The sequence below is a fragment of the Actinia tenebrosa genome, unplaced genomic scaffold (assembly GCF_029948245.1).
Source record: "Actinia tenebrosa isolate PJP-AT-01 unplaced genomic scaffold, QUT_ActTen_1.0 PGA_scaffold6__47_contigs__length_16458017, whole genome shotgun sequence".
In the NCBI taxonomy this organism is placed as follows: domain Eukaryota; kingdom Metazoa; phylum Cnidaria; class Anthozoa; order Actiniaria; family Actiniidae; genus Actinia; species Actinia tenebrosa.
The window spans coordinates 10500238-10756138 of record NW_028292583.1 but is presented as its reverse complement, the minus strand read 5'-3'; the positions used below and the strand labels follow the sequence as shown (position 1 = coordinate 10756138).

Below are 255901 nucleotides of genomic sequence, written 5' to 3'. Positions count from 1 at the left end.
TACAAGTATTAAAAACTGAGTAATGACGAAGAAATATATTCCGGGGGTATCTCCAAGAGACTTGCTTAGCTTCATGGTTCGTAGTTTTCTTCTCTTATGTACTTCGTGCCCCTTAAATGACATTATGAGTTTCTGGTTCTAGCCTTCTTCTTTAATGTAAAAAACGCAGAGAATCCAACAACAGTAAGTTGCAATTGAAATGTGGGACGAATATTTGTTTTTATGCCAGGATATTTGATTGCCAAAACATAAAGTATTTAAAAACATTGATATCCGGTTGGAAACTGCAAGATATTCCTGTTACTTAGTCATTTTTGAAATAAAATAGGTATTTTGAGTTGTTTTGGTCTTTTGAATTAATGAATGACTTGGTAGTTAAAGGAAAGGCTCGAGCTCCAACGTCGCAATCATTGGTTTATCAACCACGATAACACCTATGATCATATACCTCATAAACATCACAAGAAAAAATTATTAAAAAAGAAAAAATGCAGTGTTTCAAGAAATTTTAATAATCTACAATCTCCAGCTGAGTTTTCTTTCATTATATGGATTTTTTGGGAACTGCTAAACTGAAAAAAAATCAACCTGAACAATTTTACTGTCGCTTGTTTATGTATTGTTTTTTCCCTCCATACACTTAACTTAAAAAACTAACTGTTGTAGTCATTATATATTAAGAAAGATAGAATATTTAAGAAATTGTAAAATTTTAAGCCTTTAATGTTATCAAATAAATTCTCTAGTATAATAAAAAATGTATGCTTTTTCTTTATTTTTCGAGTGAGAATCCGATCGCAGATCTTAAAACTACGGCCTTGATAGCAAATTTAAATTCTCTTTTGCCGGAGAACGTAAATTAAGGGTCCAGAACTATAGTTTAAAACTTATATAGGTACGTAGCAGCCCAGAATGCTCCAAAGGTCTAAATGGCATTGCATTATGAGCTTTTAGTGATGAAAATGAAGGATTGACACGAGAGTGTTATGAAGCCCGCCACGGATAAATGTACAACATCATAGCGACATCTTTGTGGGCTTGCGTTCCTTTTGTGAGTCTAGCACTAATCGTTTCCACGATTTGGACCACTTTATGTGTCAATCATTTATTAACAAAGGCTCTAGGCTATTCGCCTTATTTGCTTCTTTTGTCTAAGAACTATACTTTATAGATTTCCAGTAGCAGTTACTCATAGGTTATCGATGGCACGGAACTGCGAGACGGCCGGATGATGTTAGAACTGTAGGCCTTTTTCCCTCGTAAACTTGAATCATAAAACTTGCGCTGAAGCCACCGACGCCACCCAAATGGTAGTTATATGCTCACACATTTTTTGTTCTGGCATTATAACAGTATACAGGCAATGGGGACTTTACCTGCGATGTCGCATCGAACTACTGGGCGCAGAGGTTCAGAGTTGATCCTATGAAAGTTTTTTGCCTGCTGAGAAAATCCAACAACATCCCAAAAACTGGGAATCGAAACATGGTAAGGCCCTTCATGCCCCAAAGAAAAACAAGGACAGTATAAATAACCAGTGACAAGTCAGTCAAAACGCGAGGGAAGTCAGGAAAACAATGTGTCTTGGTTCTCAACATCTGTGTTTTAAAAAATGCAGCTAAAACCAGGGCCATTTGCAAGCGTTTACACAACTCCCAGATCAAAGAAAGCAAGCTAGCTGTCACAACAAGCGTTGGGGTTTAAATAGTGATAGTTGTCCCTTCTTCGCCACGGATCTTAAGCATTATAGGCAAGGCACGTTTTACCAAGGCTTGTATTATTCATGATGTGTACTTGTTGAGTTGGTTGAGAATATTCTCGTGTGATAAAAACTGCCAGTTTCCCACATACTTTGTCCCCAGTGAAAATCCTCACGATGAACGTGATGTCCGCTTGGCTCGTGGGTTTTTTATAAGTTCTTTAGACTAAGTGGTTCTAGTGATGTTCATTACCTTCCGGCAGGTGAAACCAATGTATATACAGATGTTATCAGTTCTCATTTGCCATGATCCTCGCTCTACAATAGGCGATATTTCTTCGTATCCCGCAATCTTATACGTCAACCACTGACAACAATTAAAAAAACTTTTTCACTACCCTAGAGTTATTCACGAGATCTGAAGTTTGAATCTTTACAATCTCAATACCTAGGGACCGCACTTTTGAGCCCCTTCAGTTAAAAACTAATTGAGGAATCTATGGGGCTTTTCTCTTTCATCGCTGTTCTACCCTTTAGGATCATCACAAGTCGCACACAACTTTTCAAAATGCTTTAGATGAAGGGATTATTTGCTGTCAATGAATTTAATTTGACCGGCTTAGTTTTATTTTATACTAAATTAGTAATTTGTTCAAATGAGCCATTTTTTTGCGAAGATAGCCTACGAGAATTTTGAAAATAATATCAACTTTACATCCCATTTTCGAGTCTGTTTGGGTAACATTAAGAACTCCTACAATACCGTCTAACCTCGACACTATTGATTGCAAAAGTTACTTGAGAACATTATTCACTGCGGTACGACATAAGCCTTCAGTTATTTATCTGTGTTCCGGAACCCTGAAGTTAAAAATTGAAGGCGGCTTTATTTGATAGAGTCAGTGTTGCCATGGAGATGTCCTTTACAAAGTTTTTCAACTTTTTCCTACGAATTTGGTTGTTTCTTTTCACTTGATTATTTTCGCGCTGTAGTTTTGATTGTAGTGTTCTTTGTAAAAAAAAAAATCGGTTCTGATTACTGTACGTGTTTACAGGAGGGGCCGAGTTACACGTTCTACGCTATTGTATTGGTCGGGCGGTTTTTTCTCTTTCCTTCGCTTTTTCCTTAGCATTCTACAACGCTAATATAATGGATTAAATTTTAACGCATCCTCTCTCGATATTGTTTCATTCGTATTTGTTCATACTTAGTTAGTCCCTGCTTCCTACCTACACAACGATGTCAACCTGGCGACCCTTGTCCCTCTAACTAAATACGTCGAATATTTTGACATCCACGCATGCGCTCTTATACTTCATAGGAATTCGTCGCTGTCTTTCCTTAACATACATAAGGATTTCCAGTGATCTTACAAAGCCTTAAAAATACTTTTAAAGGCCTTGGTTACTCCCTAGGAGACCACTGTTGGGTGTCTTTCTTAAAGTCTCATTGATATTGGAGTAACTTGTACTAATCGCTATCTCGTTAAAAATCAGTCTTGCACGCGTAAAGTTACTCACGCGTTTTGTCGTGACTCTTACCACTAAAGAATTAAGCCTCTTTTCATGTTCGGTGTTCAACTCTTAAACTTGTTTAACACAGGAAATGGACTTATAAAAGTTTTAAAGGAGCTCCATTAAGAGCAAAAATCAATGCTTTATTTATTTGGCTTTAAATTCAAAGGATTTGAAAAGTCGGACGAAGCAAAGGGCGTCCGCTTTGTCTTCCACGCTAGATAGAAATCAACTTTTCATTAATGCTTCGGAGCGCCATTCAGTAAATTTTTGTTCTTAACAATTGATTTGCGTCAACTACATTCAAATAAGATTTATTACAAAGGTATTATAATTGAGTACAATTGACAGTGTAGTTAAAGAAACAAAAGCCGAATACTAGCTGCTCTATTCGTATTCACCACACTTAAAACTATACATAAATCTTGTCATGTTATGCCCGATGGCGCCCAAGAATTGTTTTGAAAACCCTTACTTATGTTACATTAATGAGAGAAGAAAAAAAATGAGCAATAATATAGCCTTTGCTTTTATTCGCATAGCTTTGTTTCAATTGTATCGTTTAAAATAAGCTGTTAGTTACAGATAATATTTGTAACATTTGAACTTTTGGTTATCGGCTGCCTTTTTTTAATTAAAAAAAATTAAGTTTGAATAATTGTAACAGTCTTGTGAAGCAATGACTACATATAATGGTTTTCTATAAGCAGCAAAATCTGAAATCACCCGTCATTTTTCATCTTTTATTTTTGAACTGAATTTCGTGGTTTAGTCCTAGAAATTTCGCCTTTTTTATTTTTTATTATTTATCTTAATGATTATTCTTCGATGAAGAAACTGGTTATGTTTACATTGATAAAACAAATAGTTCTTTATTGAATTGAGCCAAAAGAAGTTCTTTATTTGAAATGAAAGGAGTGTTTTTGTATACCGAATGATCGAGAGCCTGTCATTTCAAATTTTGAAAACGACTTCACTTTGTGGACTCATTGCCATCAAAAGTACCTCTGTGTGTGGTAAAATGCGCTAATGATTCAAAAACCTAAACGAAAACGGAGGAAATTGGCGTCTTCAAAAGTATCAACTTTTCTAGTAATTATAGAATGTTAAAAATATGAGAAAAGCGGTTATTTATGAATGCCTGGGTTTGGGGGGCTCTTAAAATTATTGTTTTGATTACACCCCTTCCCCCTTTGCTGATTTTTATAGCCGCCATCTTGAACTAATTGGGGAAAGATTTTTTCAATAGTCTGTTTTGCTTTATCAACTAACATGGCCTCCATATTTTTTCTTGTGTCATTCTCGTGAAAATTATGATTGCAAGGCACCTTTTACCACCTTTTAACGAGCTTTAAAAAACCTTCCCTTTGAAAAATTATCGACCCTATTCTCTCCAAGATGGCAAAAATATTTGAAAGTCCATCAGTTCGTCCGTTCGTTTGTTCGTTCGTCCGTTCCTCCTATCGTTCGATAGTCGTTTTGATACTTAACAATTTAGGCCTGATGCAAACGTCGAACTTTCCATGCACCGAACTTAATTACATCAAAGAATGCAGCCTCATTATCACCTGATATCCATTGTTTTTAATGAGTTCGGTGCATGGAAAATTCGACGTTTGCCCTAGGCCTTAGAAATTTTGTGTATTGATCCTAAATAGTAGTATATTTTATTTTAAACTCTTGATTGAGCGTTATATAACACATGCAGGTGAAAAGGAAAATTGTATAAAAATACATTATCTCTACAACGACCCCCTTACTCGGAAGTTTGGAACCCCCCTTTTTTTAAAGAAATATAACAAAATAAAGTGTAACTAATTATGAGAACATCTAATTAAGAAACAATCTCATACAAGTCATTACTCGTCACTTCATATTTTATTCTCATTCGTTCATTGTCAATGACCACCTTAGTATGTCATAATCTCCTTAAGTAAGTGCAGATTACTTGCAGGGTTGCCATGGTTTCTATATTTAGAATGTTGGGTTCAATCACGCGAAATGAAGCAGCATGTAATAGAGTGCGCATGTTCAAATAAGACGCGTATCTACGCTCTGCGTATCTACTTAAGTAGACGATTTTTAAACGTGTGAATGTTAGGGCGGTTAAAATTACGAGTTCATCTTTGCTCAGCCTTAGCCTCGATTGCGTACAAATATGTTTATTTAGAATGTACATACTAAGGAACAATACGCGTTTAACGCACAACCGAGACTAAAAAGCTGAGCAAAGAGAACTCTCAACAAGAGTATTGCAAATTTGATACTAATCTTTTAACCACTCGACGAAATAATGGATTTGGTCATCATATGTCCGCTTGGCAAATGTTGGGCAAATATGGTGCTCTATATTTGCCCATACATTTGCCTATGCAGGCAAAGGTCGGGGTAAATTTCTAATAAATTTGCCATTGCTTTGCCATACATCTGAACACATGGGTAAATATGTTATATATTTGCCCTTAGTTTAGACGCATTTACCCAGTGGGGATATGTGATAACCGTTTTTGCCCTATATTTGCCCTATTGTCAAATGAAGGGCACATATGAAATCAACTTTGCACTAGGCTTTGCCCCATATTTACCTGGGGAGCAAATACAATACCCCAAACTGAGTATATCCGATGTGAGGTTTCCGTTTCAATTTATTGCAATCAAAACTTTTCAAACAACTCAATAATTTTTCAACTGAATTATGATGGATGTTGGCTTGTTTTTACGACTTACGAGGGGGGAGTGCATGCAGGTCCATCTCAGTCATATGTGTCAATTTTTTCTCCTAACGCATGACATCAATGTTGCGACCACATTAATTCAATCATTGTTTTGCTTTGATGTCATGAAAGTGAGGTTATATGCGTTGATACACACAGGAAAAAACGCGGACGATGTATTTTTAATATGCGTAAGTCGTACATGCGTTTTTTCCAGTGACAATAAGAAAACTCATTAACCCATTAACCTCAGCTGCATTTCAAACCGCTAACATCTGTAATATTATTTGAAGCATCAATTTTGTTTAGTCTAAACATATGAATTCATCTTTTTTATTGGCAATATATGCAATTTCATTCATAATTATTTTAATTCATCTAATTTTAAACTCATCAAAGAATTCATTCAATTTTCATTTTGACTATCTAGTTACTGATGCACAGTTCAAACAGTTTATTTTTGATAGCTTTGAATATTTTTCCTGGATGATACTTTACTGTCATCTCCATCATCCGTACAATTTACGTTGTAAAGGACAAACAATTAATACTCTTTCTTTGTCAATAACATCGTAAGCAGCAACAAACTGGCTGTGTATCCTTTGTATGGGAATGAATGTAGAGGGCCCTTCCATTTCAAACAAGTTTCTGCACCAAATTTCATGTGGTCTGCCAATCCTGTGTCTTTCTGGATGTCGCTGATACCATCGAACCTTTGCCATACACAATGATTCCTGCTTGCCATCAATTATAATGGTTTGTTTAAGAAAGAAATCGACAACACCGGGGCGCAAGTCAAATGAATCGGTCTCAATACTGCCACTATATTGGCCACACCAACTTGCAAGAATGAAGGAAGAACGTTCCAGTCTAGAGTCAGAGGACCCTAGCTTTGTCCCCGAATATCCAATGGTACTAATTCTCTCAAACGTATCGGTAACACATTCAATGACCGAGTGTTGAGGTAAAATTGTTTCATAAGCTTTAAAGAGATATTCTGTATAGTCATCATCAAGAACATCAATGGATCGAGGTGAAAAACATGAGTATGCATTCATATTGCTCCACTCTAAGCAACGTAGTACTTGACCAACTGAAAGATTAAGTGTTGATGGTATTGATGGGATGCTTTCGCCAAGTGTTCCTACTTGTTGTACCTCCTGAAGAAGTTGAAATACTGGTTGGAAAGTTTTTCGAAATCTCTCTGGTAAAGGGATATCTCTTAGTTCATGCTTTTGGAGAAATTTTCTCATGATTTGTATTTCAACAGATCTATTGTTAGTTCGAAACGCTCCTAAAATCCCATTGAAACGTTCGAAGCTGAAAAGCCAAAATGAATATACAGGCCCGTAATCTAAAATACATTGTTTGAGGTGCAGGTGTAGATGCATGTTTGGCGTAACACGTTCCTTCCCATATCTTTTTTCAAACGATTTACAAAATTCCACTAGGTAATCATGTCCTTCTTGTAGCTCTTCAGTTGTAATAAGTGGAGAGCAAAGGTGAAAGCAGGACAATACGAATAACCTCCACAGCTCCAAATCATCTGTTGGAACGATATTCCAAATGCAGAATACAGAATACAAGAGAGTCCATGTTTTCCACTGATCAGCAGTAAATCCTCCAAACGATGTTGATATCTTTTTCGGGAGACGCCCAATAAATGATGGTGCTTTGACGTCATCTACCTTTTCCTGGATTTTATTCAAATTTTCTTTAGAAATAATTGGCGTTTCAGCATTTAGCCATACATTTTTCATTAAATGTTTTGCTGTCCCTAAAAACAAATTGTGCATAGGATCAACAACATGGTAACGAGTACAATCGAAGTAAGGCAACTGTAAGAGTTCAGAATATCTTGTTCCAGTGGAAGTTTCAATTTGGTTTCGTTCATCAGCGGTTGTTGCATTGAGTATTTTCTGAGCCTCTCTTCGGTGCTCTTCATTTGTCCTTGGTGTATCGTCATCTTCGAAACCTGAAAAATCCATGCTACTAAAATCTCCGGGAAAAAATCTTGTGCACTTTGAGCACCCTCGGTGAGCAGTACATCCTAAGAAACCGCAAACTTTTCTTAGTGCAGGAATGTCACAAGCAATACAAAGGAGGGCAGCTCGAAAACATCTTGCTGTTCTACTCCCATGAGGCCGAACTTGGATGCCTTCGTGCCACAATAAGTTCAATTCGGCTACAAGTGGTTGTAAGTACGTATTGATATTCAATTTGGGCTCGTGTGGACCAGGTATTACCCCAACTATTATTACGTTTTCCTCTTTGTACCTTTCTTTTCTCGGAAGATTTAGGAGGACCATATATATGACTCCAACGCTATAGACACTGTGCTTAAAAGGCTGAAACCAGTCAACATTCAGCATAAAAGCATAATTATTAGGCTGGGCAAGGAAAGGAGTGCCGTTAAAATATTGCCAATCTTTCCACACTTGGCCATCGTAAATATCAACTAAAATATCGTCCGGTACATTCCGATTTCTCCAAATCTCACATTTTTGTACAAAGTCTGGTCGCTTAATAAAGTGAGTTAGAGTGTCTCTGATGCTTTTATAACAATAGACTTTATGTGGGTACAATTTCGTCTGTCCATTTTTCAAACGAATTTCCTTAAGCAATTCCGCTCCACAAGGTGTGCGGCGAAACAATTGACGGTGATTCGGAAAAGCAATGTGAGAACATGGTTTAGCAATGACACGCCCGAATCTTGTTGTTATGCAGTCTTGAAAACGGTATAGGGTGTTGCATTTCGGACAAACAACATACTTTGAATGCTTATCTTTAAAAGAAAGATAATTTTTCAAGAGTTTGAAGGAGCTCGGGAAAACCAATACTGCGGTTGGGAAAATGATTGGCAAAAGCTCACACAAAACCTCAAAAATCGCTTTAAAAAAGGCGAGGAGAATATCAATGCCTCGGTCTGGTACAGAAAAGTATGCAGACCAAAAGCACACAAACAAGGCAATCCAGTTAATAAGGGTCACTCGGGAACTTGCTTCGACGGCAACGCTTATTTCTGCACTAGATTGTTCAAAATCTCTTTCTACGTCTTCGATATCAATATCCCAAGTTTCAACCAATCTCCTTCTTTCATTTCCTCTTATCTCTTCATGGTCAGATTCACTGTCCAACTTGTCATCCAAAACACTTGATCTTCTTCCTCAAAGTTATTTATTCCGTCTCCTTTAAACATAAGCAAATACGATGTATTTTATTCATTCGGCATTGTATAACTGCAACATAGTATAAGATAAAGTCTGAAACCATTATAATACTAGAAAAAAAAAAAATGTCAGTAAAAAAAACCTCATGGGCTAAGGGACCGGTCATTATTTAAGTTGGGGGGGGGGGGGGGGGGAGGAGAAAAAATTGGGGGGGGGGGGGGGCTGAAATTTTTGCTAGTGAAAGTCTTGAAATTTAAAAATGACTTTTAGGGAAAATTTTTAAATTTTTTACTACAATCCATGGGGGGTTTTCGATAAACTTGGATGCCTTCAAAGGGGGGCCTTGAAATTTTTTTGCGTCACTGACAATTTCTCCTCCACCCCCCCTCCCTACCTCCAACTTAAATAATGACCGGTCCCTAAATGTATAATTTTGACCCAAATTTTGCTCTGAAAATAAATGATTTCCATTGAAAATAAAATATAAATTTCTAAGTCAGCAAAACAACAATTTATAATTCGTGAAAGAAAAATGATAAATCGAAAATAAAAAACCCAAGAGACATATTAAATAAATTACTTATAATTGTATTTCTCTAACTTGACAAACATGTTTTGCCGGATACCATGCTATCTCAGGATGACCACAGTCATGAATTGATTTGGAGACAAAAATGTACAGCAATATCCATTTGAACATAGTAAATTCTTTTTGGCGTTTTAAATGAGTTATCTCTAGCTATGATTTTATAAACTCTTTGAATGAACCTTTCTGAATGAACACTGAGGTTTTAATGGCAACCATAAGCCGATTACTTAATAATGCACCCTTCTTAAAAGTAACGGTGAAAACGAGGCTAAGATAGAAATAGAAAAGAATCATTTGTACCTCTAACTTAATCTCGCTTCAATAACACTAATGCTTGGTAGTAAATCCAATAGGGGAGCTAGATCATGTGCAAATCAGCCGCTTGTTAAAGATTCAGTCTTTTATCTATGCAGTTTGACTTTAACATTTAAAGATTATATAATCTAATCATCAAATAAACGTATAACATCAATACCTTTTTGTGAAGTAGCTGGTAAGAATTCGTCACTTGATGGTTGGTTTGTATTTGGCACATCAGAGGAGTCTTGATCAGTTTGGTCCAAAACGTTTATCTCGCTGTAGTCATTAGAAGAAGTGTCGTTCTGGCCGTCAATCTCGTGAGTGAAAATACTATCATTTGAGTCTTCGTCGTAATTCCGCTGTAATTGCCATTGATTTGTTAAAGGATCATAAAATTCTTCTTTGTGACGGCAAAATACTCTGTAATGTAAATCTTCGTTACAATGAAAGCAATGATAACGCTTTGACATCACAGAAGACATTTTGTTTTCCAGAACTATATAATTAAAAAGACGGTGTGTATCATTGGGATAATTACTCAAAATCCAAGCATTTTGAATGGCTAACAGCCATATTCCAGCGTAATAAAGTTCCACGTCCATCAACCACATGCCACTGGACAAAAGCACGCCGGATCTTTATTACCGCGCCCTTTTCCTTAGAGCTGTCACTGTTGGCGGCAGATAATGGTACGATGGTTTTAGAGCTAGAAGCTAATCAAGTTTATTGCAATGATATTTCGTGAATCTAGGCTTTAGAAAAAATTTCATAACTTTATAAAATGGAGCAAATAGCTTTAAGATAATAGATATATTACTTAACATGAATCCTGGATACAACTTCAGCATTTTTATAAGACAGTTATTCCTTTTTTTATTATTAGACTTCATTATATGAACGTATATGTCATCACAAGTCACGTGATACGCCGTGATAGATAGGGGGTAGATTTGTTCGGTGGATGTGCTTATTCGTTCATTCGCCTTTTGGTCACAAACAGGTAACAAACTCTGTCGGTCATCTAGTTTCCCGCACATTCTATATCTTTGCTTATAAATTGCGTTCATTCGTCGCGATCAAAAAATGGGAAGAACATCTACACCTTTACCAGGACGCCCAATGCCAATCCATTCTGTTACTGCAACTACCAGTACAAGCAGTACCAGTAGACATACTGAAAATGGCGCCAATTCTCAAAGGCTTAATATACTTATTCCCTCTGTCCCTGGTGGTAACGAGGATGTGCTAAGAGAACACAGAAATCGCCTATTGCAAGCAACAAGCGAGAATGAGAACGTTGACCCCGACAGCGAAAAAGAAGAAATTTCTTCAAATTTCGAAACGATTGTGAAACAGTTTAAAGAACTGCAAGCACAAAACCGCCAAATACTAGCCGCCTTAAAAGAAAGCCAGCAGAACAAGGACAACAGCAAGACCAAGATTACTGTCTCAAAGGCTGTTGCAGTAAGTAAAGTGGCAATATTTAAAAAAGCAAGCTATTTTTATTGATAATTTTACTGGGAATTCTTGGCGCGAAGAGTAGTTGGTATAATTATGCAGCGGTATAATTTATGCAATGCTAAAATTGGCGGGAAACCCGCCATGGTAGTGGTTAATGCTACCAAACTTTACTATTGATTTCCAATAACAAGACACTGAATGATAATGATAATTTCCTTTTTTGTAAAGGAATTGATTTGATTTCGATTTTTTTCCCAATATTATACAATCACAGCCATACAAATAATGAAAACATTATTACTATGTCTAAGAATAACTTAAGGTACATCTTATGATTTTAATGAATTATATTATGTTATTACAGTCTGAAGTACGCTTGGTAGCAAAGAAATTACGGGACAGGGAAGAAAACCCTCTTATATGGGATTTTACTAAAGCGTAAGTATGAAAATTTAATAAAAATGATCTTGTCTGAATCATCCATAGTTTCTTTCCATATTAAGTTTCCACTTACCACTCAAATATGGCATTTCCTAATTAGTTTCAGAGATGACGTCAACGAACAGATTAATAACGCAATAAGGGATAGAGTTCTGAATGTTCATAAGGATGTCTCTGCCGTCGAGTCAGAAGGTATTTATGTATTTTATATTACGAAGTGCGAAAGGCCTTATGCACCTATCAAAGTTAACCCGGGGGGGAGGGGTGAGGACAAAGGGTGGTGGTGGTCGGGGGGGGGGGGGGGGGGAGGGGGTAACGAAATCCTTTTAGAAATATTCAAATGCCGAAGGGAGGGGAAGCAGTTTGAAATAAAATAACATGGAAAAAAAAAAAAAAGAAAAAAAGAAAAAGAAAAAAAACGAAACAAAACAAAACAAAGCAAAAACAAATGGATGCTAAAGGAGTAATTGTCGGCCAAATGCCAAAATTTCTAACAAATTTTGTCTCAAGTTTTAATATATGGGTACTTGATATAATTTCAGCTGCCCTTAAAAGTCACTTTCTGACGAGAAGAAAGAGAAACAAAAGAGAGCGTTCAGGGGCCCTTGGAAGGCATCAAAAGATGCAGCGGAAAACACAAAGAAAACAAAATGTGAGTAAACTGAATTTGCAACGATTATGACTTTGTTTAATAAGAAACTTTGACTGACGGTGTTTTTTTTTTCTTTTTTCTTTTAGCTCCTAAAATCCAGATCCAAGGCAACGGACTTGTCAACCTCGCTATCACCAGGGGACAAAGAGAAAGTCAAGGCAATTATGAAACTGGAGTATATGTCATCAGAGGAGTCGATGTCAGAGGCGGATGACCAGGCTGATGACGATACAGCGGACAGTGGCTCTGATAACGAAGGGGGCCCTACTAAGCAGAGTAAAGTTTTAATAAAACACCCTCTGCCATGGAGAAGCCCCCTAGCTAATCAGTTCATGGAAAGCATGGACCGAAAGGCAAAAAGGAGGCTGTCAGAGCGCAGTCTCACCATGCTTTTGAAGCGGAAAATCGGGGAGCCGTCAAGACGCCCAAGGCCATCTGGAGGTCCCGAATGGGCATTGAGAGCCTAAAGGTTTTTATCAAATCAAGGGCACTGGGACACCGAACGTGGTTGGGGTTTCTACGAGTTTTATGAATTAAATCTTGTGTCACTGTTCCTCCGTTCCTTTGGCCTGATTTCTAGGGTTTTCGTTCTTCTTTCGATTACTTGAACGTTATACTCGTTTACTTGAAGAAATCCAAAGGTCAAACGGTATAGCAGCGGCTATTTAAGCCTATTGACCTTTGGATTTCTTAAAGTAAACAAGTATAATGTTCAAATAATCGAAAGAAGAAGGAAAACCCTAGAAATCAGGCCAAAGGAACGGAGGAACAGTGACACAAGATTTAATTCATAAAACTCGTAGAAACCCAACCACGTTCGGTGTCCTTAATTAAGTTTTTGCAGTTATAAATGAAGTGTACTACTACAGAATATCTAAAAAGAATCGTACATAAGCCACAGATCGATTGACAACTAAATATATTATGATCTCCTTTCACAAATTCTGTCACAAGATGAAACAAACACCTATAATTAATTTACAGAACTAGCATTTTCAATTAGTTGTAGTTAACAAATTGTTCATAGTTAATCAGTCGTCAAGAAAAGGAAATTCACAATAAAAATGTTTCAGTATGATTTATGTCTTTTTTCCTGCTTCTTAGTATAGGTTAGCTACGTTTAAAGTATGAGGTGGTTGTCACGACATATATCGTTTCTATTTTTTTTGGCCTGCCATAAGTGACAATAGCTGAAGACTGATAATATAGTTAAATTTAGCAAATATGATGAGCATAATTCAACTGAGCAAATATGGCTAAGACGCGCTGGTACATCTGAGGCATTAAGGGGGCATTAATCACCTATATACGGTCAGAGCATATCGCATGGTATACGTAAGGCAGAAATCACATATACGGCCTGGAAAAATACAGGGTATATGTAAGGCATTAATCACATATACCGCCTGGGCAAAGACAGGGTATATGTAAGGCATAAATCACATATACGGCCTGGGCAAAGACAGGTTATATGTAAGGCATAAATCACATATACGGCCTGGGCAAAGACAGGGTATATGTAAGGCATAAATCACATATACGGCCTGGGAAAATACAGGGTATATGTAAGGCATTAATCACATATACGGCCTGGGCAAAGACAGGGTAAATGTAAGGCATTAATCACATATACGGCCTGGGAAAATACAGGGTATATGTAAGGCATGAATCACATATACGGCCTGGGGAAACACAGGGTATACGTAAGACATAAAACACATATACGGGCTGGGCAAATACGTGCACATATCAAATGAGCATTCACATTTACTACCGGGTAAATGTATGGATGATATGATATCTGCTATATATTTGCCGTTTGGGATTTTACTGGGCCATACGGACTTTGCCATCTGTGCCCATGGGATAAATGTGTAGGTACATATCATATACAGTCATTGGGCAAATATTGTTTACTATTAGTCAAATATGATATTTGCCCATATATTTGTCTATATGTTTGCCTACATGACAAATCCATTTTTTCGTCGAGTGCATACATACGTCCGTATTAAATTTTTTTGACTGACAAAATGAAAAAACAAGATGAATAATGAGCCGGTTAAAGCTAAGGCTCAGATATACTCTTTATCGTCTCTTTTATTCATGATCATGATATATAAATACTTCAGAGAATCGCTAAAGGTGTTTCCCAGCATCTGGCTCAGACTAGGACACCCACGAAATATGGCGGCTCTTCCAGCAACAACTTCGTTATGACGCCTTGCTAACTGTTGAAAGCTTGACGGAGAACTCCTGGCGTCGAACTGCGCAGTTTGAGGTTTGCGGGGCTAGCAAGAACGTCGTGCTAAAGGCAGATTAAATTTTCATAGTTTTTGAAGTAACTCTTCAAGGTGTCTATTTACACTAACCTCTCGTATATCTCAGTACATTAAAGTTCTTTTTTTATTCTTATAAAGCCATTATATATTGTCTTTGTGACTTTATTTATATGTAATTTGAGTAATGTTTATATCCGACGCTTTGCACCTGCTTTGGTGTTGGTTCAGGTGATGGTGAATCTTATGTACTTATTGACTGAGTGGGAGGGCCGTACGGGAAAATATTTGAAATAGTAAATAAAAGCTAAAAAAGAGAAAGCGCGCGGACCCGAGCAGGGCCGTACAGATACGTACGGCCCTGCTCGCTCAAAGCCGTACGGCGCTGCTCACGCCATTTTCCCGAAGGTTTTTCTAATAGCGCGCGCCCGGGCAGATACGAGTCATATTATAAAATGACATATGACATATTTGAACACAACTCTCTATAAGCAAAATGCTATATTTCTTAACAATACTTTATTATTTATTATAGAGCGCTAGTAGATTTGTACAAGTGGGTTTACAGAATATTCTGGGGTCTATCATCAATGCGGCGTTCTGATTGGACATAGTTAATATTAACTATGGATTGGATGAGCTACACTACTAGGGCTACGATAAGTTATATCCTCAGTACTAGTAGCCAAAAAGGGCCGGCTTTAAAAACCAAAACATTGAATTTAACTTGAATGCAAAACTTGTTTGCATCTATATATTTGACCGACTAGTTGCATTTCACTAAAGCAATTAGTCCTCTCGCCCTCACATGGCCTATGAGTCAATAGCCCATTCGGGCTGGAGGACTAATTGCTAAAACGCTAACCATAGCATGTAGCACTGGTAATATCACTATATAAATAGTAATCTTTAGATATCTTTAGCAGTATTAAGTTTGTTACTGCGCAAGCTCAAATCAGAGGAGAGTTTATATAGCACTGGGAGTATCGCTATAAATAATATTTTAAAAATATTTTTAGCAATACTACAAGTTTGTTATGCAGCTGAATTGTGTTTTTCAATTCCAACTCCCACATACACGTTTTAAGAATCTGACAGATTATGTCCGAGGGGTAATTCCACCTCCCACACGTCCCAAGAATCTGACGCTGATTAAGTTCGAGGCGTAGATATAGCGGAATACAACGTACTTAGGATGTTAATCGTGGAAATCGCTAATTAACATATCATCACATGAAACGGCACAAAGTAGTCATTCAAAAAAAATTGTTTCCTATGTAAAAGAGGTTTATTTTGGTTGAATCCTTCCCCTGTCAGCTTTATCAAGATCGATAACATTGGTATTATAGCTTAATTCGCAAAAAGGTTATTCACCATTCCAAGGTTGAGGAAAAACTGGGTCGAGTTAGAATTACAGTGCATCGTGGGATTGTTTTAGGAGACGAAATAGACGCCTATCTTGGAAATATTCAACTTTAAACAGCCCCAAAATGCATTGCAATGCCAAATCGACTCACTTTTTTTTCTCAGCCTTGGCATGGCTAATACCGTGAGAGAACGGAGCCCATGGGAATGCCAAGAACAAAGTGCAGTATGGGTAATTCAGTCTCAAACGTCAACAAATTCTATTGAAACCATATAATTTATTACTCTCTATATTTATAATTTTCGCTTAATTAGCCTGAAAGAAAATCAAATTGCCGAGAATATTTTGATTTATGTTCATAATATAATACGTTGTTGGCAAATCCTTCACTCTCCTTATCGATGCGGAAAACTGACGAGATAGAAAGTTCTTCACGTCGCCACAGATAGAACAAAAAGAATACGTGTGTCGGTTATGTTTGAAAGAGATTAATCAACCCTTCACATCTAGAGGATCCCTTTTGACGTGGATTAACATGGCTTCCGTCCTTTTTTTAGTAAAATTGGTGTTGTGAGATTTTATCGACAAAATACGCAGATTACATGTAAGAGTTTTGTAGATGATTTGTATCGCATTTTATTGCGATACTGTTTGTTTCCCTCTCGAGTTTTTGTCTTATTTCTAAGATATTTTTTCAAAATCTTAAATCATTTAGCTACCAAGACTCTTAAATAGCTTCCCGAGGCTTGAACCAATCAAAAAGCGTGGGCGAAAAAAAAAAACACCGTCCAATCAAGATGCACACTGTACGGTTAGGTTTGTTGAGTCAATGTTCGAGAATAATTCCTATTAGAGCAGATTTAATTTGTATCAGCTAGAAAAGGATACCGCGGCACTTTATCTTACCGTAGCCGTAACTACGCGTTGTGGTTGGATGAGTTACTGAATTACGATATGTCGTACCGTGTACGTGCTGTAAGTCAATACCGTTTGTTTCCCACTCATACAAAAACCTCATTTTAATTTATTGATTTTGTTGCTAATAATTCTTAATTAAAGAGATACTTTTTTATAATTATTTATAGTCGATATTTGAAAGTATTGCTTACTATCAATCACGTGACTTTTTTGGAGTTGACTGGGGGGCAAACAAGCGGTTGACTGGGAGGCAAACAAGCGGTTGACTGGGGGGGCAAACAAGCGGTTGACTGGGGGGCAACTAACGGATGCTAAGTCAAAACATATCAAAATAAGTCCTCAAACTATTGTATTTGACTATTTTCACGACATCAAACCAGAAAACAAGAGATCAAAAAACCTCAAAGATTCTACAAGCCATCAAAAAAGAGCTATTACCGGAAGTGACGTCTATTGATAGCAACCTATTGAATGTCTTGACATGCGCATTAGATTTTTGTGGAATGTTTTCCGTTCATCTCAAAGCAGTTAATTTCTCTCTCCGACCGATGAATTGAATTGAATCGAATTTTTTTCCCTTGGATTCGGCATTTAAAGAGAATACTCTTGATTGCCGATCTGTAGTCTGTAAGGATAGCGATGTACAAAACAGGTAAAATGGCACAATGAAGTCGTGCTACGACAAAGCTTGACCGCGCGAGCCAGGCTTTTGCTTGACAGGTACAACTGCTACACAGTTCTGCTATTATGACCATAATCAGAGCAGGAATATAGCACCCGAGAGAGAACACTAGTAACCAGGAATGGTTTTGACTTATGTAGGCCTCTTGGCTGACTATGTTTAAGTGACCTCTTTCTCGTAGAGCTTCAAGCTTCGATAAAATCCATACAAAGGTATAAACAAGTGCAAGTGTGATGAAGAAAACCCCAGCTGTTGAATGGACTATACAATATCTACTTAAACCGGTATTAAAGTAGAGAAAAGGATAGCTTACTGAAATCATCCATCCTAAACCAGTGGCGAGTAATGTTCGATTGAATGTGACGCACACCATGCACCAACCCGGAACCGACACGAAGAGATATCGATTGACCGTGATTCCGACCAGGGTCAAAAGCGTTAACATTGATGACATGAAGGATACAAGGATAGCAAACTGTAAGAACGGAGCGTCATGAGGTACATGATCATCAACAGTGTTTATCGTTGTTACGCTGAAATAAATAAAAAGTGGCTCAGCGGTAATCCCTACCAAAAGAGCACTCGTTGCCATGGTGACGAGAAGAGCTGAGACAGATGTATGAAATCTTTTTTGTGGGTTTTTAACGACAATAAGAAACACCAACAATCCTCCAATGACTGAGGAGATGCAAGAGAGAATGGACGACACAAGTTCAAAGTACAATAGCTCCATCCAGTCGGTTTCGTAGGCTGATTCGTTGCACGAAATTTGCTCCATCGTCAGTTGAAGTTCATGAAGTCGGTCTTTGTCGACTGGATCCGAACGACGAGCTTACGTCTCACTCCCAGACTATGGATAAAGAAAAAATTTGGACATACTCATGTTTAACAAATTTATGTTTCTGAATTAACGACGAACTAATACTCAATTCCTAAATGGAATCCAAAATAAGATCCGTTTTTAGAGACTTCGTTCTTGAAACGAGAGAGCAAAAGGTGGGAAGCGCTTTCGCGAGTATATCGTGTTATTACGTCAAGATCTTCCCAACAATGACGTTTCTAACACCAATACCTCGGGTTTAATAGGATTTTCGGAATTAAAGGCTTTTAGTCGTACTGTCGATCTCTTAATGTGCCAAAGGGTTCGCTTCATAATTAGAATGCTTTTAATACAAGACCAATTTGAACAGGAGAAAGCATTTTTGGACTTAATGGCAATTACATAATCCTCTTAAGGAAGCGAATTGCCAGGCGATGGTTGGTCAGAAGGATATCGAAAATGAGTGACAAGTTTCTCCTCTTTATTCGCAAACCATCGAGAAAAACTCCTGAAATACAGTACATATGTATGTCTGTGCTTTTTTTTTACTCCTGGCTTAATAAATAAAAATGAAATATTTACAGGATTCTGTTGATATTCTCCCCCATATCTATTTTAGTGTTAGGCGGAGTTTCAAAGCCATTTTTTTTAAAGCAGTGAAAGCCAAAATATAAAAGCAATATATATCGATGCCCGACCAGATCAATTAGGAACGGACTGTAAATTAAATATTAAAAAACATTTTTCCTTGCGATAATTCTTCATAAATAGAGAACAAAAATAAAAATAAGAGTTAAATGAAAGCACTTTGAATTTTTGCCGAGTCCATGAACAAATCGCCTCAGGATACCTTATGGTGATGAAGAACGTAGTGGGAGATTGTTGTTCACAATATAGTGCCTTTGATTAAAACACTCGGTGCCAAGATAGAAGAACAATCTCGATGGATGAACAATATAAACTTTTTGTTTTTAATCATAAAACAAATCACTTTTGAAGTGATATTTCAAATGCTTTTTTCCTGGTTTATGATGAATAAAAGCTTTCAAACGGCGTTGACTTCAAAATGTTGATCATTTGGTCAATATACTAGCGAGTCACTCTGACACCATTTCTCGCCATATGTGCACTTTGAGTTAGATTTCTCACGGAATCGTATCTTATTGGAAAATTTTTTTTTGCCTTTTAAAAATGCACCAAAACTCAAAAGCTCATTTATAATGAATAACAGAGAGCGAGGCAGTTTTCTATTTCAACATAACAATCAATTTACCTTATATGACGAAAAGGAGTTCCCTTGTTCGGCGACTGTCGCTTTGTAAATTTAAGAATTATTCAAATGCTCTCTTCTGTCAAGTTCGAATCCTTCCACTTTAAACCAGCTTTATATAAAAACGACATGCAATAAACAGATACAATAATCGGAAAAAAGGTCTTCATTTGTTTTTCTCTGTCAGCAACACGTACAGTGACTGATCTTCATATCTAGCTGAAGCTAGACGTTCTGATTAAAATGCGATAATTTGACATCCGACAACCTCTTTGTTATAATTATTCATCTATTAATTTAGGACAGAATTTCATATTGAACAACGTTAATTTCTCTTGTATCATTAACGTAAGTTTTCCAAGTCCATATTTATTTGCGGCTGATGTTTTGGATCGATCCGGCATATTTTCCCAGTTTTTCGCTTCTCTTTTATTATAATAGCTAAACTAAACTGTCTAAAAATGCACTTGAAGTTATATATTGTCTCTGGTGAAAACCACAATATGGTTTAGCAATATAGATATCGACTCTCGTGTTTCCAGGTGAGAACCACTTCAAGACACACTGCCCCTAAATTCGTATCTAATAGCAGATCAAAACGCCAGACTATAGTGTCTCTCGTCCAAGCTTCAAACTTCTGCAATGTTGTTAGACCGAGTAACTGGCATTTTCAAGAGAATTTGCGTCAAACATCGAGCGATAAGAACTTAATTATAACAGCAAGATAGATTGAGGTGATTTTTTTGATATCAAGTTTTCATTTCGTTGTATTTTATCTTGCATTAGCGTTAATTTGAATGCTTCTGTTTTTTTATTTCTATATTTACATATCGAGAAAGAGAAAGGATGGAGAGTCGACATGGGAGAATAAGAGGGAGGGAAAAAGAAAGAGAGAGGGAGAGTTGAATAGAAGGTAGGATCAAGAGAACGAGTGCAAGAAGAGGGAAAAGATAAAGGAAGAAGATTGGAGAGAGGAAGTGAGAGAGAAATAGCGGAAGGGAAAAATAGAGAGATGAAAGGAAAGGAAAAGGAAGGAGAGAAGTGAATATAGGAGGGCGAAGGAAAAAGGGTAATAATAAATCAACAACTGTTCCACTATCGAATCCGATTACCGCTTTATCCGCAATAAATATGCCAAAAAGTAACATAACCTTTAAAACGTGCTCGTAATCATGTATGCATCAAACCAGCTGCAAAAGTAAAACCATTTATAAAAATCCATTTAGCGGCAGACATGCGGCCGGGAGCAGTCATCTAAAGACTGCCGGTTTGTTAAATTTACCATGTGAAATATTCGCTAATCTTTTTGCTTTAAGTAAACATACCCTGTGTTATGGATGGGCCAATTTACTTTTTGAATCTAAAGCCATACACATGCAATGCAGAATGACAAATGGGGGACTTAGCCGACTATGTAGTGCAGTTTTCGTATGACTGTGAAAAGCTCAGTGCCGTAAGCGTGACGTGCCGTGACCGTGATGCTATCTAGAATTTTAATTGGCTGATTTTTTTCACGCGCAATATGAGTGGTCTAAAAGTGTCGTGATCTTGGCGTGACCGTGTCTGCGCCGTGTTTGTGCCGTGTTCCGGGTATTTGATTGGATGGAGAGTAAATTCTCGTGCAATGTGATTTGTCTGGCGTATCCCTTGCTGTGTCACGACCGTGTTCGTGCCATGAACTTTTCACAGTCATATGAAAACTGCACTTTATTGTGTCAAGTACTTATTGCGTAATTATAAATAATTTTTTTTAGTAAAAATTGAGCGCCGTTCCTTTTATAAGTTAAACATGTACAATGTTAATGGATTCCTTATTTCTTGATATTTAATTGATTGACACGGGAAGCCAGTTTAGTGCCTTCATGAAATTGCTTTTATTCCAGCCACTCTGTCGACAGAATGAGTGGTATTCTTTTGTTGCATTGTTCATTTTTTCCGATAGAAAGTGTTAATCGGACTGACTTACAAGCTTGTTTGGTTTGCAATTTCAAAGTTACTGCAGTTTCACAAAAGAACATAGTTATCTTTCAACTTTCACCGCATCAGAAAACGGAAATGATGATGAAAAAACTGAAAGGATAGTTCATGTCATGTTACCATATTCCATTAACCTGCTGTGTGAAGCCTATTCATTTAGCTTTTTCTCTTTCTATTTCTCTCTTTTTCTTTTACTCCGACGAAGGACTATCTTCCGAAACGTCAGTAAGTGTTTTCATCTTTTCACGGTGTATAATTTACCTTTTCATCATTACTGTTTCATTAGAAACACCGACGCAGCTCACACTAGTTCTTAGCTAGTTATATCTTCCTATTCATTTAGCTTCATTTGTACTTTTATGAAGTGTCTTAATAACATTTTGCCAGCTCATTTGCTCAATTAGATACCCAACGCTCGACTCAAAGGTATGCCGATAGATACTCAGTTCTAATAGCTCAATCCAAATGACGTTACTAAGTGGTAGCTGAGTTATTACTTAAAGAAAACCTTCAATTTTCATGTCAACATCTCAGAAACAGTAATCAACTCTTACTTAAGCTTGCATCATAATTTAAAGTTTTAGTGTGATTAACTTGTTTCCTAGCAACGGTATGGTGTTTCTTAGCAACCGCTAGTTGGTAGCAATTAGGAGAGACAATATATACAAAAACAAAACACGAAATACGACCTCAAATCAAGCTAAATTTAGTTGAGAGATCCAGTAAGGAAAAAGTTGATAAATTCGTACAAGGTTTTGGTAAATGTTCTAATAAACAACACAATGAAGTAACCGAAAAGAAATTTCACTCCCAAAATCATGTTCAGTTTTCCATCTATCCTACAAGTTTGAAATAATTTTCCATTGAACTATAGTTTCTGCAACAAACACTATTTGAATTGAAATTATCATCAGTAGATAAAAAGGTGCATGATTATTAGCCTCATTTTTTAAAAGTCCAGTGCTTTGTTAGGCAAATAACGATCTGTAATTCTGGCTCTTAAATTTCTTCACAAAGAAATTAAGTAAATAAATAAATATGATAATTCAAGCAGTTTTATCTCGCCGCTGAGTACCACAGGCAGCCCAGTACAGAAAAGAAAGGCGAAGACAAGTTAAGATGTAAACCAAATGATCACAAGAGAATATTTTCGTATGAGTGAGAAACGAGTACTGTAGCTGACGTATCTTATGTACGTTGCTGTAACTACGCGTTGTGATTGGATGAATTACTGGAAGACAATGGAAAGCCATTTCAATGTTACATGTTGTACCGTATACGTGGTTTCTGAGTAATTGTTTGCTTATACTTAATATTTAAATTTCAAAGTATTTTACTTTTGATTCGCAATCGCCTGTTTCACCATTCCATTACGGAAGGACTATTCTAGTAGTAACTGAATTTGTTGAATTTCGTTATTGAGAATGAAAGATTGACCAACCTATCAAATTGTCTAATTCTTTATACAAAATGTAACCGAAACAGGTTGGGTTGAAAGTAAAACCATTCAGTTGAATTGATCAAATAACGTAAAGCCCATAATAAAGAAACTAAGTATTCCGTTATCACTCCGAAAGACATCCTTTACGCCAAACAAACTGATCTATCACCACGTAAACTACCGAGATGTCAGGTAATAAATGTCAATAACATCCAATAAGACTATTGCCATATTAGAAAATAATTTTCATTCATCTTTAAGTCCGAGCATTTTGTCAACATTGATTTTATATCAGATGCTTCCATAGATCTATAAAATATGGAAAATACCAGACTTCGTACAATATATAATACCATTGATTAATACCAGTGGACAGTCCAATACATTCATTGAGTAGATATATATCTGTCACGCGATCGTATAGTTGGTCCATAAAAGATTCGCGAACGATTTGTGTTATTCATAATGATATTATTTGGATCAAGAAATCAATACAAAGTGAGGCCGTATATCATGATAACTAAGCGATATTTTAACTGCATTTTGTTTTCTTGTAAGAAACTTTTTATTTCAGTATTACTCCACAAATATTTAAAAGTCCTTGACAGAAACGATTAGGCTTGGCTGCGCTTTGTCTCGCAGGGACTAAGCAACGCTCAGTTATATTTGAAGATAACAAGATATAAGAAATCTTATGCGCATAATGTGGGATTCGAACCCAAGTCCAGCAACAGAAATTCCAAATGTGTCATAGCCTCGAGACATCTGCAGAGCTGACGCGTCGCGTGGACTTCGGTCCTGACGGCAATCAAGGTCGATCAGCATTTGACCGGTACGGTTTACCTAGAATAATGTTGTAGCCCGAAGTCCTCAGGGGAGATACCATGGCCACCAGACCATACATACAGTTAATCCTTAGCATCATTTTCCTGGAACGGAACCGGTATTTTCACGACTTTTGTTATGCTAATTTCATGGAACCGTGGCCCAGAGGAAAAAAACCTGGGCCACAAGACGCTAAGTCAAGCCCAGTTGCATGAGTGGGAGAATAGGGGCGGCTTGAACGCACTCTCAAACCCAAGCTTTACATGAATGTTATTACAGTCAGTCTAACTAAAGTCTTTTGGTTTAATTAAGGAGGACAGCTAAATAACACCGCCTTGGCTATTATCTTCTTTACCTTGTATTTTGGGATCCTGATCCTGGTACTTTTGGCCGCATATTATTTCAGCATAAAAGTCAACACTTCCTTTACGCTGTATGTAGACAGTTATACCTTCTTCAACATACTCTCCGACAAACCAGACATCGAGTTGAATACGTTTAAATGGACGCCAAAAGGGAAATCAAGATAAAGTTTATTTCTATTTCAATACATGGACCTAATATTTTCTCATCTTTAGATCACGTGTTATTTTCTTGAGAATGAAGATCCTTTGTTTGAGTTGTATCCATATTTATGTGTCTTCTCATGTATTCTCATTAAACAAAGAAACGATACAAGGGAATGACATGTGGTCTGAAATGGCAAAACCAGTGGATTTAAGGTCTATTTGATTTCACTGTGTTGTCAACAAAACATCAGTAGAGGGGTTCAGTCTTCATGAATACATTTTCCAGTTAGGGAAATAAAATTCCTTGTCATGCAAAAACATTGAATTCGGTTCCTGTCCTCCAACATGGCTGCCATGAAACCCCCTTTTTGGTCATGTGACAAAGACCAAATGTCATAAAAATCATTTCGGACTCCATCCATCCACCTCGTGTCTTTCTCAGTCACGTAGTCAAATTAATAAGGGACTCACATGATTATGACTCCACTGTCTTTCTTCACCATTTCACTTCCTTTCGTGACTAGTAAGGTGCTTAAATCAGCAAGTTGATATATAAAAACATTCTAAATAGTTTAACGCTTAGTTACTATGTTGGCAGGAACATTGAACAAGATGAGGAGACCGCTGAACACAATGTACCAGGAACAAGTTCCAGACTGAATAGCTCTACTCCTGATCCTATCGCTGAACCAGAATATGCAGAAGTTAAAAACGTCTTTGAAGAACCCAAACCTCAGCCAATTCTAGCAGAGCCCGAGTATGCCATGGTTGATAAAGCAAAGAAGGTATGTTGGGTTACCTGTGTCAAACGATAAAATAACGTCATCAATTTTCCCGAACGTTACTTGCTTTCCCAAACAGAATGTGCCAAATTAAAAAAATATTGCCTAAGATCATTTTTATTTACATTCGTTAATATTTTATTTCTTTGACAATAATAAAATCGTACATTTGACTGTTATTTTCAGAAATCAAAGAAAAAGACGAGCACTGTAAGTACCGGTCTTGGAACACGTTCTTTGGCACAAGACACCGAAATATCGGAGTACGCTACCGTCCAATTCTGATTCCAATCCTTTTCCTGGTTCTCTGTTTTGTATTAGCGGAAATTACGGCGACAATTAGCAAAGGAATCGAGCTGCAGAATGAATGACACGCTGTAAATATAATAAATACAGCTACTTGATTAATAGCGGGTCCGTTAGCTCAGTCGGCAGAGCGTGGTGCTAATAACGCTAAGGTCATGGGTTCGAGCCCCATATGGACCAGTCTATATTTTTTGGCTTTCAATATTTCGTTTTTCGCTTCAAATCATTTTCTTTCTTTTCATTAAGTTAAGTAATGCCTAATGCACACCTATTTATCCCAATTTTGTCTGGGAATTAAGAAAAGAAATAAATTTGAAAAATGGTTTAAGATCTCTTCAAGTTGTCGAAATTAAAACTAAATATTTGCATTTAAAGAATTTAAATTATTATTTTTTTATGCAACACTTTTATCTTAATTCATTATGTTTATACGTATTTTACTAATATATTGCCTATATTTAGATACACAGCTTATTAATATCGTATATATTTCACAGGGAACCCACTTGATTTTTTTAAAAGTTTATTTGGAGGATCAAATTTTGTTATTTTCAGAAACAGATTTGTGCGAAAAAACTATTTTTCAAAATTTATTTTATTATCTATTGTTTTTCAAGGAGATAGATCAGTGTTTTTTTTAAATATGAAAACGTTTGCCATGGTATTTTGATCCCGTCTCCAAAGCTTGAGGGGTCGAAGATCCATGTTGACATCATTCAGGATAACAAAGGCTTTTCTAATCCCAACTATCATCCTCCACCTTCACTTTGTCTTTCGGACCCAAACAAACCAGAAAACGTAAAAACCTTCTATGTAGTAATATTTCTTTCAAGTTCGCACTGGTAACACCCAAAGTTACAGGTCTATAATTGTCAAGCAGTCATATTCCTGTGTTTGTTACTGGAATGACCTGTCAAAAGTCTGGTACCTGCTAAACATGGAATCACTTTGCTCCGAAAAAATGATCAACAATGATAGTGTCATAGGGTCAAAAATAACACCTACACTTCTAATCACCCTGTAATTTTACTCCAAGAATTTGTTTGGAAAAAAGCAACCGATTTTCTTTTGTTCTGATTGTTTGAAGTTTGAACAGAAATGAGGGGTTTCTGTGCTGTTGTTGTTTTGGTGTGTGTCATTGTGTGTTCCAATGCAGGTAAGATAGTCTTTAGAATTTGTATTTTTTTGTCTTATTTTTAAGCAAACTAGTCGAGAGTAACGAGACTATATAAGTTAAGAGTTGAGAAAGTAGAAATTTTTGCTATTTACTATTTGCATTATCTCTTTTGCTTTCATATCTTACTTGCCATCCTTAAGAGAAAAATTCAAGTTACATATGGGGACTAATTGAGGTCAAGAGATGTAAAATGTATCCAAACAAGAGAATATTACTTCATATTCTCTTGATCCAAAGAATCGTGAAAAAAATGCCTGTGGAAGAATAACGAGAAGAAAAAAGAGGAAAAAGAAACAAAAATATCAAGTGCTTTGCACTTGGAACAAAACGGATTAACTAAGGCTTAATACAGCTTTAAAAATTGGGAGAAAAGTAGAAATCACTTTCGGTGAAATGGTTCATTGAACACAATGACTGAATTCGACGTCTCATTGAATACTTAATAATTTGCACTTGACTTCAAGATTTATATTTGATAATAATCTTTTTACAGCTTCTATAAATCAACCTGGTCAGTCAAGAAATTTCATCCCTAATCGCTTTGACATTAAAGGAAGTAAGTAGTTGATGAAATAGATGTTAGTGATAATATTATTTCGAATTGCCTTTGGAATGAAATATGAGACAAACGAATGGAACAAGACTTGAGTCATGGAGTTTTGAAACCGAGCCGAAATTAATGTCTTACTTGGATTTTGCTCTATTTAATTTTTCTTCGAAAGTAGGAGCAAAAATTCATTAGCATACTGGACGAATAGGCGACTATAAATCGAGCATTCTGATTGGTTACTCTTATTAGAAAAAAATTAACACGGTCACAGGTACGTTGTCTGACGTTATACCTGGGTTTTGGCAAAATCCCCGCGTTTTTGGTCCTTTGCTATGAGTCTATCCAAAGAAACCATGGTCTCTTGGCCTATCACATCAGCTCGACATTTTTTGCAGTTGTATATACCTTATGAGCTGTAAAATAAATATGCAATAGACCATTTCGAAATAAGTTTAAAATTCTTTTTGATCGTCTTTTCCGGCGTCATCCCGCTGAACAAAAAGCTAGAGGACTCTGGGCACTAGAATGATTTTGCCCAGTCACCGCGCGACAAATTAGTGTCCAAACTCTTGCTCGTTACTATGAAAAGGGATAGCCTCTGTCGCTCCTAAGATTCCGTATTTCCTCTATAAGCCTCCAGCCTTTAACACCAGGCTAAGATGAACAATACAGAATACTAAAATAAACAATACAAATTATTTAAAACAGAAAATTTGTTAGTAGCTTACTTGTAATATCCAGGTGCTAGACTTGACAGTTGGCTTCTTCTAATAAGCCCCAGTCTGTGGCATGAAAAATTAGAAAAGCCCCCAGCCTCTAATAAGCCCCACCCAACTCCTAAGGAAAGTTGTGGTCCATTCCCCTTCGCAGGCTAGACCTCTGAAAGTAATTTTACCTTTCGAGATTATGGATAAAAGTACTATTTTCAATTCTTATTTTTCTTAGCTTTGATAAATAATGATGGTACCTTTAAGAGACAAGACGTATCAGGTGAGTGGGATTTAACCCGGTTATGGTACTACCATTACTAGCTGTAAAAGGTCTGATGAATTAGAGAAGGTTACCTGACGAAGGAAAATTAATGGCGGATCCAAGATGTGTGGGTACCGATCCTTTGAACCAAAATTCTAGATCCAACTCTGATTTAGCAAATCTTTGAAACTTCCTTTTTTGGGGGGAATGACAAATTTCTTATCAATACATTTTTGGTATCTTTTTTAAGATGAACCCGTGGCACAGCAATCCATGTTTGATCAGCTCGGTGAAGGACAGGAAGCAAACCTAGCCTATCAACAACCAGCAGCTTACCAAGGAGATCAGCAGCCTTTTCAAGATTACCAGAACCCTCAGGCCAACTTTTTAGCTCAACAGAACGACCAGAACGCTTATTACCAAAACTCTCAGCTAGCACCCGAACAAAATATGCAGGGATATGTAGACAGCGCGCCACAGAACGATGACTTGCACGGGCAAGAGGGAGAAGGGCAGATGTACAATGCTATGGCACAACAGGAATATCAACCTAACTATAATGACCAGACTCCACCAGAGGCCGAATTCCAGGCTGCACAGTCGTACTATAGCGAACAGCCACCACAAGAAGAACAACAACAGACAAAAGACGTTCGACCATCAACTCAGGATGACATCAAGGGATCTGACCGTGATACCATAGTAAGAACAACATTTGCTTACACGTTTTAGGATATTCCTTCCTTTCTACCTCCAAAAAGAAAACACGGTCGGCCCTATTTCAGTACAGGACAGGGAAGGATAAATTTTCGGTAAATTTCAAATCAATTTCATAATAATTTCAAAGTGTGGAGCCCTAAAAACATTTACTCGCGGGGAAAGTGAGGTATTACAGCTCGTCTTGCTCAGTTTAGCTGTTACTTTTAAAACTCTAGATTTTTTAACAAAATGTTTGCCATTTTCATTTTTTTTTCAGGCAAAGAACAAAGAAAAGGCCAGGGAAAAAATTCTTGGCGCGACAAAGAAGTTCAAAATCCCAAAGAATCTTTCTCCCAAAGACCTGGAAGGAATGATAGGATACTCCAAACAGATTTATCTTCGGGGTGGCCATCAGTAAACCCTTAGGTACAACTATATAAGGATAACTCCAACTTCACAATCAATCCAAACAACAGTCTGTGTTTGGACTACATTAAAGTGACATTCTACGCCTCACAGAGGTGGTGTTGGTCTTGAGGATCATCCCCAAATTTTAATAGAGGCTTTGCACTATCAAGTGATGGCAGCCATGACAGGTCAGGCAGGAACAAGTAAATTTGGTCTAATCTATAATCTACATTAATCTTACATTAGAAAGAATTCAGTTTCCGAGGGAAAAAGACTCCATTGTCGTGCCTCCTGTCATGGCTGCCATCACGTGATGATGCAAAGACTCTATAGACAACAAATAATTCTTCTAAGTCAGGTTTTTTGATTGCTGGGATATTTTATATCGATTATTATAACTTTATGTGAGCAAAATATAATTCATTTTGCAATAACGAGCAATATAATTAAATAGACCATTATTACATTCTAACAAATAAAGAATAAAAATAATGACAGAAAGCCTTAACTGTATCCGAAAAAGATACGACACCAGGCCGAATGCTTTACGATAAGGTAATTAAACTTGGAAGCCAATCGAAGAAAGACTGGTACCAAGCTCAACCCGCTGGGATTTTTGGGATTGAATTTAGAGATGCAAGATGGCGGAACTTTTCGTATAATGATTACGATGTCAGCGAGCAAAATTATTATGATAGTCAGTGCCTTAGAAAACTATAGAATTGTCTAAATGATATCTACGTATTTCATTGGTTACATGAAACATTTCGTGTTTCTAAATATATCATGGCAACTGCTTGCACTGACAGCTTAACCGTGCAACCGAGCGGAGATGACGACAACATATAAAAATATATTTACAGATGATGTAAACTAAGTATCGTAAGGTTATAAGAGACTCCTTGATGGCGTTCTCTCTCAACCAATCAAAAATTAAGACGAGTACGCGCGAGAGCCATCCACAATCCTCCACTGCAAAAAACTTCAGTGTGTAGTACGAATCAAAAATCAAGATTGCAGTTTGATAGCTATGAATTATTTTCCATTTATGTTTGATACACAGAAAAATAGAAATATTTGTTCAACTCTTCCTAACTGTCTCTATGGGCTCCCTGTGTCCTTGAAGTTGTATTTTTAAATATAATCATTAAATATTCATAGGGCGTTAAGTGGTAAATCTCCGTACCTTCCATAAACAAAGCCAGTTTTGAAGCTCTATCTAGAACTAATTACTCGACACCTTCCAACATGTCTGATACAGTCTTATACGTGCAGCGATCCATTTCGTCACCAATCTCCGCGAAGATCTCCTCGGCCATCAGTCTCTGCTTTCCTTGTCCAGAAATGATGAGTTCGCCGAATAAATAAATCCCCATACCCTATGTTATGGGGAAAAATGAATCACAAAAAATAAATACCAAAAGAAGTTTGTAATTTTTCATTATTAAGGTTAGTGCACGTGCTCTATAATTTTTACCTGGTCTTCGATCAGAAAGTGCCTGACATCTTTAAGACCGGGAATAAACCTTAAAACGAAGAGAAAGAGTATTCAGGTTTACTTGTGTCTGAAGAAGGTAAGATAATATGTGATTTGTATTGAGAGGTCACGTGGTCATTTCCCGCCATTTCTGGAGTAGTCGCAACCTTTTAATTTGAATTAATTGCCATGCAACAAATTAGAATATCAGTCCGCTACCGTTCAAATCAGTTTGCCAAACTACATTTGCCAATGGCGGGAAAACGTCACGTGACACTGATGAACCAAATTTTAACGATAATAAAAGAGATGAAGGACACTAAATGTAATGAGAAGAATAGAATTCTTGTTTTAACTCACTTGTGCTTAACCACGAGTTCACACCAGCGATGACGAATCTGAGAAAAGAAAGAAAAGAAAAAATATAGCAAAAACCCAAAAATTGTTCGGAGTAAACAGTTTGGAATCATCAATACAATCGATATCAAATCGTTGATACAAAGAAGTATTGTTAATACCTCGGCATTGAGAGCCTCGAACTGATAGCTCTTATTTAACTGTCTCAGCGTCGTGTGAAGCAGACCTTCTCGCTCCAAGAGCTTCTCCAGCATCAATACAATCTGCTCTGAAGTTTCCTGTTGATATGAATCGAATAAGAATGAGGAAATGGGATAAAGAAAATTGGAATAATTGATGAATGATGGAATGGGAGTCAAAGCAAGTACGTAATTGTCCAAACAGCATCCTTTTACTATGCTATGGTTGTTTCGACCAATCACAATCCACGACATTTTCATCGAATTTTGTAACAAATATTCAAGATGGCGGAGGGAAACATTTTCTGTGAGTAAAAAAAAATAGAGCTCCAAAAGTAAAGAAAAACTTTTTAGTAGAGGTTTTTTCTAGACAAAAACGTTATTGTCATGTTTAACAAATACCAAGACGTTAAAATAAATAGCAAAATAGCTCGTGTTGTTCTGCAACGTCATATTTTGAACGTGTTAATGGAGACAGTGTTTACGAATAGTCAAGGTAAGAATGACATTTTGGTGTTTTCCCTCCTTTAAAATCTTAAATATAAAGGTGAAAATAATAGCTAGTATTGTTCAAGTGATTTATATTTCGATAATTTCATACAGTATTGGATATATTTATCATCACATACTAGTTGAAAGTTCTCTGGCTCTTTGCGGTGTCTTGCATTCTTCGTCCTGTTTCTCTTGTTCGTTGTATCCTGTCGACGCCAAAACTCGAACTACAAAAAAAGAAATCATCAAAACAAGCTTTCAAAAACCTATACATTTGGAAAAGATCAAATAAGAAATTGGTCAAGGAAAAATAAAGTAGAAGTTAAGTTAAGATTAAGTGAGAATTTGGTCAAAGAAAAAAAAAAAAAAAAAGTTAAAATACCTCTTCCAAAGCTTGGTTGACAAGAACGTTTTCCTTGCTTGCGAACGATTTTCGCCTGAGACACTGAAGGCAAATAGAAAGGCATTTGGTTTATATATTTGACATTGTGTGAAACGAGTCAAAACTTTGGGATGCTTTTTGGGGAGGGGTGGGTACGGTTGGATTCCCAGTATTAGTTAATGACATCATAGCAGTATCGTACCTTTGGTATTCCTGGTCGTTCTAGCCATTCTTCCATTATACTCTCTACAGTTCTATTGCAAATAATATAGAGAATATTCATTCAGATATTCCAATGGGTTTTCCCTTTTGCGTGAATGATACCACTAATACCATGAAAAATTTTTTTCCTTTCAAATGTTTTAATTAACTTCTTTTGAAGTCACAACATAATGGTTTTAATAACCTCTATTAGCTTGGGCGTAATATTTTCCAATTCAGACCACGTGTCGTTCCCTAGAATTTCCCTTCTTTGTTTAACGGTTGCGCACGAGAAAACGCACGATTATGGATACAGCTCAAACAAAGAATCTTGTTCTCGAGAGAATGACACCTGATCTGAAAAGGGAAAACATCTCACCCGAGCTAAAACAATCTATAAAAAAATATAAGCTTACTGGGAGAGTACTGTTGGAAATTTTAGCACGAAAAACTCGAAGAAGTCCTGCAAAAAGAAAAGGGTAGAAAAACGAGTGTTTGTGGGTAACAAATTCGAGGTCTACAGCTAGAAAAGAGTGGGCCGAGTTAGCATTGCAGTGCATCATGGGATCGTTTAAGGGGACACTATTTACCCACTGCAAATCCAACTCGACCCAGTCTTTTCCTCAACCTCAGAATGGCTAATAGTAGAACATCGAAACATACAAGTAACAGTATTTTAAGTATACTCGAGTATAGTTGGTTACCTCAGAGTTGACCAGTTGTCCTTGGTAATGCTCTACGTACTCGTAAAGAAATCGATTGAAATTTTCTCGTCCAACAATGTTGGCCAGATGGTTAAGAAGAAAGTAACCCTGTCACATTATATGGAATACTTGTAAGTATTATTACGATTAACACAGAATTGAAATATGGTGTCCAATCTGTAAGGAAATCGCACAATCTCGAGTACAATTCGGAATTTATAGGTACGAGTGATGTTTTGAAAGTTTTCAAAATTTGAGAACTTTCAAATTATCCCGAATATCTCTAAATACCGAATTGTACGAGAAGATTGTGCGATTTTTTGTTTATAATACACTCAACAAAATTGAGCAACTTAATTGGGACTCTACAGAGTACAATTTGGGATTTAATTGTATTCGTCTTGTTTAATCAGAATCAAGTAATTTTATTGAGTGTATTATAAGAATGCCTATTGTTCGGGACAGACTAGCCTCGTGTTCAAGTGGAAACATAAAATTGTTTTCAAACGTAAAAGAAACTAGTCAGACCAGAATAGTTATTCAAATTGGACACCATATTTCGATTTAGCATATACTCATTCTTATCACGTGCATAGATTATTGTCATTTACACTGCTTTTCAATAGGTCGCGCGGAATCGTCGTCGCGACGAAGTAAGTTGGGACTTTAAGATTTGCAAAATCTACGACGACGACGTCAACCGGAAGTGTAAATAATTTCTCTTTGGGGTTCGGTTCATTGGAGATTTTATTCAAGACATTGTCAGTAAAGTCAACTCATCTACAGGGAAGACAGACTTTGAAGGCGCGAAACCCCAAAGAGAAGTTATTTACACTTCCGGTAGACGTCGCCGTCGAAGATTTTGTAAATCTTAAAGTCCCCAGTTTGCTTTGGTGGACGTAAATCATGACATTCCATAGAACGTTCCCCTGAAAAACCTGACTTTTTCCGATGTCTTGAAAACCCATTCTAGATCTGCACCCTGAAAAACACAGCATAATTGATCAGTGGTAGTAAGAAATTCAAGCGTACTTTGAGGTAGTGAACTTGGGTCCATTTTTTGGAGCACTTGTACTGGATGATGCTAGATGGTTGGGGTTGATCCTCAGGGTTGCTCCTAGTAGGTTCTTCTGCCATTTCGACTGAAAGGATAAGATATTTACTTATTAATAATTAGGGATTATTATCACTTATTAATCATTAGGGATTGTTATCATTCATTAATCATTAGGAATTGTTATCACTTATTAATTATTAGGGATCGTTATCGCTCATAAAATCATTAGGGATTATTATCGCTTGTTAGCCTTTAAAATTAGATGTCTCATACTAACCGACGTTGAACTTGGTCATCTTTGGCCTAAAAAAGACACATTAAAGCATCAGTAAGAATAACTTGACATTAATATATAGCTTGTAGGAAAACAAGATAAACAGCCTCATTCGTCATTAACAATATTTTGCACCAACACGTGAGGGCAGCCATTTGGATGGCGGGACCAATACAATCATTTTCCATGAAAAGTAATTCCATTCTCCAGATAGTATCGTTCTGCCATTCAGCCCCGTAAAAAGGTCGCTAACAGACCATTACTGAATAATCGTTTGACTGATCAAGTAACTATGGTTTCAAGTCGAAGTTGGACTCGATGAATAAAAGTTTGAAAATCTGCCATTCATTTGTTTGACCAACTCACCTTAGACACTGCATGTTTCTATCTGTTTCTCTCATCTCTGAGGACAGGGTGCGATATCTTAAGATCTGTCGTATCTCACGGTATTGCCGATCTTGTTGCTCGAGCCACTAGTATCAGAAGATTCAGACAAGATTAATTCACATGTGTGATGATGTGATGATACATGAAGATGATGATACATGATGATGATACATGATGATACATGATGATACATGATGATACATGATGATACATGATGATACATGATGATGATACATGATGATGATACATGATGATACATGATGATACATGATGATACATGAAGATGATGATACATGATGTTGATGCATGAAGATGATGATACATGATGATGATACATGATGATACATGATGATACATGATGATGATACATGATGATACATGATGATACATGAAGATGATGATACATGATGATGATGCATGATGATGATGATACATGATGATAATACATGATGATGATACATGATGATGATACATGATGATGATACATGATGATGATACATGATGATGATACATGATGATGATACATGATGATGATACATGATGATGATACATGATGGTGATACATGATGATGATACATGATGATGATACATGATGATGATACATGAAGATGATGATACATGATGATGATACATGATGATGATACATGATGATGATACATGATGATGATACATGATGATGATACATGATGATACATGATGATGATACATGATGGTGATACATGATGATGATACATGATGATGATACATGATGATGATACATGAAGATGATGATACATGATGATGATACATGATGATACATGATGATACATGATGATACATGATGATACATGATGATGATACATGATGATACATGATGATACATGAAGATGATGATACATGATGATACATGATGATACATGAAGATGATGATACATGATGATACATCATGATGATGATACATGATGATGATACATGTTGATGATACATGTTGATACTTGATGATGATACATGATGATGATACATGATGACGATACATGATGATGATACATGATGATGATACATGATGATGATACATGATGATGATACATGATGATGATACATGATGATGATACATGATGATGATACATGATGATGATACATGATGATGATACATGATGATGATACATGATGATGATACATGATGATACATGATGATGATACATGATGGTGATACATGATGATGATACATGATGATGATACATGATGATGATACACGATGATACATGATGAAACATGATATATGATGATGATACATGATGATTATATATGATGATGATACATGATGATGATGATGATGAACGATGATGATACATGATGATGATGATACATGATGATACATGATTATGATGATACATGGCACATGATACATGATGATACATGATATGATGATACATGATGATGATGATGATGCACGATGATGATACACGATGATGATGATACATGATAATGGTGATGATACATGATGATGATACATGGTGATTATGATACACGATAACAGTGATGATACATGATGATGATGATGATACATGATGATGATACATGATATATGATGATGATACATGATGATGATGATGATGCACGATGGTGATACACGATGATGATGATACATGATGATGATGATACATGATGGTGGTGGTAGTAAAGGATATTAATGGTTATGAAGTCAATCTCCGAATATAAGTAAAATTTACAAAACGAATCATACCTTTTCTCCCTTTGATTGTATGGTATCTTCCATATAGGTAGCAAACCCTTCGGACAGCCATTCTTCTGTCCAGTCCTTAGCGCCGATTAAAAGCCCAAACCACGCGTGAGATACCTCATGTGCTACACGTAGTCTCAGGCTGCTATCACTGGCCAAAATTGATTGAGATAAAAACGCTAAATTTGGACTGAAAATAAACAAACAAAAATAACGAATTTAGATTTTTTTTAAAAATAAAAATCTAAGACTATCATTGATAGATCATAAAGTGATGTTATGCGATGTGGTAATGTTATGTCAGGTGGTGGATGTAATGTGGTGAAGCAGTGACGTGGTGTAGTGTTGAGAAGTGGTGTACTGTGATGTGGTGTGAAGTGCTGAGATCTGACGCGGTGTGGTGTTTTGATTTAGTGTACTGTGATGTGGTGTACTGTGCTGAGATGTGACGTCAGGTGGTGTGGTGTTTTGATTTAGTGTACTGTGATGTGGTGTACTGTGCTGTGCTGAGATGTAAAATGATGCAATGTGGTATGAAGTGATGCTATTTGTGTCATTAAGTGTGATATGGTTAGCAGTATATTAAGGCTTTGGTGAAGTCTTTTGTAGATTGGTGCGCTGTATATGTTGTAGTTTGGTAAAGTCTTTTGTGGATTGATGCGCTGTATATGTTGTAGTTTGGTGAAGTCTTTTGTGGATTGGTGCGCTGTATATGTTGTAGTTTGGTAAAGTCTTTTGTGGATTGGTGCGCTGTATATGTTGTAGTTTGGTGAAGTCTTTTGTGGATTGGTGCGCTGTATATGTTGTAGTTTGGTGAAGTCTTTTGTGGATTGGTGCGCTGTATATGTTGTAGTTTGGTGAAGTCTTTTGTGGATTGGTGCGCTGTATATGTTGTAGTTTGGTGAAGTCTTTTGTGGATTGGTGCGCTGTATATGTTGTAGTTTGGTAAAGTCTTTTGTGGATTGGTGCGCTGTGTATGTTGTAGTTTGGTGAAGTCTTTTGTGGATTGATGCGCTGTATATGTTGTAGTTTGGTGAAGTCTTTTGTGGATTGGTGCGCTGTATATGTTGTAGTTTGGTGAAGTCTTTTGTGGATTGGTGCGCTGTGTATGTTGTAGTTTGGTGAAGTCTTTTGTGGATTGGTGCGCTGTGTATGTTGTAGTTTGGTGAAGTCTTTTGTGGATTGGTGCGCTGTATATGTTGTAGTTTGGTGAAGTCTTTTGTGGATTGGTGCGCTGTATATGTTGTAGTTTGGTGAAGTCTTTTGTGGATTGGTGCGCTGTATATGTTGTAGTTTGGTGAAGTCTTTTGTGGATTGGTGCGCTGTGTATGTTGTAGTTTGGTGAAGTCTTTTGTGGATTGGTGCGCTGTGTATGTTGTAGTTTGGTGAAGTCTTTTGTGGATTGGTGCGCTGTGTATGTTGTAGTTTGGTGAAGTGTGTTGTGAACTAGTGTGTTATGAAGCGTCAGGTGCGGTTTGAGATGGTGGGTTTAGTTGGGCTTAAAGAGACTTCGTAATCATCTCGTGATGGCAGCCATGAAAGGAGGCACAACAATAGAGCCGTACTCCCCTGGGAAAATGAAGTCTTTCTCATGAAAATCAGTATAGACCAGATTGTTCGGGCCTCCTTGTCATGGCTGCCATCACGTGATGGTGCAAAGCCTCTATTTAGCAAAGTGGTGTCTAGTGTGAAAAATGGAGGTTTTGAGATAATATTTTCCTACCTCTTCAGACCCATACAAGCAAAACATCTTGGAAGTATAAGCAGATCGAGTCTGTCAAAAGGATATGGACCAAGAAGCTCACAGGCCGCTTCAACGTACGTATGTATGTGATGTAATAACTGGTCAGCAGCCTTATCTATCAAGCTCGGCGCAGCAACTATTCTACAAGGTATTTGACGGGTTGAACCATCTTGAGAGGGGACTGTAGCTGTTGGGCCGTCGCGGCATGGTAACCAGCCGACCGCCAGAGCAAGTGTTGAACATGGAAGAGCAATATTCATCTCGAAGTAGTGAGTAACTAACAAAATAAATGAGGATTGTATTTTATTTATTCATTCATTAATTCATTTATCCATCCATCCATCCCTCCTTTCATCAGTCAATTCATCAATCCGTCCGACCGTCCGTCCGTCCGTCCGTCCGTCCGTCCGTCCATCCGTCCATCCATCCATCCATCCATCCATCCAAACATCCATCCATCTACCCATCCATCCAAACATCCACCCATCTGACCACCCACCCACTCATTCAATTATCAAATCATTGATTCTTCTATTTTTTTCAATTGTCTATTCATTCACTCACTCACTCATTCACTCGATTTAGTCATAGCCTTATCTCTACCAGTACATCTTTGCGTTTATTCTTAACATATAAAGAGGGCGTAACAAACACAATAACCTTACCTAGTTCGGGATCCCTTGAGGATTTGTTATCAACAGCAACTGGACAACCACTCATGTACGCCATGCAGCCTTGAGGCACGTGAATAGCTGCTTGCCACGTTGACATGGCAACAGGAGGCTCTTGGCATGGCATGAGGGAGCGATTGTTGATGTACGCACCGGGTGAAAATACACACGGCCTGTGAAAAAAGTTCGAAAACAAAATGTATCAAATTAGTTGTTCTTCATAAGAGGCTTTTGCAACTTAGCTTGGTGTTTATGCCAGATTACCACGCCCTTCCAAGGGTTCTACTGTGTCAATGTCATTCACCAATCAGTGGCTTTGAACAGTTAGGTTGATTTAAGTTGACCTTCAGAAAACTTCCCAAGGTCAACCAATAAGATTCAAGCATTTGAATCCAACCTCAAAGCAATTTTACGAGATAATTTAAAGGCAGCCAACTTGAATGACAGGAAAATATGTTTGGAAAGTAATCTCGTCGTTATATCACAAATTTTGTTTCCGCCATACCATAAAGTTGCTTTCACGTCACCTCAAGTTGTTCAAAAATTTCCTGATTTTTTACATACTTGCCGTCCTGGTCACGTGTCCACATGAGTGACTGTCCCTCAGGAGAGGTGTGGTACCTGATACACACACATCTTGGCCATGACTTGCCTGTGGCCCCCTCCTTCCACACTTTAATACACCAGCCATAAACAGAGTATGTCAGACCTTTGTATGGAAGAGGATCTGAAGACTTTGCACCAAGCATTTCCAGGAATCCAGGTAATGTGGAATCCTGCTTTGAGTTTTTACTGCCCGATGTTACGCCATCAGAAGAACTACTTATGCCAACATCTTCAGATAACTGATCCTTTGACGATTCGGGATTGATTCGAGAGGAATCGGAATTTAATCGAGAGCAATCGGGAACGTTGTGGGTAGATTCGGGACTGTTTTGCAGAGATTTGCAATGGATTTGACTTGACTCAGAAGTGGTTACGGATGATTCGGAATCAATTGGGGAGGATTTGGATTCGGATTCACTATTTTTTGATCCAATCCCGTAATTTTTTTGTAATCTTTGAAATAACGAGAGTTCCGAGCCTTCAGAAGATAAGATAACATTTTTCTTGTCAGAAGACTTTTCATTTTCATCCGTTCTTCCATCACACGAAGAAATGCCTTCTCTTTTGGCATCGTTTTCATTTACAGCACTTGGTGATCCAGAACTTCCAGAAGATTTCTTCCAGAAGAACGGCACCTTAAAATCCTCGGGCAAAAAGACCTCAGAAACAGATTCAACATTGACAAGAGTGCTGTCCAAGCAAAGCTGAAACGTGTTTTTAGTAGCCTCATCGTTAGCAGGTTCTAGAAACAACACTATACTCCCTTTCATGACCTTCTGCTCAAAGTCTACCGCCAGATCAAGAACATAGTGAGTAACATGCACCTCTTCTACGTTTGCCATCAGTGGAATATCTTGGCCTTTCTCTTTTGGTCTTACATCTGGGCTTGCACTGGTTTCAACGTCTTCGTTCTCAGACACGGGGCTTGTAGCAACTCTATAAACTTCATGATCTTCGCCCAAATTATTGTCCTCTGCCGTTTCTCTTTGTTCATTACTTGAAAATATTTTTTGTCTTTTAACTGTTTTCTCTTGTTGGTTTGATGACGTACTGGGGGTATTCGGTGTTTGAAGTTGTTTGATTTTCGTGAGGAGACACTGTTTTCTGTTGTTAGGATACTTATTTTTTTCCAGAGGAGAAAAATTTGCTTGGGTTGCTTTGGAATTATCAGCAGTGTCTTCTCTTTTTAGAGTTTCTCCAGAGTCTACGTGTTCACTATGCATTTCTGCATCTTCCTCTTCCTCATCGACCACAACAACCTTAATAAGCGAATCACATGAATTTTCAACAGAGGCACTTTCAGTTTTCTTCAGCTTTTTAGGACTTTGGAGACGAATTTTGGATTTTTCCACTTCTGCAGATACTCGGTCTATTAACGCATCACCATCAAAATAATTTCTCGAAATTGTTTCCTTTTTGTTGAGAATTTCATCGTCTACTTCAGAGGATGGCTTCACCTTTCTGCGTAACGTTGGACTTGAAACACTATTACTTGCAACCAAACCAGCAGGTAAGTTCAAGGAATAAGATTTCTTTTCAATATGCGGGGAAGCTTTGAATGATTTGGGAAAAGACTTTCCAACACCAGGACACTTATTTGTACTTCTCATGTTCGCTGCACAGACGTCAGCTTGTTCTGACAGACATGTTTTACTTCGAGAAAACGTTTCGGGTTTCTTTAACGATGAAAGTGAAGAAGACAAGGATTCCTTTTCAAACGAATCGTTTAAATTTCGAAAGCAAGTTGGCACATCTCGTTGACTTTCTGATGTACTGGGAATGATTTCCATAACAGGAGAAGAAGAAGTTGAACAAGATCTTGTACTTCGGTTTAAAACAGCCATAGAATTAGCAAGTCTCTTAGCAGGAGATTCATCGTTCTGTCCACCATTTCCTCTGCTTCGCTTTTTGGACAAAGGCGATGAAGTTTCTGCACTTCCACGTACTTCTTGAACAACTCTTGTAATAATTACTTCGTCTGCGATCATTCTCTCCTGTTTTGGTGTCAACTCGATCGTGCCTTCACTGCTAGACGTCCCAGAGGGGCTGGGGCTTGGAGTTGAGCTTAAACTTTGGTGTCCTCTTTTTGTTTTTTGAGCTGAAAGAGGCGAGTCCTTCCTTGGTTCGCTCCGCAGAAGGCACGAGGGTGCCCTCTCATGTAATGTTACACCTTTTTCATCCGTGGTGCAGACTGGGATGGAAACTCTCTCGTTCACGTCCAATTTTGGTTGTACAGGAGTAGCATTAGCATCAGGTTCAGCTACAGGTAAAGAAAGTACTTGCAATGAACACTTCCTGGCCAAACCAGACAGCACATGACAGGTTTCCATGTAGACTTCCTCCAGAGTCCAACAAGATGTTCCTGGACCAACTGGTTTCTTGGAGTACACACCTGGAAAATGAGTGGAAACAATGATAAATTGTATTAACTGCGCATGCTTGCGCATTCTCTCTTTATTGAAACCTGTAACATCGCCGTGCCTACATCGGTCACTAAAAACCGCTAATGCATAATAACAATAAACAATCAATGACAATAGCAATGTCTAGGCAAGGACAAGGACGAATGAATAAATGTGAGTAATGGTATATGCAATGCAATATCACTGACAACGGCAATGCAACTACAGCAACAATGACAGTGACAATAGGAATATAGCAGTAATGGCAACGGCAATAACAATAGTAATGAAAACGACAATGGCAATGTTGCTATGAAAAAGATAATCGCAACTGTGGCGTAATTTATAGCGTAGTCAAAAACACTAACAAGCACACTAAAGAGCACAAGATCTTTATTTCTCTCGTCCCATAAATTTTTCAACAAAACAACTTAATGTCATGTCTGTTGTTATTTTCAAGCTCAAGCAAAACTTTTAAAACTCACCTGATGGGATCCCTTTGCCTGTTAGTCTTTCGCCATTCTCTCCAATAGCCAAATGGATCAAATACAACAGGACAGGCAAAGCTACATGAGGATTCTTATCACTACTATCAACCAGCCCAGTGACACTTATATGTTCTAGTCCACCATCATCACCTTCTTCAACACTCTTGGAGTATTTACTCAAAGCCACTTCTTCTTTGAGCCTATTTTTTATGTAATAAGCTTGCAATGCTGAGATCTCTTGGAAGTGCACACCATATATTTTATTCCCTCCTCTGCGAGCACTCCATCCGCGGACAACTTCTACCAGTCCAGTGCTCGGGTTTGCCAGTGAAGGACTTAGAACTACAAAAAAGACCTTAGCGTTGTTTCTTGGGAGTTCATTGAGCTTTTCTTTTAAAGAAGATTTAGTTTTCAGTGACGAGACCTTATCAATGATAACTGGGAGAACCATGAAGGTACAGTGTATGTCAGATGCCTTCCTGATGCTAAGGTTAGCAGACACTGCATCTGCTAGCGTTTTTGATATGGATGGGTTGCTAGAACTGTTGGAGGTAGTGTGTTGCTCTACAAGCAAAGCAACAAAGACTTCTGATATTACCAAAGCTGGAGGAGAGACCTATTTCAAAAAGTAATAAAAAGAGCACATAAGTAAAAACCTCATTTCAAAAAGTAATAAAAGGAGCATTCATAATTTACACAGTGGGAGGGGTCGGGGAACCTGGAGGGGGGGGGGGGGGGGTTTGGAGGGGCTATAGGGGTTTGGAGGTGAGCCTGGCATTTTCTCTGGTTGTTTGTGGATTCTCTCCTGTGCCTTGAGGGTTTTTGTCTGGGTTCTCCAGTTTTCCTCACTCCTCAAAAATAAACATGACCGTGAAGTAAATGGGAAAGGTTTGCAAACCACAGGCTATCAGTGCTCAACACAAAAGCTAGTCCACTAGTCTGGGACTAGTAAATCTTTGCTCCAGGCTAGTAAAATTTAGGACTCACTAGCCCATAGACTAGTAGGTTTTTTAAATACTAAATATCTTTGCTAGTATATTACTCTGCTGGGATAGTTGACTGATAGACTTACTAGCCCACTGTCTACTTATCTGAAAAAAATAAAGAAATAAATTTGCAGTGATTACCTTATCATCACTGCCCAGTGTTTGGAGCTTTGAGTCCAACATTTGTCCATTAACAACCTCAAGACCCATTTCTCTAGCAAGATCTGGGAATTCTTCAGTCTGAGCTTTCAAGACAGCTTTACTTAACCTCTCTCCACAAGAATCAACAGAGAAAGAGGCGATCGGAGGGCTTAACATTGTGGTAATCAAAAGATGAAGGTCACAGATTTGTGAACCCGTTTCATAGACTTCTCTTGTGCTACCAGTAAGAACGCATTTGAGTTTATTCTTGAACCAGCTGGCATCTACAGGCCAATCCTGAAACATCCATCCAACAAAGAATTATTCTTAAACTGTTCAAGAAGTTCAGACCCCCAGGGTACTCAATACGGTTATTGTATAATATACATGTTGTATTGATTACTTGTTGCAAGGGTTACATGTAGTCTGCAGCTTCTTGACTGAAGCACATACATTTTTGTTTGATGTGTTGTTTTCTCCCTTGCCACAAAGGTTAGTCTCAAGGTTCTTGACTGAAATGCATATGTTTGCTTGATGTGATGGTTCTTTCTCTAACAAGAGTTATCTGCAGGTTCTATGATTTTCTTCACTCCATAAAAATCAACATGTGAATGTAGTGGAAGTGTGTGTATGGAGTGAACGTCCCGGAATTGCCCCCTATGGAGAGTGATGACTGTAGAATATTCAATACAGTAAAAAGAGCTCAATTTAATAACATACTCACTTCATGAGAACAGTCTAGCTTGAGAGTAAAACAAGACGATATATGAAGTCCTTCTAGTTTATCCCCAAATGCATCTTGACAAGCTAATGTCAAGTCATGAAGTGAACAGAATTCTTCAAAGCCATGTACTTTACTGATGCTGGTTGGTGTACATGAGAAAACCTGTCCTTGACAACTGGAATGACTGCTCAGGACACCCACAACCTCAACTAGAAAAAAACAACAGTGTTTGATGTTTGTAAAGTGTTGAACAAGAGAAGAACATAGCATAAGAACATGCCAACCCTAAGAATGTCTGCGCACGAGGCAAATGTTTACGCTTCTTGGGATATATTTTAAAGATCATGTTTCTTCTGCAAATAAGAGCTTTGATTTTTATCAACATCCTCATAGTTTACAGGATAGAATCATTGTTTAATTAGAATGATCAGTTTATCCCAAGTAACACCTTAAAATGATCACCTTACGTATCACCCTAATCCTTACCAACGCTACAGAGTCAACTGGGTAAAATAACCACAAGAGCATATGTCATTTAGGATTCTTCCTCAGATAAATCAGATAGATCCAGATTAAGGATTTTGTGTGTGTTTACCTTTAGGAGAATATGACTTGAGAAACTCCAACCTGGCAATACACTGAATTAATTCGTAGCGACTCACAAAGTCTTGGGTGATTACTACAAAGTCTCTTCTCTTATCTCCTGCAATTCAATGATATGAAATTATTGTGCGGAAACGCCCCATTTTTCATGTGCAAAATCATATTATTGTCAATGAAAAAGGAGTGTGCAATATCTATCTAGAAAATGCATGCATTGCTTACCATACTCAGCAAGGAATGCAGCTTTTAGGAACAAATCAAGCCATTCTCCAAGCTGTGACTGGGAATCCTTGAGGTTAAATACTACCAATACCTAAAACACCGGAAAGACTGTTTAGCTACAAGTTTAAGAGGTATTATACATTTGTAAAACTGGAGAGAAATTCAATCAATAATTAAGTCGATTAAGAGTGGAGAGACATGGTTCTCAAACACTGTGTTCCTCAAATACTGCTAGACTGTTATTAAAAATGTAAAGCTAGCCAGCACTTTCAAGACCAGTAATTCAATGACTGTATATGAAGCACCCTTGAAAGTAGGGCCTAGATCTTTAAATGTGGTGGAATGATATGTAAATGCCTACAAGCATGATGGGCTAACACTTGAATATTTATGAAATATTATTGAAAGGAGGGGAGGCTAAAGCCCCTCCACCTAACTCTCGGTGTGATTATATGTAGTGTCTGGGACTGCAAAGCATACTTTGGGGTGGGGAAGAGGCTAATCTGGGGGGTTCCAGGGGAACATTTTCACCCCCTTGAAAAATTTGACATTGAAGGCTCTTAAAAATGGGATTTCCAGTGCTGTGCTTTCTAGGGTCAATATTTTGAGGGCCAATATTGAGGGCCAATTGCAACATATTTATTGCATTAAAGTCATGCAAATATCGAAGCTTTAAGCAATTCATGACAGAAAATCTTTTTTGACTAAAAACACTGGGCCTCTGCAGTGTCTGACTGTTAAATACCTTTTTGGTTCCAACTGGCAATCTTTTTGACTCAATGATCTTTTGGCTTTCGATCTTGTGTGGTGTATCAGAGAAGACACATTCTGAGGTGTGTGCTTTCATGAAATTATGAACTTCTTTTCCAACATGATTTTCCAAGGTTCTCACATTTCTCAAAGTATTTAGTATCCATGATGGCTTGGCTTTAAAAAACAAAAGATGTTAATAAATGATTTAATATAGCAGATTAGAACTATTTGATTTGACCTACATGTAAAAAAAAAAGATTTTTTAATAAGCACTAGCACTAGCTATAACATCCCTCCCTTGCAAAATTTTTAATATTCCTGCTACACATAAAGGTTGATGACAACCTAGATGCAAATGGTAGATACCTTGTATGGCTGTTCCATGTTCAGAGCATTGTGGAAAGTCGCATCTGATGTACCTTGTATCACTGGAGAGGTCACATGCAAACACTGTACTCGGGTAATTTACCTTTTGAAAAAAAAGAATTATTATAAGAATAAACCATGAGGATTCCTTTGCAAATGTAGGTTGCCTTTGGGATTACATTCTAACAGAATTAAAGAGAAATTAAGCTTATAAATTATCGAATGATTAATTATTTATATATGCAAAGGTTTCTTGTTTCTTGAGTTCCAGCCTTAATTAAATTTTAGGTTTCCTTATTAAATATCACCACGAAAATTGATTCCTTGTCAACCTAACAATTTATATGACTAGTATTAACGAATTTTTTCGTTCGCTTTCATTTGATTTTGATTGCTTTGCCAATGAACGATTTCACAGACCTGATTTCACATGAACAATCAATTTCAAATCGCAGATTTTTTTGTTTTTCTTCAACAAAATGATTTCCATCCTTTGCACATTGTTACAGATTGATGCGGTTGATCTAAAGGAGTTAAAAAGAGCATGTCTGCTTGGTTTTTAAAGCGTAATTCTATCAAACAAATACCTTGGCGTCACTTCTGTCTATTTTTTTCCCCTCGTCCGCCATCTTGGATTCGCCATTAGTGAGCCAGCTGATGGTCTAGCCAGCGGTATCTCCATGGCTTCACAAAGAAAACAAAATGGCGGATATGAGAACAGTTCTCTTGGCTTCCGAGGCTGAACTTTACGTTCAGGAGCTCAAAACTTTCCCTATAGCAGAGATTGGGAGCCCAAAGTGAGTGTTTTGAGTTGTAAGAGATATTTAGAATGTGTTAGGGATGGTTTGGTCTAGTGTAGGCATTTGTTTTGAGTGGCCTCTGACACCAATGTACGCGGCCGTCATTTGCAAAAAATACCTGAAAATTAAGTTGCATTATTGGTTTCATCCTAAGTTAATATTAGTGCTCTGCAAGTAAATGATTCTGGTAGCTCAAGGTTAAAACGTTTAGACAGTTAGGGGAGAAAGAGAAAAATAACAGCTGAGGCCATTGGTCACTGTTGTCAATGCTTCGATATTCATTAGAGAGGGGAGGGCCCGGGGACTTCGATTTAAAGTCAACAAGTTAATTCAGTGTAATTTTGTTACATATCATTAATGATAGATTCATTATTTATTATTATTTAGATGGTTAACACAACATGAATTTATAGAGAAACTTAATATGCAGGTAAAATGTTGTTGTGTATGCTCTTCCTAATATTCAGGTTACCTGCAAATATATATATATATATATATAAATAGTAAAGCTTTTTATCTTAAGGACCTGTTACACGTTGAATCTTTTTGCTAAAACTTGTGTGCAACAGCATGGCGATATGAGTTTTAGAACAACCCCTGTGAAACTTTTCTCACAATACTGTTGCACACAAGTTTCAGCTAAAAGTTACAGTGTGTAACTGGGCCTTGAAAGTCTTACATATTTGACTTCTAGGCAGTTATTTGTGCATCAACTCAAACAGATGAATACATCAAAGATTATCTCATAACTTTAGGAAAGGTAACTAGTAATCTTAGCTTATTGTTGGTTTCACTTGACAGCATATCCTATCTCATTTGGAAATTATGTTCATTAGCGGAGTCACGAACTTCACATGGTTTCACATTCCCTAAGGAGGATTCAAGAGATGCCTTTTATATATGTGTATTTCTACTTAAGGAATATAAAATGTGCACGCATGTCTCTGTAATGTGATATAAACACACTGCTGGGAGCTGTAGAGCAAAAGAGAAGCAACCTTAGGAACATGAGGCGTGGCTGAGTGTTTCTCTTGCTTCTCAAGTGCTCTACAGCTCCCAGAGTGTTCATATCACAGTACAGAGACATAAGCAGCCGTTTTATATTGCTTTTAGGAGATATTTTTGAACCACTTGGCGCGAGCATGTCTATAATGTCCTCTGATATAAGCTTGGTAGCCATCCAATCAGGGTACATGTTATATCTCAAGTATTTTATACAATACTATACAGTCCTTACAGTATATATCATATGATTGTACTATCAAAAAGAGGATATAAGTCTGGTCTGAGATCACTTGAGCTTGGAAATTTCCAGATTTTACATTTCATACTGTATTATTAAAACTAGATTCCAGTTCTTATTCATGAGTTGATTGCAACTGAAATGTGGAAGGCTAAAGTATATCCCAAGATCGTCCAGTCAGACTTCAATCCAGCTTCTACTTTACCCCTGTACTTTGCAGTGAGTATAAACTCCATAAAATATGTACTGCAATATAAAATTTCATTGACGTCATAGTTGCTGATTTAGGTTCTATTGGGGTGGAGGGGGATTTAAATTATAAAATAGGGAAGCACAGGCAGCGTAGCAGTGAGAGTGCTCACCTCTCATCAATGCGACCCGAGTTCGACTATTAAAAATTTACTTTAATATAACTGGGTCACATTGATATTTGAAATGACTTTCATCAATTTCTAACACTGACTCGATGATGTGTTAGTATTTATCAGTTATTCAATTTAATGTGCATGTTGTTCCTTAGTTATTTCACGAAGCAACCCTCATTGGTTTACTGGAGACTGTCCTATATCATAGGGTAAGTATATGCCTATTAATATAGTGTTGTGGGCCTTTGAAGTGCACCTGAATTGGCTATTTGGCCAATCATATCCAATGCATAATTTAGTTGCATGAGATTGTTTAAATAGGCTTTGAGATAAAATGCATGCTTATGTTAACTTTCCCAGCTGCAGAGAGATGAAAACTGTGCACAATTTAAAAAACTCTTGAATGTAGTGACCCAATTACTCTACTCGTATGATGACAAGTCCAGGAATCGAACCATATTAAGACCCCAGAAGTGAGAGGGTCAGAGTTCACTACCCACTACACCACCCTTGATTATACCTTAGATTAGCCAAAGTCTTTTCAGTCTGCTTTAAATCAACATGCATTCTTTTTTAAACTTTCTTTGAATACCAGGAATCTTGTGAAGCAGCTGAGGAAAGCATTCTAGATTTACTAGATTATTGTCACAGAAAACTGACCCATTTGATAGCAAGGTAACTATGGACACTTTACTCGTACTAATACTACTACAGTAGTATTCTACCACTTTTGACTATAGAAGTCCTCTCTCTTGCCTTTAATTATTTACCATTGATGGATTTATGGGGGGGAGGCTTTGGCCCCAATTTTTAGTTTGGAATTTTGGTTTGACTCTTTGTTTAACATTTGATGACTTTGTTTACCATTTTTGTTCAAAACATACCAAGAACCCAGCAAATAGCATTTCTAAAATCATAAGTTAAGAATTTCCTTGGGAGCTTGCTGAAATATTAGTTATCTAAAATTAATTGATATTTAATCAAGTAATTTTAATAATCAAGTTTGGACTCCTTATTCCAGTCAAGAGGAAGTAGATACAGAGAAAGAAACAACAGCAAGTTCAAATCCCAGTATCGAAGTAAGTTACACAGCAAATTTTGCCTGACTTGATTGGATAGGTAGCCATCTCATAAGCTGTGACTGCAGTTTATAGAATGTCGTACTACAGCATTGTCAATTTTTGCAATCATGCCATTTTGCAGCCATATATCTAACGGTACTGTAGAAGTCATCTACATTTAGAATCATGATTAGGCTCCTATGTGTAGCACTATATTAATGTCGTCATGCTTACTCCCCTAAGTTCTAAGCTACTTTTGGGATTGAGTCTTGCATGAGGTCACTAATAGCAGCTGCATAGGGGACTAAATGACAACCATTAAAACATTACAATTTTTTATTTAAATGTGGATTGATAATTTGAATAGGTCAAGATTATATCTGACTCCTCTCTTACAAAAAAAAGATGTTAAATGGTATTACATTGTACAACTGTGAGAAATGAAAGAATTTGACTGTTTTATGCTCATGTCATGTACTTTTGATATTTTCAGGAATTACAAAGACAAGATGATGATATCAAATTCACTGTGTGTGTCAAAGCTATTTCAATTCTTAACTACATTACTGAACATATCAACAGGTTGGTGCTGTTCATTACATTTAGCACCCAGGTTTACGAAGAGTGGATAGCACTATCCAATGTATACAACTTATCCAGTTGATAAATTTATTGGATGACACTGGATAATGATTTATCTGTCGCACTGCTCTATCCGCCCTTCATAAAACTTGGCTCTGCCTTTTATGGAATTCCTTGATGTTTGAACTATTCCATTTAATGAACATTTTATTATTACTTTTGTCATTGCTAGCCTTCCATATAGTGTGTTGACAAGAATGCTAAATACTCACGGTAAGAAATTTTTTTCTGAAAAATAACCTTTTCTCATTTAAATACATTTTTATCCATTTTGTAACCATCTAGTACCTGTACCCTGTACATGTATCTACCCACCATCAGTTCATCTCTTATTCCATCCATCCATCTGTCATTCCATGTCCATCCATCCATCCATCCATCCATCAGTAAAACTGTTATTTCTTCCACTTACCCATCCATCAATAATTACAGTGTAATTGTGTAATTCTAACCATCCACCCCCCCATCTGGCATTCCATCCACCCACCCATCCATCAGTAGGTTTGTGTCATTCTAACCATCCACCCACCCATCCATCCAAAAACCAGATAATGCCTACACAGTCCAAGTAATTATCTTGAGGAGAAAAACGTATATGTTAAATAAATTAATGTTTTATTTCTTTTAGACATGCCTGTTGTTCTGGTTCAGTTAGTAGAAAACCCTCCCTGGGTCAGAAGGAACAAAGAAGGTAAAGAAAACAATAACTGTAGCACTGTGCCTAAGTCCAAAGAAAATATTGAAAATATTGTCTTGTCACAGGAAAGCTAGAAAAATTTATTGATACAAAGTGGAGAACTGTTGATGAAAGGGAAAGACTACAGCTTACGAAGACAGATGGACAGGTAATGCTGGTTGCCTTCCTCCCTCCCTCCCTTTCTCCCTCCCTCCCTCCCTTCCTTTCTCCTATCCTTCCTTTTTTCCTTCTTTCCTTTCTCCTTCCTTCCTTCCTTCCTTAATATTCTTAGACAGGGAATATTAATATTAGCTTGTTAGGTTTTTAAAAAGCATGGGTGGTGTAGCGATGGTTCACTTGCTGACAGGGTCTTGGATTCGATCAACAGCTCAGCATCACATGCAAGTAGAGACTGTTAGGTTTCTCTTTTGGGTTCAGGGCTTATCTCTGGTTTCTCTGGTTTTCTTCCCTTTGAAAAACCTAACAATCTAATCAAATTCCACTTTTATCTGTGAGATAGCCATGCCCTATCTTTGCTCAGCCTAGATGCTCTATTAGGGTTTGATAAAATTTGAAGATTTTACAAGAACTCACAAATCTTCTATTTATTCATTTTTGCTCAATAGATATGGCTTGCTTTATTCAATCTTCTTTTGAAAGAAGACTGTCAGAGAAAATATGAGCTGAACGACTACAAAAAAGCACAAATTCTGAAGGTAAGATGTCCTAATTTTGACTTGATCAGAAAATTCTCTATATTGACAATTTGTTCCATAATTTATTAATTGAGATAATTATTATGATAATGATTAATAATAGTTTATTATAAGCATATTTATGTTGTTCATCATGTGCTGTGCCATCATGTGCTATGCCGTATGAATAATAAACATATTTATTCAAACCATTAATCTTATTATTTTGTGTTATCAGCTAAGAGGATATCTTAATGAAGTGTTACTGGACCAGATCCCTAGTCTCATTGACGTGCAGCGATACTTGGAACATCTTGCTATTATGGAACCACCTGCTGTCAAGAAGGATCTTGTTCTTGAGCAGGTACTGTATGGATGACTAGTCCTGACTGTCATGCTATGGTGATGCTATGGTACTATACCATATCAACATTAGTCATCCTGTACTGTGTCATGTCATCCTGTACTGTCATGTCATCCTGTGATGTGCTGTGCTGTGTCATGATATTCTGTGGTGTGTTATGATATGCTGTGCTGTGTCATGATATGCTGTGCTGTGCTGTGCAAAGTGTCATCCTGTGTTGTGTTGTGTCATCCTGTGTTGTGTTGTGTCATCCTGTGCTGTGCTGTGCAAAGTGTCATCCTGTGTTGTGTCGTGACATCCTGTGCTGTGTCATGATGTTATGTGCTGTGCAAAGTGTCATCCTGTGCTGTGCCATGTTATCCTGAGCTGTGCTGTGCTGTGCTGTGCTTTGCTTAATCTGCTATAGACCTCACCTTTGATACACGTTATTTACAAGCTAATCACTGTCAATGGTCAGAACTATTAAGAAACTGTTTACAAAACCCTAGCTAAATCTGTCTTGCTCTCTCTCTCTTTTTAGCTCCCTGAAATACGAGAAACCCTGCTGAAGCAAAATACAGGGAAATGGAACAAAATAGCAGAACATCAGAGAAAAGAATACTTTTTACCTTCTGAAAATGAAGTAAAAAAGCAAGCCCAGAAGTGAGTAGCTTTTCTTATCACTTTGATAATAGTCCATGTTGACTCGTGCATGGCCTCGCATTCAACCACCTCTGGGTGAGGTTACTCATGGTTGAAAAGAGGTTCTTATTCACATGGGAATAAACATGATGTAGTGTGATAAAGCTCCATTATGAACTTCATTGTTTCTTCTATCAGGCTAGCAGCGACCTATAACCTTGATGCTTTAGAAGATCTCATCAGCGAACCTCCTAAGTGTGCAGCATGTGGTAAAGCAGCAGCCAAGAGATGCTCAAGATGTCAAAATGTCTGGTATTGTAAAAGGTAAAGTGCGCATGCTCATCAGAAAACAGACGTGGGCATAAGGGGCTCTAGAAACTTGCAAGCTTGGCTGCAAGTAAAATACCGAAAATCTATATCTTTTTTCTTTGATATCAATTTTACTCCTAAGAGAACGTGCAGATGTTGGGGGTTTGGGATTATTTTAGGAAAGTGCCTGTCTGAACGCCTCTTCTCATTGGTTCATTTGGTTCATAGGGCTGCAAAGGTTGTAGCCAAAAGTGTCATATGCTGTCCACTGTTGTCGCGCATCCTGCCACATTTGAATCATGCGTTACGTGCTGCAAATATACTTTCAGATTATTGCTGCAAGGGTTGCAGAGGGTTGCAAGGGCTGTGAGGCTTACAGGGGTTGTGAGGGTTGCAGGGGTTGCAAGGGTTGTGAGGGTTGCAAGGGTTGCAAGGGTTGCAGGGGATGCAAGGGTTGCAGGGGTTGCAGGGGTTGCAAGGGTTGCAGGGGTTGCAAGGGTTGCAGGGTTGCAGGGATGCGAGGGCTTGCAAGGGTTGCGCTTACGGCTACGGCTCGTGCTTCTCCTTACACTTCTTCGTGCTTACGTCACCACCTGTGTGCTTTATTACTGAACGGAGCAAGTAAAAAGCTGTTTCATTTGTTAAATACGATACTATATTGTTCTGTAGGGAGTGCCAAGTAAAGGACTGGCCCAAACACAAACCCATATGCCACGTGATGTCGAAGGACAATTAGAATATTCTTGGACCCAAACTGAGGACGAGCAAGGCTCAATCCTGTTTATATCATATTTTAGACTGCATGGAAATAAGATCCATATTTATGTAATCGTGCAAGGATTATCGGCATGGCAAAAAAACAGTACTCAAGAGAATGACATTCTGAAAAGGGAAGCGATCACTTCTAAGCTGTACGCTTCTTCCGTGTCCAAGTTCTTCTTGTCATGAAAGTTATAGAATACGAGTGAAAGACGTTGAGTTGCCAGCACTTTCATATGCTTTTTGCTAGCCTAGTCTACATCCACAACCTGTCTCCCTCTTCTAGAAGGGCGGATCTGGACGTGGTTTATTGAGTAGCTGTACATTCCTTCTCTGTGTATGATGTCCTCAATAAATGTAGGCGGGTGAATAACATTTCCGAAGGGTCAGAGTTGGCTCTGAAGGGCTACCTTGAACTTGCAGGAATTTGCCTTGGATTTACTGCGTCATGATTGGTGGAGTATGTTGTCGAAGTTTCTAAAATCAGCTTCTGGAATATTTGAAATTAAACAAAATAGTATGCTTTTTAGAAGCTACAGCGGTGAGTTAGATTGAATACTTTGGGCACAGCTGGCGACCATTAGCAAAAACAGCAGGGTTCATTTTGTTTAAACAAAAAAATATATTGAAACTACGATTTATTATCAATTTATAATTAATGTAAAAAAAAAAAACAACTCTAGTTCTTCTCCTAAATTTACAAAAAAAGCAGTGTCGTAGCGATGGGAGTAGTATCTTCTTTGCAGCAGTCATTCGTGTCGGTCTCATCATAACGTCTGCTAGAGGCTACAAGGAGAGTGGCTGCTTCCCCACTCCCCCCCCCCCCCCCCCCCTCCCCCCTCCCCCTTCCTCAAGAAAAAAAATGTACTAAACCTGTAGATATGGACAGGAAACTTTAGTCGGCAAACAGAGATCTCTTTTGGGAATTCCACGGGCTTTTGATTTCAGAGGTGGCGCAGTGAATCAGTGAATCCTCAAATTTACTTTGCGATATTCAGTTTTAAGCGTTTTTATTAACGGATTTCAGAAATGCCCAGCAAACGTTTTCAAGGCAATCAATAATCCAAACCATTTAGACTAACTAGTTTACCGAAGAAATTTATTATGTTTCCTTTGAAACTGAGCGTTTTGCCGACTTTCCTCCCCCTCCCCTTAAAGTACCGCTACACAAGCTAAAACAATTGCGTAATCAGTGACCCTTGACGTAACTGGTATAAACACTTTGAAATGACGCATGCGCAGAGCGACGCATCATCGCGTCCTTATTCAAGGCTTTCTATAATAGTCCTCGTTCTATAGCATACAACGCTTTGTAGCGACTGCTCACTGGTAAAGGATATATACCACTACTCAACGCTTGCAAATTTTCAAGATCTCAACACATCAAAATGGAAGGTACGTATTCGACCTTATTTTTGCAAATGTGTTTTCTCCTTCAAATATATCTTTCAATAAGACTAAATTTAGCTAGAAGTCCGCTTTGAATAATTTTCAGCGTCAGCGTTCATACTCGAACATCTCTTATATAGTTTACAGAAATGTTTCGAATAGAGGAAATGTATGGCCGGTACAGATACAAGAAATGTATGTGTAGATTCTTGTATGTTACTGATTAGAAAAAGCCAAACTTCACCAACCCGGCTTGATTAATTTCAAATCGCAATCTAAAATAGAAGATTATTGAACAAATAACGGCCACAAGACATGTGCGCTCGAATTTTAGGAGGCTTTTGTGTTTGCTTGAATTTGGCTGTTCACGTTGGATTGCGCGCGGCTCGTAGTTGTAGAATTAATGTATGGATATACAAGTGTGTAGTGAGTATACATCATGCAGTAAGAAGCGGATCGCGGAGAGGAAAGGGGATAGGGATAGACATTTTGGAAGAAAAATTACGACCGTTTGCTTCAATTTAATTGCCACTCTAGAATTTCGATATAATTTCGAGTTTTAATCCAAAATTTTATTTTCTTGGTGCATGCAGCTGCAAAGAGAAAGCGTGCAGCGCAAACCAACAAGGGTAGATCCAAGAAGAAGACCAAAACTGATGATGGACCCAAGATCAAACGTCCTCTCTCGGCTTACTTGTACTTCACGAAGGACTTTCGTGAAGAAAGGGCAGCTAAAGGCCTTGATAACTCGAAAGTGAATGAAGTTGCCAAGTGCGCTGGAGAAAGATGGAGGAGCATGAGTGAAAAAGACAAAGCGCCTTATGAATTAAAAGCAAAAGCAGACAAGGAAAGATATCAGCAACAGGTAAAAATTATAGAAACAGTTTATTTCTTTTTCTTTATAATCTATAAAACATGGAGGCAACCGAACGACTTGGGATGCCGATTCCATAAAACATTGGGGTCAAGCCAGCCACCTAATTTACTTGAATATCTAAAAGACTTCTTAAAAATAATATCAATTCTATACTAGAATTTATATAAACAGATGTTAGCTATAATCGGATTTTAAAAAATCTTAATGAAAAGACTTGATATTTTGAAGTGATTTTTGTTCAAAAATAAGCAGTTTTTTTCTAAAAATTCTGTAATTAATTAACACTTAACCATGAAGAAGCTATCGTGCAGCCCAGAGTTAATGACTCTGCAGCCAGATAAAATTTATAGTAACCATTGTATTCTCTATGTCTACTACAAAACTACGTATAACTACAAAACTAGGTATATTATTCCAGCCAAATGAGGTCTGATATAGTAGTGCGTGTAAATTCATAAAGTAAACACAAGATCACGAGTAAAAGAACAACAAAACTGCCGTGAACTACTTCGCATATCAAGAAGTTCCCGTCGTAATTGTATGGAGATTTATACGATGCTTCAGTTATGCGAGAACCATCGAGGGGAATTTTACTCTAAGCTGTAGATTGGAAACCGTAAACAAAGCATAGAGAGAATCTCTTTTCTGCTGGATTTCCCGCCGTGGATTTCTTGGTACAACCAACAATAGACTTACCCGAGATATTTTTCTGGGCCCTTCGAGAGATTGGAGGACGAACAAGACCTTTGCTCCAGCATCGAAAACTGGCTTAATAAATCGAAGCATTTTCCTGTATACGTCGATATAAAGGTTATTTTGCAAAGATTTTAGAGGTTTTGCTGTCAATCTTGTAACATCAATCAAAGAGAGAAGTGTAATTGCTAGAGGCGAGCATGCGCAGTGGTTAGCGTCTAACTCATGCCAGGTCGCCTCGTGCTTTGGTTGTGTTGTAGCATCTTTCTCTTTTACTGCGCGCTGCCTCTGAAACTACCAACTTCCACCTCACCAAACTGAATGAGTTCAAAGACCTCAAAAACTCCGAAAATAAGCCAGTTCTTTACTCCGACGAGCAAAAACGGTGAAATGGAAGGTATATTTTGATTGAGTGATTTTTTATGAATTTTTTGTTTTTTAAATGCGCGCCCCTTTGGATGTCGTACTAAGCGCTCTTGTTTCTCTACTGTCCTTCTTATATCACTATATACTGCCTTCATACACTGCCTTAGTAGGGCATGTATGTGGTACATAGCTTGTATGACCCAGATTGAATCCAAAAATTTGCACTATTTTCGACCTGAGTTCAGCCTAAAATCACTTTAATGTCTTAGTTTATATATTCTAGTGTGGAAATCGAGGCCTGCCAAGACGTGCGCTCGAATTTTGAGCACTGTTTTCGGCGAAGTTCTTGCGTTCGTGTTTACAGACGTTGTATGAATGTGTGTTTATCGGTTAGACCGGGATACGATGTTTTGCAAAAATCTGAACTCAGGCTTTGAACAAACGCCTCAAGCGCCTAAATTTTAGCCTAAAAGCACACTCCTTGGGTGTCGTTGGAGGTTAAGCGCTGTAAACATGTCGTTGTTTTCTCTTCTCTTTCGCATCGCGAAGGAACGAAAGGAAAGAAGCGAGTTGTCGACAGCGCCAAGAATGGAGCACCAAAGAAAGCTAAACAACAAAAAGTGGAGAGAGGAGGGAAAAAGAAGAAGGAGAAGTCTGCTATCAAACGAGCATCTTCGGCGTACATCTTCTTTTCTAAAGACTTCAGAAACAAATTGAAAGAGGAATGCGACAAGAAAGGCGAAGTCATTCCTGGTGTGAACGAAGTAGCTAAACTTTGTGGAGAGCGTTGGAGAAAAATGACGGACGAAGATAAAAAGCCTTTCCAAAAACTGGCGGATTTAGATAAATCTCGCTACCATAAGGAGGTAAGAAGATGGGGTACAAACGGCGTCTTAGCTGTAGTTTGTGAATTTTTCCTCGAAGGAACAAAATGGCGGCTGTCGTTGTTGAACCAAACTGCGGACTGAGAACTAAACATGTCACGTGACTAAATCCAAGATTTTGTTTTTTTGATAAAATTTTTTAAATTTTTTTTTAAAACTTGATAAAAGTTGTTAAACTAATAAAAATGTATTTTTTAGAGTAGCAAGTTTAAATAATTTTTAAGAAATTCATAAAATGTCATTTTTGTAAGGCTAGTTATGTATTTTTTTGAGTTCATCTCAAATATTATAAACTACAGTTGAATATTTTCTTAAATAAAAATAACAATCCCTACCAGCTTTGCAAAGGTATTAACTGATAGAATGGATATTGATATTACATTGGTAGAAATTTACCAGCAGTGGTAAAAGTTTAACACCAAGTTATCTACCATTAGTGAAGCTCTTGCTTGTGATACAACTTAGCTTTTCAGTCTTAATATTGGTTATGACGAGGAATTCCATCGTAATCCCTGAAGATGCCCAAATGCGAATAAATTCCTTATTACCATATAACATAATTACATTATTTTATATTACAGTTGTAACAAAGTTACATTGTTGCTATAGTAACTTAAATTGCATTAAAATTAACTTTTACTCAAAAAATTCACTGGTGAATAGCTAAACACTGGTTTGACCCTTAAATATATCTGGGTTAGTATATGTAATAGGACTACTTGCTGTCCAATTTGGAAATAATTAGATTACAAAACTTTTGAGGACTGACAAAGTTGGAGGAGGCTAATAGGCCAAGTCCGAATTTGGCAGTCAGAGGAATTTTTTAAATTCAATTATTTCTGAATTGGACAGACATGTAGTCCTATTGAAGATTAATTTTATCATCCCAAACTATACTAGACTGATTCCATGAGTCATAGTTTTCCCTGAAAATAATACAGTAGTTGCTTATATGGGATTATAAAGTGATGATACAATTGATCAAAGTTATAAGTTCAAGGTAACATTTTGGATACATATGCCATCAACCTATTTCTCTTCGTTTGTTGAATTTTTATACACTGTATAATATAAGTTACAAAGCATGTTTGTTTTAATATTATGATATTAATTTTTTACATAAATAATTGAATTTGTTTTGTTTTTTCCTTCTAGAGTGGTAAGGGGGATTTGCCCGCAAAAGATTCAGATAAACCCAAGAGAGCTCCGACTGCATATTTTATATTCTTGGCAGAATTTAGAAAGAAGATGGCTGGTGTTGAATTAGAAGATGGACAGAAAATCCCTGCTCTCGCTGGTGAAAAATGGAGGTCAATGACCGACAAAGATAAAGAACCTTATGCAAAGAAAGAAGCAGAAGAAAAAAAGAAATATGAGGCTGCTATGGAAAGTTACAGGGAAAAGGTACCTGATTGATAATATTCATTTATAGTATTAATGAATGATATAGAAGTGTTAAATTGCTTATAAGCCTTTGCACAATATTTTCAGAATTGATTCTTTAGATAGTGGATAGTGAAAATATTTTGTCATTCGAATGTCAGGTCTTTGAGATACGAAGGTTTATATTCTCAATATGTTAATGACTATGATCATTTAATATACAGCACTGCACTCGTTCTGGAGTACAGTATTTTAAATCATCACCCTTTTACTCGTGACTCACATAAAGGTTCTTACGAATTTGTTTTCAAAAAATGTCCAGCGTTCAATATTAAAAGTTGCCACAAAATAACTCAAATCACTTATGTAACGTCATAGTCATTAACATATTGGAAATATTAAACCTTGGTACCTCAAAGACTTGACATTCAAATGTTGAATTATTTTCGCTATTTTAAAGAATAAGTCTGAAAATGTTGTGTAAAGGTTTATAAGCACTTTAAGTGGAAGGGTTTTTTATGGGGAGAGGCATTCATTTCTTAGGAAAGGAGAAGATTTACATTGACGCCACACAAAAAGATCTACAACCCTATCATCAAAAGGATTAATAATGTGACCTCTGCATTTGTGTGTGTGTGTGTGATGTCAATGTAAATAATTTACTTTGACATCACACAAAAAAATCTACGATCCTCTCATCAAGAGGATAAATAATGTGACCTCTGCATTTTGTGTGTGTGTGTGTGTAAATTATTTACATTGACATCACACACAAAAATCTACGACCCTCTCATCAAAAGGATAAAATTAATGTGATCCCATTGTTTCAATTTAAATTTTTTGGATTGTATGAAAATTTTGATAACCCCTTACCTAGATTCCTCAAACCTTGCCTTATCTAAAACAGGGATGATTATGACATACTATAGAAATGTCCTATTTTTGTTGTTGTGATATTTGCAAAGTTGAAATATTTTGGAGGGAAAGGTGCTGAAACAATATTATCAGCAGGGACAACAGAGTAAACTATAGCATATTTTGGTCCCATGTCATAAAAGTGCTTCTAACTCACCTCTGACATGGGATCCATTTCTGATCCATTTTATATGTGAGCAGGATTTCTTTTTAATTCTTACCTATACTTTAACTTTTTCTGGGTTTTTGTCTATTTTATCCTTTTTCAACGGTTTTCTTTCAAACAATACAGTAGTGTAACAGCACAAATATTATTAATAATATAGAACCCAAATAAAATTATAATTTTTGAGACAAGTTTTGACATTTTTTGTGATGCCTTCAGTTCATTTAATGAAACAGCAATATAATAGTCAACAATTTTAATTACGAAAAATAATAATAAATTACCACTGTTTTCCATGCTTGCGTTGGTTGAGATAACAGTTGCGACAGGGAAAACGGACAATAGATTAGGGTCAATAATTTAATTCATTAGAGTAAGAAGAGGTGCAAGTGAACATAGGTTTATTTGATTGATGTAAGTCTATTTCAAAAATTTCTCAGTCGAAACTTTTGTTTATCAGCACACAATGAAAACGGTGGTAAGGTATTTCGAATATTTGATATTTTTTTGCAAATTAGCAAACTTTCACAAATGTATGTAATGTGTAATCGTATTGTATGCAATAAATGCACCTCAAATGCAACCATTAAAGAAATAATACTCTAGGGATTGACACATTGTCTGAAATGGGAAAATTCTGGATTAGGTCTATAAGCTTTTCCAGTAGATTGTGTATTTTAAGTCAAAGTCCTATCAGAATGCAAGTATTTTGATTATTCTTTGATGGAATGCTAACATGTTTTGCCAAAAATTGAACTCTTATGCATGAAATGTCAACTTGCATCTACTTGTACATAAAACTTCATGCTGGTTTTTGTGATAATGTATAATTTTGCTCTATTATTAATTATTTTTAACTACAATTAAAGATAAAGGATGCTCCAAAACCAGAAAAGAAATCAAAGCCCAAAAAGAGAGAAGAGCCAGAAGAAGAAGAGGAAGATGAAGAAGACGATGATGATGAAGATGATGACGATGATGATGGTGAGTAACATATTTACTATATGCTGCTGTTCTGAACCATTGCTTTGTTCAAACCCCCATTTTTCTAACTTGCCAAGTCTTGTTCTCTTTTTCTCTCTCTCTCCATCCACTCTCCAAGTCTTCTTTTGCCCCCTCTTGCCCTTCAGTTGTCCATTATTCTTGACTTCCTTCATAAAAAAACATGTCCTGCATACCTCCTATTTCAACGAATTTAACAATTTTTCTTTCATTTTCAGATGACGATGATGATGAGTAGTGCTGTTCCATGATATCATCCTTCATGTAAAGTAGATATAGTGTTTATAACCTCCAGTCGCTGGATACTTTGGATTTATACTCTTTATATTGACACTGCTGGTGATGCCAGTCAAAGTTTTTCTCTCTGATTTGTGTGTTTGCCTTAAAGATATATTTTATTTTTGTGAAAATTGTAGTATTTTGTCAGTGCTTTTGTGTCGCACAGTGATTTTAATAACTCATTTCAAGCATGAGTGTTACTTATGAATAGCTGACTTTTTTACTCAGTGTCTCTCACTCTCTGCTTTTGATTACTGGTACATATCAGGACTCATTCTATAGGTATAAAGAAAAACAAATATGGCTGAACCATAGCCATGGCTTAATATCCAGGTGTGTAACTCAAGAAAACATCTACACCCCTCCCCTTTTGGGGGTGGTTTAGGAAATTCAGAATAGGTAAACATATAGTATTAATAAGTATTAATGAACCCTTGAAATTCTATTGAATGCAAGGCTAACATGGTACAAAAAAAATGCCACAAACTCCATCTAGAAACAGTGTGATTTTGTTTGTATTTTCATGTTAGCCTTGCGCCCAAGATCATCCAAGAAACTTTTGGGAAGGTTCCATTCAAGTAACTGTGTTTCAGATTGTTTGTGAGAGAAAGAAAAGGAAGTCAAGTCCCTCAAACCCCTTAAACCCCTCTCCTCTCTCCCTTAAACAAAGTGGGTAAATTCTAGAATTTTCAGAGTTTCTGTATCAGAGGGGGGTCATTGTCAAATGTTACTCATGGGTGAATTTTGGATGTTTTCTAGAGCTATACATAGATAAAAAGGTGGAGATCTAATAGCCATGTTTGTCTTTTATGAGGATTCATTTCAAAAAATTTTGCAAATCATGAGGAATGTTAATTTCGCCAAGCTGAATTTCGTTGGAACGTGGCTTACATTTAGCAAAGATGTTCATGTCCTTACTGCTTTGCTAACTTTACTTGTTTTTTGCTGGTTTGCAATTTATGCATCTTGGTGAAGTGTTCATGTTTTTTTCAGTCAAACCAATTATCTTAACAGTACTGCCGCCATTACAAAAATCATAGAAAGTTAGAGCTCTGCAGTCAGTATATGTTACAAGGGATTGAATGAGGTTTCAAACCCTACTGAACCCTTAACATAGAAGCAAGAGGAACTGGTTGCTTTAGCCCCAAAAAAAGACTAGCTGGGAAAAAAGCTGATCCATATATTATTCATTTTCAAGCAACTTTTATCAAAGATTGAGTACAGTACCGATCATTAGTTTTACATCTGTAGATAGAGCATACTTGTAATGCAATCTCTATTTAGTAAGACAGGATGTGAGTTTTGTCGTGTATTTCTAAGTTACAAACCAAGAGGGTGATTGCTTCTGTACAAATGAAAAAGTTTTGCACACACAAGAGATGGTACCAAAATATTAGCAAATTAATTGGAAGCAGTTATTTTTAGCAGGCAATATATGACAAAACTTGGGTTATGTTGTAGCACAGTAAATCCAAATAGAAAGGTTTTTGATCCGACCATTTGTTAGATACCAAAACACATCATTTAAAAATGTATTTTTCGAACTTGACAAAGTACATTTTGATTGTTCATTTGTATTATAGTGCTTCAAATATCAGTCACACGCATGAAATCGTACAATTTGCCATCCTGACGAAATAGGTTTTGGTGGACGTCAATCAGTGCGTTTCCATGACATTCCATAGGAACATACCCTTAAATGCTTTGTGTTTTCCGACAAGCTGGAAAACCCTTTGATTGGCGTCCACCAACTCTATTTTGTCCTGAAAATTTTTTTCCAAGATTTTTTGCCTGTGTAATTCAGAAGCACTTTAAGCCGTTAGACCTAACATACATCTGTAGTTTTCCTTCAGTTTTGATATGTGCCGACTTCACTAAACAATGCAACAGCATTTCCATATGCATGTCATTTTTCTTGTTTTAAGATGAAATAAAATTTGTGTTTAGTTAAATCTTGAAGACCTATAATCTATAACCCATAATTTGCAATCTTTGGCCTTAAGGAGGGGGCCTGACACCAAGGTTTGTGGTTTCGGTCAATTTTTGATGCAGATTTGCATAAAAGTTTAGGCTGCATTCATAATGTATGGCGGGGGGGGGGGGGGGGGGGGCAGGTGAAATTGAGAGGGGACTGGGAAAATTTAGGTAGGAAAAAGGGGGGATGGACAAATTTTTATCAGAAATTTCAACTGCCCCCCCCTCTGCCATACATTATGAACCCAGCCTAAGCATGTGTTCTTGGCTTGGCTTGTTCTCATTTCAATCCCATGGTGCACAATAATTGTGACATCTTCAGTGGATAACGTTGTTTACAACACTTAAAAAGTATCGAAAACCATAGCTTTTTCGTGTTTAGCTAGTAATCCGCACGTGCGTGATATAACTGCACACACCACACACGTTTTCTGTTCCTTCAACTGTAGTCAACATTAATAACCAGCCACACCCCAATCCCATTGTGTAATGCGGTGGTTTTCCTCAATAATGTCTCGGTACAGGTCTACATTTTTAAAATATAGACCTGTCCCAGGGACATTCATATCCAATCAATATGAAATCCAAATCCATTGTTCCTAAATCATGGATCTGTGCAATTACAGGGCTGTCAACCCCCAAGATATTCAAATCTGGAGAATTGATAAGGAAGGGACATGACGTCACAGCACGTCAAAAAGCGCGTGAAGACATCTTTCGCTTTGTAACATTTGATGTGATTGGTTTATTTCTGACCAATCAGATTATCACTTATATTACAATGGCCTGCTTGCAAGAACAGTTTATGAGGAACATTTTGATTTTGTTAGCGATTTAAAATAACACAAACAACACAAAATAATCGGAATTTTATGGTTGTGAAAGTTGAGTCTCACAAGAAATGGTCAGCTTTGGGGATTATCTGGGAGATTTGAGGCTCTGATCTGGAGACCGGGAGATACGGTACAAAATCTGGAGACTCCTGGTTTATCCGGCAGAGTTGACAGCCCTCCAATTATCAACAATGGCATCATGTCGGGGCTGATTATTTAACCTGTTCAAACACACGAGTGAGGGCGTTCTTAAAAATGAAGGCCTCGGCTTTTATTTTTAAGAATGCCCTTGCCGTAGTGTTTGATTCTTTACTTATTGGTCATGTTGAGTCTTGGAACTCATCAATTTCTTGAACAAACTTTTACAGATGATTCCTCAATTATACTTGTATATCATAAAAGGACTGCAAGGCAGCATTAGAAGATTAGGGGTTACATCACTGAGGCAAGCAGGACTTGAACTCAGATCACATTGGCGAGAGGCAAGCACTCTCGTTGCTACACCACCCATGCTTTTAAATTGATTGGCAGACCCTGCAAATTCAGTAGATTTCAGATTTTGTTCTTTAGAGTCAAAATCATGGATCTGACCTCTTCACAAATGTCTTATGTTTGTTTTTTGTCAGCAACGGATGGGACGTGTTTCATGTTTCACATTAAAATAATTCTCACCTTGTCTAAAATGTCTGGCTAAACCAATAGTCCGATTGCCAGACAAGAAAACTTGATCAGATGGAATAAAAAAAAATCTTACAAAGGATGAGTCACGCATAGAAATCCCCATTGCAAGGGCAAAGTTTCAAATAACAGCTTTCGAAAGTAATCCAATATTTCAGACAATACTTTGAGCAAAAAGAAAATAAAAAAGTATAAAGCATAAATAAATGGCCAAACTCCAAAAAAGTTCATAATTATTTATCCGCATTCGAGTTGATTTTTTTTAAACCGGAGCAGATTTCATCCACTTCAGTACGTAATGACTTTTTTCTGATAATATTACCGTAAAGAACATCCGATGTATATATTTCATTTTATGAACAAAGCCTTTGTTATAAGACCTGAACAAAAGATACTAAAAAAATCATGAAAGTAAATGATTTCTTATAAATTTAAATCTCTTTGTACGAAATGATCGACACATGTTCCTATATCGGGTGATATTTGCAAGCCTTTGATAATGAATTATTCAAGAACTTTCGCTCGGCAAACACAAATAACAGAAGGATTCCTCACGATCGAAATATAAGCCACACTTTAAAACAGTATTCTTGAGAAAAACTAAGTAATGAAACAGAGAATCACTTTAAAAAAACAACAACAAGAAACACTTCAATGCTTACATCTTAATGGCTTTCCTTAAAAAATTTCGAAGCGTACACAAGAAATGAAACCCACGATATTTTCCTTGTTAAAACCAATTTTTTTTCCAATTTATTGAAATCTGACGAAAAGGCTGTACAGATTCTTAGAAATTCTCTCTTTTTATACATTTAAAAATACAACCTTATGTTACAAACTCCACAGATTGCAGCAACTGCAACCAGTAGGGCTTTTTTTACAAACAATTTCGACTTATTTTCAAACTTTACATTGAATCTGTACATATTAATCTTAGTAGGCTAATATTTCTCGATTATCTAGCACTGAACACAGGTTTGAACTGGCATAATGTCCCTATTTGAGTGAAGCATACTTTCCTTCTTTCGTATGTTGTTTAGCCTCTTGATTTCGTGGGGTTCTTTCCTTTCGGCCCGTCATGTCTCGAAGGACATCTTCGTTCACGTCGCAGATGGAGCCATTTTCACCTATTCTAAAGCACACATCGTTGGGGTCGATCCAAACGGTTAATTCTTCGGGGAAAGCTTTAAGTTCGGCGTGCGAGACTCCCACCAAACGAGCAGCAGCGACAATGATGGGGTCCATACTATGGTTTATGCGGATACATCGAAATCCACTTCCCAACAAAGGGTTATTCGGATGCCAGTGCGTCTTGTACCTTTCGCATAAAAGCTCTTCCATTGTCGATCGAAATTTCTCCAGTCGAGGTTCACTAATTTGACTGGTTCGTCTTAGCATTAGGAAAAGGAATCTACACGCTGTATTCACTTCTTTCTTCATCTTTAGTACGTGTTAAGAAATGTTCGAGTTGCTTCACTTTCCTTATACGCGGTCGTCTTGTTTTGTTTTGAAGCGATAGAAATGCGTCCAAAATTCGGTCAATTTGCGTCCTTCTTTCAATTCAACTGCCTTCGATCTTCCAAATATCCTTTCAACTCTTCTCTATTCTTCGCAAAGATCTTTAGTTTTGCGATTAGAACGAAAAAAATCGCTTTTCTGTGACTCGAGTCACGCTCCTTGAATTGTTTTTCATATGATTTTCCTTTGCGCGGAAATTATTTCTGCTTGCGTCTAGTAAAAACCCCCGATGACGTCACGCGAACGCCAGCCAATCACAGCCGAGATATTCTAATCATCAGCCCGTTGCTACGCGTGGAAGCCACTGTCTTATCATTAATACCTTCATTGTTTCCTTTAACCTCCAAAGAACATCAATAGAAGTTTGTCCTTTTCGTTGGCATCTGTTTTGGTTTCAAACCTTACAAATCTAACTTTACTTACTAGGTTTATAGGAATTGAAGATTTTCGATCTCGGTGGTTGAATCTCGAATATTTAGGCGAAAACGTGATGGTTTTATAAGAGTCTATTGTTCTGCCATGCATGACTTGAATTAAAGTTGCTAAGAGAGAACAAAGGAATATTCCTAATAATCATAAAATGCTTTAAAGAAAGCCAGCTTTATTCAATATCACTTTGGACTGTTTTTTAACTGGTCGCGAGCATATTTTTTTAGGATAATGTAGAGTTTGTTAATTGAAGCGTTGAGGAAGCAAAAGACGCCCTTTTATATTTTCTTTAATGTGTAATCACCGTAAAAACGTTCCACGCCATTATTGAATCATTTTTAACTTTATGATTTTCTTAAAATTTTTTTTGGCTTCCCAGTTTTCTATCCGATTTTGCGATTTTTGACCACTCGTTATTTCCCATCTAAAACAAATTTAGAATATTCACAAAATTGCATTGTTAAGTGTAAAACATTTTTTGGTGTATTTAACCTCAAATTTGTGAACCGTAACGAAAGAAAATTGGGATCTTTATCAAGTCATCTTAGTCAAAACAAAATCTGAAGATTCCCGCGCCTTAACCAGTGTGAATAATATGGTAAAACCTGGGGGGAAATAGCCAGACCGAAGAGAAAAATACAAGCATGTTTTGGGAGTCATTATTTTTATAAATTTTTAAAGCTTCTTTGTACCTTTGTGCTTTGCTTTTACGAGCTAACCTTTTATTTCCGTTTCTGTGTCCTTTGTAGGCCCTAATGATAATTAGATTTGGCATTTCTTAATTACAATTTTAGATTTTTGACATTTGTACCGTTTTCTCAAAGGGAAATATTTGCCATATCAAATGAAAATATATAAATATATCAACATGTTTCTCATTTTTGAGTTCCCTTCTTCTTCGTATTTTAAGTAATTATTTAATGCTTCAATTTGTTGTTCGAAAAGGAAATGTTATGAATACAGTACCCATTAGCACTTTTTAAGCTTGACTACTTTTTGTTTTGTGTATTGTTGTTGTTGGTGGGAGTTTAAAAAGGTGCCTTCATTGTGTGCCATTTGTTGAATTAGAAGTATATGGCTTAGTTCGTTTTGTTACTCCCTATCAAGGTCTACCAAAGCCGGATACATTCTGGATATCACTACTAAACAAAGGGAAAGTTGTTCGTTTTTTCGTTATAACGGTTTAAACTCTTGCCCCATTAATGGATATTATATTATTAATTATATTTCTTGTTCTAACTTTCGCCATACTTTCTTTTGTTTAGTCCTTTTTCTTAGTTTCAATTCCCAATGATGCGTTTTATATCCTGAGTGTCCAAGATAAATCCTTGCTTTCATAAGAACAAAATTAATATAGATTAACTGAAAATGATGTATCTACGAGCGAGTGGAACATCTAAGGAGCAAGAAAGGAGAAAATTTTTAACGCTAAAACTGTAAAGTCGAGATAATTTTGAAACTAAGAGAAGATAATCCTATAATAATCCTGAAGACGCGCCACTCGTTTGAATCGCCTTGAAAAGCACTCTCTCCGGTACGTGATATGAATATAGGCAAGCCGATATCAACAGCTAATCAAACAAGACATGAAAGCTTTTACCCATTCCGTTCATCTATCCATTTCTTTATTCATTCGCTTAAGAAGATTTGTCAAACAGTATGATTTTACTTCAGATACCGTTCCGTCAGGAAATCCGTTTTGCATCTGGGAAAAAAGCCTTGGATTTAACTTAATCGCAAGTTTGAGTTTAGAACAAATGGCAAATATCTAAGTTGTTCAATTACGGTAATCTTCAAAATTCAATGATTATAAACAATTCATAGAGCTATGTTAACTTATTTGTCTTGCTGGTGACCTAAAAACTGCAATCTGGAGTAAACAAAGCCTAAAGGCTTATTTAATATTAGGATTAATTTTAGACAAAGGAAAAGGGTTTAGCATGACATATTGAAAACTTTTGTTTTAATGAGAATGAAAAGAAAAGAAAGACGAAGGGGAAGAAAGGAAGAAATACTGAAGAAAGGAAGGAAGGAAGGGAATAAAGATAGAAAGAAGGAAAGAGAGAGAGAAGGAAAGAACGAACGAATGAAAGAAAGAAACAAAAAGTGAACGTAAGTAAGAAAAAAGAAAGAAAGAAAGGAGGGAAGAAGAGGAAACAAAGAACGAAAGACAGAAAAGAATGAACGAAAAAAAGAAAGAAAAAAACGAATGAACGAGCATTGAACGAAAATTTTTTTATCATTGAAGGGAAAGTCGAAGAACGGGACCTAAACTTGTACCAAGGCAAAAATAACAGATCGCCATGCACTCTTTATCGCCAGTGCAAAACACACAAGGGAAGAATATCGAGAAAAATGTTATATATATATATATATTTCGCTTGAGGCCCAAAAGAATTCAATTAATGCAGTTGAACTTCTGGCCGCAAAGTTGTCCATGCACCTTACCATGCTTTTGGACTTACTAGCTACAGATATAATTTTTATCCCTTCAAAGATTCTTCACACAGAACCGTGTCTTACAAACTAGTTGAAGCTCCTATTATTCTTGCATGACAATCGCCAGCTTTTAAAACTACGAAGGGCGTATAGCAGGGCTTTCGTGTCGATAATGACCTACCGCTTAATGACAGAACAATACTGATCCGATGCCCAATTTTGCCAATGGGAATGTGAGCAAGAGTGTGTCGTATATGGGCGAACTGCTGTTCTATTGGTAGGTTGGTTAATCCCACACTCTAGGGGGTATATTTATACCTCATCACAAGTAGTCAATAATCAATAACACAAGCAAAGTTTCCAATTAGGCTTGGATATAAATATTCACGTTGACGTACTTGAAAATTAAATTACACAAGATGGCTTTAAGTTTTGTGGCTTAAAATGATTGATGGAAATAATTAAGAGTTATTAGGTTTTAGACCCTTGAAAATGGAAAAACGAAATTAAACGTGATAGATTAAGAATGTTGTAAGTAAGATTGGAAGCTGTTTTGAAGATTGTCATGGTCGGGTTGTAACGTGTGACTCCGTGACGATCACGGGGCATCGAATTAGGCGAAAACCTAGCCAACCAAAACTTGTAGGCTGTTTTACTGAAGAATACTTAGACATTACTAAAAACCTTTTACGCCCATTTTAAGATATTACAGCAAATTTATAAACCCATTTGAAAGAAAATTATAGATACAGAGACTAATAAGAGAGAGAGAGAGAGAGAGAGAAAGATGAAAGGGAAGGAGGAAGGAAGAAGGAAGGAAGGAAAGGAGGGAGGGAAATGAAAACGTACTGATAATATAAATTTAGATCCAATGAAACTTCTATAGAGAAGAACTTCTATATATAATAATCATCTCAATTTCTTTCAAATATTCAAAAAATTCTTCAACCCTCGTCAAGAGCTCATGCATGAGAGAAATATCTTGACACACATAATGAACCCAGAACCCAGCCATCTGAACAAAATTCAAGTAACGCTTGAGGAGTCAAACCAAACGGCATCTATCTTGGATACTTGCTTGTTTGGATGAATCAAAGCGTCATGTTCAGTAGCGTACATCTCAAGGAAGAGCGAACATAGCGAAGAACAGTGCTAAAAACCTCTTTGTAATACGAACAAATCCAATCGGGTGTATAGATATGAAGATTGATCGTATACAAGGCTTGATTTCAATCCAGTCCGACTACACGCAGTACGGAGCCGACGAACTATGGTATGTCCTCACTTCCATCACTTAACTTATCTTTCATTACTTTGACTTTCTTTCTTTTTCTACTTTATTATTTTCATCTTCAACGTAGAATTTAACTATCTCCCTGATGAGTTGATCTTTATTCTTTGGATTTAATTGTTTCATTCTGCCCTAGCTATATATATATATATATTTATAGAATTTATTTGTACTTGCACTTTTGTCCCAACACGTGTGTGTAAGCTTCACTATCTATTGTTCAAACGTTTTTACAATTGAAAAGCATTTGTCAAAACTGTTGACGAAAAAACGTCTTAGCGTTGAAGAATAACCCTTTAAAAAACTGGCGGAAGATTTATCTCGTTTTATATAGAGCTTATAGTAAAAAAATTTTTTGAATTACTAATTGAGAATTTTTGAATGTTTTCTTTCCTTTGGCGACGATGAAAATCTGTTAATTAACCAGCTGTTTTTCGCATGTTTAACTAAACTTAAAACAGTAATTTAACATCATTAAAAAGAAAAGTCATCATTCTCATTATATTTTATCCTTTCTTCAAGTTTCTATTGGGTTTTAAATAATGTTGAAGATATTGAAAAACATCTCATCTAAAGGGTTTTTAGGGATTATTTTTGTCTTTGAATTTAGACAAAAAACCACCAGAACGAAAGCAGGTCCGTTCATCTGACCAACATGTTCACGCTGTATCGCAGGGTGACAGGCGTGATTGACCACACAAAGTTTAAATTTATCTTTTTGAATTGTGTTTTTCCTCTTCTAGTAAATAGTCACTCCATCAGTTGAGAGGGTAGAATGAATTGCAATGCAAGTAAAGCTACTGAAGAATCAATAACTATTGATTAAGAAAACTGCATCTAGATTAGATTTTGTGTTGATTTATTTTGAAAGCCAATTGAAAATCCGTTTATAAAAAATAATTAAAAAAATAGAAAATATTTCTGTTTTGTTTTGCAGCGTAATTATATTTTTGTCGTGAAATTCATCATTAGTCATTCTATATGTGACATTCTTTATTAAAATAGAATGAGATGTTTTCGTAATTCTCTTGGTATGAGACTGGAAAGCCGCACGACAGTGACATTTCTTAATGCAAGATATTTTAATCGCTTTTAAAAGTATACTCAGAATGGCAGGAAAACATTGTATCTCATTTATATATTGTTCCTAGCAGGTTGCTAAAATTACCATATTGATCATTAGAAGGGATAAGTATATTGACTTGTAGAACCTGTACGGACCTTGATGATATTAAGTGGTGTTATATGTTGACAAAGTTTTTCAAGTAGTTATTTTACCTCCTTGTGGGGAAAACTAAAAATTAAATGCTAGTTGAAGTGAAATAACCTCTTTTAGTTTTTTTACATTCTTTTTCTTATTTCCATTGATTTTTCATTCTTACTATTTTGAATCGTTTGGTACGCCTTTCCTTTTTCATTAACTTTTTCGTTCTCTTCCATTTTAGTTTTTCATTTGTAATTTCATTTTTATTCCCCCTTTTTTTAATTTTTCAAAAGAATATTTAAACATATTTATCGTAACATTTGCCCCAAAAGCAACGAGACTTAACAAGGGGGCTTACGTCTATTTTACAATATAAATAATAAATAGCAACAGCGGACAGTAGGAAATAAGTACAATAAATACACAATAAATACAAACTAAAATAGTACAACAGTCTCATAATGAGATAACCGTAGGAAAAAAACTATGTAACATCAAAGTCGGATTGAAAACGATTAGTGGCTAAAATATATTTTTGAATTTCAGAAAATAGTTTATAATTACTTTTCAAGTCTAATTCCTTTAAACAATGTAATTTTTGTTTTTTTTAGAACAAATTTGTCCCCTTTTGATGTTTTCATTTATTCATTTTGCATCTAATTTCTTTATATTATTTCTAGTGAATCATATTGCCAGTCTATTCAGCCCAGACCTAAGGCAGATCGCGTACGAGGTAGCGAGGGGACGCCCAAGTGCTGGTACTGCAAAAGCGAAGAAGACGAAACAATCGACCATTTTTTTCTCTCGTGCGCGAAATTCGACGAAATCCGATATGACCTTCTTCAGGAGATGAAAACCCGTCTCGAAGCACTTGGGGATGAAGGAATCCAGGCTTGGCATTCTTTCAATCGAGGCTCTTTATCTCTGCAGTCCCAGATCATACTTGGTGTCCTAAGTTTTGGGGGCGTGGTTGATGACGTCATTGTTCAGTTTCGGGAGCAGTACGTCGCTAAAGCGTGGAATGAAAGGATTGTGATTTAATACGTGTTGGGCTTCCTGTGTCCCAAAAGAACATGACTAAAGATGACTGGTCTTAGTTTAAAGAATAGATCAAAGTCAATTTGAATTTCGATCATTGGTTGCGCAGCGTGTGCTGGCGGGAATCGTGGCACCTCTGATGAACCAATGAGTAATATGGAGGATGTCAAATATTTGATTGGAATCAAATTGTTTATAACAATCGTACTTTGCTGTCTGTCTGTTTGTCTAATATCTCATCGTGATTCGCAGAGAAGGGTAGTTCTGGAGGGGAGGGGTGGGTGGTGATGTAGTCTCGAAATAAAACTGATGGCACTAAAATTCATTTTTCTGATATGGATCAAAGGATTTTCCTTTCTTGACTCAATATAGATCAATAACTGTATAAAAGCGCGCTTTGTATGACCGTCAAAAAAATTATTTGTGGACATAACGTGCTGTGGCAATCAATTGATACCATCAACGTTGTTAATGATCAAGCATTACGTGTACCTTAGTGAACACAATCTCAATCAGAAAACATAGCTTTAAAAATTATTTCAATTGCTTATACTGAAATAAAAACGTCAAAAAAGTAGATGGTGATGGTGATTGTTGGTTGTCCATGCTATCAATGTTGACTTCAACTGTTGTACCATTTTTCAACGTGACGTGTCTGGTCTGCCGTGCGCTGGCTTTTCGTCAGGGGTCATTCTACTTCCCTGACCCTGACCTTAGTACCTTAATTGCATGTTCCTGTGACGAGTTACAACTTCTCGTGGTTTGGCATCTGCCCATTAATCATACAACGTTTTACAGTCATTGTATTTCAAATTGACGGAAACCACACACGGTGACCTTTGAATGTCATTCAGTTTAAATTAGACATGAATTGCGTATCTGAGAGTTGCGCATACTAACTTGCTTTGTGATGATCCCACATGGATAAGGGGCCAATATATTTCTTCAAACTTTCTCATTTGAAAACTGATTATCATACGGTCTTTTGTGAAGACTAAATCCATACATATAGGTCGGTCTTTATTTGAATTTAAAGACAGTGTAAGGGTTATTGGCCGAGATTTTATATCATGTAATTTACTCTAAACCGGTTCTGCACCATGGCGTAGCAAAATCTTTACCCAGTGAATTCGAAATATGAGACAAAAGAAAGAATAAGAAAAAGCTGGTATAAATAGGAGCATCCCTTATGATTTAAGAGTATCCCTTACCTGATTTAGGAGTATCCCTTAACCTGATTTAGGAGTATCCATTCACCTGATTTAGGAGTATCCCTTAACCTGATTTAGGAGTATCCCTTCACCTGATTTAGGAGTATCCCATGCAATCAGTGGAAAAACTAGTAATATGTTGCTTTCTTGTATTCTGATTTGTGTACGTGTATTGTACCTCTGGGTAAAAGCGAGCAAATTTACATTTGCGGTAAAAACGTTGTTTTTGCAAAGTAGCTCTTGCGATCAAACTGCTCTAAACTGCGCGCACTGCGCATGTGTGCAGAAAAACAAAAATCATTCTAAAAATAGCATCAAAGTGTGTTTTGGTTGAAAAAGCCTTTGGTTCATCATCCGTCCTGATGTTTTTTCCAAAGTACCAAAGGATTTTACGCGTTTTTTCATGTTAGAAAAGTCTTAAGCTCTGATCCTATGTGATGGTTTTTCCAAGATATCAAATGTTTATACATTTAACCCTATTCTTGCCGCGGGCCGATTAGATCGGCCCAACGGATACTCCTAGTCTTGAATTTTACCCACTCTAAAACAATAGACAATATTAGAGTGATAATGAATATTTACATACAATAACCCACACATGTACATCGGACATACATACAATACAGTACCCGCATAACTAAACATTCCAACGTGCAATCAAAGTCTTGCGGATCAGCATGCGAGGTTATGCAAACCTCACCTCAGAGCAGTTTGGTGAAGTGAGCATAAGTTGGGGGTTTGAAGCAAAGAAAGCAAAAATAATGATTCCAGGGATGAATTACGAGCTTAATATGAAAGCACCCTTAAAACTAGAAGGTATGTATGCGTGTTTTATTTTTGAATCACGAATAATATGCGTAATACTTTACATTTTTGGAGTTTGAAACCTCAGTGCCAACCACGTTGCATTCAATATGGCCGCCTATTTTTCCGTCTTCTCAGAAAGACTCTGACTTAGTCTGCACTTTATGTTTATATTTGAATTTTTTAGTGAGTATGTAAGCCTTAATCAACTATTATTTTCTGTAAAACAATTCAGTTCCAAAGCTGAAGGCTTTTTTACCGCATAAATAAGGGCTTTTTTATGAGCAGGAAACCCGCCTCGCTTGAAGGTCGAAAGATAGGTTACTAGTAAACTAGTATAGACTCAGAAATGCGTGAACTAGGGCTTCCTAGAGGGTATAACTATGTAGGAATTGAAAAGATGCAACGGGAAAACGCGTTTTCTCATGATTGGCATATACCAAATTTTAATAAGGGGGCTTTCATTTATTAGTGCATGGGGAGGGAGGGGAAATGATCTCAATCCACTACTGATATCTGATACCTTATGCATCAAACAGTGGCTACCCCCAGGGTGCGACCCCTGGGGAGCCTGGGGGACTAGTCTAAATGTCCTATGAAACCTCAACAAATACCCCTCGGTGTGGGACAGCAATTTTTGACATGTATTCCCACCCTCAGGGGCCAAAAATAAGGACTCCGACCATTGATATAACTGAAAACTAAGGGAAGACTTTATTTTAAATCCTTGCAATTATAGCATATAAATTTGTCCATTTTACTGCCTTTACTTTACCTTTAACTTTACCTTTGTTTATGAATTTTTTCAATGAATTAGCAATAAGAGCTTTTCTTCAGGTTCTATCTAAATGCCATGTGTTGAAGACAGACATGTCACTTGAGGTTTTAATGAATATTTATTAATAAACAGACCAGCCATTGCGTCTATGTTTTCAAAGAACATCAGGGAATCACTGAGAATGTATATACCACTGACCTCAAGTTACAAATCCCCAGGGTCTGGCTCCTGGGTTAGAACTCCATGAACAAAAGTGATGTTTTCCCCCACACCCTTGGGCAAGATATTTCTGAAAATCTCCCTTGGTTGGTGCCCTGGGGGTCAATCCCACAGGGAAGCCGCTGATAGATGCATTAAGATATGCTTACACTAGTAATTTTGTTACTTGACTTGAGCAGCAATCTCAATGGCATTTCATGGTAACAGATGGCACTCAAGCTGTTGCAGCTATGAACATGGTGACTTTCTAGTGAAAATCACAGAGAGTTGCACTAAATTTTGAACATATACAGGTTTTAGGGCTTGGCTATGCATGATCTGTTGCTGTAAAATTGCCATTGAAAATCATCCTCCTAATAAGTTTGGGTTTAGGCACCAAGGCAAGAACGAAGATTGAGCGTTTGCACAGTAAAAGTGACGAATGTATTTTTTCTCTACTAGGAACGAAGCATCATGGGATTGATTGATACGATAGCACTCTAATCCACTGACCTGACAAAGTAACCACAAATAATAAAAGCATGAATTACAAGCTCAGCTATCATAATTAAAGCAAATTTGAAACTAAAAGGTATTTTATAAATGCTTGTTATATTTTCAAGTAGTATACATTTAGTTTTGTCATTAAAACCTGGTCAGCCCACAGAGTTAGAATTTCATTTCTTTATGACAAGATAAACTTATATTGTCCCTTGAGCAGCTCTACAAGCTAAATGAAGAGAAAACAATAATATATATATATATATTAATATATTTAATAATATGAATGTATATGTATACAAGTTCATTTATTTTATCATTCCTTCTTTATTTCATTCTTTATTTCATTCTCCCATTTTGTCAATTCATTTATTGTCATTCATTGTGTCATCCATTCATTCATTCAATCATTTTTTCATCCATTGATTCATCCATCCATCCTTCGACCCACCCACCCATGAAGATATTATTTTGAAAAAAGGCAAAGCAGCATGTAGCTAAAATTAACATAAAATAAACATAAAATAAAGTTATTACAGACCAGGCTGTGCCAGATTATTTTTGGCTACCATTCATGTATTAGGGTGTTTCAGAGGATTGTATTGAGCATGATCATTTGAGCAATGAGAAATGCAGTAAAAAATAACTTTATGCACAGAGCCATTAAAATTTTTTCTTTTTCTTTCTATTATTATTATTATTATTATTATTATTATTATTATTATTATACTTATTAATTATTAATTATCTACTACAACAAATGAAATATTGTTAATCGAAGTAATATGATCATCCAGGTGGATGTAGTCCTGAGAAGGACTGTTTGATGTGACTGACGTTTCGACAACCTGAGCGGAAGTCATCTGCGAGTCACTGTTTCGGTGTAATGAATGTTAATTGAAGTAATATGATCATCCAGATGGATGTAGTCCTGAGAAGGACTACATCCATTAGACCGCACTCATTAGACCGATGCCGCCAATTACGCTTCTTCATGTAATTAGGCTATTGTTATCGTGGCAGTATAAATATGACCAATCTGACTTTTATTCTTCACTTGACTCTGAAGATGACTTCTGCTCAGGTTGTCGAAACGTCAGTCACATCAAACAGTCCTTCTCAGGACTACATCCACCCGGATGATCATATTGCTTCGATTAACATTCATTCACCTGGGTTCAGACCGTTCTATACAAAATGAAATATTGATACAAAAAACACACTAATAATTAATGCAAGAAACAAAAAAGGACAAGACAAAAAAAGATGAAGAAGCTGTTATTAACATTATACTCAAAGGTTTCGTCTTCTTTTAGGAACAATACTTTGTGGAATTTGCTGAGATGATAGAACTATAATTCACTGACTACACAAGCAAAGTTACAAGCAAGCATGTGTAAATTATTGGAAACTTTCACAAGGTAACACGTTAAATTTCAATTGTATGTACTAGACTGAGACAGTAACATGGAACACCCACGTACACGTCTACCGAACACTTGAAAATAATAGTAAACAAATATAATAATTCATATGAAATATAATCTTTAAAATATAAAATTTAAATATCTAAAAGATAAACAATAAATTAAAAAATTAATTAAATTATAAAGTTAAATTTTTGTATTTACACCCAAGTTAATAATTAACAAAAAACACTGGGATGACTAATGATAGGAAGGAAGAATTTGTGATAGTGTGCGCCTGGGGTCTGACAACCAAAACACTGGGATGGAGGAGTGATAGGAAATGGGGTTTGTGATAGTGTGCGCCTGGGGTCTGACAACCAAAACACACTGGGATGGAGGAGTGATAGGAAATGAGGGTTTGTGAGAGTGTGCTCTTTGGTGTTTGGGAATATCTGCTTAATTATGCTTCTGTTAGTGGAGGAAGTCCATCTACTGATGTGTGCCTGTTGGGATCTAGGGAGATCCTCTTACTAATGCTGGACGTGGTGCTAGTGGAGGAAGTCCATCTACTGATGTGTGCCTGTTGAGGTCTGGGAAGGTCCTCTTACTACACCTTTTGCTGTTCATTAACAGAAAATGTACATTCATTTGTGCCAATAGTTGTATCAATAACGTGTAATGTACTTTCATCAACACCACAAGTAACATCATTAGCGCGGATCAACTTTCAATAAAGACAATTGAATATGCGTGTACATTCATGGGCATCAATGGACAATCAATAGCACGTTTGTACATTCATATGCGCGGATTGTATTTTCTTGTGCACGAAATTCAACTTCAATAACACCAAATGACAAACAATAGCATTTATGGACAATCATTTACCCAAAAGTGAAAATTCATTAGTGCTATTAGCATAACCATTGACAATCTATAACGCGTTTGGACAATCATGAGGGTCAATGTTATATTCTATAGCGTGGTTCAACAAACATTTGCATGATTCGAATGAACAATAAGAGAAAAAAAACAATCATTAGCGATTTTTTATTTATTTTAGCCTTTAATTTCTTCGCCATTTATACATCGTGGCAAATACGTTTGCATATAACTGAACCACTGACCACATTTAGCGATAGTGATAGTTGCCACATTTCTCTGGAACCCTTCCATTAGCAACTGCGTTCTGTAGTGACCTCAGCCCGAACGTTCGTATGTTGTTGGATCTCTGGACGGCTGATGTCGTCTTTGATTGCTGCTTTAAGTGAGCTAATTGCTATTCTCCGACGCAGCCGCTATTATGGAAGCAGTTACCTGAGTTTTTTATATGTTTTAAAGTGATTAAAAAAAATCGCTAATGATTGTTTTATTTCTCTTATTGTTCATTCGAATCATGCAAATGTTTGTCGAATCACGCTATAGAATATAACGTTGACCCTCATGATTGTCCAAACGCGTTATAGATTGTCAATGGTTATGCTAATAGCACTAATGAATTTTCACTTTTGGGTAAATGATTGTCCATAAATGCTATTGTTTGTCATTTGGTGTTATTGAAGTTGAATTTCGCGCACAAGAAAATACAATCCGCGTATATGAATGTACAAACGCGCTATTGATTGTCCATTGATGCCCATGAATGTACACGCATATTCAATTGTCGTTATTGAAAGTTGATCCGCGCTAATGATGTTACTTGTAGTGTTGATGAAAGTACATTACAGGTTATTGATACAACTATTGGCACAAATGAATGTACATTTTCTGTTAATGAACAGCAAAAGGTGTAATGCTGGACGTGGTGTTAGTGGAGGAAGTCCTTTTACTGATGTGTGCCTGTTGGGGTCTGGGAAGGTCCTCTTACTAATGCTGGACGTGGTGTTAGTGGAGGAAGTCCTTTTACTGATGTGTGCCTGTTGGGGTCTGGGAAGGTCCTCTTACTAATGCTGGACGTGGTGTTAGTGGAGGAAGTCCATCCACTGTGTGCCTGTTGGGGTTTGGGGAGGTCCTCTTACTAATGCTGGACGTGGTGTTAGTAAAGGAAGTCCATCTACTGTGTGCCTGTTGGGGTTTGGGGAGGTCCTCTTACTAATGCTGGACGTGGTGTTAGTGGAGGAAGTCCTTCTACTGATGTGTGCCTGTTGTGGTCTGGGGAGGTCCTCTCACTAATGCTGGACGTGGTGTTAGTGGAGGAAGTCCATCTCCTGAGTGCCTGTTTGGGTTTGGGGAGGTCCTCTCACTAATGCTGGACGTGGTGTTAGTGGAGGAAGTCCATCTACTGTGTGTCTGTTGGGGTTTGGGGAGGTGTCCTCTTACTAATACTGGACGTGGTGTTAGTAGAGGAAATCTGTCTACTGATTCGTAAGATGGAAGTAGAAAAATAGGTTCCTTTTGGGAGTAAGGAGCTTACATATTCAACTCCTTGGTGTTTCTCCATGTTGGCCCATGCTCCTGCAGGTATGCGGGATTGATATATGGGTTCTGATTGGAGAGATTCCATTCAGATGATCGTTTTTTGACGTGATGATCAAACCGGAAAAAAAAATCCTCGGGTCTGACAACCAAATACACTGGGATGGATGATAGAAAGTGAGGGATTGTGAGAGTATTTCCATGGGATCTGACAACCAAAAATCCTTCCTGGGGTCTGGGGAAAGCAAGACCCTGGGTGTCCTCTTACTAATGCTGGACGTGGTGTTAGTAGATGAAGTCCGTCTACTGATTCGTCAGATGGAAGTAGAAAAATATGTTCCTTTTGGGAGTAAGGATCTTAAATATTCAACTCCTTGGTGTCTTTCCATGATGTTGCTATCGTCTTTTCAAGTAGGAATCGATATGGGCACATTGCACGTGAGTGGAGAGAGTCCATTCAGATGATCGTTATTTAACGTGATGATAAAACCCAACAAACAAAATCCTTCCTGGGGTCTTGGGAAAACAAGACCCTCGGTGTCCTCTTACTAATGCTGGACGTGGTGTTAGTGAAGGAAGTCCGTCTACTGATTCGTCAGATGGAAGTAGAAAAATATGTTCCTTTTGGGAGTAAGGAACTTAAATATTCAACTCCTTGGTGTCTTTCCATGATGTTGCTATCGTCTTTTCCAGTAGGAATCGATATGGGCACATTGCACGTGAGTGGAGAGAGTCCATTCAAATGATCGTTATTTGACGTGATGATAAAACCAAACAAATAAAATCCTTCCTGGGGTCTGGGGAAAACAAGACCCTCGGTGTCCTCTTACTAATGCTGAATGTGGTGTTAGTGGAGGACGTCCGTCTACTGATTCGTCAGATGGAAGTAGAAAAAAATGCTCCTTTTGGGAGTAAGGAGCTTAAATATTCAACTCCTTGGTGTTTCTCCATGTTGGCCCATGCTCCTGCAGGTATGCGGGATTGATATTTGGGTTCTGATTGGAGAGTATCCATTCAGATGATCGTTTTTTTTGACGTGATGATAAAACCAAAAAAAAAAACCCTGGGGTCTGACAACCAAAAACACTGGGACGGATGATAGAAAGTCAGGGTCTGTGAGAGTTTCCAATGGGCCGGATCTGAGCACGAAAACCAATGGATGGAGGTATGTGGGATTAATGTATGGGTACTGATGGGAGAGAGTCCATTCCATGGGATCTGACAAGCAAAAATCCTTCCTGGGGTCTGGGGAAAACAAGGCCCTCGGTGTCCTCTTACTAATGCTGGACGTGGTGTTAGTGAAGGAAGTCCGTCTACTGATTCGTGAGATGGAAGTGGAAAAATATGTTCCTTTTGGAAGTAAGGAGCTTAAATATTCAACTCCTTGGTGTTTCTCCATGTTGGCCCATTCTCCTGCAGGTATGCAGGATTGATATTTGGGATCTGATTGGAGAGATTCCATTCAGATGATCGTTTTTTTGACGTGATGATAAAACCAAAAAAAAAAAAAAAACCCTGGGGTCTGACAACCAAAACCACTGGAAGGGAGGATAAAAAGTGAGGGTCTGTGAGAGTATTTCCAATGGGCCAGATGTGGGCACGAAAACCAATTGGATGGAGGTATGTGGAATTAATGTATGGGTACTGATGGGAGAGAGTCCATTCTCTGGGATCTGACAAGCAAAAATCCTTCCTGGGGTCTGGGGAAAACAAGACCCTCGGTGTCCTCTTACTAATGCTGGACATGGTGTTAGTGGAGGACATCCGTCTATACTGATTCGTCAGATGGAAGTGGAAAAATATGTTCCTTTTGGGAGTAAGGAGCTTAAATATTCAACTCTTTGGTGTCTTTCCATGATGTTGCTGTCGTCTTTTCCAGTAGGAATCGATATGGGCACATTGCACGTGAGTGGAGAGATTCCATTCAGATGATCGTTATTTGACGTGATGATAAAACCCAACAAACAAAATCCTTCCTGGGGTCTGGGGAAAACAAGACCCTCGGTGTCCTCTTACTAATGCTGGACGTGGTGTTAGTGAAGGAAGTCCGTCTACTGATTCGTCAGATGGAAGTAGAAAAATATGTTCCTTTTGGGAGTAAGGAACTTAAATATTCAACTCCTTGGTGTTTCTCCATGTTGGCCCATACTCCTGCAGGTATGCGGGAATGATATATGGTGCTAATTGGAGAGAGTCCATTCAGATGATCTTTTTTACGTGATGATAAAACCAAACCCAATAAATAAAACTAACCTCTTAGGTCTGAGAGAAGGAAGGCCTTGGTTTCTTACTGTTTCAGGAAGAAGCTCATTTAGTGAATGATGATGACAAATGGACTTGTAAGAGGAAGTCTTTGTTCTGAGTTCTCTACTTGGGAATAGTTTTAAATTTTTTAAATATTAAGTTTCAAGTAGTTTTTAGTTTAAAAAGTTTGGCTACATTTTGATTGAAAACCCTAGCAAAACATAAAAGTTTCGAGCTAAACCAAAAACAAATCCCTCTTGTAAACCAAGAGTTTCAAAGATTTTTGATGATAGTCAAAAAAACCTTCAGTTTGTCCATCTTTTGTTTTTATTAGTTTACTAGTTATTGTCAGTATATCTTCAATAATTTTTGTATTTATTTAAATATTAATTCATCTAGATTTAAATTAAGTAGTTATTTGAACTGGAATTGATATATTTTAGAAATTTATTATGATAATATTTATAAATTATTATATGATCTTTATCATTGCTGTACAGGAGAACTAGTTGAGTTGCTTAGGGAGGGGTTGATCATTATTTACAGGGAGGGGGGCTTGTGGAAATGAGAAATGTGATGCTCAATTTTTATTGGTCCCCCCTTCATAGAGAACTCAAATTTTAGTGATTCCCCCTCCCCTCACAATAAATACAATTAATTGACAAGTGTCTAACAAAATAGGTTACAAGTATCTATTACATAATTTTTTTCAGTCCCCCTTTTTTAGTGCACAAAAATGTTTCCACCAGCTCCCCTCCCTTCCTCCCTTAGCAGAAGTTCCATATTCCATGAACCAAGTCTGCCAACCAAGGTAAGACCAAGTATACTCTGCTTGGCATAAATTCCTTATTCCATAACTCTTTATTCCTGTACTGCAATGATAAAGATTAATTTATAGTAATTTGCTATTTGGTCTGGCTTACTACAAGTGCCTATCGTCTTATAGTTTGTGCTGCCGAGGAGTGGGGCATGCGCCGGGGAATTCCCCATAGATGGAAATGCTAGAAACAAACTTTACACAACAAAGCTGCAAAAATAATTCTAGACTTACCTATGAGATCATCTTCTAATGAGGCCCTGAATAAACTGAAATGGAAAACTCTTGCAAGACGTAGGGCCGAGCATAGGGCAACTTTTCTTTATAAATGTTTAAATGATTTATTTTCACATCGTTTTAACTTAGTATTTAATAAAGACATATACAATTATAACACTAGATCTAAGAACAATATCCGTAAGAGTGCTTCTACTAGAAACTGGGGTCACTGGACATCGACAAATTTTGCCTCAAACGACTGGAATGAATTAGACTTATCAATTAGACAAAGCCCATCATTAGCTAGTTTTAAAAGAGCTTTAAGAAATTTAAATAGTTTTTAATATCGACACTAATAATTTTTAATTAATCCTATTCATATCTCATATATAATATCTATTTTTAATATTTGACTATTTGATATGCGGACACTGAATGTGTGCAACACTCTGCTCTATTGCTACTGAGCACTGTAAAGTTCAGTGGTAATATGCCTAGCTTCTGTGTTGCACACATTTAGTGTCTGCATTCTAACATTGTCATTATTTGTAAATTTACATTTTTGTTATTTTTTATATATTTATATTTTAGTCTTCATTTTTCTTTTTTGTTATATATTTATTTTAGAGGTCTCTCTTGTAAATCACCTTATGGTGACAGCGATAACCTCAATAAAGATTATTTATTATTATTAAACCAGTCCCTAGTCATCATGAAATGAGAGGATGCCATTGATGGTTAGATTTGAACCCCAAGTCCAAATGGAAGGTAGGGTTTTATTATCAGTATGCATAATAAAACAGAAAATTGACAAATATAAAAAACTCAACCTACAATGAAATGATAAATGGCACAATTGCACTTGTCTATGGTAGCAATTTCTAGATGTTACTGAAAATAGGATTAGCGCATGCGCAAGGTGTGATCAACGGTCAGAGTTTTGTTCTCGTAGTACAAGTACAGAGTCAATATCGTACTTAATTGAATGAGTGAATCAATCTGTGGTTCCACATCATACTTCTATTAGGAGTCATCCATAAATCATAATGACGGGAATCATTTGATTGACACACCCTATATAATGATTGACAAGTGAGCAATAACATAAGTGCTTCCTCGTAAATCAGGGATTTAACTTGAAACAAAGATTACTAAAAGATAAGGTTTTAATCGAGGTTTTTAAATAAATATTTAAAAGAAGTATAAAGTCTTCAATAATGTTTCTATGTTTTTCTTGTCTATTTGTGTGGAGGAGGGCGGGGCTCACAACCCCGGCGTGCGGTCGGCGTCCTAGTAGGACCCCTCCTAGCTGTTGACCACCATGCTGACCCATTGCACTTCCCGGGTCAATCACTGGTGAGATGGCCAAAACAAAAAGACTATGTACATTTTGTGTGTCTTAACATGCTGTGGAATAAACACATGCAGGCTGGAAAGAAGGGAAATGGAAGAGCAGCAACATGTAGAATAATAAGTATGGCTTGCAAAAATTAAAACAGCCGCTATGAGCTAGCAATGACAGCAGTGTGCAACTCAACCAGAATCTAGGCAGTCGATACAAGACTTCACCTTATGTTAGAAATGTCAAGATAAAATTTCACACATCCCACATGGAAGAGCCCGAAATACGTTTTGATATGCGCCGCATGCTCAATTCCCAAGAGATTTGAATTATTGATTATTTTTACCGCCGCGCTTCATATTTCCCACACGGACTAATAGATTGGAAAGATAAAGGTAGTTGCCTCACTTCCACGCAACCCGTGGAAATGCATTGACCAAGATAATGTTCTTGAGTTCCTTATTTTATTGATATTGAGGTTCTCAAATGAATATGCATCTAAAATGTTAAAAAAATAGAAAGTAACAATGTTATCACAAAACACCTTTTGGCTTACTATGGTTTGTGTTAGGGTTAACCTTAACGCTAACAACCTTAACCCTAATTTCAAAAATATCAAAAGTTAGGGTTAGAACCCTAGCAATAATTTTAGCCAAGTCAAAAATCGTGTTAGGGTTAGGGTTAGTGTTTTGAGCGTTAGGGTTAGGGTTAGGGTTAAAGGACAACTGACCCCAAAAATTGCCGTTTTTCATATAAAACTACAACGTACATAGATCACATAAATTCAACTTTGAACTCTGATACAGCTTCTATGTCGCCGAAAAGAAATAATCAATTCGCGAAAAATAGCAATAGAAGAGCGCCATATTTGAGCCCGCAATAAATTACCGCATTAATGCCGTGACGTCACAACGTGAAGCTTGCATTCCAAACTTGTTGAGTTTGTATATTTCGAGTGCTAGTCGATCTTTTAATAGTCTAAGTTAGAGTAAGTTTCTTAATCCAGATGGTCCATTGTTGTGTGCCAGAATGCACCAACCATTCTTCCAAAACTGAGTCTGTTAGCTACCACAAAATTCCTAACAAAATAGCTCTTCAGAAGGCATGGATAGCGCGGATAAAGAGAGAGAACCTGCCGCCTTTGAAGAACTGCTACGTTTGCAGCGATCACTTCGAGGATTCATGCTTTGAAGTGGATCTGATGGAGCAGTTAACCGGGATAAAAAGGAAGAGGAGATTAAAGAGCGATGCTGTTCCGTCAGTATTCAATTTTTGCAAGCCAGCTAAAAGAAGAGCTACATCAGAGAACCGGCTCAAACGCAAACAAAACGAAGAGGTGAGATAACATGTCATTTATACATAACATAGTTTACATTGTTTTTCGAAATAATCACTCATGAAAAAGACTTATTAATGCATACCGAAGCGAGTCATCAATCATTAGCTATTTATGCTTTCATAGATGAAATGTTGCTTAAAATCATAAGTATAGCTAGTAATATTTGATCGATACTTGAAATTTTCAAAATGGTTATTTGCACGTGTTTAGTTTACATTTGATATTTATTCGTAAACCATAACAATGTTGCCGTAATATTCCAAATTTGCTTGGATAAATGACCACGGAAGAATAATTTATAGCATTGTTGGTTAATATGTTTATTTTGTATTATTTAAGGTAAAGTAGGCCTCGAAGAATGGTTTATAGTATTGTTGAAAACATTGTTTATTTTTGTATTTTCAAAGAATGTGGAGCAGCTATGTGCCACAATAAATCCCTCGTGTGAAGATCCACCAAGTATGGAAACACCAGAGTTCTCTCCTGAACCACTTTGTAAGGAGATTGGTGTTCAGTGTTGCCTTGGTTGTAGATATGTTGTAACATCCACTGCATCAACTCAGACAGAGCCTGGATACTATAAAGATGCCGACACAACAACAGTTTACAATCCCTCCCCTTCACCAAACATCAGTAGAGATGAAATACTCAGTGTGAGCTTCCACGACCACAGCTACAGTACTAGCTATCACCCCTCACCAGTAAAGTCAATGCTAACAGTGTCTCCACAAAAGTCAGAAAAGTCTTTGTTTTCAGAGGAAGAGGGACTCCCACTAAGTGACGATGATGATGGTTTCATTGTTTCATCGCAAGAGACAGTTTCAACAACGGACAGTGAATTAGAGCCAGAAAACAAAGACTGCAATAAAACTCTTGAAAACCATATCAAAGAACCTAAATATTTGGTATTTAACTCTTGTTTGCAGCAGTTATTCAAGTTTTGTAGAAGCTGTGGAGCACCTATCGCTGATGTCAACTTTGTATGTCAAGGCAGCCTACTTATTGTGACAACTATATGTATGAAACATCATGCTTTGACATGGTACTCACAGCCAATGTTAAATCGCTTAGCTATTGGGAACTTGTTGATTTCCTCATCAATATTATTTACTGGTAATACTTTTACCAGACTTCAAAACTTTGCATCCTGTCTTGGCCTAAAATTTCTGAGTGAGAGGGTCTTTTACAGACATCAGGAAAGTTACCTATTTCCTGTTGTTAATGATGCTTGGAAGAGAGAGGAGGCTGCTGTAATTGAAGAGCTGTCAAATAAGGACATAGTAAATCTCAATGGTGATGGCCAAAGTGACAGTCCTGGCCATAGTGCTAAATATGGCACATATACTATGATGGAGACAAGCACAGGGAAAATTGCCACCTTCAGCATTGTTCAAGTCTCTGAAGTAACCAGCTCCAATGCTATGGAGAAAGAGGGGTTTCTAAGGTGTTTGAACACTTATAGAAGACACGGTCAGTATAAAATGTATCACAACTGACAGACACACATCCATCACCAGCACTATGGCAAAAGATTTTAGCCACATCAAACACCAGTATGATGTGTGGCATCTTTCCAAGTCAATTGTAAAAAAGCTGAACAAGAAAGCAAAATTGAAGAAAAACCAAGAGCTGGCACCCTGGATACAATCCATTTCAAACCATCTTTGGTGGTGTGCTGCTACATGTAATGGGGATGTACAACTTTTGAGAGAGAAGTGGAAATCTGTTGTTCACCATTGCGTGAACAAGCATTCCTGGAAGGATGCAGAGGTATTCAAAAAGTGTGCCCATCCTCCCCTAACCCGCAGACAAGTGCGCACCACACACTGGATCAAGCCGGGGTCACCAGCTCATGTGGCCCTAGAAGAGGTTGTCCTTCAACCAAAGTTACTTAATGACTTGGCAAGATTGACCGACTTTTGTCACACAGGAGGGCTTGAAGTTTATCATTCGATGATGCTGAAGTATTGCTCAAAAAGAGAGCACTTCTCTTACAAGGGAATGGTTGCTCGTACTCAACTTGCTGCCATTGACAACAATTTCAATACAGCTAGAATTCAAGCAATTGTTCAAAAAGGCCCAAGGAGTGGAGAAGCTCGTTATCGCAAGTGCTTCCCTAAGATGCACAAGCGCTGGGTTGTTAAGCCAGTCTTACAAAGAAAAAGCTATGCTTTCCTCCCTGAGCTACAACTGAAAGTACTTGAAATTTGTGAGGGTGGCATGGAGGCTGCAGGGGTTGACCCAATTGAAGAGGTTGAATTACCAAGAAACATTGCTAGTGTTCCTGCCCCAGACAAACAGGAATTGATTGAACGACACCGGTCAAGATTTTCTAGGTAATTAATTTAAATGGAATGTAGTAGAGACTAAAAACACTGAAATGTGTAGTGTTAAGTGATGCTAATTCTAACCATTTCCTATTTTTAATTAACACTATTTAGTAGAAAATAATGCAAAGCATCATTGGCACTCTTTTAGTGATTGTACTCTAGTGAATAGCTGTTTTGAAAGAACTGTCAAGTAAGCCTGTCGTCCCAATCCCCCTCATCTTTGAACAGTTGTGTTCATTACTGGTAATAATTACAATGCTTCTACAAATGGGAAGGTACATGACAGACCCAAGTAAAACTGCTATAAACAAAATATGTAATTAATGTGAAGGGGACCTGATTAAAGTGGTAGATAAGTTTGCAGTTTTTAGATGTTCAGATGAAAATTGTATTAAAATATCATTACCACTTAGGAAACGATTGACTTTTAAATGAAATCTTAAAAGAGGTCTTTTCTTTAACTATCTACGCTCCATTATATATGGGGTCTCTCCCAGTATGAATGTAGTATAGAAAAAATTCCAGCTGAATAGTGACTTTCGCTTTCACTCATGGGAATCAAGATGTTCATTCATTTGCTCTCAGTGAATTAATCAGCACATGATTACTGAGCTGCAAAGGGCCTATTTGCCTGGAAAAAAAATATATGAGCAATAAATGGCTGACAAGCCTGGATGCCAAGATTTCCTAGTGCCAATTTGTCTGACAATGAGACTAGTCAGTACCGAGATTCTAAGATGGGGTGGGATTCTATCACCAAGAGAATATTTTTTTCATTTAGCACAATTTTTGAATCCATTATAGCATGCTACTTCAAGGCAAATTCTTTATAAACAATACTGACTAGCCTTGTTTTCAGACAAATTGGTGCCCAGGAAATATTGGTTATCCATGTCTAGTATAACTGCAAAATTTGCTTGGTTAGCTCATGATTTTGTCCACTAGTGCTTTGTACACTAGGTTCTCTATTCAGCTGGATATTTTGTCTAGGTGTAGTTGTTTTTAAATAATAAAATATGCAAAACCTAGAAAACATTTATATAAACAACTTTCTATATGTACTTCATCTAAAAATAAATTCATGACTACTCTTATACATTTTGGTCTCAGCCTTTCCATGTTTTCCTTTTCAATTTATCAATTCAGAAATCCTGATAGAAAAAAATCCACTCTGTGTATATGAAATGAAGTAAGGAATAAATAAAATGTATATAATAACTCCATGTAACTTTAGGCCAAGCTAATCATCTGCATAGTGAAAACCTTCAAATTCAAAGTCCTCCTCTAGTCCAGGGGGAGGGAAGTGTGCTCTGATGCACATGACAGCACAAGAGGGCAGAACAACCCGAACTTCCTTTCCAAGAACTCCCCAGCACCATCTTGCTAGTTGCCTATATGCAATGTGTCTGTACTGCTTGTGCTCTGGGCCTTCATACGCATTACTGTACTGCTGTTTGTACTGAGCCCATGCGGTTCGAAGAACATACTTATTGGCACAAACAGGTAAGAATCCAGGATGTTGAGTAATGCATGGTGGTGGTTCATCAGCATCTCCATCTTCAACAACAGACTGGCATGTTGCAACCACTTTTTCGATTTCTTGGCAACAAATGCATTCAGATATTGAATCCATAATTTGGCAGCTACCACAGGTACACCTATTTAACAGAAATAAAACAATTCTTAGTATCTTTGAACATTATCAACGATTGTCCCAAGTGAGAATATACATACACAACTTGTGACACAACTATATCCCTGTATCTATATCCTGCAGTATATAACTTATTGACTATCAAGCGATGTTTTTAAACATGTTTTTAATTAAAATTGTGAAAGTTGGTATTGCTTTTGGTCGCAAACTGGATTCATGCATACCAATATCTAAAGAACAGATTGCAAGAACACGAGTGGCAAGATACGATTTTATATAAAATGGATATGTAGTTCAGTTTTGTGATAAGACAGAGGTACGACTTACCAATCTGAATTTGTAAGTCGATTGTTCTCTTGTTCATCGTCTTCAATAATGTCACTGTCAGATCCTTCTCTGAACTCTTCATCTGAGGAGATTTCTATTTCTGGTTCAAACTGATATGGCCGTAAACCAAATTCGTCGTCCATTCCGAAAAATTCTTGAGCGAAATCGTCTCCCGAGCTGTCCGAGCCTTCGGAAGAAGAATTAGATTCTGACATGCCTTTAATTTGATGACCAAGTTGTATTTTTTCGCAAAATATTGAGTAAAAAGTATAAGAAACTGAGGAAGAAGTCAGGCAAACAACTGGAAGCTTGAACTCTTGTGACGTTGTGACGTCATTACGCTATTTTTCTGAGCCCGCGATAAAAGCGCAAGATGGCGGCCACCAGAGCGATATATGCGATGTTTTCAAAAAATTGTTTTAGAAAAATGGATGCTCTATCCCCTTTAAAAACTGGATTTTTGGACTTCTCAAATGATGTAGTTCCTCTTAAAAATGGGTCATTTTGGAGGGTCAGTTGTCCTTTAACGTTAACCCTAACCCTAACCCTAACGCTCAAAACACTAACCCTAACCCTAACACGATTTTTGATTTTTATTTTCTCATTTTTATTTTTTTATTCTTAACTCTTTATTTTTTTAAAGAAAAAATACTTTTTATTTTTTATTCTTTCAAAGGGGGTACCTTTGATCCGACCCTTTAAGAGACTAATTAAGAATCTTAGATATATACTAAGTGTTCAAGTTTTATAGAAGACACTCTAGAATGTCTTTGATTAGAAGTCGAATTTTGTCTCAAATTTCCCTGCCTCCATTGTCCATCTCCTGCCTCCTCATGGAGATGCCTCTCTTCTCTATCTTTTAATCACAACTGTCCATGTGGGATGTACAACAATTGTATAAAACCGCAATTTACGCATGTACAAGCCTTTACAATATTCTACAAAACCCGCCTTTACCACACTAACACTCTCCGCTCACTTTCTGGACCGGACATGTAATGGAAGCACATTTTGAATACCAAGCAAACTTCTTGAATTCGTATCTTTGAGAAGCGGAAAACCCATATAGGATCCTCCGCATCGCCTCCTACCTGCCATGAAAGCTTCCGATTCAACTACCAGTATAATACCAACCTAACAGCTCATGTGGGATCCACTTTTACTTTGCCTTTCTTTACTCGTGCTCGAGCGCAATTGATGCTCATTTGCATTTTGAAAACGTGAAACGTCCAGTTTTTTACAAATATTTCAAATCCCAAGGGAATTAGAACGACAACTATAATATGACTAATTCCAAGCTGTTCAATGTGGGACGCGCGGTCTTCTGTATCCCATACTGTTAACCAGCGCGCATCTTAATACTCTAATATCACTGGAATGCTAGTAAAGAGAAGTAGAATATTTAACAGCAATAACTACATTCGACAGCGCGCATCTATGAAAGGACGATGGTGCGCAATTACATCGAACGATGTGAACATTTCCCGGTACAGTTCCCATGATATCGTACAAATTACTGCTTTATTTGACGTATACTGGATAGGATGCCACTCACTTACATGAAAAAAATGTAGATCAGAGGAAAAATGTTTAATCCCAATGCTTCAGTCACATGGGAGACTGTGTGGCCAAGACGTAAGCTAAAGCTAAATAAAAATCAAATGCGTCAATCAAACATATTTCTTTTTCACTTGTTTTTGAATAATTAATTGAGAAGATAAAAACGTATTCTTTCTTCTTGATGGCTGTCACATCAAAAACAGCAAATATTCATAACCAATATGAAATACCATGCGCACCGTGAAATTTCTACGTCTTAAAATCTTTTCATAGTTTGTTGATCGAAGTATTATGATCATCCGGTGGATGTAGTCATGAGAAAGAATGTTTGATGTGACTGACCTTTCGACTACCTGAGCGGAAGTCATCTTCAGAGTACAGTATAATGATTAAATTTTAATGATTTTAAGAACTTGCAAACGTTTGCAATAACTGAGAGCGCCTTTCGATGTGGGATACATGCGAATATACTAACGCATGCGCAAACAATTCTCATCCTCACTGCCGTCATCGTTACAGTGTATATTACAGAGATTAAAATTCATTTTTTCAAAAATCTGCACGCAAGGAAAAGATCTTTTCAAATTTATGCGTTTTTGTTCATTTTAAGTGTGAACGCAAGACTACGACGCTTGGGAAGATATGCGCTTGTGATGTGTTACTTCATCAAAATTACGTAGCAGTGTTTGTTTGGAAACTCCTTCTACACCATGTGGCTCTCGCTTTATCATCTTAAAATAAGGACTGATTTATGTTCTCATAAACATGGGACGTTTTTTACAGACCCGAAAACGCAGTACAGTTGGATAGTTGCATAAATAATATATACATTTCCTATTTTGAAATAGTCTTTATTGTGTCTTTATTGTATAATTAGGAAACATGTAGAATGGCTTTGCACCATCACATAATGGCAGCCATGACGGGAGGCACAACAATAGTATTTTACCCCTGCAAAACTGAATTCTTTCTTATGTAAACCAGATTCGACAAGATTCAATTGTTCCTGCCTCCTGTCATGGCTGCCATCGCGTGATGGTGCAATGCAATACGACGGTTTGCCATTAGTATGTGAATATGATTTAGCCACTTGGTAAAACATTTTCTGCTTTCATAAAAATCACTGTATGCATAAAGAATAATAAATATTAGATATTAAGTAAACACCCCCTCCTTCCCATAATGCCTCAATATACACATTGCATTCCATTTGTTCCTTCTTAATAAAGATTTTCTTCTTAATCCTCATATATCACAACATATATCTAATAACTTATTCCATAATTCTAATCATACAATTCACTTTGCTCACCAGATCGCCAATGGCCCAATTTGAAGTGGAGATAGGATTATACTCAAGTGTCGAAGTAGGGTGGTTTCAACGTCAGAAGAGGGCGAACCTTTTCCATTCAAAAATTCTTTTATCAGGAAATATTAGTGACGATCATGAAGTTATCGACTTGACGCAAGTACTGACTAAAACTTGCCCGATCTTTTTTCAACGAAAAAAGTACATTTTCTAGCGATGAGAAATTGGTTGTTATTTGGTGCTCATTAAACTAAACTGGCTACTTAATTCCCTCATGACCTCTTTGTGCGCCATGCCAGTTTTCTTTACTTTGCCGTAATTGTCTTTGACGAACTGGGCAAATCTGTTAGGTGTTCTTGCTGACTGGGGAGTGCCATCTTTCTTTAGCTGGGGCTGGAGCTCGAAGCGACTGAGTAAAGATTGAAAAAAGAAGAAATATTTTATGACGAGAACTTTTGTGGTGATTCGACTTGTTGTTGCTGCTAATAATGATTAACATATACCAACTTATGTACTTCCTAAGAACGTGCGCGCTCACTGGTTAATTGAAGGTGAATATTGTACGATATTTACCTTTGAATCTCGGAATATTGAGTTGGCAACAAAATGGCATCTGCCAGCAATCGTTTTGCTACAATTTTCGATGAAGTAATTGAAAAAAATGAAAGTAAATGCCATTCCTATCAATACTAAAAAGGCAACCAAGTATGGCCTAAAGTTTTCGCTAAAAGTTTTGCTAAAAGTTTTGCGTGACAAATTCACGCAAACTAAAAGTTTCTGTTTGTTTGTTCTCATTGAATTGTTGTATATAAAAATAAGTTACTTCTGTTACACAAGTTGGTATAATGCTAAAACAATTATTCGCCTCAGGCTCAGTGAATATCGAGAATATTTACCTCGCCGCTCGAAGACTCGCGTCTCGGTAAATATTCCCCGATATTCACTAATAATTGCTAATCATACATGATAATGGTGATGATACATGATGATGATACATGGTGATTATGATACACGATAACAGTGATGATACATGGTGATGATACATGATGATGATACATGATGATGATACATGATGATGATACATGATGATGATACATGATGATGATACGTGATGATACATGATGATACATGATGATGATACATGATGATACATGATGATGATACATGATGATGATACATGATGATGATACATGATGATGATACATGATGATGATACATGATGATGATACATGATGATGATACATGATGATGATACATGATGATGATACATGAAGATGATACATGATGATGATACATGATGATGATACATGATGATGATACATGATGATGACATGATGATGATACATGATGATGATACATGATGATACATGATGATGATACATGATGATGATACATGAAGATGATGATACATGATGATGATACATGATGATGATACATAATGATACATGATGCGAACTACCCTTTAATCTTTAAATCTTACCTGTGACAGTATGCACATCTGTACTTCTCGAGATCAAGTGACTTGGAATGTCGACCAATTCTAAGAAAAACATGACAAAAACTTCATTAAAAATCATAACTGAATCAAACAATAGTAATTGTACAAAGCTAGAATCAAAGTTGATAATCTTATTCCAACAACCTTTTGGCTTTGTTTTGGCTAGTTTTTGATTCACGTTAAAATATATAAAACAGCAATTTTCGATGAGGCAATGACGTCACATTCAAGACCACATCACCATTCTCTTTTTACTTTTATTTATCATTAGCATTTTAATTTTCATATAGAAAAACTTCAAAGAAAAAGCACAGCACTTCTAGTGGCTTTTTAATAAATTCATTTACATCGAAGCCTATTGAAAATTAATTGTTTTTCCCCAAGCAGTTCGTGCCGGTCATCAGGTCATAATGCATTATCATGTATGATCCAAATGACGTTTGCCTTCAAACGGAACAGGTTCGCATCAGTGGGCAATCAAGAGACAACAGCTACAGTACGGCACTGGAAAACGAATTTTCAATCCCCTTGATCATTTTATCTAACAAACATTTCTATTCCTTGATATTTAGTGCTTAAATGATATTGAAATTCTTCATTTTGTATGTGTGGAATGTCACGCACCCGACCGGAAAGATGGCCTGTGGTCTCTCTCGTGACAGTGATGTCAGCCTCAGCTGTTCATAGTTTATCACCCAAGGGTATCTTAGTCATTACACTGGCCTTCTTTCTGTTTTAGAGTAGACGACATGGCGTGATGTGTGGCGCGTTTTATGGCCACTTAATTTTCAACCATCTCGTGATCTCTGATGACTTTTCTAATAAGATATCGGCCCTTCACTAAAGTTATTATTAAATTGCGAATTTAATCCGAGGCTCTTATATTAAGTAAATAGATACATTTATCTTGGTGTACAGCTGTAATGTTTTCACATTTCCCTTGAAAAAAAGATTCTGCTTAAGTTTTATCCACAATCATGTGTCTTTTCATGTGCAACCGTTAAACAAAGAAATGATGTACTCTAGGGAATGACACGTAGTCTGAAATAGGATAACATTGCGCCCGAGGTAAAAAGGTTTCGAAACAGTGATTAGTGAGTTGATGTCTAAGGTGGAGTGGTAAGGGGGAAGGGAGGGGGGAAGGGAGGGGGGAAAGGAGGGGAGGTGGTTTGAGACCCAAGACATTATGCACTGCCGACTTACGAGTTGGAGCAGAATTCATTGGTACAATGGTAGGTATACTTGGCATTGATCTTGTAGCTATGGCAACGGCTGATTGGAGGCAGATCCTTATGGATGAAGTTTGCTCTTCTTGCCCTAGGGGGGTAGGGAGGGAGAAATGTTTGTAAGAACGAATACATGAATAGATAAATAAATGAAAGGAGTTTATGCATTTTTGGTCATCCAGGGGGCAAATAGGCCGATCTTACCACACAAGCAAGTCTTGCCACATGACCATACATTTATTTGTAAATCATACCGCTTTCAAAAACAGTTTACTCCCAAAATACTGAACATATTACTCTCAAATTTTCAGTAGTTACTAAATAAGACATTCTCTTTCGATTTCTGGAGTCGGTTTGCTCGTAGCTTGAACTTTTTTATGCTAATGAGTAAAAAACGTAATCAAAGTTCAGCCTATAGACAAAGCTTTGTCACAATAATGGCATTGATTGACATTTATGGTAGGCACATGTTGTAGGTATGTAGCGTAGTCTTTTATGTAATGCCAGTCATTTTTCTCACCAGTTTTTCCACATGGGACCGTGACCGGCTCGAACTCCATTGATCAACCAGGTAGCAGCGTGACACATCTCATGGATCAAAGTGTCACGCAATCGATCTGAAGTGTTAACAGATATCAAAAATTGATATTAATAAATATTTATTCATCAGTGTTGTGGGATAAGTGGGGTAATAACTCGTTTATTTTACCATAGGAAACCCACATTGATGAAGAATCAGAATGAAAACGAAATAAAAAATTGAAACAAATGAAATTAAAAAATGACCCAGAGGACAGAAGAGCACACCTTTTTATGGGCTGCCTTAGCTTTTATCAACACAGCGAAGTGAAGAATCACCCAAGTAAAGATGGATATACAAGAAAATATAACAATCTTACCTGCAGAATCAATGACTTTGTCAGCCAGTTCTATCCTGGCAGTTGAGACACCATTTTTCCTGGAATATGGAAAAGAATCAGGCTCTGGTAAGGAATTTTGGATTAGGGCTGGGCAATATGATGATGATGCATGATGATGATACATGATGATGATACATGATGATAATACATGATGATAATACATGATGATACATGATGATGATACATGATGATGATACATGATGATGATACATGATGATGATACATGATGATGATACATGATGATGATACATGATGATGATACATGATGATGATGATACTGATGATGATACATAATGATGATACATGATGGTGATACAAGATGATGATACATGATGATGATACATGATGATGATACATGATGATGATACATGATGATACATGATGATGATACACGATGATGATACATGATGATGATGATACCTGATAATGACCCATTACCTTCCATAATAACAAAACCCTGCAGTGCTTCTCATCTTGTTGTTCCATGTGATGCCAAAATCAGAAGGCAGCTGTAATCAATATAACAATCGAAATGAAAGTTTTGTTAACTTATACCCTGGGACCAGTTTCGGAAGTTTCGGAAAGGTGTATTAGTACTGGAGTGAAAGTGCCTCTACAACCCAGAGCAACACCTTTCCAACTACTAAAATGTGTGTCCTTCATCTCAAGAGTATATATCTATTTGTTTGTCAACTACAAAGATATCCTCTTTCAATTTTAAAAGTATTGGTTTCTATTATTCACAGTGAAATACCTTATTTTCAAAGACTGTAGCATTGTACAGCTGAAAAAGTTCCTTGACAAGAGAGTCTTTATTCTTCTTAAATTCTTTGTGTGTAGAGTAAGGTGTGATGATTGATTCTAGAGCACTGTTAGGTCTCTTTGTGTTGTCTGAAAACACAAACAAATCTTTCAATCAAATTTCTTTATAGTATATGACTTCAGGGTCTCAATATTAATATTGTGGTGGGTTACCTGTGGCAGGGCGTGGCTGGGTTTTCCTGGCACTAACGGGTGTTTTCCATGAATGACCAAATGTTTTTCCTACAGACAAAAGAGACAAATAGGCATTTATTGAAAGCTAACTGTAACCCTGTAACTGCCTTTGAAGTCATGGAAATAAGGGAAAAGGTGTCAAATGAATCTATCGCCATAGAGGCTTTGCATGAACATGTGCCAACAACCATGTTAGATGGTCATTATATGGAAGTCAAAATAGAATCCTTTTACTCTTGGGAAACAATTTTTTTCTCACATACAAAACGATTGTATTGTTTCTGCCATCCAATATTTCTACCATTGTCATCGCATGAAACCTCTTTGGCTTCAGAACCCTTTGCAGCCATCAAATTGAATATAAACACATGTAAATATAATATATATATTTACCAGAGATCCTTGATGGTGGATGCAATGGAGTAACAAAATTCTCTTCTAGGTTTTCTTTTTCTTCGTCACTGTCATCTTCCACTTGAAATACTTCATCATATTCATTTTCCTCTTCTTCCAGGACAAAGTCGTCTTGGACGATAAAATCATCAAGATCATCTGGTTTTCTTGGGCCGTCCCTGAATAATGAAATCACAATTAGTTAGGAATCTTGTATCAAATGAAATATTAGATAAATCTTTTATTTTATGGCTGTGAGTCGTTGCCAAGTCTCTTCAGCCAGAGGCTAATGTTTAAGCTCATTATTTGATTGCTTCATAACTACATGACTAACATTTTAGCCTACAATCAAAGAGGTTGAATGAGATCTTCACATTTATTACACCTTTTTAAGTTTTTGACCCAATTGATGTTTACTATCGACTTTGATAAACCTGCCAAATTTATATTAGCTAGAATTTTCAGCTTTGCAAATGTGGAGGGGGTGGACTTAGGGAAGAAATAGGGTTTTGGTGATTTTTTGCACATCCAATAAGTTTTATTCCTTGTACTACTAACCCTGATTGAATACTGTCCTGTGGAGAGTCACTCCATCGTGGAGGTTTAGGTGTCCTCACTTTGACTAAAACTAGAGAGATTAATTGGAATATTTCTCATATCATTAAATTGCCATTTTTATTCTTCTGTGTTGTATGATTGATTACAAAAAGATATATTATCATTTGCCATCATCATAATAATAATTGTATCATCATGTGTCATCATCAATTTGTATTATCATGTACCATCATCACATAATAATAATAATAACTACAGTATCATCATCATGTATCATCATCATCATGTATCATCATCATGTATCACCATCATGCATCATCATCATGTATCATCATCATGTATCATCATCATGTATCACCATCATGTATCATCATCATGTATCATCATCATGTATCATCATCATGTACCATCATCATGTACCATCATCATGTATCATCATCTTGTATCGTCATCATGTATCATCATCATGTATCATCATCACCATCATCAAACAAGCAGGTTTGGCATTACCCTTTTGTGCACAAAACCTTAGTACAACTGGATGGAGTATCACTTTCATAACTTACAAGAATCCAGATCATCTGAATCACTTCCTGTGCTGTGTTCTGGATTGTATCTCTTGAGGACTCTTTCTCTAAGACTAAAAAGATATTTTATACCATGACAAGAATTTAAAGCTATGATTTGATAGTTAGTCTGCATGAAACCTTTTAAATTTCCCTTCCATCCCAAGAGGAAATCAGAAGGGAAGGAATGGGAGTGGATGAAAGTAAAAAGGGAAGGGAAATGTAGTTAAAAGTGGTGGGAAGGAGGAGAGAGGACAAGAGGAATGAGATGAAAGGAGAGGAATAATAAATGAAAATAATAATTAATAAATATATTTATTTAAGTGTGTAGTTGTTCTAGCGCTTTTGCACTAATATTGGGGACACTTTTGGCTCGTGTGCACTACCACTTCATTCAATATTCTATGAACACAACGCTCAACTCACATGTTGATTTTTACAGAGGGAGGAAACCGGAGAACCCAGAGAAAACCCTCGTAGCATAGGAGAGAACAACACATCAAACAAACTCAATTCACATGTGTCTTGCAGGGCTCGAACCAGTGACCCGACCCATTGGACTCAGAAAGGTGAAACACGTAATGTTAGCAAAGGAAAGGAAAAGGGAGGAAAGTAGAGAAGAAAAGAAGAGAGCAGATAAAAGGAAATACTAGGATAAGAGGAAAGGAAAGGAGAGGGGAAAACAGAAGAAAGGAAAGAGTGTGGACATGCAGAGACAGACACCCATCAGTATATCGACTTATACTGTAAGTTATATGTATTTAGCAAAAGCAAGTGACAGCATCACGATGCAGTACCTCTTATGTGGAAGAAGGAAAGGGCTGTCATCATCAGGTTTTGTCTTGGGTAATCTGATACCCTCTACTACTGTCTCTACTGTCTTGTTGTTGTTAAATTGTTTACCAAAGGATTTGGAAACTTTACTGTCATCACCATCATCATTATCATCAATGATGATGATTTGTTTAGGAGAAACTTTACATTCTTTCTTCAATCCCTTATTTGAATCGTCTAATTTGAGGTCATTTATCTCTTTACTTATCTAAGAAAATAAACAAAAATTACCATCTCTATATCACTTTATAAATAGTCACCGATATAGTCATTTAATAGCCCGGGCGAGTTTAATAGCGTCAAAAGCAGCCACATTTATGTATGAAGCCTACCTTTGCAATTAAATCATCCACTGATCTCTCGAACCAGCCTAAAGTGGAACCAACTTCCCAAAGTTTAGTCGCCAAATTATCTTTGTTTTCAGATTTTCCAGCCATTGTTATCTTTCGATGAAGCAGTTGAACGACTTGTTTTGTTCAATTCTTGCCATCGTGGAAACCAATAGCCTCTCTGCAGGCCATATTAAGAACTAAAGCATATACTTATAGCTTCCTGGCTCTTGAATTTCGCTATTTAGGGATGAAAATTGAGTAAAAAGTTTGGATGAAGAAAGAAAACAAAAGATTCCAATTTGAAAACTCGCGCCTCTTGAACCATGCTAAGTGACCAGGCGACATGTCCTGAGGCCTGGTTATAAACGTTCGAATTGACAGTCACTTTGTACATTTCATTTCTTGTTTATAAACAATACTTTAAAAATGTGTTTATAGTTATCTGACTGAATAAGAGCATGGTTCCTTTGAGGACAGGGATCGCGAAGATATTAACATCTACTCTTCTACAGGATTGTAGTTTTCTCTGCAGAAAAATCCCTAAAAAATCAACTCGGTTCATGAACTTGGATCAAGGTTCATTCTGCGTACAATCTAAGAATGGTATTGGAATTCCACACCTCTACAAAACTAGTTCTGCGATCATTTGTCTTACTCGAACTTTAGGGTATTATGATGATGGAAATAGGGAAAAAATTAGACGTGTTGGTTCAATGCAACGTTTGTCAACGCCATTCATGAAGAAGAATATCTTAGACAAAATTCACTCCAAGACCACAACATCGAACAGGCATTTTAGCGCCGCATCTATAGTTAATGCATGCCCAGAACGTATACAGCCATATATGAGACTTATCCGATTTGATAAACCAATAGGCACATGGCTACTTTATCTTCCGTGCACCTGGGGTATCACCATGGCAACTGACCCTGGGTGTATGGTTGATGTGAAGTTACTGGCTCTGTTTGGTGTTGGTGCTCTAGTGATGAGAGGAGCTGGTTGTACTATTAATGATATGTGGGACTCTGATTTTGATAAAAAGGTTGATATATGCATGTTATTATAGACACATCAGAGTATACACTTGTTTCAATAAAGTTAGTCACCAAAAAACCTAGAAGGCTGAGATCACTGAGGATCATGGGAAGCTTTTAATATCAAACAAGTAAAGCTTTTGATACAATTTGCAGCTTGAGGATGCTCAGAAGAGGTGAGACTGTAACTGGTAAAAGATCTAAAATCCATCAACAGTTATCAAAGCGGTTGAAACATGTAAAATATAACTACCCATAATCCTTGTTGGTCTCAGCTTTGTAGCTTTTCAGGTGACTAACTTTATTGAAATAAGTGTATATAGATACGTATCCAATAGAGGCTAATAGACCTCTTCAGCTTGGGGTAATGTTTTCCCATTTCAGACCACGTGTCATTCCCTTGAGAATAAGATTCTTTGTTTGAGCTGTATCATATTCATGTGTCTTCTCATGTGCAACCGAGCGCAAACCTTAAACAAAGAAATGATACTCTATGGAATGAAATGTGGTCTGTAGTGGGAAAACATTACGTCAGAGCCAAAGAGGTCTATTGCACCATCATGTGATGGCAGCCATGACAGGAGGCACAACAGCAGAGTCTTATTCCCCTGGGAAACTGAATTCTCTCTCTCATGTATAGAGGTTAGACCAGATACCATTTTTTCCTACCTCCTGTCATGGCTTCCATCACATAATGGTGCAAAGCCTCTACTAGATGTGAAACATGGAAAATGAAAGGCCCATTTACACAATAAAGTCATACCCCACCCTGTGTAAAAATGATTAAAAACAAGGTAAAAGATCATTGCAATTTGGGTGCAAGCCCTGTTCATTTTAGAAAACCAGTCATTCTCTAGAGCATTATTGCTGTCTTTACCAATATTAATGTTTTCAACAATTTTTATAAAAACAAGGAAATGGTATCCCTGAGTTTTCATGACCTTTTATCTATTATTTATTTTATTTATTTATGTGTCATTCCCTTGGGTACTATTGCTGTCTTTATCATTAACATTTTGTTCTAGGTTGCCAGGACAATCACACGACCACTAGCATCAGGTGCGATCAGTCATTTTCAAGCCTTAGTGTTCCTTGGTGCTCAGCTGAGCTGTAGTCTTGCGATCCTTCTATCCCTGAACACCTACAGGTTGGTATGTTATGCTTAAAAAGATGCAAGATGCAACATCATTTTATCAATTAATTTTTTGTTGATAAATTCTAGCATCATTTTAGGAGCTAGTTCAATGGGCTTGGTTGTGACGTACCCACTGATGAAAAGAATCACTCACTGGCCACAAATTGTTTTAGGTAAGTACTTAACATATTGTTCTAACCACTATAGGCTGTTCAAAGTCAGGGCTTGGTTAATTTGTAAACAGATCAAATTAGAATTTAGGGTAATGGGTTTCTTGGAAGTTGGAAAAACCTACTGTCAGTCAGAACTCAGAGAAAAACCTTGAATCAAGGGAGACCAAGGGACTCTACTCACATGTGATACTGAGTCCAGGTACATGTATTCAACCCGACACCCCAGAGGTGCGAGGGGCAAGGCGAGTACACAGAGATGTCACCCTTGATCAAAAAACTATAAACAATTACCAGTAGTACATGTGACTGTACACTGCTAATAATACAAAGTAATTTTCCAGTTGAAATGATTTTTTTTAGGGTTAACTATGAATTGGGGCATTCTTGTCGGCTGGTCTGCAGTGAAAGGTAGCTGTGATTGGTCTGTTTGCTTGCCGCTGTACATGGCAGGGTTCTTTTGGACCATGATGTATGACACAATCTACGCTCATCAGGTCAGGCATTCTTACCTTAAACTCTGCCCTTAATCAAAGTCTTATATCCACTGAGATGAACATTACCATTTGCCAACTTTGTTAGTAACATTAAAACCATCCTTTTTTTCCATGAGGGTAGCACTTAATAGACAGAGGCTAACAAACCTGTGGCCCTCGTTCTGTGATCGAATTGGAATTTAGGAGTTGGTTTTTGAGGAGGGAGGAAAACCAGAGAACCCGGAGAAAAAACCCTCAAAGCACAAGAGAGTACAAACTAGAAACTCTGCTCACACACAACACCAAATTGATGAGAGGCGAGCACTCTGACCACTACGCCACCCGTAGATATTGAACCTTATAGATGATGAATATTTTTACTTTCTCTCATTCAGGATAAGAGTGATGACATTAAAATTGGTATCAAATCGACTGCTATTCTCTTTGGTAACCAAACCAAACTCTGGTTGTCTGCATTTAGTGCTGGTATGGTGGCTAACCTAATGCTTGCTGGAATAACTGGTCATCAGTCATGGCCATATTTTGCAGGAGTTGGACTGACTGCTGCTCACTTGGCATGGCAGGTGAGGGAGGACGTGGGGAGAAATGTTCTCAGTTTCCTACAGGGAGGGAAGTGATGGATAGAGGATTGATACATCATGCAAATTCATTTTTAGATTATTGCAGTGGACCTCAACAAACCACAAGACTGCCTTGAGAAGTTCAAGACAAACAAATGGTTAGGCATGTTGACTTTCGGAGCAATCATGTCTGGAGTAGTGTTGGAAGCAACTAAAGATAATTCACAGGAAAATAACGAACATGAAAAAGTTATGGCATAAGAAATTATTGTAGATCGCATTAAACACTTTGCATACATTAAATAATGATTTAATCAACTTGTATACAGTAATGTTTTGGATTGACTATACTGTCTTGTACCTCACCTCAGTAAAAGGGAATTCATGTTTGAGCTCTTTTATCCAGAAACTTAATCAGTCAAATCCTCCCTAGCCCTCAGAAATACCAATCCCCCTTCAAGGGGAGGTATGGATCTTTTCTAGAACTACACAATAAACCCTCCCCAGCCCTCGTAGATTTTAGTCTTTGGATATTATGTTTGAAGTCACTGGTGCTACTAAGTTTTGAAAGTAGAGGTACTCTAGGAGTTATGAGATTGTAAGCTAAGTGCCATTCGACAAAAGCCTGATATGTTTGACTGGGCAATATAAGATTGACTGTTGTCAATGATGATCACTCTATATCACTTGATTGACCACTTAACCAGGGTTGATTGATCGGTAGTACTCAGCTGCTAGAAAAAAATGTACTATAAAATTGCGTCAATTGAAAGGAAACACATAATATAAAATGATTTATGAAAATATTCTCATTTTCCAAGATGTAATTATTTTAAGCAGATTTTATTGAAATATAATAATGACAAATTGATAATAATTATTAGTGAAATATCTGCAAACATTGGCTATCCACTTCTATTCTAATAACATGAAAATCACAAAGTAAATAGTATTAGCTAGACAAATATGTATTAATAATATAGTATATTGTTATATAATAAGAGTATCAAAGGTTTTTTGTACAGTACAATTATTAATTGCTGCTAGAATTAATTCAAAAATAAGTTATATTTGGTGAAGAGTATAATTAATTTTAGTAGTGTGGTGCAATGACTTGTGAGTCTCACTGTTAATAGAGTGCATACGTCCATATATCTGTGAAAAAGGTAACTTACAAAATTGTATGAATTGGTGCAAAGTTTTGAAGGTCTACATTCCACTAAACCTTCTTAATTTGTTCAAATTTATGCAATTTTTCATAAAGTTTTTCAGTTTTTTCAATGGTATGCACTCTATTATAAATTTCTTGCACTAAATTACAATCAATTGGTAAAAACAAAAGAATTCCCATCTCTTGAGAATTGTGTTAATATTGTTTATTGTTTTATGATCCTAGGTTGGGATTTAGTGCAAGGGTTCTATAGACCTCAAGCTTGATCATAATGTTTTACCCATTTCAGACCACATGTCATTCCCTAGAGTATCATTTCTTTGTTTATCTGTTGCAATAAAAAATGTAAATCAATATGCCCAAGGTTGAAAGAGGTCTATTAACAGATAAGTAGAATTTACTTTTTTATTCATTTTGACAACAAGCTGTGAACAGCCAGGTCAACCAATAATATGAAGGAAAATATTGTGGTATAAAATTACAGTCTGTACCAGATTCGTTTGACTTGAGGTGCGATTACATCGAGCAATTGTCTCATAACATTGCGAGAGAAGTTGCATGGAGCATTGCAGTGTGTAACCTACAGCGCAATTTGAAAAATGCTGTGAGAAGTTGCAGCAATCATTGTGAAAAGTAGAATTCATTTCTACTTTTGGCAATGTTTGCGTCTCTGTTGCACCATGTAAACAATCTTGCAACTTGTGTCACAGCGCCGTTGCGAGACAAGTATGTTGCAGAGAAAATTGCTTTGTGTAATCGTGCCTTTAGTTGGATTGGAACATCTTGTTTTTTAGCTTCTTAATGTCATTACAAATTTGCTTAAATATTATTTTAAGGGATTTGTTGGCTCAAACCTATTAAAAGATAAGATATCTGCAGTTGTCTAGATCTCAGAAATATTGCAGGCTGTTTATTAAGGAGTGTGTCTACATCTAATCAAAAGAAAAAGATAAAAATCTCAAAACTGGCAAATGGATTTTTTCTTCACGTTTTTTTATGGCCTACCAAGAGTACGAGTTCATTTTCCTAGTTTTCATCTAATAAATAAAGTAGTGAATCAGTTTTTTAAAGTTACAAAAATAAAGTTTAAGTGCTAATACAGGTTTGTTTTTTTGGTATCATTTTTCTTGGAGCAATAAAAACATGAGAAAAGTCTGAGGCAAATGCCGATTACACAGGAATTGGAATGGATGTAATTAATAAATGAAATGAGGAAATATCTAGAAATTATTGCATTGACAGTATGCATGTATTGATGAAGATCAATTTGATTTGAGTGAAAGAAGCCACAACATTGAAACAGCTTCTCACCCAACCACTGAAGGCACTTACATTCGACTCAAGGCAGCAGTAATTCAGCAAATAAATGGTAGGAATTAACACTGAAATGGTTTCCAAACACTCAAATGGTTTTCCACAACCTTAACAACTGATTTTTTTAAGTAGTGAAATTAGATAATAAGCACACAAAACAAGAGGAATATTTTCCCCCTCAATAAGTTGCATTATGTAATGTTGAATGTAAGAAATCTATATATATATGAAGATGCAAGGAAGGTATTTGAAAGATTTATATAATACATAATTATTATCAAAGGTATATATATCTAATACCCTCGTAGACTTGAATCAAACACTTGGCTAGTTACAGTTAATGTCAAGAAAACCTTGGCATGAATGGTGATGGTGGATGTCCTCCATTAGGATTATGATTGGGATCTGTAGAAAAAAAGAACAGAGGTAATATGACATACGTAGTCCCTAATAATAGATACACCTGACCTTGTTCTTATTTTATCAAACAACCTCTGGGCTGATCTAAGTCAGGGCATGGCTAACTCACAGATTGAACCCTGGAACAACCCCTTGGCTGATCTAAGTCGGGGCAGGGCTAACTCACAGATTGAACCCTGAAACAACCTCTGGGCTGATCAAAGTCAAAGCACGGCTAACTCACAGATCAAACCCTGGAACAACCTATGGGCTCATGTAAGCCAAGGAATGGCTAACTCACAGATCGAACCCTGAAACGACCCCTGGGCTGAACTAAGCCAGGGCATGGCTAACTCACAGATTTAATTGGAATTTAAATCAATCTCGCTCTTTAATAGTTTATAGTGGAACTTTAGCTTTGTGAAGGGGAATAATGTACATTTTTATATTTTATACTTATCATGAATTACCTTGGAAAATATTTGGGTTCATAAGTTGAGGTTGCGACATCTGCATAGATTGTGTGCTTGGAACATTATATCCTATAAGCACTGTTTACGGGTTTAAAAGAGATTATCAATCATTAAAAAAGTAGATTATGACTTGTTGACATATGTTGGCTATTTAACAGTGTTTAAAGATCATTTAAGTTGCTATATGTTGACAGACTGGAAAGTACATTTAGATTGTTTGTTTAAAAGTACATTTTAACCTGACTTTATCTATTATTTTATCTTCAGTTTTTAGAACAAAATTTATATATATTATTATATAATTATATTTTGAATACATATTTTGCTTATAAAAAATTAAACATTAAACATTGACAATTATTTTCTTGTTTAGAATAACCAATAAATTATGTGGATCTTAATTACTTTGATTTTTGATTGTGGGGGAAAAAATTCATTTTTAGAATGCTTTTAGAACTTAACAAAATCAAACTCTTTAATTCAATAACTAATTGAATAAATTGATGGAAGGAAAAACAGACAAAGAAAATGGACAGACAGACAGGATAGGCAGACAAACAGACTAGATAGGCATGCCGACAGACAAACAGACAGGATAGGCATGCCGACAGACAGGATAGGCATGCCGACAGACAAACAGACAGACAGACAGGATAGGCAGACAGACAGACAGGATAGGCATGCCGACAGACAAACAGACAGACAGACAGACAGGATAGGCAGACAGACAGACAGGATAGGCATGCCGACAGAAAAACAGACAGACAGACAGACAGGATAGGCAGACAGACAGACAGGATAGGCATGCCGACGGACAAACAGACAGACAGACAGGATAGGCAGACAGACAGACAGGATAGGCAGACAGACAGACAAACAGACAGGATAGGCAGACAGACAGACAGGATAGGCATGCCGACAGAAAAACAGACAGACAGGATAGGCATACAACACGAATGGACAGTGCATGATCCAGTACCTTGATTAAAAGGGTTTGGCGTCATAACCATGTTACTCTGTTGTTGAAGTGGCCTATTCATGTGCATCATTGATGACGGCATTGACTGCTGTTGTATCACACCTATGTGACTTAAGGGATTGGTAGTCTTTCCCTGTAGATTTGCATGGCCTAACATGGATAGTGTAGGCTGTAGGTTGGTAGGTAAGTAGGCACTCACTGACTGTGTAGGATTACTTAGCTGATGTGAGATGACTGGGTGAGTCAGTGGTACAGATGTTGTGCGCATATCCAGGGGTCTGGGGAGTTAAAAATACCATATATTATTGGAAACATTTAAAATAAAATAAGTGATGAGTCAGACCTCTTTAGCTTGAACATATTGTTCCCCCCCCCCATCTTAGACCATGTGTCATTCCCTTTAGTATTATATCTTTGTTGAACAGGTGTGTATGAGAAGACACATGAATATAAATACAACTCAAACAAAGAATCTTATTCTCATTCTTATTCTTAAGGGAATGACACATGAAATGATAAAAACAATTATGCAATTATACAAGCAAAAAGAATCTTCTGAATAAAGTTATAAAACTGGTAGACTGTCTAAAATGCATATTAAATGTCCAGCTCAGAAAAGGCTTATGGTATCAAAAATACAAAAGAAGCGAAAGGTAAGTCCATGAATGAATATTTCGTTCAATAAAATCAACAAAAGAACAGTGGGACTTACATTCTTGAAGCTGTTGAAATCGAGTCCAACAAGGTCTTGTTATTGGCAGCCTGTTGCCGCTGTGCCATCATTGCAGCAGCATTCAAATCAATATAATTATTCTGCATGTTGGCCATATTAGGAGATCCCATGTTACAGCTCATTAGCATATTACCCAAAGCTGTCGCACTTGAGTGTGGCACGTTGGTTCTTGTCTGGGCCATCTGTGTAGGTGATCGTATCATACTTGATGGAGATGATACAGAATAGGCGGTATTCTGCTGTCGTGGTGGTGAGACTATTGTTTGGGGTACCTTGGGTATCATCGGCACTGTTTGTTCTTTAGGTTTTTGTGGTGATGGTGATTTACTGATGTATGACTGCTGAGGCTGTGGTTGCGGCATCTGGTTGGAAAGGATCTCCTGTGCGTCATTTTGTGAATCCGCAGACACCATGTCAGCAAAGTCGAGTATAGTAACTGGTTGAGTTTTGATGGTTGAGTTGTTAGGAGGAGTAGCGTTCCTAACCATAGATGATGATGTAGGTGGTTGCTTAGCGACCGCAGTTGATACAGGCTGCATCAGTCGCTGTGCCGTAACACTCGTAACTGAAGGCTTACTCAGTGAACTTGACATAGTTTGAGGAAATTTGGTTTGTTGCTGTTGTTGCTGTCTCTCCAAGCCATTGGTGGTCACATTTGTTACCATGGTAACACCGGTTTTTGCTTCAGCTCTCCCCTCCATAGTACTTTCTCCTTTAGTTACAGCACCTTTGCTCTCCACACCCATTCTATTTAAAGTCAAAGGCTTAGCCGTGCTCATTGTGGACACTACAGTTGATGGTATGCTTGTTACCATGGAAACTGATGGTTTGGTAGAAATGGAACTGACAGACAATGGGGCTTTTGTTGAAGTTGTCAACCCAGCTGAAGGTGTTGTATACATGCTGCTTACTGTCGACAGTGGAACCTTAGTGGTAGTTACCATGGAAACTGATGACTTATCACCCTTGTTAACCATAGCGGCAAGGGCTTTGGCCGCTGAAGCTACCATAGAGGCTTGTGCGGATGTACTAAGAGCTGTTGTTAAGGCTGTCTTAGTTTTCGTGCTCAGAATTGTTGCCGAGACCACCTTATTTCCAGGTTGCATCACAAGATTTGACTTACTAACTGCACCTGGGTTGCTGATGATTAATTTTGCTTTCAATATCGACAGTGCACTAGGATCAAGCTTGGGTATTGTTTTGGTAGATGTGCTGCTTGTAGTGGCTGGTGCTGAGGTAGTCACATTCCCTGGAATCTGTTCAATCTTTACTGTCGCTGTCATGGGTGTAACTGTAGTTGACTTAGCAACAGATGTAGCAATTGTACTGGTCGTTGATGTATTCACAGACGATGTTGTATCCATGGAAACTGCATCATCTTTGGCTATGGACTCCGCATTCTGAATACACAAACAATGAGTTTCGAATTGAATGAATTTTCATACAGGTCTGTTAGAGTGACTTGGACCATGAAATAATCACCCCCCCCACACACACACCTTGGAACTCAAAAATGGTAAGCTTATATTGATTTAAAATGGGGGTGTTTGTTGTTCATGATTGGTATCAAGGTGTATAGGAATCAAAGTCATTAATACATGATTTACCTGGCTAGATGTGTCCATAGCATCGCTGGGTGATGGTGCTTCACCTTGCTTCTTGGGTCCTGGAACTGTACATAAAAAACATCACTCATATTTTAATATAAATAAAAAATATTCCAATATTCCTAAAAATTGAATAATAAATCATGAATTTTCCCTCACCTTTTTTGGGCTTGAATCTAAAAAATACAAAAATAAAAAAAGTTCATGATTACTGTAACTACTTTGAAAAAAATGTTAACTAAAAATGTCAATAGCTTATTTTGCTCCTGTATTGGTTATGAATTTACAAAAATAAAATTATGATACAAACATAGAAATAGGTGACAGGAAGGTACTTTATTATTGAGAGTGGGAAGGAGGTGGAGAGGGAGAGGGAGAGGGAGAGGGAGAGGGAGAGGGAGAGGGAGAGGGAGGAGAGGGAGAGGGAGAGGGAGAGGGAGAGGAGAGGAGAGGGAGAGGAGAGGGAGAGGGAGGGGGAGAGGGACAGGGGGAGGGATAGGGACAGGGAGAGTTAGAAGGAAATAGCTTGACAAAAAAAGGACCCTTTACTGATGACCGTCCTCCCTGAAGCCCCATCTTTCCCTGCAATAAAAAATGTACCTTCCCTGAGAAAGCTAAAATAGTAAAATCCTAGACTATAGTTGTACTTACAGAGCACTTGTCACTCTTGTATGCACTGATCTGCTTTCTTTGAATAATATCCTCAAATAAAAAAATAGAGCATGAATTATTGTATTCTTATTTTTTGTCTTTTCGACTTTATTTCATTAGCAGCAGAATCCTAAGTATTTGATTTGATTTTAGTCATGCCAGGTTCAGACTTCAAGAAAGGGGAGGTTAGGAAAAAACATCCCAGAAGGACCTAAAACACCCTAGCCTCCAGAGAGACTGAATACGTATGTCTTTTGTATCTTCACTTTGGTGTTCCTGGTTAGTGTTTTTGCACTGTAATAGTAGTATATTTATAAAATACCTGCTTGTCATCCAGCCTTTGGGCCACAAGGTTTTAACTTCAGTTTCAAAAAATTCCTGGAATGATTAAATTATTATTACAATATCAATGATGAATAACAATAAAATTAACAACCCTTTTCTTCATAATAAAATGACAAAAACAACCCCCCTCCCAAAAAAAATTGGATGGATGGATAGTTGGATGAATAGATGAATGAATGGATGAATGAATAAATGAAAGAACAATATGCTTTATATTAAAATAAAAATCGTAGATGAAACAAAAAAGTAGTAAAATATACTTTCTGTTCCTCCTTCCTCTCACAACCTTCAACAAAGGTCTGCACAGACAATGTCAAACGATATTTCTTAGGTACATACCTTGAGATATTCTTCAGCTGATGTGGTTCTTGTTTTAGACATTTCAAATAATTTGACTCTGACAGTCACTACATCAGATAACAGTGTCCTAGAAAACGTCAAAAACTAAAATTAATGCCAATACACACGTAACACATTTACACACATAACAAAGATAACATAGGTAACTACTTGTTACTACACTATAAAATAAACTAGTTAGTATACCAAAGGTTAGACTGACCTCAATTCATCAGTCCAAACAAAATGTCGTCTTGGTAATGATGGTTTCTTTGTTTTCTCTTCTGTTCCCGTTTGTGCCTGTAAATGAAGGTGCCAATGTCACGTCAGTGGATGAATAAAGACATTGAAGAAAAATGCAGTGATGATGAATGATGACATAAGACAAAATGGTGGTGGGGGCAGATATGTAGACATTTGATTCTAGAGGGGTAGAGAAATGGGGGGGGGGGGGGGGGGGAATAGTAATGCTAAAGCTTTTTTATATTGTTTATTTGGAACCAAGTTAATGCACAATTAAGTGCAATGCTCCAAAGAAAACTGTCTGTCTGTCTGTTAAAGATATCCAATTTTTCCTATTGCTAGTCCTATTCCTAGTGAGTTAGACCCAGTGGCAAAAAAAAAAGAATAAATAACAAATTTATTTGCATTATGAAGCAAAAGGAGATATAAGAGGTTAATCCTGTTGAAAATATCAAATTGGAATTTAGAAGTTGATAAATAAAATAAAAAAATAATATAAACAAACTCTAACCTGGTTGAAACAATGAAATTAAAGATACTTTATCAATAAATGTAAGAGTTGCAATGGGCACTTACAGCAGGATCTGTTGGTGTTGTAGCTTCATCTACCTTCTCACCATCATCATCCACTTCCATGGCGCTCTTAAAAAGCTCCTTCTGCTTGTAAAACAACACAACTCAAACACTTAAAAAGCCATTTCAAATTATCGCACTAATAGAATCTGTACTTTAAGGTCTAGACTTGAGGATATGGACCTCAGATCAAGTAACCCTTCAACCTGACACTTATGAATATTGAATTATTTACAGTGCTACTCTATAGCATATGTCGAATTGTTATTGAGACAAATTATTTTTGGTGGACATTAATCAAGGTGTTTTTAGATTAGAATAGATTCATGATGTCAAATTGCACGATTTTGAGTGTGCAATTTGAAAGCACTTTAAAACACTTTTTACCTTTTTGTCCTCAGGATTTTGGTCAATACTATCTGCTTTTGTTTCACTGTAAAACAAACAAAAAACAATCAAGTCACTACTCACTACAAACATGACTTACCAGATGAATTCAAAATTTCTCCTTACTTTTGTTTACTATGTTCTTCCACATGAAGGCGTACTTCCTCCTCAAACCGTTTCATCTGTTCTGGCATAGCTTTGTCAACGGCTGTAAAAAAATGTATAAATTAAACTTATAATGATTACTTTGTGATGTTTGTTTTTAACGAAACTCTGTTAATATTATTGAGAAATTAATCCAAATAGATGCTTTTCTTTAGTCATGTTATTTACTAGTTCAAACGACGTCATTTAGACTAATGCTCCAAGCTGACCTCTCTGAGACTCAAAGAATGAGTGTTGAAGTCACAAAAGGTTGACTTTGAGTTTTGTGCCAAAAATGACAAATATTTCTGTAGTATGCTCTAAATTTTTTAGCAGCCAATTTTTGGTTTGCTATTAAATTGGCAGGAAACAAGTTGGAAGAATCCTCCACTTGTCAAGTGAATTTGATCCTGGCTGCCTGTGCTTTATTCAGAGTACAGTGCGAACTAAATAAGAGATGAAGGACTTTGCAAAAGTCTACATGTCATTTTGTTGAGTATTATTTTTTGATCTACCAGTGAAAACTTTAAGATATATATAATGTTTATGTCGTGTGTGTGTCTCAAGTAATGTAAATTTATTTTTGAGGGGTTAGGAAATGTCTTGGGGGAACACAGGCAAGAGGCGCTGCATTAGCAACCAACCAGGACTCACAAAGAAACATTCTTCCTTCATTAATTAAGCATAAAGTATTACCTGCTTTGAGCTTTGCCATTGGTTCTCGCAATCTTCCAGCCTGAAATACAATTATGATTATGATCATTTATGTAGTACAGTGGAACCCCAGTTAATAAGGACACCTGTTGCGACGGACAAAACTGTCCTTATTAACAGGATGTCCCTATTAACCAAGGTGTCAGAAAAACAGCTGAAAACACTTTTTTAACCATTTATCTTTACTGTACTGTAAACCTTGAACTACAATGTTCAATATAACAGCCTAAAGTAGAACTAAAAGTGCACTATTATACAAGAACTACAATTTCATTTAAAGACGTTTGTGAGCTTTATTTGTTGACTGCTTTCTTTTTACTGTACTGCACACTACTACTTTCAGCTACAATGTTCAATACAACAGCCTCAACTGAAACAAAAAGTACATTACTGTACAAGCACGACATCATCAGTTCTGTACTATACTGTACTGTGCTGTATAATTTCATTTAAATTTCATTTGTTTGAACAGAGTTCAATGATATTGCGATTGATCGAACCAAACTAATTGAACTTCTCTTAAAATCCTGCTAAGGTCGTTTAACACTACTGCAATGGTCAATTTAAAATAAAGAGCTAGTTGAAGCTTGAGACTGCATGCTTTATTGTGCTAGCAAGGAGATGAGAGGAAAGCAAAGTTGATTGCAATATTACTTGATTTCATGACTTGGCAAAAGCAGTTTGTCATGTATTCTAAACTTGGCTCAATTTCTGGAGTGGAAAGCTAGCAGTACCTTTGCCGTCGTTCATTATTTTTTTTATCTAAGCAGTAACTACCATACTAAAGATATTCTGATAAGATCTAGGCCCAATAACTAGCTCTATATCTGCTCTTCCCTGTCTGTCTATCTGTCTGTCTATGTAGACACAAGGAAACTACAGTCTTTACCTGGTCTGTAAGCAGCAATTTCTTTGCTCTTTTCAGTAAAGTTTCTTTGGTGCAGGGAAGGTAGTAGGCCAAGTAATCATAAATTCCCTTTAAAAAACAATAACACAATCAGATCTAGATAATATATTCTGTTGTGAATATCATAATAAAAAGATTCAAATCTTTTTTATCAATTCACTTACTGATCTCACTCTACAGCTCAGCTCTCTAGATTTTGTTTCAGTCCTATAACAGAATGACAAATCATTAATTTAACAGAACTATGAATTTTATAACTATATAATCATTATATAAACACAAGTACCATCATAAAACCACAATCAAAGTAGAGATCCAACAAGCTCTACTCATAATCACATGATGCCAAGTCTGGAAATCAAACCTGAGACCCTAAAAATCAGAGGTGAGTGCACTAGTTTTACAAACTTGTTATCACTAGTCTCCACCGCAAGTACAGCACTGGCTATCCTCAACAGGGTCAAACTGAAAGCATGTGAAGGTGCCTCTGGCAGCCTCATACAGCTATATAATCCATGTATGACCCCGGAGCACAGCTCTAACCAGTTCGAATTAGTTAGGGTTGATTTTAGAGGAAAAACCCTTGGAAATAGAACCAACTCAGCTCACATGGAGAGACTGGGATTCTAACCCCGAACCTCAGTCGTGAAAGGGAAGCATTTTACCACCATGCCATCTTGACTTCCCCACCCTTGATTCTCCCCATGAATGAATCACTACATTACAAGTAATTCATCTCAGGGATGACTCTTCTGTTCTTTGTTAGCATGACAGAATATAAATATGACTTACTCTAGAAGCAGCTGGTTGACATCTTTATTAAAGAATTTGCATTTTCCTTCATCTACGGCATTGTCTGCTGCTTTCTTCAGCTTTTGTACACAAGCCTCTACCGATAGCGGTAAATACTGTGGCAATTTAGGTACATATGAGCCATCTTCTCCCATTCCTTCTCCTGACGTCAGTCCATTTTGATTGATTAACGATGTACCATTTGATACACTTCCAACATTAGACACTGCTTCTGATGACAACATTGGAGAGTCTGCCGCAGAATTCTCGGCTATTAATGGCCCTTGTTTTTCTGTTTTTATATTTGCATTTTCTACAGACTGTGGTGACCCTTCAAGTGACATTCCCTGGATTACATTACCAGCTCCTAATGACATCAATGATGATGCTAAAGAGACAGAACTTCCAGTGGGAGAGACAGCAGTGGAAGTAGCTGTTGTTGTCTTTGGTATTCCTGATAGGCTGGATGTTGTGTTAGGAGGTAATGACTTTATTAATAATGGCCCTGAGGAGGTCACAGCAGGGGATGCGCCACTAAGGGTGATCTTTTTCTTGAGTTTCTTCTCTTTGTCTCCACTTTTTAAAACAAAAAGAACATCATCTATATCATAAAGTATTCCAGGAATAGAGGGACGAGAAATGAGAGGGAAAGGGAAAAAGAAAGGGAAAAGGAAGAAGAAAAAAGAAGAGAGAAAGGAAAAAACGGGAAAGGAAGGGAAAAAGAAAGGAAAAGGAAAAGAAGGAAAGAGAAAGGAAAAAGGGAAAGAAAGGATAAAATGGGAAAGGAAAGAAAAACAAGGAAAATGGATTAGAATAAGCTACCACTATTTACCTGATGAGTCTTATCTTTCTTGGTTTCTTCTCTTTGTCTGTTGGCGTCAAATGCTTTCTTTTCTTTTCTTTTTCCCCAGATTCTTTGATCTTTTTGACTTTATTTGGATCCTTTAATTTCTAACGAAAAAAATCAATATTACTAAAAGAATTGCAGCACACCCACAGTACTGTAGCCATATCATATCCTACTATAGCTGAAACTACATGTCGTGATTGGATGAATCATACAAAAATATTAGAAGGCCATTTCAGTATTACAAATTTATTGTAAGTCAGTACTGTAGGTTTCCCACTCATGTGGAAACTGATCTACACTTCAACACCAGAGCTAAAAATAACGACCAGTTGTTGGACAATGTCTGGCCAGAATGGATCACTTCGACAATGCAGTGGCCATCTTGGATTGCAAGGCATTATGGGACATTCAGTTGGCAAATAAAGCTTTGTTACAGTAATGATGTCAATTGATATTTAACAGATCACGAGAAGAGAACACAACAAAAGATGAATTAAGATGGCACATTGACCACCTTTACCCATAAAAAAAAGACAAACACGCAAAACTTTATATATTTTCCATCATCTTTGTGGCAAGATGGCCACTGTATCATTGAAGTAGTCAGTTGGAACTTGGCTGGTCAAATCTTGGCCTGAATGATCATTTTGACCAGTAATATTGAGCCAGAAATGAGGTATGACTGAGAGCTATAGCTATCATGACCAGGGATTAACCAGCCACTATTTTAGATCCTTGAACACTTACCTTTGGAGTTTTTCTTTTCTTGCCTTTGAAGTCATCATCATCACTAAAAAAGTCAAAAGTTATTTCTTTTAGAACTGACTGTTAAAGTACTTTATTATATAACTAGCTAGTGTTAGGCATTACCTATCATCTGATGATACTGGTTTAAAAGATAGTCCCCCCTGGTTAATGTAGAATCCTCCGTGTTCCGTGGTCCAGTCTGCTGGGATCAGTTCATCATACTAGCAAAAACAGACAAAAATAATTGTATCAATATCCATTAAGTATAGGAAATAGCATAATCTTCAGTACAATTCAGAATCAATAGGTATGAGTGATGTTTTTAAAGCTTTTGAAATTGGATTTGTCTTTAGCAAGTCCAATTTGACAACTTTCAAACCATCACAAGTATCTATCAATACCAAATAGCATGCTCAAGACTAAAGAATAAAGTGTAGTGTGAGCTATAAAGAAAGGAGAAAGATGAAGAAAGCAAGAATTTTTTTAATGTAAAAAAGGTTGTCATAGCGAAAGGAGTTAGGAGATATAGGTAAGATGGAAAGCAATTATTGGCATACAACTAATCAGGAATAAAAATATTTTTTTATCAATTACGATATGGATATCTCAAGATCTTGACAAAAATAAGAAGAACAAACAAAAGTTATGCCAGTTTTTCTTGGATCATTGATTGACCTATCTCCTATCGCCTAGATTGCTTTTGGCTCTGACGATTTTTTTCAAAATAGGTCTGTATACACTTCGTGTAAAAAGGAGTAAAAATGTTGTATACTTACAGCCTCACTGTTATCCACAAAAGGATCTGTTTCATCATAGCCATAACTCACATCCACTAGGTCCTGGTAAAATAGTGATTAAAGAACTACATTAAAAGCATAACCAACACAATACAGTCACGTAATATAGGTTATTTCTATGGAATATGTAGAATATTGATGAAACACAACATAGGGAACTCAAGGTTTTGAACCTATGACATAATAATACTTGTTGGATGCTCTAACCGCTAAGTTCTAATTACGATGAACAGGTCCTTGAATAGATGACATAACATATGCTTTTCTAAGCAGCCATAAGGAATATATACATGCAAGGTTGTTAGTATTTAATTATCTTAGGGTAAAAATGTTTCATAAATAACTACAGGTTTTGTGTAGTTAGAACTGCAGATGCATATAAATGTAGATGTAGATACATGCCTTAGTTTCCCCATAAATCTAGTCCCTCAATTATTAAGCATTGGCCTTACTCATTCAGCAGCCATGTTTATTTGCATCAAAACATAAACCTTTGTTACATGCATAAATTTATTCTTGAGTACTTGAATGTTAGGTTACATGGGGAAATCTATTGGTGCAGTCAACATGGCTGCTGCATGAGGTCAATAGCGCAGCGCAGCCGTGACGTCATAAAAATGAAGACAAAGACAAAATTCGGACAAACGAAGTTACAAGTTTACTTTCAGCAGATAATTTTCACAGCCGATCGCAGGTGATCTAAGTTTACATGGGTTATTATCGTAACTTTTAAGTAAAAATAAAAAAATCGGTTCGTATAATGCTCGTAGCAGTTAAACAGAATGCAATGTTTGTCCGAATCTTTAAGCTATTTTTAGAATTAGCGCGCTGCGCTATTGTGTTATAAAAAGTGGAAACCACAAAAATAAATAAAACGAAGAACAATTTCACATCATTAAAACTATTCTCAAAATTAATAAAAAGTGATGCAAAAATCTGTATTTTCTACTGCATCCACAACTATGTCATAATCGAAAAAATCACATACATATGAATTTTTTGTTTAACATGTCACATGACAAAAAATGCAATTGTCAATGGTTAGTGCTGATTTTTTTTATTGTAAGATACTTTCCAAGTTGATCATTTCACAGGTGAGCAAACATTGCATTGGCTAATCCTCCACAAATTTCTTAATGTTTCATTCAGCAAAGTTTGTAAAAGCTTAAAAAAGGTCAGCTTAGCTTTGTTGAAGATTTCTTTGGAATGTCAGATATGTTTCAGAAATTTTTTTGCAATCACCATTATGCGGTTTCCCCTTTCCATTTTGATTTTAAATGGTTTTTGTTAATATGAGCTACATTTGATTTTAAATGGTTGTCGTTAGTATAAGCTACATTAATATTCTTTTCTAATAAGTGGAGAAGGTATCATTATAACATAAAATAACAAGATACAATCTAGAAGGTTGTATATCACTATGACCTTACTTGTAAGGAAAAAAAAGAATCGAATCAGAGAGTGAAAACATTGGGTAAAGACAATGAGATGACACGTAATTAAGCACGGTGTATATTTCTAATTATTGTATATTACATCCTTACAACACAACCATTTGACATTAAAGACGCAACTAGTCTTTAACGTGTTTTTTCCCCTACTGGTACTAGCTAAGAATCTAACTATCCAATGTCGGTAAAAAGTAAGAAAGAACACTTGTGTGTTCTACAAGTCAGTGTACACAATGTAAAACTCTGAGTGTGGTAATGGGGCTCTATCACCATGGTACACACGATATACACAACGAAAATAAAACCCCAAAATGGACATCGAATTGTTGTATAAAGAATAATTATTTTAGCCCTTACGTTTAGCATAACAAAATTTCTAGACCCTCATTTAATTTTTATGATAATACGACACACAATGAACAAATTGAAAAAGTATTTACGATATACAATGAGGCTTATCTATTAACGTTCTCGATGAAAATCGATAAAATTATCCCTCGATTGCTAAAAAATACAGGAGAACAAAAGGATTCAGGTAGACTTACTTCGATTCTTTCTTTTCGTTTCTTTTTATGCTTTTGTTTTGGACCCTACAAGAAAAATAACGCCAGAGTTTTGACCAAGAATTCACGGTCACACAACAGTTACACTGTCCGGCACGCGTGTTAACCTCACTAAAACTTACGTTCAACACAAACACTCTGTAAAATCAATACTCACATATTTTTCCTCGAATTTCTTAGCAAGGGCTTGAAGTTTTTCACGATCTCCATCTTCGTCGGCTGGTAAATCATTCTCTGTGGCTTCACCGACCTTGGGCTGTATGTTAAACGTAAACAGTTAATCTAACAAGTTGGATCTAAATTTAACGACGAATCCAAATATCGAGATGAATCTCGCGACCAACCGGCAAACGGACGGAGATTTAGAAAGCAGAAGGGATTTTTTCCAAATCTCAAAATACTAACCACAGCAGAACGAAGCAGCTCTCTGAACGAGAATTCAGGAAAATACCTATCGTTGCTTTCCTTCAGTTCAAGAGCAAAACGAATTGTATGCTCTTGCTCTTTATCCACACACTTGTGGCTCCCTTTTGACGTGGGGTGGTCGGACAATTTCTCCGTTTCCATATCCCATGAAGGAGGTTTTTCCAAGGGGACCGTGATGGTTAACCCTTTTCCACAATTTCTATCTAGTTGAACTTCTGTCCATCTTGAACTTGCCCGCTCTACGACTAAGTCACTATTTTACCCTACTGCGCACGCTCACAAGAGTTCTGCGCACGCGCAGTTGCAGTTTCTTTTTCCTGTGACCTTCCAAGTGGTCGTTGTGTGCAAACTACGCTCTTCTAAAACTAATCGAGCAATCTTCCAAATTTCAATTTTTCTCTTCAAATTCTACCAAATCGTGGAGTATTCGTCATAAATAAGCCAAATATCAATTTTTTGAAAACTTGCCCCCCTTTATATGACCGAAAAACTGGGTTTATTTTAGTCTCTTGGACCTTAAAACGCCAAAATTTTAAAGTTTTGGCCCCCAAAATGGCGAGCGTAGACAAAATGAGTCCTTATAGGCCACTAACGCCCCACCCGCCGCCAAGGAACGCACATGTTTGAACTGAATCGTTAAGATAACTATATTATGCAAACGCCTATTGTTTATCGGGTTCGATTTTCAGCGCTTACATGTACCGAAACACGTATACCCTTGCGTGAAAGAGCGCTTTTGTTGGTTGATGGCGACTAGCAAATGACAGATGCTTTTCAGAAATGCGTGTGTGATTGGTGCGTTGAGATTCGTGGTTGCTTCGCCTGACCGGTCAATACTGCCAGCATTTAGGATATTTATAAAGATCACTAAGATCCAGTCCCCCACGGAGCATCCCCTATTGTCACGCGTCACACAAATACATGTAGAGCGGAAGACACAGGAAACCCGTAATATTAATCACGCTGTATAAAATATAAAGTCGACACTTAGTTCCGCAGGATACAACTTGGTGAAAATAACAGAATCTCGTCGCCTCATGTCTTTCTTTCGATCAAAAATACGAAAGAAAAATGCTCTATTTATATAGTGGAAAGAAAACGAAATGAATAATAGAGAAAAATAGAGGAAGGGCTTACCTCTCAAAACGAATGTATTTCTTCGAATTTCCTTTTATCGCCAGATCCGGATAGAAAATAAGATTATTAATGTCGACGTTTGGCTACTTTGGTAGAAAAGCGTGAACTGATCTTAACCAATGAAGAAACAGTATGGGAGGGGAGGGTTAATGATCAATGTTGTTGATCGCATTTTTTACACGATTCATGCTTAGATGAACGTACGTTCGCAACCTTTGTTCGAGGATTTTTTAATGTTTTTTGTCGAACCAATGAAAGCCAGGTAAAAAATCAGTGGGAGCTTTTTCACACTCAAAGTAACGCAAGTTCTTGACTAGTTCCGTCTGCGCACAAGAAACCATACCGTGAAAGCCCGGAAAAAAAATCAATGGGAGATTTTTCGCACTCAACGTAACGCACGTTCTTGACTAGTTCCGTCTGCGCACGAGAAACCATACCGTGAAAGCCACATGCTTATCATAAATCGCGGCCTAAATATGTTTGCGCGTGCACTTACATTGAATGTTAGGTACAGCAGGAGCTATTGACTATAGTTTAAGGCCATTCAGCACTCACTCGTAGAGAAAGCTACATTAGCTTTTGGAAGACAGGATCGGTAGTTTGGACTATTAGCTTTAAATCTTGCTTCGCAGATGCCAATGAAAGTAGCAGTGATACCTTGCGTGCTGCGATCTGTAGTCTCTTTAATTGAAAATATATTCGATGTGTAACACACCAGAGCCATAAGTGAGCACTCAAGGCTTAGTCAAAGGAATTTTCCCTCAGTTTTTGGGGATCTCTTCCCCTTTAAGGAATGAATTTCATGGTTTTAGGCTGCATTCATAATGTATGGCAGAGGGAGGGGGGGGGGGCAGGTGAAATTGAGGGCGGATCGGGAAAACTTTGGTAGGAAAAAGGGGGGGATGGGCAAATTTTTATCAGAAAAATGAGAGGGACGCACAATTTTTGGAAGAAACTACAAGCCTTGCTTAGGGGGGATCGTATTTTTTTGCATGACTTTAAGGGGGTTGTTAAGAATTATTCTGGACATTTCAAATTTTCACCACCCCCCCCCCCCCTGCCATACATTATAAATGCAGCCTTATGGCCAACGAAACGGAAACCGAGACTCTGTCCTTTACCAATGATTTATGTACTATTATATGGCGCAGCCTGGAGAAATGTCTGTTCTTGTTATAGACTAAAACAGCAATACGGTAGTTTTGTATAACCCATTTTATTACTTATTACCAGTATCCTTTATATTTTAATTTCATTTAGAATTTATTTTATTGTAATCGTTAGCTCAACAATTATTATTTAAAATCTAACGATATATATACATCATAATTGTGTTCAAACTTTGAATTAATAACATGTAACCTTGATCAATTTATCCTTGTATGATCACACATAATTTTTGTTTCTAGTATATAATAGAGTCCACGCGGAAAATCTAATTGGATAATGACTGCAATGCATTATTTAAACTGTGGGAGCAGCACAATTGGATATCTGGAGACTCGGTGGGGGGGCTCTTAATTCTCGTATCCAGACTCTACTCATGAAAGCTACGATTTTCAGGTGTGAATTTAGTAGTCTGGATACGAGAATAAGGAGCGCTCCATTCCTTCTCAGCCCCTTTTTTTCTCCAATAAGCTTGAAGCGAGATGACGTTTTACCCCCGAATCTATACCATAATAGTTTTTAAAATTCTTTCATATTGAATTTTTTGATTCCTTAGAGAATACAGGAACAATAGTCATAATTAAAGAACAAAAGCAATGTGAAAAGGATTATGGTCTAGAGACGGGGGTAAAACGTCATCTCGATTCAGGCGTATTCCCTTATGCTACTATACAGGCTATATATATACCTTATATGTATGCATTATTTTCTATAACAAACTTTAACTCTAACATGTATTAATAATACAATCTATATTCAATATTTATGCTGCTAAGGGAACACATCAAGCTGTCAGTCTATAAAATCCCCTTTGTAAAGGATCAAGGGACTGGGAACGAGCTGAAAACAGCTCACGAAGCTTCACGATAAAATGAACCTCTCACTCAGTAAAATATAAAACTGCCAGGTCATCTACTACTGTGAAGTGTTAGCACTATTGTAAGTCACATACTAAATAGATAAATAAGCCGATAACGAAGACGTGTGATCGGTTGATCAGTCCAGCCAAACTTTACCATCCACTATGTTTGTTAACACTAATTTATTAAACCTATGTTTCTATGACTTAAAAATTGCTAAATTTCAAGCACTCTTTCTTGTTAAAAGACTGTTTTGTGAACAGGCATGAACTCTCCCAGTCCCTGGATTTGGGGAGCTACAATAATCAGACATGACTAAATGATGAAATTATTTTTAAGCTAGGAAGTAGTATAGAAATGATTTATCATTGGTCTCTAGCTAAAAGGAACTTAGAAAAAAAACCTGAAAAGACGATGACTTGTTTACAACGATGTAATTTTGGTACGCACGCAATATTAACAATGTGACAATTCGCCATCACAAGGCTAGAAACAACTGAAACGAAGTAGCGAGTAACAATTTACGGTATTTCAGTATTTCGTTGAAAAATTTCAAAGCTGGTTACTTTTATGTTAGGAATATATTCCTCAAAACCTTTTTTCTTTCAAAGTGAAAGTCGTTATTTACAGACATGTTCAAGAGTTAAGCTGGCCTCAAACGATTAACATTTAGCCTCGCTCGTACCACGCATGCGTATAGCAGTAGTGCGCAGCAAACTTTGAACTTGTGAACTTGAGAATTTCTCAAGAATGTTGAAAAGTGAATCTGACTTTCGTAAACACTTGAAAGGTGGTATTTGATGTAATTGAATGGTCAAAATCGTTCTAAGCCATCTCTTGACAACTTTTTGGACCTATGAACTATAAATTCTTGAGTAAAAAGTTAAGTATTAACGCTATTATTTAAATAAACGAATAATTCTAAGGCCAGGACGTTCGGAAATAAACGATCTCGTTAACTTTACGACTGGCTTCCTAAGTTTCCTGCATGACTGAGCTAGTCAATCAAAATGCCGCACTAAACCGCACCGCACAATAAATGCAACACTGCACGACCGTGGCGCAGAGAGTGGGTGCTAGCTTCGAATTAGGTATTCGTTCAAGCCTCCTAAAGTCCCGCTATTTTTCAATTTTCCCTTAACTGCTTAACATATACTTGCCACCAATACCACACAGTGATGCAAATTACCGCACTAACAAAACATCTATTTCAACTGGCAGCACTACATTACTGATTTAAATTGACTATAACATACGTAGCTAATTTTAAACTGTATAAATAATAAATAAACTAACTAATGATAAAGAAACAATTCTTATTCCTTACTATTAGTGTCTGCCACTCAAGCCAAGTTGGTATTGAGGAATATGTACTGCTTTGGCAAGGAATGGTCGAGTCTCTCGTCAGTACGAAGCATCCAATGTCTACCTGAATTCACGAAGGAATGATGGACATAACATAATCCTTATAAGTCGTAGTTATGAAAGCGATTGAGAAGCTATTTAGTTTCGTCTTCTTCGTTTCTTTGAGACTGCAGAAGTAGCGGTTCATGTTCCTCGGAATGACTTTCAGGTCGGTCAGCGGGAATCTCTTCATACAGATCCTCCCCTTCGGGTTTAAGGTCCTCACCAAAACCATCAATGTTCATATACAATGGGTTACCTTGGTCATCCTTGACATCAAGGAATTCATACAGATTTTGCATGTTCTCGTACTTGGCTTCACTTGATGTGGACTTGGCGGGAGAGCTTGGGGCGGGTTGGACTGAGAATGGTTCAGCGTAGATTCTCGATTTGTCTCCGTGTTTCACATAACGCTCATCCTCGACCTTATCGCTGTTTCCCACACAAATCTCAGCATATTGTCGCCGTCTGTTCGGGTCTTTCTCTGTTGTTTCATCTGGCGACTTGCAGGCTGCCTGCGACTGGCATTTTCCCGAAGGTTCGCTCTCAGAGATGACACTAAGAGTTGTATGACACTCATCGAATTGCGCCAACTGGTTTGGCGTTATGTTGACTCTTTGAAGTGAGTCTTCTTGAGGTATCGACTTCGGCGGCGCGTAGCGGATGCTTCCTTCGCCTCGCGTAACTTCACCTTTTAATTTCACGGTATCTTTCCGGGTGGGACTCTTCATGTTTTCACTAAGAGTCTGTAGACTCATCGCCTCCATTTCCTGTTGGTGCTTACGCTTCTTTTTTGATCGCCGCTGATGCCACATGAAGCAAACGATGAGTAGGACAAGAATGAGTCCTCCAATGGCACCAGGTGCAATAAACTTGTAGACAAGTTCTAGGGAAGAAGTCTTGCTTTCAGTGATATCTTTATTGGCTTGAGCATCTATAAAAATAATCCCAAAACGTCTGAGCAAAGAGCAATATTTTTCCCTATAAGCGCATTGAATAAAGATGAAACAGTCAGTGGGCACATAACCAAACAACCAATGAACCTAAACACAAATCTTGAAATACAAAAAGTGTGTTGAGTGTAATTAGGCTTCCAACCAAACATCCGTGTCACGTGATCATGTCACGTGAATGATCTCTACTACCACTTTTCTCTCTCTCTAAGGGATAATTAGTTCTTTCACTAAGGTAATTCAATTTTGTTGACAAGAAGCTCTAGTTTTTGGCAGTATTTTGAATTTTTTTGAAAGTCACGTGAGAAACGTGACAGATTCGTAGATGTTATGCTGAAGGATTAATTACTATTTCAACATTCTAAGAATATTGTTTGCCAAGAAAATCTAATCGTTCATGATGTATTTTCCTTCTGAGATTGGAGATTCTTGAGATTTTTATTTAGTAGTTTGGTTCTCTCAGCGTGTTGCAGGGTTCCAGGGAAGCCAAAAACAAACAAAAAAGAAGAGAATAGTCAGATAAACAACAATACACCAATAAACAACACATTATTCCACATCAATAAACCTCATACAACATATGCACCATGCAGCACCATGAAATACGTATATAATCGTGAATCCATTACATAAAGCACACTAACTAGCCTGGCCAATAATACCAATATCCTACAACAACACGAGGCCCTTCATATGAATGCAATGCACCCTGCAACGCCATAGAAAAAACTAAAAAAAATACAACGCAGTGCAAATACTATCTCTGTAAAAGAGTACTACATAGCTAGCACTAAATGTACTAAATTACACTGATTAAATAATAGACATTGCAATATTTTGTATTATTTAGTGCAAAGCATTTTTACATCCTGCAACACCAAGAAACCTGACCAAGAATACGATACATCTTGCAACACCAAGAAGCCTGAGCAAGAATGCAATACATCCTGCAACACCAAGAAACCTGACCAAGAATACAATACATCCTGCAACACCAAGAAACCTGACCAAGAATACAATACATTCTGCAACACCAAGAAACCTGACCAAGAATACGATACATTCTGCAACACCAAGAAACCTGACCAAGAATACAATACATTCTGCAACACCAAGAAACCTGACCAAGAATACAATATACATCCTGCAACACCAAGAAACCTGACCAAGAATACAATATACATCCTGCAACATCAAGAAACCTGACCAAGAATACAATATACATCCTGCAACATCAAGAAACCTGACCAAGAATACAATACATCCTGCAACACCAAGAAACCTGACCAAGAATACAATACATCCTGCAACACCAAGAAACCTGACCAAGAATACAATACATTCTGCAACACCAAGAAACCTGACCAAGAATACAATACATCCGGCAACTAATATGCCCACCCATGCATCAATTTAACACATCCTACAACACCAAGAATCCAATGCAAAAAGGCTGCATTCTAAAAATGAGAAAACCTCAATTTTCTCCATCTTACCTGGCGACTTGGCAATTACAGTTGGGGTCGAAAATAATTCACTATACACTTCCAAGATTATTGGTGCTTCTGTAGTGGAAGGTTTCGGGATATTGTTCGCCATAGTCTTGGGGCTTGTCGCTTCTTTAGCTGTGGGTATCAATAATAATAACAATCTGTATTTTGAATTTCGTAACGTGCTGCAAGACCAGAGATTAATAGTGAAACAACCAAACGAACCTGTGTACCTCAGCAACTGGTCCATTCATTTGGATATCTGTTTCACTATCCCTCTAATATATGTCCTACCTACGTCATTTGGTTCAAATGGCAGTACTCATTGGTCAAGGTGAATGTCACTTCAACAACTGGATGTGACATTGCGGTGAACCTTACTTCCGTCAGTTACATCTTACTTCCTGTTACCAAGTCATGCAAATTAGTGCACGACTTGATTTCTTGCGTGTCAGAATATGGGCAAAAAGCGCCAAAAACTAGACTTTCGTATGAGTTTTGATCCCAATTTTCGTTTTGGATTAACACTCAAAACCCTTTTTTAAACAGTTAGAAACTGATGTACTATGATAAAATGCCTGTTTGAAGCGGTATTTTCAATTGTACAAAGATGTTTTGTTGCATTTGTGTTAGAATGTTGCTTTGTCAGTCTTTTTTATAGAAAATATATGGAAAACAAGCAAATGAAGGCCTAAACCTCATTTTCGAATTAAAGTATTGCTTTGGGTTAACACTTTGATTCCACTTTCATCGGTCATCTCCACTTCCAAACAAGTTAAACTTTCGGAATAACAAGATTTTAGCCTTGTGTAACAGCCTTTTTTCAAGAAAATAGTTTTTGGCGCTCACTGCGTGAATACGAAAAGAATTATCTCTTAATAGCTCTTGAGTGATCACGAAACAAAGGCTCCAGTAGAGGTTGTACTTGATAAAATACAGTAAATTTATGAACATACCAAGTCTAACCTTGACTTGAGGCATTGTTCCATCTTCACTCAAACAAATAGGTCGCGTCATTTCCTGTCTCGTATATAATTTCTACCAGTTATATAATTTCTATAAGTTTCCTATGGGATGATTGCGCACGGGAGTAGTGTTTGCTGGTAAAAATATTTATGAAATACATTCAGCTGTTTATGCTATATACTGTATACTGTTTACTATATATTGCTGGATACATACAATTTTTAGTTCTGACATGCAGCTTTTTCATTGGATAAAATTGTATTAACCAATAAAATGAGGAGTTGCAAACAGTGCAGTCCTACTCCTTTACCGTAAATACAGCGCTGATGCTTGTATCGGGTTCTAAATTCCATGATTTCTGAGAATTCTATGATGGTTTTTTTAAAAAAGACACAAAAGTAATAAAGCTTACTTGATGGTGCAACTTCCTTGGTGGAAGAGGATGTCGTAGGATGTTGTGTGGTTGGGTTTGGTGTTGGTAGAGAACGGTCTACACCCACATCAATAGATTTTTTCCCAGTGCCATTCTTAGTGTAGCCAGCCACGGCAATAATGTAGCTCTCTCCAGGCAGTAAACCATTTATGATGTAAGAATATGTATCCGCAGAAGAAATGGTTTGTCTTTGCCATTTGTTGGTGTCTCTTTTTCTATAAAAGACGATATAACCAAGAAGAATGCCATTGTGGTACTTTTTAGGAATTGGTTGCCAGGTGATACGGATTGAAGAAGCGTCTCTTGAAACTGCTGTCACGTTATCAGGAGCTTTGGTGGGCACTGTGGAGCCAGAAAGGTTTAAGTCAATAAACAAAAGAATAGGCTTAAAGATCTAACAATCACAGAGAAAACTGGCAATTTCCGAAGATTACTAAAACCACCAGGATTTCCGTTCGGATCCAATATTTAATGAAAATCTACAGGTGTAATCAATAATACTGAAGAAATCCCAACCACTGGAATGCGCTACAGAACACACACACACACAAATTAGTTGAAAAGACAAAAAGCTCGTACAGCTGATAAATTCGTCAATACAATTTCGTTTTCTTATTCATAATAGGCATTAATAGTTTCTGTGCGGGAAAAAACGTTTTCACCGATTTTGTAATCAAAAAGAACAGTTAAGACAGCGCGCACTGGCACAGAACATCCATTGGTTACCCATCCATCCATACGTTCATCAACACACAACATTTATCTACCCATCCATCGATTCTACCCACCAATCCAACCAACCATCCAAGAATCCATCTTTCTATTCAACTATATCCACTAATCCCTCTAACCGCGTCATTGCTTCATCAATTCATTCTTACCCGAGTCTCCGGTCTGTATAATAAAATCATCCGACCAAGGTCCTTGCCGAGATGCCTCATCAAGAGCCATGATTTTAATACGGTACTTCGTATTTGGTTTAAGATAAATAACAGCGGAGTTTGAAGTGACTCTCTTCTGTGACGGGTTACTAGACTTGTCTTCTTGGTAGCGCACGTAGAAAGAGAGTGTACTGTTGCTAGGGGGTGCGCGCCACCTTATGGTTGCTATGACACCATGATCTGCACTTGACTCCAACGAATTGCTAAGGGTGAGCTCCGTTGGTTTACCAGGAGAAACTGAAATCAAAATATCCTTCTATCAGTTTCAATTTGAATGATTCTTAATCCCGAGACCTGGAATGTCAAGGGGAAATAGGAGAAACGGACGAATATGACATGGCTTTTGTGTTCGAGGAAGCGAATAGCACATTAGTTTAAAGTAAAGTATGGGAGTGCAATGTGTACCACTCGCAACCATCGTATATATCCGTTATACAGTGCTTTCGAGTAGCATAAGCGCGAGGAATATCACTTGTATTTTCTAGCTACACACCAACCTTTAAACGAGTGTTTTTTTCCTAAACAAAACAAATGACAAGTGGGGTATTCCATGTATCACGATAAAGAAGTCCATTTTATAGCTATTTATCCAACACCATGGATATTTTCTATAACAAACGAAAAATAAACAAAACAAAAAAATACACACACACAAAGACCGCAATCAATGCCTAATGTGAAGTAATAGTGGAATCAACAGCTCTGTTTCCAGCACTGGCTGTATTCGGTTTGGGATAAATGAGAGCACCCCCTCTCGCCAACTAGAGGTCTCTAAGCTAGAACGTCCATAAATAGGTTATATATAGCAGTATGTAAACTGTAACCACCGGCGTTCACGCTGCGATCTTACGTGCAAAAATGAGCCCGAACTTTCAAGAAAGTTATTTATGGGTTCGTAGCTTGTTGTACACGAGTGTCCCAGCTGTGAAAGTTGTTTGACTCAAGGGGTGTACATATACAGTACTTAATGACCTGGCGATGTACAGATAAAGTTCAACGGATATCAGCATGACACATGGGTTGGGACATGATCATACTGTCCCTAATAGAACATTACATATCATGTGTAATATCGATATGCTACAACTAAAATGTGATAGCGTCAATAATGGGGCACTTCTGAGAGCCACCTTAAAATTATCTTAGTGGTAACGGCGATAAAAATTATCTTTAATGCGAGACTAACATGGAAATACAAAAGAAACGCCACAAATTCCACCGTGAACCTCGAAGATGTGTATAAGATAATTCTGTGTGTAAGATATAACGATATACTTATTTTAATAAAGTTAGTCACCTGAAAAGCTATAAAGCTGAGGCCGACAAGGATTATAGGTAGATACATTTTACATGTTTCAACCGCTTGATAACTGTTAATGGACTTGAGATCTTCTACCAGTTACAGTCTCACCTCTCCTGAGCATCCTCAAGCTGCAGTTTGTATTAAAAAAAGCTTTACTTGTTTGAAATGAATTGCTTCCCATGATCCTCAGTGATCTCAGCTTTGTAGGTTTTTGGTGACTAACTTTATTGAAAAATGTCAATAATGATAGCGAGTTTTCAAGGCAGCCATTCATTATGTTAGGCAAACAGTAGAAAGTATCACATTTTGCCGGAAGACAAATTTCTTGTAAGATAATGCACTGTTCTTGTCTTACGACACAACTGCAATAAAACCACTCTGTATATGAGCATCTATATAAACTAAATATTTGTACTGCGGTAATAATGTAACTGAGCTGATCTGCGCAGTATATCAAGCAGCTTATGCAGTTGCTAATTATCACTTTCAGAAAACATTCTCTCTATAAAACGCCTTGCGGAGGGCGTACTTTTTCCCAATTAAACATATTGACGAATGATTGTTTTTGAGTCGTAAATACGAGTCAAAAAAGACCTCAAGAAAATGACGTGTTTTGATATTGACAACATTATGCCCTCAATAAAGAGGTAAATCTATTGATAAGGTCGATTATGAATGAGATTGAAGATAAAAATATCGTTATTTAGTTTCAAAAGCACGAATCGTCTCGTCATCTGCTTAATTGATACATTCAAGTCAAATGCGCAAATGCGATTAGGAGAAATCGATGAAGGGTTTTCCAGAATTTATTTAGTAAATTAGACGACATTTCCTTCATTCGTGATTTTTAATCCGCAATGGTTTTACGAAATCCCTGTAAATCTTCTTAAAAACATTTAAGTGGCAACGTTACATGAAATGAAATTCTTACTTTAGACCCACGCGATAGGAGATTTAATGAACTGATAAAAACATAGGACCGATACAGAAGCGAACATCAAGGTATTCTGAAGTCAAGCCTGCATTTCAAGGACTTTTTGGACGTGACTATTACGCAACGCCCCAGTTAACGCCCGACATCTGGAATATTAATACATCCATAATTCTGTATAAATTGGTATTAATGATTCATGGGTATAATAACATAGTGGAGACATTCTGACTTCAGTTATATTACATTTTTTAATTAATACCGACGGGGTTAACCACCACTATTTGTCGAACCATGTATTCAATGTTAAATGGGCTGACCCAAAACTGCACGGCCATCTGTGATCACTTTAATCCGCTGTTTCCCATCTATTCTTTTATCGCAACGTAACCAATACATGCACACCTATAATCATGATTAGGTTGTATTGGAATGAGAAGCGTACGACATCGTGGCACTCAAATGGTTTCCGCTCGATCAAAGGTGGCAAAAAAAGCATTTCATCCAATCAAACAGGATGACATTTGGTTAAAAAAAAACTACACATAGGATTTAGTAGTTGTTTTTGAGAAGCGGATGAAAACCGGAGAAAATTAGCCCTTGAAACAAAGGAGAGAACCAGCTGTGGCCCTGACGAGAAAAGAGATTTTGGAGGGCTGCGATGGGTGCAACTGAGCACCGTATCCAAAGGGAAAGGAACAAACCATATTAAATATAGTTTCTCTAAATTCCTCTTTTACTCCGACGAAGGACTAGCGTCCGAAACGTCAGTAAGTTTTTTCATCTTTTCACGGTGTTAAATTTACCCTTTTATCATTACTGTTTCTCTAAATACCTCAGTTTACGAAGCGCGCGGTACTTCGTTTCGCACAATTTTAGAAAATAAAATATATTGGATTAAGAAGTCACCGGGTCAAGTAAAGAAGTGGATAGATGGCCTGATTCTTAGCGATAGGAGAAGTCAAATCGCCTGCGGTAGCAACTATCATGCTATAAAGATATTAACGATAAGTCTGTCAATGGATAAATATCATACATAGCATTCGGTCTTTGTGTTTGACCACAGTTATTATTAATAAATAGTAAATTAAGAATAAATAAAGAATTATCGATGGTAGCTTAGTAATACAGTATATGTATTTACACGCCCCAAGGTGGTAGGGGACAGGGAAGGTCCACACACAGATATCCTCTATGGACGTCCAAGAAAACCTCTGGGAAACGACCGACACCTGTAAATCGACCAAAAAGGGGGATTTTAGGCCAATATTTATGGGCGCCGCGAAAACCTCTGAAATTTAATCTAAAACAGACGCTCGAAACATATGGTACCGTGCCGTGCCATTTCATGCACTTTAATTGGATGCTGCGCATTGTTCGATTTTTGATTACTTTAGCTAGATGGAGCAATAAAGGTGCGGTAATACGGGCAAAAAAATCGTGCAATTTCCTTGCGTTGCGAATTGCAGAGCAAATGTTGGTTGTTTTACCACTCCGCGCCCAACAAATTTTTATTGTTGCAAAGAGTGGAGCGAGTTTCTATTTCAGTGGTAAAGAATTCCAAGGATGGTAGGTTAAGGACATAGAAGTAGGGAACAAAGTGCAAGCCTTATCACCAGATTTTACCTAAGAAGATATCTGCTTGCTGCTCATATCGAATGCGGTCAATTCTGCGGACATGACCGGAAACTCTAACGAGATGCTAGCAAAAGAGTAAAGTAATTATGCTCACAATATACTTTGAAGGTTTTACAGAACCAAATAAATGCCCAAACGATTGCGCACGACCAGTTCATATCCATATTTTTGATATTCTTACAAACAATCGAAGTCTTATCTTGGAAGTTCTTCCTCGGAAACTTTAATGAGATGCTAGCTAACGAGTAAATTTATTATTTTGAAGGTTTTACAGAACCAAATTTACACCCATAGACTGAGAAGAAGTCGTAGTTTTCGCTCCTTTGTGGGTTGTGGTCGCTCAACTAGGTGTGTGAGCGACATCCAGAATCGACAGAAGAGCAAAAACACCGACTTATGGAATCAGTCTGTTAAACCAAATGAGTCGCGCATATTCTTATAAACTACCTAAAGTTATATCTATCTAGGAAGTTCTTAATTTCCTTGAGCAAATCACTCACGGGGTATTGACGTCACTTGATAATCTGAACTTGACTTTCCAATCTCCCTTGATCATCTTATTTCTATCGTGAAGATTTTGATTTGAAATCCTGCCAAAGAAAAACCGCTCAACAAATTTGGCTTTTTCCGAGATAACCGGAAATTTTGACTGTGAAAAGCTTTCCTTTTCACATGACTCAGGAATAAACTCACAAGAAAATAAGTTTCAAAAATAATAAGTCGTGGAAGTTTAGCATCGTTATAAAATGATATTTGTAGGAATAGAGATAAGAGAATCGCACGTAGAGGTTTTAATGAACTTCTTAGGTGACATTTAGACGTAATGACAGGACAGGTCGTCAGTTTACTAGGTTCTTGCCAACTTTTTCTCTAAAGTGAAACATCAAATGACTTTCAATCAATCACCGTGGAGAGATAAATGAGGTTTTGGCAATGATAAACAAAGTCAAGCTTGGTTTGGTTTGTTTCAGGCGTGTCAGTATTTGGTCGAAAATAGTTGTTTTCTATAGAAAGTAAACGAATAGAAAAGATTAACAAGAATATCAGGCGTTTCATTTATCGAGATGTATTTATAAAAAAAGTAAACATATTTGAGGGAAATGATTGACAAGGAATCATAATGAATAAACAAGAAACAAAAGACAAAATTCGTCTGATAATAAACTTGGCTTCTCTTTTGATTTGACCCCAAGTGCATTGTCACTCTAGCGGTTAATCAATTCGTGGTTGAAATTAAATAGACCAGTAGAATTCTAGCGGTATACTAATGGCTCGTGTGGGGGTTTTAGTTTCATGTGTTGTGGTATCTTTGTGCTGAAATAAAGAAACATGCTTTCACATCTGCTCCACACTATTTTCATAATATTTGTTTTGATAGAAAAAGTTTAAGTTGCTTTTTTTTCTTTCATTTTTAAGAACCAGGTTTAAGTAATCATAAATGATCTCATTAATTATCTTAGTAAATTAATGCGATTAAAGTGATATCGAGAATAGAAAACGAGTGTGGAAAACAAAACTTACAAACTGAAATAGCAAAAGAATTCACATGCTCGCTTTTGTGTATCCATTCGTAAAGATGCCCAGTGTGCGCTCTCGGTTTCATCATCAATCAAGACATCATTGAAGGTCACGCTTAACAAACAAAAGACTCCTACAGACATCCTTTACAATGAATAAATCGCAGACAAAAACTTTTAAAGCCGTTTTACAAAGAAATGCATTCTGATTGAATTCAGTGGACTAATCTGTAGTAAATATTGGTGGGATACCGGGTTATTACTCAAAAGAAACCACAATTATATTCAAGATTATCTTAATAGCAAAGCTGCTAAATACAGACAAATTAATATATCAACAGCTTCTCTATGAACCGACACTTGGCTAAATATAAGCTAAAAGCTCCTGGAGTTCTTGTTATCGCGCAGACATCTGCCAAAGTTTTTCGATAAATTAAAACAGTGTTTCTTCTGCGCGGTAATTTTGTCTTAGATTAAAAGTCTCACGCAAACCATGCTGCAACACCTTCAGTTTTCCTCTTTCGTATAATTTATAGTATTATTAATAATTGATTAAATGTGATTCATAAAAAAAGATTAAATTAAAATTTAATCGTTGCGTTTTGGGTTTCTAAAGTGAGAAGGTAAAAAAGTTCAACGTATATTGAGTGACTCACCTCCACTAGATACCGCGCAAGACTCCTTTACCGTGTTTCCAAGAATCAAAACAACGCCAAACAAACCAATTAATACACCCATGTCAGTCCAAGAAAATTTAGATAATCTTCTACAATACTCTCAGATAGATTCTTTCCTTGTGGGATTTCTGGTACTGTGACTTCGATTACACCTCGATCGACCAAGAGTTTTGGTACTCTGACTTCTTGTCTCTTGACGGCAGAAGGAAAGAGGAAATGAGTGACATTTGATAAAAATGAGTCAAAATAGGAGCAAGTAGGAGGGCCCCAGTTACACTTATCAAATTTCTGGGGCTAGGTTTGGACATCTGCCCGCTAAGGAATTTTCTAACTTTGACTTTCTCTAAAAGACACCAGGCGTAAAAGAAAAAAAAAGCATATATATATATTATCCGCGTTTTTCTGCCATATTTTAATTAATAACTCATAGTTAATTAAGATATTACTCATCGCGAATGAATGAGAATTTGCCCAAACAGTCTTTGTAAACAAACTCAATGATTTGTTTTTACAACTTCTTGGCTTTTGACTTACGATCTTCTAAATTGCAGCTGAACCAGAAGTTGAAATAGAAGAGCTTATGTTATTTCTTGAGGACAAACTTTGATATTGCTGGTTGAACTGGGTAGTTCTAGAGCGTGTACACACACGTAGCATGCTTGTCGCAATATTGATACTAGTCAGTACCTTACCTTGGCGTGAGCTTTATTTAGTCTTTAGTAGTTTGATTATCTCGACAGGAGCTTAGAAGATCTATTTCGGTTAACTATTTCAGCGTACTCAGTGGATGTCGCATATAAGAAATTCAAGACCTGATGCGTGAACCAATAAAACCACAGTACTAGCAATCAAACATAGGCCAAAGAGAAAGTATTTTAAACCGTCGTTTCGCAGATTGGAGTAGAAGAATAACAAAAATTTGCATGCCAATTTAGCTTTACGTCACAGTGGAGCAGGGCAGAGGTCGATGGTTATAAAGCACCACACATGTGGTATGTGGTGAATAATGAATAACTTCTTCTATAGTAGCTTTTAAACAAAGAAAATATTGGCTTTGAACATACAGCTGTTGTTTGGGTTGAACGAAAAATTTCTGGTTGTCTTCAAAGGAAATCCTTGATTTCAACATTCTTTTTTGGGGGGAAAATGGCTTTCGTTTTATTCACATTCTGACACAAAACTGGGAGTCTGATTACGGAGATGAGTTGGTGGAGCACGAGGGAGCGTTACAGGAAATTAATCACCGGATATACAAACACACCATCAATTATTTAAGCTACTATCCGTTACAACACCTTGTTATTACATTACTTACAGCATTATTATATGGTATTTTATAAATCTGTGCTCCTGGAGCGGCGAGACGAGAGAATTTTTTCTCTATTTTTTTCGCGTGAAAAGATTAGCTCATGAATAAGGCCGAGAATCGGTGAGGGAGGAAAGATGTGTTTATTTGAGGTTTAACTCAGCTAGGGTCGTCACTTATCTTATAGTTTTCTGACCACGAAAGTAATTTAATAAACCGACCATGGTATATTTTATTATCGGGATCATCAGGAAGCACTATGTGATATCAAGTTTCGGGAAATTCCAGATTATCAATGGCTGCTTTGAGCCCACATAACAATCTCGAAATAAACTTCGAGCATGCGCAGTAAGAAATAAAGGCTCTTGATCTGGGAACGAGATTTTTCACAACATTTTTTAGACATGCGCAGTATGTAATTGTCTCTTTTCTTGCAAGACTTCTTTAACCAGTAAAAAAGGTAGTTGTACTGCTGTTTTTAGACGATGGCTTCTATGTGGACGGACTAAAGCTTCTGGAATACTAGTAGAGGTATATATATATATGCATTGGGATTTAGGTATAAGCATTGGGATATGCATTGCTACTATTACAATAATGGGACAAAGCAGTTATATTTTGAAGCGGTGAAACAAGTAAAGTAAACGAAGCTCACGCATCTTGAGTAACGTAATTTTTTTTCGACGCAGACCCCACTCAATTCTGAAAAACCCCGGAGTTTAAAATTTTCAACGAAGCCTGAGTACGAGAATGGGGCCAACGAAAATTGCCGAAATTGCTCACGAATTGTATTGATATGGTATTATATTCGGACTCTCTCTTATCGACCACTCTCGTAAGCGACCATCTCCCTTAAGCGACCACCTTCTCAAACTCCCGTTTCGTTTCCATATAAACACTGAAATCAATCTAGCGACCGCGACGACCGATAAGGTTCGATTTGGAAAAAAATTTTTTAACTGTTTTCCCTCTCTGGTAAGCGACCACCCCTACTGATCGTGACATTTGACCGACCAGTCCAACCTCCCTAGAATGACAGGATATTTTCAAGAAACAAATTCTTTTAGGTTATTCGTTTGCCTATAGAAAGCATAGCGCTTGTGAACCAACCATCTCCCATAAGTGACCAAATATTTCTGACCAAATAGTCGCTTACGAGAGAGTCAACTGTATAGTGTTCACACCATATATCCGTGAAATTTACTAACAAAATTGTACAAATTAGAGCAACGTTTTGTAGGTCAACGGTCTAGAGTGCAAACAGTTAATCCGTGAAACACTAATTACTAAATAGTACAAAACAGTGCTAATTAAACAATAGAAAACAATGGAATTTGCATGAAATTGTGCTATTTAGTATTACTAAAGTTTCACGGCTATATTGTTTGCACTCTACTAAGATCTACTGAACTTACTAATTTGTGCAATGGATGACAGGGCATAAAAACGACAAGCCCGCTACTTTCACGATGTTTGTATTTGACTGAGTTTAATACTCCAAATTTTTAAGCGTTTCATTTGTGCCACTGCTGCTCGAAACTTGTGACGAAATTTTGTCGAATTAGAGTAAATCTACTTATTAGTATTCACGAAAATGTCAGTTTTTCTGCTGATCAAAATATAACCTCTCCCAAAGTACACGGCTTTTTATTTCAAATACGCATTCATTAAATTTTGGTCGCATTTGATATTTTGCTCCAAAAGAACGTGTTTACAGAATATTGAGCTTAAATACGTAAAGCTGTCCTTATGGCGAAAGGCCAAAAACCGTTTTTCTACCCTGTCGCAATGGATCGAAGGCTGCGTTCATAATGAATGGTAGGATGGGGGGGGGCAGGTGAAATTTAGAGGTGATCGGGAAAATTTTGGTAGGAAAAAGGGGGGGTTGGGCAAATTTTTATCATAAAAATGGAGGGGATGCACAATTGTTGGAAGAAGCTACAAGCCTTGCTTAGGGGGGGATCGTTTTTTTTTTTTTTTTTTTTTGCATGATTTTTAGGGGGGTGTTAAGAATTATTCTGGACAATTCAAATTTTCACCTGCCCCCCCCCCCCCCTGCCATACATTATGAACGCAGCCTAACGACTTGGGAGTAATGTTTTGCCCATTTCAGACCTCGTAACTCTCTTGAGTATAATATTCTTTGTTTGAGTTGTACCCATATTCATGTGTCTTCTCATGTGCAACCGTTAAACAAAGAAGTAATACTCTAGGAATGCCAAGTGGTCTGAAAGGAGAAAGCAGTGGACTCGTTCTGTTGTTACAAAGTTTTTCACGGATATATGGTATGCATTCTAGTATATGAAAAAAATAGTACTAAAACTAGAAGCAATTAGACTACTAAGAGTAAAAAAAAATTAATTCGGCTGAACCATAATAAGCTGTCTTAAAGTGCCTAATGAACGATACCTTTTTATGTCCATGGTTCTCATAGCGACCAATCCTAGAGTTCTCGTTCTCGACCTGTGGACGGCATTAAGGATTGCAATAAAATATTAAATAGGCAAAAATTATGGCCAGGTATTTTTAATAAATTCTTGTTTTTTAAACAACTATACGTACATTATTGTAACGAGAATGTTTTGCTCAGTCATCAATGTCTTACGTGCAAAGTTATTCATTATTCAAAGAACAGGTTTTGAAAAATATTTCTATCCCATGGCAACCTTATGTAACAAAATATGTATACAATTCAAGTTTTAAAGAGGTGATTTTGACATGCATTTCGTTTTTTTACGACAGCAAGTATAATGTTGGATGTGCAATGTGTCTGAGAGTAGAGATATTTCATCTTTAAGAGGCATACAACTTTTAAATTGTTCTGCCCCACCTCAAAACAAAGAAAATCTGAGCTCCATGTAGCAACCAAGACCATGACCTTTGGGTCGGACTCTATTACTAAGTTCCAAAAAGTCTCATAACACAATTTTTGAACTCAATAATAAAGAGTCCCAAGGGTTGTGGTCTTGATGGCCACAGTTCATCACGGCATTTTGATCTCTGATTGGCATTTTACAAGGCAGTAGTTACCTCATTATTCGTCCAACAATTGAAATGAGACAACAGAAAATTTAAGTAATTGATGTGTGGCTTACTCGAAAAGCTATTTCATGCTTATTGCTCAATCAATCCACATGACAGGTTTATACCAGTTCCAGCCAATCAGAATCTTTTTTTTTGGGAGGGGAGGGGACATTTCTTCATATAATTGCAGACAGATGTAGCTGTGTTCAATACATTTCATGTAGCTGACTTGGAACAGAAATACTTTTAAGTTAAGCAAGGTAAGCAGTATAAGAACTAACTTGACCATTCATTCCCTACGTTATAGTTTTAGTATGGGAAGAACGGGTTGCGCAGTGGTTAACGCGCTCGACTCTTAAAAACACACCCACACACAAAGGCAAGTTTGATCTCTTTCTCCGTTTTCTAATAATCTTTGCCTTAAGCACAAAGGCCCACTGAGAGAGTTCGAATGCAGTCAAACCGAATTTTTTTTTTGCACAGTTTTGCTTTCCAAGCAAATTGCGTGTAGTCATGCTTACTTATTCAACATAACAATCTTGAAATGCACGCAAAATTTGATCGATAAATTTAAATTACTTTTTTTTTAAATATAATTTTCTCGCCATAGGACAAAGGAGACGTGGAATTTCAAGAATGTATGGTTGCAAAACTGGTGCGGGCAAAGGAAAGGCTCCCATGTATCAGCAAAGAAGGCCAAATTTTGACAATGTGGACGACAAGAGTAAACCATGGGCGAAAACCGGAGCGTGGTTCTTGGGACCAAAGGCTGACAACGCGGGTGCATTTAAGGAATTCGTGAATAAAGCAATTGATAGCCATATTCAGTACAGGCAAAGGTAAGTGTTGCGTAAGATATCTCCTAGGTAGTTTATAAAAATAAAAAAACAAACAAAAACAAAACGTTTACTGACATTCAGAAGTACAACAAGTCTGTGTTGTATTAAACAAATGGTACAACGGTCCTAACCATCAGGACTTAAGGTGGCTGGACCCCCTCACGCTTCTAATTTGTATCCTGACGTAGTTTTGAGAGAAATGATCAGCGAATTTTAGAATAATGGAAGATCTAGTAAGATTGACTAGAAAACTGCGATGAAAAGTGTGCATCAAATGTTTAACCCGTCTTCTGCACTATACGTTTACACAAAATCGCATAAGTCGATTACCTTCAAAATGTTCCTTTTTAAACTAGATACAGAGTAAAACTAAATGAGCAATGACTTTTGTGAATATATAGCTCTGAAATATTAATTTCGGCGGTATGAAATCCATTGTTTAGTTTTGAAGTAGATTATGCACTATATTTAAATAATCTCAAATATCTCATAATTAGCTTGATAGATTTTTTCAAAAATCCCTACAAATGGAGGCATCTAGTATATAATTATGTGGTACGAAGCATTTTAGTGTTGAACGCTCTGCAAGGCTAAAATTATTTTCTGAACGAAAACAAATATTTCATCATAATCACGTGTTATGACGTCCGATCTCACTAAAAAATACATCAAACATTAATTCAATCTTTATGTGACTTATGTGCAAAAAAGATTTGCAATCGGATAAAACACGTTTATGCACCAGCGTTCCAAAAGTGGAAGGTAGCGGTCAAGCATGAGGGGGTCCAGCCACCTTAAGTTGCCGATTGCTTGGTTTGGGCTGTTTGTTTCGTTTCTTTCTTTTTTACAGCTTTTATTCACCACCCTTTTGTGAATATTTTATGCAGTAACGAATCCTTTCATCAAAACCAATAAAAGAGAACAAAATATCCTTTGACAGGATAAGTGTGTGTAAGCCCTATTATTGTTTCGGGGTCAGTAACAAATAAAATACCTAACCTTACCATGACAATTAGGCAGAAAGATTCGTGAAATAGATATGAAGTTTTTGAACGCCCCTCCTGATCCGGCCCCTCGCGATTAAACATAGCCATTAGAGAGTTTTAGATTTACGTTCACGGCAAACGTGAAACGTCAGTTGACCAGTAAAAAATTCTTTTAAATTACTGAAAAAGAATCGCAAAAAAGTCCATGTAGTAGAAAAAAAACAAAAGAGTATTTGTGCTTGGTGAGAAGGTTTGTAAAAGGTAAAGTAAAATACACAAAAACTATGAAAACGTGGTCACGTTTGCCGTTTGCGGGGAGAAAAAAAAGTCAATCTAAAACTCTCTATTTTTGTAATCCCATCCTCTAATATTTCCACTCGAAAAACTTTTTCTTGTTTCCATTCTGTATTTTTATCTAAAGCATTCTGAAGATTTCAAGTTTTTTTTCTATAATAATAATAATAAATCAATAATAATAAATCAATAATAAAAAATTATCTCTTTTGAGAGCACCAACATCACAATCATTAGTTTACAGAAGGGTTCTCAAAATTAAAATATATAAACAATAAAGATAAATCAATAATAAGATATCTAAATACTAAAAAAATCTTAAGCTTAGAAGTATAAAAATAAAAATACATATATATATATATATATATATATATATATATATATATATATATATATAGCCTCATAATTCTATAATTAATTCTACAATTGGCGAATTAAAAATACCATGATACCTGATCAACCAAGAAGCCCAATTCCAATAGAAAGAAGCTTTTCTTCTCTATCCCCCTTCCCCTAGTAATGTTGAATGAACGGATGCTCATGTGCCACCACTGAATCATTAGCCGAAACAAATTTGGCAACTGATTAAATACTTTTGTAAAGGGAATAAAAGCCCTATTGAGCTATTTTTTTTCCTAAAAGAGGGTTTCATGAAATGTCTTCTTCGCAAGGCGTGCACAAGTCGTACTCTTTAGCATAGTTCCTTTCTTTAGCTGTGCTGAGAAGATACATTAGTATAGACGTGATTCAAACATAAAGATCTTGTTGTGCGCCCAAGTTGAATGGGTGTATTCTCAAAAACCACATAAATATACAAAAAAGGCAGGACAATTTAAAAAAAGAAAATTAAGAAATTTGAAGTCGGAAGGTCCTGTTTCTCAGGAGAAAAAAAAAAAGGTTTATGAAAGGATGTCCAACTCATTCACAAACGCTCACTGATACGAATATTTGTCACGTACGAACTCAAATCACATGTCGATTTTCCCTTCAGCTATTTTCCCTGTGACCCACCCTACGTCACAGATGAAATGCGCCAATCAGAATCATTCCAAGAAGCTATGAAGAAAATTGATGACGAGCTTCAGGATATGCAGAAACAGCTCGTTAAAGCTGTACCTTTCTTTAGTTCTCGTTACAAGGTATTGAAAGAACTTTATTTCATGCGGGTAGCACATGACAGTTATAATTTAAATAATTATACTGATATCCCAGTGGCCCTTGACTTTGATCAGTGGCGACGATTTCGTGCATGATGTCATTCTAAAATATTTTACCTATTTTTACACGTTTTGTTACATTAGGGTCACGTGACATGGGATACCGTCATGCCTGCAAATCTTGGTTACATCACTGCCTTGATGTTTAACCAAAACAACTGCGCTGCTGAAGCCTCCACCGTGACTACCAAGTATGAAGTAGAAGTGGGCTTGGATCTTTGCAAGATGGTAGGCTTCGATCCCGACAAGGCCATGGGTCATCTTGTCACTGGAGGTACCGTAGCTAACATCGAGTCTATGTGGGCTGCTCGCAACATTAAGTATTACCCCTTGGGTCTACAAGATGCTATCAAAAACGAAGACGTTCTTCAAAAGGCAAGGGAACTCACGGTTAATCTACCATCTAAGAAACAAGACGTGAAGATTGTGGATGCAACGAGCTGGGAACTTCTGAATCTGAAAGCAGATACGATTGTGGCATTGCCTGAGAAGGTAAAGTAAAAACAACGCTGTTTGGAGACAAAGCAAAGACATCCAAAGCAACCAACACAATAATTAGTGAGAATAAGAATAAGCCAAAATTATCTTTCTAAATACAGGTCAGTGCCATGTGTGCCATCAGTGAATCAGACTTGCTGGGCATAATGTCCAAATATGCGTACGAGTCTATTGGTACCCAAGTCTTCTGTCAACGTCACAATCTTAAAAACAACCCCTGCTCTCTTGCACCTACCACGGCCCATGTCTCTATATTTAAAGGAGCAACCATGCTTGGAGTAGGCAAAGGGAATCTAGTGATGGTCCCCGTCGATGAGAATGCTAGAATGGACGTCAAGGGTAGGTCTTTCACGTGACTAACTGGTATATTGGATGATAATCAATGAAGATATTCCAACGTTTTTAAACTCATTTGCTGTTTGTATAAATGCAGGTTTGCGAGACATCTTGGAAGACAAGCTGGCCAATCAAATCCCTGTCGTCAGCGTAGTAGCAGTGATGGGTACCACTGAAGAGAGTGCTGTAGACCCACTCGTAGACATTCTTGAGGTCCGCGAAGAAATGAGGGCACGGGTGAGTCAGTATTTTTAATCTTGATAACGTCTTCAGATTTTCATGTCATTCGATCCACACGGTTCGTATTGTCAAATTTGTGGTCACTGAAGTCTGCCATCATTATCTTTTTCTTAGGGGTTGGACTTCATGATTCATGCAGATGGAGCATGAGGAGGATACTTCTGTACCATGTTACGAACTCCACCAACTCCATTGGCCCAAACAAGTGAAAATTCGTCATGGTTTGTGCCTGAGCTCACTCTCAATTATCATACTCACGCTCAACTGTCAGCGATCCAAAACGTCGATACCATCACCATTGATCCACACAAAAGTGGTTTCTGTCCCTACCCTGGTGGTGCTACCTGTTATCGTGACAGGCGAATGAATGGCTTCTCGAGCATCACTAACCAGGTTACCTATTACCATGGATCACTGAATCTTGGAGATGTTGGTATTGAAGGATCTAAACCTGGAGCAGCTGCTGCTGGGGTTGTTATGGCACACAGGGTAATTATTTTAACACACTGCCTTGACCATTTAAAAATCTATTAGATAGCGATTTTGTTTCTTTACTTTCGACTGAATAGGTGATTGGTCTGCATAAGAATGGCTATGGAAGGATTCTTGGTGAATGCATGTTCACGTCTAAGCTACTCTATTGCTACTGGACCGCTCTCGCCGAGGACGACCCTTTCTTTGTCGTTCCCACCAAACCTCTGCCCCCTAGCCGTACCCGTGAAGAACACATAAAATTCATCAAAAAACACATTATTGGAAAAACGAATGAGGAATTGGCAGAGGTATGCTTGATTTGAGTAATGTATACTTTATGTTATTCAACTTTCAAAACTAGATTCGTGTTCCATACAGAATGATAAAGTGATGGAGTATCTTCGTGAAGTTGGTCCAGATACAATGGTTCCTTGTTTCACCTTGAATATCAAGGGCAACACTGATGTGAATAAACTCAACGATGTCGTCCAGGCCGTGTTCAAAGATCTTTGCATGTCAGATGACAGGGTTAGTGCTTTCCGATGCTGGTGACAGCGTCCACCTATGGCCATCATCCTCACAGTACTGCATTGAAGGAGCTCAAGAAACGACTGGGTGTAAGTTTTGTTTTCCAAAAGTTTTATCTTCAGTGAGTTTTGTCTTTGATTTCATCGGCAAAATTCTAGCAAAATAACTACACAAAAGCGTTGTCCAATGTTGCTTCTTTCGTGGATGTATCCGCCGAGACATACATGCAATGAACGCTTATTATTTTCTCACTGTTGACTTGCGGATAACGATTTACCTCTCGTATGGAAGTATCCGCCGCAACGTACGCGAGCGCTTTTCGTTGTGGACTTACAGATAACGTTTTCTAATAATTTGTATGGAAGTATATACATAACTTGTATCTTCCGTGATGTTCCTTTCACACACTACAACTACATTCTATGTTGATTTTTACGGAGGGAGGAAACCGGAGAACCCGGAGAAAACCCTCATAGCATAGGAGAGAACAACACATCAAACAAACTCAACTCGCATATCATCCGGTCATAAGCGGAAGGTAGATTGATGGCTTTTCATTCTCATTGTGGACTTGCAGATAACCTTTACTTACTTGATCGACGAACTCTTTGCCTGGTATATTTCATATATCACTCACCTTCCTCTTTCCCCGGCTCTGTCCATATATACAGGTCGATCCTTATGACACAACAGGAGTTAAGTACATCATTACAACCTGCATGGATCCTTGGGCCACTTCCATCGAGTTCTTGGACGACCTGGCATCCATCATGAGGAACACTATTCTCTGTTCCATTGGGACGGTACGTTTTGTTGTTCAACACTTTTTCTTTGGACGAAATCAGATTTCCACATTTGGTTATTTTGATTATTATAAAATATTTGAAAAATAACGCGCGCGCTGATAAGCTAACTTCCTTGTTTATATCAGAGGACAGAGACAGGCTCGCGTAAGGTTGTCCAACAATATCATATAAAAGCAAAAAAAAACCAGGCTGATTATGTCTCTGTACTGTGATTTGTAGTAGCTACGCTTCGTGTTTTTCAAGATTTTTTCTCTCGTGCTCTACAGCTCCCAGCGTGTTTATATCACAGTACAGAGACATGCGGTCGTGCGTTGTATTGTATCCCTTAATTAATTAAATGCTACTATGTAAAACACACCAATATTCCAATGCTGTTGTTCTTGGTTTCTTCAGGTGACAGATCCTAATGTCCATCATGACCTCGTAACCACTGGTCACATCGATGGGAGGAACAACATGATTGTGTACTATGCTGGAAAGTTCCCCAACGTCTCACACCAGTACCACGCTCTTGCAAAAGTTCAGTTCATCAATCCCGCTGATGGAGAGCCAGCAATCCAGGGAGCCGCAAGAAGGGGAACAGAACCTCTGGTGTTACGAAGTGTGGAGCTAGAAAGACTTCACGATCTGTTGTTGTATGACTTTGACGAAGGAGAAGAGGGCAGACGGGAACCTGAGATCGAGGTTTGTTGGTGTTAAAGCTAATAGTCCTCTTCATAGTTCCCTGCGCCATCTTGAAAGGTAGCCGTGCCTTTGTAAGCGTGACGAACGGTGAGCTTGCATTGATAGACATGTGAATAATTGTCCAAGGTGTTAAAGGTATCTATCATTGAAAGCTCACCGTTCGTCTCGCTTCAATGCAAAGGCACGGCTACCTTTCAAGATGGCTCAGGGAACTGTGAAATTTTTACTTTTAGTAACCTAGCTACACAGGGGCTTAGCGAGGTCTCGATTATAGAGGGGGGAAAATGTATCATTTTCCCGCCAAGTCCACAGGAATCCCGCATGAATTGTTTAAGTATTGGTGCCAAAAGCAAACTTTTGGGGGGAGGGGGATGCATGTGCCCCCAGTGCCCCCTTTCGCTACGCTAGTGTAGCTACACATGAAAACTTTTTTTATTTGTAGGTGGAGTGCTACTCGGGTTTACCTAAGGCGAGCGACAGGCCATTTATGAAAACCAAAATAAGGGTTGTGGATGTGGCCAGATTTGAACACTTTGACCTAAATGTCCGCAAGTATCCTGAAAATAATAGGTACTTCTTGTATGGTGACGAACAGAAGGCCTACATCTCGCATATTCCTACTAAAGACCCTGACTTCCTGCAGGTGTGTGATAATCATATGGTCGCCTAATGTGACCACTTTTTAGATTTTAAGAAACAATGAACGATGGTGGTGATGCATGATGACGAACTACATGATGATACATGATGATGATACATGATGAGGATACATGATGATACATGATAATGATACATGATGATGATACATGATGATGATACATGATGATGATACATGATGATACATGATGATGATACATGAAGATACATGATGATATATGATGATGGTACATGATGATGATGATGCACGATGGTGATACATGATGATGATACATGATGATGATACATGGTGATGATGATACATGGTGATGATACATGATGATGATGATGATGATACATGATGATGATACATGATGATGGTGTTATATGATAATGTTATGTGATGATACATGATGATGATGCATGATGATGATGCATGATGATGCATGATGATGATGATGATTCATGACGATGATGATGATACATGATGATGATACATGATGATGATGGTGTTACATGACGATGGCGAGGATATATGATGATGATAATGAGGATATATGATGATCATGATATATGATGATCGTGATATATGAAGGTAATAGCAATATAAGCGTACGAGGATGAAGATACATGATGATCACACATGATGATGATATGAAATGATGTTAATACCTAACGATAATGATGGATGATAATACATTATGGCAGCGTTGCTAATAAATGATGATGAGTTTCTGATGACGATTGCTCTTCATATTTCAGTTGGTTGAATTAGAGTCTGTTTCTGAGAATGTTTCCAAGCATCTTCTCAACCATGGCATCGAGATCGAGCTCCCTTTCGATGGAAAACCAATAAAACAAGGACGAGATATTGGAGACCCGCTTAGTGACGCTAATTACGTGGTAACCTTCACCGGAGAAGGCGGTCAGGAACAGAGCTCAAACATCAAGATTGGACATAAGATATGGTTTGATGGCGAGATCATCAATGATGAATAGATGAGTACGTATCAGTATTCGTTTTATGCGCTAGCATATTCAAAACACTGAAAGAAAAAAACACTCATAAAAAATTTAATAAACGCCCAAATATTATTCATTTTAACTATTGCGGAGCGATTATGATCATCTCATGGTTGTTTTCAAAAGGATGACAGAGAAAGTAGTGAATAACAATAATATCACCGGTACTGACCAAAGTGAAATTATTATAGTTATAAGTGGTATTTGGTCATCGACTATTCTTAACCAATCTTTTTATTCCTGTTTACAGGTGCAGGAAAATGGTTTGAAGGCGAAGTTTAGCATGAATTGCATGGCAAACACGACTGATCTAGCATCATTAAATGGAAATGTGAAAATAAAGAAATATGTGGAAAAAAAAGTGTTTTACTTTGAATTTACTTCAATAATCGTGATATGTATATGTTCGCTAGCGGGAATTGTTGGCTCAGTAACAACGCAATACTCCTTCAGCTGATTCAATGCTTTAGGTGAAATAGCAAAACTGAAATAAAGAGAATTTTCTGACCAATAAACCCTAAAACCTCTTTTAAGAAGATGTAATTTTTTACCATCTTGGTCTAGCTTTATAGTTACCGAATGTTTCAGAAAAGTATCAATTAGCTTTTTTAGATAACTCCCAGCAAGAGATCCCTGCAGGCGGACTTAATATATCTTGTTTTAATGTATCTGCAGGAAAATTTCTTTCTGTTGTACGGTTCAAAAGATTAATCTAAAGCTGAAAATGAAATCTAATTTTTTGCCTTTCAACAATTTATACTAGATTCTGAACGTTGTTCTCATTGTCTTTAGTAATCAACTTTTCTTATACTACTGTTTCTTTATGTATTAGATATTTTGTCCCTTTTCTATGTAATTATTATTTTTTATGAATAGGCATATAGAACCCCCGTCGAAGATCAAAAACGGTTGAGCATAAATCATCTTTGGAAGATAACTCGGTATTTATAAAAACAATTTTTTGCGTTATTAAATTTGACTTTTAAGATGAGATCTGATCTGATCTGATCACTTCCCATGATTGTAAGCTGTGTTGCAGCCCGTAAAGTCCTCCACTGAAAATCAAAGATTGTGGAGCGCATTGAGACGCAAGTATAATGCGCCATATAAGAACTTTCCATTATTACTATTATCATTATTCCATAAGAACGATCCATCGGTATTGTGTCTTAAATGTTTTGTTACTTGGGTAACGTATTGCTTTTTGCGCAACGTACTGCATGTTGACGAGCGTTTAATGGTATAATAGGCCTTGCCCGAACTCCCTGGAGTGATCACAAAACAATGGTTTCAAGTCGAGGTTGGAGTTGATAAAATACAGTAAATGTATGAACACATCAAGTTGAACCTCGACTCGAAGCTATTTATTGATTCGTGGTCGCTCAAACGAATTCGGGAAAGGTATATAGGAACTCCTTGATCCAATTTTCCTTTTACCGCACTACAAAGGTGATCACTGTGCTCTTCACTGTGCTCTTCTGTTTTTCAAGGTACCGGTAAGGCTGAAAATCTTGGGGGAAATTTCTTTAGGAATAATCAATTATTCAGTTTTCTCTGTTAGTACATGGCCTTTTTCTGCGTGCTGCATTATTTTACTCCGAACTCAAATAGAGAATATATAGTTTCATGTACAAGCCTGGATCTCATGGAAAATGCAACAGGAATGTTGCGGGAAAAAATTCCTGTTTCTTAGCCTATCTTAGAGAGTAGTTCAGGGCTGTCCAATTCTATTTTCACTCGAAAGCAGCACAAACACGAACTCAAAAAGAGTCATGCTCTTCGTTCAATGTTGAATTTTCTTTGTTTTCTACTGATTTGGTGGCGAAATTTAGTGAATAATCAGTTGGTACTTTTTACTTTTTTTTCTCTATCGTTTTGAATTCTATACATAATTTAACCTGACCTCTATAGATTCTCAGTCCACAGATTAGTTTAGTTTAGTTTAGATCACTGGGTAAATTGAGGTGCTCAACTTCAAAACAGCGAATGATAGGGGGAGAATGAGGTCCCGTCCACACCTATTCGGATATTTTTGAAAACGGAATTCTTTCTTCGTGGATTGGTCTTGCGGAATGGAATAGAAGATTTTCGTTTTCAAACGCAAACGGATACGTGTGGACGGGGCCTAACCTTTGGAATCCAGGGCAGACACAGTCGTATTACCAATATAATTAACAAAAGGAATAGAATAATAGAATTCGATACGTACCTTTTCTCGATGATAACCCCACTTTAAACACGTTTGTTCCCATTCCTTAGCCAGCCTATGAAAAAGTAAAACGATTAAGATTCCGTCATTTTTAGACATTTTCGAATTTTAAGAAAATTTATATTTTTTTCATAGAAAAAATTCTGTGTAACTTATTCATATTCTAAGAGTATAACTCAGACATCAAAAGGACAAGTTCTAATTTTGACTCAATGTTGAGGCAAATTTATGCATATATATAGGGGGGAACGATTTATTCACATTTTTACAAATGTTAAAATGCTTTAACCAATAAGTGTTATCTGAAGGTTATCGTTTAAAGTATTCGAAAAGTTTGGTGGAAAGGCCAGCCTGTTGATCACTCAACAACGCTATAACAAATTATAATTATTGACAAAAAGGGATAAGAAATAAAGGAATAGAGGGAATTTCTCCTTAGCTTTCTGGCAACCTCCTTGATCAATTCCTACAATTAATTGGAAAATATTGTGCTCCCAGCTCCTTATTGCATGGTAAGTTTGATGCTATGAAAAACTATAAAACGCCACTTTTATTTCTGTTAGTTGAATTGAATCGTCGAAAATGCATCGCCAAGGCAGCGGTAAAGGAAAGATACGCATGTACCAGCACAGCAGGCCAAACTTCGACCGCGCTGAAGATACAAGCAAACCATGGGCAAAAACCGGAGCGTGGTTCTTGGGACCAAAGGCTGACAACGCAGAGGAATTTAAAGGCTTCGTCAACAGAGCAATAGAAACCCATATCAAGTTCAGAGATAGGTATTTTATGAAATAACATTCTTTAAACGCTAACCGTGGTGATTATAATCAATTGTTTCTTTTCGATAAATGAATTTTCATTTTGCGTCTGTATTTTCTCCTCTGTAGTTATTTTCCATTTGACCCACCCTACGTCACAGACGAAATGCGCCAATCAGCTTCGTTCCAAGAAGTTATGAAGAAAACTGACGACGAGCTTCAGAATATGCAGAAACAGCTCATTAAAGCTGTGCCTTTCTTTAGTTCTCGTTACAAGGTATGCGATGTACATTTTAGTCAAATGAAATGATTTTCAAGTATTAACCTTAACCTTCCCCAGGGTCATGTGACATGGGACACCGTCATGCCTTCCAACCTCGGTTACATCACTGCCTTGCTGTTTAATGCAAACAACTGTGCTGCTGAAGCCTCCACTGTGACTACTCCATATGAAGTAGAAGTGGGCTTGGATCTCTGCAAGATGGTAGGCTTCGATCCGGACAAGGCCATGGGTCATCTTGTCACTGGAGGTACTTTAGCGAACATCGAGTCTATGTGGGCTGCTCGCAACGTCAAGTACTATGCTTTAGGTCTTCAAGAAGCAATCTTGAAAGAAGATGCTCTTGCCAACGCAAGGGAACTTACTGTTTATCTACCATCAAAGAAACAAGACGTGAAGATTGTGGATGCAACGAGCTGGGAACTTCTGAATCTGAAAACAGATGAGATCATCGAACTACCAGAAAGGGTTAGCTCTTAGTGACAAGTAAAATACCTATCATTATCTAAGGCATACTATGCAATAAATCTTAAATTTGTTGTTCCTATCTTTATATTTTAGGTAGCCACAAGGTGTGCCATCAGTGAATCAGACTTGTCAGGCATATTGTCCAATTATGCTTACGAGTCTATTGGCACCCAGGTTTTCTTGGAGCGTCACAACCTTAAAACAAACCCCTGTTCCCTTGCACCTACCACGGCCCACATTTCGTTGTTTAAAGGAGCCACGATAACTGGTATAGGCAAAGCAAATCTGATTACAGTCCCTGTCGATGAGAATGCTAGAATGGACGTTAAGGGTGAGCATTTTCAAAATCAGTTATCAATGTTTGATAGTGAGAAACATCTCATGATATCTATCTCTGGTCCAGGTTTGCGAGATATCCTGGAAGACAAGCTGGCCAATCAAATCCCTGTCGTCAGCGTGGTAGCAGTGATGGGTACCACTGAAGAGAGTGCTGTAGACCCCCTCGTAGACATTCTTGAGATCCGGGAAGAAATGAGAACAAGAGTGAGTTGTCCGTTTAATTGCCTGCTTATCCAGTGTGACGATTGTAATTTGCCTTTCATCTTTTCGTTATAGGGGTTGGACTTCATGATTCATGCTGATGGAGCATGGGGAGGATACTTCTGTACCATGTTACGTACTCCACCAACTCCATTGGTTCAAACGAGTGAGGACTCCTCTTGGTTTGTACCCGAGCTAAACCTCAATTCCTACACTGTAGCCCAACTATCAGCGATCCCAAACGTTGATACCATCACCATTGATCCACACAAAAGTGGTTTCTGTCCCTACCCTGGTGGTGCTACCTGTTATCGTGATAGAAGGATCAACAATTTCTTGGGAATCACTAACCAGGTTACCTATTACCATGGATCACTGAATCTTGGAGATGTTGGTATTGAAGGATCCAAACCCGGAGCAGCTGCTGCCGGAGTTGTCATGGCACACAGGGTAATTTGTCTACTTGATCGGAAGCTTTCGATTTCCCCCGTTCATTGGCTAAACTTTCTTAACGAATAAATGTTGTATATTCTGCAGGTGGTAGGTCTGCATAAGAATGGCTATGGAAGAATCCTTGGTGAATGCACTTTTACTGCTAAGCTGCTTTATTGCTACTGGACCACTCTTGCAAATTGGGACGACCCATTCTTCATTGTACCCACCAAACCTCTACCCCCTGGCCGTACCCGTGAAGAACACATCAAATTCATCAAAAGGCACATTATTGGAAAAACAAACGAAGAATTGGTTGAGGTATAATTCGAAACAAATAAAGTTGACAAAACGTTAGTAGAGTTTGCATCTCAAGGGTTCTTTTCATTAATACAGAATGATGAAGTGATGGAATATCTTCGTGAAGTTGGTCCAGATACAAATGTTCCTTGCTTCACCTTGAATGTTAAGGGCAACACTGATGTGAACAAAGTCAATGACATCGTCCAGGCCGTATTTAAAGATCTTTGCATGTCGGATGACAGGATCGCTTCTTTCAGGTTTCCAATGATTGTGACTGCATCGACTTATGCACATCATCCGCACAGCGTTGCACTGAAGGAACTCAAAAAACGACTAGGGGTATGCCATCCATTAGAAAATGATTTCTTCAATAAATGATCTCACACATTTGAATCATTAGTTTATATCCATTTTTTCTTAACTTTTCGATGACAATAACAACAGGTTGATCCATACGACACTACCGGTGTCAAGTACATCATCACCACCTGCATGGATCCTTGGGCTACGAGCATGGAATTCCTGGAAGAATTGACATCAATTATGAGGAACACCATTCTCTGTTCCATTGGGACGGTGGGTTTTTTAAAATAAGAGAAATTATTAAATAACGAAAAGTTCATTATCATCTTCTCAAACGCTCTTCAAATTCTCTTCACACTTTTAAAGGTGGTGTTTTTTGCTGCTTTTTTTTCCAGGTGACAGATCCTAATGTCCATCATGACCTCGTAACCACTGGTCACATCGATGGGAAGAACAACATGATTGTGTACTATGCTGGAAAGTTCCCCAACGTCTCACACCAGTACCACGCTCTTGCAAAAGTTCAGTTCATCAATCCCGCTGATGGAGAGCCAGCAATCCAGGGAGCCGCAAGAAGGGGAACAGAACCTCTGGTGTTACGAAGTGTGGAGCAAAAATGCCTTCATGATCTGTTGTTGTATGACTTTGAAGAGGGAGAAGAGGGAAGACGGGAACCTGAAGTTGAGGTTTGTAGTGGGTCCCTAGAAGGATCTGAAACCTTTATAACTGTGGTTACTGCACAGCTAACAGCTATATCATTGATAGTTGATCATTCGATAGTCTGGTCGTATTCTTCGTTTGCACCGGTGGCGGTATTTAACAAAAATATATATCTCATTAGCTTTCATCGTAATTCTACCACAGGAGCATATCCAGGGGTAGTAAAGGGGTAGTAAAGCCACCCCTCTTTTGCTCATATTTCTCAGTATTATCCTTAGTAAGCCACCCCCTTTTCCTTGCATTCATGGTAAAGTCTTTGTTATAGTCACCCCCCTTATAAAATTCCTGGATCCGCCAACGCTACCCATTTGAATCTCTTAGGAATGCTTGCTAACGATCCATTCTGGGGACTGGAAACATTCAGTCGTAATGAGTAGTTTATTTTGATACAGGTGGACTGCTACTCTGGTATCCCAACTGGAGACAACAGGCCTTTCATGAGAACCAAAATCAGGGTTGTGGACGTGTCCAGGTTTGATCACTTTGATGCCAGTGTTTTCAAGTATCCTGACAAGAGCACGTACTTTCTGTATGGAGATGAAGAGAAGGCCTACATCTCGCACATTCCAGTTAAGAAGCCAGACTTCCTGCAAGTATGTGCTAACGCCTTCTTTTACAAGCTATTTAATGAAAAATTAATAGAATAACGATATTTCTTTTTGTTTCACTAGTTGGTTGAGCTTGAAGACATACCTTACGGTGTTTCCAAGATTCTTCTCAGTTATGGAATTGAAATCGAGATCGTTGGAATCCCCCAAGAAAGGCGCAGTGGTGGCGAGATTGATGACCCCTTGACGGAAAGTTCATACATCGTGTCCTTCATAGGGGAGGATGCAGAAGAGCAAAGGGCCACTATTAAGATTGGCAGAAAAATCTGGTTTGACTCTGACTTCATTAACAACGATTAGAAGAGGTAGGCTTACTTAAAATCGTTAACATTGATATCAGTTTGTTGTTACATACCATTTATTTTTTCGTTTTGTTTTAGTGGTCTGTGAAACGAGTCTTCTTCCGAGAACTGAAAGAAAACATATACGCACTTACCAAATGAAGTAGAATGGATATAGGAGAAAAATAATAATAATATAATCAATTAAGTTAAACTATAGAATGCAATGCATGGATAATACTGAATAAATTGACTCCCCGCAATTATTTCTTGCCAAATCAATAAAGAGTTTTAGAGTCTTGTTTACGGCAAACGTGAAGCGTCGTTGACTCTTTAAAATCCATAGTAAAAAGTAATCGCAAAAGTTTCCAAGTAGTAGATAAATAAAAGAATATTTGTCTTTGGTGAAAAGGTTTGCAAAAGGTTAAGTGAAACACAGAAGAACGACGAAAAAGTGGTCACGTTTGCCATCGCGGGAAGGAAAACGTCAATTCTACAACTCCCCCCTCCACACAAACATTAAATCATGAACACTAATAAACATTAGGCTTCGAACTTGTCCGTTTTTTTTCCTTTGTCTCCTGGGTAAGCGAGGATTAGTACCAAGTTTAATGATAAATCTCCCCCTGGCCGGCTTATTCTGATTATTCACAGTCTGTGGTCAACTGCAAAAAAAAAAAAATAATAATAATGATGATAATAATAATAATACGGAGCTTGACAAAGAAAATTAGATAGACCCAAGTTGTTATCAAAGCCTTTGCTCAGAAAAATGGAGCCCTTTTTGAGAAAGATAATACGTTCGAGAAAAAATTAAAAATTAAAATTCTAGCTCGATACCGAGGCTCTCCGTAATCAAAATGATCAGTAGATATACACCGTTCTCATAATGGCTGACAAGTGCACGAAAACGAGGTCAACCAGTCATTAGTTTACAATAGAAGATATAAAAGCACATGAAATGCGTTCATAGAAGGAAAGTAAAGAAAAGCATAGAAATTGACTTTTTGTTTTGAACTGAATTCGCGCTATCCACCTTTATTTTGTATGAGCAGCCTTGCAAGATGACTGGGTGGCCTTGTTTTGGTGCGCTTGTTAGCCATTATGAGAACGGTGTATAGGGCTGTAGATTCAATTATAACGTTGTTGAGCAGAAAACTCCCTAGCATTTCAACCAATTTTTTTTAATAATTATTGCCCAAAGGTAGGAACGTCGTATATGGTATATTATTTTATTCCTACGAATAAATGTATTTGATGATTCATAAGTTTGTAGTATACATGAAGTACCATGCGACTTAAGACTTGCAATCAAGTCAGAATTTTATGATAGCTATCGAATGTGGCCTATACCATGCTGTTTTTAGACAAATGGTGTTGTGGACTCCTAAGATATGCAAGGAAAAATTATCTAACAATAACATGGTGTAACAAAAAACATATTTATTATTGCAATATAGTCCTTGTAAACTCTAAGACAGACTCAAAGGAATAATTGAAGAAATGTCAACGATAACTATCATTGTGTAAACAGAAATATATTAAAACAAAATTGGGCTTCTAAACTCTACGACAGATTAAAGGAAAAAATGAAGATATGTTAACGATAACTGTCATTGTGTAAACAGAAATGTATTAAAGGAAAATTGGCCTTCTAAACTCTACGACAGATTGAAGGAATAAATGAAGATATGTTAACGATAACTATCATTGTGTAAACAGAAATATTTTAAAGCAAAATTAGGCTTCTAAACTCTACGACAGATTGAAGGAATAAATGAAGATATGTTAACGATAACTATCATTGTGTAAACAGAAATATATTAAAGCAAAATTAGGCTTGTAAACTCTACGATAGAATAAAGGAATAAATGAAGACAATTAACGATGACTATTTTCTTTTTTCTGTCGAAATATTTATTATTGAAATGGTAGTTCTAATAATGGATCTTTTGGCGAAATGATTCCCGTTTAAGAGACCATGACATTTGCTTAAGTATTATTTTTTTTATTGTGCACTCTCAGGGTTTTTAATACCTTATAACTAGAGTTTCGTCGTTTTGTATATCCTAACAAATTCCCCCTACCCCCTCCCCCCCTTCCGATTTTAAGCCCGCCCGTTTATAAGCCCTCTTGTCTTCTAACACATCCTTCCAGATTAAGCTTTCCCCCTGCTGCCCGCCTCTGGAATCCCGTGTTTATTTCGTTAGGATGAAACATAAGAGATTGACTGGGCGGATAAGAGAAAGGAACAGCCGTTTCTTCTTCATCCCAAACTCTTTTTCTATGCCCCGGTTATGAGCCCATCAAAAAACCCTTACGAATGAATATAAAACCAGGACTTCTATAACCGGGAATCTACGGAATACGATTGCCAGGCCTTCCTATAATTGAATTGGTAATGACGCGTTGCCGTGTCGAAACGTCGTCTTTTTCTTACGTTTTAAAAATTTAGTTTTTCTTCGTGGATTTCAATAACATTTTAGCTTTAAACTTTGCTTTCACATTATATACCAAATATTTTCTTACAGCGCTTGAGAAAATGTTGTAAAGCGGACTTTAATCTAAGAATGGTATTGCCAGGTTTGAAATAAGAAAAATATTAAGTGTCTTTCAGCGACCATATTCCTTGTGGCCATTAAGAATATCACTTTAAAAATATCAATATTCTAGTCATCGCAAAACGCTACGTGACCTAAACAAATTGTTTTAACCTTTTACTAGGTTGGTATAATAGCTTATCTTCTATGTTTAATAATGTGCTATACGTCCTACTGTGACGCCCTTCTCAAGTTCCTCCCCATGTTCTTTGTATATCTTTTTTTTCCTTTTACCTATTCAATTATTCTTCCGACAAACTATTACGAAGGTCTTCTGACTTCGGACCAAAGTTAAGCTAATACACACCTTGTTGCTTTTATATTAAAAATTAAACTCATAATTGAAAAAAGATTAGCACACTTTGATCAGAACCGTCTGCATTGTCCGACGAGCTAGGGGGGGAGGTCAAATTTCTTTTGTTATTTAATTTCGCTAATTGTCTTTTTGATAATGCCGAAATTTATGCTCGAGTTATATTTGTGAATATGTGCTTTCTTAAGGTTACCATGAAAGAATGAAATAATATTCAAGAGAATGCATATATGCTCTATGTGAGAAAATCAGCCTAAACGAACTACATATGTGTGTCGCACCAAGCATGATGCATCAATCGTGACTAGACCCAAACTCATCAAATAAAAGATGGGCGTCTAATATAAATATTAATCAGCCAATTATAAAAAATGCTTAGGAAATAAAGGTTTAACCCTTATAGCATTTGGATATTTTTGGTGTTTTCGCTACTCGTCTCACAAGCTCTTGGATTTGAAGGTATGCTCGATTGAACGAAATAGTTGGCTTTATTTAGAAAACATTTTACATTCGTCTCTTTCAAGTCACTGGGGTGGTGGCTAGCTTTTTATTTTTTGCATCCCTTTTTAGAAAGTTCATTTGGTAAAACTGATAATCCGATATTTGGTGTCGGATTTATATTACCCGGGTTTCTTATTGTTAGTGGATGTAATGACTTTATTCTTGGTTTCTTGGTGTTAAATGTATTGTATTGTTGCTCAGGTTTATTGGTGCTGCAGGATGTATTGTATTCTTGGTCAGGTTTCTTAGTGTTGCAGGATGTATTGTATTCTTGGTCAGGTTTCTTGGTGTTGCAGGATGTATTGTATTCTTGCTCAGGTTTCTTGGTGTTGCAGGATGTATTGTATTCTTGCTCAGGTTTCTTGGTGTTGCAGGTTGTATTGTATTCTTGGTCAGGTTTGCTCCTCTAAAGCTTTTATTAAAAGTTAGATACTCTACAAAACCACCTAAAGTTGATTTTATCGCGCTAGTTAAATCAAGTTGGCAAAAATGTATCGCCACAGCAAAAGTGGTGGAGGAAGGGTTAAAAGAAACATGTACCAGCATCGTAGACCAAACTTCGACAGTGCTGAAGCCCTAAGCAAGCCATGGGCGAAAACTGGAGCGTGGTTTCTGGGACCAAAAGCAGATAACGCTGACTTTTTTATGGAAACCGTGGCTCAAGCCATAGAAACAAATATCCAGTTCAGAAAAGGGTAAGCGCTTGTTATTAAAAAAATATTGTAAGGAAAAATGTAACAAACTACAGAAAACTCTTTTCATCGTTTAGTTATTTTCCCTGTGACCCACCCTTCGTCACAGATGAAATGCGCGAAGCAGAATCATTCCAAGAAGCATTGCAGAAGACCAAGGATGAGTTGGAGAATGTGAAAAAGGAGCTCCTCAAAGTAGTTCCTTTCTTCAGCTCTCGTTACAAGGTATGAGAAAATCATCAATAAACACAAATTATTATATAGTTAGGATAGTACGCGCGCTGATTGGTCGAAAACTGTGCTTTATTAGTGAACGGAGCACAGTGCTGACGCCTTCCGCGAGCGCAAAGTGCTGCTAGATCCTGCGACTGTTTTTCTTTTTGCATGCGCATTCAGTAATAAAGCACTTAGGGAGCGCCGTAAGCACTCAAGAAGTGTGAGAAGCACTCGCCCACGGTTCGTGTTTCTCCTTACAATCCTTTCGTGCTTACGTCACTTCCTGCGCTCTTTATTACTGAACGGAGCACGGAAAAAGCTGTTTGTTAATGAGAAAATCATCAATAAAAACAAAAATTGTATAGAATTATCAAATGTATGATTTATTTCTGTTCCAGGGTCATGTCATATGGGATACTAACATGCCTGCCAATCTTGGTTACCTGACGGCTTTTTTGTTCAATCAAAACAATTGCACCGCAGAAGCATCTACCGTCACCACAAGGTTTGAAGTAGAAGTGGGCATGGATCTTTGCAAGATGGTTGGCTTCGATCCTGACAAGGCTGGAGGTCATCTTGTCACTGGAGGTTCTGTGGCGAACATCGAGTCTATGTGGGTTGCTCGCAACGTCAAGTACTATGCTTTAGGTCTTCAAGAAGCAATCTTGAAAGAAGATGCTCTTGCTAGCGCAAGAGAACTTACTGTTTATCTACCATCAAAGAAACAAGACGTGAAGATTGTGGATGCAACGAGCTGGGAACTTCTGAATCTGAAAACAGATGTGATCATCGAACTGCCTCAAAAGGTTGGTGTTTAGTGAGAATTCAAATTGCTTGTAAAGATTCATATGCAAATCATTCAGTTTTGAAATATGATTTATTAACTGCTAATTTTTTATTTTGTAGGTGGCTACCGCGTGTGCATTAAGCGACACAGAAGTGAGTGGGATTTTGAAAAAATATACATTCGACTGCATTGGTATTCAAGAGTTTTGTCAGCGACATAATCTCAAGAATAATCCTTGCGCACTTGCACCTACCACAGCTCACATTTCTATCTTCAAAGGAGCCACGATAACTGGTATTGGAAGAGAGAATCTGGTCATGGTTCCTGCGAATGAGGATGCTAGAATGGACCCCAAAGGTCAGTCATTTTAATTCTTCCTTGAATCTGCGGAAACATAAATTGCATTTAGATTATCTTATCTTTTTGTTGCAGGTTTGCGAGACATCCTGGAAGACAAGCTTGCAAATCAAATACCTGTCGTCAGCGTGGTAGCAGTGATGGGTACCACTGAAGAGAGTGCTGTAGACCCCCTCGTAGACATTCTTGAGATCCGGGAAGAAATGAGAACAAGAGTGAGTTGTCCGTTAATTGCCTGCTTATCCAGTGTGACGATTGTAATTTGCCTTTCACCTTTTCTTGATAGGGGTTGGACTTCATGATTCATGTTGATGGAGCATGGGGAGGATACTTCTGTACCATGTTACGTACTCCACCAACTCCATTGGTTCAAACGAGTGAGGAAACTTCTTGGTTCGTCCCCGAACTGACCCTCAATTCCTATTCTCGTGCTCAGTATGCTGCAATAGCAAACGTCGATACCATCACCATTGATCCACATAAAAGTGGTTTCTGTCCCTACCCCGCAGGTGCTACCTGTTATCGTGACAAGAGGATCAACAGTTTCTTAGGAATCACTAACCAGGTTACCTATTACCATGGTGCCTTAAACCTTGGAGATGTTGGTATTGAAGGATCAAAACCTGGAGCAGCTGCTGTTGCAGTCGCAATGGCACACAGGGTAAGCATATTATATGAGTACTTCCATTTGCCTTCCGTTTCAAATGTATACGTAACGGGGAAATTAAAGAAGAGGACTAAGAAAAATGAAAAGAGACAAAAGAAAGGGAGAAAAGAAGGAGAGGACAAAAAGAAGCATTAAGTATTCAGTTAATCCGGATCCTGATCATTGGATTTATTGATTTGTTCTGTGCAGGTAATAGGCCTTCATAAGAATGGCTACGGAAGGATCCTTGGAGAATGCATGTTTACTTCTAAGCTGCTGTACTGTTACTTAGCAGCTCTTGCCAGGATGGACGATCCATTTTCCGTGGTAATGACCAAACCGTTTCCTTCTGACAAAACACCTGAAGAGCACATTAGATTCATTAAGACAAACATCATTGGAAAAACCAACGAGGAACTGGCAGAGGTGAGTTTCAAATAAAGTTATTTCCATTGCGTATCATTGCAATCTGACAAAGTTTATATTCTCTTTAGAATGAAGAAGTGATGGAGTATCTTCGAGAAGTTGGCCCAGATACCATGATGCCTTGTTTCGCAGTTAATGTCAAGGGCAACAGTGACATTAATCTGGTCAACGACATCGTTCAAGCCATCTTCAGAGATCTTTGCATGTCTGATGACAAGGTCGCTTCTTTTAGATACCCAATGCTTATAACTGCATCTACATATGCCCAACATCCTCATAGTACTGCGCTGAAAGAATTCAAGAAAAGACTGGGGGTGAGTGATCAATTGCATCGTAAAAACAATTTCATTCTAGTAACGATACCATCTCAACTGGTTATTTGCAGTGAAGGGGTTTCTCAACAGCCATGTAGAACAGGATTGGAAGAATGCAATGTTTTTGCATCAAAGGAGATTAATTTCCTAAAGGAGAATTTTAGTTATTGATTTTGCCCTGCAACGTGGATGTCAATAAAACCCCTTTATTCTCATTTCATTACAGATCGACCCATACGACACAACTGGAGTCAAGTACATCATCACTACCTGCATGGATCCCTGGGCTACGACCATGGAATTCCTGGAAGAATTGGCATCAATTATGAGGAACGCCATTCTCTGTTCCATTGGGACGGTAAGGTTAACCGACACCAACAACCTCATTCTTACCCTAAATTTCCTTGCATTATTTTAACCATTGAACAGTCTATCATTGATGATTTTGTAATTTAATTATTTAATTAATTCTCTTATATTTCTTCTCAGGCTACTGATCCAAATGACTTTCATGACTTTGTCTCCACTGGTAAGGTCGATGGGAAGAACAACATGATTGTGAACTATTCGGGAAGGTTTAACAATGTCTCTCACCAATACTTTGCAATGGCAAAGGTCCAGTTTCTGAATCCTGCTGATGGAGAAAAGGCTTCTCACGGTGCTGCAAGAAGGGGAACAGAACCTTTGGTGTTGCGTAATGTGAAACCAAATCGACTTCACGATCTGCTGTTGTATGATTACGACGAGGGAGATGAGGGCAGAAAAGAGCCTGAAATTGAGGTAGTCAAATAATCATATTTATTTACATCACATGGAGAAAAAAACCATCCTACAGCCAAGACAAAATAATTGCCCCCAATCTTTATAGAAGGCAATATACATACGTTTTTTATTGATTAGATGGACTGCTACTCTGGTATCCCAACTGGAGACAACAGGCCTTTCATGAGAACCAAGATCAGGGTTGTGGACGTGTCCAGGTTGGATCACTTTGATCCAAGTGTCGTGCGCATGAATCCTGACAAGACCAACTATTTCCTCTACGGTAATCAAGAAAAGGCCTACATCTCTCATATTCCAACCAAAAAGCCAGACTTCGAGCAAGTATGTTTCTATATGCCTTTCTAAGCCATGTAATTCAAAAATCAACTAATATACTCGTTCTGTCCATTTTGTTTCGTTAGTTGGTTGAGCTTGAGAGCATACCTGAGGGAATTTCCAAGCTTCTTCTCAATTATGGAATTGAAATCGAGATCGTTGGAATCCCCCAAGAAAGGCGCAGTGGTGGCGAGATTGATGACCCCTTGACGGAAAGTTCATACGTTGTGTCCTTCATAGGGGAGGATGCAGAAGAGCAAAGGGCCACTATTAAGATTGGCAGAAAAATCTGGTTTGACTCTGATGTTATTAATAATCAGTAAATGGACTTTCTTAATCACGAGGTATTTCAGTGTATTTTACTTGAATAGATTATAAAATATAAATATCTGTATTTCAAGGACCTTCATGCCAATAAATTTGTCTTGGTAATCAATTACAAACTATTCGAACGATATTCGTCTGAAAAGGGGCAACCCTTTTAAGTGTCTATCAAGCCTACAGGATCTCTTCCTGATTTCAAAGTCCTTATAAAATAGATAAGAATGGCCCCTACTTTCTTTTTGATATCTCTTTTCGTTGCCGAGATATTCAAGTAGAAATCACGAAATGATGACGTCAACCCAGGATCCTTGTCAAATCATCAAATAAAGAATATCTCTGTGAGAATTAGCTAAAAATGACTGAAACCTTTAATGGACATATAGCGCACTATATTCACCAAAAGTTTCAATCATTTTGAGCTAATTCTTACAGAGATAAGAGCTTCTCTGGAGGGACCTATTGACCTTGTTTCATATACGGCATGGCATACGTGGCAAAAGGCGCATTGGCGACTTCCTGGAAGACTACTTGATGGTCAAGGGGTTGTGTAGTTAAATAAGTATATGATATATATAATTTGTCTCAGTGTCATTTTTATATGCTGGCTTCTAAGCAGTACATCTGCTCTCGGGTACAAACACTTCATTTTTAGTTATGTATGTTTATCCTTTATCTTTTACAGTGTTGGAAGAAGTCTGCTATGAACTAAATGCTGGGAAGAAACAGTCCACTGAATAAATAGTTCAAGTGCATCTGTACGTTAAAGCTCAATGTCATACTGACTTCAAATAAAAAACTTTAAGTAACAGTTGTCAAAAAAACGCAACTGCAAAGAGTAATGGGTATTAGCCTCATTAATATTTACAGTATTTAGATGAGGGAATAAAATTTAAAATCTTAGGAATGTAATAATATGATAACGTCAAATTAAACGGGTAATTTGCAATTTAAAATTATTAACGAACTGGATTTAAGGTATAACCATCAAAGAAAAAAGCATATTTTACTGTAACATAAGCCTTCTTCAAAAGGCATCAATCTAAATACCAGGCATTATTTAGAGCAAAATTATATTAGGACGAAATATAGTAACAAAGAGAATTGAGCACTAAAAGGGACATTGTGTTATATCTTACATCTAATGTATCAACTAAAATGTTTTCAACCCGGCAAAACCTCTACACCAATCTCGAATAATAACAAATTTGACCACATTTTGAAAAGAAAGTTGCAACAGTCCTAGATCTGTCACTCGGCCAGATCATCACCCTTTCTATAGGCTCAGATTTCCAGCTGTCGGGTTTTCGTGCGCCTGTGAGTATCGGAATAAAAAGGTTGGCGACATATATTTTGTCTTAGCTGGAGGATGGCTTTCTTTCCTACCCTTCAGTGGCATTACGACATTTTAAATTAAGCCGTTGACCTTGACTTTCGTATTTGATTGGTTACCCTTGGCGTGCCATTTCACTCCTCTTTTATACCGTGACTGTCACGAGCACCAATGAAGACCAATAACCAATCAATAAGCTAGAAAACACATACTACCCAATCTCAATACCCGGAAACCAAGGAAACCAAAAAAATCCATTACTGTATGACAGTCTTCAGCGAAAGGGAAACTTGGCTCTCCTAGGCCTCCTTCATCTTTGTACATTTCTACCGAAACCTTGAGTTCAACTGGTACAAATTCCACACGAAACCGGAAATGGCGTCAATTGATAGAGCTAATTAAAATCCTGATAATCGTGATTAAACAGGAAGAAATCATGACGTCAGTTCAATAAATGACCTAAATATACCGTGACTAACCTAATCCTCTCCCAGACGTGTTTTTTTACATCCATACGTTACTATTATGCATGTAAAACTGCATGTGTATCGATGCATTAAGTAGCTGGCCATTCGAGCTGAATTGACCTTGAAATTACCGAACCTATTTAAGAGTGCAGCTACGGATGGTCCGAAAACTTTATTAAAGAAGCAAGGTAGGTCGCAGAAGAAGATATCGTAGATGAAGTTACTCTTCAATTGAACCATTTTGAGCCCTAACAATAGAGTTTTCACACCTTTAAAATGGCCAGACTGACTTATTTGATATTACTTGCAATCTTATTGGCTTTTTGTAGATTGTGCATTTGAATTAACATGTATCGCAAGACTGGTGTGATAAAAGGCAAAGTTTCGATGTACCAGCCTCGAAGGCCTAATTTTGACCGATATGAGGATACATCTAAACCTTGGGCCAAAACTGGAGCATGGTTTTTAGGTCCCAAGGCCGACAATGCAGAAATCTTCAGGAAGCTTGCAGTCGAGGCAATAGACAACCACATTGATTTCAGGAGAAGGTAATGTACTGCAAATATCCAACCTACAGATCCACGCTAGAAATAATTAATATTTAATATGCTTTTAGCAACTGGTCTTAAATCTATTTCATTTTCGTGAGTGACCACAGCCTGAAACAAAGGAGCACGAAGACGTCCACGCGGCCATGTTTGTTTATCTTTACGATACGATCTTCAAAAATCACTTTCTTGATACAAGCAATGAAAGCAACATGCATATAATTAGCTTTCCTACCTCTGGGAAGGAAAAACTAATTTCGCTTTATGTTACCTACGGCAAATGCAATGATCTTGCAATAAATAATTACAGTAAGGTTTCTAACAGTTTGTTTATGGGTTAATGGTCAGTCACGTAAGGTGCTTGGCGTTTACTACGGCCATGAGAAAGCTTGGGACCTGAATATTGTTTGACAGCTTTAAGCTTACCTCCTTAACATTAAAAAAAGTTCTCAGTTCCAGAGACGGAAGAAATACGCCGATAACCTTATTTTTTCTAACATACTCTTTGCTCTATTAACTATGGTCTTATTGACCTTCTTCACTTCGACAAAATAGACTTCTTATTTAAGGACGTTCATGGGCATTGTTGGTTGAATTAAGTGAGCGCGCGCTCATCGTGATGACGTCATTATAGTGTTTTGATAAGCAAAATATCATGAAAACGTTTTATAATAATAATAATAATAATAATAATAATAATAATAATAATAATATTTATTTATACACGATAAGTTATATACAGCGTAGCTGATGTGGTCGTGTTCTAATCCTAGGTCCTAAGCTATACTAGTCCTCTCACTCTCACCCACACACATTCTCTTTCTCTCTCTCTCTCTCTCTCTCATTCTCTCGATCTTATCTACTACTAAGCTAATTATTACATAATTTAATATTTTGACTGGAAAGAGTTATTACATCTTTAGTTGAGATATGTCTTACCAAATATTACCAACAGCATTTTTGAAAATGCAATTCTCTTTTTTTTAGCTACTATCCGTGTGATCCTTACTACGTGACGGATGACATGCGTCAATCAGAATCCTTTCAGGAGACTATCAAGAAAACGACAGACGAATTGCGAAACATGCAAAAAGACTTCTACAAGGCTGTGCCATTTTTTAGTTCCCGTTATAAGGTATAATTCAAAGTGTGTCAGTGTTGTTTTAGTAAGGGAAAGGATTAAAAAACAACGGGAATCCCTTTCTCTTTCATTCATTCATGCCACCTTCTTAGACTTCTCTCTCCGTAATCTCTGCAATGTAGATGCTGCCTCCGAACGGTCCTCGAAATACCACTTATTTTTGGGGAACAAAGAAATTTTGCAATAAATTTCACTTGCCATCATTTTCGTTCAGTAAGATATGGTTTGCCTTTTGGGTAATCAGGCAGGCTGTGCCTTTATAATGTAACCGGCGGCAAGGCGCTCAGCTATGAATCAGATTGCAAGTGGTTTTGACAAAAGAATTTATTGAAAAATTCACACAACTTTACAATACACGAAAAAAAAACGGGAACGAGATTACAGGATATCTCTTTACATCGTAGAGAATTCCTTGTCTTGATATGTGCAACGTCTTCAAGAACTTTTACTACACTCATTTAAGCTTAGTTTGGGCCTATTTTTATGGAAAAACCTGCATTCTTAAGACCTTACACATCCTATGCAATGTTGCACGCCCTAGGCGCAAACAGGATGTCCCAAACACGAACTTACGTAAACAAGCGCCAAACCTAGGCATGACTCACTGTAATGTAATTACGTACGGAAATTATTTCTTGCTTACGCATTTTCCACGCAAACAGTTAACTAAAGAATTACATTCCTATGTGTACACGAGGCATTCCTAATTAAAAATATAGATTTATGACTAAATAATTACTGTCCAAAATAGTGTCTTTTGACTCTGTCACAAATGTCTTTATGCTTTCCTCCTTCACATGTAAATGAAATTGTGTACTCATCTTTGTCGAGAGGGTCAACTATCTTGAGTCCATCTTTCTTAGGAGTCCCACTAAAAGGCATTTCAAACTCTATGGCTTGCTGCAAAATGGCTTTTGTAAATATTTCTGGAAATTCTTCCAGTTCTACAAGCTGATAAAAAAAGGCAGATTATGATTATTATTAGCAGGCACTCATTTTTTAACACTTTTGTTCCCTGATTAAAATTGGGTTGGGTTGCTGATGATGATAATTATGACAGCAATAATAATAATAATAATAATAATAATGATAATAATGACAATAAACAACAACAACAACGCTGAGCTTAATTATTGTCTTTCATTAACTGTTCCTTGGTTAAAATTTGGCTTAATAATGATGATGATGATTGATGATGAAGTTGATGATGTTGATGATGATGATGACTATTATTATTATAACAACACTGGACTTAATTGTCATTCTCTTAGTATCTTTTCTTTGTATAATTGTGCTTGAGAAGACACATGACAATGGATACAACTCAAACAAATAATCTCATGCTCAAGAGAATGAAATGTGGTCTAAAATGAGAAAACATGACACCCAAGCTGAAGAAGTCTGTTATGGTCTAATTCTAGAGCTTTTGAGTCACCATACCTGTAAAAAGTTGGGCTGCTTATGAGGAATGTGAGAGATATAAGCTTTTTCTTCATCAGCATACAGGACATATGCACTTTTGTCGCGATACTTGTGAGCTCTAAGATCAAAGTGATCATAGCGACACACATCTACAACACACATTTTTGTTCTCATAAATGGTATATCTTCATCTGGCATACCTGAGTAACAGTCCACCTTTAAAATACAAAAGAAAACCAAGACTTTTAGTTTATTAGCTATTGAATTACAGTTGAAACCATTGGATATTGCAGCTCCTCTCAATATTAATAAGCGCAAAAACCTAAACCTACAATTTCCTGTCGCTTCAAAAAGAGGGTTTTGGTAAATGTCAGTCATTCCATAACATTGTCGGAAACAATGTTTTAAATGATGCTTTAGATTTATCTTGCTTGAAGGTTGAAGAAAGTGTGCAGAAAGCTGGGTAAGTGGAGCCTCTTTCCTTCTCACCCACCCACCCACAGAGTTTTATCACTTCTGGTTAACCTGTACATAGTTAACTTCCCTAATTTATATTTTTTCAACACTAACCTCTACCACTCCCAGTTTTTTGGAACTAATTTCATGTAACAGAATATCGTGAAGTTGCTCTTCTTCTACAGTTCTCAAAATAAGGAGTTTGCTCTTTCGTTGCTTCAAGACTTCAATTATGGCCTTTCCGTCACATTCATTGACGAATTCTATCTTTGCCAGTGCGTGATACTGGTGCGAAACAACGGGAAATTGTCCAGAGTAGTATACTATCATCTGACCTCTTGAATCTAGGTGACCTGTGCCAATAAAATCATGACAAACGGAAGGATCCAATACCTGAATAGTACAATAAAAAGAAGCCAGAACATGAGTTTTTAATTGAAAGGAACACAACTTTTTTGGTTGTTTTTTTTAAGCTACTTACCGCCCCTATAGCACAGAGGATGGCGTTCCTCATAATCGATCCCAGGTCGAAGAGGAATTCCGTGGATGTGGCCCAAGGATCCATACAAGTTGTTTTGATGTACTTGACTCCAGTCGTATCATAAGGATCAACCTTTAAAAACATATCTCCTTGTATTTAAAAGTTGATCAAAATTGGGAAAACATTATGCTCAAGCTAAAGAGGTCTAACACACTTTACTAAAGTGTAAGTTATAACTTACCCCTAATCTTTTCTTAAATTGCTTCAGTGCTGTGCTATGATAATGGTGCTGGTACGTGGATGACGTCACGATCATTGGAAATCTGTAACTACTAACTCTGTCATCAGACATCGAGAGATCTTTATAGAGCACTTCAACTATCTTGTTTAAAAGGTTGACATCTGTGTTGCCTTTGAGATTCAATGAGAAACATGGCACCATTGTGTCAGGACCAATCTCACGAAGATACTCCATCACTTCATGGTTCTGAAAAAGAATTCCAAGAATGGTTGAAATAATCAGAAAAACTAATGCAGACAGATTTCAACATTTTGATGACATCCTATCATCATTATCAAGAAACTAACTGAAAAAAGTAGTTTCTTGATAATGATGACAGGATGTCATCGAAACGTGGAAATCTATCTGCGCTTTTCTGAAGTCAATCTTATATGATTGAAATAGTTTTTCTCAATTCTCATGGTGCTTAGTATGCTTGGAGACCTTGGAGATTACGCAGTAATTCAGTTGTCCCCCATAGCTACATACCTGGACAAGTTCCTCATTACTTTTACCAATGATGTTCTTCTTTATGTATCTGATGTGTTGTTCGGGACTGCGGTCAGGTGGTAAAGGTTTTGTAGGTATCAAGATGAAGGGGTCATCATTGTCAGCAAGCGCCGTCCAGTAGCAATAGAGTAGCTTAGAAGTGAACATGCATTCACCAAGAATCCTTCCATAACCATTCTTATGCAAACCAATAATCTAAAGACGAGAAAAGTACAGGTTAAGCATAGAAATCAACTTCATCATTACTAAGCAATATCGGAGGGGACGTAAAGGAACCACTGAGGACGTAGAGAAACCCTGGCAGTGACCATCCTCAGTGACCATCCTCAGTGCCTACACCTGATACTAACCACCTCCCATGCATAACTCTTTGTAAAGTGCCTTTGATCATATTCATATGAAAAAGGGTGCTATATAAAACCTTATACAATAACTGTTATGAATGTCGCGTTCTGATTGGCTTGGAGCACGTGCTTGTGAGAGCACATTGCACACGAGCGCACTTTCCATTGCGTCATTCCTATCTAAAATAACGGTTATTGTAATTTGTATTTCATAAAAGAAATAAAAAACTTGCTTGCTGTGCTGTATGCCGTTATAAAGCACTTTGGGATTGGCAGAACACTCGAGAAGTGTCCAGAAGCACTCCGCTACAGAAGCACTTCTCTCGTGTTCTGCCAACCCCCGCGTGCTTTATGACAGCACACAGCACGCGCTCGCATTTTCTATTTCTTCAATAAATCATCAATCATCAATTAAAAAAAGATATTTCTCTCGATAGAAATATTATGTAGAAAATGGCTTACCCTGTGGGCCATCACGATACCAGCAGCGGCTGCCCCAGGTTTTGATCCTTCAATGCCAACATCTCCAAGGTTTAGAGCTCCGTGATAATAAACAGCCTGATGGCTGATGTTCAAAAACTCATTCATTCTCTTGTCGCGATAACAAATAGCTCCACCAGGGTAGGGACAAAAGCCAGTTTTGTGAGGATCAACAGTGATGGTATCAACATTTGAAATGGCAGCGAGCTGAGCACCAGTGTAACTCCCAAGACTTAATTCGGGCACAAACCATGAAGAATTGTCACGTTTGTGGGGTTGTAATGGAGTTGATGGTGTTCGTAACATGGAACAGAAGTAACCACCCCAGGCCCCATCTGCATGAATCATGAAGTTCAAGCCCTGAAGAGAAAGGAAGGGAACACTGAAAATGAGAATGAGTGGCTTTGTTCAATGTCTTAAAAAACAACAGCAAGACTTACCCTTCGTCTCATCTCTTCTTGAACCTCAAGTACCTCAGTGAGGGGATCTACTGCACTCTGTTCCGTTGTACCCATCACCACTATCACGCTAATGACTGGAACTTTTTTGACCAGTTTGTCTTCCAGAATGTCACGCAAACCTAATCAAATTTAAATGAAGACATATGTGACTTTTAGATTAAAAACAAATACTGTTATTCCTTCTTCAAGTTTAAGCTCAGTGGTGTGGGAAAGTTATTTAACATCACAACGTGCATTCTGTCGCATCCCCCAACATCTCTGGGACTCTCTGCTACGTCCTGACTTTATTCAATCTATGGGGAGATAACAACCGAGGTAGCTACTGAACCAAAGGCGTTATCATATTACACTTAAACTAAGCAGATTTCTGATGAGTGACAGACATTCTGTGCCTTGCCTCGAATGTTTGTCATTATTAACCATCATAAAGTACAATAATTCTCATAGTATCAGAATAACATTTATATTATAGTATCATAGTAACAAACAATGACTCAACCTTTGATGTCCATTCTAGCGTTTTCGTCCACGGGTACCAGTACTAGGTTATTTTTTCCCATTCCCAGTATAGTTGCTCCTTTGAAAAGGGAAATGTGAGCAGTGGAAGGAGCAAGAAAGCAGGAGCTGCCTATTAAATTATGCCGTTGACAAAACTCGTGTCCAATGCATTCAAACGAGTAGTTGGTCATTATTGAAGTCAGTTCCATCAAGGTGATACCTGCCATTTTGGCTACCTATGTGATGAATGTGAAAGTTCATCAATCAAATGTGTTTCAGGATACTTGCTCAAAGGTTAGTACTATTTACTTGACCAACAGAGCCACTTAACATTTGCAGTTCTAAGAACCTGAGTATTGATCTGGCAATGCAAGGGACTGATTAACTGAAACTATGACCTCCAGCTCAACAGGCGGCAATGTTCAAACTCTAACCAACTCACCAACTCAGGGTCACTGGTGGTTGGCAAAGATGTATAAACGAATGAATAGAGAATCCTTGATGGGTGGATAAATGGATGAAATAAAAAATTTCTTTCTTGGGGAGTCAGAAGGCCATGGTGGCAAAACGTTCGCCTCTCACCTCTGCACTAGAGATCTCTGTAGTCCTCTGGTTAGGGCTGTGCTCAAGGGTCATGTATAGACTTATAGCGGCTGCCGCAGGGGTGCCTTCACATTGTTCAGTTCAGTTTGACCCCATTGAGCTGCACCACTATCTTATACTTGCGGTAATGATTGCCGATAAACACGTTTTTTTGGAAAATAAAAATAATAATCCAGCACAATATACTTCGTTCATACCTTTTCGGGTAGTTGTAAAATTTCATCTATATCCAGATTTAATAAGTCCCATTTTGCTGCATCCATGATCCTCAGTTCTTTGTTCTTGTACGGTAAAATCAGCATATAATCCTTGGCTTTGGATAGAGCCTCTTCATTTTTGATAGCATCCTGAAGGCCGACAGGATAGTACTTGATATTGCGGGCAGCCCACATAGCCTCTATATTAGCCACGGTACCACCAGTAACAATATGGCCCATGGATTTATCAGGATCAAATCCAACCATTTCGCAAAGATCCTTACCCACTTCTACTTCATACTTGGTAGTCACCGTAGAGGCTTCAGAAGCGCAGTTGTTTTGGTTAAACAACATTGCAGTGATGTAACCGAGATTGGCGGGCATGACGGTATCCCATATGACGTGACCCTGGAATAAGATAATAATTCCTTATTAAATCTACTTATTGCTATTCTGCTGCACACAACACGAAAGAACAGTCAATACCAAGTGTCTCTTTAAAGCTTATTGTGACAGAGTCAAAAGACACTATTTTGGACAGTAATTATTTAGTCATAAATCTATATTTTTAATTAGGAATGCCTCGTGTACACATAGGAATGTAATTCTTTAGTTAACTGTTTGCGTGGAAAATGCGTAAGCAAGAAATAATTTCCGTACGTAATTACATTACAGTGAGTCATGCCTAGGTTTGGCGCTTGTTTACGTAAGTTCGTGTTTGGGACATCCTGTTTGCGCCTAGGGCGTGCAACATTGCATAGGATGTGTAAGGTCTTAAGAATGCAGGTTTTTCCATAAAAATAGGCCCAAACTAAGCTTAAATGAGTGTAGTAAAAGTTCTTGAAGACGTTGCACATATCAAGACAAGGAATTCTCTACGATGTAAAGAGATATCCTGTAATCTCGTTCCCGTTTTTTTTTCGTGTATTGTAAAGTTGTGTGAATTTTTCAATAAATTCTTTTGTCAAAACCACTTGCAATCTGATTCATAGCTGAGCGCCTTGCCGCCGGTTACATTTTTGGTGTCAGAAGTGGGATTGCAAGAAAGTTGACATTAGTAGTTACTGATTATTTACCAACGGGAACGAGACTGAAATCATGGCAGAAGAAGCTGTGGCTGCACTCACAGAGCAATTGGCTGCACTCAAGGCACAGCTGGATGGCATGCAGGCTGAAGGAGGACCCCCTGCCCAACCTGTTCCTGCACCAGTGGTAAAAGTGACAGTGCCAAGGGAGAAGAAGCTGAGAAAGTATGCTGGTGGCAGAGACGACAAAGTGCTTGAAGACTGGATAGCGGATGCACAGAGGTCTGTGGCTGCCCAGAAGTTAACTGGTCAAGAGGCGGTGGATTTCCTGTACCATAGCTTAGAAGGTGCGGCTCGAGATGAAGTTCGACTAAGGCCTGTGGATGACTGGACAGACCCGGATGGCTTCTTCAGGATTCTAAGAGACGTCTTCGGGGAGAAGCTCACCAAGACCCAGCTTCTCCAGAGGTTTTTCGCCAGAAAACAAGGTGACAGAGAGCCCATCCAGGACTTTGCCCATGCCCTGATGTCAATGGCGGAGCACATAACCAGAGTACACGTAGGAGCCCTGGAAAACAAGGACCAGAACCTCAGAGACACATTCGTTGAGAACTTGCGTGACAACCTGTTGCGCAGGGATCTCAAGCGCTATATCAGAGAACATCCCGAGAAGACCTTCAACGAGGTGAGGCAAGAGGCCTATCGTAGCTCGGAAGACACAGATAGAGGAACACATCGCCATGCAGCGGCCAAGGAGGTGTTGGTGGAGAGCAACCAAGTAAATGCCATCCAAGAGCTTACAGCAGGACAGAAGGCCCTGGTGGAGAAGCTCATGCAGCAACAAAAATTGCTGGATGAGCAGCAGAAGCTGCTAACCCAACTTACCATGAAGTTCGCGAGCCCATCACCACCACGAGGTCCCCCACGTGGTCCGAGGAGATGTTACAACTGCCACGAGCTTGGACATCTTCGGCCGAACTGCCCAAAGCCCCTGAAAGACAAGGCACCAGCAGCACCACAGAAGGAGTCAAACTCCAGCTCTCCACGGCAGTGAGCCACGCCGTGGAGAGGAACTGTAGTGGCTCTAATTCTCTTTTTCAGAACGAAAAGTTTGTCGGGACAAGTCCCACAGTGGTGGCGAGGATTGGCGGAGTACCTGTGAAAAGCTTAGTGGATACGGGCTCCATGGTTACCCTCATCACCGAGTCGTTCTACAGGGAAAAGCTACAGCCAACCCTTGGAGACCTACACCCTGAAACAAGATTACTGCAGCTGCGAGGAGCTAACGGTTTGGACATCCCTTACATTGGATATATCGTCGCTACAGTAGAGATCGGAGGAGTGGTGGTCCCTGGGTGCGGCATCTTCATCACGAAGGACACAGCAGCCACTACAGTAATGCAGAGGAGGGTACCTGGCCTACTGGGAACCAACGTTCTTGGGCAGGTGCCCCAATACCAACAGATCCTGCAAGATGAAGAGAAGAAGAGTAAACGTAAAACTGGGTTCGTGAAAGTAGCCGGCTCAGACAAAGTCTGGGTCCCTGCTTTCACAGAATCTGATATCTTGGTCACAGGCCCATCATGGGGCACTGATGCTGTGATCGAACCCCTTGGTGTACCAGTAGAAGGAAACCTCACCGTGGCCAGTACTCTCGTGGATACTACCAAGACGTGTTACTATGTCAGAGTTGCCAACCAGACGGCAAAGGACATATGGCTAAAGCCGAGGACGCGGATTGGAATTGTGCGAGAGGGAGAGATGGTCAAGAGAGGAGAGCAGTTGGAGTTCCTACACGAGAATAACATGGTGACAGTGTGCTGTAACCTTAGTGCTGACCCTCAGATGCCACCCCAACGGGAAGCTGTGGGCAAAGTACGTTGGCAAAGGATACAGACACCCCCTCACGGGATTACCCTGGAACATTTCCCCGGGACGGAACTTCAGAGGGAGAAAGCTCTCCAGATGTTCGAAAGAAATGAAGAGGTGTTTGCTTCATGTAAGGAGGACCTTGGCTGTACAAAGACAATATATCATCGCATCTACACAGACGATGATGTGCCTGTCACAGAGCGTTACAGAAGGATTCCTCCAAACCAATACTAGGAGGTGCAACAGCATCTACAAGACTTGCTAGAAAAAGGAGTGATATGTCCAAGTGAGAGTAACTATGCCTCCCCAATAGTGCTTGTACGAAAGAAGTCTGGAGCCTTGAGGATGTGCGTCGACTACCGGAAGCTGAACCAGAAAACCAAGCGTGATCAGTACCCCCTACCAAGGATAGAGGAATCACTGGAGGCACTGCGTGGCGCAAAGTACTTTTCCACCATAGATCTGGCATCAGCCTACAATCAAGTTGAAGTCCATCCTGATGATCAGCACAAGACTGCGTTCACAACGCCCATGGGTTTGTTTCAGTACACTCGGATGCCGTTTGGACTACAGAATGCCCCAGCGACCTTCCAAAGGTTGATGCAAGGAGTCTTCCGAGAGGACATACTTCGCACCCTGATGGTCTACCTGGACGACATCATAGTCTTCTCATCCACCATTGAAGAACATCTTGAGCGGTTGGAAACGGTATTCAGTAAGCTGAAGCATCATGGATTAAAGGTTGAACCAACCAAGTGTCAACTCTTCAGAGATCGGGTATCCTACCTGGGGCACGTGGTCTCTGCTGACGGTGTCGAGACAGACCCTGAAAAGACAAAGGCAGTTAACGAGTGGCCAGTCCCCCAGACAGTGCGCGATCTGCGATCATTCCTTGGTTTCGCGTCATACTACAGAAGATTTGTCCCCAAGTTCGCTCAAATGGCAGGCCCGCTGCACAAGTTAGTTGCTGAGCTCGGGAGCGGAGGAAGTAACAAGACCACCCGGAAGCAGATTGGCGTACTGTGGACAGAAGAATGCCAAAAGAGCTTCAACAAGTTAAAGAATCTACTAACCTCAGCACCAGTGCTGGCCTACCCGGACTACACCAAGCCCTTCATCCTAGAGACGGATGCGTCCAACGAAGGATTGGGAGCCGTGCTGTCCCAAGAACAGGACGGAAGAGTCAAAGTGATCGCTTATGCCAGCCGAGGCCTGAGAGGTGGAGAGCGAAACATGGAGAACTACTCATCGAGGAAGCTGGAACTACTAGCCTTGAAGTGGGCTGTATGTGAGAAGTTCAGGGAGTACCTGCTGGGATCGAAGTTTGTCGTCTACACAGACAACAACCCGCTGACATACCTACAGTCAAAGAGTAAGCTGAAAGCTGTGGAGCAGAGGTGGGCTGCAGAGTTAGCAAACTTCAACTTCACCATCAAGTATCGCCCTGGACGTCACAATCAGAATGCAGATGCTCTAAGTCGCATCAACCGAGATGAAGAACCAACCACAGTTGAAGTAAGAAGTACCCTAGCCTACTCTACCAATACTACAGACCTACCAGAAGAGGTACGTCAACATTTGATGGTATCAGCAGCGTTCATAAGCAACACAGAGACAAGTGCACTGGAGGAGCAAGCAACCTCATTCCCAACCACACCTCTCACAGAGATCCAACGACTACAGCAGGAGGACCCATGTATCAGTCGTCTCCTCCACTACCGAAACCTTGGACGTCGGCCAAGTAAAAGGCAAAGCCAACAAGAGACAAGGGATACAAGGAAGTTGCTTAGTCACTGGAACAGGATTGAGGAAAGCCATGGAGTTCTCTACCGCCGTACAGGAGTCGGACAGGGAAGTGAGCTTCGGTTACTGCTACTCCCCACATCAATGAAATCACAAGTACTGAAGGGTGCGCACGATCAATGTGGACATCAAGGACAAGACAGGACAGAACAGCTCTTGAGGAAAAGATGTTGGTGGCCCGGTATGCAAGGAGATGTGAAGCAATGGATCTCAAATTGTGAAAGATGTGTCATTGCCAAAGGATCCTACCTTCCAGTCAAGACGCCAATGGGCAGCCTACTAGCTACTAGACCATTGGAAGTGCTAGCGATGGATTTTACCTTGCTTGAGCCTGCAACAGATGGAAGAGAAAATGTCCTCGTGTTAACAGATGTGTTCACAAAGTTTACAATTGCTGTACCTACCCGTGATCAGAAAGCTACAACCGTAGTCAAGACCCTGATTAAAGAATGGTTCCTTGTGTGTGGAATCCCCCAAAGAATACACTCTGACCAAGGCAAGTCATTTGAGGCAGAACTAGTCAAGGAGTTGTGTGCAGTGTATGGAATTAAGAAGTCAAGGACAACCCCCTATCATCCTCAAGGAAATGGGCAGTGCGAAAGATTCAACCGTACACTACATGAGCTTCTAAGAACTCTACCAGCAGAAAAGAAAAGAAGGTGGCCTGAACACCTGAAAGAGTTATGTTACGCCTATAATGCTACGCCTCATGCAACGACTAGATACTCACCCTTCTACCTGATGTTTGGTAGAGATGCAAAGCTACCTTTGGACATTCTACTTCCTGATGATGACAGACAAGTGACAGTAGACAACCAGCAATGGATTACCAAGCACCAGACTCGTCTACGAGAAGCTTATACCACTGTGACACAAAACTTGAAGGAAGCTGCTACCATCAGAAAGAAGATCCATGACCAGAAGAGCAGAGCACTGGCCGAACCACTACAAGTTGGAGAGCGAGTACTCCTTCGCAACCGTAAAGTCAGAGGAAGAAACAAGATTCAAGATAAATGGGACAACCAAGTGTACAAAATCGTCGAACGAAGAGACAACAATACATATGTCGTTGAAAGAGCTGATGGACATGGAGGAGATAAAGTTGTTAGTCAAGGAGAAATGCAAGTGTGTCCAAGACCAATGCTGGAGATACGAGGACGACACAGGCAAGCTGACAGATCTAGACAAACATGTACTGCATCGCCAGAATCATCAGATGAAGAAGATGACATTGGAGGAATGACAATCGCCTTTCAACCAATGACAGAACCAGCTGAACCTGATGATGATGATGATAGTGACGATGCGTCTGAGGAAGAACTGGCTGCACCTGTACTCCGATGTTCCACAAGGACAACGGCAGGCCAACACAGCAACCTCTATAATCTTCCAAGATCCGCACTTCAGCACTGACGAGTCCACCTGCGTATCATTGTTCCTGAATTTGCTCGAGGACGAAGCAAACAAAAAGGAGGGGCAAGTGTGACAGAGTCAAAAGACACTATTTTGGACAGTAATTATTTAGTCATAAATCTATATTTTTAATTAGGAATGCCTCGTGTACACATAGGAATGTAATTCTTTAGTTAACTGTTTGCGTGGAAAATGCGTAAGCAAGAAATAATTTCCGTACGTAATTACATTACAGTGAGTCATGCCTAGGTTTGGCGCTTGTTTACGTAAGTTCGTGTTTGGGACATCCTGTTTGCGCCTAGGGCGTGCAACATTGCATAGGATGTGTAAGGTCTTAAGAATGCAGGTTTTTCCATAAAAATAGGCCCAAACTAAGCTTAAATGAGTGTAGTAAAAGTTCTTGAAGACGTTGCACATATCAAGACAAGGAATTCTCTACGATGTAAAGAGATATCCTGTAATCTCGTTCCCGTTTTTTTTTCGTGTATTGTAAAGTTGTGTGAATTTTTCAATAAATTCTTTTGTCAAAACCACTTGCAATCTGATTCATAGCTGAGCGCCTTGCCGCCGGTTACACATTGTCATTAAGATTGGTCAGAAAATCTGGTTTAATGGTGAAACTATCAATAATGGATAGGATATAATAGGAAGGATTTCATTGCTGCTGTTGCACAAGAGCCTATGCAAGAGTAAAATTATTTCATAGATTTAGAACTTCAACAGTCGATTTTAGATTAGGTTTCCATGATGTAGAGTTTTATTCTTTCTTTCAAATATTTTAGAATTAAATAGTTTATCAATGACCCTATTTTAACAATTATTTTAAACTAATATGACGACCATTTTCAATAGACATTGAATCTACTTGAAAAGCTAGTCAAGTAAAAAACCCAACAGTTACCACAGATGTGGTAACAGGCTGCAAGAAAACAATTGTAAACTTACCTCAGAACTGTCTTATAAGGTACCAGTGGTGAGCTGAAATGTCCAAGACTATGAAAAATGAAAAGTACAAAAAAATTAGTAAAGTATTTTTTCATAAGAAACCAAAACATATGTTTTACTAAAAGATACAGTTAATGTAATTATCGTTTTCCAGATTAAAAAAAAAATTAATTAGGTCACATGATATCATGTTTTAAATGATATAAGTTCTGGTTTTAAACTTTATAATATGAGTAACAATGAATAAGTGTATTAGGTATCATGTTACATTTCTTATTGTTTAACTTCTTTGCATTGACTGTATATTTAAGAATTTCTAATTATATAAAGAAGTGGTATACATTTGTTTAAATAAAAACTCCTTATTTAATTAAGAATATATATCTATTTTGGGTGAAATATTTTAAGGAAGGATACACTAGTTAACAGATTTTAGTTCCCTAAGAATTAATCAGCCCCAAAAGACCCAACAACCCAACAGGCCAAACATTGTGCCTGTTGGGCCTATTCTGCCTGTTGGGCTTATTGGTCTATTGGGTCTGTTTGTTGGACCTGTACTCAACACCTACAACATCAATGGGAGGGGTGGGTGTGGTAGAGGGGAAAGGGGTAGAAAGAAGAAAAAACAAGGAGGGGGGAATATAAGACATCTGGGTTTTTTTGGGGGGAGGGACAAATGCAGGAGGTCACATGATTAGTATTAAAACAAAACTAACTCATGGATATGCATGTGCATGTGTATAGCTTTAAATTGCCTGCAAAATTGCCAGCAATAATAATTGCTGTTTAAGACGGAGTTGAGTGGGTAGGGCCCAACATAAACCTAATTGGAAACAAAGATCCCTAAATCATGCCAGCCTGTCACAAATTTACAGTCATTGTTATACATTTATTATTCTTTTTCATTTCATTATGTCAATTCTTAATATCAGTGGCTCTAAACCCCACAGCCAAAATCCTGGATATCCCTTGGTCATTATAGTGCTATTTGCTATGACATAAACTAATAAACCACAGTCCAAATGGTGTACGAGTCAATAGACCATGAGGCCAAAAACCTCAAACAAACAATTTATGAAATTTGTCAAAATGATTTATCTCTTACATTCTTTCCATTTTAAATCGGCAATTTTTGCTACTATAGTGGTCTATCGCTAATAGACCACTAGTAGCTCAGCCAATCAGAGTGTGAGATTTTTGATAGACCATTAGTAGGTTTTGTGTATCGTTTTTTACGACCTTAATAACCAGTTTCGGTAGAAACCCTGAGTATGTCAGGAAACTCAGGAAGAACCTTGAACTTGAGTGAAATTGCATACCCTGTTTATGACAAGAAGCTCAAAAAAACCATACCCTGTTCAGTGGATCATCCCCGTATAGTCCATATGTGGGAGTACCTCCCCCCTCCCCAAGGTTTATATTAATGCCATTTATATACATTGATCCCTTGAGCATGCGCTTAGAGCAGTAGTGCCGAACTCCTGATGAATGTATGCCAACCAGATATAGATTCGCTGATAAAACAAAGCAATGTCACAAAAACTATTGTGACAATGGTTGTCAAATAAGCCTGAAGCGAGATGACGTTTTACCCCCGACTCTATACCATAATAGTTTTTTAAATTCTTTCATATTAAAATTTTTGATTCCTTAGAGAATACAGGAACAATAGTCATAATCAAAGAACAAAGGCAATGTGAAAAGGATTATGGTCTAGAGACGGGGGTAAAACGTCATCTCGCTTCAGGCTTTTTAACATCACAACAGGGACGGCGGAACTTTTAATACATTTTCACTAAACTCAGCCCCCCCCCCCCCCCCCCACCTTGCCATACAATGTCACTATTGAGCCCCCCCAATAAAAAAACTGCTCCGCCGTCCCTGCACAATGCTAACGTTTGTAAGCACCAACTAGCACTGTTATTACGACCTTCATAAGTATAAATATTCACAGGAGTTAGCTTATATCACTGAAATAAAAATAAATGATGATGTCCATGTGTCCCTATAATTCTATTTTTAAAACCCATAAATTATTTATTAAGTTAAGTTAAGTGTCCTATCACTTCAAATAAAATTCATCTCAGAACAATTTCGTTTTAACAACCCTACGAAAACCAGTTCGTCCAAACATAATTTACTCACCTCTAAATCAGTAAATACTAAGCAGCCTGTGTGTAAGAGCTTTCTACCTCCTACATTCTCAATTCTCCTAATAAACTGGCTTAATTTTCCAGCTCTGGAATGTAAAAACGTTGCATCTTTGGCCTTCAAAATTATAAATAGATACCAAGTCCGCCTGAACAACAATGTCGGCAAAATGTTCTTCATACACAAACCTCGCGCGCGCCGGTACTTCCAGTCACGCGGAGGTCACGCGGCATATTCCCGCCCTTTTCGTAAAACTACAATTCAGAGCGTCCCATTTTTTATATCGACATTACTTTACGTTTTTATTGGATATTTCTACATACGTAATGAGAAATTTTCTAAAAGTTATAAAATTATGTAATATTTTACCAAAAAATAGAATCAAAACTTGTGAGTGCGAGGATGGGCTTCCTGTGTGTTCTGCAAAACCCATAATGCTATGCGGCAAGCTATGTAACCTGGCTTAGATTGCCAAAACAAAAAATCAAAAAACAACCTTGAGAAATGTAAGAAAATATGTCGAATATATGATCGAAAATTGATTTAAAACAGTCATTAATATGGGAGCAATCGTGTCTCAAGTGTATGAAGGTGTACAGTATATGATAGGATGCAGTACAAATAACAAAGCTATTACAGGATCGGAGACATTTCAGAGAAAAGCGATGCCATTGATATTGAAAAGAACCGGGTAAGATTCAGATCGGACGCTTTTATTTATCATTCTTTATGTTAACTTGAATTGTTTTTTTCTAAATTCTTTTTAATAGAATAGATTATAATACTATTGAAGTTGTATCCTAAAAAACAGCACCAATGCAAATGTTATGTGCCAGTATTTAAAATTAATTGTTCAAATATGTTGCTACTGTAATCAATTCAATCATGATGCATAGTTGATGCATCAATCATTTGGTACTTCTCCCTTTTCTTCGGCCATTACTAAGGGAGTTTACTCCCTTAGGGGAGGGGGTCAGTAGGATTAGTTAGTGATCTTAGATTGGTTAGTGATTTTAACGCATACAATAAATCTAACTCCCCTCTCACTTGTTCCATAAACAATGACTCCTCCATTTTTTTCTATTCGGTTTATTGAATAAGTGTTGTGCAAATCAAATTCCTTCTTACAAATTATATACCTCTCCCCTGTTTTTAGTGACAAGCCCTCCCCCCATCCCCCCTCCTCATAAAAAACACTCCCTCCACTAATCAGTAAACAATGGAATTCCCTAAGGGGCATTCATTTTAATTTTTGATGGCAGTTAAATAGAAAGGGTGAATGCATAGTTATCATTCCTTGGGAAGTAAGGGAAAACTGTGACAACTGTGTCCAGATACTCCCTGAAGGAGGAGAAACTGGAGGTTTTGATTGACAGATTCAGTATGTCATCTATACTTGGTTGGCCGGGAACTGCAGAACCATACCCATACATGAACCGTACATAGCAGGCTAGCATTGTGTAGTTCCAGAAAATATCCATATCCCACCACTGAGGAAATTTGTAAAAGGACCCCCCTACCCCCAGGAACTTGCAATTTTCTTCCTTAAAAACTTTGTAATTTTGTTCTTTATCTGATCCCCCTCCCCTCCAAAATTCCCACTTTCCTCCATTGGTGGGGTATGGATAATTTCTGGAACTACACATTGATAAGGCTTAAAATTCTTTATGCGGAAGTGTTATAGATATGGTGTTCCTGTTCAAAGCAGTCATAGTAGAGTGTTTTTACTTGGCCCGTGAAAGAATAGTCCACGTAATACATAGTAGCAGACACTAATTCCATTGTTTTCTTTTGTTTTACTTTGATTGTGACTATTTATATACAACTTGGTTTAATGGGCCAAATAAAATGACTCTGTGCTACAGCCGTTATTTATTTTTCTTTAATAGGTCTATGTATTTTGATGACGATGGTGACTTAGCACATGAATTTTATGAAGAAGTAAAGCCAACTAAACAAGGAGAAAAAGCAGGAATGAGGCTCTTAACAGAAAGACTTTCGCCTCAAGGAGTAGTTGATTTGCCATATCCCAGACTTCATGTAGATTTTCCAATTGTAATGTGCAAAGCATGGTCCTGATGTTAGGTTATCTAGTGATCATTTTCAACCTTTTATTTTCAAAGAATTGAATGCAACATTTATTTAAAGTCTATTTGCCATCATGTGAATGGCACATGGTCTGTACAACAGAATCCTACATAGGAGAATGATAATCTCATCATGAATATGCATGAAAAGGATTGTGATATAGAGTTGTTATTGTCAAAGTCTGTCCCTCATGTCAATACTCCTTTTTAAAGTTCCATTCAGTGACCATGAATAATAGTTCCTAGCCGAGGCTGGAGTTTCCGCGCATAGCAAAACTACAGTTTATCATGTGCCGAAACTCCAGCCTTGACTTGGAACTATTATTCGTGGTCACTGAATGGAACTGTAAAAAGGAGTATTGTACATGTTCTGTACAATAATACAATGCTATAAGTCCGAATGATATTATCTCATCATGAAAATTAAATCATTTGAACGGTATGAACTTCAGAAAGGTGAATATTTCCTGACCCACACTTTAGAAAATGTCTGAGCCAGTCTTGGTCATAGAAACAGATGACAAGTGTACCAAAATAAGCATACATCACTTATGCACCATTATTAAAATTCCTACAAAACAAGTTAAAACATCTATGAAAGACCTTTTTAGTTTGGGGATAATGTTTTGACCATTTCAGACTAGTAATGTAATGGTTGCATGTGAAAAGATACATGTATATGGGAACAAGTGAAGCAAAGGATCTTAATCCCAAGCAAATGACACATGGTTTGAAATATTAGGACACATTAAGCCCAACGTAAAGAGATCTATTCCATCTAATATATATATGAAACATTTAGTCATCGTAATAAAACATCAAAGTAATAGGAAAAAAATCATGGGTTATAATGTATCCCAAAGTAATCCAGAGTATTAAAATCATTATCAGTTGGTCAATAACAATCAGTTTTTACATCATTACCTTTTTATTTGGGTATTTTGCATCAAATGTATCGATATATACAAAAGTGTTATTGAAATTAATGTGTAGATTATTATTTTCTTGGGAGAACTGATCGTCCTGGTGATGCAGATTGCATTGACAAAAGTATTTAAATATATATTACAGATTAATGAGTGGTAAGTTTATGGATTACTGGTATGCAGTCACTAAGCAGGAGCTTGCCTCTGTCATCCTACATTGCAATGAAACTGAATCACTTTCTGAGCAGAATGTGATACTACTAAGTTCATCATTTATTTTTATTGAATTGAATTGAATTGCTATATGATACTTCTGTTGTTGTTTCTGCTGCTGCTGTTAGTTGTCAGTGCTGCTGCTGTTTTTGCTGCTGCTGTTGTTGTTGCTGCTGTTGCTGTTGCTTCTGCTGCTGTTGTTTTTGTTGCTGTTGTCAGTGCTGCTGTTGCTGCTGTTATTGTTGCTTCTGCTACTATGCTACTAGTGACGTAAGTCCTATTTTAACAGCTGAAACAAAATCTGATCCATATTTTGAACAAGCAGCTCCAGCTGAAGTAAAGCATTGCAAATACTTGTTTACAATATACTTGCCATTGTCATGCTCAAAAGCATTACTGCAGCGCAGCTCCAGTACAAAATGATACGGAAGAAAGGAATTTACCTATCTTAATTAAACACCTAATCACCATAATCAGAGGTCTGCCATATCTTATCACACTCAATTATTTAGAAGCTTTTTGATTGGTATTTTGGAAGTCAATATTTTAATGTTTTCATTTTCCATTTATTTGGGCAATGTCACTGTACTTAGCTCTATCATCTTATCATCTACCCTTGTTATTTATTTGAAAAAAACAATAGCATGCTGCTTTAAATGTGATATTTAAAATAATTACATCGAATACAACAATCAAGCTGAATTTTCTATAAATATTTTGTCCTTTTATGTGAAATATTTCAATTTGAAAAATACTCCTTCACGCCTACGTTAATAATCACCTGAGTTCATAATTTGGGAAATGAAATACTTAGAAAGATTCTTTTTGAACTTCAAAATTCACACCAAAGTAAATAAAATAATTGCTTCATTAGAGTGAAGTCATTAAACCTGTGAAATAGATATTTGGCTATTACTCATTGTTTTCTTTTGTGTCTATTTGACTATTACACGTTGACAAGTAATTATTTCACAGGTTAAATGCCCTCACTCTATCGTGTCATTCTTATTTAGAACTCTACAGAATAGTTAACACGTTAAACTAGAACATGTTTCATTCCTGTGTTCCTGTATATACAGCTATTTATGGATTTTGGTCCTGGCACCTTCACCCGACCGGCTTTGGTATGTCAGTAGAGTAAAAAATGCCTCTACTTACTATTAAACCAATTCCATTTATCCCTAAGCAAAACTATCCAACACTGCTGTTGAAATAGTTTCCAAGGGATGTTTGCCATGTGTAGCAACTTTTGCTGCAACAAAAGTATGAACTTAGGAATGTTACACACAATGCAGAATCCTGGTCAGCAGCATTGGAAATAGCTACATTTCATTTATACCAAGAGAATCGGGCCATATTGCCAGTGTGGTTGTGGTTCATGATGAACTTGTCGTATGCAACATTGTAGAAGCAGACCCCTACTATGACCATTTGAAGGGATTATGAATAGTATATTGTAACCCTATGCAGCCGACTCTGTACTGTCATCTTTGTTGTTTGTGGATTTAGAAGTGGCTTTCTCATCTGTTGGAACTAATATTCCTAGCTCTTTCATTTCTTGTTGAAGTTTTTCTTTGAAAATTCTGTACTTCTCTCTCACCTAATTTTTAATTATAGCAATGATTTGAGTATGAAAAAAGGCTAAAGGGAAATAATGAAACTGAAATAATAGGATGTTTACATGATGGCATCATTTATCTCTACTACCCGACTCCATTGCACACCTTCTTTTGTTCAGTTAATTAGCACCAATTGTCTTACTATTCTCATGAGGGAATACTAATTTAAAAAAGAAAGAACATTTGCAAAGCATCTTGGTAGTGGGAGTCAAATGATGCCATCATGCAAACATCCTCTTATGCTTCTACAACTTTATCCCCTTCATATGCTAAAAATATGAGAAGTATACAGGCATGAAAACTACCTCAACCACAGCCCCACCCACCCCCCTCCAAAAAAGCTGTCAATGCAAAAATAATAATAATAAGTTAAAGACAGTTAAAAGTGTTTAAAATAATAACTCACCATGGCAATGTGTTCTTCTTCCTCTTTCTCAAGAATTTTAACAAAATTTTCTAGTTCTGGAGTGCTGAAGACTTCCCACTGCAAACAGAACAAAGAGCAATTAAGAGGCTGTGCACGTAAAAACCGACCGGTGGGGTCGGACTCAAAAAATCGATTTCCCTGATTTTTTGCTCATTTGTAGGGTTTTACCATAGAATAACCAGAATGTATTTTTTATGTTTTCATTGTTTTTATTTCCCAAGAAAATGAGCTCCAAAGTTCGACCCAGCTTGGAGGCTCAAATTAGCATCAATACAAGGGCTTCAAAACTCGTTGCGGAGCAAGGTTTTCTTCTTACATTATGAACAAATAAGCCAAGAAAACTTTATATCAATCATATGAGAACGATTTTGTGCAAAAATATTGACCTTTTTCTCGATAACGAATTTCTGGCAAATTTTTGAACACAGTTTACTCGGCTCAACCTGGTTTTACCACTGGTCTTTAAATCGGAATATTTTAAAAGTGGCAAAGTTTCAAACCTAAAATTATACCAATTCTGATAGATCTAGCCCTATATTTCAACTTTATTGGAAAAAATTTGTCGGACAATGCAAAACGACTTTGCGAGGTTTCATTTAAGTTACTATATTTTGATCGTTTATTTAGCTGCCGAATCACTTCCGGTCTGTGAGTAAAATACAACAATTTACATATTTTGATCTCAAAAACAAGACAAAGTCACAAATAAATAAATTGTTTTGAGTGAATAAATAAAAAAGATAACTTAGGAAGAGAAATTGCCAAAGAATTACGCATTAGGCCTTCAATGACAGAAATTATAAACACTCACTGGCGAGACCACTGCCGTGATCCATTCTCCGTTGTATAAAAATCTCTCTCGACTACCACATCGCGAAGCAATTCCATAATAAAAAAAGGATAAATTTTGCCAGGAAAACATACGAAGTACTGAAATAGTAGCAGTAGCAAGTTAAAGTTAAAGCATGAATTCGTCTTTAAAGTTAAAGCATGAACTCGTCTTTAAAAATCATTTAGAGCAATGTCTAATGGTCTCTCTGTGCAAGGCCAGCAAACAAGTCTGTCTGAAATAACTGTGCTTCTAATTATCTTGGCACCGCGCGTGCCAACCGGCATTTTCTTTGACGTTTTTACCCTCGAAGTTTACAGCAGTCCATACTAGCTTTTAATTTTCATATTGTTCTACTTAATCCACTTTATGCAGCAGTAACGATAAATAAAATTATTGATCAAGTCAAACAAAGAACTGAAATTTTATGAATAATACATTTTTATCTTGAGTAGGATTTTAGATTGAATAATTTTTTTCCTCCAGTCTTCTATTTCTTTTTCTTTTTTGTTAGTTAGGGGTCGGGAAATCCCAGCATACTAAATTTCCAGATTGGGTGCTGTTGAAATGCAATTTTAAGTAAATCGACAAGTGAGAGATCAAAAGGTTTGAGGTTCGCATTCAATGGCAATAGGGCATATTTCATATGACTGTTACTGAAAGGTTCAGTGCTGTGTCTTGCCCTTACCGCTTACATGTCTTAGCGCTTTAGTGGCCGTGTCCGCCTTTTTTTTTTTTTTTACATGTGTGCCGTATTTGATTGGATAAAGCCAAGACTTGCAGCGAACGTGATTCTTGATTTTTCATTTTTGGGAACGCTGTCTTCACTGCGTTCGTTTCGTGAGCTTTTCACAGCCATACGAAAACGCTCTATTACGACTAGGGCAACTCACTTGACTCAAGGGCGGATCCAGGGGGAGGGTCGGGGGGGTCGCGACCCCCCTGTCATTCCTGAGGTCAAATGGGCTTCCTGTGGTAAAAATGCGACTGGGATTCCCTTGCCCACAAAATTTACCCCTGAGACTCCCCCTTCAAAAAACCCTGGATCCGCCCTTGTGACTGTTTTAGTACTGAACAACTATTAGAATAGACCTTTTTCATACCGCGCGGGGACTCGGCACTGGAGGTATGGAGACACCGCCCTGCTAGATGCTTGCAGGCGTTTTACAATGGCGGCTTTTGATGAGGTTTTCGATCTTTGACAGATGAGACATTCGTAAAAAAGAAAAGAAAAAAAACGGCAGTCAGTTGCAACAAGAGCACTCCTTGACCATTCCCGCCACTTTTTCTAACAGAACTTTCTTGAGATCTCTTGACTTGAATGGAATGTCAAAGTGCCGGCAGATGTATCGCAGCATACTAACATTAAAGGAAGAAAGGAGGTCGTCTTCGTAATATTTACAGAGATTGTAAACGTCGTAAACGATAGGATGTCTAACGCCTAATTCCTCCAGCACTTCCTCAATGACTTCATAGCGTTCCTGATCGTTAATTTCCTCCTCTTCATCTTCTACAGAGGTAGGTGTTGCATCCACTCTTGTACCTTTTCGCCTCGATGAAGCTAAACGAGAAAAGAAGCCTTTGATCTGCGTCTTTGTCAGCCATTCAACTCTCTTGAACATTCTTTGGTTGTCAACGGTTTTTGCATTCCGCATATCCTTTGCTACTTGGTCTGCGTCGCATTTCTGACCTGTTTTCTCGCCAAGGTCGAACTTGCTTGTCAAGTAGCAATCTCTTACCTTTTGAGAAAATTGTGTTCCTCCACCTCGTACTTTATGTAGGGCCCATCCTTGCGCAACACTACTTGCTGTTCCCTGAACTTGAGTGCAAGTTTCTAATGTACTGCTTGTTTGAAGCCTCGTCTTATTTCTTTCAATCTGCATGGTAGTGAATCTACTCGCCCACCTCTTTCTAATCGTATCATAGACACTTACTGTCTCTTTCCTTTCTTTCTCAGCATGATCACCAACATCAATGTGGAGTTCCAGATCAGCAAAGGTAGCAAATAGTTTTTCACATCCAGGCTGTGGACAAAGAAGGTTTAGAGATGTCTCTTTGGATTCTGATAGGTCTTCGGCTTTCAACTTTAGAGCTCTTGATTGACTGATGTTAAAAAATGGCTGCTCAACTTGACGTTGCTTCTTGAGATAATTGCGTCAACGATTCATAAGAGACTATAGCTTTCCTGATCCTATCCCATGGCATTTCCAAATACGCACACCATCTTTCTCAAAGGCGAAATTGTGATATTTACTGAAGCAATCCAACTTATTCACCTTGAGTGTCTTGTTTGATTCTTGAACGGAGCAAACAGCAGCTGAGACTCCTTTAACTGGTCGTTTGAGCAAAGCAGTCCTGATGTCACTCGCATTGCTTATATCATGACCCTCGTTGCAGAAGGTTCCAACAGCCGTCTTCATAGGGCATAATATGCGATCGCACATGTCCTTGCCATCTTGTGGTTCGGAGTGATCAAACCGCTTTATAGTTACTCCAGTCCTCTCACTGATACCATGCAAAGCTGCAACTAAGAAATTGTTGTGGTAACAACCAGCTTCGTCTGACCTTAAGAAAACGTGAGATATTGAAGGCTGGATGTTAGACTTGAGCCAGCCAAGAAGATCTTCAATGATGGAGAGGACAGCATACCAGTCTTGGGTGCACTTGTAGAAGAGGTGAGCGTACGTTTGGACTTCAACATCTTCACTACTTTCTTCAGGTTTCAAGACGATGATACTAATGTGCCAACTTAGTCCACGTTTTCCATACCAGTCTGATTGTTTCTCTCGACATTTCATCTGCTGGAATTTCATTGCCCACTAGTCGAAAATTATCAAAGCCTCGTTGGGTTTCAGGTTTTGAAGAACCCTTTGCTTTGCACTTTCTTGATTTATTGATCTAAGTATGTGGGACTTCCAGTTGTAGATGCTCTCTTTACTCTTTTTCCAGTCATGTAGTAGGTCTTCTTGCTGATCGTCACTGTAAAATGAAATGGAAGGATTTTTGATTTGATTTTCGACATCTTTCAGAACTGAGTTCAGTGAGTCGCACTTGTCACACTGAACGTTGTGAGTCTGCTTGCATGTAGCACTAAATGCTTTATCCTTTTCGTCGCTTAGAGCGTAGTCACGACAGTGATCAGGACAACATGAATGACTATCCTGGCAGTGTACTCGATAATAATCAGTTTTTAGATAGCGTTTGCACTCATTCAGAAGCTTCTTCGTGTCACAGCACCAGGTTTTTGAAGCCCCTAAAGATTCCAGATCATCTACTATTTTCTCGAGCGAATCAAATCCAACAGCTCCCTCTGCCGCCGTGTTATCAGTCGAGACCTTGCAAAGATTTTCTCTGGTATCTTCCCATGTGGTTTTTGTGCGAGACTGCAGTGGTGAAAAATCTAGACATATTTTAGATGCTAGTGATGCCATACCTTGGTTGTACAAATCAAGTACCTCTTGGTCTACGACGCTCTGGTTGATATTTCCTTCTGACTCCAAGATGTCGTCATCAGCCATGCTGCTAGGTGTCCAACAAGGATCACGTCTTTTCATGGGTGTTGGCGTACCAGTAAAACTTTCTCTATACTGTGAACCTGGGCGATTCCTAACAAATTGATCAGTAAATACGTAAGGAGTAATCTTCAAACCAAACAAACATAAATAAATAAAAAACAAACACTCAAAAAGAAAACAAACGAACAAACGAAAACTTACCGTAGCACATAGGTATTTGCTTTCTCCGGGGTGAACATTTCTTTCTTATCCTCTGAAGAAGCAGGGAAGGGTTGATTTTTGACTTCTCTCTTGTGTTTTTTGCGACAGCTAGAGCATATTGCTGTTAAAACGCAAATTTTTCTATAAGAACTCAGGGGCCGCACAGAGGGAGGGGTTTGCCCCCCTCCCACCCACCTTTTACCTTTTTCCATACTATTCTCTTATATTTTCCAATATTAGCCCCCCCCCCCCCCCCTCTTTTTCCCATGCTAGTCTCTTACATAGCCCCCCCCCCCCCCCCCCCCCCCCCGGACAACTGCATGAGTGTCACAATTTCTGCAGACTACCCGCTTTTTTCATACTTTTCGTGGGCGGATTCAGGGATATTTCCGATGCCGCTAGCCAAAAGTGAATAAATTCCTATTTTACACCCTTATGAATGAATGATAGAGTGATCCTGTCAAAATTTTGAACAATTCAATAGATTTCAATCTTAGGTAGATACTTATTGAGATAAGGTCGTCCCCCTCCCCAATCACTCCTGGCCTCACGCTCACACTCACACTCACCCCCTCCACCCCCCTCCCAAAACCTCACACCCCTCAGTAGACTGTTACCTAGTCTTTTCCCATAATAAATTCAATTTATTCGAGATGACTTCGACTAATGAAATAGCAAGTAAATCATGTAATTCAACAAACTAGCATTCAATAGTTTGACAACTGCATTTCATTCAAATGATATAATTACGTGATCCTAGTGGAACTGTCATTCCAAACAGGTTGGTAATTTCTCTCGAGATGTCCTGGCCAATGACATCGCGTCCTTTGACTATAGATGACAAACCACTGTGAGCTGGATACTGGCATGATCTAGGTGGTCTCCAAAACTTTCCCAGTCCATATCTGTGACGAGGACAAACACGGAAGGTCTTTGTTGCATCAGAAGATATGTTTTCTAAACCGGCCCTCTGGAAAATCAATTCATATTCTATCAAGTCAGAGCGCGATAGGTGACAGCTCTGAAGATTACCTTTTACATCATCACGACATGTGTTTAAGAATAGTACTTCCGTATGACCACGGGATGGTCCACAGTCTCTAAGAAAAGTATTGTTTTTGAAGGAACATGTAGTCGCCATTGCAAACTTCGAAAACCTTAACTCAGCCTTCGGTCAGCAGTTTTCGAACTGACTTGCTACAGCTTCGCGGCACGCGCGGTGCCAAGATAATTAGAAGCACAGTTATTTCAGACAGACTTGTTTGCTGGCCTTGCACAGAGAGACCATTAGACATTGCTCTAAATGATTTTTAAAGACGAGTTCATGCTTTAACTTTAAAGACGAATTCATGCTTTAACTTTAACTTGCTACTGCTACTATTTCAGTACTTCGTATGTTTTCCTGGCAAAATTTATCCTTTTTTTATTATGGAATTGCTTCGCGATGTGGTAGTCGAGAGAGATTTTTATACAACGGAGAATGGATCACGGCAGTGGTCTCGCCAGTGAGTGTTTATAATTTCTGTCATTGAAGGCCTAATGCGTAATTCTTTGGCAATTTCTCTTCCTAAGTTATCTTTTTTATTTATTCACTCAAAACAATTTATTTATTTGTGACTTTGTCTTGTTTTTGAGATCAAAATATGTAAATTGTTGTATTTTACTCACAGACCGGAAGTGATTCGGCAGCTAAATAAACGATCAAAATATAGTAACTTAAATGAAACCTCGCAAAGTCGTTTTGCATTGTCCGACAAATTTTTTCCAATAAAGTTGAAATATAGGGCTAGATCTATCAGAATTGGTATAATTTTAGGTTTGAAACTTTGCCACTTTTAAAATATTCCAATTTAAAGACCAGTGGTAAAACCAGGTTGAGCCGAGTAAACTGTGTTCAAAAATTTGCCAGAAATTCGTTATCGAGAAAAAGGTCAATATTTTTGCACAAAATCGTTCTCATATGATTGATATAAAGTTTTCTTGGCTTATTTGTTCATAATGTAAGAAGAAAACCTTGCTCCGCAACGAGTTTTGAAGCCCTTGTATTGATGCTAATTTGAGCCTCCAAGCTGGGTCGAACTTTGGAGCTCATTTTCTTGGGAAATAAAAACAATGAAAACATAAAAAATACATTCTGGTTATTCTATGGTAAAACCCTACAAATGAGCAAAAAATCAGGGAAATCGATTTTTTGAGTCCGACCCCACCGGTCGGTTTTTACGTGCACAGCCTCTTAAAGTAGGTCCCACGTCACATTCAAATTAAAAGCCTTTATATTTTATCGACCTCTGGAGAAACTGGAATAAGACTGCAGTTAATGGCAGCACTTACCACAATATCTCCTGTCTCATTTTCTTGTAGAGAAAAAGAATGCTTTATGTCTGCTCCACCCCATAATAGCCTAAGCATTAATGGTTTCTCTACGTCGGACATTCTACGAAGGATGACTGTTATAAGAAAAACACATAAATATTGTTACATCTTATACAACTATGGCAACATCCCAATCAATCAATAAACTTTATTTAAAGAGGGTGACGTTAACAACACCCTACTGACAACCTACCAACACCCTACTGACCACCTACCAACACCCTACTGACCACCTACATACCAACACACTAGTGCCAACCTACCAATACCCTACTGACCACCAACCAACATCCTACTGACAACCCACCAACACTCTACTGACCACCTACAAACACCTTACTGACCACCTACCAACACCCTACTGACAACCTACCAACACACTACTGACCACCTACCAACACCCTACTGACCACCTACCAACACCCTACTGACAACCCACCAACACCCTACTGACCACCTACAAACACCCTACTGACCACCTACCAACACCCTACTGACCACCTACCAACACCCTACTGACCACCTACCAACACCCTACTGACAACCCACCAACACTCTACTGACCGCATACAAACACCCTACTGACCACCTACCAAAACCCTTATGACCACCTACCAGCACCTTACTGACCATCTACCAACACCCTATCAACACTCTATTTAGTCCTTTGAATCACATTTAAATTTCGAAACCTAATTTCTGTATGAACCGTAAATATTTAAACATTAACTGTACCATGATTGTCTTGTTCTTGGTAGCTTTCAAAGAGCGCAAACTTTCTTGGATTATCAGCAATTTTGTACTTCTTAAGTAATGCTTCAATAACCTGAAAAGAAACATAGATTTTTAGTTCTGAAGACGAGTAGGAGTACAAGTTTTTAACCTTTAAAATTGATACTATCATTTCAAAGTTGCAGCTGTGTCTGAGATTAAAAGTTTTGGAATGTAAAAAGTCGGAAAACAACTACGATTCAGTTTTAACGACATGCATGGACCAATAATTTTAAAACTCATACATTCTTGTACTCATTGTCGGATCTAATGGTCACTATTATTCAATCTTCATGATACCCAAGTCTTTTCTTAAACATAAAAGAAATATGAAGGTGTGAATTAATAAATTTACCATACACTTTGAGTAATTGATTAAGTGGGTTTCCTGTCTCGCTTTTCAAATTGTTAACAACACAAACTTGAGACAGTAAACAAATTAGTAACATGAAAATGGTAACATGACAAGCTTGACACTTAGCAAAAAGCAGGAAGTATGAACTCAATCAGAGCATGCTGACAATCATGCACAGCTGTAGAACTGAAAGTTTCAGTTTCAGAAGGTAAGAACAATGACCGGGGAAAAATTAGCTGAAAATAATAAAGATGTCTTTGTACATCATGATAACAAATTGTCACTGTATCCATTTGGAATTATGTGGTTAATTCAGGTATAGTAGTAATAAATTATGCGTTCAGTGTGTGTAATGAAATAGAGAGAATAAGAGAAAAATATCAAAAATATCATTGGTTAATTCAGGAGTAACTTAATTATAAGCCTGTAATAAAAGATGTTCTGCCAACATAAATTCTGACCATCTCAGCTAAATAGAAAATATTATACTGAATCATAACCAAGATGCAGCATTGTTAAATTCAGCAAACAGATATTTTTAAGGAATGTGGCAATTTGGTTAGAGTCAATATAATCAGTCGCAGGGCTTTCACAACTAGCTGGCAGGCAACCGCCGGCTACTTTTTCTTTTCTATAAAAAAATTTGTTATCATTTTAATATATTGGATCCCAGCCAGCTGATTCAGACTTTTGACCACCTACTCCAAAGTCTTGCAGTCAGCAAGATAATATAATCTTTGACTGGATGAAAAAAAACTAAAGTAAGTCAAATGGTATATCCCAAAAACCTACCTCTTGTACTGTAGTATCACTCTTAACATGTAATGCTTTTACTGTTCCAAGAGGAAGGAAGAATGATGTTCTTGATCTCTAAAAACAAAAGAGATATATAGAATCTATTTGGCAATTCACCACGTTACTGGGGTACATGTAGGGCAGGTGATACAGCAATATATAGGGCATGAAATCCCTAATCAATACATGCACAAATATGGTGTCTAAACTTCCTAGTTCCTCCATAATGACCAAATAATATGTAGTAATTCTTAAAAAGTGGAAACACAAAAAAGAGATGGGAAAGAAAACAACAATGCAGCGCCTTATTTTCAGAGTATTTTTATTTTTCCATGATGTATTAGAATATTGTTGTTTGACATCTACTTTTGATGAATATTTACTTTCTTACCTTACTGTCCACAGAATTACCAACATTTTCAAGTATTGAAAGTGGACGTTCCCCAGCTACGACATTGACGGGACGCAACAAATTCATGTGAACTCTTACAAATCCCTGGAAAATGGTCTCATCTTTCTGCATAACAAATAGAAAAAAATTATTAAGATACAAGACCTTTATGAAATAACTGTTATGAATTAAATCTCAGATTCAGATTGGTCAGGAGAGTGTGCATTATAAGAGAAACAGCATGCATGTGCACTTTATATTTCATCGCTTGTGTCCAAAATGATTACTCTCTTGCTGTGATGTGTGAAGCTATAAAACACTTGGGGATTGGCACAACACTGAAGAAGTGTTGGATGCAAATTGTTTTTATTTCTTTAGTTATGGTGTGTTCAAGCATGACATGATGATGATGAGTCCAAAGAAGGAACTTGTGACCACACCATCATGGGGCAGTATATTAATTACCAGAGTCCATTCATTGTGCTTACAACATACACCTCGTGCTTGCCCTATTCCTTCACTAAAGATCAATCTTGGAAAGAAAAAAATAACCAGTACTTATTTACCATAGTCATTATGAGACCAGTTGTTTGGGTATTGAATTCCCCTATTTTTCTTCTCAAACTTCCATGAGAAATATTTGTTGAAATCATCAAGTATGGTTCATTTCTCTTTTGATCGCTCTGGAAGAATTGAACAACAAGAACAATAATTAAAAAGATGATCACTGAGTGGTTCGAATACGCTGTGCAGTGTACGTTTTACCAACAATCAGGGATTTCATTAAGGGTTGGGGATCGGAAAATGCTTCAGTAATTGAGCAAAATTCTCTGGCTTTAACTACCCTTTATAGGTTAGTAATTAGTAAAATATTCACTTAGACTCTGTGTTCATAATCTTTTCCTATCATTTCAAAATTTAATGAAAACCCTGAACAACGATGAATTTATGCTCAATAGTGGGAAAGCCTAAACAGTATAGCTTTCATTATTAAGATCAGGTTTGATTGTTAGACTTCCCAGCGCATGCATGCTTAGTAGCTGGTTAGGTCTCTTGCTTGACTCTTGTTTTTCTCTGGGCTCTCCCCTTTCCTCTCTCCAAAATTCCTAAAACACATTTTGTGATTGTAGCTAACACAGTGTGCACAATTAATTAAGTTACTAAAGTGCTTTTTCCTCAGACCATGAAATAGTTAGTATACTAAGAGAGGTTAGTAGATCTTATTTCCATTGTTTCCTTTAGTGTCTAGTTTACTATCAATATGCACTAATGACAAGAAACTGTTTTACCATTTGAGCAAAATCACTCTGTTGAGCAAGACTAGCCAGGCAATGCACCATCATGACAAGCTTACCTGTTCCAAAAGATGCAGTGTTTTCATACTAACTTCATCAATGGACATATTTCTTTCTATCTGTGGCCACGCTCCTATGCAATCTAAATCTATTTCTCCATGACATCGCCAATGGCAGGTATATTTACATTCTGGAACAGAGGTTTAAGCTTTTCAGTAAAACGACAGACTATTACATATACTAACATAAGCAGAGTCAAGACTCCTGGTAGCTAATTATAATAAACAAGTGGAAACTCTGGAGCTGACGCATGTTTTCCAAAATAATTTATTTGAAAACCATGGTTACTGAATTTTTATAATTAAATAATAATACTGCTCATACTAACACTAATATTAAAATAAAATAATAATAATAACAATAATAAATATCATTAATATGAATATAAAAATATAAGTGGCAATTAAAAGAGTTTCTGTGAATAAGACTTTTTTTAAGTGCTTCCAAAGTTGGCTAGGCTCGGTCTTCAATTTAAAGAAAAACTTCCATGTCAAACGTCCATACGTCAAACGAAATACAGGATCCAAAATTTCATTAAGCCAATCAAGTACTGAAGTTAAACCATTAAAAATATTATATTGGTTATATTGGTTTGTTATCAACTCCAAAGTATCAATAATTGATATTATTAGTAATCACACTTATCTGTGGAGATCAAAATGATATTCAATATTGTGAAAGTTATGAATAAAAATAAGGAAAATCACAACTATAGAAACCATCAACTAGGAAAAGTTTGTACATTGGATACAAAATCGTCCTCACTCATTCAACATGGATTTTCACTTTAAAATTATACTTGGCACTTGATATTAAATATACAATATCCATGTTCAATATGTATCAACTTAAAAACAGCTCACTTCCAGTTTGCCATTTTCAAAGCTCATATAGAGTCCACTATTATTGTTTCTCTATCACTTTAAAATGTCTGAGAAACATTGAATTAAGAATGAAATACTATATTATAAAATTATACTCGGCACTTGATATTCAACATACAGTATTCATGTTCAATATGTATTGACTTAAAAACAACTCGCTTCCAGTTTGCCATTTTTAATGCTCATACAGATTGTCCACTATTATTGTGTCTGTATCAATTCAAAATGTCTGAAAAATATTATTGAATTAAGAATGAAATACTATATTTGTATTCATCATATATGGTTTTTTTAATGACTAGACTTCATGGTAATAAGAAATAATCAAGTGTTTATAATTAATAATTTCTAACAAAAATTCTGCCTTAAATATAAGCAAGTAAAATTTGTTTGGAGCAACAGAACTTGTGACAGTTTTGTTCATTTAAAAAACATAAGATTTTAAAATACTTGTGTTTAAGTTAATAAGATAATAAATATGTGCAGTGTAGAGTTAAATCATATTCAAACGTCTGAGGCACACCTAATATTCAATAGCACTGATATGAAGCTTCAAAAATCAAAGTGCTGCATAAAAGGCATTAGAAAAAAGCTTGAATTTCCCATCTTTTTTTGACTCTAAATATCCTTGAATAGTTAAATACAGACAATGTTCCTTGAAAACAGAGGGGGGGAACGTCATACTTCATTATGTCATATTAATTTAAAATACAAAGGTTTCACTGTCACAGGATTTCAGTCAAAACAACAATAATTAAGTGAATCTTTAAGCTATGTCTTAGATATGCTGTGAAAATCTAAGAAAAAGATGGATTCTACAAGAAACTGTGTTATTATTTTAGAAAAATTCAAACACACAAGTCCAAATCGAATATTTCACAATGATAAAACAGAACTTGAGCATTCAAATACGATTACAAACAAAAATTCATTAATCTAATGAATATTTTTACCTCTGCAGAAATACAGGATGATAAGTTGTGTTTATTATTACTGGAATTTCTGCTTTACTCCTGGCATTGAAATACAATGTTTGTTCAATTTTCTTATACTGCTATAAGGAAAGCAGTAATGATAAAGGTAAATCATACACTATATGAAGAGATGAAAAAACTTACTGACGTTTTGGACGCTAGTCCTTCGTCGGAGTAAAAGAGAAAGCATATGAGGAAAGCATTTGATTTGAACTTGGGAGGATTCAAAACCAATGTGTATTGGTCCTTGACCTTATGCATATCTATTAAATGATGTCAGTTTTGTATAAATTAATGAATGAATAAGTATCTGCAGAAACAACCAATGAGATGAGAATATAACTTAGCAGGTGCAAACAATGTTTAATGCTGAACATAACTAATTCCTTTAGGTATGCCAAGCTGTCAAGAGATAATTTCAAGTATCTTTAAGCCCTACAGGAAATGAAAAAGTACATATATCATATATTGTTATGTTGAGTTCTGCAACTATTGTACTAATTTTTTGATTTATGCTAAAATATTTATCTTCTAATTTTTGATTGAGTTAGAAAAAAATGAATGCCATTTCAGATCAATAAGTTAAAATCAGTGGACCCCTCCCCCAACTTAATTATGAAAGATTTGATTATAAATGTTAAACATGCAGTTATTGTGAAAAGTTGAGTATAACTTGATATTGTAAATTATAGCTGGGTAAATAAAGGTCTCGGCTACGAGTCCATGGACCTCATAATGTATAATATAATGCAAGACTGAATTCAATAATCATTTCATTAGTCATTTTGAGAGCTGAGAAAGAAGGTTTGAGTCTGCTTTCAATCAAAAGCAAAAGTATTTCAATCTTGATTGTGATCTTGAGTCAACTTGACATGATACAGAAGTATTATCTGCAGAAAAATCTACAGATAATACATTTATGATGTCAAGTTGACTCACTATCAGGGATATTGGCTGAATATAATTATGCTCTTAGCCAATAAGTAATAAAGTCACAAAGTCAAAGAGTATGCTCATTATATACTCATAGTGCTTAAACACTAGCTTGGTGACCAAGTACAAGGTCCAAACCTTGTACATCAACCTCAGTATCTGTTTCTTAATTTTGGCATGGGTATAATTCAAAATAAGCTGTGGCCACATTAGTGCCCAGCAAGAATTGTACTCTCGATCATCATGCCCAAGAACCATGTACGAACAGGCTCTAAAATGATGGTGTGGTGGTAAAATGCTCACCTCTTGCCTCTGAGGTCCAGGATCATATCCCAGTCGCAAAATGTGAGCTGAGTTGGTTGTTCTCTTTCTGAGGGTTTTTCTGGCCCTCCGGTTTTTCCTCCCTCCTCTCAAATCAATCCTAGCTAATTCAAACTAGTAAGAGTTGTATTCCAGGGGCCTGTTGTACGAAGCCTGGATAGTGCTATCCAACGGATAATTCTTATCCAGTGGATAAATTCATTGGATAACAGCATCGACTTATCCATAGGATAAGGATTTATCCGCCAGATAGCGCTATCCAGGCTTGGTACAACCGCGCCCAGGGTCATACACGGACTGTATAGTGGCTGCCAGAGGCATTTTCACATGCTTTCAGTTCAATCCTGTTGAGCTGCACGTACTACTACTGTACTTTGTGGTGGTGATTAGAGATAGCAAGTTTTTTTTAGCTAAATTAAAAACCTCCCAAAAATCATAACTTATTTATAACTACACTACCATTTCAGTATATAAGAGCTACAAAATATCCAGTGTACAGATTCTCTTTCCCTTACATTCTAATGGCATTAAATAGGAGAAAACGAAAAGATATACAAAAGCTTGATCTATAGATATAGACACAGTATATGCATGACTATAATATATACAAACATTTTTAGGAGATTTAGTTATTCACTAGCTTACTAATTTATACACAAATTTTGATGAAAAAAAATAAACCATCTTGGCTTAAAATGATTGGTAAAGTTAATAAGTAGCTATACTGTAAGTGATATCATGCTGACAAACACGCTAAAATATATTGTCAGCAACCTAATTTTACGAGATAAAAACACTAGTAAAGACTAGCTTAGTTCCGCAATCTCTCTTACTGTGTCAATAAGGTACGCTTGTATGGGTAAATGTTCTTCCGGTAACGTAAAATTCATAAGTAATGGTTTTGTAGACTACGTATGAGATTAGTGAAAGTAAAAATCAAAAAGTTTGATTGTTAGCTTGAAATAAAAATTTGCAAGAAACAGTTTTTAAATAGTTTTAGAATGCTTTTAGTGTTATTTGAAGGTGTTTGAAGCTTCTAGCCTCCATTTTGTTGGTAATAACCTTCTAATAACACTTGTCGTAAGTGTGTTCACAGGTTTTATGATGGCTCGAGTTAAAAGAAGACACCTTGGAATGAAGAACTGTCTAATCTATTGTTCTATGAAGAATATATACTCACTTTTACATCGTACACACTGCTTGTAAAAACCCCAAATAAATTCTCCGCAAAAGTCACACCACGTTGGATTACGAAGCTGGAAGGGAACGAAGCCATGTCCTCGGCCAATTTTATGTCTAACGTTAACGTTATTAGCCTTTTCGTCCGTGTCACGTTTTTTAACAGCCTTCCGGTTAACAAAGTTCGCAAAGAAATGAATAATGGAAGGTTGTGCAGCCTTGGATTTGTCCATAACTCTTTGGTCGTGAGAAACGTCTGGGACAGACAGTGAACGAACCATATCTCCATCCAGCGTTCTCATCTCTATTTTCTCATTTGGACTTGATGGATTACTGTGAGCGCCATTTATAGCACTAGAATTTGGAGCATCGAGGAATACGTCGTCGTCCATCACGATTCCCAACAAATAGAGCCCACCAAATGCTGTTTTCTCGAGGCAAAAGAGCAACAGTTCCCACAAATAAGGTCCCCAATTACTCAGAAAACCTTCAAGAAGAAATTCAAAACCTCGGCGAATTGGAGTACTCATAGAAATAGTTAAAAGCTGAAGAGTTTTGTTCACTTGTTCCGAGTTGATTCCGTGAGATGATGACTGAACTAGCACGTAGGAAAATCGAAACTTGAACGCCGTCCAATCCGATATCCGCCATGTTGAGATCTTGCAATTTGATCCCAAATCCCTATAGTTTTGACTGGTCCTCCAATCACAATAATTAATACATCACTAATTATGCGTAATTTATGCAGTGAGCTGACAAACAAACCCGTAAAAGGAAGTGTAGTGCTGAAACAAAACATATCAATAACGATCTGTCATCGCTATCAAATATCTATTCTCCTGTTCTGATACACAGAGTGACGTTTTGTACGAAGGTGTTGTCTTTTGGCGGCATATCGAATTCACGGAATCAACGGAATCAACGGAATCAACGGAATCTCTTTGAAACATATGGAAGTCAAACATCATTAAAATAAAGACAAATCAAATTAAAAGAAAAAGTTAAGAACTTCGTGCTCGGTCGTCCTCTAAGAAAAAAATTATATAAAACAACTCGATCGGAAACCCTATTATTAATATTATTATGATTTATCTACATAGAATGATTACCCAGGAAACAATGACATGTCAAAAACATAACTTTAGTCCAAATCATAGCTAACCTTGAAAGAATCTGTTCATGGATCCAGCAAAACATTGCACATTTTTGCATCGTTTTATGACAAGTTGGACGCCATTTTGTAAGCACAGGTAGCCCAATTTTCAAACACAGGAAGCCCATAGACATAAAGAAGAAGAGATAGGAATGCAGAAATAAAGAAATATGTTGGAAATGAATTAGGGAAATTAACTAAATTTAATAATGATATCGTTTATTGTTTACGTTTTGCATAATGCAAGGTTAGCTATGATTTGGACTAAAGTTATGTTTTTGACATGTCATTGTTTCCTGGGTAATCATTCTATGTAGATAAATCATAATAATATTAATAATAGGGTTTCCGATCGAGTTGTTTTATATAATTTTTTTCTTAGAGGACGACCGAGCACGAAGTTCTTAACTTTTTCTTTTAATTTGATTTGTCTTTATTTTAATGATGTTTGACTTCCATATGTTTCAAAGAGATTCCGTTGATTCCGTTGATTCCGTTGATTCCGTGAATTCGATGTGCCGGTCTTTTGGCGGGAGCGAAACTTTATACTTCCTTCCTTCCTTCTCGACCCTGCGTCATTTCTTCATTCAACTGCATGCATTAGATATTACAGTATATCGGGCGAGCTTCAATTATTTCAGTCGCTTTTGAACATTTCACCCAAAATTAAAGCTTGACTGAGCATTTAATGACGCGTATAGACAGGCAGAAAGGGTTGCCTTGGAAATTGAGAATAGAACAAAGAATGAAAAAGAACCAATATCGATCAGACGTCTAACACTTCTTTTTCACTGACCAACAGCCTTGTTAAGAAATGATCATTAAAAGGATATTACAAAACAAATATTAAAAGATATAAGTACCCCCACAATGTAGAAATAAAATTTACACCACCCCTTCTAGCTAAATTGGTCGCGTGGGGGAGAGGATTGGTTTACGAGAATATTAAAACTTGATTGCCGAGGTCCTCCACATTTTACCTTTAGACTTTATTAATTTTTCTTTTTGAGGTTTTTACACTGAATTTCAATTATCTGATTATTATTAAGCTTTTATATTTCTCCTCTTCGGGAGAAAATACTAACACCAGACAACTAAAGCCCTGGGGGTAAAAACGAATGAGATTGAGCCACTAGCTTCAGCAAGAAGCTAAGTGTCATCATCATTGTCGTCCTCTTGTCGGCATGTATCACCAGCACACATCGTTAATGCTTCTAGTCTTTTGTGTAGCGGAACTAAAACGCGAGGGTTCACCTTCTTAGCAATATTAGACAGCTGGTGAGGATCCTTTGTCATGTCATAATATTCCATAAAAACCTAGAAAAAAATACTTTAATGTGAGATGATATAAAGTTACGCGGTACAGCAAGCTGTTCGAAGCCCTATTTCATGGAGGCTTGCTAAAGATATGTTGGTCAATGTCATTTGCCGCAATCAAGTGTAGTTCATAATCTCTTGCCGCAATGGTAGACGGAGAACTTGACTCATTAGTAAGATATTTAATTCCTCCTCAAAGATGTTCCAAAAACCTCTAGCAATTACTGAAAGATAAATTACAGATGTTTCAATATGTTGCCGCACCGCGCGCGAGGAATGTTTTTATTCATGAGAATATCAAGTGGCAAAAAGAAGAAAATCTCTGTCACTGAAAATCCCACTTTCTCTGACAAAAAGCCGACTATAAGCCTCGTAAAGGTGTTTTGACACTAGGAAATGATCCTTGTAGCTTAACTTGTCTCGCAATTTTGTTGCGCGATAAAGGATGCAGTTGCACCTACGTTACATTTGGCAACGTTTTATAAAACGTGTGTCACAAATAATTCATTCTCCCAAATGAAATAGTATTGGCTGTCATAATCTTTGTGATACTAGGTGCAAGAGGGGTCTTACACTTGGCAATGTGTTGAAATTGTTGCCGCTAACCGTTGCGCAAAGTAGAATTCGGTTCTATTTCTTGCAACGACTGCGCATGCCGCGACGCTGCAGCAAGGAAATTTGCTAATGCAACGCCACTGTAACTCTAAGATATCGGTTGCACCATGACTCAGTAGTGTTCAGTTGCGCAACTAGCTTCGAGATGAACTGACGAACGTACCTCTTTATCACGGAATTCACAAAACATAAAGTTTTGAGAACTGCTCAGTTTTCTGAGACAGGAATAAGTGTTATTCCAGGTATCTTCGCAGACGCAATCAGGCTCGCAACTCTGAAATTGCATAATTAAAATAGAAAAGATTCCTGTTACTTTCCTTCTGAATAATCATTTCGTCTGCCCAATACCCCAGTCGAATTCTTTGTTCTACAGGGTTAGCATCGAATTTCGTATGAAATTACTATGAATATTCATTCATTCCAATCAAAGGTCCCTAGAATTTCAAAGTGTTTGTATTGTTGAGTTTGTGCTTACTTTACCGTTGGTATTTGTGAATATTTGGACACTGAAATGGAAATGAGGCGCCTCATTTCAGTGTCCAAATATTCACAAATACCAACGGTAAAGTAAGCACAAACTCAACAATACAAACACTCTGAAATTCCAGGGACCTTTGATTGGAATGAATGATATTTAATTTTCACCTCAAATCCTGGTTCAAGTTTTGGGCAGCCCTCGACTTTCATTTTGCCTTCTCCTGAATGCTGCACTAGAAAGTCTTCACGCCATTTCACAGCAGCATCCTAAAAACGAAAAAAAAAAAACTTTCCTGACTATCCAATACTTTTAGACAAGAAGACTGGCAAATCATTTGGACTCTACCGGAAAGCATTCTTAATATATCTGGCCTAAAGTCTGGAAATATAACTATTCCATGGATGCATAGAGGATAGGAATAGAATCCAAACACTTTGGATGGAAAATGAAAAAATGAAAAATGAAAGTGTTGTATGAAAACGACAAACAGAAAGTTTACAAAAGGAGATCTTTGGCTCAGGGGTGGAAAAACTTACATGAACTTTGACTTTGTTGTCCTCTTGGCTTTCTTCGACATTAGAATCATTCTATTTTTTAAATGAGAAAATGAGAAAGTTCAATAATTTATCTATGGTATTATACTGCACAGTAACGCGGAGTTCTAAAACACTGCTTTTCAGTTAAAGCATAAAGGTTTGTCAAATACCACGTTTCATTCCCTTGAGTATTGTTTCTTTTCTTTAAGTACATTGGCTGAACTCGCCCACTTCCGAGATATGCTTCGCTTGTCACACACAAAGGTTTCAGTACGAGGCTACGTGCTAAATTAGATTAATTCTCTTCTTCTGTCACGAATGACTCTCACATTGAATTTATCTCGTAAGTGGGCTATAGACCCCTTGCAGCACCTCGGAATGCAGCTCAATCTGGGGGACAAGAACAATAGGTTCCGATTCTCAGTTGATTGGAATTCTTTTGTTTTGTCCCCCAGATCGAGCTGCTTTGATGTCACATGCAAGGGGTCTATTAAAATGACGCACTTACCAGTAATGGTACAATGGACCGTCCATCCATAGTCTTTGGTGCTTGACCTCCAGCTAATTCTATTATAGTTGGTGCGATGTCTATGTTAAGAATCGGACTCTATAGTAAAGCAAATAAGATATTACGAAACAGACCTCGCTCTCTTTAGCTTGGACGTAACGTTTTCCCATTTCAGACCACAGGTAATTCTCTTGAGATATAAGATTCTTTGCTTGAGTTGTATCCATAATATATTCACGTCTTCTCATACAACCGTTGTATCAAGATGAAATTCAAGAAAAATTACGCCCCATCCAATAAGGTCTATCAACTCTTACTCATGCATAATTACTTAAATATCAGGTCTGTTGATGACCTCTTCCAAATCCGAAAAGGCTGCTGATTTGGCAAAAGAACTGACTTTCTGACAAGCTTTTAGTCCCATAATTATATAAGAGGTGCTTGTTAACAGTAGTTCTCGTTTTGTGCATGTGAATACGCCGTGAAGTGCATGTTAAATCAAGGCGAGAGGAGAGATCTTTCCTCCTGCCCTGATGTGAATACGCCGGGAAACTAATTACCTTTTTCTAGATATGACATTGAGGTTAAAATTGAGAAAGGGTTAAATAACGAGAAAGAAAATACCTGAAGGGTTTTGTTTGCTTTTAATCCTGGACCTCGAATCAGGAACGGAACTCGAATATCGAACTCGTAGAGCTGTCTTTTGTCTACAGGAAGAGAAAACTGACCTGAAAGGGAAACAATAAAAGTTAGAATAAAACTGCGCAATCTGCGCAGATTGTGAAAACTTGTCGCAATAAGATTAGTCCCCCCACAGCCGCTTTCAGTGTCGTCACGCAACGCTTTATCTAGTAGCTACTCAGGGGAGAAAGCGTTGCGTGACGACACTGAAAGCGGCTGTGGGGGAGACTACAATAAGATTTGCGCGCAAACAACTTGACGGTATTGACTGATCCATTTTTGACTGATCCTTACTTATATCGTACCACGGGGTAACCTAACAGGAACTGAATTAAACCTGATGTTGGATTCAAAATTGAAACAACACTGCACCGCATTTGCGACTACATTTGGGGACAAAATCATTGCAAAATTTTTAAAAGGCTGCATCGTCTTGCATTTGCAACTCAGCCATTCAATCATATGCGTTACGAGAGCGTTACAAATCTTTCTTTTGAACTTTGGAAAGACAAATGGCATGAAGTAACCTTGCAATTCATTGTTCACTTACCGAGGTGGTAGCCATTATCAGATGTGAAGATGATAAAGGTATTTTGAAGTTGTTTCGTCTTGTCCAGCATTGTTACAACTTGCTCTACCAAATCATCGACCGACAGAAGAGTGCGCAACCTAGAGCAACGAAAAAGGAAGCAATGAAAGCTGAACAAGCGCAATAGACTATCATAGCTCGCCTTCTCGCAGCCCAAATGTAACCCTAATTGTAAACGGGCACAGGCTATGATTGCCATGACACATGGAAAGAGGGAAGAGGGACGCGTATAGTATAACTTAATTGTGCGGCAATGAGGTTCAGACCAAAAAGATATGTTGCGTTACGCAACGAGGTTGTAACGCTAAAAGGAGACGGGCCGGACGAGAGGGAAGGAAAGACTTAATGGACCAACTTTTGCACAGAAAGCCGGAGTTCAAGTGGCAATGTTCAAATCTCGAACCGTGGATACCTAAGTCATAACAAGAATTAAGTACTACGTGCCCCAACACAAGAGGCGTACCCTTGGTAAACATACACATACCTGTTCCGAAACGCATTGTCCAAGAAATCAATGGACGATTTCGCCATGGGATGTGGGGTTTGTCTTATCAACCAGTGCTTGGTCTAAACTAACCAAATATACCGATAAGAGATACGTATATTGATTTTTTTATCCATGAACATAATAAGAGGGGGCAGGGATGGGAGTTAATCATTCATAATAGGTATTTATCAAGCAATAGCGCAGCGCAACCGTGACGTCATAAAAACGAAGACAAAGGCGAAATTCGGACAAACAAAGTTTACTTTCAGCAGATAATTTTCACAGCCGATCGCAGTTGATCTTAGTTTACATGGGTTATTATTGTAACTTTAAGTGAAAATAATAAAATCGGTTCGTATAATCCTCGTAGCGGTTAAACAGAATGCAATGTTTGTCCGAATCTTTAAGCTATTTTTAGAATCAGTACGCTGCGCTATTGGACTAAGACATGTTGGTTGATTACTGACAAATACTTCGTTACATTTAACCAAGATGGCGGCTACAAAACCGACCAGCAATGCAATTATTAACATAGGACGTTTGCAATCATTCCAATCAATGAAATATCTAAGACAGAGACGGCCATGTTGGATCATCAGTGACATATTGATTGTTAAACTGAACCACGATGGCAGCTATAAAACTGACCACCTATCTGGGTGAACATTTTCCTCTCATGAAGAATCTAATTCCTTGAAATAAGTCTTTTTAATTACCTTCCCTCCTGCTACATCAAAGCTTGGCGTCCTTGGGGCTTTACTTGTATTGAACATGTCTTTGTACTGTGGGGCTGGGGTAAATGGCGCATGACAGGCAGGCGTTGACAGGAACATGAAAAACGGTGAAGATGACGACGCTCGGCTTTGAATAAAGCTTGTAGCGTACCTGGACTAGATTCAAAAGAAATGTTTCTCATTGTGGGTTCAACTGTAATAACAGCTATTGAAGGCTGAATACGCACTAAAATTATATGTGATCGATCGCTGTGGCGTATGGAACGTTTTCACTCACGTGACAGGGCAGTCATATTGGTGTACCAAACAATAGAAACTTTCTGCACAGTTTTTGCCTAAAAATAGAGTTCAATTCCTGGAGGATAGAAAATGAATTGTCTTAGTACACATGGCCGCTGTGACGTCACGTGAAAACGCTCTATAAAACGCGATGATGCCGTCAATCGGAAACAGTCATTGTGGTCAAAAAGAAATCTCGCACAATGTAATAAGACGTTTGCATGATGGCGTCATTTGACTCACACTACCAAGATGCTTCGTGAATTTTCTTTCTTATTTAAACATGTATTTCCTCATGAGAATAGTAAGACAGTTGGTGCTAATTAACTGAACAAAAGAAAGTGCGCAAGGGAGTCTGGTAGTAGAGGTCAATGACGCCATCATGCAAACGTCCTATTGGTAAAACTATCCCCTGACGTCATCAATATGTGTATATATAAAAATGAGGTCATTTTTGATAATCATGGTTATCAAACTTACAATCACATCAGTCAAATAGTCCTTCTTATAATCTGATTCATGAACTTCAGGTTTTCCATTCACAGAAAGGGTATATTTGTAGTACTTGGAATTGCCAACCAGTCCATACCACTTGTCCCATCCAGGGGGGACATGCTGAGGACCCCCTGTTTCATTGATACCATATTGATTCAAGTACTTCCCAGCAAAGAGTGTGCCGTAACCCATAGCTTTAAGAAAGGTGTTCATGGTCTGTTTTTCGGATTCTCGTTGCCATTTGTTGCTGGCACAGTTGCCTTCAACAGAGTTGTTAATGGCGTGGTGGTTGTGTGTGTACATTCCTGTCAGGATGCTTGACCGACTTGGGCAGCAAAGAGGGCTTGTTACAAACTAATGAGATGAAATTTGATGCCTTAGGCGCACTAGTAGGCAAGGTACTGTAGGGGGAGGGGGGAAATTGGACGATGTGTTACACCCAGACACTTCTTGAAAGGATGGTCACGCAACACTTCCGGGGAACCTACGCAGCACGATAAAGATAAGGATGACACTAACTTAATCACTGTTTTATAGATGTAGTACTACCGACGGGGAGTTAAAACCAGGTTGTCCCCATATTATCATCTTCTACCCAATTTAATTTGGCTAGGTTTCATTCTAAAGGGATGAAGGAGTTCATTTTGTGCGACATTCAACAACTGATTTGCAGCACAACCATGGAACACTAAACCGCTGGCAAAACACTTCAGTCTAGTGTTGGGCTAGTGTTGGGCTAGTGTTATCCAAATTATCCAATCGCATACACCACCACGGATATAGTTATGGGAAAACACAGTACGGCTGCATTAGGGGCCATATTTTTCCCCTCATAAATACGGAATCTGCACTAAAACTTTGTCAAACAACAAATATTAACAGAGCTACCATGTACCATGGTTGATTAATCCATTCTTAATAGCTGACCTGCACTAGAATGCAATGATTTCAGTCTCCAATACATCCACACTTACCATATTTTCGAAAGAAATCCCTTTTTCCTGGATAAGTTTCTTGGTCTTGATCATAGGACTCTGAGAAACGAAAAGGATATAAGAAAACTTACAGCGAAAACGTGGAAAATATAACAAGTAAAGCAATCTCAACGAGTCTCTACTGAATGAGATTACCATTCCTTCTAGGATCGTGTCTTGGTCATCTGTTAGTATCAACACGATGTTTGGCTTCTTGGCTGTAACACTGTTTCTTCCATAGGCAAATAAACAAGAGATCACTAAAACCAGAAAGGTTGATTTCTTCATAGCGGCAATGTTGTTCTTGCTCGATTTCTCACGTGCTGTACTTCAGCACTCAAGTTCCGTCTGATGCCCCCCGCCATGATAATTGATCGTGATCATATATGTTTAGTTTAAGGGCAGACTGCCCCAGAGGGTGGATGAAAGAAAGTTACGACCCCGTAAGTTATGTTTTAATTGGGCGTAATGTTTTTTCCATTTCAGACCAGGTAGTTAAGATTCTTTATCTCATCTACGTATTCATGTATTCTCATTAACAAGAAATGGTACTCTATTACACAGGGAGCCCGGCTTTAGAATTTGTACATGAATAAATAAGTCAATAATGTACTTTGGGTTTCCTGTGTTGAGATTTGGTAACTTGATAGCAGATTAATGTAAGTAACTCGAGAGCAGCTTATAATTCAAATTTAACGTATTAGTGTAACGCACGCCCATTTACTAGGGCGTGCGTTAAAAGGCCAGATTAAATGGAGCAATCTCTCTGCAACTTGTGTCGCAACGAGTTGCAAGGGACATTGCAGCGTGTAACCTACAGCGCAATTTGAAAAATGTTGCGAAACAAGTTCCAGCAATCGTTACGAAAAGTAGAATTCGTTTCTACTTTTGGCAACGATTGAGTCTCTGTTGCTCCGTGTAGACAGTGTTGCAGCTTGTATCGGAACGCCGTTGCGAGACAAATTGCAGAGAAAATTGCTCCGTGTAAATCGCGCCTTTAATGCTGTCGGTGATTAGATCTCTTGCATGCAGTACGTCGGAATGCAGCTCGATTTGGAGGACATAATATAGACTTATTTTAGCACTTAAAAAATGCAGGTCAATTTGGAGGACAAAACAATAGGTTTCCAAATCCCAGGAGATTGAATTTCTTTTTTGTCCTCCAAATTGATTCATTTGATGTCATGTGAAAGGGGTCTTTAGCTAGCTAGCTTATGAACAGGGCTAAACTGTGCAAATCAGTCTGTGGTGTTCAATAAAACCGTAATGCATCGAACACGAAACTGGTGTTCCAGAGTTTGTCTTTTTTTCTGTCTAGACCCTGTTTTTTAAATCAAATACTTTTTCCTTATACTCTAGCTATTATTTACAAAATTTACTTTTACATGAAGGTTCAGTCAATTAGCTACAGAACAAATTAATTTTCAAGAAATGATACGAAGTGGGAAAGAAGATGGACTTTGGGAAAGCCTGAAAGGACCAGTAGAAGGATAATGAAAAAATGGGAGACTGAAAGAAAATATAGGAAGTGGGCTGGCAGGGAGTCCTGCAAATGGTATGCCATAGAGTGCAGTGCTAAAAAGACAGAATCCTGAATAGACTAATTTGACGATACAGTGGCCAAGCGTATAGTCAAAATGGTCCATTACTCTTCGTGTTACAGGAAAATTGCAATTGCAAAAGTACAAGCCTCTGCAAGCAAGTCACTAATTTTATGCCTGCATTCAGACTTGCTCCACCATCTTGCATACATAAGCATTATTAAGGAGCCTCTTTAAGGATGACACGGAAAGCATAACATTGATTGAACAATTTATTTTGTTATTCACTGGAAATCTTTCTATACACTTTCTTGGATGGGAGGCTCAAAGCCATCTCTCTCGATCTTGGTTCCAGTTTCATCAACTGTGGTAGTGTGTGATGATGAATCACCATGCATTTCCATCAACTTGCCAACTATGTAAAATGAAAGAATTAACACTACAGTCAGAAAAAGTTTTTTCTTTTGGTGTGTTAAATTTGAAGGACTTTTATAAGTTATTATTATTCGTAGACAGTTTTACATAGAATCTCTCAATATATACTGTAAGACACAGGTTTTGTTTTTGATTTATACTAGGAAACTTACTATCGAACTTGGGCTTCTTGAGCACCTTGACCTTGCGGATGTACACATCATGGAGTGGGTAGATTGATTGACAGGATTTCTCAATGTCTTTACCAATACTGTCTGGAATTCTGGAGACAAAATAACAAATATTACTAAATGTAATCTGCTCAAAGCAGTACCCCTTGCCAACCGGTGTATAAGAATTACAATTAAAAAGCTTCACTCGAGGAAGTCTTTACTTACAACTTGTTGACAACTTCCTTGAGGTCATTGGCGCCAATTTCACGGGTAATGATATCGACCATCTTCTTGCGGATAGCTCTGATCTGAGAGGATTTGGCATATGCTGTTTTCTTGATCTGATTTTGTCTTCTCTTGGTGAAGCCAATGCAGAACAAGCGGAGAAGATAGCCATCAGTGGTCTTGACATCGACTGAGGCCTCAATAAGAGTCTGAAAATTCAAACAAATAACAGTTTGAACTGTTTGTTTTGTTCATCAATGCATGTAACGGTAGGTTGGTATTCAATTAACCCAGAAGTGATTAGAGCTAATCTAGTTGTGAATACCAAGACAAGAAAACTGTGCTTCAAAAAGGGCCCAGGTCCCAGCTGTAGTTAGGGTGGATAGCACTATCCAACTGATAAATCCTTATCCAGCAGATGAATTTAGTGGATAACAGCACTGGCTTATCCACTGGATAACAATTTATCAATAGCACAGCGCACTGATTCTAAAAATAGCTTAAAGATTCGGACAAACATTGCATTCTGTTTAACCGCTACGAGGATTATACGAACCGATTTTATTATTTTTACTTAAAGTTACAATAATAACCAATGTAAACTAAGATCAACTGCGATTGGCTGTGAAAATTATCTGCTGAAAGTAAACTTTGTTTGTCCGAATTTTGCCTTTGTCTTCGTTTTTATGACGTCACAGTTGCGCTGCGCTATTGGATAGTACTATCCACCCTTTTTAAAACTGGGTCCAGAAGTGCAGAAAATATCCAATTAAACCAATTTAAAAACTTTTGAAATCAAATAATTTTAAGGGTTCACTACTTGCGAACATCAGTTCCATGATCAAACGCAAAGCATTTGATTGAGGCCTCAAGCTTTTTTCAAAGAATTATTCAAATTAAATCCTTTTTAGTTTGAATGAATGCTTTGTGTTTGACCAGTGAACATATGTATGGAAAATAGTGAATACTTGAAACTTCGTAATCAAAGAAAATATTTATATCTCCATGTAGGGATTTGTTGCTAGAATCCATACAGATATACTATGCACTTAATGAATCATCCTCATTAGGCAAGTATGGATATTTTATGCAAATACACGTAATGAACATGAAGTTGAGTCATTATAGTCTCATTCTTTTACCTGCCACTTCTTGACAAGGGATCTCAGTTTATCAGTGGTCATGTTCATGCCATGGAAGTTTGTCAAACAGCTCTTGCCTTGGACATCCTCGCACATGAGCTTGAACTTCCTGAATGCAACCTCGTCATTTTGAAGATCAGCCAATGACACTTCAAACACACGTCCCTTCAAACCATCCGAAGCAATCTCTAAAGAAAGTAAAGAAAAACTGGGATTTATATTTATATTTTTGATGTGTAGCACACATAGCCAGTGTAACCACTTAGTAATGTACTTTATTCTACTAGACACGGGATACCAGAGCATTTATATTTTTGACATGTAGCATGCATAGCTGCTGTAGCCACTTAGTTATATGCTTTGTTCTACTAAGATACTTATCATGCGTAGCAGTTGCCATTTTCTCCTCCTCTTTTATTTCTTCCAGGGCATGAAATTAATGCCCAGAAAGTCGCAAAATGCATGTACAATTTCATCCCTAGTATTCTGCAATTGCTCCAACATGGCTCCCATCTACTAGCACCCATCATGTGATGGTGCAAAACCTCTATTAGAGGTACTCTCTCTTATCTAGTATATGGACTACGGATATATTTTAGACACATTGGAATAAGGATTTGAGGAGCATCAATCAAATGTGGGAAAGCAAAATGGATGATCTCTGTCATAAGACCATTCCACTGTAACTAAAGAATGCATCAGATTGGAAAAATTTCGCAAAATTTCCAAGAGTTTATCAGATTACATTTAGTATTGTTGGTTTTCAAGAGAATGAAATAACAAAAATCATGGCGGCCATGTTGGATGATGGGAAGACCATCAGTGTTGAACAGGTGACGTCACCTACAGTAAATGAGGGTTTTTTTACTGTAGATAACGTCAACCAAATAATACACTTAACATATAGTCAACCAAATAGTTATCAGAGTTTAATAAATATATCTAAATATTCAAATCAACTTTACTATATTACTTTACCTATTCTATTAATTTGAAATAGCTTAATACGGTAAATGCTTTAAATCTACGAGCAATATTAAACACAGCAATCAACTCACTTGTTCCAGTGGTTCTGGTAACGACAGTTTTTCCAATCTGACGAATGTTGAACATGGAAGGCGCCTTCACGTCATACCAATCCTTTTTGGTGAAGGGATCAACACTAAAAACAACAGAAAAACACATCATTACTAATTGTAGACTTAATAGTATCGCTTGAAATTAAACTATTTCAAATCTGCAAAAGTTAAAATTAGAACTTTAGCAGTAAAAGTCTCATTATTGCAGACACTGCGTTCCAGGTCATATAAATAGTGTTCGAACAGCCTTCCAACATCCACTTAAATCAAAGCTATATATCCTCCATCACGGCTTATTTGTTACAAAATAGCGTGCTATAATTGCGTCTGAATATGTTTATTCAATTTGAACGTATCTAAAAGCTTACATCTTCTTCTTGACACCCTTTTTTCCTTTAGTAAGTCGCTTGTTTTTTCCCACCGCCATGTTGGTCCGCCGATGGAGAGCAAAGAGGAATGCTTTACCTCGCTCCGGTGCTAAATCAATGCGAAGACCGCTGATCCTTTGCTCGTGGCTTCAAACATGGCGGACGAAACGACTTGTTGAGCCTACAAAATTTCTCTCTCAAATCTAAATTTTATGAGTAATTCACGAATCATAATACGATATATATAAAATAATCGAACTGAGCAAAGTATCTGACATGTTTGAAGTTGATGATTGGGAAGGGAGTACAGAACAAGAAGGGCTTATTTCTGGTCTCTTTGGAACCAAAATTTGTCATGTTGATCAAGAGAGTAAATTTGAATCGATGAAGGAGTCTACGAAAAAAAAGAAAAGAAAAAGAAGAAAGGAAAAAAGTACAGATATGAAGGAAGAAGAGAATGGGGACGAACAGCTGGGGGTTTTTAAGAAAGAAGGATATCTAAAACCAGCTGATTTAGTAGAAAAGGATGCAAGTAATCTAAAAGCTAAAAAGATAAAAACTTCTTCTTTGTTGCCTGAAAATACTGATGCATCAGTATCAAATGAATCTATTGAAGTAACCAGCTCAAGGAAGAGAAGAGATAGAAGCAAAAAGCAAAAAGCTAGGATAGAAAACAAGGACGACAAAGGAAACAATAAAGAAAAGGGAAAAGAAGAGAATGAGGAAAATGATATTAATGCCACAAAATCTGACTCAGGACAGCAAAAATCACTACAAGTGACAAATACAAACAAGGTCAGAAAAATACCAAATAAGAAATCAGAATTGCAAGACAAACTAAAGAGTAAGTTAGACTCCTCAAGATTCCGATGGATTAATGAACAGCTGTATACGATAACTGGTGACGAGGCTCTGGAGCTGTTTAAAGATGACGATTCCATGTTTGATGTTTATCACCGAGGCTTCAGAAGACAAGTAGAACACTGGCCTGTGAATCCTGTTGACGTTATGGTTGACTGGATAAAGCAAAGGTACATAAAGTAGCTCTTTGTCTTTTGAATTCCAATTGGAATTTAGAAGTCAACTTTTGCAGAGGGAGGAAAATCGGAGAACCCAAAGAAAATCCCTCAAAACAGTACAGGAGAAAACAAACAAGCAACTCTACTTACATATGACAAAAAGAACAGGAATCAAACTCGGGTGGCCTTGGAAAGAGTTGGGCACTCTCATCGCTATGCCAACCATGCTTCCCATGCTTGACTACCTCCTCCATTGCGGGTAATTGGAGTTTCAAGGGGTGGGGATAATCAGAGTAGAGAAGTCGATTGCATAGCTACAGAAAATATCCATCCCTCTTCCATGAGGAAAAATTAAATTTCCAAGGGATGAGGTGGGTATGAGAGGAAAAATGATACATTTTAAATTGTTTATTTATATTAATTTCCAGGCCTAAATCATTAGTTATAGCAGATTTTGGATGCGGGGATGCAGCCATAGCACAATCAGTACCAAACAAAGTCCACTCCTTTGACTTGGTGGCCAAGAATGATTGGGTTACAGCCTGCAATATGGCAAAGGTAATTACGGTACTTTAATCTTTGCTTAAGTTTCTTTTTATTCCGCACCCAAGAAACAATTCATCATTATTTGTAAGAATGCTCAAATACTGTACTATTTTTCTGTGTGTACTTTTTTTTAGAAGGGGACACAGCACACATCAAACCTTGCAATTATTGCTTCATTAATCGTGTTACTTCTTATTTTGAAATAGGTTCCCTTAAGTTCCAGCAGCGTAGATGTTGCTATATTCTGTCTTTCATTGATGGGAACAGATCTAGAATCCTTCATAAGAGAGGCACACCGAGTCCTCAAGCCTGGGTCAGTAGCACAAATCCATTCATAAAAATCTTTTTTGACTAATTTCTTGAGAAATCTTCTGGTTCCGATGTGTCAAAGTTTAGGGGTCAAAATTAACTTGATTAATGTAACTTTCACAAAGGTAACCACCATTTCCTCCATTAATCTGCATATTCTTCCTTCATGACTACAAAAAATTATGACTTTGATCAAGAATGTTTCTCAATGTCACAGAATTTTAAAAATCTTATTTGTCCTTTTAGTGGAGTGCTGAAAATTGCTGAAGTTGTTAGTAGAATTAATGTAAACACTTTTATACCATCGCTGTGTCAGCTGGGGTTCAAAACAGATTTAATAGTAAGTTTCTATATTTTTGTGTTAATCTATCAATTGATAGTACTGTTCACATTATTGGAATCATTAGTAGCAGAGGACATTTACAAACTGGTTAACTATTTCTCCTTTCATGGTGGCAACTACAGCATAGTAGCAGGTGTTTAGGGTAGGAGAAGGACACAGGCTATTATTTGTAAGATTTACAGATCTCCCCATTTCTACTACTTACTAAGCTGCATCTAAGCTCTTGTTATAGGGAAGAGACTAGAGAGGGGGTTGGGAGAGATGCTGGGTCTTCATTTAACCCTCCACTCTCATATATTGGGCTGCCTTTGACTCATCTATGGGTATCAAGTCTGCACCAAGAGTGGGTGTACAAAGTCTTAAAATTGCTAATCCTTATTAAGTGGAAATATAAATTCTTATCTTTTATTTCTTTTTTTCTTTTTAGGATGACTCCAACAAGATGTTTATTCTCATGGATTTCGTCAAAAACAGTTCTACTGAGAAACGAAAAGCAAAGCTTGATCTCTCTGGCCTTTCATTGAAACCTTGTATTTATAAAAGACGTTAGGGCATTATAAAAAAAAATTGCAATCTAGTAATATAATCCCAATAGACCTCTAGAAATTATTTGACTAGGTTTTGAAATTTCCTTTCAGTTTATCCCCACTTGTTTTAAGAATCCATTTTAAGTGAAGAAGACAAAATACAATCTTGAAGTGCTTGAACTGTGATTTTATTGTGACTGAATATATCAAAACTATAATTTTTAGAAAAATAATGGTGTCTGCCTTGCATTTAGGGTAAAGAGCTCTTACAAAGGTTTGCTGGTAAAGATTCTTTTACAAAGAAATTGCATTAATTCGTTGAAAAAGTCAGAAATAGAAATCAAAAAGTCTTCAAAGTATTTTCCATTTCTCTGCCCTCTGGCTTATTTTAAAGCTGCTTTGGCTAGCAGTGGGTAGTTAGGGCTTCCATTTCCAGTGACTGGATCCCAACCTTCTGATGCCGTAAAACCTCTATCTCCTGGGTCGCATCCTTCGTTATGCCCTGTTGTCACATCAAATAATGCTGCAGCATTCTGGTACAGGAATGGATTTAAAAATCCCATGGATGGTTTACCATTCTGAAATCTTAAATCATTAAGCAGGGAAATAATTCCAGCAACAGATGGAGTTGAGGCTGATGTGCCAAGGACTCCTGGAACTGGTACAAGGTTGTTCACGACCCAAAAGTGGTTACAGATTGAAGAAATATCAGGGTATGCTCGGCCATTTTTATTGAAGTAGCTATCAGGAGGGATGTCTGGACCAGTCTTGAGGTAGTGCTCAACTGCTTCTGTTTGGTAAGATGCCTGAGAAAAGATGTTACTGAAACCACCACCACTTATTTCATAGCCATATTCAGAGCTTGCAGTGAAAGGGTTTGTGAATGCCGTTCCACCAACTGTTGTTACAAAAGGTGATGAGGCTGGAAAAGATGGACGAAACTTCTTATTGTCTATGCAACTTGCACCATCATCACCACTGGCAAACAACATTGTCAAACCACGGACCCCTGCCTTCTGGAACTCTGCATTTATTCTCTTCATGTAGTCAGGTGAGAGAGAATCTTCATTATCACCATAACTAATACTATGCACCCATGGTACTTGAGACATGTTGCTAATAGCGACCATCCATTCAAGGAAGGGTTCTTGCTTTTCATGCCAACCACCTGTACTCCAGAACCATGTGGTAATATTTGCACCTGTGCTCATGATGTACTGGGTATCAAGGCTAGCCTCAATTCCAGAACGGCCAGTGTCTGGACCAACAACCTTGGAGATACTATCCCTATGCACGAATGAAGAGCCAAAAATCTTGAAGAACTCAGAGAGGTCTGTAGGACTATAAAACTGTCCCAAGAACTGAGCAACTACCTGGCTATTGTTTGGGTGGGATCCAACTGTGTCCAAGATTTTGTAGTACTTACGAAGAACAGAGGGATAGACACCAATGTGTATACCAACATCAGAAGTGGGTGAGGTTGGTTCAACGACCTTGGACCTTGCCCAGTTTACCGCTGGAAATCTCAAGACTCCACCTACAAAGTCCAAATGTTGGGCCACTTTCTCAGGAACGGAATAGTGTGAGATAGATCTAATGACTGGCCTGGAAATTTTGGTATGACTGAAGTAGTGGAACTTTGCTCCCTTTAACATTGCCTCTGCCGTTTCACAAGGCATTTCACATGTGAGGAAATCCTCGGTGATGATTGAGGTACATTTGGCTAAATCAACCATGTTTTTTCTCAGCCAGGTCTTGATGACCATCTTAGTTTTCGTAGAAGGGGAGATAAGAGTCGCAATATCTTGAATGGACCGGTGTTTGCCGTATTCTTCAGATCGTGGATCAGATACCTGCCAGAAAAGCTTCTCTAAGGCTTCTAGGTTTCGTTGTTTGAGAGCGAAAGTGAGCTTGAGCATGATGTGGGGTCCAACGGGTTCGTTCACTAGCCAGTCGTCCTCCTTCCACGCCGTAATGTTGTGTTCTTTCTCAAGAGTAATGAAACTCTTGGTGACGACATCTTCACCGATGGTTAGGGATGATAAACATGCGAGAAAAAAGATGCTCCAGATCGTTTGACCGGCCATCTTCATAGTTGTCGATGTTAAGGGTAAAGACGCTTGCCGGTGCTGAAGATATTGTCACACAAGCATCATGTGATGCGAAACAAAACACCACATCTTTGTTTCCGGTTATCCGCCGGAAGTAAAAATACACTTCCACCGGAAGTATTATTATTTCTAAAATTTGGATTTAATATTATTACTTATACTGGTTATATACTGGTTATAATTTTTGGAGTAATGCAAAAAAAGATTTCAAAGTTGGTCATTCAAAATAATTATTGCTAAAGTAATCACAAGGGGGTGGTAGACAGTAGCATTTGAATTTATGAGCCAGCAAGCGCAATAAAGCAACACTCAGCGGAAAATCAAGATGGCGGACGAAAAGCCACGATTTTACACTTTGAGAAAACACAAGAAAAAATCCATTGTATTTGCAGCTTTTGGTTTGTGGCTGGTGAAATATGGAGTTAATAGGTTTAGGTACGTACGCGTTTGATTGTATTTTTATATTTCTATTGCTGTTATTGAGGTACATTGTACTTTTGTGCAAATTGCCATATTTCATATATGCGAGCTCACCAATACGTTGTTTTGTAGGGAATATTTGACAAGGAGAGAATTTTGTCAGGAAGCAAAGGTAGGTTTTGCATTCCTGAACTTATTAACTATCCCTATTTAATGCATATCCTTTAAGTTTACAGTAATAAATGCTTGTTTTTGTCAGGTGTATGCAGAAGAAACGACGCCTGCATTAAAGAAACCGAGACGGTTTATGTTGTTGTTCAATGCAACGGCTGGGAAAGGGTGAGTTAGAAGTGGCTGAAAATGAAAGGACATTATCATGTAACTTCATCATCATGTTTCATCATCATTATCATGTATCCCCATTATGTATCATGACCATGTATCATCATCATGTATCATCATCATGTATCATCATCATGTATCATCATCATGTATTATCATCATGTATCATCATCATGTATCATCATCATGTATCATCATCATGTATCATCATCATGTGTCATCATCATGTATTATCATCATGTATCATCATCATGTATCATCATCATGTATCATCATCATGTATCATCATCATGTATCATTATCATGTGTCATCATCATGTATCATCATCATGTATCATCATCATGTATCATCATCATGTATCATGACCATGTATCATCATGTATCATCATCATGTATCATCATCATGTATCATCATCATGTGTCATTATCATGTATCATCATCATGTATCATCATCATGTATCATCATCATGTGTCATCATCATCATGTATCACCATCATGTATCATCATCATGTATCATCATCATGTATCATCATCATGTATCATCATCATGTATCATCATCATGTATCATCATCATTTATCATCATCATGTATCATCATCATTTATCATCATCATGTATCATCATCATATATCATTATCATGTATTATCATCATGTATCATTTTCATAGTCATCATCATCATCATGTATCGATATCATCATCATCATGTATCGATATCATCATCATCAGGTCATCAACATCATTAGCAACAATGACAATGGCAGTAAATAATAACTACACTAGACACATCACCTGCATTATATTCGAGTTTTCCTTTATGCTATAGGCTTGGATATTTTTCAGAGTCTGCCCTTTAGATATATAATATTATATATCAGATTTACCCTTTGAATCTTCTTGCACAGTGAGGCAGAAAAGCTTTTTCAGAGAAATGCAGAGCCACTCTTTCATCTTGCTGGATTAGACGTAACGATCATCAAGGTAACAGAACACCTCCTCCCAATTCCTATAGCTTATCTTATTTTCTATGGATATATTGTCCTTATAGATTTCATACGCTATTCTCTGTCTTATCACCGTCATTATCTTAGACTGATTATGAAGGTCAAATCAAGACACTGATGCAGTATTTGGATCCAAGTATTGATGGGATTATCGTTGCAGGAGGAGATGGTACATTGCTTGAAGTGAGTAATGAGAAAAATGTTATAATTGGGTACCCTGTGGAAATTAGACCACAGGCAAGCCAGCACACAAAATATTTTGTCATATTGCACTTTATAACTCTTAATATACCACCATATAGCTGTTTGCTTTATTATTTTTCTTTAAAGGTAGTCACAGGATTACTGAGAAGACCAGATCAGGTATACATTTATTGAAAGAAAAATTTGATTTATGTATTTATAAAATTAATTTAATTCTTAATTAATTGGATTGTATTATTAATTTTTTGACATTTATTTATTTCAAGGAACAGCTTTCCAAAATTCCATTTGGGGTAATCCCAATTGGTACCAAAAACACATTTTATAAAAAGATCTTTGGCAACAGTGAACTAGCCCAAGCAAAGTACGTTGTTTAGCTTTCTTTATAGAAAATCATTTGAAATATAGTATATTTTTATGGGTCCATTATTATGTACCTTGAGAATAAATTTTGTTGGTTCTACTGATTATGTATAAACACAGGAAACCCCTATTAACTGCTTTGCTGTCTTGTGTCGTAGGGAGATTGGTCAAGCTGCTATGGCTATAGTCAAAGGCAACACTCATTCTATTGATGTTATGGAAATTAAGGTATAAGTGACATTAATTGACTTTATTTGTCAAACTAGGTATTGTCTACCCTCTAGATCTGTGTACCCCCCTCCCCCCTACCCCCTCCCCTCCAACACACACACACAATTAATGGCCCTACCCACTGCGGGGAGGGGAGAGGGGAGAGGAGATAAAACAATGACGGACATGTTTGATATGACAATATCCTAAACCAGCTTTTGCAATTCTCTTGTTCCAGGGAGAGGGAGGAAGACCTACCTATGCATTAAGTGGATTACAGTGGGGAGCATTCCAGGATGCTGCTGAAAGCTACGACAAGTAAGACATCATGAAAAGCAATACATCATTGTATTATTTGGGAAACAAAATATTTCTGTCAACTTATTCTCCTTTTTATGCTTCATCCTTACTGAAGTGTCATAACTGAAAAACATAGCACAACGAAAATGCCACAGTTAAAGTGAAATGCTTAAAGTACAGGCTGATGCAACAAGCAAAATACAGTGCATCAATCTTGGCTATGTATTTTTCACCATCATTTAAGATACTCTAGTTCTTAGTCTCAATACAAAACCATTTGTCATTCTCTCTCAACTGCATTTTCAAGGAAACATTAAAATGGAGTTGATTGATTTCAGATATTGGATTACTGGTCCATTCAGAAAGAAGATGGCATATATTGCTGCTACATTCAAAGTAAGCAATTTGTTTATATCGTTAGTATATACAAGTATATGTCTAGGGCTTAAAATAATGTTTGTACATCGGACAATGTCTGCCCAGAATTGAAACTTGTCTGGCCAAATCTTTGACTTGCTGGTCATTTTGATCACGAGTAATGTTGAGCTAGGAATTAGATGTGACTGAACTAAAACTAATTTGGCCTGCATCATGACCAGTGACTGGCGAGCCGTTATTTTAAGCCCTGATACCACATCCATTTAAGGACGTAAATGACCAATAATGTCGTTTGATTGTACATGTATAAGCATCTTACATTCAAAGGGAAGAGTAAATTATTTCAGGGGCTGTAAAGTGGCCAACTTCTTTGCTTCAAAATTACGGATGTTTTAAAATTGATACCTTTGGCAGTAATAAAATGAATAACCTTCCCTGTTACCTCCCCTGTAAGTAATGTGGCAGGGGTGGGGTCGGGGTAAATTTTTGCCCAATGAAGTACTGTTATATAATTTATGTTTTATACCCTTCCTTCCCATCCCTTGCAAATTCAAGCCCCTCTCATGCCACACTTCATGGAGGAGGTATGGATATATCTAGATCTATACAGTAATGAGTAGTATGATTTGTTCATCCAACTGGTGCAATTTTTCTATTATTTCTTCCAGAATTGGCCACCTACCCATCAAGCACTCTTATCATACCCCACTAAGTTTACCCCTAATAACACAACTCTACCTGCGAGCTCTACAAGCAAGACTGGTGGTCTGATAACCTCACCCCTTACTGCACGCACCATGGCAAGTGTATTAGATGCTCAGGGTGAAATAAATGACGGCAGTGGAAGTGGTTATTGCACCTTAGACGGATGGGTTCACAACCCATTGGAAACTCTTGGAATGTCAATACACTTAATAAAAAATATTCAGGTATTTTGAAAAAGGTTATCAATATTTATATGTTTAGGGACTGCAGATAGGGAGGGGCTGTGTCAAGTGTTCCAGTAAAGATCCATGGGTTGAGAACTCTTTTTATATTGAAGTTGTTCATCCATGTGACTTTACCCCCTTGGTATTCTTGGGGTGCACCCATATGACTCAAGATCCCTTAAGATATAAATAACGGAAATGATGAAATCATAGCCGCCATCTTGGTTGATTCAACAAGAGAAGCAAATGAGGAATGCTTTGTTATCGTCAACCAACATGGCGGCTATGAAGTAACATGCACCCCAAAAATTTTGTGAATAATATGATACTGAAATGGGGTGTTAACCCGGAGTTAATGGGCAATGATTTACAAAATTTAACAAATACCAAGTGTCGCATCACATACATTTTCATACACATACATGTTCTTTCTCTGACTCCTCCTACCTCTTGGAATTTTCAAATTCCTCTGTTGGGGGGAGGGGGAGGGGATTTGGATAATTTCAGGAACTACACATACTAAACTATTCCTTTGCCTTGTCCAGGGTAAACCAGCTCTCAATGTAAGAGTATGGCCTCCAGTCTTACCAAAAATGGATTTCATAAAGATGGGGTATGAAAAAAAAAGTGAATTACAAATTATTTTTGAAATAATTTAATAGCCAATGAATAATTTTTGGTGCAGAGCAGAGTGGGTTGAGATAATAGTGTGATGGTCTTATGCACCTTTTGTCATGATGAAGGATGATGATGTTGAGGTATATCCTTTAAATATTTTTAGCTGGAAAATGGATAAAAATAGTCAAGAATCTGATGGAGAATCAGGTACAGTATTAATTGTCATGATTTATTTTTATGATAAACTGATTTATTTTTATGGTAACCTGTATTTTTCATTTACTGTAAATCCTTTTGTTTCAGAAACCTTTAAATGCCTTGAAGTACAAGAACTTAAACTAGAACCCAAAGACGAGGAAGTAAGTCTCAAAGAAAATATAGGAAAATGTTTGATAGGTGAAATAACTCCAGTATCTTCCAATTTTAGGGTTCATGGTTTAATATTGATGGAGAACCTTTTGATGCTCGACCTGTACATATCACACTTCACCCAGACAAGTTGAAGGTCTTTTGTGGCAAAGATTAGGTGGATATCAGCCATACACTGGACACCGATCAACACAAAACAAGAGAGATACGAAATACGAGAAACTTGAGTTTAAGAAATAAAAAATTCAATTTTTTATTCAGTTTTCAATTGATTTTGTTTTTCAGGTATAAATTATTGCATTCTAAGATACAAATATCTTTTTTTTTTTTCAATCTGTAAAAATTATTTTAAGAAGCATACCAGAACTCTTGAAGGTTGGGCTGGAGTTTTAAAAAATGATGTAAAAACAGTTATGAATCCTGGAGGGCAATTCTTAAACCATTTTTTTTTCATAATTTTTTGGCAGGTAATTAAAATATTACAAATGCCTGCCTTCAATAAATATTTTTACCAGTTAATTTATAGTTCGTCAGAAAGTTTTGGACCCCTCTTTTTCTTCTTCTTCTTTTCCTTTTTCTTTTGTTGTGGAGTGTGACCTTTTCCTTCTGCTTTCTGCTTAGCAAATTCCTATTAATCAAATATTGATAGCTAGTATGAAAGTCAGGGCATAGATAGCTCACTGATTGAGTGGGAATATAGTTTGTGGATGGAGGAAAATCAGAGAACCCAGAAAAAAACCTTGAATGAAGGGAGAGATCTAATACCAGCCTTGATTTCTCATCCAAGAATTGTAAAAACAATGTAGGGGAAATGTAGTTTGTATGGTAGTAAAATGCTTGCCTCTCTGCTCACCTTTGTGGTTCAGGGTTTGATTCCCTGTCTCCAATGTAAGCTCAGTTAATTGGTTCTCTTTCTAACTCTGATGGCTTTTCTGGTTTTTCCTCCCTCCTCTCAAACCAACCCTAATTAATTCAAACTAGTTAAAGCTGTGTTATGGATGGGGTCATACATGGACTGTATAGCAGCTGGTGCTGTCACATTGCTTTTAGTACGACCCCATTGAGCTACGCCACTGCTCTATATGTGGTGGTGATAAGCAATAAACTTAGTTTTTTTTGCACTCACTTTTTCCAGCATTGTTGATTCTTTGTAAGGGTTGATGTAGTTCTCATCTTTAGGTATCAATTCAAGTTCCTGGGCAATCTAAAGTAGAAATACACAGCTTCGTTTGCATAATGTTTTATCAATGACATATTGAACAGAGACACCATGACATTTGAAACTGAATCTATAATGAAAGAAACTAATTAAAAATCATAAGAAGATGATCAATTCAAAGTCTATAGTCGTAGTAGATTCTTACTAGATCAAGAAGTTGATGTCCTGTTTTGTCATATACTTCTGAAGCATTACAAATACTGATGCACCACTTCATGATCAACTGGTTTTCTTTCGACTTGCTGTAAATCTAAACAAGAAAGAATTGAAGCATCAGATTTGAAAACATCATGGTATTCATGATGATAATACACGATGGAGCTTGTGATAATGCATAATGATAATGTACAATAATAATGAAACATGATATAGTGATAATGCATGATGATAATAATGTATGATGATAACGATACATGATTATGATGATACGTTATGATGATATTATGATGATACATGATGATGATGATACCTGATGATACATGATGATGATACATGATGATACATGGTGATGATACATGATGATGATACATGATGATACATGATGATACATGGTGATGATACATGATGATGATACATGATGATGATAACAAACCTGGTGGGTGATATCAGGTAGCCTCAGCAGAATATCTCCAAAGAAAGCTGTATTTTCTAACACATGAGCCAAAGCTGGAATAAAAGTGGTAATATTACAGTCATCTAATTATTTTTATTGTCTAATAATAAAGATATTTTTAGATATTTGTACCTTCTTGTATTTTCTTGTCTGTCGGGAATGGATCTCCTGGAGTATAACCACTTTCAATCAATGCTGTCTTAGAATCTTTCAATACCTGGAAAATGCAATCAAATAAAGGTAAAAAACTGAATGAATTAATGAACAAATGGACAAGTGGATATATGATTAAGTAGATCAAAGGCAATTCAATAAATAAAGTGATTTATTAAATGGATAGCGAAAGATTAATTAACAGATTTAGCAAAACCATCTTCAGAGAACAAATGAATTTACAAACCAATAATAGAGTGATTTTATAATTGCTTAATTGCATAATATATAGTGGTAGACATTAATTCCATTGTTTTCTATGAACCTTGCATTACATCATCAAGAGACTAGTACTACTGTGCACTCAGTACTGACCAACAGATATGCGTCAAGCAGGTAATATTATAAATTTAATTAAAATATCTGTCAACTAATTAATTAACTAATATTTTATTAACAACATGCACCAGCAAAAAAAAATGGCAGAAATTAATCAAGACTCAAGGAAAACTAATATAAATAATATAAATAATTTTAAAATTAATATTTACCATGAACATTTTTTCCAGGACTTTGTCCGTCATTTCATATTGTTTTGCATATCCTTTGACTTCCAACTGCATGGATTTGGAAGCAGCGACTTGATAACCTCTTTTAACTTTAAATCCCCTGCGATCTGGAAAACAACAGAAAATAATTTTCAGACATAAAAATGTAATAAAAGAATCACAGACATTTTTTGTCTAATCTTTGAATTCCTTCGAAACTATGTTGCATCAATTCGTAAGCTTTTTAAATGATGTTAATGGTGTTGGTTGATGAAACTAAAGTTTTAAAAAAACTCAAGTATATAGTTGGAATACAAAAAAAAATTTCTTGAAGTTAAGCTAACATGTAGTCTTTAGAGAAATATCAATACTTGAAAAACACTATTAGTAGCAAAATTGTATTATTTCTCAAGTATTTCGGAATCATTCAATTCAGTAATATTAAAATAAACAAATATATAAGATGAATAAATCAAGACATTTTGAACGTGTAATATTAGCCCTCAAATAAAGTTTTTACTCACAAGTTTCTAGTTGCAATCTAGCTTGATTTTCGCGTAGTAATCTTTGTTCTTCTCTAAGTTCATCTTCTATCTTGTCTATCTTCTCATTAGCATGGCTTATGGAGAATAGGAATATTATGAGATATTTTTGAAGGATTTGATTCATTTTGAGTTGTTTTTCGGTCTTCTTTCTTGATCGTCTCGTTTGTTATTACTTTTTGTCGAATACTAAAGGAGCACGTGGAATTTACACAGGGAGCCCAACATATGAGATTTCAATAAACACAGGGATCCCAAAACAGATTGCTCTACTTTAGGCAAGAACTCAATGAGGTAGATTAGAGGCATGGGAATCGAGGGTGCTGTAGCGTTAATGCACTCTCCTCTCTTCTGGGGTCATGGGTTCCCTGACTAAAGAATTTGTTAGGTCATTCCCTTGATTCAAGGGCTTTACTCCAGGTTCTTCAGGGATGGAAAATGTCTCATTTCATTTTGTAATCCCTCCCATCCAGTTGAAAATATCCCATTTTTTGATGGTGCACTCAGGTTTACTCCCAAGTTAGACTCCAGAGGGACTTCTGATCCAGTGCGCTTTGCATCTAGTTTAAGTGTTGTCGCGCGCGCTGAGCACTAAAATCAGATGTGAAGGAGATTAGAATTAATTTCAAGGGATTAACAAATTCCACTGTTTCACCATGGAATTTCCAGTCAAATTAAGTAAGAATATATATATTCATTGCATACTGAGTAGATTTTGTACAACAGTGAATAACATGCTTTTAATTATTCACATGTTTATTTGTTTCATGTATATATAAAGTATAATGCATAATGTCCTTGATAACCAGCCTTGTCTTTTAATTTAATCCTGTATGATTTAAATTCTAGCCGATTCACTTGAGTAAAATAAAGCTGTGGAATGCAGCATTGAGATTACTTTGAACTTCCCATCATTCTAGGTTGTCATATATACATACAATGAGACTATTATTATTTAGTGTCAGAGGGTTACTATATCATCCAGCAAGTAGTGTCTCCAGTGAACAAATTTATGAGACATAGGGACACAGAATCTAAGGCTGCATTCACTATGTATGCCAGGGGAGGGGGAGACAGGTGATATTGTTTTATTATATCTAAAGTTTTGGGCTCCCTCCCCTCAGTTTCTGAAAAAAATGAGGCAAAAAAAAGAAGAAGAAGAAGAAGAAGAAAAGAGATCTACCCATTAAATTTTTCTCTGGCATACATGATGAATGCAGTCTAATCCCATAGAGAGCAGCAGAGTATGTAACAAGGGTATCTTTATTTTACTTACAAGAAAAATTTTTCACTTCACTAAACTATATATTGCATTAAAATCTCTTTTTTCCTCTCTTATTTCCAGTAGGTGGCTTCTGCAGCTCAAATTTAGTACCAAATGCACTAGCAGATGTTGCAGGAGTACCAAACGATGACCCAAGACTGGTATTTGTTGGTGTTCCAAAGCCAAAACCTGTGTTTGGTTTAGAAACTTGTGTCCCTGCGCCAAATCCTGTTGATGTGCCAACTGCGTGTGTCCCAAAGCCTTTGAATCCAAGACTTGAGCCTAACCCTGTAGAGGTACTGCCAAGACTTCCTCCTGTTCCAAATGATGATGTACCAGAACTTAAACCTGTTCCAAAAGAAGAGCCAAAACTTGACCCAATGGTGGTTCCTCCAGTGGTTCCAAACTTACTTGTTGTAGGTAGATTCACACTAGAATTTGATGTGTTCCTTGAGGCTGAGATTTGAATGGAATAAGAAATCAGGCAGGTTTTTTTTCCTAGTGAAAATTTATACATTGAAGTCCTGTTATCTCAATCCCTGGGTATTTCAAACTTAAAGCTGCATCCCATGGATTTGTGTCAGTATACAATTTTATCATAGATAACTTAAAAACTTCATTATTTTGAACAATTTTTCCTCGTCCAACAAGGTTTCCAACCATGTGCTCTTTAATCAACATGAATACTTGAGCAGGAGCATTGATAAGGATGAAACTTGTACAAAGAATCATTCCCTTTAGGATAGGTCAAGAGGTTGTTTTAGAGTACTGATCTTGATTTAACAGATCAAAAACAGTTTTCCGTGTTTGATACTCTGATCAAGGCACGCGGGATGTTGGAAGAACACGAGAGGAGCGTAGGAAACCACGACGCGTAGCGGAGTGGTTTCCAGCTTCTCGAGTGTTATCCCAACATCCCAAGTGTTTTGATCAGAGTATCAAACACAGAAAACTGTTTTTGATTTGTTTTATAAAATAACAAACGCGTGAAAAAATCGAAAAAAAGCAAAGTCTAAGTAAATTCTCCCTACGTGCCATCTTATTCAAACTGACCAATGAGCGCGCACGATAGATTAAAAATGACGATAGCGTGTTTTGATACTCTCATCAAACATGGTTTTCGACCAATCATAGCGCGCGTAGTATCCCAATTATTTTATAAATAAATGTAAAGGTTTGAATGTGATAAAGCATTGGAAACAATCTTGTCCAACACATTCAGATCTGAAACATAATGAAACAATAACTAGCACACTTACTACTGTTTGAAATACTGTTGAATGGAGATGGCCCAATAGGTACAGAAACATCTAGAAGAAAAATCAAATTCATGAAATAGAACCCATACAAAGAGAATGAGTGAGAGAGAGAGAGAAAAGAGAGAGAGGAAGAGCTTTGTTGTAGCACTGGGAAATGGGACATCCACAAAGAGCAAAGAGATTTTTTAAAATGAAAATGGTATGTTTGTGTATTGGTAAGCAAGACAACAACTTACTTGGTCTTGCATTGATTCTTCTTCTTGTGAAGACATCAGTAGAGTCTTTAAAGTATGCTTTGCGATAGTTAAGATAATGCTCTTTTTGAAGCTGTTGAAGGACAAGAAAAGGATAAGTTCAGACCTTTCAAAATTCAGATTCCTTTTCAAATTATTTTTATTTATAAGTTTCTTGGAGAAAATTAAAGCAAATCATTAGCATCACAGTTTTGATTTGATTTATTAGTCCACATTATGCTTGATTAATACAGTACAGTTATTACATAACTGTTTAAATCAGGGCACAAAATCAACTTTTAAATCCACTAGCAAAACCTTGCTAGTAAGTTTTGTTCTCATTAGCAAAAATTTCAAAGTCACTAGTGATCAGACGCAGTGAATAACAAGCTTTACTTGACGCCAGTTCTAAAATTCTCAGTCCTTCAATTTCTGGACTGTGTTCATACTTGCAAAACTTACATGTAGCTAAATATAAAATTTCACCTGCATTTTGCCAGTTTGCGAGCGTTGATTTCATGCCCTGTAAATATTGATTTGAGTTTTGTATGAGTATAGTCAATAGAATGTACCTTGACAGCTTCATGGATGCTGTGTAGCTGAGCTGCTAGAGCAATGAATGTTTCATGTACTTTATGCATAACATTAGACAAATCTGGGATGAAATATATGTTTAATGTTAGAGCATATTGACTAATAATAACAATAACTGGCTGTCAGATGGATGATGCTAAAGATAATCCTTTATGTTCTTGATCGCAGTTTGTTTTCAACATCAACATATGGATCATACAGCATATTAATAACATAAAAATTAGTATCATACAGCATATTATCTTCAAAGTATTCATCATAATGTATTATCATGTATCATCATCATGTATCATCATCATCATGTATCATCATCATCATGTATCATCATCATCATGTATCATCATCATGTATCATCATGTATCATCATCATGTATAATCATCATGTATCATCATCATGTATCATCATCGTGTATCATCATCGTGTATCATCATCATGTATCATCATGTATCATCATCATGTATTATCATCATGCATCATCATCATGTATCATCATCATGTATCATCATGTATCATTATCATCATGTATTATTATCATTAAGTATCATCATTATATATCATTAAATTACCAATACCTTGAGGAGTGAGTGTTTGCCCTTGTGAAAGGGTTGCCAAGTGACTTTCCATGATCTCAATTTGTTTTCTATAGACCTGCATACGTTCTTCAAAGCTTTCTACAAGCCTCTGAAAGTATTCCTGTGGTGCTGTGTTTTCATGCTGTAATGCTGGAGGAATTTCACTTGTGTGTTGAGCTATCTCTGCATTCTTCAGCTCCTAAAAAAGCAACACAATACATGACTTTTTAACATCATATTCAGAAAACACTTGCATAAATTATTTTAGTAACACCCAGCATGTTTATGTTTGGATCACAGTAACATACCTGAGCAACATCCATTTTAAGGTTTTCTACGGCACATGCATCCCTCTGTATGCTATTAGATACTACAGCCAGTGACTACCAAAGAAATGACAATTATTTAATTATCTATGATAATATATCTGGGTCTGAGGGTGTTCATAATATTTAGAGGAAGCAAATATTCATAGTACTATGACTACCTCTGGTACTGATTTGCCGTGTGGCAGCTTTACAACAGACCAATCCCGGCTATGCTTGAGTGTCCACCCGAGCAATGGGTAGTTTTAAAAAAATTAATTAATTAAAATTAAAATTAAATAATAATAAAAAGAAAAAAAAGAAAAGAAAAAAAAAAAAAGAAAGAAAAAAAGAAAGAAAAAAAAAGAGAAAAAAAGGGTACTTTTCTCAATAATATACAGAATGCAAACCCAACAAACTTGAAAGTCATGCCCTGACATAAGTACTTACCTGTCTTAAGGACATGGTTTCTTCCTGCACTTTTTGAATACTACTTGCAGAAAATCTAGATATCTCATCCCTGTGTTCTTTTTGTTGTTTAACATATTTTCTAAAGTGAAGAAAAGCAACAAAAATGCATGAAACAAAGTGCCAATAGTTGGCAACCTAGTCATCAGCAATGACAGCAGACCAGGGTCTTTTTCATAACTTTTTGTCTTACTAGCAGTACTTATGTAGAAATAGTTTACAAGTTGTACATTTTTTGAGAAAAATTATTAAAAGCAATGAGAAAGAATTTCATGGTTCATTCTGTTCTTTTTCATGGTTCATTCTGTTCTAGCTTTGGTTGTAATATAGATAATTTTACCTAATTTGGCTTTGTATCTTACTTCACTAGACAAAACAAAATACCTTCATGATTGACAGAAGTGGCACTTACTTGATTTCCTCAACTATCTTGACAAGTGGTTCAGGGACTTGATTATCTTTAAGATTCTGTATTTCACTGCAAATAATAACCAATGGTTGTTAAGCACCATGTTGAATATCAAAACTACGATTTTTGATTAGCACTATTATTGTTTGGCCAAAAAAAGTCCAATCTGTTAGCTACATGTAACTGTACTACTAACAAAGTTTCTTATGGTAGTGGGGCTACAAGCAGTTGTCTGATATCCTTTGCACACATTCCTTTGTTCTGTTCATTAGCACCTATTGTCTTAATATTCTTAAACTGTATGTACTACTATCAGAGTTTATGGTAGGGAGACAAGATATAAATAACACAATATGCAAAGAATTCTGGTAGTAGTAGTAAAATGCCATCACCATGCAAATGGCCTATTTTTTAAAAAACAACTTCTCTGATCATTAGGGCTTTGTCTAAAATAGGCCTGATAATCTAGACAAGCTACCTTTTATGGGGGAGGGGAGGGTGGAGAGTGGAGACGGGAGAGGGGAGAAGAGAGGTTACAGTCACAAAGGTCCGTTACAAACCTCTGTTTTCCAGCTATTCCAGTTGCAGTTCCAGACAGTGACACAGTAGAGCTTGTTCCAGTTCCCCCAAGTCCAGTAACACCAGTCGATACCAGCCCAGCAGTAGACTTTGGAGCATTTGCTGAAGCAAGGTTACCAAATAGCCCTCCTGTAGTACTAGTGGTATTAGTAGATCCAAAAGCACCTAGACCTTTACTCGGTGCACTGGTACTCGTCGTTGTCCCAAGTAAAGAAAAGCCGCCAGTTGTCTTGGGTTGAGATGAGCTAAACAAACTAGTCCCCGGGTTAACAGTTTGTAACCCACTTAATGATAAAACATTAGAAGTAGGAGCAGCAGATATTGCAGAAGACTGTCCAAAGCCAAAACCACCAGTCGAAGCAGCTGTAGAGGCTGCAGGCTGTCCAAACCCCGAGAACGTCGTTGGCTTTGCGGCTGATAAACCACCTAAAGACAGCCCGCCAGAAGCGGTCGTAGTTGTACCAAAACTGATGGAACCCACTGGAGTTGACGCTCCTAGAGTACCACCAAAGAGACCGCTAGTACTTGTGGCAGTACTTCTCTGTGGAGTAGCTGCAACACCACCGAAACTAAAGCCTGAAGTGGCACCAGTTTTACCGAACACTGCGGCCGCCATTTTGCTTCAAAAAAGTGTCCTTCGCCTCGATCATTTCTAACAGGGATTTTGATTGGACAAATTTTCGATTAACCAATCAATTCTCGTGTTAAATTAACATTAGTTCTCAGGCTTCGCAGGGTTGAAGAATGAAAATATACCACAAACCTTTGCAGGCGTTACTACAGGAAGCCCAAGATGGCGTTGAGTCGCAATAAAATGTCTGGATGAATGGAGTTAAAAAACGAAGATAAACCAGCCCTTTCCTTCCTCTCACATTCCTAAAACCAAGTAGGATGGATATAATACAGACCACGCAGGTAGGGTGTTGAAAATTGGAGCAATTCACTGAGAATTAAATTATTCACGGACGTGTGAACTTGGCGATTTCATAAACTGCAAGATTTTTCAATTATTAACTTACATTCCACAGCATTAACTTTAGAAAATCCCCTCGTTTAACACATTTAAATTTTCAGTAATACATGAACTACAAGTAAATGTTTCCTGACGTTTCTCGTTGTATTCTCAAAAAGGAAAATATTTTTTGTAACGAGATGTATAATCCTAAGTGTCGTGGTTTCGCTTGTACTTGTTCTGATCTCAAGTTTCCCATGACTCTATTACAGGTTCATGGAGTGAGTTTAAAATCTAACCTGGGCAAGAAAGCAAGAGGAAGTCTCTATGTGACCACCACTCACTTAATCTTCGTGGATCCTGATGGTGTTAAAGAGACATGGGTAAAAATAATCTCTTAGTGAACAATAATATTTTCTGCATATTTTTATGGTCATATTACATGTGAATCGTGGACGTTCTTACTTTCATAAGGCTGATGATCATTATGAAAGCACTTCCTTATATTGTATTCATAACTTAGAATTAATTTGGTGTCATACTAGGAAATATGCATACAGTCTGCCCATGGAGGGTGATTAGAATATCCAAGGGGTAAGAAGAGGGTTAGAGGAGCCTGTTATATTGTGTAGTTCCAGAAGTTATCCATCCATACTTCCCCCATGGATAAGGATTGGAATTCTCAGTGGGGAGACGTCTTTGGAGAGTATAACTTGTAGCTCTATAGGTGGGCTATTAGAATTTCTAAGGGATTGGGAGGCTCTTAGGTGGGTATATCTTGGCCTTGTGTAGGGAACTCCCCAGGGAAATGCGATCCAATGAGTTCCGTAAAAATCAACATGTGAGTTGAGTGTTGTGTGCATAGAATATTTAATGTAGTGGTAGTGCGAGTGAGCGAAAAGTGTCCCCAATTAGTGCGAAAGCGCTAGAACGACTAGACACTTAAATAAAAGCGATTTATTTTTTCTTATGTGAAACTACCTAGAGAGAATGATGAAGGCTCTAACATCAACCTTGCTATATCAACAGATAGATAGAGTGTCCGATAGACTAATTGATAGGTTGCAAGCATTCCCAAGAAAGTCAAAACACAAAAACGATGGATGCTAATGAGAGATCTTTTGTTAAATGGCAAACAATGTTCCTCAGAGAGGCCACAGTGACTTAACATGCAATCGAATAATACACTATAGTAGACTCAAATTCCATTTTTTTCTTTTTGTGTCTATTTGATTATTACGCATTTACCAGTATTTTTTATTTCGTGGGTTAAGTGCCTTGATTTTATTTCAGAAAATATAGTATGCTGTCAACCTAACAAAATGCTTTCTTTTTCTTTCAGATTCTTCATTCTCACATTTCAAATATAGAAAAACTACCCCTAAACACCTCAGGAGCTCCACTTAGAATTCGCTGCAAGACATTCCAGGATGTAACTATTGTTGTTCCAAAGGAAAAAGAGTGTCATGACGTATATTCTGCGCTATTGCACTTTTCTAATCCAGGTATATATAAGTGATAACAATTTGTGGTAAGGATAAGATTTACCTGGTCACATGTTGATCGGTTTGATATGGCCAGTCATAGTATCCAGCCTTTGATACATTTTTTTGCCCCAAAAATCATAATATTATATATATTTTATATTCCCCCCCCCCCCAAATATTATATTAATTAATGCAATTATTACCCTCTCTGAGTTTCGAAAATGATAGGCAAAATCCCTCAAGTGCAAAGGGCCGGGTCTTTTTGTATGAAAAGCCGGCTGTGATGAACACTCTGACACCATTTTTTTGCAGAGAAAATAGAAGACCTGTATGCCTTTACCTACTCCCCTCAGACAGAAAAACTAACCAAAACAGCAGGATGGGCCTTATTCGATATCAAGTCTGAATATGCTAGGATGGGTCTGCCATCAGACTTATGGACTTCAACATCAATGAACAATGATTATAAGGTACAGCACAGTATTCAGCCATTGTGGGATATTTTACAGTGAGACTACTATAACCGAGGACACTTAGACAGCAAAAACAATCAAATTGTAGAATGAAAACAATACATTCTAACTTTGAGTAGTGGAGCCAATCAGAAAGTAGCAGAAAACAATAGCCTATCAACATATCTTTTTTTTCCCACAAGAAAATGACAATGGGTATTACAAATTGCTATTTTGTGCAGTCTAGGTTTTGTGATTGACTCGACATGGCTTGGCACTGGTTTTGAACGGGATTGGAGGGGGTGGGTTAGTGCTACTCCTATTCACCTCTTACTATAGAAACTAGAAATAGAAATAAGTATGGTTGCTTTAAGTTCATATGCCAATAATGCTTTTATCTTTTCAGTTATGCGACACATACCCAAATACTTTGTTTGTCCCCACGTCTGCAACAGAAGAAACTATTTATGGCAGTTCTAAGTTCCGTAGCAGAGGAAGGCTGCCTGTCTTGTCGTTCTATCACAAGAGCACCAAGGCTGCCATCTGCCGATGTAGTCAACCCTTAGGAGGCTTCAAGGGACGCTGCCCCGAGGATGAAAGCATGATTCAAGCTATATTAAAATCTAATCCTGAGTCTAAATTCCTTTACATAGTTGACACCAGACCAAAAGTGAGTCAACAAATTTGTTATCTTATGAAATATAGGTTTGGGTTACCTGTGGTATACACAGAAGCCCAACTACTTGGATTATAAGATTAGTGTTAACATCAAATATTGTTGATTCAGATCAATGCCATGGCAAACAGAGCAGCAGGGAAAGGATACGAAAGTGAAGACTTTTACGACAATGTCAAGTTCCAGTTTGTGGGCATTGAAAATATACACGTGATGAGACAATCATTGTACAAGATGCTTGAAGGTAAAGGACAACGTTCGTGAAATATTTTCTTATAAAATTAAAATACGATAGGAAGTTCCAAGCATGTAAAGTAAAAAAATAGTAAAGTACCTATATTTAACGTCGGTAGTTCCTTCAGTTGAAATTCAACTGCTATCAATGGAAGCCGACGGTGCACACTTTACCCCCTCTCTCCATCAGTGCTCTGTTTTAAGAGTATTTAAAGCTGAAGCTACACGGATTAGAGAGAAGTCGAAACAGACGTGGAGATCCTAAGGATCAAACCATGGAATCAACATCATATCAATAGTTTATTTTGCGCCAAAGTTAAAAATTTTGTAATTTACAATATATTATTAAAAGAGAAAGGTTCAATGGGGTACATGAAATAGTATTATTTTTTTAGTTGTAAATGACAGCCCCAAGTTATCATTTGGTGCATTTATCAATGGTTTGGAGGCTAGTAACTGGCTGAAACACATCAAATCAGTTATGGATACTTCTGTGTTTATTGCCAAGGTTAGTGATCTGGTTTATACACTTTTATGTCACTATAATAACAATGTTAAATCCCCAGGGTGAGGGGGGGTTACTTTCCTAAGATACATAACATTGAGGACTACTACTAAATGGTTTGGGATTTTAACTCTAATCAATCTGCACTTCTACTCCAAGGAAATATGACATGATCAGGTTTCCATGATTGTCATCATAAGCATCATCTTGAGGATTTCTAAAATTGTTTAAGGGTGGGGTTTGATTTTCATTAGAATCCAGTGTGGGCTCACTCAAAATGTAAAATTTCCCTTGATGAACCCACTACCTCAGCCCCAGTGCTATAACATTAACGAATAGATTAGGGATAGCTGAAAATGTTCATACTCTGGCTCTCCTACTTAATCATTCAATAAGGGGGGATATTTTCTATTTAAAGTAAGCCATTATATACTTGAATATTCTTCAGGCTATCATACTTGAGAAGGCTAGTGTTCTTGTCCATTGTAGTGATGGATGGGACAGAACAGCTCAGACATGTTCTCTTGCTAGTATCATATTGGACCCATACTACAGGACCATCCACGGCTTTCAGGTATGATGAACTTAAACATACAATACTAGTTACTTCTACTAAGGGTTGTCAAAATACAATAGCAATAACAGCACAGCAGCAGCAACAATAACAGCAACAGTAAAGTTCAACAACAACAGCAGCAGCAACAGCAGCAGCAGCAACAGCAGCAACAACAGCAGCAACAATGACAACAGAAGCAGCAGCAGCAGCAACAACAACAGCAGCAATGACAACAGAAGCAGCAACAACAACAGCAACAGCAACAATAACAGCAACTGACAGTAAAGTTCAACAGAAATAGCAGCAGCCACAACAACAGCAGCAGCAGCAACAACAGCAGTAGCAACAGCAACAACAACAACAACAGCAGCAGCAACAACAACAGCAGCAGCAGCAACAACAGCAGTAGCAACAGCAACAACAACAACAACAGCAGCAGCAACAAAACAACAACAGAAAAAGCAACAGCAGCAGCAACAATGACATAAGTATCAGCAAGCAGCAGTAGCAGCGACAACAGAAATGACTAATTTCTAATGTTAAACTGAATTGTTCATTGTAGGTTCTCATTGAAAAGGAATGGCTATCCTTTGGACACAAGTTTACTGATAGGTGATGAATGACCTCATGTTTCACACCCATTTACAATCAAACTAAGAAATTTGTGAACACCTGAAATATGTCTGCAATGTGAAACATCATGTTCTGACCAATCACATGCGACAGATATTAGAAATGAATCTATTCTCGCATGGGATTGGTCAGAACCCAATATTTAACATTCCAGACATATTTTAGGTGTTTACGATTTTCTTAGTTTGACAGTAACATTGTAAACGAAACAAAAAAACTAAAAATGGGAATTAGATTAAAGGGACATTTAGAACTCTCTTGGCCTGTGAAATAATCACATATTAATTTAATTTAATTTTACGTTTTCTTATTTAGGTGTGGTCTTCTTCAGTCAGACCAAAAGGAGTTCTCTCCCGTCTTTCTCCAGTTCCTTGAAAGCATCTGGCAGTTACTTGAACAGTTTCCTTTCTGTTTTCAATTTAATGAGAGGTTTCTCCTGACACTGCATGACCATGTGCATTCTTGCCAGGTTTGGTTCACATTACTTGTTATAATTAAAATTCTCGAATGTTCGAAAGTTTTATTCTAAGCGTTATATTTGTGAAACCACAACATGTAATGGAGTAGTTTCCAGCTTCTCAAGTTTTCTTTAAGTATTCCAAGTGTTTTGATCAGAGCACAGTCAACTCTCGTTACACCAGACAGCCTTGGGACTGTCACTTCATGTCTGTAAACGCAAGCGTCAGCAATAGCAAGAATTAATTAGCCTGTAATTTCTTTGTCAATATTTCTGCCGGGGATTTTTCTTCAGTCCGTAATATTTGGCTGGCTGCAAGGCGAGGGTTGACTGTATCTAAAACTGTCTCATATTTCCATCTTAAAATAACAAATTACCCAAAAATACTGTTATATTTCCTGTAAGTTCAAATTGTTTTTAAATGCTCACATATAAAATGGTATTTTTACCAATCAGAGCCAGTGAAAAACTGTCATTTTAAGGTATTAGGATACGAAAAATGACGAATTGCTTGAAAAAAAATTTTGTTTTTAATTTCGTAATTTTAAACTTTTATCCTTCATACGTTTGTGAAACGTCTTGCAATTTTTGATTGGAAAGCCAAAATTTTGAGAAAAATCGAAATCATGACTTTATCAAGACCGGAAATGTACCGTTGCTTAATATATGCACATCTGTCATGCTCCTTTGTCATTGTAAAAAGATCCTACATTGCGATCGTCCAGAACACCATATAATTTGACAAGTGATGACAAAATGGAAGCTCAAGGTGTTTTGGCCAACACCATCGTGGCTCCGTGCTTCCGGCTCCAAACAAAGAAATGTGTTTTTCTCGAATCTTTTTTGCTGCTAAAACCTCAACTTCGAAAAGCTAAAAGGCCCTTGGATTTCATTCGATTTTTCTAAAATTTGGAGAGTTTATAAAGTAACTCATGATCCAAAAAAGGGTGTCTCCGAATTTTGAAATTTAATTTCTTTCCAAAGTTATGACACTTTTTACTCTAAACAACACTCCAAAAGCAATCGTCGAACTTTGATCAAAAATAGCGAGAGATATAAAACAGATATCAAAAATCTGGGACACCCTTTTTGAGCTTATTATCTCCTGAGTATGTTAAGCCATTTTTCGCAAACATAGCTTAAAATGTACGTGTCCGTTAACGTTTTCACTGAGGCATGGTCAAATTTCGCTTCGAGGACAATAACGTGAACCACAATTAAAAAATCGTATTTTGAAAATTTCTTCATAAACTATATTTACTCAGCTTTCAGAAAATGTATACTTTGTTTGTGTTACACTATAAAGCCAGCGCGTTATTTAAGTTTGCGCGCATAGTGGTCGTAAACGTATCCTAATACCTTAAGGTGAGCAATTTATGATGTGTTTTATTTTCTGCTTTCCCTCTTTGCAGTTTGGCACATTTTTAGGAAATTGTGAAAGAGAAAGAAAAGAATTGGAGTAAGTATCACTATTAATATTTTTAATTATTTCAAAATATGTCTAAAAAGGAGTTCCTGAGGGAGTCCACGCTGGTTCCACTCTCTATTGGTTGTTCTCACTGTCAAATTTATTTATTTTTGATACCCTGAAACATCTGGGCTAATCAAAGTCAGGGCACATACAACTAACTTAAAGAACAAATTGGAATTTAGCATATTATTAGGTTTTGCGTAGGAAGGAAAACCATAGAAAAAGGTGAAAAACCCTCAATTTAATGGAGAGAACCATCAAACTCTATTCAAACATGACCCAGGGCTGCAATACTGCTACACCACTCTTGTCCAGTGATCATGTTGGGAAAGACTTATCTAAAACCAACTTTACTCATAGTTCCTATGACCCTGGAAAGTTGCTTATTGTTAGTGGTTTATTCTATTCCAGGTTATCCAAGAGAACATATTCACTGTGGGGTTACATGTGGCAGAATATCAGTGATTATGCTAACCCACTCTACAGAGAAGCTGATGATATCCTATGGCCTGACACATCTCCACAGTCTATCAAGTAGGATAATGAATATATAATGATTCCTCTATGAAGTAGACATCAATCCTTTATTAATGGCCACTGCCATGGACAATGTCCAAAATTTTCTTCCCTTATTTATTGTAAATGAACCTCTATACTTTGGACACCTTTATGAAGTAGACAAAATGCTAACTCCTGAGGGTGCAGCTTAATAAAAGGACCAGTACAATAATAATCAAATTCCCATAAAAATGTTTCAAATTTTTCCCTAGGTTTTTTGATATTAATGCATCTAGGTATCAAGACATAGGTACTTGCCTCGAGCAAATTCGAGGAGATACTAAGTTCATATAGGTAGTATAGATACCCACTGCTGTTAATAGAACTGACTTATTGCTTTGTTTGCAGGTTTTGGAGAGCTATGTATAATCGTTTTGACAATGATATTCACCCGCGGGAATCCTTAATGGATTCACTCAGTAGCATAATTGACCATAATGATTCATTACAGGACCACATCAAGCTACTAGAGAAGGTAAGAAGTACTAAGAGTCTGCCTCAGGGACTGTAACTGCCATCATTTGGGAGGGCATTACTTTAGAGGGCCACAGGGTCATCAGTTTAATTCCTAAACTGTTAAGTGCTACCCTCTTAAAATAAAGTCTATTGTATTGTATTGTATTGTACTGTGTGGACACACTAACGGGGAACAATTGAATAAAACTGACCAATCAGATAACAGTAAACTAGACAGAAATTAAACTGAGTACAGATTCAACCAATCAGATTATCACACTCTCATTATATTAATGTGCTATCTGAATGGCTGTTTAGAAAAAATCGAACTAAATGTCACAATATGATTGGTTAATGATGCTTGTTTATAAGCGCATTCCCGGTAGGAGTATCTGCAAGAAAAGTGCCACCATGACAGGAACCTAGCTGTGTGTTTCTAAAATGTTTGAGGGAAGGAGAATAAACAAAAGTCCCTACAGACTTCCTCATGAATATGATAAGATATAATATATTTTCAGGGTTTTCGTTCTTTCCCACTTATAAGCTTTTTACTTAGGCATTTTTTATGACGAGTCAAAAGCACACTGGAAACAAACTGTTTACAGCCAAATATTTGTTTCTAATTGGTTTGCTTTTTGTTGCCGTTTTTCAGCGAATAGAATTATTAAAGAAAATAAAGACTCATAAATCAACTTCAGTAACAAATGGACCAGCAACGTCAAGTACAAATTCACCAACATTAGAAAGTGTTGAACCCAACACTGACTCAATGAATGCTTTAAGTATAAACAGTGATGTCACACCATCAAAAGAAGAAGAGACAAAAGAAGGGGCAAAACAGGTTAATTCTGAAGCGTTACCACCAGAGATAACTACTGCTTTGAAACGTCAAGGCATGCAATTAAAAGACTTATTAACAGATGTTCCATCTCTTGCGGTTCAGTGGAAGTCTGTCAGGGATGTGTCGCAGTGTTCTTCTTGTGCTGCACCTATTGCTTTCTTAGATAGAAAGGTAATGAGGAGTGCTTTCATTTTATATTTCTATGCTGCAGTCTAAAATGCTCCACACTGAGTGAATGATCTGAATAGTGAATGCAGTTGCCTTTCAAAGACCATGTGTCATCAAGGGCAGATCCACCCAAAATTTTAGGGGGGGGCTAATTGAGTTTAGGGGGGACTAATTGAGTTTAGGGGGGGATAATTGAGTTTAGGGGGGACTAATTGAGTTTTGGGGGGCTAATTGAGTTTCTTCGGTCAACACAACGGAAAACGATAAAAAAAGCATCTAATTCTTCAGTTTTGTTTTTTTTTTCTGCTGAAGGGGGGCTTCAGTTCCCCTTTGCGCCCCCTGGATCCGCCCTTGGTCATTCCCTAGAGTATGGTTTCTTTTCTTAATTGTTGCAACTGAGAAGACACATGAATAAGGATACAAAACTCAAACTAAGAATCTTGTTCTTAAGAGAATGACACATGGTCTGAAATAGAAAAAGATTCAATCCAAGGTAAAGAGATAATAATATTGAATGGCTAACCTTAGATTAATATAATTCAGCTAATCAATACCAATTTGTATTTTTCCTTTAGTATCATTGTTGGAACTGTGGCGAAGTTTTCTGTCGACGATGCATTGACAGACAGTGCTCTTTACCAGCGCACTACTCCGAAAACAGGGTACCAGTATGCAAAAAGTGTTACAAACAAATACAAGGCTGAGAACACACAGCTGAGAAAATTTGTAGAAATTTGGTATCACTCTCGAATTATTTCCACTTCAAGCATTCAACAAAACAGTAAAAATACTTCAGACTCAGGGCTTGAAATAGCAGGCTACCTATGGCTGAAATGTAAGCCAACCAATTAATATTACTAATAGCAAATATTGCAAATATCATTGTGATTGAGATTTGCTATTGAAAATGAACAGAATTGTAACAATCTTCGATTTCCCGATACAAAAAAGTCATTATTTTTGAGAATAAATTGTAAGTTAAAATGTATTAGAAATAATATTTTGGAAAAATGAGTTTCATTTTTAACTAGTGCACATTTCTTCACAGTTGAATTAGAAATGACTTCTTTGAAAAGCAAGTAATCTTAAAATCAATTCAAGAATTTTTTCTGAAAAACACTTGTTGGAGCAGTTTTTATGTCTGTGTGAGCTTTACAACATACAGTAATAAAAGATCTGCTGTCTATGTATACTAAATTTCCAGAAACTCTGGATCCATACCACCTCTTTACTAGATGGGATTGAAATCTCCAAGGGGAAGGATTGAGTATATCATCTTTATCATTTTATGAAAATGTCTAGCACAGGTGTCCGCGGGAAGGAATACATGCCATGTTCAACCCTATTTTGAGGAGGTATGGGTATTTTCTGGAATGTTATAGGAATGTTATGGTATACAACAGCTTTATTTGATGTTGACTTATTTAAACATTGACCATTGATGGCTCCACACTACACCATAACACATCACCATACAACACCTGACTAAAGTACAATACATCATACCATACCACTACTAACAGTAAATCATAACACGTCACCACACTTACAGTACATATACCACACTATACCACAACAAACCTTACCATGTCATACTACACAACACCACACTAGAGTACAGTACATATATACCCTTCTACACAACACCACATCACCTCAACATACTATACCATACAACACTAAAGGGTACAGTACATTATACCACATCATACTACACCACACCACACTAAAGTACAGTTTGTATTTACGTTTCTACACAACACCACGTCACTACAACACACCATACCACACAACACTAAAGGGTACAGTACATTATACCACATCATACTACACCACACCACACTAGAGTACAGTACGTATTTACTTTTCTACACAACACCACGTCACCACAACACAACACAACACTAAAGGGTACAGCACATTATACCACACTACAACACTCAACACAACACTACCCCACAACACATTACAACATAGCTGAGACAAGATTAGGCAAAAATGGCATTTTTTAAATAAATATTCTTATCACATAACTTGATAGACCCATCCAGCTTAGGCACAAACATCTTTTCCCATTTTGGACCATGCAATATTCCCTTACAGAAAACAATTCATGGGGGAAGGGGAGGGGGTTTGTATTCTGTAATGTGTTTTCTCAAGTGTTAAAATAAACAAAGATAAAGTACCTAAGCTGATTGTATAGGTCTGTTATAAAGTTAAACCTATTTGAAAAAAAACAATTTAAAATTCATATGGCAGTTGTAAGAAAAACTAATTTAAAAAAATTCAAATTGCATGAAAAATAATTTTAGTGTCCAAAAAATGTTTAGAAATGAAAAATGAAAATAAATATTTTCATTGAAACATGCTTTTTATTAATTAAATACATAAACTGGAGAATTTATCTAAATTGCTTAGTTTCCTATAAGAGTGATTATATTATATCTGCAAACCATTACCTTTCATTTGGATTTACATTTGGAAATGGAAATTCTCAGTATTCTACGAACTCACATTTTAATGGCTTGCTGTGAAATTGATTTTTCACTGCCGTCAGTCAAGAACCCGAAAGGTACAGACTGATTCTTTTTGATTGACAGCAGTGCAAAACCAAATTTCAGCATGCAGCTTGCAACCACCGAGTGTCCATAATATTGACAATAGACCCTTTTCGATTTCCGCTGTGTTTCTTGAATACAGACTCATTTACTCAGGCTTAGCCTCGATTTCATGAAGAATATTCACATGTTCCAGTCAAGGTCTGTCAAGTTTCAAAGTGCTTGTATTGTTGAAGTTGTGCATTCTTTACTTTACTGTTGGTATTTGCGAGTAATTAGACACTGATTCGAAGCCTGAGTAAATGAGTCTGTAATCAAGAAACAAGAACTCGAAACTGGACTATTATTGCGATAATGCAGCAAGCCCTGTACCCCTTGCATTGGATCTTGGGGTTAAAGACTGCCCCCCAATATTCAACCCACAACAGTTTTGACCTGATGATAACCTACCTTGCCTTGGAATAGATCAATTGCAATGAAACATTTGAACTAAGACCTTACTTTACTGACACCAAATGTTGCTCATGGTTTTTATTTCACTGGTTTTTTCTCACTACATCTTAACTTAGGTACAAAATGTGTTATGCAACTCAAACATGTATCTATGATTTTATCTTCACCACCATCATCACAATCACTAACACCACCATCATGTATCACCATCATGTATCATCGTCATGTATCATCATCATGTATCATCATCATGTATCATCATCATGTATCATCATGTATCATCATGTATCATCATCATGTATCATGTATCATCATCATGTATCACTATGTATCATGTATCATCATCACGCATCACCATCATGTACCATCATCATGTATCATCATCATGTATCATCATCATGTATCATCATCATGTATCATCATGTATCATCATGTATCATCATCACGCATCACCATCATGTACCATCATCATGTGTCATCATCATATATTATCATCATCACGAAAGTGTGCAATATTTAAATAGTTTTCTTCTATACCTAGAACAATATGAAAATAAAGAATTCTATACCAAGCCCTAACTTGGGGTAATTCCAACATAAAGACAGGTTTCTTTTGTTATAAGGCCTATGTTGATAACTTGTAGATTTGCTAGACTAGTGCTTTTGAAGTTCAGTTAAACAGCATGTGGCTCCAATGATGTTTAGAAAGCAGACTGAGAACAAGTCCTTTCATTTCCCTTGGTCACTGACATGTCCTTATATTCAGTCAATAAAAACCTCATTTTATAAATTTAGCCAGGGATAACACTAAACACAAACTAACATTTCCTGCTCAACATTTTCTCTGGGGGTTTTAAGCTAATTTTCGAAAAAACATGTAGATGAAGGATGCTGCAATTCTAGACCTTCAATTTATTTCCCAGAGATGGGGAGGGCAAGAGAAAACAAAAGATGGAAGAGGATGATTTTAATCCTTCTGAATTTAGAAGGTGTCAGAGATACCTTTCTGGAACTGCTCATTCTGCCAAAGCATCCTGTAATCCATAAGGCAAATGTTTTTCAATAATTATCAAATTGAATATGAGGTCCATTAGGGGACTGAGAAATGCGAAAAGGTCCTCTATAATCCCCACCCAAAATACATACATACACACCCAGGGTCTGATATACTTCAGTTACAATCATATATGAACTTGTCAGTGACTAAGGTAAAAAGAGGAACTTGTTCATGTTTAACCTTCATGATGGTACAGCTTTAGACTTTTGCCAAAGCAACAACAGTAAAGTGCAGTTCATCTGGATCTCTTGCCATAAACTCCTTGCAGACCCTAGTACCATCCTAGCATAAAATAATATGACTTATAAACAATCTCTCTAGTTTTTACTCCTGTGTACTACCTATAGAGGTCCTTCCATGGTAGATGGCTCTACACTCACTCTATAGTATATAGAGCCTTTGCAGCATCATCTATCACAAACTCAGCTCGCTGTTGGTATGTAAACCAAGACCCCCCTGGAACCACAGCAGTGAAACCTATGTTTTACACCACCCAAAAACCACTTGTCTAGTAATAGACTCACCTTCAGGAAGGTCTCAGGTGAAGATTTTCCATGATTAATTGGGAATTCTTTCCTCCCATCTAAGAAATATATATTTGAAAAGAATGATTATTTTAAAAAAAACCTCTGGCAATGGATGACAAGGTTAATAACATATCCTGTGAGTACGTACCAAGCTCATAGATACAGCCATCTTTTTGTACCAAGGCCACAAAATGAAGGTTCACTTCATCATCAATGGAAGGTGTCTGAATATTTATTTAAGCCAACAAGGTTTAATCAATTAATATGATGCAGCTAAATATTGATATTTAGTCCATTCATTTCATCCATCCAGCCAACTACATATTCATTCATCCTATTTCATATGTCCATTCTATTCCAATTTACTCATCTTCCAATCAATTAATCCATTCATTCTATCCCACCCATCCTATTCCATCCATCGATCTCATCCAATACCACCTATTCAATCATCCTATTTCATTCATCCATCCCATCCTATACCATCTATACATTGAACCTATTTGAATCATATATCCATTCTATCTTATACTACCTACTACACCCATTCATTCACAAGATTTCTGCAAAAGTCATACCTCCGTCTGTCCTTCCTGTGCACTAGCTTCATGTGCAGTTGAAATGCTCTGTAAAATAAACCATACATGAATGCAAAACACCAATTGATACGTTATATTATTAGCTGAGTGCTTGAAAAAGCATTTACTAAATAGACCCATTTCGAATTCCAAATTACCGCTGTGTTCCTTGATTACAGACTCAATTGCACAGGGTTAGCCTCGTATCAGTGTTTAAATATTCACAAATACCAAAGGTAAAGTAAAGAATGCACAACTTCAACAATACAAACACTTTGAAACTCGACGGACCTTGACTGGAACACGTGAATATTCTGCACAAACTCGAGGCTAACCCTGTGCAAATGAGTCTGTAATCAAGAAACACAGCGGTATTTTGAAATTCGAAACAGGTCTATTACAAACCTGATTCTTTTCCAGCTCCTCTGCCTTCTTGTCTGGTGTTAAAGCTTTTGTTGACTCAATAAATGTCTTTAAGTTACAATCCTCTATATAACACCACATTCAATATCAGTCATTTTCAATACCATTATAAACTAAACTCCACTCAATTTTATTTTGCATAAATTATTTAAAATTTGAGTATAGAGGTTTTGCACCATCAGGTGGCCATACTTGGGCTGGCTGTGGTTACCTATCATCAGGTGAAGGTGCAAAATCTCTGCATTAATGCATGAAAACCAGTAATAAAGTGTACATACCTAGTTCTAGTTCATCCACATTGTTAGCAATAGAATGAATAATTGCAACAGTACCACAGGCATTTTGGACCGTCTGTTTCATGTAATATACACTAGAACTCACTTCCTATTCAAGATAATAGTACATTGAACACTAATTGGTTGCATTTATGCATCCAGAGTGGGAACAGACGTGGTAACTGAGAAATTACTGCTTTTGAATACCGGCCCCACTCACCCCTCCCCAGTAAAGACAATGACCAAAATTTTGACACTACACTTCTAGCCTCAAATATATATATATAAAAAGATGTAAAAAAAACAAGACTTACCTGACCATCTTTCTTTATCTTTTCTGATTCTTCACTCCTGAATTTCTCAGACTAGAACAAGATGAAGAAGCATTATTTCATATTAACCAGAGATTGCATTAGAATGTTTTAAATATTGGTTCCCAGAACCCTGAATGTGGTCAAATTGGTACGAGCCCTTGTCAACTTCTGTCGCGGGAGAGTCCAATCCTTGGAGTCACACTGAAGATGAATGTTATACCAAGCAATTGAATATATAGTATATTATCCTTCTCATGATTGGCAATGTTTGTCTGTCAAAATGAATTTCATGGATCTCACTTGGGACAAAATCAAATCTGACCCCTCTTTCTGTCATTGCATTAAAAAACAGTCCCTCTCTTGTTTTCGATTCTATTCTGTTTATAGTAAAACTGCTGTGTGACTCAGATTTTTTCATTTGCCCCTCCCCCTCCCCCCATCTTATTGACCCTGATTTCTTATGACCCCCCTACCTCCCACCCTTCCCCCTTCCTGGTAAAAATTGAATGGTCCCTTGCCTAGGCAATACCAGGTTTATATCTTAACACACTAACCCTTTCACTGCTCGGGAACAAGAGCAACAGTGCATACACTGGTTGTGGTACCATGCATAACAAGTCATCATCGAAACCAAACACATCTACAAAGCTATATTTCTCCTTCAAACCTAGATTTCTGACAAACTACAAAAAAGAAAATTCAATAAGATATATATGCCTAGCTAAGTGAAATACTATACAGAGGTTATTGCCTGGATGTGTGGATAGCTAGGGAAAAACTTAACCCAAGGTTTGAAGTACATACTTCAAGGGTGGATGGGGGGGGGGGGGGGGGCAAAGGGAGGCTGAATCCCCCCCTTCAGCAGAAAAAAGCAAAACAAAACAAAACTGAAAAATTAGATTTTTTTAAATCATTTTCCGTTGTGTTGACAAAAGAAACTTGATTAGTCCCCCTCCCCTAAAAGTTTGGCTGGATCTGCCCTTGTACTTCCCTGTGAGCAGAGATCCTCTTCTACCCAGGTCAGAAGGCTACTGGACGAGAAATAAATAAGAACCTTTTGCCTAAATTAAATAATCTATCTAATTTACAAATCTATTGAAAATTACTAATTAAATATTTATTAGGAAAATATTACGATTAGACTTTAGCCTGACAATTAATCTTCAATTAAATATTAAATGTTGATAAATGTATCTATAAAACCTGCCTTACTTGAAAAAATAAACATTGCTAAGCTTCAAGAAGAAAAGGTGTGTCTGGTTTTAAATGTAGTCTGAAGGCGTGTGTGAACTTAGAAGAACTAGCTGATGAAGGTTCCAAAGCAGTTTGTGGTATTCTCACAGATTTTTAACAACATTGACATTGTAACTGTTCATGTTCAAATTGTAGATTAACTTTACGCATTTTCATGCCTTTCACGCCTTCATACGAGGAATTTCATAATTTAAGTCGTCTGCATTTTCTATCTTTTTATAGGAGAAGTGAAGCTAAGCTGTCAAATATTTGTATTCCGACTCCAAGACGATTATTTATGGTGTACAAAAAAGTACAATATTTTAAGCTATTTGTGCATAAAATATGTGAAAAAGGGGTAAAAAGAAACGATAAACATAGAACATTCTTAGCTTACCTTGTTCATAACCTTGAAAGACGAGGAAAAAAATCCAGAATGAAGGAAGGAAAAAGAGAAGAATGAAAAAAAATGGAATTTGACTGAAAGGCCAAGAAAGGTGAAGTAAAAAATTAATCTTACATCTGGGTTGGACTCGAGTGGAAGCCAACGAGGAGCACTAGCCATGGTTTCAGATGTAAAAGGGTGGAAATCAAGGCTGGGATGTGTAGAGATGTTTATATCATAAAAGTAGAATGGAACAGAGCATGTGTTGGATTTTATAAAGGAAATGACTACCTCGCGTGGGCTTCCTGTGGATGAATTAGACGCCCGCGAGAAGTATTAATCAGCGGGTTACTAACAAAACCAGATGCATGCTGGGTAATGTGTCTTCCAAGATGGCGGCTTTCGGTGTCAGAAATGTTCGCACGTTGCGAACTTTTTCTTTTTTATTACCAAAACGACAGACTTTTCTCCAAAATCACTTGAACGAGGAGTTTTTAAAAGGTTCTAGGTGTATTGTTGTGTTCTCAGAGCGGTCATTTTCGTCGTCGCCTTCATGCAAAAGCCAAGATTCGGGAGATGGTTTGAATTCGAAGGCAGACACTTTGGAGGTGAAGAAGACTTTTGATTTAAGTTTCGCGGAATATCAGAAGTTGAAGAGGAAAATAAGGTCAAGGCAGAGAATTGCTGGTCTTCCTATTGCAGCTGTGGCTTTGGTAACGTCGTCAGCTGTTAGTGCTTATCTGAACCCTAATATGTTTGATGCCCCACCGGATCAGATCCAACCAATTATGTAAGTATTATACCATACTCATACCATACTGCAACACAACACACCACAACGAACCGCATTACACCATACCACACACATCCTACACCATACCACACCACACCACACTACATCATACCACACCACACCATACTACACAACCCCATACCAAACTGCACCATACACACCATATGCCACACTACACCATACTTTAACTCACTTCATATTTTGCCAAACACCATGCCACCCAATACCTCACCACATCACACAACATACTGTACATACCATGTCACTTCACACCACACTACACTACATGCACTACACCATACCACACTACACCACACTGCACTACACTACACCATACCACACTACACCATACCACACCACACTACACTACACCATACCACACGACACTACACCGTACCACACTACATCATACCACACCACACCATACCTCACTACACTATACCACACTACTCATACCACACTACATCATACCACACTACATCATACCACACCACACCATACCTCACTACACCATACCACACTACATCATACCACACTACATCATACCACACTACACCATACCACACTACACCACACCACCCCACACCACACTACACCACACCACACTACACTACACCATACCACACTACACTACACCGTACCACACTACATCATACCACACCACACCATACCTCACTACACTATACCACACTACATCATACCACACCACACCACACCACACTATACCATACCACTCTACATGCATAATAAAATAAAAGTATTAAAGTACCCCATTATCTGACTGTATTCCAGGGGAATGGATCCTCTGATTTTCTGTGGTTTATGTGGAGTTGCCAGTGCAGGTGTTGGCTATGTTGTAGGATCAGCTCTCTTTGGTTCGTTATGGAGACTGTTTAATAAGGATGTATCAAGTAAAATGGAACAGGTAGTAAATTTAATAGTGCAAACCGCATATCTGTGAAATAGTACTTAATTAGTACAAAATAGCACCAATGAAACAATTGAAAGCAAAAGATATAGATGTGTTTAGTGCTATTTAGTTGTTGTGCTATTTCACAGATATATACGGTTTCACTCTAATATCAAAAATCTAGCAACAACCTAGGGTTGCATGGGTGTAGGAACACTGTGAGTTTATATAGGATGTCAAAGGGAATCTTGCTCATGAAAAAACATACCCTACTAAATTTCAATTCAATCTGTGATTTATCCATGGCCTGACTTTAATCAGCCGAGTGGTTGTTTCAGGGTATTAATAAAGTTTAAAGTTGAAGGTAAAAAACGTTTTGTGGTTGCTATTTTCAGCGAGAGGCTGATTTTTTAAAAAGAATTTCAGCAAAGCGAGCAGCAAGTTTCAGCAAATTTGAAGACGATTACTATGGCGAGAGTATCAAAACTCTGAGTGACTACAGACAGTGGCTCAGAGAACAAGAAAAGAAGAAAAAAGCTGCCGAAAGCTTTGAAAAGAAATCTGAAGACAAACAAGGACAAGAACAAACTGCCGAGGCATAAAGAAATTAGAAATGTTTGTCAATTAGGATGCAATGTGCCTTGAACTAATGTGATAATGTGTAAATAATGGCACTTGTATTGCAGGAAATGATAAATAAAGAAGTTTCTTTGCAGGGTTACAGCACCACCTCTCTCTATTAACTTCACCTGTCAAATGTTTTTTCGTGATCAGTGGAAGTTTAAATTTTTTCATACTTCTGTTTATGTTGTATAGATTCTTGTCTTTGAACTTCCCGTTGCCACACCTTGGTCCATTACCATAATTTATCAATTTCTCTCAATTTTTCGCTTTGATTTGAGGAGTCAATCAAAATACTAAAGTTAAGCCTTTTTCCCTGGGGAGCTAAGCTGAAAGCAAATGCATACATTTGTATGTACTTCTAAACATTAAATGAAGTATAAAATGAAATAACAAAAGAAATGGCTGGCATGTTGGATGATATAACCAAGAGACTAATGATGAATCTTTTGTTAAATTCATCCAACATGGCAGCTGTGAAAAACAATATTAGACCTAATTTTATACAGTTTGTCCACTTCAGACCATCTGTCATTACCTCGAGAGTAAGATTTTTTTCGTTAGAGCTGCATCCATATGTTGATAATGAGTCTTT

At 37.4% G+C, this 255901-nt stretch overlaps 31 protein-coding genes, 4 long non-coding RNA genes, 1 other non-coding gene and 1 pseudogene across 47 annotated transcripts; 19 read left to right on the top strand and 18 right to left on the bottom strand.

Annotated features, from left to right (window-relative positions):
• The first annotated feature begins 9330 nt into the window (after nucleotides 1–9330).
• On the top strand, nucleotides 9331–13142 carry LOC148906047 (uncharacterized). The gene is made up of 5 exons (XM_089038540.1): nucleotides 9331–11451; nucleotides 11813–11886; nucleotides 11990–12081; nucleotides 12432–12541; nucleotides 12628–13142. Exons 1-5 carry the CDS (start codon nucleotides 11071–11073, stop codon nucleotides 13006–13008), a joined length of 1038 nt encoding a protein of 345 aa, XP_088894666.1. The 5' UTR covers nucleotides 9331–11070; the 3' UTR covers nucleotides 13009–13142.
• A 4298-nt stretch (nucleotides 13143–17440) lies between these two features.
• On the bottom strand, nucleotides 17441–20101 carry LOC116287328 (uncharacterized). The gene is made up of 2 exons (XM_031693993.2): nucleotides 19880–20101; nucleotides 17441–18636 (listed from the first exon to the last, which is right to left on the bottom strand). The coding sequence occupies exon 2, from the start codon at nucleotides 18562–18564 to the stop codon at nucleotides 17593–17595; it is 972 nt and encodes a 323-aa protein (XP_031549853.1). The 5' UTR covers nucleotides 18565–18636; nucleotides 19880–20101; the 3' UTR covers nucleotides 17441–17592.
• Nucleotides 20102–23358: 3257 nt separating this feature from the next.
• On the top strand, nucleotides 23359–26044 carry LOC116287352 (uncharacterized). Its single transcript, XM_031694023.2, has 4 exons — nucleotides 23359–23486; nucleotides 24432–24552; nucleotides 25227–25413; nucleotides 25597–26044. Exons 1-4 carry the CDS (start codon nucleotides 23480–23482, stop codon nucleotides 25693–25695), a joined length of 414 nt encoding a protein of 137 aa, XP_031549883.1. The 5' UTR covers nucleotides 23359–23479; the 3' UTR covers nucleotides 25696–26044.
• Nucleotides 25824–25896, top strand: Trnai-aau (transfer RNA isoleucine (anticodon AAU)). Its single transcript has one exon. It is a non-coding gene; the product is annotated as a tRNA-Ile (tRNA).
• Nucleotides 26045–26355: 311 nt separating the features above from the next.
• LOC116287349 (uncharacterized) lies at nucleotides 26356–29630 on the top strand. Its single transcript, XM_031694022.2, has 5 exons — nucleotides 26356–26872; nucleotides 27387–27449; nucleotides 28389–28433; nucleotides 28666–29117; nucleotides 29392–29630. Exons 1-5 carry the CDS (start codon nucleotides 26815–26817, stop codon nucleotides 29530–29532), a joined length of 759 nt encoding a protein of 252 aa, XP_031549882.2. The 5' UTR covers nucleotides 26356–26814; the 3' UTR covers nucleotides 29533–29630.
• Nucleotides 29575–47117, bottom strand: LOC116287344 (uncharacterized). The gene is made up of 24 exons (XM_089039350.1): nucleotides 47046–47117; nucleotides 46459–46561; nucleotides 46085–46266; nucleotides 45340–45430; nucleotides 45110–45217; nucleotides 44515–44723; nucleotides 43791–44087; nucleotides 42661–43279; nucleotides 39732–42165; nucleotides 39162–39340; nucleotides 38476–38773; nucleotides 36756–36942; nucleotides 35012–35118; nucleotides 34649–34674; nucleotides 34347–34456; nucleotides 33315–33422; nucleotides 33027–33073; nucleotides 32612–32663; nucleotides 32410–32472; nucleotides 32165–32254; nucleotides 31518–31634; nucleotides 31360–31397; nucleotides 31000–31048; nucleotides 29575–30901 (listed from the first exon to the last, which is right to left on the bottom strand). The coding sequence occupies exons 1-24, from the start codon at nucleotides 47085–47087 to the stop codon at nucleotides 30752–30754; spliced, it is 5706 nt and encodes a 1901-aa protein (XP_088895476.1). The 5' UTR covers nucleotides 47088–47117; the 3' UTR covers nucleotides 29575–30751.
• A 37-nt stretch (nucleotides 47118–47154) lies between these two features.
• LOC116287347 (zinc finger MYND domain-containing protein 10) lies at nucleotides 47155–54529 on the top strand. The gene is made up of 16 exons (XM_031694019.2): nucleotides 47155–47255; nucleotides 47646–47688; nucleotides 47953–48018; nucleotides 48607–48720; nucleotides 49022–49075; nucleotides 49462–49541; nucleotides 49888–49945; nucleotides 50421–50509; nucleotides 50742–50782; nucleotides 51198–51260; nucleotides 51332–51414; nucleotides 51872–51961; nucleotides 52179–52304; nucleotides 52825–52946; nucleotides 53124–53249; nucleotides 53904–54529. The coding sequence occupies exons 1-16, from the start codon at nucleotides 47161–47163 to the stop codon at nucleotides 53968–53970; spliced, it is 1317 nt and encodes a 438-aa protein (XP_031549879.2). The 5' UTR covers nucleotides 47155–47160; the 3' UTR covers nucleotides 53971–54529.
• A 699-nt stretch (nucleotides 54530–55228) lies between these two features.
• LOC116287348 (high mobility group protein B3) lies at nucleotides 55229–63899 on the top strand. Of its 2 annotated transcripts, none has more exons than XM_031694021.2 (5): nucleotides 55229–55388; nucleotides 55976–56247; nucleotides 59358–59606; nucleotides 61536–61650; nucleotides 61887–63899. In XM_031694021.2, the coding sequence occupies exons 1-5, from the start codon at nucleotides 55382–55384 to the stop codon at nucleotides 61904–61906; spliced, it is 663 nt and encodes a 220-aa protein (XP_031549881.1). In that variant the 5' UTR covers nucleotides 55229–55381; the 3' UTR covers nucleotides 61907–63899. The 2 variants fall into 2 exon arrangements, with proteins under 2 accessions (XP_031549881.1, XP_031549880.1); XM_031694020.2 differs by lacking the exons at nucleotides 55229–55388; nucleotides 55976–56247 and adding exons at nucleotides 57182–57349; nucleotides 57868–58184.
• LOC116287351 (uncharacterized) lies at nucleotides 55922–57118 on the bottom strand. The gene is made up of 2 exons (XR_004196060.2): nucleotides 56956–57118; nucleotides 55922–56158 (listed from the first exon to the last, which is right to left on the bottom strand). It is a non-coding gene; the product is annotated as an uncharacterized LOC116287351 (long non-coding RNA).
• A 2254-nt stretch (nucleotides 63900–66153) lies between the features above and the next one.
• On the bottom strand, nucleotides 66154–67152 carry LOC116287355 (protein BTG1). Its single transcript, XM_031694027.2, has one exon. The coding sequence runs from the start codon at nucleotides 66870–66872 to the stop codon at nucleotides 66429–66431; it is 444 nt and encodes a 147-aa protein (XP_031549887.2). The 5' UTR covers nucleotides 66873–67152; the 3' UTR covers nucleotides 66154–66428.
• A 3574-nt stretch (nucleotides 67153–70726) lies between these two features.
• Nucleotides 70727–73913, top strand: LOC116287327 (uncharacterized). The gene is made up of 2 exons (XM_031693992.2): nucleotides 70727–71091; nucleotides 72994–73913. The coding sequence occupies exons 1-2, from the start codon at nucleotides 71018–71020 to the stop codon at nucleotides 73352–73354; spliced, it is 435 nt and encodes a 144-aa protein (XP_031549852.1). The 5' UTR covers nucleotides 70727–71017; the 3' UTR covers nucleotides 73355–73913.
• A 1272-nt stretch (nucleotides 73914–75185) lies between these two features.
• LOC148906046 (uncharacterized) lies at nucleotides 75186–78792 on the top strand. The gene is made up of 3 exons (XR_016121465.1): nucleotides 75186–75378; nucleotides 76805–76934; nucleotides 78160–78792. It is a non-coding gene; the product is annotated as an uncharacterized LOC148906046 (long non-coding RNA).
• A 7153-nt stretch (nucleotides 78793–85945) lies between these two features.
• On the top strand, nucleotides 85946–89375 carry LOC148906045 (uncharacterized; annotated as a pseudogene).
• LOC148906044 (uncharacterized) lies at nucleotides 88953–91393 on the bottom strand. The gene is made up of 2 exons (XM_089039237.1): nucleotides 90940–91393; nucleotides 88953–90616 (listed from the first exon to the last, which is right to left on the bottom strand). Exons 1-2 carry the CDS (start codon nucleotides 91152–91154, stop codon nucleotides 90199–90201), a joined length of 633 nt encoding a protein of 210 aa, XP_088895363.1. The 5' UTR covers nucleotides 91155–91393; the 3' UTR covers nucleotides 88953–90198.
• Nucleotides 91394–93352: 1959 nt separating this feature from the next.
• Nucleotides 93353–101464, bottom strand: LOC116287333 (uncharacterized). The gene is made up of 13 exons (XM_031694000.2): nucleotides 101132–101464; nucleotides 100763–101007; nucleotides 99966–100039; nucleotides 99400–99469; nucleotides 98842–99020; nucleotides 98428–98496; nucleotides 98207–98343; nucleotides 97891–97961; nucleotides 97432–97490; nucleotides 97053–97149; nucleotides 96510–96623; nucleotides 95289–95348; nucleotides 93353–94217 (listed from the first exon to the last, which is right to left on the bottom strand). Exons 1-13 carry the CDS (start codon nucleotides 101234–101236, stop codon nucleotides 94040–94042), a joined length of 1458 nt encoding a protein of 485 aa, XP_031549860.2. The 5' UTR covers nucleotides 101237–101464; the 3' UTR covers nucleotides 93353–94039.
• LOC116287334 (4-hydroxybenzoate polyprenyltransferase, mitochondrial) lies at nucleotides 97397–106022 on the top strand. 3 transcript variants are annotated; one of them, XM_031694004.2, is made up of 6 exons: nucleotides 97397–97518; nucleotides 103192–103313; nucleotides 103389–103474; nucleotides 103835–103968; nucleotides 104343–104531; nucleotides 104625–106022. In XM_031694004.2, the coding sequence occupies exons 1-6, from the start codon at nucleotides 97498–97500 to the stop codon at nucleotides 104787–104789; spliced, it is 717 nt and encodes a 238-aa protein (XP_031549864.2). In that variant the 5' UTR covers nucleotides 97397–97497; the 3' UTR covers nucleotides 104790–106022. The 3 variants fall into 3 exon arrangements, with proteins under 3 accessions (XP_031549864.2, XP_031549862.2, XP_031549861.2); XM_031694002.2 differs by lacking the exon at nucleotides 97397–97518 and adding an exon at nucleotides 100346–100534; XM_031694001.2 differs by lacking the exon at nucleotides 97397–97518 and adding an exon at nucleotides 101442–102174.
• A 68-nt stretch (nucleotides 106023–106090) lies between these two features.
• On the bottom strand, nucleotides 106091–121453 carry LOC116287331 (uncharacterized). 3 transcript variants are annotated; one of them, XM_031693997.2, is made up of 24 exons: nucleotides 121113–121453; nucleotides 120865–120963; nucleotides 120690–120734; nucleotides 118673–118735; nucleotides 118020–118117; nucleotides 117897–117939; nucleotides 117132–117250; nucleotides 116300–116875; nucleotides 115672–115714; nucleotides 115490–115576; nucleotides 114583–114622; nucleotides 113869–113950; nucleotides 113743–113788; nucleotides 113359–113442; nucleotides 112763–112839; nucleotides 112540–112627; nucleotides 112178–112233; nucleotides 111856–111906; nucleotides 111364–111380; nucleotides 111205–111269; nucleotides 109577–110997; nucleotides 108865–109142; nucleotides 107883–107963; nucleotides 106091–107418 (listed from the first exon to the last, which is right to left on the bottom strand). In XM_031693997.2, exons 1-24 carry the CDS (start codon nucleotides 121272–121274, stop codon nucleotides 107357–107359), a joined length of 3783 nt encoding a protein of 1260 aa, XP_031549857.2. In that variant the 5' UTR covers nucleotides 121275–121453; the 3' UTR covers nucleotides 106091–107356. The 3 variants fall into 3 exon arrangements, with proteins under 3 accessions (XP_031549857.2, XP_031549858.2, XP_031549859.2); XM_031693998.2 differs by having other exon boundaries at nucleotides 113359–113439; XM_031693999.2 differs by lacking the exon at nucleotides 107883–107963 and having other exon boundaries at nucleotides 121113–121450.
• A 2017-nt stretch (nucleotides 121454–123470) lies between these two features.
• Nucleotides 123471–140286, bottom strand: LOC116287343 (uncharacterized). Of its 3 annotated transcripts, none has more exons than XM_089038680.1 (6): nucleotides 140266–140286; nucleotides 136530–136742; nucleotides 130425–130721; nucleotides 129523–129885; nucleotides 128151–128279; nucleotides 123471–126635 (listed from the first exon to the last, which is right to left on the bottom strand). In XM_089038680.1, exons 2-6 carry the CDS (start codon nucleotides 136609–136611, stop codon nucleotides 125797–125799), a joined length of 1710 nt encoding a protein of 569 aa, XP_088894806.1. In that variant the 5' UTR covers nucleotides 136612–136742; nucleotides 140266–140286; the 3' UTR covers nucleotides 123471–125796. The 3 variants fall into 3 exon arrangements, with proteins under 3 accessions (XP_088894806.1, XP_031549873.1, XP_031549874.1); XM_031694013.2 differs by lacking the exon at nucleotides 140266–140286 and adding an exon at nucleotides 137243–137454; XM_031694014.2 differs by lacking the exon at nucleotides 140266–140286 and adding an exon at nucleotides 137085–137103.
• Nucleotides 140287–141014: 728 nt separating this feature from the next.
• LOC116287325 (uncharacterized) lies at nucleotides 141015–149801 on the top strand. The gene is given in 15 exon segments (XM_031693991.2): nucleotides 141015–141140; nucleotides 141491–141719; nucleotides 143991–144138; nucleotides 144301–144708; nucleotides 144816–145053; nucleotides 145148–145287; nucleotides 145405–145779; nucleotides 145860–146072; nucleotides 146143–146301; nucleotides 146304–146381; nucleotides 146964–147095; nucleotides 147492–147782; nucleotides 148225–148425; nucleotides 149181–149421; nucleotides 149692–149801. Coding segments are annotated over 13 exon segments (2823 nt in total). The 5' UTR covers nucleotides 141015–141140; nucleotides 141491–141516; the 3' UTR covers nucleotides 149418–149421; nucleotides 149692–149801.
• On the bottom strand, nucleotides 147022–156484 carry LOC148906043 (uncharacterized). Its single transcript, XR_016121500.1, has 4 exons — nucleotides 156418–156484; nucleotides 151651–151705; nucleotides 147457–147771; nucleotides 147022–147121 (listed from the first exon to the last, which is right to left on the bottom strand). It is a non-coding gene; the product is annotated as an uncharacterized LOC148906043 (long non-coding RNA).
• Nucleotides 150814–156898, top strand: LOC116287358 (uncharacterized). Of its 2 annotated transcripts, none has more exons than XM_089038677.1 (14): nucleotides 150814–150931; nucleotides 152214–152429; nucleotides 152538–152685; nucleotides 152749–153156; nucleotides 153250–153487; nucleotides 153560–153699; nucleotides 153772–154146; nucleotides 154234–154449; nucleotides 154525–154770; nucleotides 154876–155007; nucleotides 155130–155420; nucleotides 155847–156047; nucleotides 156126–156367; nucleotides 156443–156898. In XM_089038677.1, exons 2-13 carry the CDS (start codon nucleotides 152233–152235, stop codon nucleotides 156360–156362), a joined length of 2829 nt encoding a protein of 942 aa, XP_088894803.1. In that variant the 5' UTR covers nucleotides 150814–150931; nucleotides 152214–152232; the 3' UTR covers nucleotides 156363–156367; nucleotides 156443–156898. The 2 variants fall into 2 exon arrangements, with proteins under 2 accessions (XP_088894803.1, XP_088894804.1); XM_089038678.1 differs by having other exon boundaries at nucleotides 150841–150937.
• Nucleotides 156899–159587: 2689 nt separating this feature from the next.
• Nucleotides 159588–165731, top strand: LOC116287357 (uncharacterized). Its single transcript, XM_031694029.2, has 14 exons — nucleotides 159588–159715; nucleotides 160228–160452; nucleotides 160527–160674; nucleotides 161064–161471; nucleotides 161572–161809; nucleotides 161885–162024; nucleotides 162096–162470; nucleotides 162666–162881; nucleotides 162950–163195; nucleotides 163422–163553; nucleotides 163685–163975; nucleotides 164096–164299; nucleotides 164380–164637; nucleotides 165300–165731. The coding sequence occupies exons 2-13, from the start codon at nucleotides 160247–160249 to the stop codon at nucleotides 164614–164616; spliced, it is 2841 nt and encodes a 946-aa protein (XP_031549889.2). The 5' UTR covers nucleotides 159588–159715; nucleotides 160228–160246; the 3' UTR covers nucleotides 164617–164637; nucleotides 165300–165731.
• A 472-nt stretch (nucleotides 165732–166203) lies between these two features.
• On the top strand, nucleotides 166204–186036 carry LOC116287362 (tumor suppressor candidate 2). Of its 2 annotated transcripts, XM_089038682.1 has the most exons (4): nucleotides 166204–166602; nucleotides 166744–166962; nucleotides 167950–168097; nucleotides 184934–186036. In XM_089038682.1, the coding sequence occupies exons 3-4, from the start codon at nucleotides 167982–167984 to the stop codon at nucleotides 185121–185123; spliced, it is 306 nt and encodes a 101-aa protein (XP_088894808.1). In that variant the 5' UTR covers nucleotides 166204–166602; nucleotides 166744–166962; nucleotides 167950–167981; the 3' UTR covers nucleotides 185124–186036. The 2 variants fall into 2 exon arrangements, with proteins under 2 accessions (XP_088894808.1, XP_031549896.1); XM_031694036.2 differs by lacking the exons at nucleotides 166204–166602; nucleotides 166744–166962; nucleotides 167950–168097 and adding an exon at nucleotides 183522–183735.
• Nucleotides 168410–174935, bottom strand: LOC116287359 (uncharacterized). Its single transcript, XM_089038860.1, has 11 exons — nucleotides 174912–174935; nucleotides 173836–174243; nucleotides 173037–173271; nucleotides 172517–172656; nucleotides 172059–172436; nucleotides 171232–171447; nucleotides 170704–170949; nucleotides 170463–170594; nucleotides 170090–170374; nucleotides 169544–169741; nucleotides 168410–169054 (listed from the first exon to the last, which is right to left on the bottom strand). The coding sequence occupies exons 1-11, from the start codon at nucleotides 174933–174935 to the stop codon at nucleotides 168839–168841; spliced, it is 2478 nt and encodes an 825-aa protein (XP_088894986.1). The 3' UTR covers nucleotides 168410–168838.
• Nucleotides 186037–186040: 4 nt separating the features above from the next.
• On the bottom strand, nucleotides 186041–203883 carry LOC116287360 (ras association domain-containing protein 5). Of its 3 annotated transcripts, XM_031694035.2 has the most exons (10): nucleotides 200904–200997; nucleotides 200739–200798; nucleotides 198901–199031; nucleotides 198113–198229; nucleotides 197547–197672; nucleotides 197153–197230; nucleotides 195970–196060; nucleotides 195193–195308; nucleotides 188296–188373; nucleotides 186041–187870 (listed from the first exon to the last, which is right to left on the bottom strand). In XM_031694035.2, exons 3-10 carry the CDS (start codon nucleotides 198946–198948, stop codon nucleotides 187733–187735), a joined length of 792 nt encoding a protein of 263 aa, XP_031549895.1. In that variant the 5' UTR covers nucleotides 198949–199031; nucleotides 200739–200798; nucleotides 200904–200997; the 3' UTR covers nucleotides 186041–187732. The 3 variants fall into 3 exon arrangements, with proteins under 3 accessions (XP_031549895.1, XP_031549893.1, XP_031549894.2); XM_031694033.1 differs by lacking the exons at nucleotides 200739–200798; nucleotides 200904–200997 and adding an exon at nucleotides 203194–203883; XM_031694034.2 differs by lacking the exon at nucleotides 200739–200798 and having other exon boundaries at nucleotides 200904–201021.
• LOC148906042 (uncharacterized) lies at nucleotides 191965–194544 on the bottom strand. Its single transcript, XM_089038681.1, has 3 exons — nucleotides 193612–194544; nucleotides 192862–192982; nucleotides 191965–192751 (listed from the first exon to the last, which is right to left on the bottom strand). Exons 1-3 carry the CDS (start codon nucleotides 194000–194002, stop codon nucleotides 191965–191967), a joined length of 1299 nt encoding a protein of 432 aa, XP_088894807.1. The 5' UTR covers nucleotides 194003–194544.
• On the top strand, nucleotides 196697–198287 carry LOC116287363 (uncharacterized). The gene is made up of 2 exons (XR_004196061.2): nucleotides 196697–197121; nucleotides 197561–198287. It is a non-coding gene; the product is annotated as an uncharacterized LOC116287363 (long non-coding RNA).
• A 1432-nt stretch (nucleotides 203884–205315) lies between the features above and the next one.
• On the bottom strand, nucleotides 205316–212405 carry LOC116287356 (N-acetylglucosamine-6-sulfatase). Its single transcript, XM_031694028.2, has 12 exons — nucleotides 212195–212405; nucleotides 212039–212098; nucleotides 211050–211418; nucleotides 210273–210446; nucleotides 209554–209636; nucleotides 209031–209149; nucleotides 208424–208527; nucleotides 207800–207898; nucleotides 207292–207342; nucleotides 206923–207021; nucleotides 206441–206551; nucleotides 205316–205662 (listed from the first exon to the last, which is right to left on the bottom strand). Exons 1-12 carry the CDS (start codon nucleotides 212324–212326, stop codon nucleotides 205495–205497), a joined length of 1569 nt encoding a protein of 522 aa, XP_031549888.1. The 5' UTR covers nucleotides 212327–212405; the 3' UTR covers nucleotides 205316–205494.
• A 1433-nt stretch (nucleotides 212406–213838) lies between these two features.
• On the bottom strand, nucleotides 213839–217081 carry LOC116287354 (small ribosomal subunit protein eS1). Its single transcript, XM_031694026.2, has 6 exons — nucleotides 216981–217081; nucleotides 216592–216695; nucleotides 215534–215721; nucleotides 214392–214600; nucleotides 214167–214276; nucleotides 213839–213994 (listed from the first exon to the last, which is right to left on the bottom strand). The coding sequence occupies exons 1-6, from the start codon at nucleotides 217037–217039 to the stop codon at nucleotides 213879–213881; spliced, it is 786 nt and encodes a 261-aa protein (XP_031549886.1). The 5' UTR covers nucleotides 217040–217081; the 3' UTR covers nucleotides 213839–213878.
• A 52-nt stretch (nucleotides 217082–217133) lies between these two features.
• On the top strand, nucleotides 217134–219904 carry LOC116287346 (uncharacterized). The gene is made up of 5 exons (XM_031694018.2): nucleotides 217134–218011; nucleotides 218428–218557; nucleotides 218752–218858; nucleotides 219101–219194; nucleotides 219625–219904. The coding sequence occupies exons 1-5, from the start codon at nucleotides 217257–217259 to the stop codon at nucleotides 219745–219747; spliced, it is 1209 nt and encodes a 402-aa protein (XP_031549878.2). The 5' UTR covers nucleotides 217134–217256; the 3' UTR covers nucleotides 219748–219904.
• On the bottom strand, nucleotides 219891–221879 carry LOC116287345 (tripeptidyl-peptidase 1). The gene has a single exon (XM_031694017.2). The coding sequence runs from the start codon at nucleotides 221815–221817 to the stop codon at nucleotides 220108–220110; it is 1710 nt and encodes a 569-aa protein (XP_031549877.1). The 5' UTR covers nucleotides 221818–221879; the 3' UTR covers nucleotides 219891–220107.
• A 160-nt stretch (nucleotides 221880–222039) lies between these two features.
• On the top strand, nucleotides 222040–227234 carry LOC116287364 (acylglycerol kinase, mitochondrial). Its single transcript, XM_031694038.2, has 15 exons — nucleotides 222040–222270; nucleotides 222388–222427; nucleotides 222515–222594; nucleotides 223505–223580; nucleotides 223691–223786; nucleotides 223934–223966; nucleotides 224074–224171; nucleotides 224329–224398; nucleotides 224619–224698; nucleotides 225019–225076; nucleotides 225727–225987; nucleotides 226533–226600; nucleotides 226769–226812; nucleotides 226909–226964; nucleotides 227033–227234. The coding sequence occupies exons 1-15, from the start codon at nucleotides 222161–222163 to the stop codon at nucleotides 227129–227131; spliced, it is 1269 nt and encodes a 422-aa protein (XP_031549898.1). The 5' UTR covers nucleotides 222040–222160; the 3' UTR covers nucleotides 227132–227234.
• Nucleotides 227203–230225, bottom strand: LOC116287365 (coiled-coil domain-containing protein 134). The gene is made up of 7 exons (XM_031694039.2): nucleotides 230032–230225; nucleotides 229511–229635; nucleotides 228939–229023; nucleotides 228786–228859; nucleotides 228339–228443; nucleotides 228101–228178; nucleotides 227203–227602 (listed from the first exon to the last, which is right to left on the bottom strand). The coding sequence occupies exons 1-7, from the start codon at nucleotides 230174–230176 to the stop codon at nucleotides 227495–227497; spliced, it is 720 nt and encodes a 239-aa protein (XP_031549899.1). The 5' UTR covers nucleotides 230177–230225; the 3' UTR covers nucleotides 227203–227494.
• A 559-nt stretch (nucleotides 230226–230784) lies between these two features.
• Nucleotides 230785–236364, bottom strand: LOC116287336 (nucleoporin p58/p45). Its single transcript, XM_031694006.2, has 9 exons — nucleotides 235715–236364; nucleotides 235158–235223; nucleotides 234728–234827; nucleotides 234281–234355; nucleotides 233973–234171; nucleotides 233378–233460; nucleotides 232809–232899; nucleotides 232573–232623; nucleotides 230785–231769 (listed from the first exon to the last, which is right to left on the bottom strand). The coding sequence occupies exons 1-9, from the start codon at nucleotides 236347–236349 to the stop codon at nucleotides 231363–231365; spliced, it is 1707 nt and encodes a 568-aa protein (XP_031549866.1). The 5' UTR covers nucleotides 236350–236364; the 3' UTR covers nucleotides 230785–231362.
• Nucleotides 236365–236516: 152 nt separating this feature from the next.
• LOC116287335 (phosphatidylinositol-3,5-bisphosphate 3-phosphatase MTMR6) lies at nucleotides 236517–247583 on the top strand. The gene is made up of 15 exons (XM_031694005.2): nucleotides 236517–236648; nucleotides 236958–237068; nucleotides 238028–238190; nucleotides 238485–238642; nucleotides 239031–239294; nucleotides 239412–239544; nucleotides 239930–240042; nucleotides 240488–240613; nucleotides 241158–241207; nucleotides 241544–241697; nucleotides 243098–243144; nucleotides 243568–243690; nucleotides 244063–244189; nucleotides 244823–245182; nucleotides 245755–247583. The coding sequence occupies exons 1-15, from the start codon at nucleotides 236625–236627 to the stop codon at nucleotides 245881–245883; spliced, it is 2082 nt and encodes a 693-aa protein (XP_031549865.1). The 5' UTR covers nucleotides 236517–236624; the 3' UTR covers nucleotides 245884–247583.
• Nucleotides 247584–248253: 670 nt separating this feature from the next.
• Nucleotides 248254–253045, bottom strand: LOC116287341 (ubiquitin carboxyl-terminal hydrolase isozyme L3). Its single transcript, XM_031694011.2, has 9 exons — nucleotides 252995–253045; nucleotides 251919–252047; nucleotides 251365–251415; nucleotides 251054–251159; nucleotides 250758–250840; nucleotides 250353–250400; nucleotides 249923–249998; nucleotides 249772–249830; nucleotides 248254–249529 (listed from the first exon to the last, which is right to left on the bottom strand). The coding sequence occupies exons 1-9, from the start codon at nucleotides 253001–253003 to the stop codon at nucleotides 249446–249448; spliced, it is 645 nt and encodes a 214-aa protein (XP_031549871.2). The 5' UTR covers nucleotides 253004–253045; the 3' UTR covers nucleotides 248254–249445.
• A 302-nt stretch (nucleotides 253046–253347) lies between these two features.
• On the top strand, nucleotides 253348–255411 carry LOC116287339 (uncharacterized). The gene is made up of 3 exons (XM_031694010.2): nucleotides 253348–253772; nucleotides 254568–254700; nucleotides 255081–255411. Exons 1-3 carry the CDS (start codon nucleotides 253351–253353, stop codon nucleotides 255285–255287), a joined length of 762 nt encoding a protein of 253 aa, XP_031549870.2. The 5' UTR covers nucleotides 253348–253350; the 3' UTR covers nucleotides 255288–255411.
• The last annotated feature ends 490 nt before the right edge of the window (nucleotides 255412–255901 follow it).

Bases quoted from the DNA above. Each gene is read 5' to 3' on its own strand.
- LOC148906047 (XM_089038540.1), top strand. From the start codon at position 11,071: ATGGGAAGAACATCTACACCTTTACCAGGACGCCCAATGCCAATCCAT. The intron at 11,452-11,812 runs GTAAGTAAAGTG...ATGTTATTACAG, and splicing joins CTGTCTCAAAGGCTGTTGCA to TCTGAAGTACGCTTGGTAGC. The intron at 11,887-11,989 runs GTAAGTATGAAA...TTTCCTAATTAG, and splicing joins ATATGGGATTTTACTAAAGC to TTTCAGAGATGACGTCAACG.
- LOC116287328 (XM_031693993.2), bottom strand. From the start codon at position 18,564: ATGGAGCAAATTTCGTGCAACGAATCAGCCTACGAAACCGACTGGATG.
- LOC116287352 (XM_031694023.2), top strand. The intron at 24,553-25,226 runs GTATGTAGACAG...CTATGTTGGCAG, and splicing joins GTCAACACTTCCTTTACGCT to GAACATTGAACAAGATGAGG. The intron at 25,414-25,596 runs GTATGTTGGGTT...TGTTATTTTCAG, and splicing joins TGGTTGATAAAGCAAAGAAG to AAATCAAAGAAAAAGACGAG.
- LOC116287349 (XM_031694022.2), top strand. From the start codon at position 26,815: ATGAGGGGTTTCTGTGCTGTTGTTGTTTTGGTGTGTGTCATTGTGTGT. The intron at 26,873-27,386 runs GTAAGATAGTCT...ATCTTTTTACAG, and splicing joins CATTGTGTGTTCCAATGCAG to CTTCTATAAATCAACCTGGT. The intron at 27,450-28,388 runs GTAAGTAGTTGA...TATTTTTCTTAG, and splicing joins TCGCTTTGACATTAAAGGAA to CTTTGATAAATAATGATGGT.
- LOC116287344 (XM_089039350.1), bottom strand. From the start codon at position 47,087: ATGGCGGACGAGGGGAAAAAAATAGACAGAAGTGACGCCAAG. The intron at 39,341-39,731 runs GTATGTAAAAAA...CTTTTTTCACAG, and splicing joins ACACGTGACCAGGACGGCAA to GCCGTGTGTATTTTCACCCG. The intron at 33,074-33,314 runs GTAACCAACTAT...TTCTTTTTGCAG, and splicing joins GACAACTGGTCAACTCTGAG to GACTTCTTCGAGTTTTTCGT.
- LOC116287347 (XM_031694019.2), top strand. From the start codon at position 47,161: ATGGCGGATATGAGAACAGTTCTCTTGGCTTCCGAGGCTGAACTTTAC. The intron at 49,076-49,461 runs GTAAGTATATGC...TTTGAATACCAG, and splicing joins AGACTGTCCTATATCATAGG to GAATCTTGTGAAGCAGCTGA. The intron at 51,962-52,178 runs GTAAGATGTCCT...TTGTGTTATCAG, and splicing joins AAAAAGCACAAATTCTGAAG to CTAAGAGGATATCTTAATGA.
- LOC116287348 (XM_031694020.2), top strand. From the start codon at position 57,274: ATGAGTTCAAAGACCTCAAAAACTCCGAAAATAAGCCAGTTCTTTACT. The intron at 57,350-57,867 runs GTATATTTTGAT...CGCATCGCGAAG, and splicing joins CAAAAACGGTGAAATGGAAG to GAACGAAAGGAAAGAAGCGA. The intron at 61,651-61,886 runs GTGAGTAACATA...TTTCATTTTCAG, and splicing joins AGATGATGACGATGATGATG to ATGACGATGATGATGAGTAG.
- LOC116287355 (XM_031694027.2), bottom strand. From the start codon at position 66,872: ATGAAGAAAGAAGTGAATACAGCGTGTAGATTCCTTTTCCTAATGCTA.
- LOC116287327 (XM_031693992.2), top strand. From the start codon at position 71,018: ATGAAGATTGATCGTATACAAGGCTTGATTTCAATCCAGTCCGACTAC. The intron at 71,092-72,993 runs GTATGTCCTCAC...TATTATTTCTAG, and splicing joins TACGGAGCCGACGAACTATG to TGAATCATATTGCCAGTCTA.
- LOC148906044 (XM_089039237.1), bottom strand. From the start codon at position 91,154: ATGTCAGAATCTAATTCTTCTTCCGAAGGCTCGGACAGCTCGGGAGAC. The intron at 90,617-90,939 runs GTAAGTCGTACC...TCTGTTAAATAG, and splicing joins CGACTTACAAATTCAGATTG to GTGTACCTGTGGTAGCTGCC.
- LOC116287333 (XM_031694000.2), bottom strand. From the start codon at position 101,236: ATGGCTGGAAAATCTGAAAACAAAGATAATTTGGCGACTAAACTTTGG. The intron at 98,497-98,841 runs GTAAATATATAT...TTTTGTCTGTAG, and splicing joins TCCACCATCAAGGATCTCTG to GAAAAACATTTGGTCATTCA. The intron at 97,962-98,206 runs GTATTTCACTGT...TATTGATTACAG, and splicing joins CTACAGTCTTTGAAAATAAG to CTGCCTTCTGATTTTGGCAT.
- LOC116287334 (XM_031694001.2), top strand. From the start codon at position 101,590: ATGGTTCCTTTGAGGACAGGGATCGCGAAGATATTAACATCTACTCTT. The intron at 103,475-103,834 runs GTAAGTACTTAA...GATTTTTTTTAG, and splicing joins CTGGCCACAAATTGTTTTAG to GGTTAACTATGAATTGGGGC. The intron at 103,969-104,342 runs GTCAGGCATTCT...TCTCTCATTCAG, and splicing joins ACACAATCTACGCTCATCAG to GATAAGAGTGATGACATTAA.
- LOC116287331 (XM_031693997.2), bottom strand. From the start codon at position 121,274: ATGGAAACGGAGAAATTGTCCGACCACCCCACGTCAAAAGGGAGCCAC. The intron at 118,736-120,689 runs GTAAGTCTACCT...CTATTTTACCAG, and splicing joins AACGAAAAGAAAGAATCGAA to GACCTAGTGGATGTGAGTTA. The intron at 112,234-112,539 runs GTATGTACCTAA...TAATCATTCCAG, and splicing joins CAGCTGAAGAATATCTCAAG to GAATTTTTTGAAACTGAAGT.
- LOC116287343 (XM_089038680.1), bottom strand. From the start codon at position 136,611: ATGGGTGTATTAATTGGTTTGTTTGGCGTTGTTTTGATTCTTGGAAAC. The intron at 129,886-130,424 runs GTAAGAATGAAT...CTGGCTCCACAG, and splicing joins TATACAGACCGGAGACTCGG to TGCCCACCAAAGCTCCTGAT. The intron at 126,636-128,150 runs GTAAGATGGAGA...TTATTTTTATAG, and splicing joins TGTAATTGCCAAGTCGCCAG to ATGCTCAAGCCAATAAAGAT.
- LOC116287358 (XM_089038677.1), top strand. From the start codon at position 152,233: ATGCATCGCCAAGGCAGCGGTAAAGGAAAGATACGCATGTACCAGCAC. The intron at 153,157-153,249 runs GTTAGCTCTTAG...TTTATATTTTAG, and splicing joins TCATCGAACTACCAGAAAGG to GTAGCCACAAGGTGTGCCAT. The intron at 153,700-153,771 runs GTGAGTTGTCCG...TTTTCGTTATAG, and splicing joins GGGAAGAAATGAGAACAAGA to GGGTTGGACTTCATGATTCA.
- LOC116287357 (XM_031694029.2), top strand. From the start codon at position 160,247: ATGTATCGCCACAGCAAAAGTGGTGGAGGAAGGGTTAAAAGAAACATG. The intron at 161,472-161,571 runs GTTGGTGTTTAG...TTTATTTTGTAG, and splicing joins TCATCGAACTGCCTCAAAAG to GTGGCTACCGCGTGTGCATT. The intron at 163,196-163,421 runs GTGAGTGATCAA...ATTTCATTACAG, and splicing joins AATTCAAGAAAAGACTGGGG to ATCGACCCATACGACACAAC.
- LOC116287359 (XM_089038860.1), bottom strand. From the start codon at position 174,935: ATGATTTCAGTCTCGTTCCCGTTG. The intron at 171,448-172,058 runs GTAAGCCATTTT...TCTCGTCTTTAG, and splicing joins GTATCGTGATGGCCCACAGG to ATTATTGGTTTGCATAAGAA. The intron at 170,950-171,231 runs GTATGTAGCTAT...ATTCTTTTTCAG, and splicing joins GTAATGAGGAACTTGTCCAG to AACCATGAAGTGATGGAGTA.
- LOC116287362 (XM_031694036.2), top strand. From the start codon at position 183,605: ATGGGAGCAATCGTGTCTCAAGTGTATGAAGGTGTACAGTATATGATA. The intron at 183,736-184,933 runs GTAAGATTCAGA...TTTCTTTAATAG, and splicing joins TTGATATTGAAAAGAACCGG to GTCTATGTATTTTGATGACG.
- LOC148906042 (XM_089038681.1), bottom strand. From the start codon at position 194,002: ATGGCGACTACATGTTCCTTCAAAAACAATACTTTTCTTAGAGACTGT. The intron at 192,983-193,611 runs GTAATTATATCA...GCGTTTTAACAG, and splicing joins GACAGTTCCACTAGGATCAC to CAATATGCTCTAGCTGTCGC. The intron at 192,752-192,861 runs GTAAGTTTTCGT...TCAATTTGTTAG, and splicing joins GCAAATACCTATGTGCTACG to GAATCGCCCAGGTTCACAGT.
- LOC116287360 (XM_031694033.1), bottom strand. From the start codon at position 203,722: ATGAGTACTCCAATTCGCCGAGGTTTTGAATTTCTTCTTGAAGGTTTT. The intron at 199,032-203,193 runs GTGAGTATATAT...CCTCTGTTCCAG, and splicing joins GCAGTGTGTACGATGTAAAA to AATGTAAATATACCTGCCAT. The intron at 198,230-198,900 runs GTAAGCTTGTCA...CAATTCTTCCAG, and splicing joins CACTGCATCTTTTGGAACAG to AGCGATCAAAAGAGAAATGA.
- LOC116287356 (XM_031694028.2), bottom strand. From the start codon at position 212,326: ATGAAGAAATCAACCTTTCTGGTTTTAGTGATCTCTTGTTTATTTGCC. The intron at 210,447-211,049 runs GTAAGTTTGATA...TTTTGAATCTAG, and splicing joins ACTATTTGACTGATGTGATT to TCCAGGTACGCTACAAGCTT. The intron at 206,552-206,922 runs GTGAAAATTAAA...ATGCAATTTCAG, and splicing joins AACTTGAACCAGGATTTGAG to AGTTGCGAGCCTGATTGCGT.
- LOC116287354 (XM_031694026.2), bottom strand. From the start codon at position 217,039: ATGGCGGTGGGAAAAAACAAGCGACTTACTAAAGGAAAAAAGGGTGTC. The intron at 215,722-216,591 runs GTGAGTTGATTG...TACTTTCTTTAG, and splicing joins TACCAGAACCACTGGAACAA to AGATTGCTTCGGATGGTTTG. The intron at 213,995-214,166 runs GTAAGTTTCCTA...CATTTTACATAG, and splicing joins CAAGAAGCCCAAGTTCGATA to TTGGCAAGTTGATGGAAATG.
- LOC116287346 (XM_031694018.2), top strand. From the start codon at position 217,257: ATGTTTGAAGTTGATGATTGGGAAGGGAGTACAGAACAAGAAGGGCTT. The intron at 218,859-219,100 runs GTCAGTAGCACA...TTGTCCTTTTAG, and splicing joins CACCGAGTCCTCAAGCCTGG to TGGAGTGCTGAAAATTGCTG. The intron at 219,195-219,624 runs GTAAGTTTCTAT...TTTTCTTTTTAG, and splicing joins GGTTCAAAACAGATTTAATA to GATGACTCCAACAAGATGTT.
- LOC116287345 (XM_031694017.2), bottom strand. From the start codon at position 221,817: ATGAAGATGGCCGGTCAAACGATCTGGAGCATCTTTTTTCTCGCATGT.
- LOC116287364 (XM_031694038.2), top strand. From the start codon at position 222,161: ATGGCGGACGAAAAGCCACGATTTTACACTTTGAGAAAACACAAGAAA. The intron at 222,271-222,387 runs GTACGTACGCGT...GTTGTTTTGTAG, and splicing joins TATGGAGTTAATAGGTTTAG to GGAATATTTGACAAGGAGAG. The intron at 226,601-226,768 runs GTATGAAAAAAA...AAATATTTTTAG, and splicing joins ATGGATTTCATAAAGATGGG to CTGGAAAATGGATAAAAATA.
- LOC116287365 (XM_031694039.2), bottom strand. From the start codon at position 230,176: ATGAATCAAATCCTTCAAAAATATCTCATAATATTCCTATTCTCCATA. The intron at 228,179-228,338 runs GTAAGAATCTAC...TTTCTACTTTAG, and splicing joins GACATCAACTTCTTGATCTA to ATTGCCCAGGAACTTGAATT. The intron at 227,603-228,100 runs GTGAGTGCAAAA...TTTGATTAATAG, and splicing joins AATCAACAATGCTGGAAAAA to GAATTTGCTAAGCAGAAAGC.
- LOC116287336 (XM_031694006.2), bottom strand. From the start codon at position 236,349: ATGGCGGCCGCAGTGTTCGGTAAAACTGGTGCCACTTCAGGCTTTAGT. The intron at 233,461-233,972 runs GTATTGGTAATT...ATTTCATCCCAG, and splicing joins GCAAACACTCACTCCTCAAG to ATTTGTCTAATGTTATGCAT. The intron at 232,900-233,377 runs GTACATTCTATT...GTCCTTCAACAG, and splicing joins GCATCCATGAAGCTGTCAAG to CTTCAAAAAGAGCATTATCT.
- LOC116287335 (XM_031694005.2), top strand. From the start codon at position 236,625: ATGGATATAATACAGACCACGCAG. The intron at 239,545-239,929 runs GTAAAGGACAAC...TTATTTTTTTAG, and splicing joins ATTGTACAAGATGCTTGAAG to TTGTAAATGACAGCCCCAAG. The intron at 243,145-243,567 runs GTAAGTATCACT...ATTCTATTCCAG, and splicing joins AGAGAAAGAAAAGAATTGGA to GTTATCCAAGAGAACATATT.
- LOC116287341 (XM_031694011.2), bottom strand. The intron at 250,841-251,053 runs GTATGTACACTT...GGTGTTATATAG, and splicing joins TGTGGATGAACTAGAACTAG to AGGATTGTAACTTAAAGACA. The intron at 250,401-250,757 runs GTTTGTAATAGA...TTTATTTTACAG, and splicing joins AGGAGCTGGAAAAGAATCAG to AGCATTTCAACTGCACATGA.
- LOC116287339 (XM_031694010.2), top strand. From the start codon at position 253,351: ATGCTGGGTAATGTGTCTTCCAAGATGGCGGCTTTCGGTGTCAGAAAT. The intron at 253,773-254,567 runs GTAAGTATTATA...ACTGTATTCCAG, and splicing joins GATCAGATCCAACCAATTAT to GGGAATGGATCCTCTGATTT. The intron at 254,701-255,080 runs GTAGTAAATTTA...TGCTATTTTCAG, and splicing joins TATCAAGTAAAATGGAACAG to CGAGAGGCTGATTTTTTAAA.